General features: G+C 39.0%; 1 protein-coding gene across 3 annotated transcripts; it reads right to left on the reverse strand.

Moving 5' to 3' along the window:
- Positions 1-4,032: 4,032 nt before the first annotated feature.
- FOXN3 (forkhead box N3) lies at positions 4,033-170,742 on the reverse strand. Of its 3 annotated transcripts, none has more exons than XM_063290211.1 (7): positions 170,310-170,742; positions 164,279-164,835; positions 126,498-126,634; positions 90,446-90,510; positions 40,309-40,371; positions 32,344-32,452; positions 4,033-12,707 (listed from the first exon to the last, which is right to left on the reverse strand). In XM_063290211.1, exons 2-7 carry the CDS (start codon positions 164,819-164,821, stop codon positions 12,140-12,142), a joined length of 1,485 nt encoding a protein of 494 aa, XP_063146281.1. In that variant the 5' UTR covers positions 164,822-164,835; positions 170,310-170,742; the 3' UTR covers positions 4,033-12,139. The 3 variants fall into 3 exon arrangements, with proteins under 3 accessions (XP_063146281.1, XP_063146280.1, XP_063146282.1); XM_063290210.1 differs by having other exon boundaries at positions 40,306-40,371; XM_063290212.1 differs by lacking the exon at positions 40,309-40,371.
- Between the last annotated feature and the right edge of the window lie 117,616 nt (positions 170,743-288,358).

Here is a 288,358-nt window from a genome sequence, read left to right on the forward strand (position 1 = left end):
CGATCTAAACAATAAAATTGGGCATAAACACCTCACCATTGCTATCACTTTCAACATTAAGAGCAATAGACTAGATCAACCGCTTTAGATTTGCACAAATTACTGTCCACATTCATAAATGTTGGGTGTATATAAGAGTAAGCACGTGAATAGGTAAGTAAACGAAGAGGCTACGTGAAAGCCTACTTGGGAATTCTTCAGAATATATGGGCTGGCAAATCTAGTGACATATGTTCTGCAAGCCAGGGATCAGTTGTCAGAAGAGAGAGTAAATAATTTGTTATTCACAATGCTCCTGGGACAATGGTGACAGGATGGAATGTGATCCACATTCTCATGCATAGATTAAGACAACTGGCTAGAAGAGAACATTCTGTCCTGAGATAGAAAACAGAAAGAACTGATTATCTTAAAGGCAGTTCATCTTGGTCCACATGGGTCTGAGAACAATCAATATGTGATGTATTGAGAGCTGACCTAGTCATGTGGTGATTAGGCATGTGAGAGGGAAGATGGAGGCTGCAGTTGCAGTTCTGACTATAACAATAAATTCATTTGGTAGCTATAAGAAAGGTTCTTCTCTTAGCCTTATAACTAGGATAATTAATGCTGTATATCTGCACATGGTAAGACTACCATTTCTGAGCTGCAAAAATCCAGGACTAATGGATGGCAGCAAGGAGTTAGTTTTCTTTTTGTCTTTGCTGCCATCTAATAGTGTTCTGGATTTTTGCAGCCTTAGCACGTAGACTACATACATCCCACTGACTTCGAACCTGGAGATAGATGTGAATAGAAGTGTTCTTCTGTTCCTATACAAACTTGCTGAGCTTAACCTTAGCCAGAGTGGCAAGGCATCAGAACACTCCCCCCACCCCCCAGTATGTATATCACATTAATGCAGACTAGAAGGGTGGAGGGATATGAATTACAATCTGCCTACCTAAGAAGGCAGGTAGATCTCACTGAAAAGCTCTCTCTTGACCAGGAGATCTGAGTAATTGTAGGCCAATTGCAAATATAACATTCTATTTTTGGGAAAGACGATTGAGAACACAGCCCTGCAACTGCAGATGTGTATGAACGAAACCAGTTGTGACATATTTCAATTGGGCTTTCAGCTGGGATTTGGTACTGAAATTTCTTTGGCCACCTTGGCAGATGACCACACTGGAAGGTAGGTGGGGAGTGTTGGTATTTGTTTTGTTTCTGCCTGGAGTAAGATTACCATGGTAACAAATCACTTTGGCAGGGTGAGGTCAGACTTAATTGTCCTCAGGTTGGGACGTGAAAAGGATGATATAAGCAAAAGCTGCTGTTTGGAGAACTTGCCTGGAGGGAAACTTGCCTGGACTTGCTACAAGTAGTTTCATTTTGTTTTTGCAGCCTCCCTTCCAGCAACCTCTCCCAGCAATGCACGTGTGAATGTATGAGCTTGTACTGTAAAGCTTTTGTGCCTATCCAGGGATCTGGATATGATAATTGTTTATGTTTTATGCTTTTTATAAATACACTTATTTTTATAGAAATGCCTGGTGTATCTTTTTTCTGATCTCTTGGGCCAAATGCTTTCCAGCAGTCTGAACAGGGAGGGCATGGTGCTGCTTGTTCTCCTGGACCTTGAAGCGACTTTGATGCCAGCAGCAATGGTATCCTTTTGGATCTCTCCTTAGAGCTGGGGATTAGGGCCACTGTTTGAAGTGGCTCCAGCTGATATCGCTAGGAGAGCAGAGGTTAAGTCTTGGTATACATCAGTATGGGGATCCTGTCTGCATATGTGATCATGAATGTATTTATACTACCAAGACATCCACTTTCTGTCAAATATACAAGCTCTGAAGAATTCACCTTTCTCCATATTTGAACAAGTCCTTTCTGGAGGAATATACTGAAATGCGGAGTCCGTAGTCTTTCTTAGTTTCTTTTCTTCCTATTTTAAATACTGTAAATGGACTTAAACATTAGTAATCTAACTGTATAACATATAAATGGGGTGCTAGTTTTTTCTTCAATAAGAATGTTTGGTTTTATCAGGTTTACCCCCCCCCCCTTTTTAAGCATATAATCTTTTTAAAAGTATGTCTCATGCCAAAATATGAATTCACACTGTTCTAAGCCACAGTATATTGTTGGGACAACCTACAGACTTGATGTTGGAGACCCATCTGAGTTCATAGCCCAGATTGATTGGGTGATTTTGGGCCTTTCACTCTTCCTCAGCCCAACCCACCTCACAGGGTTGTTGTTGTGGGGAACATAGGAGGCAGGAGTATTAGGTATGTTCACTGCCTTGGTAAAGGTAAAGGTTTCCCTTGACGTAAAGTCCAGTCGTGTCCGACTCTAGGGGGCGGTGCTCATCTCCGTTTCAAAGCCTTGGAGCCGGCGTTGTCATAGACACTTCCGGGTCATGTGGCCAGCATGACTCACAGAACGCCGTTACCTTCCCGCCGAAGCGGTACCAATTAATCTACTCACATTTGCATGTTTTCGAACTGCTTGGTGTGCAGGAGCTGGGACGAGCAACGGGAGCTCACCCCGCCGCGCGGTTTCGAACCGCCGACCTTCCAATCGACAGCTCAGCGGTTTAACCCGCAGCGCCACCGCGTCCCTCTGCCTTGAGTTATATATAAAAAAGGCGGGATAAAAATCTAACTATGATGATGATATGATCTGTCATCCATGTAAAAAGCCAAATTTAATATGGGATTGCTATAAATTCTGCCTTTTGTTAGCCATTTAATTGACTCTGTCAAAGAGAACCTTGTTTTATTGATGCAGAATAATGCTAAAAGGGTGATTACAGTATTAGTATAGACTTTGTATACTTACCTAATATCATAGATAGGACAGTGTTACGGCTTCCACCAATATTAACTGGGAACAGCCATAGGGAATCTTAAGTCTTTGCAATAGCAGAGACGTCTTAATTGTCGCACAGGCTCATACCTCCTGAAAATGACTTCAATGACTCATTAGACTCAGCGTAAATAAGTAGGACAGGACTACAAATGTGCTGAATTTGAGAAAGATGGTAATTCAGTAGTATAGCTTTTGTTTTTTCCACACTGAAGATTCCTACTTATACCCCTGACATCTTTAATTAAAGGGTTAAGGTGGTAAGAGCCACTGCCCATCAGAGTAAAGAATGGTGCCCCCCCATCCAAAGCTGGAGGAACAGTCTTACCTGAAAGAAGACAGCTTCTTATCAAAGTGCAATTTTACAATTGGTCTTTCCATATGCAGGCTGTAGGTACAACAAAAATTATTTTAAATAATGGCTTCATCTCATTGCTACATGCTCTTCTTTGCATGTAGAAGATCTAAGTTTGTATTCCCAGCATGCGCAGTTTAGGAAAAGCTTAAAATATTAGAGACGGACCACTAGTAATGTGAAGCGGGAATAGGAAATTTTCCCAGCTTGGAGGTCATATTCAGCCTCTCAAATAGCCAGTGGATAGCAGGAAATAGTCCAGTGACATGGTGATGTCACTTACGGGGGTAACATCATCAGCCCATTTTTCTCAGAATTGGGGGGGAGGGTACACTATTGCTACACTTATTTTCACATTTTTAATCTGAAATTCATACTGCTAAAATTGCTTTGTTGCCATTTTGTTGCCCAATGTTAATGTACTCTTATGGGTGTTTTGGTACTCAGAGATGGAGTTCTGGGAATCACAAGGCTGTTGGTTTCCCACTCCTGATATAGACCATACTGAGTTAAACCAATGTTTATGTTCTTTCAGTATCTGGAGATTCCAAATGGGAGAAAACTTGACTTCCCCTTTTTCACTCCTCCAAGTTCCATTCTTCTGACCCACACAGAGCCTTAGTCTCCCAATCCCCTTTCTAGTTTTTCTCTAGACAGGGCTGTTGAGAGGAGAGGAGAGGAGAAGGATCTGACCTTTCTATTCCAGTCCTCCATGTCTGAGTTATTTATTTAAAGTAGACTGGGGTAATTTTAATTAAGATACTTGCTTCAGTAGTATTGCATGGTACAGCTTTAAATAAATAATAGCCAACACTGATAACTGCAGTTATTCAACTGATGCAACTCGGTAATTTTATTGCAACTGGAAGACAATACATCACAGAAACTTTATGGTAGGTTTTGGGAGAGTGTTATTTACAATAATAACTGATGAAAGAGTTTGTCTTTGGCAATATGATTACACATCAAGAAACATAAAATGCAAGTATGCCTCTAGATCAACATTTTCCATATTTCTGGCTGATTGCACTTGCCTTTTGACTGCTCATTTAGGTAAACACAAATACAACTTAACATTACTGTTTATGTCCCCCATCACAGTTCTCATTTACGTTAAAGAAACTGGCAGTTCCATTCAACTAGTACAGCATTTTAGGGGAAAATAGGAATAAAAGCCAGAAAACAAAAAAGAAAAAAATTGGCTTATTGCTGTACTAAATTAACCTATTGACCAGTGAAGGTTTTATGACCCCTAAAGCATTGATATTGTATTTATTGGTCTTTTGATTGCTTCATCACTTTCTGCAGAACAAAAATATTTCAAAAATATTACAGAAGAGTATAAAAATGTACAAATCCATAATGCTTTTTCATACACACAGAAATCATTCCCTACCCCATCCCTTCCAACATTTGACACCAAGGCAGACTGAAGTAGTGAGTGTGTATAATACAAAAGTGAAACCAGGGTAAATCAATCAATTTTGAAATTCATTAATGAAAGTATTAAAAAAGAACTCCAAACACCAACGTTTTCATCTTAATAATAGTACTGAAGGGAAAACCTAAACAGATTCAAGCCAGGTCACAAAAAATCCAAACCTGTAAGGTATATTCAGTCATTGGATCTTATGCTCAGAAACGTGTATTAGTACAGAGCAATCCAAATGGCCCCTTTTAGCTTCTGCACACCAATCTAGTGAGGAAATGTGTGTGCAAACCCACAACTCTAATTCCTAATTTAATTTCTATCAATTGTCTTTTGAGTGGCAGGCTGGGTTCAGCTGCTCTTCCACAATCAAAAGGCTGTTCGGTGGATTTCTGACTTGACTCGTCTTTTTTTTAAAGCTTAAACCAGGGTATTTGGTGTGTACTTCACTGGAACTGGTTGGCAGATAGGTGGGTAGTTCTCCTTCAGAAAGGTAAAAACAGAGGCATTCCCCCATACTTGTTGGCAAATAGGTTCACAAAAATAAATTTTGTTTTAGGTAAATGTACTTTCAAATGCTAGTACTGGAAAAAATTGGCATGAGAAACTCTCTGAAAAAATTGGTTTTAAAACATTTATTTTTAAAATCTGAATATTGATTAGCAAAATACAGCACCAGAGGTTGAATTCAAAGGTAGTTTTTTTGGTCAGTGAAGCAGTGCTGGCGTGCTGAGTTGTGGAAGAATTGCACAGACACAGCTGACTTTGTAAAACCTTCACATCTACAATTTTGCACTTTGATTCAAGGGAGGGTTTGAAAAAAATGATCCTTGGCTTACCAAAGTCTCTCCACCCAATTTTCCAGTTAGGACTATAATCAGAAGGGAGGCTTGTATAAAGAAACAAGAGGAAGAGTACGAGAATATTCATATATATGATAGCATAGAATGGTTAGTAAATACTTACAAAATTCAACTTAAAAAATCCTACACCAAGACTATAGATTCATAGGAAAAGTAAAATACATGTGGTTAACTATGTTTTTAAATTCCTGATAGTAGAAAAAACAGACGGTCAGAGTTTGTGCATGGTTCTTTCCATACTGAAGTATTAACATATATTACATATTAAATAATAATAAAGTTATTTAAATTAGATCACAGTGCTGCATTTATGTGCATAACAGTGTTTTATATATTGCAGGCAGTGTCATGAAGTTCACTCAAACGTAACTACTACACAATCAAAACAAAGAATGACTCTGGTCAGCGGATGGAACATTTAACAAGCCTGAAAATAATTTAGTAGCCAGGACACTGAATTCCACTGTGCTAATTTTATTATTGAAGCCAACCGCCTCTATATAGGAAAACCCGTCTCTTTTGCCTTTTTGCAGGGGGTAGAGAGTCTAGCAAGAACCTGCTTGTAAAAAGCAGTAGCTTTTAGAAGAAGTACTTCCATTTGCCACAGAATGTGATTTGGCTTTCAAATCACTTCTGTTCTCCAGTCCAAGACAGATGATCTGAACTGAGTTGCAACAACTGCTGACAAGTCTATACAGCCAAACTGTATACAGTCTATACAGCTGAAACTGATTCTATGACATAAGACACTGATTGCCGCCCATGAAATTTTGCCCATGAAAATTTTCAAAGTTACCATCTATCCAAAGCTATACAGGAATACAGTGAAGGGAACAAACCCCACAGCAAGTTCTAAGAACGTTTTTGCAACCTGCACGTTCTGAAAGGCTGACCTAAAGTTCAGAAGATTTGTTCCAGTATATTATTGTTCTCACATTGTTTCTGCATCATTTGGAGGGAAGTCTATTTTTTTTTCCAGGGAGAGACATACGGACATGTCCACATCAAGCCTCAATTAAGTTGCATTGTGGATACAGACCTCCATGCAAGCAGAACTACGCTCAACCACTTTTATGTTAAAAGTTATGATGTACAAAAGACATACTTTTAGTCACTAAGGAAATGAGTGGAACTCGAAGTATGACTGCTGCATACTTCAGAGGGTTCAGAATTGAAGTATTGCCCATAAAAGTTCATCAATGAAATAATTTAATGGCAAACCTAGGTTGCTGACATGAAAATCTGCAATGGTCTGCTTATGACAAAATATTACTGACAATTAGATCACAATCCAAACTGACTCTGGCTTGAATAAAAATTTTATTCCCACCAGTGGGTCCCATCCTCTGACAACTGTTCAGGACATGCTCCTGATAGCATGTTTGGGAAAGAGAAGTGAATTTCTCCCACACCAGAGCTGCAGCCCCTGAAAATTGGAGGACTTTTCAGCATAATATGGGGAATATTTGGGGTTACAGAGGGGCTGGATAGTTGACAACAGTTGTTTCTTCCCTTCTCTTAGTAGTATCATCTATTAGAACAAAAGCTTTTGGTGGACAGAGAGCCCTTTCATTTATGGAAGGAGAAATATGGAGTAAACATTTTTATAGGAAAAGATCTTACACATTATTTTGACAATCCACAGTTCCTGCAGAAATTATTTGCAGAACATACAAGAGCTGCCACAATTACCCAAATACATTAAGAATGATGTAGGAACAAGACAGATGCATATGCTACAGTGAGTGCAAATACACAGTCTCCTTGCTACTGTGCCACAATGCATAAGCAATGGGACTCCCTGCATTCTGCCCAGGGCCTTCTGAGATACTATCTCAGATTGTGCCATCTTAAAGACCTTCATAGAAGAAGAATGCAACCATGGGATCTACAACTTCTGAGGTGAAAGCTAAATGTTTGAAGAATTATGCCTCAAAGTCAATGGGAGTCAACTTACTGGATAATTTTCAGTACTCTATGAGGGAGCAGAGAAAGAAAAAACAAATAGATGTTTTGCTTACTGTTGCTTCTATTTTCCAGTTACGAACATTCCCCTTTTTTGTTATTTCAAAATGACTGAAGTGTAGAGTAAGGACAGGCTCAACGTATAAAGGATGCATTTCACCATGACTATCAGTAACATCTGGTATTTTTAACTTGAGCCCATCTGCCTTACTTTCAGTTTGGCACTAAAGATAAGAACTTGGCACAACAGAATAATGTTGTGGGGTTTAAATTATTGATTGTGGCTGTATGATAGAAAAGATAAATGCTTAGCAAATCTTCCATAACTTGTAATAAGATCCAAGTACTTAATTTATAACTAGCATGCTGTTTACACCTCAAATGAATTTTGCATTATTTTGTAAAAATATCAATTGTTTTCACTTTTTGTATAGTGATGGCTAAAATTATCTTCAACACATTACTTTTTTTTAAGACATTACAGCTTATGGATGTTCAGTCAATGGGATACAGTCTGGTTGGAAGCAAGTTGTACATTACTGTGGGCTTTAGTCGATAAATCAATGAGACAAATTGCCTAACTTTGGAGGATAGCATTCCATCTATGTAATGATCATTCATTCGTTTCTGAAAGCACTGCCAAATATCAGAACTACTGTTTCTGGTTTACAAAATACTATAGTTGAGGCCTTTGACTGAAATGTTATAATCATTGTGTGTGCATGTGAACATGTGTGTTCTGCATATTTGGGGTATAGGAATAAAAACTTGGATGCATTTAGTTATGCATCGCCAGAAAAAAACTCAAACCCCAAATTCTGATTCTATCTCAGAAATTATTGTATATACTATCCAAACTATGAGCCTTCAATATTGGATTTTATTTTTAAATAATAATTTCTAAGAGCATTCAATTTAGAATTTAAAATGGTTTTCTGGGCAAAAATGAAGATTGTACCAGTCAGAATGCTAGTGTAAAAGAATTTGAATTTTTGAGTATAAAGCACATATAATGGCAACAATACAAGTCAACTCTGAAGTAAGTTTTACTAGGAATGTAACTGCGCTACAGACCAAAATGTATGCATGTCATTGTATCTAAACAAAGTGATGTAGAAGAGCTATTTCATCCTTCCTCCAGATGTGTTGAGACTACCAGAATTCCAAGCAAGCATGGCCAAATATCTGCTGGGAATTGCAATCCAACACATCAGAAAGCAACAGACTGAAAAAAGTTGTAATTGGTGGGATGTATCTATGCATTCAATGTGCTCAAGTACACGAGCAGAGGAGACGTCTTCCAATTAACTTTATTACGTCTTGTGTCAAAATCTTAGTGAAAGGGATGGCAGTTTGATGTAGGCTTGCAACTGCTAATTAATTTTCAGAAGAGTGTTCTAAGAGAATTATCCCCTTGATGAACCAATGGGGAAACAGCAGACACAACAGCATTTGAATTTGTAAGTGAATTTGGACTGCACCTACTGAATGTCAATGGTATACATGTATATTTACTGCAGGATGAAAAGCCAAGACAGGGCATGCATGGGGTGGGAGTCAAAAAAGTCAAGATGATAATTGCAATTGTACAACTAAAGCCTGCCCCTTTTGTATGTGTATCATCACACACAAAAGGGTGGGACTTTGATCATGCAGCTGTGATCACCATTTTGACTTTTCTGACACCTCTATATAAATGCCGCTGAATCAAGCTACAGCATTTTATTCCGAATCCTTAGTCACAATTTAAACTTCTTGCCATTTTGGCAAATATCAGAAATTGGCAGGGGGGATTGTGGGGCATAATAGAACTTCAACATACTATATTCCCTCAGTTCTCTCTTTATGTTATGGTACTTTCTAAATGTCAGAATATTGGCCTAAGCAATAAAAATTAGAATTCAGAACCCTTCCAGTTTACAACTTAAACAGCTTCACTGTGAAATAATGATTTCATTCCAATAAATAGCAACCATATGTTTTACATTTCATCAGAACTCCATGGCAATCCCAAGATTCATATGGCACTCTTCTATGAAGAGAAAACTCTTCATTCACTAACATGGTTTCTTTTTACTAACTCTTAAAAATATGGTTGCTTTTTAAGCAAATATTATCAATTCTTTCTGGAGGTGGGCAGACATAGAATTCTGATTTTTGAGTACACAAAAATGTGCACTGATAGGCAATGCAGAGGTGGAACTTGCTCTCAAACCTTTGTTAGCTCAAGCCTGATCTGTTGGTATGAGTTTTCAGTGCATACCACATATACTTCCTAGAATATAATTCAATGATGGCTAAAGGATATTTCCAATTCTTTTTCAGTTTCTTGCCACTAACCACTCCCAATCCATCTTAACCTCTAAATCTTCAGACATCATCAGTAACATCATTACTTCAATTACCATAAAGCTACATTCATTTAAATGAAGCAGCTAAGATCCAAAGAGCTGCCTTGCCTAATGCTATTTTTGGGAGGGCTTCCTAGAATTTTCATCTGACTGCAGCTCCCCCATTTTTTAAGGATGTTTTATAAGCTGCAGCAGAAACTTAGTTCTTGAAAAGATCATGCAAAAGTCCTTTGGAACCAAATCTACAAGTCTTAGAAGTCCTCTCAAGATTATGGATGTCTATACTATTATTTCCTGGTGGGGTGGTATGGGATGTTGGCCTTCTTACAAACCCTACAGTCCATTTATGGGATTACCACTGCAAAACAGGTATGGCCATAACCAAGTTGCTTCTCTATCATGTACCTCCAGTCAAGCTATGAACACAAATGAAAGCCCTTTCAAACTCATTCCTTCTTGGCAGGTCGATGTATCTCATTGGTTACAGTCTCTCCGAATCCAAATTTTCCATTGTTTCCTCTCTCCCATCCATAAGTAAATTCAGAGTCTTTTCCTGGAGTCTTAATCATACACACTCACTACTTGCTTTGCCCTCAAAATTATTGCGTAATGTTAATACATGTAAAGACAAAGAAAGGACAAACATGTTAAAAAAACATAGAAGTAGGGGAAGGGGGCTGAATGTGCAGACAAGGCAATATAATTCAACCATCCAAGCCCTACCCGAGCATGAAGTTTTATTTTTTAATATTGCAGAATAAGTTCCCCAACAGTCAGTATTTGTCCCTGAAAAAGGTTAAACCTTAAAACACCTGCTTCCCAAACAAAATAAAAAACAAACAAACCAAAAACCAAAAATCAAAACTAAGCCTATTGGCTTAAAAATTAGAGGCATAGCCTTTTCTCTATTTTTCTCTATTTATATGAAAATAATTCATGCTTCATGCTAAATACATTATTTACCTTACAAGAACTTTTGTTATCTTTGAATTAAAAAGGGGGGTTTTATTTTGTACTCCTGAGCCCCTCCCAGAAAGGTATCCATGCAATTTGAATCAGAATCTTCTGCTGGCTACAGTGGTTATAACTGGAAATATATTGTTATTTTTGCACTAATGTATTTAACAGGTACAGTACTTTGAGAAGCACTGTACAGAGTTCTAGTTAAGATTAGGATTTCTTGTCCAACCAAATATATATATTTTTAATGTAATATAATACTAATGGCAGGTTTCGTAGCATATGTATTTTGCTTTTCTCATGAGATCATTTTTTTTTAATCCTATCAAAACGGTTTCCTCATTTTGATCCTCTTTAAATATCTACTCATAATTTTTTTTTTTAGATTTGATTGCTTTTCACTCAGGCAGTTAAGAACTCATAGCTTGTTTTCCCATAATATTTTTGCAGGCAGTGCCAATCTTCAGGCTTATGGCTTTTTAAAAAACATTCTTTTAATTTAAATATAGAAGACAATTAATTGATTAAAGAATATCACTAATCCCCCCAACCCCCTCCACCCTTTTCTCCTTATATTATTGAAACTCATTGCATACACAGTTCAGTTTCCATAATTTAAAAAGTATTAAGTTTTCACATTATGAGCCATATACAGTACATGAAGCTTAGTAATTCATTACTGTATGAGCAGCTGTCTTTAGTGGGTATTCCAAGATTTCTATGGCACAAATGCAAGCAAATGCCACTGTCTTATTCTTGATTCTGAAATGGGCCTCTGACTTCCCTCGAATTTCTGGATTATACATTCATTCATTCATTCATTCATTCATTCATTCATTCATTCATTCATTCATTCATACATACATACACACACACACACACACACACACACACACACACACACACACATTCTCTCTCTCTCTCTCATTTAATTATAAGGCTTTTAAATTATTTTTCTAAGAGCCTGGCCTGGGTCTACCATATTATTCAATTTCTCACTATATAATGTATTTTCAAGTGCCAAATTTTATTCCTCTCACATTAACTGGTGGTATCACAGCGTATTCGACCATGCATTTCTGACAGAACTGGAGAAAGCAATGGCAATTTTGGCTTTTACTGTTTTGTCTTCATGTAATGAAAAGCTTTTGTAAAATTAGATGAGTATCAGTATGAGTTCTATGGCTTCAATCTCCTTTAAAAAAATACAACACAAATATTTTGGGTTCAAAAAAGGAAAGAAAAAGAAAAAAAGAAAAAGAAAAAAAGGGGGAAGAAAAAACCGAAGAAAATATTTTCTGATATTGCCACAAATCATTAGAATTCACCTGACGTGCTGAAACAAAATCGTTTTATAAGTTCAGTCAATGGATTTGTTCTCATTTTTTGTCATGTCCTTTTGCTCTTTCTGCCCCTTTGCCGTCCGATTGGTGATGTTGTTCAAACAAGATCGAATTCCTGCCAAATGCAGGAGCGACCCAGCAGCTTCTTTCATCTCCTCATCATCACTCTCTGGTGGTTTCTCCGTGCGTCTCTTTTTAAGAGGCAGTGTGTCACTTGGTACTTTTTTCGCCTTCAGTAAATGCTGACGTTTCTTGTGCTGAGAGGCGAACCCACTATCAGCTACAGAATCCTTGGTCTCTCTTCTGTTTTGTCGTTTGCTCTCATCCTCTGCCTCACTATGGCTCTCGTGGCTATGGAAGTTGACCTCGCTGCCCTCACTACTGTCCCGGTTGCCTTTTGTGACAAATTCATAATGATCATCAGCAGAAGAAGAGGAAACAGAATCACTAGTGGGTGACGTGCTCCTGTGGTTGGAAGATTTGGCACTGCTATAGTTATGATCCTCCTTTGGGTCCCCACTCACCAATGGAGAACCACACGACTGCTCGCTATCTGTCCTCATTCGGCAATTCGCTATTCCATTCCTGGGAAAGGAGGAGAAAAGAAAAGAAACTCCTTTGAAAAGCTGTATTTTTCGTAACAACAAGAAAGCAAGCCAGACATCAAAATTCTGGAAGGAGATGGGTAAAACAGTCACCCTCCTTAGTATTTGCTTGGAATCTTAAAACTGTAAGGAGAGCAGAGTCATTAACTCTGCCAGCAACAGCGAGCTATTAATTCTGGCTGGCCTGCTGGGGGCAAAATAGATAATTATTATCATTAGGAACATAGGATTTAATCTGCTATTAAAAAAAAGTCAGATCATTTGAAGGTTTATAGATTTAACTGAGCAGACTAAGATAGAACAAAGACATTTTAAAATTCATTTTGATTCTCATCTGTATAATGAAGTAATGAATGGGAGAAAAATTAAAATCTTATGAACCTGTTTGGCTATTAGGAAGTGTAGGAGAAGCTCACTTGTTTATTTTTTTTAGCTGCCTATCTCAAACATAAGACTCTGGGCAACTAATAATGCTTAAAAACAAGATAAAGACTATGTAACAAAATTATAAATAACATATATAGCAGCCAAGAAAATTCAACCAACTACAATTAACACAGCCATGATATCAACTCAGCCACACATCAGGGCTCCAGGCTCAATGACAAAACCAGATTTTCAAGGCCTTATGTAAGGCCAGCAAAGTTGGGGCAAGCCATAACCACTGGGGGAACGTTGTTCCAGAGAGCAGGTGCCATGGTAGAAAAATCTCTTTTCCTGGGTCCCACTAGATGATGCTCCCTAACAGATGGAGCCCAGAGCATGCCTCCCCTGCTAGATCTAACATGATGGGTAGATACAACAAGGGAGAGTTGCCCTTGCAAGTAACCTGGTCCCAAGTCACAAAAGGCTTTAAAAGTAGCTACCAGCACCTTGTAATGAACCCGGAAGTATACTGGCAACCAGTGCAACTCATGAAGCAGAGGTGCCACATGTGCTGAATGACTGGCACCCATAACTGCCCATGCCAATGCATTTGTGCCAGCTGAAGCTTCCAAATATTCAATAAGGGCAGCCCCATGTACAACACATTGCAGTAGTCCATTTGAAGACGCTACCATTGTTGGGACTGTTTTTTCGACATGTGAAAGAGAGTATGGAACAACTTAGATTCTCTTAGTGATTAGAAAATTGTCAATACATCCTTTTCCCAAGCTTTTAATTATTAAATGAATTTATTTTCTATTTCAATGTTCATTTGTTGGTTTTGGACTGTCCCTGTTTTTAAATTTTGTTAGCTACTACAGTATATGTATTTGTAGAGTAGAATGAACAAGATATGCAAATAAATACATAAACAAACCAACAACTTTATCTTTTAATCACAAGTATTGTTTTGGGGTTATTGGTTATTGCATTTCAAATTTTCATACTTGATGGTCTTGAGGAAAAAAACTCACTACACTGAAGTTTTGGTAACATGCAAATTTACTTACAGTGGGTTGATCAAGAGAACAGTGATGATTTGTGGATAGCCTTAGGTACAGGTTGATAACTTGCCTGTTCAAATAACTCAAAGTCCTTATAAAAATCTTTAAAATAATCTACCATTTAAAGACTGCTAGCAATTGTAAACTAATTAAGGTATTTATTATTAGCAATCTTGTGTTAATTCTACATCACCGGTTCCTTTATGAACTCACAACTATGTACAAGGTTCTCACTCTTCCTTATAATAATATTTTGAGGTACAGTGTGTTCGGCAACAAGTACCAGCTGAAATTGTGATATTCCAAACACTACACCACAGTGATTTTTTAAGATTTATTTGCCTGTCCAAGCAAAATTCATTTGAATGTGTGCTGAAGTCAGCACAAGCCCAGGAATTGCTGCTAGATTATGAGATCAAAATGTTAAGTACATTTTCAAACCTAATTTGCAATCAGAAGTTATACTTTCCATGGTCAGGAAAGAAAAACCTCAAAAGGGAAGAACTGTTTGGAACACAATACAGGGCTACAGCACAAAATGTGCCAGCCATATAGCATCACAAATACATTATAAAAAGAAAGCCACATATTAGCCCTAAGACCTTTCTGAGTACACAGAAACAATATCTGAATCATAAAGCTTACCATAATACATTTTAAAATTTGTTCAGGCAAAAGACTCGAAAATTCAATCACAAGCAAAACCAAGTATGTGCAGCCACGAACACTGTGTGAACTCAAATATTCTGAATAATCGCATGGGATTTATTTTGTACATGAGAGAAGGGAAGCCCTTGGACTAAACAAACCTATATTTTCCAAGTGTTAATATCTCATGCTGTGCCTAGATATTTTATCAGAGTTGATTAGATTTTAAAAATGAAAATTCATTTAAAACATTTTATAAACCAAGAAGATAATTTTTACAAAATGCTGAAGACAAGATGTCAGGTTTCTTTGCACTGCAGGTGAAGGAACCATGGATGCTGACTAATCATGTGTGTTGTCTAGTTCCTCAGTTCCATTACACCAAGGCAACCAACATATGTATATCATTTACTTTATAGAGAGATATTTATTAATATCAGGACTATTTTCTCTTTAAAGATTGAAATGGAAATATATCTTTTTGATCTGTGCCATGTTTGCAAGTTTTTATTTATGACATTGTTTTCACATGCCACTAAAAAAACCCCTTTAAAACTATGTATTTCTACTAAAAACATGTATCCATCTCTATCTTCCAGTTTATCATGATAACGACAAGAATAGCACTGTTAACGTACATTTGCAGAAACCTCATGTTTGCCACAATTTTGATCCACGCTTTAAACTGATAGGAAAATCTGGAACTTTCATACAAAATTTGCAAAAGCATAACCCCTCAAATTTGATTATTGTCTGATACAGTATTACTGGTGGGATCGCTACAAATAACTAGTTTTCCATTGCTGAATGCATTATTATACAAAATTATAATTAAAAATGTAAAATAATTCATTTTGAGAAATTCATTTTAACTCAGAAGAAAGTTGCTGTAATGCATGGGGGAAAATAATATTCTTGTTATGCCACTTTAATAATGTGATACCTGTGACTTACAGGTGCCTTTAATTCTGCCACACTTGATTCTCGATGCTGAGTAGATTATATAGGTAATCACTGGAGAGCTAAAACACAAGGTGTTTCATTGTTCTTCATTGAAGAGGAGTTACCTTAAGCTTTATTATTGTGGTCAGTGTTGCTTAAGACTATTAGAATAGCTGCAGTTGGCCAGTTCACGGCTGCATCTACCCTGTATCAGCTATTGCTATAACCTGTAGCACAAGGCTGGACAAATGTTAGACTAGCAGGTTCAATCCTGTTGTCATTTTCTACCATTAAAAATCTAGTATAGTAGCACACATAGAATTAACAGTCTAGAAACCCAAGCATTTGTTTTAAGAGAAATGTATACATCCCCAGGAATAGGGTTGCATACAGTATTGTCCTCCAACACTTTAGATATGGCCCTCAGAGGTCATCCAAAAGTCACTAGGAATTTCTGATTTTTAATATGACAGAAAGGCAACATTATTAAACGTGTACATTTAGTTTCAATTACTAAATTAATTACTAATTAATTTCACTTAAATCCTGTACTACTCAATTTTTGAGGTCAAGCCTCTGGTATACCATTCAAAAGCCATATGTGACTCTTGAACCAGAAAATATCGAGTAATAGTGTTTGAAGTGCTGAATAAAGTTACCCCCAAAACTGACTTCTGTCTGTATCTCTCATGTTACTGGCTTAATGTTATTGTAGAACAATTGTTAGAAATCTTCTGCTCATCACGCAGAGATCTATGTTTTGATTATCCCTGTCACAGGAGCAAAAATGCAAAAATCCAAGGTTATACAAGACATATTATACTTTGCATTTTACTCTCTACCACAGTGTGTGAGGAACCATAATGACAAAGTAGTATTTCTTGCATCACCTTTCTTAATGAATAGTGCTAAATTTGCTCTTAATATAATCACAGAAAAATTCCTTAGAAGTGGAATAAGGAAGACTAAAAACAAAAGTAGAATACAGTAGTATTCTTTGCAATGAATAGTTAGCCAATGAGAACTGAACAAATCACTAGAAATTTCAAGAAAAAAAGTCTACCTTAAAAACAAACAAAACCTTAAGATGGCTTCCAAACAAGCTAGAATAATCTAATTTTGTGCCAGAAAAAGTCCATGCTTTATGATGTATTTAACATATATGCCACTTCACTCCACTTCAGTTGTAGCTGAAAACTACAACTATCTTTTACTGAAGATCCATTGTTGAATGTCACCAGGATACTTTACCCATATCATAAAAAAGTTCACCTTTGAAATTCCCCATAAAGAGGCAGGAGGTAAGGGGAAAGAAATTGCACAGCATGACAAATATTATTTTAACAAACATATTTCAATGAATATTCTTAAAATACCTCCTCAAATGCAAATTGTTACCTTTTTTTGAACAGGTGGTAAAGGATCAAGCATTTTAATATAAAAAAATGACAAAAAATTGAGGAAGACAAACCTTTATGTAAGGATCTAAAAGAAGAAACGATAGATCCTGAATTAAAAGCAAAATAGATTTGGAGCATGCATGGGCATGCACATACCACCTGTTGGGAATACCTTAAAACAGCTATGTGTAGCTGCTGCTGCATGATCTCAGAAAAAGACACACAGAGTTTAAGGTCTTCCCAAAAAGGTGCTCTGTGTGCACTCATGCAGACTCTGAATACCATTTTGCCTTTCAAATCCAGATCTTTGCACAGCCCTGAAAATCAGCAACAAGAAGTTGCTTGCCTTTTTAGTAAGTGCAGAGAAGCTTCCCCCATCCTTGCAGCCAATTACTCATTGTGTTCAGCTGAACCCTGGTAAGATGGAGTGGCTGTGGGTTGGGGGCTCCCGACTATATGGGAATTTGTCATCTTTGGCTCTGGATGGGGTTGTACTGCCCCAGACGGATCCAGTGCAGAACCTGGGGGTTCTCCTGGACTCATGACTCCTGCCCAAAGAGCAGGTGGCAGCCATGGCCAGGAGAGCCTTTGCACAACTTTGTGTTGTGCGCCAGCGATGCCCTTTCCTGGATCAGGAGTCCTTCTGAACAGTCACTCATGCCCTGGTCATCTCCTGCATAGACTACTGCAATGTGCTCTACATGGGGCTACCCTTGAAGAGCATCCGGAAGCTACAGCTGGTCCAAAATGCGGCAGCGCAAGCAGTCTTAGGAACCCCTAGGAGGGCACATTTAACACCATTGCTGCGCAAGCTGCATTGGGTGCCAGGTTGCTTCCGGGTCCAATTCAAGGTGTTGGTTATCACTGTTAAAGCCCTACATGGCATGGGGCCAGGTTACCTGAGTAACTTCCTCACCCCCGCTACATCAGCCTGTCCCACCTGATCAGGCAGAGAGGGCATGTTATGGACCCTGTCCATGAGGGATTGCCGATTGGCAGGGTCCAGGAGGAGGGCCTTCTCTGCCATGGCACCCGCCCTCTGGGATAAGCTACCCCCGGGGGCAAGACAGGCCCCCACTCTCCCGGCCTTTCAGGAGGCAGTAAAAACTTGGCTATGCCACCTGGACTGGGATGGGAGGGGCGACAGCTCTTCATAGGGGTGGTTGGCCCCACGAGGGTGCCAGGATAAGATCTCATTGTCCATTTTGAATTTTATATTTTATATTTATATTGTATTTGTATGTTTTTATATTATTTTTATTCTTTGTAAGCCGCCCAGAGTTGTCATAGATGAGATGGGCAGCAGAGAAATTTAATAATAAATAAATAAAAACTATGTTTGGGAGCATGCCCACCTGCCTTGAACAAGGACAAAAGTGAACCAGTATATTAAAAAAATATTCCAAGAGAACTGGGAGCTATGCATTCAGGTACCTCAGTTTTGCAATTATTTACATACCTCCATGGCAGCAAGTTTTCAATGGCATCTGCAATATTTATTTATTACATATATCTACATATCTCCCAGCTCCTAAGACTACAAGTAGTTTACAACAGAATTAAATACATAATCACAATGAAATAAAAGTCCTATCCATCAGCAACCACAATGACATCACATACAATAGCATGTAAAACTAACCTCCAAACATGTTTGCAAACGTTCAGAAATGCTCACCCACTCAAAACGATGCTGTACGCAGTACTCAATTACCAATCATCATCATCATCACCATCATCATCATCAGCCTGATAATTGGGGAATGCAAGCAACAAAAAAGGGCTGAGATTTGTGGGGGAGGGAGGAGGTGGAGGGGGGAAAGGAAGGCTAGGTAATTGAGGGGACTGGGTGATGGAGTATACAGGGCTCCTTGTGGAAGTTGCCTTGCCCAGGTATCCTCCAATTCTCAGTTCCACTTGCTAGCAGTAATCGACCAAGATCTCAGACAGAGATCTTCACTACATCTCTTACCAGATCCTTTCATTTGAAAATGCTGGCCAATGAATCCTGATTTTCTGCATGTAAAGCACATGATCTATGACTGAATTATAGCACCTTACTAAATCTAAGGTAATATATTTTTTTCAAATGGTTTTCCCATACTGAAAAACAAAAACTTTAACACAATTCTGTAAGAAGACTTCAAGAGTAAACCAGAACATTTTGTTATTTTCACCGGTGCCACGTGATGAACTATCAAAGTTTCAGCTTGGAACATGTTCCTGGTAATGAATAAGTCCCAAGCTTGACACTGGCTTCATCCATTCAGGCTGGTCATTGGGTTCTCTTTATTAAGTTACACATAAATTACCTTCCATTTGGGCTGGGACTTAAGCAAGCAATGAGGTATTCCTTAGTTTGCTACAATTATTCCTTATCCTTGGCTTAACTCCCTACTCTTGGCTTGAGCTTCTTCTAAGAGTAACTATGCTTTTTCCCTGACATTTTCAAGATTGCTTGACAAGGCAGGAGTAGAGTTGTGTGAGAAAAATCTCTCTATAGATTTCAGTAAGACTCAAGTATACTGTTGCATGGCAAATGTGATTATTATAAATAATTATGATGAGATTTCAGCTTTCTTCTGCCATATTTGGAAGATGAGAGCTTTATACTTGGTATTTCTGCTCAAATATTTCCGTAGACAGATGTAAACCTTTCCTTTCAGAGGAGCTGAAACTTTTCTAAGGCACTTCTGCTAGTAGCACACTATATTGTTGTTTATTCGTTTAGTTGCTTCCGACTCTTTGTGACTTCATGGACCAGCCCATGCCAGAGCTTCCTGTCGGTCGTCAACACCCCCAGCTCCCCCAGGGACGAGTCCATCACCTCTAGAATATCATCCATCCATCTTGCCCTTGGTCGGCCCTTCTTCCTTTTGCCTTCCACTCTCCCTAGCATCAGCATCTTCTCCAGGGTGTCCTGTCTTCTCATTATGTGGCCAAAGTATTTCAGTTTTGCCTTTAATATCATTCCCTCAAGTGAGCAGTCTGGCTTTATTTCCTGGAGTATGGACTGGTTTGATCTTCTTGCAGTCCAAGGCACTCTCAGAATTTTCCTCCAACACCACAGTTCAAAAGCATCGATCTTCCTTCGCTCAGGCTTCCTTATGGTCCAGCTCTCGCAGTCATATGTTACTACGGGGAACACCATTGTTTTAACTATGCGGACCTTTGTTGTCAGTGTGATGTCTCTGCTCTTGACTATTTTATCGAGATTTATCATTGCTCTTCTCCCAAGGATTAAACGTCTTCTGATTTCCTGACTGCAGTCAGCATCTGCAGTAATCTTCGCACCTAGAAATACAAAGTCTTTCACTGCTTCTACATTTTCTCCCTCTATTTGCCAGTTATCAATCAAGCTGGTTGCCATAATCTTGGTTTTTTTGAGGTTTAGCTGCAAGCCAGCTTTTGCACTTTCTTCTTTCACCTTCATCATAAGGCTCCTCAGTTCCTCTTCACTTTCAGCCATCAGAGTGGTATCATCTGCATATCTGAGATTGTTAATGTTTCTTCCAGCAATTTTAACTCCAGCCTTGGATTCCTCAAGCCCAGCATGTCGCATGATGTGTTCCGCATACAAGTTGAATAGGTAGGGTGAGAGCATACAACCCCGCCGTACTCCTTTCCCAATTTTAAACCAGTCCGTTGTTCCCTGGTCTGTTCTTACTGTTGCTACTTGGTTGTTATACAGATTCTTCAGGAGGCAGACAAGATGACTTGGTATCCCCATACCGCTAAGAACTTGCCACAATTTATTATGGTCCACACAGTCAAAGGCTTTAGAATAGGCAATAAAACAGAAATAGATGTTTTTCTGAAACTCCCTGGCTTTTTCCATTATCCAGCGGATATTAGCAATTTGGTCCCTAGTTCCTCTGCCTTTTCTAAACCCAGCTTGTACATCTGGCAATTCTCGCTCCATGAATTGCTGAAGTCTACCTTGCAGGATCTTGAGCACTGTCTTACTGGCATGTGAAATGAGTGCCACTGTTCGATAGTTTGAACATTCTTTAGTGTTTCCCTTTTTTGGTATGGGGATATAAGTTGATTTTTTCCAATCTCATGGTCATTCTTGTGTTTTCCAAATTTGCTGGCATATAGCATGCATTACCTTGACAGCATCATCTCGCAAGATTTTGAACAGTTCAGCTGGGATGCCGTTGTCTCCTGCTGCCTTGTTATTAGCAATGCTTCTTAAGGCCCATTCAACCTCACTCTTCAGGATGTCTGGCTCTAGCTCGCTGACCACACCGTCAAGGGTATCCCCGATATTGTTATCCTTCCTATACAGGTCTTCCGTATATTCTTGCCACCTTTTCTTGATCTCTTCTTCTTCTGTTAGGTCCTTGCCATCTTTGTTTTTGATTATACCCATTTTTGCCTGGAATTTACCTCCAATGGTTCTAATTTTCTGGAAGAGGTCTCTTGTCCTTCCTATTCTATTGTCTTCCTCCACTTCCATGCATTGCTTGTTTAAAAATAATTCCTTATCTCTTCTGGCTAACCTCTGGAATTTTGCATTTAATTGGGCATATCTCCCCCTATCACTGTTGCCTTTTGCTTCCCTTCTTTCTTGGGCTACTTCTAGTGCCGCAGCAGACAGCCATTTTGCCTTCTTGGTTTTCTCTTTCTTTGGATGTATTTTGTTGCCACCTCCTGAACAATGTTGCGAACTTCTGTCCAGAGTTCTTCCGGGACCCTATCTACTAAGTCCATTCCCTTAAATCTATTCTTCACCTCCACTGCATATTCCTTAGGAATATTAGTGAGCTCATATCTAGCTGATCTGTGGGTCTTCCCTAATCTCTTTAGTCTGATCCTAAATTGTGCAAGAAGAAGTTCGTGATCTGAACTACAGTCAGCTCCAGGTCTTGTTTTTACCGACTGTATAGATGTCCGCCACCTTTGGCTGCAAAGGATGTAGTCAATCTGATTTCGGTGTTGTCCATCTGGTGAAGTCCATGTGTAAAGCCGTCTCTTAGGTTGTTGGAAGAGAGTGTTTGTTATGCAGAGTGAATTGTCTTGGCAAAATTCTATCAGCCTATGTCCTGCTTCGTTTTGTTCTCCCAGGCCATACTTACCTGTAATTCCAGGTGTCATTTGACTGCCCACCTTAGCATTCCAGTCTCCTGTGATGAAAATAACATCTCTTTTAGGCGTGTTGTCCAGTAGGTGCTGCAGATCCTCATAGAACTGCTCTACTTCAGCTTCTTCAGCATTTGTGGTTGGGGCGTATATTTGGATCACTGTGATGTTAGATGGCTTGCCCTGAATTCGAATTGAGATCATTCTGTCGTTTTTGGGGTTGTATCCAAGCACTGCTTTAGCCACTTTACTATTAATTATGAAGGCTACTCCATTTCTTCTGTGGTCCTCTTGTCCACAGTAGTAGATCTGGTGGTCATCTGATGTGAAGTGGCCCATTCCAGTCCATTTCAGTTCACTGACGCCCAAAATGTCTATCTTTAATCTTGACATCTCACCAAGAACCACATCCAATTTGCCCTGGCTCATAGATCTTACATTCCAGGTTCCAATGGTGTGTTGATCCTTAGAACATCGGATTTGCCGTTCACCACCAGCACCGTCGGCCGCTAGCCGTCCTTTCGGCTTTGAGCTAGCTGTGTCATCACGTCTGGGGCTAGCTGAACTCATCCTCTGTTCCTCCTCAGTAGCATTTTGACCATCTTCCGACCTGGGGGTGTCATCTTCCGATGGTATACCGACATATCTCTGGTTGTACTGATCCATTTAGTTTTCACGGCAAGAATACTGGGGTGGGTTGCCATTACCTTCCCCAGGGATCGCATTTAGTCTGACCTCTCTGTCATAACCTTCCCGTCTTGGGTGGCCCTTCACGGTTTAGCTCATGGCATCATTGAGGTGCTCAAGCTCCAGCACCACGACAAGGTAATGATCCTTTGCTGAAGAGCACACTATATTAGCACTAAGCAATATTCGTTCAAAAAGTCAGTTCTGCTCCCAGAGGATCACCGAGTACAATTAATGCAAATAAGTCCATATTAATATTGGCAGAAAAATCTTTCAGACGGAATTTCACAATAAAAAATGTATAAGCAAAGCACCACTGCAAACACAGGCTGCATAATTATCTGGTACTGTACCCATACTTTGTCTATGATCCCAACAAATATAGCATTAATGCAAAGATAGGAGCTCTTGATGAGGAAAGTTGTGCTCTGAGAACTCTGTGTTAACATGTTTACTTCCTACATATTATATCCCCAAATTTGGAGTTTCTAATAAAATCCTTTTGAACAATATTGTACCTATAAGTACCTTTCTTAGTTCCAACTAGGTTCTCTGTAAAAGTTAATTTTACATAGTTTTCTAAAAATTCATTTTTATTTGCATAAAGAAAAAGGAAGTTGAAGTACTGAAAGCAAATTCCTTTACATTATAAAGCAAAATCTTCAACATAATATTTATTTTCAAGAATGCCTATGGACACCAAATTGTCCCTTTATTTTCCTTAAAAAAAAAAAGTTCCATAGTTATGCCACAGTGCTTTGTTTCCAGAAATGAGCCCTCTTACTTTGACAAAGGCAATGGTAAGAAAGGGTAGTAGAAAGGATTTGAGGAATGGGATGCGGAAGAAGCATGAGTGACCATACTGCCCATTTCACATATTTTCCAAGAATGTCTACAACACCCTTTTAAAATTCCTTATGTACCAACCAGCAAACCCTCTATTAAGGTAAGCCCTATATTTGATGTAAATATGTTCACCCACACAGGATAGCTCTTTTAATTACCCAGAGTAGTTACCTCAACTGATCAAAGTTATGATGGGTGGCAAGTGTCCACATCAATATCACTATTTAAGTGATGACTACAACATATGGAAGTCTGTGACTTGGAATATTAAAGCAGTAAATGGTACTGGTACAGGTAGTCTTCACTTACTGACCGGCCGCTTAAAGGCCGTTTGAAGTTATGACGGTACCCCAAAGTAGATTTCTGACTGGGGCCTGAAATTACGACCCTCACAAGCCCTCTGTGATCACATGATTGAGACTTGGCCATCCCAGAAGCGGCCGCGGCCATTTTGGGTCACATGTCTTCCCTTTGGAACCAGGAAGTCCTCCAGGCTTATGACGCTGGATTTCTGAGGCAGTGGGCCTGGTATTGTGGTCGCACTACTTCCTGTGATTTAGAAGCCAGCAGAGGGGGCCTTGGGTGTGTGCCTTACTGTACAGGAAAAGTAAGTACTGTACTTAGGCTTGCCTTTAATTTTTTCCCAGTTTTTGTTTAACTTAAGTAGAGATTTGTATGGTGCCATGCATGTCCCATCCTCTGCCTGTCTGATTTTTAATTGTATTTAACAATACTGAATGCCGGTTTACTGTTTTTAAAACAGTTGTTTTATAAAAATCAGATTTATATACAGTACTGTACAGTAATAAAAGCTGCAGAGTTTACTACAGCAGGAAAAAAAAGTTAACAGTACTGTAGCTTTAAACCTGTTTAGTACTGTACTGTGGAACAAAGATTCCAATGAAGACCTTACAGTAAAAGATTTTAATAATCAACCAGTAATATTAGTTGAAAATAACAGTAGTATTAACTGAAAATAATACTACTGTAGCCACAGAAGCATTTCCATAGTCATGTTTTGGTGGAAAACATATGACTATGACACTCCATCCCTGCCCCCCCCCCCACTGCAAAGTAACTCCTGGTTCACTTAACAGCCGCACCGTTCACTTAACAATTGAAGGAAACTACAAGCCCTGATCTTGAATCACTTAATGACCGCTGTGACTCCCTTAACAACTGCGGTTAATAAAAGGTTGTAAAATGAGTCTGACTCATTTAACAACCGTTATGACTTTCAACCAAAAATCTGGGCTCAGTTGTGGTCATTATGTTAAGATTACCTGGAAATGATAAACTGTGTTAACAGTGATCACGAAATAATAGATAAATTGTATATTTGTGAAACTAAGAAAAAAGTAAGAATGTAGTAATTCTGAATGAAAGTGATCTGGTCCTGTAGAGTTGAGTTGATGAATACATGTAAGGAAGTAAAGGTGCCAGCTTAATCATGAGTAAAAGGGCTAAAATGTATGTCAGAAACTATTAACTGGTACCATCTAGATTGCTGTGGATGTGTATGAAAGTAGAAATCAATAGGTTGGTGTAGCTGCATGTGAACAGTGATCATGGAAGAATCAGAGATGAGTTGGGGGGGAACGTGCAACATTCTGACAGAATGTGATTTAAAGGAAAAAATTATTCCACTAGGTGATATGAATGATGGGTGGGAACAAGATGACACAACACAGAAAACTGACTGGACCATTCAGACCCAAGAACGAATGAAAATAGTGACAGGTGAGTATCCCCTGTCAGTCTGAATGGGATACGTATGTGGTTTAAGCATAAGTTTATTAATATGTATACCTGGCAAAAGAAAGAATGTAAATTTAAAGGCATTAATGATTTTATTAGTGGAAGATATACTGAATGTTTGGTATTGGTGTTATTTGGTAGTATCACAGTAGATCTTGGAAAGAGATGGACAGAGGAGAAAAGGAAGTAAAAGAAATGAATGAAAATACACCCGCAGGAAGTATATGAGAAGAAGTATATGCGTATCAGAAAAATAAATATAAAAGAATGGTTGCTGCAAAAATGAAGAGTGAAAGACATATAATCTGTATATAATGAAAAAAGTATGAAGAACAGAGATTGAGGAAAGAGCAGATAAAGTTAAAGATGCAAAGAAAAACAGAACAACTTTGAGGGAATTAAAAAAAATGAAGCTGTGAGTGAAGAGGGCTAAAACAAGGAACTCCCAACAGTGAATGGATTTAAAAATAAAAGTGACAAAAAATTGGGATGAAACTGGCAGGAGGAATTTAGAAATTCATTTATTTATCATATTTGTAGGGCTTCCCAACCTTATAGGAAGGATGCTATGAAGTTGGGCATGGTACTGTTGCAGAGATGGCTTGCTTCCTGGGTCTCATCAAGTGGCACTGTTTAATCAATGGGACTCAAAGCATGCCAACTCAGATCAAGTACAACAGACAGATACTACAGAAAACAGACAGTCCCTCAAACAGGCAGGTCCTGTGCCATGAAGAACATCATAGATGATATCTAGCACCTTAAAATGCATTCAGAAGCCTGCTGGTAACCAGTTCAGCTCACAGAACAGAGGTATTTATTTATCTATTTTTATTAAAGAGATTTTATGGCCACCCAACTCACTCATGGTGTTACATGGGAATACCATGGCATGCCCATGACTGACTATGCTCCTGCATTCTGCAGCTTCCTAGTGACCTCCAAGAACAGTGTCATGTAGAGCACATTGCACACTCCCCACATAAGGTGACTAAACAGAAGTGACCTCCCAGTCCAGAAATGGTGCACAAGATGAGTATGTGTGAAGGCCTTCCTGCTCCTCTAGTAGGAGCTGTGAATCCAGGAAAATCCCCAAATTGCATACTAGTCCTGAACAGGGAAGTACAACCCCATTCAGGACTAAATATATTTAGACTAAATATAAATATATCTCCAGTTCCAGTGGTCTAAACACCCACAGCCAATTGTTCTTGCTGTGGTTGAACTTGAGCCTGTTCTTCCCCATCCAGATCACTCCCAAACCTTGGAAAGACCTCAAGAGCATCACTTGGTTGGCTTGGGGTTGAAATGTACAACTAGAGTTCATCAGCATACTGGTGAAAACTGACCCCAAACTGATAGAGCTCCTTAGCCAGTGGAGCTCCTTACCCAGTGGCCTCATATAGATGTTAAACAGGAGAGGGGAGAGAAATGAGCCCTGTGGGGTCATTCAACAGAAGTCATTCAACAGGAGACTTCAACAGAAGTCTCAGGCTCAATGTCTCCCCCCTGCCAATACTGACTGAAACTGGCCACAGAGAAAGAACCACCACAACAACATGATGGCTCCCACTCTTAATCCTGTAGGCAGTCCAGAAAGATACCATGATTGGTGGTATCAAAAGCCACTGAGAGATCAAGAAGAACTAAGAGAGTCATAGCACCCCTGTCCCCATTCCACCAGATGCCATCCAAAAGTACAACCAATGCCAACTCCATACTACAGTATGTCCCAGTCTGAATCTTGATTGAAAGGAGTCCAGATAACCTGTTTCCTCCAGGGCCCTCTGAAGTGTAGTCTGACCACTATCTTCACACCCTTCCTAAAAATGGAAGGTTGGAGACTGAATAAAAATTGTCTAAACTGCTGGATCCATCTCCTGGGGTTCCTCAGACAAACTAGGAGCATTGCAAGATCAACGTACAGTGAGAGGCTGAAAAGGAACATTCTGATCCAAGGTCTACATCACATGCCCATTCTAGGCAGTGTAGTGGCAACGTGAAGACCATTGTTATTTCGAGGACTTTAAGTGACATATTTTGACTTTCTCCTTCAGACGAAGAAACTTAGAGACTATTTCGAGTTATACTAATGTTTAGCTGGCTTGTTTTTATCTCTGTTTGGAATGTGGGGGGTGGGTGAGATAAGATTGTTTTTGTTAAGTACTAGCTTATCTGTACAGCTTCCCCGGCTCTTGGAAACAGGTGCTCCAGACCCTGGGAACTATTCTGTTAAGGTCAGGTCCTGCAACCATGGAAACAAGGTCACGAGGCTTTAGGGCCAGACTTTGATAAAAACCTTAGGGTCTTTTTTTTTTTTTTTTTTTGAGTTTGGGAGCTTCTGCACAGACCGAGCACCGAGTGCTGTGGAAATTAAGCTATCCTGGGGTATCTCTGCTCTCTTGGTCAAGAGGCTTCTGACAGCTTAAGGGGATAGGGTTTCAACTTGCTTGGTATGTTATGATTTCTCTTTTTTTACAGTATATTATGCTATGCTTTTTATGCCTCTGTTTAATCTGCCTAAACTGTGTATCTGTTTAATCTGCCTAAACTATGCTTCTGTTTAAATCTGTTTGATTAAGTTTATAATAAAGCTTAAAGTCTCTTTATCCACTGGTGTGCTTATTGTCTCTGGATCTAAAAGGACCAATTGTCTGAGCACCTGATCACTGCTTGGACACTTGGCAGAACAGGCAGCAATGAAGGTCTCAAGTCTTTTCTCATGATTCACATGGCAGGTGCAGAAAAAAATGGAACTGAATCGTTTGGAAACACAAAGACTACAGATACTTGTAAGCTATGATGGGAATCCTTGTTCATATATAAAATGCCCTGAATAAATACATTAGCCGCTATACTATGTTAGCTTCTTTTTGAAGAAGTCACCATAGGATGAAAATTATCCTATGTATTTTCTGCACTTATGTATCTTTATTATGCTCTCATAATTGATTTGTTGACAAACTAAACTAAAAGCTGATAGCGGGAAATTATTATAGGATCCTTATATACAGATCAGGAAGCCATGGTATGGACAGAACATGGTGAAACAAACTGGCTCCAGCTTGGCAAAGGAGTGGACAAGGCTGTATATTCTCCCGTTACTTATTCAACCTATATGCTGAATATACTATATATTAAGGGAAGCTGGATTGGAAGAAGATGAGCATGGTTTTAAGATTGGAGCAAGAAACATCAAACCTGTGCTATGCTGATGACACTACCCTGATAATCAAAAATGCAAAGGATATGCAAGCTCTAGTTATAAATATTAAGGAGCAATGTGAAAAAATGGGACTAAAATTAGATATAAATAAGATCAAACTAATGACAAGAGGTAGAACATCCAGCCTTAGAATTGGCAATTAAGATACTGAAGTGGTGGATCACTTCTGCCTTTTAGGATCAGCCATCAATAGTAAAGGAACAAGCAAACAAGAAATGTGCTACAGGCTAGAACTTGGTAGAGCAGCTATGAAGGCCTTATGTCCTAACAGCCAGGAACCACGCTGAGACAAGGAACAGCTCTCTAGTGTTTTATTGTCGCTACATAACAGGGAAATCCTAACAAACTGAAGAAGCGTGGGAAAAACCCAGACATATAAACCCCAAAGGTTAAGGCGGGCCCGATCGGTGTCTCTTGGAATGGCTACCTAATTCCTCAGTGCTACGCATGCGCTTTACAGCCTGGATGGGAGCCCCCTGCTCGCCATCCTTACTCATGACACCTTGGAAAAGATAATCAAATGCTGTGATGTGCCTTCATCTACAAAGATCAGAATCATGCAAGCCATGGTATTCCCTGTGACACTCTATGGAAGTGAAAGTTGGATGTTGAAGAAGCAGGATAGGAAGAGTATTGACACAGTTGAACTTTGGTGTTGGAGAAGACTCCTGAGAATACCATGGACAGCCAAGAAAACAAATCAACCCAGAGTTCTCAGTCAAGGCACAAATTACTAGACTCAAATTATCCTACTCTGGACACATTATGTGAAGACCTAGCTTTCTTCAGAAGACTCTAATATTGGGAAAGGTGGAAGGAAAGAGAAGAGGATGACCAGCAGCAAGGTGGATGGACTCAGTTACAGTGGTGATGAGTGCAACATTGGGAGATCTGAAAGACCAGGTTAGGGATAAATTGTCAAGGAGAAAATCAAGGAGTTGATGGCACATAGTCAATCAAGAATGATTATATGGTCCCATCTAGTAAAGCACATGCAGGGAAATATTCCTTTTGGAAAAACTGATTAAGAGGCTGCATATGAGCAGTGGTTTTTCTTTGCCTATTTGCCGGCTGTTGGGCAATGGAAAGATAATTTATAAAGGTTTGCCTCATTTATTCTACTTTCTGTGCATTCAGTTTTGCTCCTTAATTTTCTCCTCCTTCCTTGTCTTTTAGTTTCTTCCTTATGAGCTCCAATATGTATGAGACTAAGCCTGATTGTTCTTTTCAAGCAGAAAGGCAGTATATACATAAATATTGACAGAAGTATCATTTCCAAATCACATTAAATGGAAATTGCATTTTATTCTGCTTCGGATAGACCCTATATATATGTACTATATCCAGTTCTGTCCCCACGCTTTAGGAACGAATTAGAGAAATTTGAACAGGTTCAGAAAAGTGCAACGAGGATGATCAGGGGACTAGAAACTAAGTCCTTTGAAGACAATTTAAGAAGCAGTGGATGGTTAACCTTGAATAGGAAGACTGAGGGGAGATACAATAGCACTCTTCAAATAAATGAAGTCACACAGAAGAAGGGCGAGATCTGTTCTCTCTCGTTCTATAGAACAGACACAAATTAATGGATTTAAGTTACAGGAAAGCAGATTCCAGCTGATTTTTTTTTCAAAAAAATCCTAACAATAAGAGCTCTTTGATAGGGGAACAAACTATACATAGAGCTGAACTCAGCCTTCTGAGGTAGGCCAGTCAAAAAATTAACACTGCAGGGATTCCAGGAATGCAACTTTTTGTTGTTGTAGGTTATGGTAACAGAAACTTGAAAGCATGTCTGTTTCTCTCTCTCCCATTTTATAATAAACAAAATCAAGGTGGGGTTATTTTGAGATTCTTATATCTCTGTACTGTGCAATCTCTTCTGTAAGTCACTCCTTAACAGTTCTTTCATACCTTCTCCAAGGTCATCTCTAATTTCCTTTACAGGTGGTTGGCTCCCCTTTAACTGCATATGGTCAAGCATAGGCTAGGCAGCCATCTTTCAAGAATGCTTTGATACCTCCACTGAGCAGGGAATTTGACTCAATAAACTAAACTGTCCCTTCCAACTTTATGTTCTAAGTAGGCTGAGGGCTCCATGTGACTCTTCAGGTGCAGGTTGCCCAACTTTGCTTTAAAGCAGGATGGACAACTTTTGGGTTGTGATGGACTGTTATATTGATATTTGGGAGGGTGGGGCTAAGAGCTGCAGATTGGGAGGGAAAACATTATATATGTGATTGGTTCAGGATTGGGGAAGATTCTGTAACCACGAGGTGCTTATTTTAGGGTTTGTCATAAAGGGGTGTCATAAAGTCTTGGGGCTGCAGGATGCCAACCCTGCTTTGAAGTCATTCTTAGCATTGATTTTCCAGTTAAGGAATTAGTTTGTCTTTCTAAAAAGAAACTAAAGAAAAAAAGAGAAAGAAAATGTTGGTGACAAATGATAAAAAGAAGCATGAATAAAACTAAGAGCTACTATCAAAGTACCATGTTCCATTGGGTAGCTTTAGTGCCAGATGATGATGATTCACACACTAAAAATAGTGTACTTCCATTTACAGATTAGTCTGTAACAAAAGATCTATTTATGTAGTTAAGCTTAAAAGACAACAGGAACATAATGGCATAATTTCCAATGTCTAAGCGTTATTCATGTCAAGTGATGCCTTTCTTGTGGTTTTAGTACTTTTGAACAATGCACATTATCAAAACAATTCTCATTCTATTGTACCTTGATTTGGACACCCAAAAGTAAAATGATTGCACAAGATAGCTTACTAATTGGCTCAAGGGCCAGCAGCCAACAGAGCTTGTATAAAAACTGGCTAACCATGCAATTCATTCATTCAATTACTGTGTGCAGAAGGAACAGACTATAAATTGCTTAAGCAGGTTACAACTGCAAAATGCAATGCATTAAAAACACATACAGTATATTCTGGGATAATTTCAATATTAGCTAAAAAATAAAACCTGCATTACTCATGTGCTGCAACCAAAGAAGTCATTTGTACATAAATAATTTTGTAATCACATGGATCATGGCATGGCTATATTCTTCATTAGAACATTTCACTGCTGGTACTAAAATGATGAAATAGGCAAATAGGAATCAAACGTAAGACAGGAGTGATAATCCAATAAAACTTTTAAAAAATTAAAATGCAGACTTCCATTTAACCTTTTGCCAAAGTTGTAATTACTAATGGTCGGGTAGCATCTTATACATGCTATTACAAATATGGACAGGTTGAATGAATTTGTTCATTAGTAGGTAAATATTGTGTATGAATCTGAATGTTGATTCATATGTCAGGTGTTTAAAGTCACAGAGAAATGTCCTCTCATGGTCTCAGTTGAAAATAAGTTGAAGGGTGTAAGTCATGTTTATATGTCTCCAAATTTACTAAATCAATTTTAAACACATTAGAGTCCTTTTAGAGTTTTCATCTGAAGATTCTTGTTTTCTTGGCTACCACAGAGGGCATAAACCTGGGGTTAATAGAAATTACAGTGGAGATCCAACTGAGTGCTCAGCAGCAATGCACAGCTGAGTGCAGTTCCACTGATCTTGCACTTCAGCATCCTTACCTTACTGCTGCAGCCATGTTTCCAATAGGGTTTATTGGCAGTGGTCTAACTCCTGGGAAAATTCCTCTACTCAGAATGCGAGCTCCATTTTGTATCACTCCAGGTGGAACTGAGGATAAATGGAAAGGAAAACAAAGTACAATTAAAACTTAAAACTGAATAGTTTGTTGACTATCAAGCTTTACATTAAAAAGAGTCACCAGTTTTCTAACTTCATATAAGGGGGCAGATACAAATTCAGATTATATATATTGTGCACAAAGTATAGCCACAAACATTGTGAAAGGTTACTGAAAAATGTTGACTTAGAGCACCGGTAGAAATGTTCTTGGTCCAAATCTCATTTCAGCAACATACTTACCAAGTGGTCTAAGATAAGACTCTTTTGGTAGAAGCCATGATACAGTGGAATAAAAACATACATTCCATGGTTAAAGTTTGAGATATGATCTATCTCAAAGAAGTAATTTTTGCAGAAAAGGGGAAGACCCCTGCCTGACATCTCAGAAAGAAATCACCAGCCAGAACTGATATTACTAAACTAGTTTAAAAACAACAGTAATCTGGTTCCTAAGCTGGATTTTGCAAATTCATTCAGGTCCAGTATATATTCTCTTAGCAGCAATCTTCTTTCTTCAAATGGTCTATCTCAGTGTTTCTCAACTTCTTGGCAACTTGTGTGGACTTCAACTCCCAGAATTCCCAGCCAATCTGGGAATTGAAGTCCACAGATCTTAAAGTTGCCAAGGTTGAGAAACACTGGTCTATCTTATAGGCATGTTTTGAAGTCTCCTGAAATAGGGATGGATTCAGATTCAACCTTTCATGACAGGAAAGATACTAAAGGAGCTATAAATTCCAGGATACATAGTTGTCCCTTTGTGCTTGCTCTAGTTTTAAGGATCACCATTTATGCAATTCCAGTAAATTCTGCAATCTCTGGAGCAACTTTTTCAAAGGACACAAAAGGAAGGAGAAATCAGCATTCTCTTCTTCTACTAGCAGGAATAGACCATGCAGTTTCTTGAATTTTAAAATGCCAATTGTACTAAAATTTTTGAAATTTTAATCTTTTAAATGTGTAATACATTGCTATGATGCAAATGATTTTTTACTCCAGTTAATACAGTAAAGTTTATGTAAAGTATAAAAATAATTTGATCTAGTCAAAGTGAAATAAAACCTGTTTAAGTACAATGCTACAAAAGTAGAAATGCTTTTTCCATTGTTGCATCCATTAAAAAAGCTTGTCCTAATATTTAGATAACAACTTTCAAAAGTGTGGGAAGCACACAGATCCATAGCATGCTGCTCAGCAAAAAGTCTACCTCTAAATACCAGTTGCTGGTATGCATGTGCAGGATGGCCCTACTGCCCTCATGCCCTACTTGCAGGCTTTTGATAAGCATTTGAATGGCCACTGGGGAAATATAATGTGAAACTAGATAGATCTTTGATCTTAGCCAGCAGAGTTATTATTTTGTAAGATTCTACATACTGTATGTTAACTACTATATGAAGGATATTCCTAGGAGGAAGGTCTAGCAGGAATCTCCTACGTCAGGACTGCAGCTGCTAATATTCTATCCAATAATGGCATTTCACTAACAAAAGGGTAAATGTGCACATTCAAATGGCACACCCAACATATGCTGACCCTTGTTCTGAAGGGCCCCAGAACCTTAAGAAACAGCTCACTCTTTCACTCTATATGCCCACATAAATAGTAGGATGGGTTGACAAAAATCTATCATGTTGGTGATTAGAAATGCTTCCTGCTACAGTAAGGATTCTTCTTAATCCAGTATCTCCAATTAAGAAAAAAGTGCTAAAGATTTTACAAACTCACTCACTCATCCACAGCAAATGTAATTATAAATCTAATTAGTTATTTAAATTTTATGTTAAATTTCCTGCCTTTACTATGTCCATAAGCTTAACAACACCACATACTCTATGTGTAACTTTAGTGTCCATGAACCCAGTTATTTTTCTTGGCATTTTAGTTTAGTTTTATTTGTATTTATTTGTAAGTTGGGAGAACAGTTAAGCCTGCCTCATTTCTTGTTGCATAACCACTTTAATTTGATTTCATAATGCCTAGGAATTTAAAACAAAAGACAATTATGATATACTAGAAAAGATACATGTCTAGGGAATCTATCCAGGATGAACAGATTTAGAAAGTTTACAGACAATGAACAGAAGATCACACAACACTATTTTTTAAAAGTGAAATGTATTATATCAACAGCAATTATATAAGTATGGAGGACTCTAGAATGAGTTTTCCCTTTTTCCAAAGAGCATTAATCCCAATTGCCACTTAACACATAAAAGCAAGACAGCAGGGGTAAAGGCTCAAGTATTGGCTCACCATACTTTACCTCCTTTCTAAATAGGGTGATAAGCAGTGCATTTTGTCAAGGGTAGCAAGCAGCAATTGCCAGGCCCCCTTTTTGAGCTCAGAGTTCCCTCTGACCATGACTGCTAAAATGGAGGGCATTCTTTTGCTATATTTTGAAATGAGAAACACAGAAGTTGTAGTGCAACCTGGAAGATATCAACATCACAGTTAAAAGACTACCTCAAAAAAACTCCTCCCTATCTAGCCCCACTCAAATATATAATATGCCTTGTATCGCATTTATATATATCCTATTTTATAGCACCAATATCTTCTGAAACAATAAGATATTCTCACATGGGGCAGACTTTTTTTCATAGATTAGGCTATAAGCCACCCATCCACGCAGATGGAGCAGCAGCAACACAAAACAGCCTTTCATGTGAACTTATCATTTTTATCTAAAAGTTATCGAGATTAATACTACTCATCTAGTGAATAAAGTAATAGTCATTTGAACAGAAATGCTGGATACGAAAGTATGTACAAGTTAGAAAGTATTAACAAGGGAGAAATATGGACAATGGAGCCCTTCGGTAGTCACATGGAATGGAACTGTGAAAAAATGTCTGCAATATAGCAGGTGAGAGAAGGAAGCTTTAAAGAATAAAATATGAAAATCAATTTTCAAGGAATATAGAAATCTGTAATTTCTTGCGTGTGGCTATTATTTCTGCATAATGAAATATCCAAGATAAATATCCTGAGATAAATCCTGAAAGAGATTTTATTTAATCAACAATAGGAACTCACCAGTAAATACAAATGCTAGGAAAAGAAAAAGGAAGATAAATTTAGCTAAACTAAGTATGTGTGTTTCATACAACTGTGCCAGGCAATAGAATTCGCATTTGCCTTCAATGCATCTTATACGGTATGTTTCAAAAACTAAACCATCCATACTACTACTAGAATAACGAATAACTAAAATATTACAACAGATACAACATCAAAAGACAGTCACTCTACCAACATATTCACTAAAAATCCCATTTGAAGTAATGCTTAATTTAAAAGCAAATGCAAATTGTTACAGGGTATGTGAAAGAAAAAGTGCTGTTCTGTTTTCATAGATGCCAAGCTTTTCATCAAAGTCTAATCCCTTCAGCCACTTTACAAGGCACAAGGCACAATATACAATGTCCATTAATAAATGTCAGTCTTAGCCAAATGGAGAGCAGGACATACAGATGCTGCCAATCTGTATCAACCCCCATCCATGCTTTTTTCCAGTATTTCATAACAAAAATAAATAGATACACCCATCTGCTTTATTAAGCCTTGTTGCGGGGAAGATGTATCCGTGGGAGTCCCATGAACCCTGCAAACTGTTATGGCTTTTCCAGAAAATTTTGAATTTGGAAATTTCTAGGAAAAGGAATACTTAGAAAATGATAATTTGCACAGGATACATTTGAGTCTGTGCCATACGTTTTTCAAATACAAACTACCCTAATTTGGTGGAAAAATTTCCATGGAAAAATAAGCCACACAACATTTTCTGTAAAAATTGGTCACAACATCTAATTAACCATCACAATAATCTCCTAGTTACTATTGTGATTTCACCTATAATGTGAAATCATTATCATTTTCAGCAAAAAGTTGCAAAAACAATTCTATTGTACAAATACACCTATGTTTCAGGGCTTTTACTAGTAGAAGTGTTACACTGCAAGGATACAGTGTAATATAGTATCATATAATATGGGGGACAGACAGATAAACAGAAGTCTTGATCAATCTATTCAAAATATTCCATGTTCGTTGTTCCATAATGAAGAGTAAACTTCTGGGGCTCTGGTTTTATGTTAGTCAAACTGATGCAGACAACAGGAAGGCTGCTGAATTGTATGGAATAACTGGAACTATTTTTTTTTTCAGGTGCAAATGTAACTTCCCATTTGCATGGTTTATGGCCCTCACTCTATGAAATGGAAACTCATTATTGCCTACTCTCAATTTGTTAATAATATTCGACTGGAGTTAAGAAGGTTAAATTAATAGGAATGTTATGTCTTCTTTAGCCAAAGATTGTCCTTTGCTACTCAGTTTATATGCCAATGAAATAAGAGATAAAAACTTAATAGTTAAATTTATGTCCTAGATCTGAACTGTCTGAACTTGGAATTTTTCTTTTAAGACATAATTGTCCCTAGTTGTAGACTGACTCCCATACCAAAATCCTTAATTTGGTTTTTGTTATTAAGTCTCTTTACAAACATACTTCTTCCTCAAATTCAAATTCCACTGTTTTTTAATTTGAAATGTGGTCTGCATTTCAAAGAAACTTTGCATCGGCAACATGTCTGAATATCTATACCATGTGTCTACATTTCGTATTTGTTTGCAAATGAGGATATCAGATCTGAATTTATAAATGCTTGCAATACTGTCTTGCCCTTAATACTGCACGTATAAGGTTAACTTTAAAATAAACAAACAAAAATGTGTTTTGTATTTTAGCAGGGTTTGCATACCATTTAATACTGGGCATATCTCAAAACATGAAACAGTAGCTCCCCACAGTGGATTAAATAGCAAGTAGCATAGACAGCCTGTTTCTATGGAGACAGTAGTTTCATTGAAAATTAGGACCATCATCCACAGAGACAAAGCAACACATCTGTGTAGCAAACACTTTTAGCACCCCCAGTAGTAGCAGCTCTCTCACACATTTTAAGTTACTTTATCCATTTCATGGCAGTTGCTCTGAAGCTAAAGCCTGATACGTATGTGAATGCTTACACAGGAACTCCATCTCTATTTGCATTTGCTTATCCTCGTTTCTTTTCATTCCTTGGCAGTCAGTTCCATTTCCTCCCTGCTACCTCTGCTGTCTTTCCCATCCACCCTTACAATTGTGGGTCTACGGGAGCAGGATCCTGCCTTAGTTACTTGTGTTCTTCTGCACGCACCAATGATATCAAATCTGAGAACACAACATATAATGTAAAGATCTGCCCATTATAACTTTTCTCTGGTATCAGAGCTTTATGAATTATAACTTATTTACAACAGATTTGCTGCAACTGTGCTCCCCCCTCTCCCCCCCAAGTTTAATGCTTGCTTGGGAAAAATACTTCAAACTTGGTCCCACATTTGGAAAGGATGGTCAGGATACAAAAGGTATAGCCTTGCTTTGCAGGCTTAAGTATTCCACTTTGATTCTGCACTATCCAACTCACCGGAAGTCCCACCACAAAATTAACCGTGATGGTTGCAAGAGATCCTTCTTTTACCTTTACCTTCTGTATCCCTTGTTTAGAAAAGGGACAGTGATCTGTACTAAGCAATAATTTAATGTTTACTAAAAAAAAAATCAGGTCAGACAATTCACTTTAATATAAACCTTAATCTGAATATTATCACACAAGAATATATTGAAGCAAATATATATGCATTCTTGTACCTGCCCTTGCAAAAATTACCAATGGGTAAGCCAAAAGTCCAGTAGAGAAAATATTGTGTATCTTCACTTTAAAGAATATCAGAGTGAAAACACTGGCATATCCTTTTCCCTTACTTTATACTGACTTTAGGCACAAAAGCACCAGTGATTTGGTACTCAAATATATGAATGGTATCTGCCCAAATGTTAAGATTTGCATCAGAGGCTTTTCTCTTGATGCCTTGTCATCAGAAAAGAAGAGTTCATTGAGTAAAATTAAGCCTTTTTAATGATGTCACACTTCATTTTTTATATTTTGTTAGTTATTAGCCATTAGATTAATAACAGAGAATGCTATATTCATGTTAAATAATTCTGATAGCTAATGTTAAAAAGTAAAGTAAAAGTGAACTGAATTGCCTTTTTTAAAAGCTTCCTGTTTTACAGATTTACTGGTCTTGCTATCAAATTAAACAAAAAATAGAAGTGGGCAACTTCTGCAAAACTCTTGTGTTTGGACTGCTGCACGTACATCTCACAATAAAGTCTGGCCCAATAAAAGGAAAAGGGGAATCAGCGCATATTAGGCCTTGCAGATTGAACAAACTGCCTTCTACTTGGATTCCACTGGATCCCTGCCATTTTCCCTTAGGCTTAGTTACTTGGTAAATGAAGCCTCAAATGATGTTTTAGAAAAGAGAGAATCAACCTGCACACCAGCCCATTTGTTAAAGCACACATTACAAATTCACTCTACCCAATTATGACAGTCCTTGATAGTTAATAATTATTATTTGGGAGCCTCCAGTAAAGTTAATGAAAGACACAAGAACACAGCTAAAAAATCAAAGTGAGGAATATTGTCAGTGGAAAGTACTGGACCAGGTTTCAGTTGGCCACCTATTATATAAGTGTCTTGCTCCCATGTCAGTGGATGACCCCTCCAGTTTATTACTGTGAGAGGAACTGTAGGCCAGGTCATCAAGACGGGCAAACATTAGTAGAATATCTTTTAAGTGTGCTGGTGGCCACATCATAATTGCCCACAAAACTACTATGAAGCACTGTGGCAGATAATGAACCATTAAGAACCTAACCACACACACACACACACACACACACACACAGTTTCCTTCCCCCCTCTAATTTTACAAGCCACTTTTTTCCAAAGTTATTTTTTTTAAATCATCACAATCACAGAAATCACTCCTGAGTCTAGTTCATGTATTAGTTTTTTCACATGGACCGAGAGACAGTTGGATCTGATTAAATGTAGAAGAAAATGTATTTTGAGGTTTTGCTTTTTTGTTTGTTTTTTGGTCTTCAAGTCAGACTTGATTCCTGGCAGCTACATGGAAAAATCCATTCCGTTTTCTAGGCAGTATTTTTGAAAGTGGTTTGCCATTGCCTTCTTCCATGGGCTCAGAGGGAGGGAGTGGCCCAAGCCGGCCAGCTGGTTTCTGTGATTAAGGCAGGGCCTTTAACCCTTCACCAAACTGGCTCTATATTGTGAGAATAGGTACCAATTGTTAAAAATGGGTAAATATGAATTTCTAATCTGATAAAAAACCTATATATAAAATGCTTTCCAATAAGAGAGTGAATCACTGGCTTAGGAAACCACAGCTTCACTTTTTAAAAAAAAAGTCTGTTTCTCTCTCATGATAAATCCACCTATTTTTTTAAAACAGACTTAACAATGCAAATGTAACAGCTTAAGACTAGATATAATTTTACTTTTTTCTGCTTCAAATTTTGATCCCTAAAAACACCTGATGCTTGTACGGACACCCCCACAAATAAGTTCAAACCAAAATCAAAGCATTTTTGTTGGCTCTAGAAATAATCTTATCTGCCCTATAGAAGAACAGTATGCTATAATATCATGCTATTATTATATGAATTACAGTTGCATATATCTAATAGATTCAGTTATTTCTGTGAATGAGATATATACAACTGTGGCTACTCAGTATTCATAGAATGTTATCTACCTGAACATCTACCCAGAATAATACTATGTAAAAGAGTTAGTAAGGATCTAGCTGAGAAATCTGATGTCTCCATCTATTTTTATTTTTAAACCTGATAGGCTGTGTACTAGTGAAAGAGAGAGTTAGGCTTATGTATCTATGATGCTATAGGCTATAAAGTATCTACTCACAACCTGCTTGTATCTCAGGGGGAGTATTCAAAAGCATCATGGCAGTGGCAGCATCAATGTCAGGATCTGGAAAAATCAACCAATAAATACATTACTTTACAAATGGGCCAACTCCCATCCCCATGACTTGACAGAATGAACTGAATCTCTCTAGTAAAATAAGATTAAATCAATCAAAGAAACTGATAAAATACCTACATACGAAAGAAACGGGCATACTGTCACAATACTGCTTATCAATGAGCCTGTGCTGCAGTTTCTTTCCATTCTTGCAGAGAGATGGCCATGCTTTACTGCTTCCACATTCACAGTCTTATCGTACCTTAAAGCCAATGGTTTTTTTACTTTAAATTAGGACACATAGCAGGGACTCTCTGCTATGTGTCTTAATCCTCTCAGATATGCAGGTAAGGTTTTTTTTTTTTGACAGTTGGGATCTACTTTGATTCCTCTCTCCAATAACACTGGTCTGCTTCACACACTATGCTAAGCCATGAAATGATTTGGTTTTGGTATTATGTATGAATATACATATTAAGGTTTGTAAGCCATATATACCGTACCATATTAATTCAACTAATTGTGTCAGAAAGTCTGTGGGCATCATTAACATCTCCAACCGCCCTACCTTTTGCCTGGATGCAAGTTAAAAGAGCTGCACTATGCTGTACAGCAATTCATTAGTGCACAAAGGCTAAATTGACTGCTATCTTATCAAGCCATAATTATTAGGGAATCTACTGAGTGACAAAGGTGGAATATGAGCCCAATAGTTTAAATAATTATATGCAGGCTACTATTGTCAAAAACTGCACTGATGTGTGTCTGGATACCCCGGAAGTTGATCTTGACTTGAAGGAGGCCTTACTTCTTGACATACAAATTCTCAGACTTTTTCCTCCTGTGTCAACAAGGGTTAAAAAAAGGAAAAACCTGCATCAGTGTAGGGAGCTCCAAAATATATATATAAAAAAACAGAGCCCCCCTTGAAGGCAACAAAGACTTCTGCATAAAGCCCACTTTTACTTTTAATAAATGATCACTGAGGGCCTGCCATTATCCTTAATCAGTTTCTGAATCCATCACATGCAGTTAGTTGACAGATGGTAAGTAAGAGACACAGAGCAAAATATGATTCTTTTATAACTATATTCCTTAGTCTCTGAGAGGAGGCCACATGGCTGCTATGGAAACAGAGGTTGTCATGACAACAGTAAACAACCAAGAACGGCCAGTGAATAAGCTGAAAAGAACATCTGCCCCGGCAAAGCGTCCCAGCTGCCCTGGGGCGAAACTTGCTAATAGTGTAGTGATGCTGCATGACAGAGAAAGCCGCCTATGCCATGTTCAAATAAATGAAGTGTGCAATTGAAGCAGACACAGAATGCACACCCTTGCTGACTGCTGCCTCTGTGCCGCTAAACTGAATGACTAATGGGTTTCTTTCTTTCCTTTCTTTCTTGAGGTGGGGGGAGAGAAGGAGAAAAATACTTGTCACTACTTATACTAAATTACATACCACAAAATTCAATTTGCTGTTAATAGCTTCTTGGCACTTTATTTTGGATATTGTGTTGGAAAATTAGATTTTACTGTTAAAAATACATACTTCATATATGTTATAAATGCAGTTCAATTTCAAGGGCAATAATGTAATAAAGTATAAAACCCTGCAATCTGCTCGTAAGTACAGTGTAAGAGGTTGTAATGGTTACTTTCCTCTCTATCTCATAGAGATACCACCTTACCTTTTATAGATGCATTTCTCTGATGATCATGTTACCCTCATTTATAGATTATGCCTTTTTAAATAGTAAACTCATGCCTCATGCTAACAGAAATTGAGCCAGGCTATTGAGAAACAAGAAGGAACGTATTGATGTGCTTGGGGAATTCCCTGAGGCTAACAGAACTTCACAAACAAATTGTTCTAGATGGAAATACTTCACAGAAAACTTAGCGGGAGAAAAGGAGGAAGAGTTTATTTGCTCAAAGTATTCCAACATAAGGCATGGTTGTTTGCTGGCTGCAGCCCTGAATAGGAACACTACTAGGTGAAAATATTTTACTTATTTATTATTTATCTCTATCTGTTTGTATGTATATGTATGTCTATATATCTATATCTATAACTTCAGCTATACAGCTCTGATTGTAAAGTCACATGCTTCTGAATATATTTATCAATATAAAAAGAGCAATCTCCAGTCAAACATGTTACTGCTCACTGAAAGATATAGTCCCAACAAACCTGGAGCGTACCCATCTGGAGCAGGTTGATATGGAATTGTTCAAGATCTCCCCAGGAAGTGCAAACTTTCTGCATGGTGGTAATTGAAGATCTTTATTTGTTTCCAAGACAGAATTGGAATTCAAACTATTTTTACTGAATCACTGACTGAAATTAGGAAGTTTGATAAATATAAATGAAGTAATATGTGTAATATTTTCCAAACAGCTTGATACTAGATATTTTTTCCAAATAACTTAATCAAATAGCCAAGTACATATTCAATTATATGCAGAATTATTAGTGGATATTATTGCAAAACCAATCCTTTAAGGAAGAAAAACTTAAAATGTACAAGATACAAGTACAAAAGATACCCACTGCAACATAAAGCAGTATTCTTTTTAGTTGCATTGCTTCCAAGAGGAAAAAATGGTTCTATGACCTATAGCACAATACCAACTAGATAGATGACTTATATGAGAAGCATTTAAACAAGTTAGTGTGCTGGGAAGATACCAAATTTATAAGATATTAACCCTTTCTTGGAAAGTAACTCCCAGGTCCAAATGAGCCAGTGTTAATGTTTCTAGAATGGCTTTCATAAAATTTCATCATCAAACAATACATAGGTCTCATTAAAAACAAAACAAAACAAAAATTGAGGAAAGTTTTTTGTATCATGTAAGAATTAATGCTGAATTATATTTAGTATGTAATTATGACATTATTGAATTATGACATTGTAAAATCTAATACTAACTGTAGCAAATGGCTTTGTTCTTCAGCTTTCTGCTTTTGCAACATGAAGTTTTCCGTGAATCTAAAACTACCACAACTAGTCCCTTAACTATCTGAAATGTCAGCTGAATGAAATAATCAGAACATGATTACAAAAAGAGAGATTACCACTAGTTCGATAGAAACAGTAGGTTTGGGGAATTAAATATTTACAAAGCATCAGACTGTATAAATTGTAGCAGAGGTATACTGAAATAAGTGTGTAATAAGAGAAATATAAATGTTTTTTCTTTAATTTTTTCCTATTTCTATCCTTTTAATATATAATGGGATCTAGTTTATTACTAAAATAATGGCTGAATACTGCATCACGTCGTATTTTGGTAAAGAGAGAAAAAATGTTTCATTGTTTCAATTGTTTCAATATCTAAGAGACCATCTCTTATATAAAGATCTTCTACTACCCCTTCAATGAGCTAGAAAAAGGAATATCTTACCTCGCATATATATGAGGCACCCAGTAAGCTAGAAATCTCAGAATTCCTGAAAGGTACCAGGTTCAGGAAGGTCTAATTAAGACTTCTGTGGAAATAGCCACTGCTGTTGGTTGTGGTTTATTGCTTTAATTCTTATTAGGATTCCCCAAATACCTTGAAACTACGAAGTCTGGAGTGTGAAGCTTCCCAAAAGATGCAAACAAGCAAACATAATGATTCCTGCTAATCACCTTGCAAGTTAACAGCTGGGGAAACTGCCTTGACCTTCCAATCAAATCAAACCTTTACTGTGGCCAGCAGTCACATACAAGTAAAACAAGCAAAAATGGAGAAGTATAAGGCTAAAAAGAAAAGAAATTAGTACAAATTTTCAGACCAAAGAAGAGGCAGATGGTGCATATAGAGGCATAGAATTGGACAACCCAGAAATATATATCTAAACAATAGTCTGAAAAGAGGTGTGACAGAAGTCAAGCTCTTGGCCAGCAAATTTCTTCAGGACAGGACAGCTAAAAGTTGTCTGAGATTCCTTAGAGGAAGAGAGCAATGAAGGGGCATATAGCTCAAGGACTCTAATGAGCTGTCCCCATAAGGACATATATATTGAAACAAGTGACTATTTTCACAGTACAAGTCAATTCATCCAACCTTGCTGGGCCTTGCCTTGTAAAGATTATTTGAAATTAGGACTTTCAAGAATGGAAAAATCCAATCCAACCCAACTCAACCTAACCCCCTACTAATGAATGGATGGCTAGAACTTGAAGTGGCTGCTGAATTTAGAGATTATGAGATTTACCACCCAAATCTCTGGCTGCAAACAAATTTATTAATTCCCTCTTCCCACCAAACCCATCATGTCTTGCAGGGAGAGCCAGATGCCATCTGCCAACAGAATCTTTGTTCCATGAACTCTGGCTGAAAATGACAAGTGTTCTTTCTGTTGCCTAGTCCCCCTTTCTGATATACTTTTTTTCTCCCTTTTGGGTAAGAGAAGAAACTCTAAGGTACAATGGGGGACAGGAATTGCTGGAAGACTGGAAACTGAGATGCTTGGAATTTGAAGTAAAAAAAAAACAACTAACTGAATATAGGACAGAGTCCTCTTGAAAGATTCATTTAAGAGAACAAGAAGTGTTCAAATGCAATTCTTGTGCATGGCTATAGGAAACATCTTCAGAACATCTAGGATATAATTAAAAGGCTCCTGAATTTTTTTTTTTTAATCATATGGCATAGCAGTTCAGTGTTCATGCTGCTTTTTCTTGCTGGGAAATCCTTGTGAGGTCCAGCAGCCAGATCTGTAGACTATTTAGCCGTGACAAGTCATGTTGCCCGGGGTGCACCACAAGGAGGCTAGTCTACATTGCACCGAGTTGGGCTGAGAGAAAGTACCTGGCCCAAGGTCACCCAGCCGGCTTTCATGCCTAAGGCGAGACTAGAACTCACAGACTCCTGGTTTCTAGCCCAGAACCTTAACCACTAGACCAGGGTTCCTCAACCTTGGCAACTCTAAGCTGTGCGGACTTCAACTTCCAGAATTCCCCAGCCAGCAAAGCAAAGCTGGCTTGGGAATTCTGGGAGTTGAAGTCCACACAGCTTAGAGTTGCCAAGGTTGAGGAACTGTGCACTAGACCAAACTGGCTCTCGCTCCTGAAAATGACTGAATTAAAAACACTTGCCAAGTATTTCAAAATCAATAATATAATTGCTCAGGGACTGAGCAGGAAGTCCCTGGTTCAAATCTTATCTCTGCATAAATTCACTCAGGGGTGTTAATTAAGTCACCTTTCTCTGTAATCCAGAAGGAATAGTTATGATTATTATGAAGATTATAATAAGAATGGGAGTGTAGTGTTTAATGTATTAAACTGCCACGATTTTTATTTTTATTTCATCCGGTTGAAATAATTGATGATGATGATGAAGAAGATATATTAAATTTATATGCTGCCCGACTCCCAGCAACTTGGTTCTGGGCTTACGTAATTCCCTGAATTGTGAAACCAAATGCAACCCAAATGACATAGACACATAAACACTGATAGATAAAATGTTTTGGTCCTAGCCTGTAACATCACATCACTGCCACAACTCTGTGGTTGTCAGAGGTAGTGGTGATGGTGAACTTTTCTTAGGTTTTAGGCAATATTTTCAGGCAATAAAAATATTGCTTATGTTAAGTTTAGACAACTAGTCCTTGTTGAACAATGATAATTGGGACCAGAACCTCTGTCGTTAAGTGACACAGTCATAAGTCAAATGGCAGTTCCAGCTGCCATCATTAAATGAGGACAATGTGGGTCGTTAAGTGAGGACCTCGTGTGATTGCGGCTTCTGACTTCCTACCAGCTTCCCCATTGACTTTGCTTGTGGGAAGCCGGCAGGGAAGGTCACAAATCGCAATCACATGACCATGGGACTCTGCGACAGTGGTTAAGTACAAGGTCCAGCTGTAACTACCACTTGTTCAGCACTCTCATAAGTTTGAACGGTCATTAAACAAGTGGTCATTAATTGAGGACCACCTGTATGATAATGCAGCAAATGCATAAAGGAAGTCTGATCACTCCCTTCTCTAATTATGAGTATCAAATGTAGGTGAATAATTATAACTTACAATGTTGTGCTCTTTAAAAAAAATCCTTCTTGAGATTGAGCCAGAAAGCACTGAACTGTTAGTAAATGATGTTAATATAACACAACTTTTTAAAAAAGTTACAACATTTCCCATTACCTTTCTGTACAATAAGGCAGGCCAGAGGACACTTCAGTTTTTAATCCTGTGAAACAGTAAACTGACTCCCTCTTCAATAAATACCAGTAGGGTGAAATACAGAATCTTATAGGTACTGGTGGAGATTAAAACCCATTTCTAAATTGAGCACTTCAAACTCTTTCTTTTGCATGGCTGCTTAGCTACTGAAGCCTGAGGATAAGAGCTATGGACTTATGCATATGCACATTTTTAGAGGGCTGAGTATTCTCCACAAAAAATAATGTTGAACGGGCTGGAGTAATTGTTTTTTAATCCTCTGAAGCAGATTAGCAAACAATAATCTCATAAAGTTAACAAAGGGTACCCTTGCAACAATAAAATGAAGGTTGAGATAGACTTTTCCCATAATTCCTTGTTACACATACCTTAGCCCTCTCCAAAAATTATTTGAGCCAAGAAAAAAATTGGTAACATCTAATAAATATATTGTCCTGAAACATCAATGGCTATCATGCCAATTCAAACCTTCTATATGCAAAAGAAGGGATTTTAAAAACTTACACGGAAACCTTTTAGATAGTGGCAATCCAATACATCTTAGAGATACAATAAATTTGTTTCTAGGTTGCTTGAACTGCATTGGTTTCAATACTAGGAGTAGATTGTTCACCAGAGCTAGTAAATTTTTCATAAGGATTTTTATAAAGCCAGATTAGAAAGCTTTCTTCTTCTGCAGTTCTCTAGTGCAGTTCTTAATTTCCCACATGGACATCTCCAGAATTTACACTGTTAGGAAGAAATGTCAGTAATTTCTCTGTGGATTTAAGTAAAGATGTAGAATAGAAAAACACACAAATTACACATGCATGCACATGCACATAATAAATAATAAAAGAAATTTCTAAATCTGATAAATATCCTTTTTAGGCAGGAAGAAAAACAGTGGATTAAAATGTAGTTTACATTTTTTAAATTCATATACGATTTTGGTAATATAAATAACAAATAGACACCTAGGAAATCATATTTGTTTATTACCAATCCCTTTTAATAAAATTTATTATGTAACATAACAAAAACAGAATATTAATGTTACTCTCTAATTCTACCTTTTATGAATGCTAATCTTTAACAATCATTCTCTAGAGACAAATAAAATGCATTGAGAGGACATCTGCACAAGGGAATACTCCACTATTCCAGTGACTCCTTTAAGGCTCTAGAAAAAATCGCAAACATTTGAAATTACTTTATCTAATAGAAGAAGACAACTGCCATTCTAGAAAATACAACTGACCTGCTTTTCTGTGTGTCCAGTAGGGGGTAGAAAAATCTAGTGTAAAAAATAACTCTAGAATATTAACTCCAAACAACTTAAAGAAATTTTTTTTAAAAATTTTCATACAAAAGCAACCTGTTAGCTGATACTTTGGATCAGCAAGATGCTCAGATCAGACCATCAGGGACATTACACGTTTTCCCGGGCATTCTTTCAATTCATCAGAATAATTTTAACGAGCCCAACAAATGTTAGCAGCTGGCTTTGTACTGGGTGTATGAAAAGATAGTACATCCAAAGCTTGACTTTAGTTTGCATTAATTAGTAAAACATCACTGATACATTACCAAAATACTTTTTTTTAAAAACCAAATAGGAAACCAGCATTAAACAAGTTTTAAGTCAGGAAGGTACTGGTTTAGAACCGGGAGACTGTGAATTCTAGTCTTGCCTTAGGCACGAACCAAGCTTGGTGACTTTGGGTCAGTCACTCTCAGCCCTAGGAAGGAGGCAAACCATTTCTGAAAATGTTATCAATATAGGTTTCTCCGGCAGTCATCAGAAGTCAAGACTGACTTGAAGGCATCAAAAAAAAAAAGTTGGGTGAAGTAATTGGAGGCACTGAACAGACTTGGAGACCAACACGCTGCCTGGTGCCTGCCTTTATTCTTTTTCTCATATGGTATATTTCAGAAATGTGTCTTGTAGTCTGACTACTCTTTCTAAATACAACGACAGAAAGAAATTTCTGTTATCAATTCCCCAACTCCTTCTGGTATATTTAACAACGTTATGTTAAAAATGTAGGAAACAATTGATGGTGATAGTACTGAGAACCATGTGGGAAGCTGTATTATATATACAGCCTGCTACTGAAAAGTCTTAACACAGCTGCTTCTTCAGGTAATTTTATGTTAAATCACTTTATGTTAAATCACTTCCAGTATTGCTGGACAGTTATACCCCAAGCAATTTATCAAGTAATTTATCATGAAGGCAATGACTATATGTCATGAATGGCCTTAGTACTTTTTTGTGGACTGCTGTCTTCCTCTAACTGCATAACCAAATTTCAATAGATGGCAAGTAAGTGGAAAATACAGCATAAAGCTTAAGATCAAAAGATGAAGAAAGTAAAAAAAACTTTAGCCAGGCTGACCCAAAAAAATGTTAAGTGAAAATTGCCCATCCCAGTAGTACAGGAATGCTCAGGTGCAGACAAGATGCCTCTCAACCCCATTTCCATCAAATATTTTTGCCTCACAAATCTGAGGTTAGAAAATCAAATTGAAAAAAAAATCAGCAGAAAATGCTGGACCATTCAGTAAGGATAGAAGTCTTCCTTAAAGACTTCTTCTATTCCTAATGACCACAGAATGAAGCCAGGTTCAAACTGGCCTTGCCAATTGTGTCTAGTGTCACCAGGTAAAATGTTATGGTTTATAAAGCAAGCTTAGAGAAAACAAATACTGTTGCTGTGTGATTCAAATAAAAGGCATGGCAACACACAGTTGGGCATGGGAGATAACAGGAACTGTGGGCTGTAATTTCACCAACAGGTTGAACAGGATGCAGAACCAAGAGGTTCTCAAAACATACATACATAGATACATACATTTATATATATATATATATATATATATATATATATATATATATATATATATATAAATAAATAAATTTTGCCACCACCCATCTCCCCCCAAAGGGGAACTCTGGGCGGTTTACAACAAGGATAAAAACATTAAAATACTGTAATAAATATAAATACAAATATAAATATTGAAGATAAATACAATATAAAATCCAGATGACGATACTAGTTGGAATATCACGTGTACCTAAGAGGCCATTTAAGGGTGCTAACCATCTCCAGGGATGATTACTCCCACTCCCGCTCCAAGAGAGGTGGCAGAACCAGGTTTTTAGTTGTTTTCAGAAGGCCACAAGAGCTGGAATCTATCTTATCTCTGGGGGAAGAATGTTTCAGAGGGCAGGAGCCACTGCAGAAAAGGCCCGCTTCGTGGACCCCGCTAGATGGAATTCTCTTACAGACGGGGTCCGTAACATGCCCTCTCTGCATGATAAGGTGCGACGGGTAGATGTAATGGGAATGAGACTGTCCCTCCAACATTGCATTTATCTTAGATGTCATCTCATTTTTTAAAATCTCATTAACTGCCTGTGGCTTGGCTGGTTATTGGTTTATTTGGTTTTTTGTATAATCAAAATAATTCTTATTTTTAGTGCTTGTTATCCTGGAAAGGGAACCCTCCCCCTCACATACACACTTGCTGAGAAGCAATTAACAAAACACATTAAGTTGTTTCAAATAAATTTGAAGAATGATTCTCCAATCACTCATTAAATGCATTTATTAGCTCATTTAAAGCATTTATGACCTGCCTTCCCTTCTGATAGGTTTTCAGAGTAGCTTAAACAATATTAAAAATGGACATCAACCATCAATAGTAAAGAAAGAAGCAGTCAAGAAATATGCCGCAGACCAGCACTTGGTAGAGCAGCCATAAAAGCCTTGGAGAATATATTCAAATGCCATGATGCGTCTATACCTACAAAGTTTGGAATTGTGCAAGCCATGGTATTCCCTGTGATACTCTATGGAAGCGAAAGATGGATGTTGAAGAAGCAGAATAGGAAGAGTATTGACAGTGTTGAATTTTGGTGTTCAAAATTCCTGAGAATACCATGGACTGCCAAGAAAACATGCAAATAGATCATTGAATGAATCAACCCAGAATTCTTACTCGAGGCACAAATGACCAGGCTCAAATTACTCTACTTTGGACACATTATGTGAAGATTTAGCTCTCTGGAGAAGGCTCTAATGCTAGGAACAGTGAAAGAAAAGAGAAAAAGGGGATGACCAGCAGCAGGGTGAATGGACTCAGTTACTGTGGCAATGAATGCACCATTGGAAGACCTGAAAGACCAGGCTAGGGACAGATCATCATGTTGAAAATCTATCTATGTGGTCACTAAGAGTCAGCAACAACTTGATGGCACCTAATCAAAATCAACCTGACCCCAAGTTTATACTCTAAAGAGCTGTGACACAGAAGGAAAAAAAGGTTAAGGAGGAAAAAGAAAATCAAGGCAACTCTATCACCAAATTTTAAAGTTACACCATTCTTATAATAGCTAGTTGCAAAGGAATTGGGTTATTCAGAGAGGCTAACATCAGAAGGCTACTTTCAAAATAGATAGCCTTGTGATTATCCCTCTCTAGGCAGTTAAGTCTTGATGGCCTCCTGCCAGCTGGACACAGTGACAGTGAGGAAGAATAGCAGTTCTTCTTTTAATGTTCTGTTTTTTTCTGTTTTTCTATACTTCAGCTTGCTGAAGCTGGAGAAAAATCCCAGCTTAACCAGAATTTGAAAGAGCCTGCTATGATCCTATTTCTCATGGAATAGAGAGCTCTGACTAGCAAATATATCTCTTCCCCAAAAACCTTATCGAAAAAACCATTGGGAGACACTAGTACTTTCAGTGCCTTGCAAGGTGGTTTCTAGATTACAGATCCTAGCATGCATAATGTAAGATGTTTGGTTAAAAGTAGTTTTCAGGAACCAGGACTGGGGCGTTTAATAAGTGGGTATGGTAGAACAAAGAGATCAGAATGAACAGGTGCTCAGTGAATGTGGATTGAACAGAGAAATGAGTGACCAGTCTGAAAGAAGTACTTGGAGTGATTTGGTCATATAGAGAAAATGAATGAGGATGAATTGTAAAGCAAATATACAAAGAAAGAATGAATGGCTTGAGAGGAAGGGAAAGACAGAAAGTCATGGTGGATGGAGTTGAAATTCTCAAAAAGAGAAGAGTGAGAAGTTTGCAAAAAGCAGTGTATAAAGCAGTATACAAATGTGATGAAAGCAAGATTAATTTGCATAGACAGAAAGATATAGAGAGGTATAGTGAGTAGTATTAATTAGATTGTCAATTAGATCTTTTCCCTCTCCTCCCCACTATCCCATGCATTTAAATTCTTTGGTATACTGCTTACTTTTTTTTCTGTGTTCTGCATAAAACTGTTTACCCCAGAAGTGAATAGTACTATGGCTATGTATGTGAAATTATCAATAAGGAGAAATTAAGGACAGTCCATGCCCTGACACATTGCTTCAGCTCAACTTTATGACAACTAAACGTCTTATTATTAAATCTATAAATCTTGTTCATAAGAACACTGCCCTCCCCAATAGTTTCCCTGAAGTATGAAAAATCAAGTAAAACTTTATATGCCACGCATGTTATAAATGTCTGCTTGCCACCTAGCCCCAACAATATCCATGTGTTAATGTAGCAAAAATCTCTTTTTCGAGATTACCACCGGGGTCAGACAAGGTTGTATCTTGTCCCCACTCCTCTTCCTTGTGGCCCTCAATTATGTCATGAGGCGATCTGAAATACGCACTGGGACAGGCATCCACTGGACTGACCAAAGTTACCTTGGCGACTTGGATTTCGCTGACGATATCGCCTTGCTCGAGGAAGATGAGCTGAAACTACAACATGTCACGACTGTCTTGGATGAGGCAAATAAATTTGGCCTCAGGGTAAGTGCCGAGAAATCGAAGATCATGCATGTAGGCTCCACGGCCCCAGTACAGGGAATTGTACTCAGACTGCAGCAGTTAGAGGAAGTGGAGAGGTTCACCTGTCTGGGTAGTGTGATCACCCAGAATGGAGATGCAGAGGTGGACATTTAAGTGCCGCATTGGGAAGGCGATAGCTGTTTTTCAGAGGATGAATAAGTTCTGGTCCTTGCCATCCATATCGCTGAAGCTTAAGCTCCATCTGTTCACTTCTATTGTGATCCCGACAGCTATTTATGCCAGCGAGACTTGGAAGGCATCAGCGAATATTAACAAGAGGCTTGACGTCTTCCAACAGAGATGCCTCCGCCGAATTCTAAAGATCCGATATTTTGATCATATCACTAACAAGGAGGTGCTCTGAAGGAGTAGCTCATGTAAACTTCATTAACTTCGTCGCACGTAGAAGATTTCAACTAGCTGGTCACATCTTCCACATGGAGAACAACCAGATCCCTAAAGTGGCAATGAGTTGGACTCCTCCTGACACTTAAATGACAGTGAGGATGCCCTCGAATAACATGGCAAAGAACAATGACACAAGACCTGAAGGCATTGCATGTCACATGGAAGGAGGCCGAAACACTTGACCAAGACCAAAAGAGCTGCCCGATATGCCACGTAGCATGGACCCAGGAGAGAGAGAGAACATAGCAAAAACTGAGAAATGGGCGCTTATATGCAGGTGTATTTGATTAGTTCCCCTTGTATTCAGAAGTTGAGAGAAAGGGTTGGAGAGTCACAGATACTGAGGTTTGTTTTCTTTAGCTGCATAATAATCAAATATTAATCCAATTTACAAAGCACATGCTGTATTTTCACTACATAGGCAAATTGACTGGATTACTTATATATTTATATTTCAATTTCTAAAGCCATCAATTTGCCAATGACCTTGGGCATCTTATAGAGAATTAAAAATAGTTAATAAAAATACAAATAGCAACAGTATATTGTAATTAATGTATCTCAGACTTGCTGACAGTTTTGCTTCCCACTGCTGTGAAATCAGTGTCTTTCAAGGCTATCTGTTGGCATATTTAAGATAAGCTCTCTAAACGTGCCAGATGTGTGAAGGTGTCACTGAGTTGCTTACAGAAGGGTCTACAGGGCCAAATTTATTTGCCTCATCCAAGACAGTCGTGACATGTTGTAGTTTCAGCTCATCTTCCTCGAGCAAGGCGATATCGTCAGCGAAATCCAAGTCGCCAAGGTAACTTTGGTCAGTCCAGTGGATGCCTGTCCCAGTGCGTATTTCAGATCGCCTCATGACATAATAGGAGGTACAAGATGATGTCTCACACCTTCCAGCAAAATTCTCAACTGTACCATCCAGAGCCCTTTTGAAAGGTTTTACCAAACTAAAATTTTCAGCATGACAGAAAGGAAAAATTATTAAGTACATGGTAATTCTGAAATTAATTAAATCGAGTTTTTGTAGCAGTCTACCCATTTCTTTATCCTGCCTTTTTGGAATCTGACATTGGCGTTTATATTAAAAGAATTTGGCTCAGGACTTCTGGGGGAGGTATGGCAAACTGAAGACAATGACCACACAAAGACCAAGGAACAGGTGAGTAGACCAGTCCCTCTCTGGATAAGGAGAAGAGGAGAGATTGCCTACATGTGCTCCAGATGGCTGATCCCCATGAGAAGACTGTAGGACAGTGGTTTTCCATGGGTTTGAGTGTTGGGAGATGATGGGATCAGTCATATTGCTTGCAATCGCGGTGAAGCCCTTTAAAGGACACTAAGGTCACAACCCTCACTTTCTAATCACTTTTGGAAATTGCCTATTAACTATTCTAAAGCTATCAGACACCTTCGGAACAACAAGTTTGAAAAGTCTTCATCAGGTGAATTTATCGTCCACTCTGAACAAAAGAAAAAATACAGGCTTAAGAACTTAAAGAACTTGAAATAAACAGCAAAAGGCTAAATAAGATTTTGATCTAAGAAAGTTATAAATGAAATAAAGGTCCAAATAAATTTGGAATATTGACTTTTACTATCAGATTTTGGAATTAACTATAAAAAATAAACAACCTCATGGGAAACAGACTTATTTTGGTTATCCTGGCAACTGCAAGTCATAACAAAAGATAAGTGATGATTTTAGAAACTGGACACTAGAGGAGACTAAAGACTAAAATTTTAAGAAGAAAAAAAAATACAAGCCTGATGCCAGTTAATACTGGAATTTACAAAATGATACAACACATTATAATATTGGAAATATAAAAGGAGATCTTTGAAGAATGGATAGTAACTACAATATTAACACTGACAGTAATGATGTCTCCTTCTATGGATAGACTATGTCTAAAAGATGTTAATGAAGGAATGTCAGATGTGGAACAAATTTTATCTGACAAGATAAAGTACAGAATGTGGAACTACAAATGATAGGCTAAGAGAATAATTTGGAAAAGGATACTTTACTGGATATACAAAAGAAACTGGCTGAAATTTTAAAAATTAAAAGGGAAATACAGATGATAAACCAAGAGGTTGACCTGGAAAATGTTTTCTTATTGGATCTACAAAAGAGGCTTGTTAAAACCTTGAAGAAATCTGTGTGATGGGATAAAGAATTGAAGAGAAATCAAATCCTGTGACAATATTTGATTGAATTAAAGATTAAGACTGCTAGAAGTAAATGGAAGGAATATAAAGTTGGTTTATCTGATCAGGATTAAAATAAGACTTTTTTTTTTTTTTTTTGCAATGTTCTGGCAACCCTTTATAGACTTTTTGCTGAGACCAGGATTGAAAAGTTGATGCTTTATGGATTTGCTTATAGGTAAGGGGTGGGATATGGGATGAACTTTTTATTCTTCTTTCTACTCTCTTCTCTTTCTCTAAGTTTAATTTGAATTAGTTTTTATTAGTGTAATTAAAATTCTTAATAAAAATTACATGTAAAAAAATTAAGAGATTGGCCCAGAAAATGTAGATCTCTGGACACAACCTTTTTATTTTATCATGGCATTGTAATCAGTCACTTCCTGAGGTTACCCTGTCTCTGGTGAGAGTGGGAGGTGAGAGGGAGGGAGGGAGGCAGGTAGATGGAAAGGGGGCTAAGTGCGTAGTGTGGGTGGTGCCTCACAGGTCTCACTGCTCTCCACTCCTTTTTAACACCTACATGAAACTGCTGGGAAGGTCATCTGTTGGCATAGGGTCTAATGATACCTAACTATACATTTGTTCCTGGGCCAAACAGGTGATGTGGCAGAAACGCTGACCCTGTGCTAGAAAATTTCAAGCTCTAGAATAATTTCTTCATTTACATATAAAATACCACAGTGGAGTCCATGGCATTTCCACCTAAGATGTCCTTTCAGCAAGGATGGGAAGCACCTCCTAAACTGAATTATTCCTAGGCAGGGGTCCCTGCATAATATATGCATGTTCTTTCTCCCATTCAGCACAGTTACATACACATGGACTGCCATTCAGGAGGCAGAGAAGAATACTTTAAAAAAGTGACCATTCCCAACATGTTACAGCATTAGTTAAAATGTAACAGGACTTGCACAGCTGTGTACTAGTTTCAGCTCATGAACTTCAAATTAACAAACACCAGGCAATTTTGGTTTGTTGTTTTACTATGTTGGGAGTTTATTTTGATTAGAATATTCAAAGCTTCACTGAAAACTTTAAATGAATATGGAAACACGGATAAATATTAAATCCCTTAAGAGGTACTGAAAATTACAGTTTAGGTTTAAAAATAATGACTCAAACACACATTTCAAGGCTGAGAATGATTCTATTTTGGGTAACTGTATTCATTTTTTTAATTGCCACAGGAGTGCATTGCATATCTAAATATAGCACAACAGAGAGAAGTTGCTACTTCCAGACCACTTCATTTCCACCCAACTGTGAAAATCACTGCAGCATGTATCTGCCCTGCTATGTGTCATCCAGAATGCAATAACAAATGGCACTGAATATTGTGGCAGAGTGACTGATATTTTTTTCTATTATTGAACCTTTAAAGACCTTAATTTTGAAATTTAAACAACTCCTTGAGTAAAACAATTCAAAATCTGAAACGTGAATAAAAGCGTTAGCAAATGATAGCCAACTCTTCCAACAGATTTGGAGAGGCTCCAATACTAAAGGCAGGTTGCCAGTTTTTAGCACAGGGCAAAACACTGGAAGTTTGGTATTCAATAAGCATCACAGGCAATCCTGATAAACAATTCCTTCAGAAGGAAAACGTTCGTATTCCCCTGTATGGTAGGTGCTGTGAACTGGGATACAAGTCTCTATGAAAATACATGGACCATGTCTGCCTGAAGGCAGGTGAACGAATCAGGTTGGGGATTCTGCTGGTATACTGTGTGAGGCAGGTTGGACTAAAGAGTGCAACTTGCCCAAAGTCATCTGGTTGGCTGCCAACAGAGGACTAGAATTTATGGCCTCCCTGTTTCTAGTCCAGCAGAAGCCAACCAGATAACTTTGGGCAAGTCGCACTCTTTAGCCCAACCTAAATTATTGTTGAACTGCTACATCAAAATGACAGTATCTACTGTCAGATCAACAACAATTTTGGCAACAATAGGACTGGTTGTTGGCTTAGTTTCAGCGTGTTTTCCTTGAGGACGTGAACAGGGTTCCTGGGTGAATTTGGGCTACCATATGGCCTGCTCTCTTTTGGCTGGTACCAGCTGGGAGGGATCAGCTGAGGGAGATGTTGTATGTAATATTAATAACTTCCTCAGCAGGGGAAAGGTATCAGTTATAAAAGAGGGAGTGGTATGTTGCCCCCTGAAGAAACTAACATTAGATTGTTCCCTTTTTAATACTTTCAGGCCACTTTTGAATATTCCATTCATGGCCAAAACGACTGAGAAGGGGTTGGTGGAACAACATCAAGCGCTCCTGCATGAAGCTATATTCCTAGATCCATTTCAGGCTGCTTTCAGCCTGGGGCATGGCATGCAGATACTTTCTGTTCTACTGTGAAGTCTTTATGCTCTGTGATTGTGCAAGATTGTGGGACTGGGTGCCATCTTTATGAAGATGACACTCAGGTCCAACTTTTCCAACTTCATCAGGCATAGTGAGCTCCTGATTGGCTCTTCCCTGGATTTGATTAGACTGCAGTCTGGATGTAATCACATAATCTTGCTAAAATAAGTGCAAAAAAACACAAGCAAAATGATGTATTTGTGTGTCCAAATAACTCCCCTATGAACTTTCTGGCTTAGAAAGAAGATGAGTAGCAACAGATACAGCCGAGATACATAAAATCATGCATGGGGTGTAAAAGGTGCATGAAGGAAAGTTTTTCTCCTTTTAGGATATTAAGAACAAGATCATCCACTAAAACGGAATGTCAGTTCAAGAATGACAAAAGGAATTATTCTTCTATGCAACTGATGGTTTTAGAAGGAATCGAACAAATTCATTGAGAACAGGGATACAGTATAAATAGCTTCTAGTCGCAATCACTAATGTGATCAATGGCTATCTGCAAAAACAAAGGCAGTGTTTCTTAAATAATCAGCTGCCAGAGAGAAACAGTACAAAAGCCTATCATCCTCATGTCCATGCCTGTGTATTTCCTGAATGCATCTGACTGATTACTAAGTGGACAGAATGCTGGGCTAGATAGGACTTTGGTCTTTTGTTTGGCTAAATTCTTTACAGCCTTGGTCTTGCTGCCACAACAACTAAACAGCAAGTAAGTGACTAGAGTTCATTTAACAGACTCCAAACAGAGAGGCTGCCTGCTCCTTTTGCAGTGGGGAGCAAATAGCTTCTTTGATAGGAGAGGTTTCTGGCATGAACAGGCCATGTCATCTCTCAGAAAAATAGACTTTTCAACATCGTTTTTGTACTCTAGCTTGTCAAAAGTCAATTTTTACTTTTTAAAAAGGCTTTTCCCCCCCTATTTGCTTCACTGCACATAATGTGAACATTGTGAACAGTAAACTTCCCTAATGGCCTGATCCAGCAAGGCTCTCCCTATGCTTTTAGAGCATCTACAGCTAATTTAGGCATTTTTTCCCCATACTAAGTAAGTAGAAACTGGGAGTAGGACCATACCTCCTAATCCTGGCCTGGTCTACATATCATGTAGTCCAATACTAGTAACTCCATGTTCAGCATATCTAAAACAGCAGTTTCATTACAGCCAGGCAAGCTGGGATCCTCCAGATGTTTTGGGCTACAATACTATAAGATTCCACTAACATGGTCACTGATCATGGGATCTATAATCCAAAAGTATTAGAGCATACTACCAGTTGGTTCCTGTTTTTGACAGAGACAAATGCACTTATATCAGAGTGTGTGCCCGCCATGAGCAATTCCCTTTCCCTTTCCATAGCTTTGATATACTGTATGTATGGAGCTAAACATCCAAAGCATTTCTACTATGTGGCAACTGGGTATATTATTACTGTAGATACTACAAACTATTCTATATTAGGTTTTCTCTCCCAGTCTTTCTAAGCCACAAATACACAGGGAAAAAAGTCTGCTTTGCCAACCAAGCTAAGTGCTCTTTGGAAATTACACTTTTCACATAACTGTCAGAAGCCTTTTTTTGTCCTTACTTAATGCAGGAGACTAAAACAATAATAGCCTGTTAGCAGCTTCATTCAACTGTCTTTTCTTTTGCTGGTTTCAGTTCATCCATAATATCATTCAGCTCAAATATAAATCTGCTATATAATGGTGTTATAAGAATTCACCGGTGACCAGGGATTATTACATTTGAAATTCTATAAAATAACTGCAAAGTAAAAATAAGATACCATTTATTCATAGGAAACAAAAAACCCCTAAAGTTTAAAAATACGATTGATAGTTATCTGAATCTAACCAAGATCAGGCCAATCACAAAGTGCGTAAGTTCAGAACTAGATATTATGTATAACCCATCTCTTCAATAGGTTAAAAGTTACTCAACTTTTGTGTCTGGGCTCATACTTACATTAAGCCATAGTATGGTTTGATTCTGATTTAATGTGAAGTGTACATGGGGTAGTAAATAAGCTGCGGTTCATTTTAGAGCAGCTAGCCACTGTTTGAAACCGTAACTGACTAGGTTAGCATGATGTTCAACTGGGAATATATGCTTTGATTGTATCTAATCTAACCAATCCACAGTAGTTCAAGAAAGAGCAATGAGCTATGGGTAAGACAAAGAACAGCTTAAATGACGTATAGACACTGCATGCTCTATGATCCCTGAGCAGGGTCAGAATTGGTTAATACTTGCATGAAAGACTGTCATGAAATATCAGGGCTATAGGTTAGACTGGGAAGTTGAAAAAACATTCTTGGAAAAGCTAATAGCAAACCACATCCATACTGTTGCCAAGAAAACTACACATGGAGGCACCGTAGAAGCTGAGCTTGATTCATGGTGACTTTTCTTTTTATTGTCATCTAACTTGAAATAGCTGAAGTAGCAATGAAAGGGTCATTATTTCTACAAAAACTATGAAGAAAGAATAGCCACCCAGAAGCTCCCTCCCCAATTATTTGACAACCTCAAGTGCTGTTTTTGAGTGAAATGACTGACACAGGGTTTTGGTCTTTCATGTTGCTAGTTTCGTTTAAACATCCTTTGCTCTCACTGCCACAGCAACTATACAGCAAATAAGTGACTAGAGTTCATTTAACATGCTTCAAATTGTGAGGTCACCTATTCCTTTTGCAAAAAGGCAATGGAGGGCAAAAAAAAGGAGCAAACTGCTTTTTGGACAGAGAAGTTTCTGACACAAGCAGGCCAAGTCTTGGCTGAGAAAAGATACTTTTCAATTTAGTTCTAGTAATCAAAACTTGTCTCAAGTAAATTGTTACATTTAACAAAGGACAGGCTTCTTTTCCTTTTTTCATCTGCTTTATTACACATAATGGTCTATGTTTTGAATGTAAATAGTAAGGTCATTTAAAGGATCTTTTCTAGCTTGAAAGATTACTCATATACTATACATTAATAATTATAAAGAAGCAGCTGTGAGAAGTTTTCATTCCATGGCTGCGTCAATAAGAAACATTTCAGTTCTGTGAATATAAATATGGATATTGTAGGTCACCCTTCCACAATGCAGAAGTAGCCAGATGTATTACACTTCAACAATCTAAGGTTAGAAAAAGCTATCATCAGTGAAATCACTCAAAACAATTTTCTAATATTTTAGAATGGGATGGGGGGGAGGGGGGAGAGAGAGAGAGGAAGAGAAACATATACATGCCCCCACATGTTTGCAATATTTAGTGTTTGTCTTAACTTAATCCCATGGGCAACAGGATATGCAAAGTTATTGTATTCTTTGTTAAAGCTCCTATCATCTGTCTGTCTGTCTGTCTGTCTATCTATCAAATTTATATAGCATTTCTATGTCATGCTTCCACACCTTATGAAAGTAGCTGGCCACTGCTACTGGAAAAATATATATATGAGTAATTCATTCATTTAATTATACATCTTTGTTTAGTGTAGACTTCCCTCTTTCCCCCTGTTTAAATGGTTAATCGTTCATTAATTCCAATTAATATTAATCCATATTTTGTCTTGTTTGTCCTTTTTTGGTGTGTGTGACACATACACAGAAGTGTCATATGTGTTGAGAGAGAGAAAAAAAATCACCAGGGTTAGTTTCAGTGGGAGATGGCAACTCGAGTTGATAAAACAGGGAACTGAGCAGAGTTCAGGATTTTTCTGTTTGTTTGTAACATTCTTTCGGTCTAGCCTTCCTTGACAGAAAGAATTATTCGAAATTCAAGGCTGTCTTCCTTTCAGGTAAATACTAATCTTCCCATGCTTAGTACAACTTGATCATATTTGATGACACTGGGAACATTTTACCCATCCACTTCCACATCTGTAATTGTTCAAAAGTGCTTTAGTTCAAATGACTGGCTGTTTTGTTTTTGTATGAAACCTTTATGTTACAAGAGTTCTATTAATAAAGCTAATCTTCGTATTTGCATGGGATCATACCCAGCATTGACATGTTGAAGCATTAAATTTATTTCAGAAATTATATTCTTAGATGCTCATTCAACATTTTGCATACATAAAGCATCTTCCTAGTCTCCGCCATCTGTGCATTAAGCTCTTGAAACCCAGGTTGTCTATTAACCTTTCTAAGGAAAAAGGAAATCCTAAAAGTATGCTGCCACATAATGCAACACATTAATTGACAAAAAGCCTACATAATATTACATGAACCACCTATCCTTTAAATATTGCTGGTGTTAGTGGAACTTTCACTATTCTATTGATTTTAAATACTAAAAACAATTTTATACATCATAACCAGAATCTGTTTTCTCTGAAAAGAAGGTAGAACCTTGTAAACCTGTATCTTGGCTAGCTGGGTAAAAAAATATTGGTCCCAAATGGTATATCCTATACTGCAAGGCAAAAAAGGCTATTTAAGTATCTAAAAGATGCCTAGCTAGAAGAAACTGTTCCCTTCCTGAATGTATTTTTTCTAGACAGAAATTAATACGGACAATAATTTCTAAAAGAAAAGTAATTTTTAAGTTGAAGTATAACATTCCTTCAGCAGCTCTTCAAACTGATCCGTTATCATCATCATCATCATCATCATCATCATCATCATCATCATCATCATCATCCACAACAGCGTGAAATCATAGCTGCCAGTTCTTTAGCTGGTCTTGGCCTTCATTCGCATCGAGTTCTTCCAAGAATTTAGGATGCCATAATGTATTGGTGTAGTATCCGTGCGGATCCAAGCAGTGTGGCCTTTTTTAATTGACAGGTGGAAATTTTGTCAATGTGCAGATTTTCTAAGTGTCATCCAAGACTTTTTGGTATGGCACCCAGTGTGCCGATAACCACTGGGACCACCATGATGATGATGATGATTCCTACCTTTGGGGGGGGGGGCTAAACTCAAGGCATGAACATACTTAATATTCTTGCCTCTTATTTTCCCCACAACCACCCTGTGAGGTGGGTTCAGCTGAGAGAGAGTGACTGGCCCAAAGTCATCCAGCTGTCTCTCATGCCTAAGGGGAGACCTAGAACTCACAGTCTCCTGGTTTCTAAGCCAGTACCTTAACCGCTACACCAAACTGGCTCTAATATCAGGCCACATACTCCAAACAAAAGTTATGACATTTCTGATTTTTAAGAGTGGCATAAATATCCATTGAAATGTGTCTTAAAAGTATTTTAACTTGAGTTGAACTAAAAATACACACTAGAAAATACAAAATTGTCTTCAAAAACAGGCTAACCATCTGTCAGAGATGCTCTAGTGAATCATTCACTGAACAGGGCGCTGCACTAGATAGCCTCTACTGTAATTTCCATCTCTATGGTTCTAGGAAATATAATTCTGATGTAGACAAATGTGCCAACCTCCAATACCATCTAAACCACAAGGCCTTGTGGAAAATAAGGATCCACCATCACAGCCTCATCACAGATAAAGCAGAAGACCTTATTTGAACAGAAGGCTTTTAATCTTGGGAAAAAATAATTTTAACATAAAAAATCCTTTCTCATGAAGAAACAGACATCAATGTTACATTGATAGTGTAAGTTTGGTTTATCAGGATTTTATGTAGAAAACTCATCTGTATCATATTCATGAGATCAAGAACTCTCCCCCACCTGCAAAATTTTACCTTTTCATATTACAAATAAACTTGAGAAGAAGGCTTCCAAATCTGTAGATGCTTCTCAAAGATATGTCCCTCTCATAAATGTCATCACCTCTTGAAGTGTAGATTAAATATTCTCTACAACCTTTAAGATTAGACTTCAATATAGAACTCTTTCAAATGGTTTTTGAGGAATTAAAATGTTCTTGAAATAATCAGCGAAATAAAAGCACAAATAATGCCAGATGTTGTTACCTACCTGGGTAATGAAATGTCTGAAAGCTCAGAGAGGATTAGACTCCAGTTCAACCCAGAGCTACAGATATTCTCCTCTATTGAAACAATGCCAGATTTTGGTAACTCTCTGCATTTTGAATGCATTTGCTATTTTTACATACAATTACTACATAGCTTGTTCTAAATCACCTATACTGTGCCTACGCAAAATTTCATTTTCCAGTACAGACTTGTTTAAAACTTTATTAGATGATCCTGCTTTCATCTTGTACAGTCTCTTCCCCAAGGTGTTTATGTGAAGCAGTTGGGCACAAGGAATGTAACATCTGTATTTTTTTGCAAATGAGCAATCATCATTTCTATATATCTCCAACCAGGGATTTTTCTGCTTAGAATATTAATAGCATTTTATGCTTTTCTTGTTTTCCCATAATTAACCAAATTCATGGGCTATTGACATTATTGGCACTTTTCACTTTATCTTTATTTTAACAAAACAAGAATTAATGTAAAATCAGACCTATTCTGCATAGGCAAACAGAAATACATACATATAGATAAACTAATTAAAATGTGCTCCTGTAATATAATCCTCTCTAACAGATTTCAAGAGGATTTCACAGGCCAATCTTCCCTCTGTATTTCATGTCTTGTCCAGGGCTTTGGGAGAGTTCAATAATCTGTCAGTCACCTCTTGCTTGTTCTGTGTCACAGATGTGATAGTAGTTTTTTCCTTAAAGGAAATGTATTTTACTTGACTGAGAAACAGCCTTGGAGGTTTTGGACACAGACCCACAGAAGCTCCTGAAATGTGCCTCAACAATACACAAAGTATGCAAATACATGGTGTAATGGGTTTCATTTCTAATTTATTTCTCAATAATTTTGTATCTTTTATAAAGTGTCAAGGAATCTTTCTGTAGATGAGGAGGAGGAGGAAAAAGAAGAAAATAGCTTGAATGAGTAGCATTGGCCAATTGATAAGATATACCTAACAACTGTGCAAGTATACACAATTTGATTGGCAAGTTTTTCAGTAGCTGGGCACCAATTTGTCACATGTAGTGATGAGGGTGCATGTATTTCAACCAAAAGGATGTAGCATCCAATTTTGTTTCTACTGATTTTTTTCTCTAGCATATCCTAAATGAAAGTCTAATTTTGCTTCAATCGCAACTGAAAAAGTAAGTGAATAATTACTCAATTTAATGTTTGAGCATAGCTAATCCAATTGTCTTGGACTGCAAGAAGAGCATAGCTAATCCAAATGCCTTGGACTGCAAGAAGATCAAACCAGTCCATACTCCAGGAAACAAAGCCAGACTGCTCACTTGAGGGAATGATATTAAAGGCAAAACTGAAATACTTTGGCCACATCATGAGAAGACAGGACACCCTGGAGAAGATGCTGATGCTAGGGAAAGTGGAAGGCAAAAGGAAGAGGGGCCGACCAAGGGCAAGATGGATGGATGATACTCTTGAGGTGATGGACTCGACCTTGGGGGAGCTGGGGGTGGCGACGACCGACAGGAAGCTCTGGTGTGGGCTGGTCCATGAAGTCACAAAGAGTTGGAAGTGACTGAATGAATAAAACAAGCAACAAATCCAATTGTATATCCTTTTCTCCCCCTGAATTTTACCCTACTGTATATTGTTACAAATTGTAGCCTTTAGGGTCATCATATTCTCCTACATTTTGTTTATAGTGAGCATTAGGCTGCAAAATGTGAAAAGTTTATTCATAACAATATAGACAGTTGGTTATTTCTACTGTGGTTCTGATTTTTTCAATGGTGAGTTTTAATATTTTTTTATATATTTGAAGGAATGATAAAAAAAGAGCAAAACTGTTGTTAGTGTCTATTTATCACCATCCAAACAAAAAGATGTTGATGATAACCTTCCAAAAGCAAACTGCAGAATTTTCAAGAAAGAATGAATGTGTAATGAGTGTCATACATGGTTCTTCCAGGAAGTGTGTGGTTTGTTTAGCTGATAACATTCTTCTTCAGAAGGTGGAAAAAGGCAGAATAGAATCAGCTATCCTTGACTTGATTCTAACCAATAAAGAAGACTTAGTTGAGAAAGTTAAAGTAACATGAACATTGGGGGAAGTGACCTGAATCTCTAGCATGCAGATGAACAGCACCCCAGAATACAGAAGGAACTACCTGATGGTCTGGTTGAACGCTTGTCTTTGAGAATTCTTGAAGAATTGATAAAGTGTTAGATTATTGGAGACAATACTGTCCATAACTTCAAAAAGGGAAAGGGAAGGGAAAGATCAAGCAAACAGCAGAACAGTCCTATGTGGGAAGATGTGAAAGGAGATTATAAAGAAGTCAGTCTGTTAGTTCTTGAAAACAACCCAGTATTCTAGGAGTCGACATAGCTTCTCAAGAATGTATTCTACCAGGCTAATCATATCTCATTTTTTGATCAGTAACTTTCTCTAATAGATTGTGGGAATGATTAGACATGAAATACATTAATCTCAACAAACCATTTTACAAAATAACCTATTAGGTGTTGGTTAATTAGCAAATTACATGTGATCTGTTATGGCACAACAATTAAATGGATACACAGTTGACTCAAAAATTGTACTCAGAGGGTATTTAACAATGGTTTCTCATCAAATTGAAAGAAGGTATTAAGTGGGGTGCTACAAAGTGTAATGTCCAAATCATTGGACGTAATCACTCCCTTTTTCTGCTTTGGTCAAACTCCATCTCTAGTACTGCGTCTAGTTCTAGACAGCACATTTTAAGACAGATCCAGAGAAACTGCAACAGGTTCAGAGAAGTGAAACTAAATCCTCTGAAGGAGGTAAAGATATATCTAATTGTGAGAAAAGACAGAACTCTTCTAATTTAAAAGAAGTGATGCATAAGAAAGACAAGTACTCTTCTTTCTCATTCCAACATGCAGGACATAGAGTAATGGATTTAAGTTACAGGAAGGCAGATTCCAACTGAATATTCCTAAGTGCAATTTGACAATGGAACCAGTTACCAAGATGGATGGTGGGCTCCCTTCTTGGATTTATTCAAGCAGAGGCTAAACAGCCATCTGTGTGACATATTTTAAATCAGATGCTTGCACTGACTGGCAGGGAGTGTGGGGATGGTTTGGATTTGATGGCCTAAATGGTCCCTGCCAATTCTATGACTCTAGGTCTGTAGCTCTCAGTCAAAGTGATGTATATGGATCTCATTAAACTAAAGGGATAAAATATTTAACATATATACAAGTATTCATTATTAAATCCATTCCCTAAGAAAATATTTTAAAAAGAAGACAAAGACTCATAGGTAACATTCAAAAGGAAAGCTCTTATGAAGAGTTAGATCTTGACAGGGCCCAAAGTGCACCCAAAAAGGAGAGGGAGAAAGAATTTCAGAAGTAAACCAACCAACCAGGATTCATTTTGAGCAAGATCTGTTCAAAATCATCTATTCTCTTCTTAAGGAGATTATTGATTTTAATCTTGGAAAGAAACTTTTGGAAATTAAACATGGAAAACAAAATATTAGTCCTAGACGCTTTTGCATGTTACCTGCCATACACCGATTTTGCAATATTGTTTTGCATCTGAATAATAACACAGCAACACAGTCTATTAAAAATTCAATTTCATCCGAGGAAAAATAGAGATCTTCAAGCTGCATAGTTCTTCACAACCTAAAAATAGACCACTACTCTTACTAGTTGCCAGACTTGCACATTAAAATGGGCTCACTGTATGTGCTAGGCTGATCCTCCAAAGGTCTTTCTACAGCCCAGTAATACAATGCTTTGCCGTTTCCCAGTTCAAGACTTTCTGACGTATCATTTCCTTCCTCAGTATAGGTCAGCTATCTATTGCCATGGCAACAAGTAACATTTCACATACCACAAGCACTATATCATATAAAACCCAGGCTGAACAGGAAATGCCACAATATACTTTACAAAGCCACCTTAATTTAAAGGAGAGAAAAAAGGAAGAAAATACGCATACACATTAAGCATTTGGAGTAAAATACTACTGTCTATGTACAATCTGCTTGCTAATGTATTTACAATTAACATTTTATCTGCAAAACCCAAAATGTGCTTTAATCTTTCCAACATATGGGCTTTGAAAAACCAAAACAAAACAGTTATTTTGCCTTATTTCCCACACAGGAGTTGCCTCATAAAGTCTTATTCATGAAACATTTACTTGCCTTTCCTAATTACAAGTAGTCACTGAACAGTAGAAGGGAGAAAACTCATGTTTCTCTGTTTGCAAAACTGCCTAGAGATGGATTGAAATTCCTCACCCAATCTCAAAACGTAACAGATTCTTCAGATCAGATCACAACCGAATGTCAGCCCCACGAGGTAGACCAGATCAGGAAACTGATTCCATAGGAAGACAAGAACTATACTTTATTGAGACAGGCTAGTAACAAAATCTTGCAAGCCTGATTGTGTTTTTCCTCCTTATACCCCAGTGAGTCAGCCTACGTTTCTTCTTAGTACTATTTTGCTTCCCATGACTCAAGGAATGGTTCAGCCCTCTTTTCTTGTGTAACCATTGTGGCCTATTTCTCTTAAGGTTATCTCCCTGACTCTCTACACCAATGACCAGATGCATCTTAATTCTCCTTCATGATCCAATGATAATAAACAAAAACTTCAGAAGCTGTTCTAACAGGAAGGTTTGGGTTCTTATTTTCCTACTTTTGTTAACATGCTTAGGGTCCATGCAAAAAAAAAAAAGCGTTCTCCCTTTCCCCTGCAAGACAGGATATTTAACAACCACTTTGTCCATTTAAACAGGAACAAATAGGAAATCCTCATCCAATCTGACCACTGTGACATTCTTCATGCTTCATTAGACAATTATACCTGGAAGTGCCACCTTGCTGACAAAATGCATATATTGTTTTATGTGGTAACAACAAGAAAAAAATGCACAGTATCTTGGATCTAGTAATTGAAGATGAAGGGAGGTAGCTAGTAAATTGATTATATCTTACACAGTCCTACAAATAAGTAGTTTTTGTTAACCTTGTTCTGATAGCATTTTTCATCTGAAGAGAAATTGGAGATAGCCTCACAAAACCAGTATGAATTTTTGTTTTTTGGTTGCAGCATATGCTTAACACACCACAGTACAGCTCAAAAGGTAAATTTGTTCCAAAATCCTCTCCTATATCAGACCATTTTATCAGTCAGGTCATCTTCTGACCTCCTATAGATATTCCCACCCTCTGAGGTAGAATGTGGAGCAAATCGAGAATGTAGTGTTCTTTCTTTGGAATACCCTTCCAAGGAAATACAGTAGTTTGTTTGAATTTTTTATTGTCAGGATTTTGAGATATTTACTGTAAAGTTTTTACTTTTTCCATTAATTTTAGCCATATATTACTTGCATGAATGAGCTAGATCTTTCGTCCTAATCCCCAATTCACACCACTCCTGTCTTGCTTTTGCTGTGTTCAGCATAACCTTTACTACAGTTATGTAGTCTTCTCATGCACTTTAAAGCCCTGATTACAAAAACTTTCTTACTTACACAGGATGATTCTCTTCCTATTGTCCCACAAAATCTAAATTGCACGGTAACAATGTAAACAGCAGAAGTTTTATTTATTTATTTATTTATTTATATAAATTTATTCACCGCCCAACTCCCCTTCATGGGGGACTCTGGGCGGTTTACAATAAAATGCAGTTAAAACTTAAAACCATTTCAGTATAACAATACAATAAAACAAGAATATAGTAAAATCTAAGTGGCAAGAGATTTTAATCAGTCCATGAGTGTAGGACGCCCCTCAAAATCAATTAGGGCACTAGCCAGCCCCAGGTATAACTATACCCCCTCCCATTCCAAGCCTGCTGACAAAACCAGGTCTTTAGTCATTTTCGGAAGTCCAGGAGCAAAGGGGCCTGTTGGACCTCTGGGGGAAGGATGTTCCAAGAGCAGAAGTTGCTGCTCTTTTCATTATACACATAATGATTTAGCTACTTATTGGAATCTTGGGGCATCAAGGTATCTGCAAACATCTCCCTTTTGGCTCACAAGGATCCCTAATCCACCTGACTTCAATCTTCATTTTAAGGAAAGGAAACTATTTTCCTTCTCTATTTTCAAGAAAGGCTCTAGGCCTCAATGGATCTTGATGCTTCTTTTGGAAGTTTGGCTACTTTACCCCACCTCCCCCAAAAGACAAGAGCAAGCAGATGTAAAAGAGCATTTTGGAGAGAACTAGAGTGGGGGCAGGTAGCATTCTGGTAAACTGGTGTTTTGTGTGCCTTTAAAGGCAATCATTTTGTGAGTAAATATTCCACTGGCATCCACTTTATAAGGATACCCACAACACTGTCTCAAAATTTCACACATCCCCTCCAGCCCAAAAAGGTTGGAGATTTCTGTTCTACCAAGTAATGTGCCATTTGTCCTTTGTTTGCAAAACTTTATTTTAAGCCACATGGAAAAGATTATACAAACCTCTGTGATATTACTGCCCTGAATGAGGGAATACTCATTGTAGGGAATTTTCAATGACCACCGAATTCAGAAGCAAAATTTTCTTAAGGAACCATTAGTACACTAGGTGATTTACACTGTGTGCACAATTATTAGGCAAGTGAGTATTTTGACAATATCATCGTTTTTATGAATATTTTCCACCTCCAAGCTTTATAAACCTGAATGCTTATTGGATATAAGCATATCAGGTGATGTGTATTTGTGTAATGAGGGAGGGTGTGGTCTAAGGAGATCAACACCCTATATCAAGATGTGCATAATTATTAGGCAGCTTCTTTTCCTCAGGCAAAATGGGCCAAAAAAGAGATTTAACTGACTCTGAAAAGTCAAAAATTGTACAAAGTCTTTCAGAGGGATGCAGCACTCTTGAAATTGCTAAGATATTGGGGCGTGACCACAGAACCATCAAACATTTTGTTGCAAATAGTCAACAGGGTTGCAAGAAACGTGTTGAGAAAAAAAGACGCAAATTAACTGCCAAAGATTTGAGAAGAATCAAACGTGAAGCTACCAGGAACCAATTATCCACCAGTGCTGTCATATTCCAGAACTGCAACCTACCTGGAGTGCCCAGAAGTACAAGGTGTTCAGTGCTCAGAGACATGGCCAAGGTAAGGAAGGCTGAAACTCGACCACCACTGAACAAGACACATAAGTTGAAAAGGCAAGACTGGGCCAAGAAATACCTCAAGACCTGAATTCAAAGGTTTTATGGACTGATGAGATGAAAGTGACTCTTGACGGACCAGATGGATGGGCCTGTGGCTGGATCAGTAATGGGCATAGAGCTCCACTTTGACTCAGACGCCAGCAAGGTGGAGGTGGGGTACTGGTATGGGCTGGTATTATTAAAGATGAGCTAGTTGGACCTTTTCGGGTTGAAGATGGACTCAAAATCAACTCCCAAACCTACTGCCAGTTTTTAGAAGACACTTTCTTCAAGCAGTGGTACAGGAAAAGGTCTGCATTTTTCAAGAAGACCATGATGTTTCTGCAGGACAATGCTCCATCACATGCATCAAAGTACTCCACTGTGTGGCCAGCCAGTAAAGGCCTCAAAGATGAAAGAATAATGACATGGCCCCCTTCTTCACCTGACCTAAACCCCATTGAGAACTTGTGGGCCCTTCTCAAACAGGAGATTTACGGTGAAGGAAAACAGTACACCTCTCTGAACAGTGTCTGGGAGGCTGTGGTTGCTGCTGCACAAAAAGTTGATCGTCAACAGATCAAGAAACTGACAGACTCCATGAACGGAAGGCTTATGACTGTTATTGCAAAGAAGGGTGGCTATATTGGTCACTGACTTTTTGTTTGAAATGTCAGAAATGTTTATTTGTAAATTTTGAGTTGTTTGTTTATTATTCTCACTTTAACAGATGAAAATAAATGAGTGAGATGGGGGAATTTTAGTTTTTCATTTAGTGGCATAATAATTCTGCACACTAATAGTTGCCCAATAATTGTGCATACATAGATATGCTCCTAAGAAAGCCAAAACCTCACTTTTACTTTCTTAAATATTCAGGTTTGAGGTTTATTAACATTTTGGATTGACCGAGAGCACTGTAGTTGTTCAATACTGAAATTCATCCTCAAAAATACAACTTGCCTAATAATTGTGCACGAAGTGTACTTGAGAGAAGTTGTATAATCTTGTAGTATCTCAATAGCTAAACCAAAAGCAATCAGACAACAACAAATGTAAATAAAAAAAATTGGGAAATATATGTGCTGTTCTGTTTTTTACTGAGATCATTTTCATTTTGAAACTTTGGAAAAATGAATTAAGAACAATCTCCTAGTATTTTTAAACAAACAAACAAACAAACATACATACATACAGAGAATGTGTGTGTGTGTGTGTGTGTGTGTGTGTTAAGGGAAGTTTTTCTATATTATTATCCTGCCTTTATTCCTTAAAATTATTTCTAAAAAGTATGTAATAGGAACAGTTTTATATATGCTTACCATTTCTGTACATAGAGGACAAATCGTACAATATAACTGGGAGTAGACAATGGCAGTAGCAATAATTTATTTATATATATATTTGAAAGGCAGCAACAGAGTATCTTATTTATCTTTAAAGAAGACAACAACAAATTTTAGATAATCCTCTGCAAAGGAAAATCACTGCTGACCCCATTACCATATTCTCAGTGAGCCAAAGATACTGATTCTCTAAGTATGATTCACAAAGATCCAAAAGGTGGTTCATCACAGCTTCTCTCCATTCATGGGTTAAAGCCTGCTTGCCATCACAGATCCTGCTTTCTTGTATGCCCAGAGACATATGCACAAGCAACAAAACAAGTAGCGGAGTAATATAATTCAGAAAACTCACAATAGTAAACAGTACCCAACATATTCCTATTAAAGAACATTCTTGACCAGCAAGTTTGTGCTAAATACTCATGTTATAGGCATGGGGAATATAAAATAATTCAAGGTGTAAATATATACCTAATTTTGTATTCGGGGGAGGTTTTTTTACAAAATTTAGTTTTAAAAGGCCTTTAAAAATGAAGGGGATATGCACCCATATGCAAATGCATCCATAATCATCTTATTTGTCCAAAAAAGTAAATTACCATTGTCTTAAATATGAAAAGGTGGGGGGTAGTTTAAATGGGTAGAGGGGTGTCCCTGTATTTTTCAAATGCTTATTAATGGTCCACACTGCAAGAAGATTAATAAACACTGATCTAACACAACCCATCCATTTCAAAGATAAATTATTTTGAGAAAATCTTTTTTCTCCAATAAATACAGTAAGAATTTCATACATTTCATTTTCCCCCAAATACTGGGGCTTTTTAACTGCTCAATTACATGAAATTTAACAGGACCATTGGCTCAATATAACACTGAAACAGATGACCAAAGAACATCAATACAGGTGGGAGAGAAACAGAAACCTATCAAATAAAATAAACAAAAGATAACAAGAAACAAAAAATAATGGAATGAGTATGGAAATGCATAGGAGGAACATATCCAACTCTTAAATAAATAAGATTATATTTATGATCCACTCTGGTGAAAGTTATAGTAGAAATAAAAAATGCACTGAAATTTTCTGAAATAATAGTAACAGCCAATAAGATCTGAACTAGCTGCTACAGACTGATTTTTACCAGGAATGTGCAGGTTATACATGCAACATAATAAAATAAACAGTGAAAAAAATTAAGTACTGCATATATGATTTCTACGACAAGTATATTAGAAGAGGGATGCTTATAGAGATTATTAGGTATCCTTATATGCATGCCCATCGTGCCATTCCCTTTTTTCTCCAATGACAATACTTGGAAACAGTAAAAGAAACAACAACAACAACAAAACAAAGAAAACATATCTAGGTCTTATACTGCAGAAATATCACTGTATTTGGTACAATGAGTTTATAAAACTGCAGTACAAACTACAGCCATGTCAAAAGAGCAGAATGCTGATGACTTGTGACAGGAGCATTTCTAACTAAGATTTTAAAAAAATAATATAATATGTCTTTGTGTGAGAAGGAGCTGAGAAGTAATAAAAAACCCCTCTTTCTTCTGAATGTGCTGCCAAGCAAAATGATCTAAGAACATACTTTCCATTCTTTTATTGAAGGAAACTACATTAAGAAAAACCCAGCATAAAAGATGTTTGGGCAGCAACTGGACCTCTTTGTGTTGCACAAAACACTCAGATACATATTGACTAGTCTACACATTCACTTCTTGATATACTTCATTCTTTATGCAATTAAAAATGTACTCTGTATGCCCAGATGTGACTCTAAAAAGTTTATCATACAGAGACACACATTTTATTGCAAGAACCATCAAAAACCAGAAATACTTAGGTTGTAGTGAAGTAGATGAGTATGAAGTTGGAGGCTAGGCAACATTTTTGTTTGCCATTTGGAAGAAATCTGGAGTTAGATCAGGGATAAATAACTTATGGTCTTCTAGATGTTGTTGAAGCACAACTTCTTAAAGCTCCAGCGAGCTATGGCAAAAGTGAAGGGATTTGAGGGGCTACAATTCAGGATCAACTGAAGCATTCTACTGCTCATTTCTAGACTACATGGACCAGGGGCCTCACTCAATACAAAAGTTGCAAATGCTCATGTAATTGATGAATGACTGATCTAAAACAGCTTAGATCAATTTCAGAACAGTGCCATTAACAGATTATATTGTGGGTATGAAAACCATTATTTGGTATTTTTCTTGACAAAAGACTTAAATTCATTATGGTTGCTTCAGAGATACCAGTGAAAATTCATACAACTGCTACAGAGATGCCAAGGGAAAATATCTAACCATGGAAGGTAATGCTTGTACTCATGTGACCCATATGCAGCATGCTGCAATACCTGTAAACATTAAGGCTGACAGAGCTTTCTTTCAACCAAGGTTATTTTCTGTAGGACTGCTATATCAATCATCTTTCACTACTAAATGGAAAAACAGCAACTGAACACCTCATGGTAAATGTATATTTTCTGAAATAGGTGAAATGCAATCTTTTCATTTCTCTGTTATATATGAGAGCATTCAGACAATCACCACAGGCCCAAAAGATGACCTTGGGAATTCATCTTAAACTGGCTAAAATATACAAAGTTGGATTCCTCAGTTCAGTAACTTGCAACTTAATTTCTCAGTCTGTTTTTCATACTTCTGTTGGCCATTAAAAGCTTGTTAGCAAATGGGACGGTTATGTAACACAACAGTAATCCATGGTTTAGCACAGTAAGTGTGAGCAGAAAAGAGCTCACTTTGTACTTTGTGCTATTCCATTATTGCCCTGAACACGCAAGAGAAAAAGCTGGATGTCTATTTTAATTTAGTTGTTGAAACTGCAATCCCTGTTACACATTGCATTACAAACTTTCAATGACTGCTAAACAAGCCAAGTATGAAAGACTCCAGTGACTTATTTTTAAGCAAGCAAGTTTATTTTAAGCCACAAAGTCCCTGGTTAGTTTGTGACAATCAGCAGGATTTGGGTCAAGTGAAACTCTCAATACTGTTTTTAGTTTGGAATGTTCCAATAAAGGACCAAGCACAGGTACCCGACTTATTGTACTTTACTGGCAAGCCAAGACATTCTCTTCTCCAATAATCTTGGCAGAACTTAAAATAGACGTGCAATTTTCATCACCGTCAATGACCATCAGGGAAAAAAAATTGTAAACAAACAAACAATCTAATGTCCTGCAATCACCAGCCACAGAATAATGCCCTATTAAATGGATATTTTGTTAAAAAAAGATGATGAATCGTGGGCTTTAAATTTAGTATCTAGCCAATGATCTGCAATGTTAAGAAGAAATTCCTATGCAGGAAAAGTGAACGGCGACACCTAGAAAATACAGTACATAGAATGTTAGCATCATTTCCCAAGACTGCTCCTAACCATAAAGAGGAAATAAACATACTCAATGGAGTCTGGCAGTGAAATGCGCCTATACCCTCAACTGCTGCCTTCCTGAGATCTGTTTCATTATGCTTAAAGCACATCATTTGCCATTCCAACCCCCTCCATGTATTGTTCTGCAGAGTTCCTTGGAATGACCTACTGAGGGGACGACTGTGGCTTTTGCCTACATGGGCAGCTACTATGACCACCTCACAATGTATCACCCTAATAATCCATTTAAAATGATATTTATATGGAAAGCCAGAGGTCTTCCTCCCTCTTTAATTGGCAAGTCCTCTTGTGCCATCTCTGTACCTACCAAATGAGTACACTTAGGTGATTATATAGTAGCATTAAGTATATAGCCAGTTAATCAGCAGCGGAGGCATATATAGGAAATGAATGTTATACTTTAGAGATAAGTGCAAGGTAAAAGCTATACAAATAATTTTCCGACAAATGATGCAGGGCCATGAATTTAGACCTTTTCCTCAGCTGGCATTTGATCACCTTTTGCTTCTCTGGAAGCATGGACTGGATAAAACTTACCATGTTACTTACTGTCAGAGACAGACTTTGTACCACTGTGGACAGGGTCATTACTATCCACACTGTTCTTAGCTGCATATGCTTGGCAATTCTGGGAATTGTAATTGAAACACAGCTGGAAGGCACCAATGGGAAAAGTTGGTCCACAAAGACTGGCATCAGATCACTAACCTTCCATCTTGTTAATGCAGTCTGGGCTGATTATTTTCCAACAATTGGCTGATGGTTTTAGTCTAATCAATTGTTATTCTCTCTGTTCCCTTGGTAGTTATGATGCTGTTTGCTTTTCTATTATGTTTTATTATTTCCACATTTAAACGCATAGCATGCACAGAAAGACAAAAAGGGAAATTACATAAATATGTTTTATATAGTTTTTGTATCTCTCATACCTTTAAAAAAAGTTAACTAAGCTGACAGTCCTTTGTAGATTTCCTTCCTCCTGGCTTTTCTAAAACTCATCCTTAGATTAAAACTACACAATTTAGAGAATATATTTTTAACCTGTATTTTGCAGCAAAGAAATATCAGGAGGTAATTCCACATGAACGCTGTATCTGTTTTTAGCCTTGCGGTAACTTCTCTGCCATTCACTACAAACATATGCACATAAGCATACTATCGTATTATGGCATTGCTTTCCTTTCACCAGGGAGCAACCCAAGCCCCAAGTATCTTAGTAATGCTGGATAAACGTAATGGTCTATTTCATTTCCCACTGTTGTGCAGGTCACTTTGACACAGACAGCTCAATCCTGCAGCCAAGCAGCTAAAATTTAATTTGGAAAGACAGTGGGGCAGGTGGAGGGGAAAAGAGACAAAAAGTGTGAGAGGGGGAACAAAATTCATTCACTCTAATTAGTAAGTGAAGCTGAACACAGGAGTAAACACAAACAGGCAAAATCACAGATTACTAGAATGCGGTTGACTTTTGCGACAGATGTTGTAATTAAATTAAAAAGGTTTCAAAGCTACTCTTCATGTCCAGCTCAAACATTAATTGTTAGGCTGTATTTAATTATCAGTTTATTAGATAAGCATCCAGACTTTGATGCCTAATAATCCTAATGTACTCATCATTACATAAAATGTACAGCATAATCTAGAAAGCTTGCTCCTATTTGAAAGAACTCAGCAAATCCAGTAAATGCAATTCTGCTGCCTTCCTAATAAAAGGGAAACCCTTTACAGCAACATGCTGGTATGCAAAAGAAGGGCTGATATTCCAGGCTTAGCCAAGATGCCAGGTCTAAGTCTACCTTAAACTAATTCTTTATTGATTCTATCCCTACACATGTTCACTTTCTGACAGAAACATACCCCCCACAGGTATATGCAGGACACTTATAAATCATTATAAATATAAAATACAGATTATAAAATACATAAATTGAAATACAGTTCAATTCTGGGGGCCTTTGAGCTGTTAAGTTTTAAAGCCCAGGACCTAGAAATCCTGCAGTAATCTCTTTCCTTGAACAACTATCTTAATTTAAAAATTAAACTTACATAGATGATGCATGAATACAGTGTTATTCTTTCATTCAATCATCACACATGAATTGTTTTAAAAATCATGCAAATAATTTGAAATCAAAGTTTCCAAATCAGCCAAGCTGCAAAACATTAAAAACCCACTAACTTCACTTTGATAGTTAGGGTTTGCTAACTATAGTTTGCTTCAGTGCCTAGTAGTTATTTAGTTACCAATTGAAGTGAATATTTGTAGCTCAGGGCTGAATTGTAAAGTCCTTGGTGCTCTCTGAGCCTGGTTCATTGCCAGACTAGGCAACATCTTGCTCTCAGGCCCACTCCCTCTTCGCACTGAAGATGTTGCCTAGTCTGGCAATGAAACGTCCAAGAAAACAACAAGGCTCAGAGAGCACCAAGGACTGCACAGTTATTTAGTTAACTGTCAGTCCTTGTTTTGTTTTTTAAAATTAAGTCATATTTTGTTTGTAGTCATTAAGTTGTTTGTAAACTGCGAGTCTACAAATTTATCTATAAAATAAATAAAACAACAAAATGTATAATCATATAAAAAGTAATTGTGGTATTTCACCTTAACATAACCCACCTTGATATAAAGGTTGGAAAGTATCACAGTGGTCATACATTCCAGCATAACAATTCCTATAAGAGAAAAGAGAACAGAAGAATCTTGTCTCCCCAACAGCCTCATCTGCTGATCTATCTTTCCTATTTGTCCCATGCATAAACACCTTGTTACCCAATTGTATTTTGATTCCTCAAATTGTATCGGTCTCCTCTCAATCCTAAAAAAGCAACAGTCAACAACACGTGAGCTGCATTTCATCTGTAGGTAAAGGTAAAGGTTTCCCTTGACGTAAAGTCCAGTCGTGTCCGACTCTAGGGGGCGGTGCTCATCTCCGTTTCAAAGCCTTGGAGCCGGCGTTGTCATAGACACTTCCGGGTCATGTGGCCAGCATGACTCACGGAACGCCGTTACCTTCCCGCCGAAGCGGTACCAATTAATCTACTCACATTTGCATGTTTTCGAACTGCTTGGTGTGCAGAAGCTGGGACGAGCAACGGGAGCTCACCCCGCCGCGCGGTTTCGAACCGCCGACCTTCCGATCGACAGCTCAGCGGTTTAACCCGCAGCGCCACCGCGTCCCTTGCATTTCATCTGTAGTTTTCCCTAAATCCCTAAAGAGCTGAAAATGTATGAAAGGAGCATTCTCATAAGTAGTTTTGACTTGGAAAATACAGGATTCACATATAATGGTTTCTTATTACAAACGCAAGCCTCAGGTCCGTATATCCATTTGCTTTCCTTTTTCAAGGTGAATGAAGGAAAATTTGACTTCTGTTCAAACAATGTTACATCCAAGCAATAAGCTTCCAATTATTAAAGTTTATTGAAATAAGTCCGCTTCATAAACCAGGGTGTGAAGCTGACTTCTTTCAATAAACTACAATTAAGACAAAAACTCTTTAACAGAGAACATGGAGAAAATCTATCTATGTGGCTGCTAAGAGTCAACAATGACTTGATGGTATGTAATCAATCAATCTTTAACATATCACCTTACGTGATAAGACGGTTAAAAATGGAAATAAAAGCTTCTGATATTTCCCTAAATATATACATTTTTGGAGAAGAAGGTACAAAACACAGACAATGAAATGTTTTGCATACCACCACCACTTCTCCCTCTTATCTTTTATCTCTCATTCTCTTGTCTTTTTCCTCCTTTGTCATGGAAAGACTTCATCACAATTTTCACAGCAAAGCGTAAATCACATTTCTAATGCAGAAGCAGACAGATATCTGGGTGCAAAATATAGCATTTCCACAGCCGTTCCACAAGGAAAAACAATTCTATCAAGAAGACTGGTACTTCTGGTGTGCAATGTGATCTATTTGTTTTGTAATGTTTACACAGACTTCTTGCTCACTATTACATTATTATAAAAATGGCATGCTTCAACATGTTTATACACACTTCATGACTTTTAAGTCACAGAGCCTGAAAAAAGGGTCATGGAAAAGAGTTCTTGGATCAGAGAAACAAAGGCTCAAGAAAGCAGTGACCTAAAAATACAAAACAACAAAACAAAACAAAAATCTACCTCCCAATCTTAGATTAAGAATTAATGGGAATTTTATTTGATCACACTTTATGGTAGCAAATACAGCATTTGGATGTCAGTCCATAGCTTGATTCTTTCTAGGAAGATAACTAATATTCTATCCAGACTATATTGACCTTAGCAGGTAAGAAGAAGAGCATAGGTAACAAGCTACTGAGAGGCAAAGATAGCATCTTTTCCAACAGAGCAAGTGCTAAAGCATTCATTAGAAAGGCATCCATGAAAACTTCTTTCTGTGAGATTTTAGCCATTTCAGTTTCTAAGATGTATCACGTTACCAGTGTATACCAAGTTACTTTTTCCCCTCAGTTTCCCCTCAGTATCAGCACTTGTAATTTTGAGAGATGGTTGTAGATCTGTAACAGAATTCTTGGTATCCTCACCAGAACCCAATTCCAGGAGTTTTGGGAAGAAGCCATAACAATTAAACTACTATAAAACCAAATTTAGGATTTTAATAAATGTTATGTTTGCAAAGGGAATCATAGGGTAACTGTATTCCACTTAAAATATAAATTCCAATCACTCTATTTTCATTTTGGAAATCACACTGAACTACAAGATTTAGCTGCCTGAAAGTGCACATGGTAGTGTGTAGCCACGAGACTGACTTTATAAAAGACAGTCCTCACCCACCTTTGTAGGGCTGCCACAGGGCAATTCTCTATTTGAAGGTGACTTCTATGTGATTGTCAAACTAAAGTTAGCTTAAAGGTAAGGAATCTTCTCCACTGTGGTGAGATGTATAGCATTTCTAATTAAGTAACCATGATTAATTCTGTATGTATATGTAAGTATTATGCAAACTTCCAACCTCTTTTTGAATGATTCCTTTCTCTGTTTGAGATGATGCATAAATAGCCAAAACTTACATAATATGTAAACCAAGTCAACGGTGATTACTGGAGTGTAATTTATTATTTAGTAGATCTAAATTATATATTTCCCCCATTACAGAAGTGTTGTACATTTGCCAGGAGGTCTCCCATTTAAACACTAATCAGTAGTATGCCTGTTAATCTTCATCAAACCAGCTGCATTTTTGTCCCTCGAGCCATGCACAGGGGCACTTAATATCAAAATATAATAATACCCCCCTACACACACAAATCTCAGAAGCCTTGGATATTATCTTTCTGAGAAAAGGAAAATATTGAGATACATCCTATTTGGAATTGGGTGTTATAACTCTAAAAGCAGTCTATTTTATTTGGTAGCCTAATTTGCTATAATAGCAGTATTTCTCCAATAGAAGTAGTCCTCACTTAACAACTACAATTGGGACTGGCAACTCCATCGCTAAGCAACACAGTATTTTCCCCTCCTTTCCTTTTCTGCCTGGAATCTTTAGTCCCCTCTAGTGTCAAATTTCTGAAATCATAAAGTCTCAAATCTCTGTTATAACTTAGGGTAGACAAAACAATTAAGTTCCCATGAAAGCTGTTTATTTATATAATTATTTCCAAAAATCTTATAGTAAAAGTCCTAATATTCCAAATTTGTCTGGTCCCTTAAATAATTTATAACTTTCTTGGATCAAATCTTATTTAGCTTTTTGCCATTTATTCCCAATTCTTTGGTCTTTGCTACAGTCGACATCTCTTGGAGATGTGATAGTTTGCCATACCTCCCCCGGAAGTCTCACTGAGCAATGTGGTTGCTAAGTGAAACATCATGTGACTATGCCTAACTTATGGCATCAGTTCCGCTGTGGTTGTTAAGCGAATCACCCACAGTCGTTAAGCGCAACATCACATGACTGCGACTTTCAACTTGCGACTTACTGCCGGCTTCTTCATTGACTTGGCTTATCAGAAGCTGGCTGTGAAGCTCACAAATGGCAATTATGTGACTGCAGGACACTGCATCCATTGTCCATGCACAGAGGCTGTGAAGCGCCTGAATTGTGATCATGTGACCACAGAGACACTGTGACTGTCATAAGTTTGAGGACCAGTCATAAAACTACTTTTTCAGCACCGTCATAAATTCAAACAGTTGCTAAACACGGCAGTCATTAACTGAGGACTACCTGTACTATCTTTTAATTATGAACTGTTACAAGTAATTGAAGTTATAATCTGTAGAGGAGAGGAGGAGGGTAGAGTGGGTTAATAAAGTGGGGAAGAAAGGCATTTCATAGAGGTTTCTGTCAGTTTTTTATGCAGTTTGGATTGGGCCTACCTTTTTCGGTGTGGACTATTTTAATGTCAGGTCATCTTGCTTCTAAGTAAATACTGCAATATTTAGTAGCCAAGACAACATTCTGAAGCTTTTTTAAAGTCTTAAATGCTTGGGTTTCTGATACATTTCAGGCAGCTGTAAATTCCATAACAGGCACATGTAAATGCACATGTATACAATTGTTTTAGCTTGTAATTATAGCACATCTACCAAACAAGTAATACCTTAAAGTATTAGCAAACTATTAAAATGTAGTCCTCATTTACGTTTTCTTTTCCAACAGGAGTCTTTCAATTGTGATTTATTTCCTTTCAGGTTGCATCCCTCATGCATGGCAGAAGCTGCCTGACTGAATTCTTAATAATCTAAAACAGTTTTTCCCAACCAAAATGGGGGGTGGGGAGCACTATGTACAGTAGTGCTTAAAGATTGTGAACCTGTGCGATTTGTTCTCCACCCAAGTCCTAACACTAGATAAAGAAACGCAATGAAACAAATGAGTTAAAAGTATTATGTTTGTTCATTTATTTACTGAGGAAAATGATTCAAAGCTGCGTATTTGTGTGTGGCAAAAATATGTGAGCCTTTGCTTTCAGTAAGTGCCCCCCCCCACTGGGCAGCAATAACTGCAACTAAACGTTCCCGTCATATTTAAGGTCATATTTATGCAGAAATATTGAAAATTCAAACAGGTTCACAAACTTTTAAGCACCATTGTATGCCACCTTGTGTTCCTAAACAATGAAATAAATCTAATAAACCTGGCATTCCTGATGTGTTGGACTAAAATCCCATAATCCTTAGTTCAGGATACAGCCCAACATACTTGAAAAAATGAGCTTGGGTGAAGATGATCTAAATATAAACTCTGTTACTAAGAAATTACTATTCTAAAATATACAAATACAAAATAATACTTCCTTTAATGAAAAACAATCACAAGTTCAATTTATACTAATTGGTTTGATAGTTCTGGTGTATGAACAAATGTAGATAAATGAGAAGACAGAAAAGATTCCTTACCCAGAAGGAAATGCTTTTGGGGGGGGGGGGCTTAGGGTGTCACTAAAAACACTTAACAAATCTGATTCATTAGAAAGGAAATAGGGCCACTCTTAAATTCCCAACAAATTATCCATCCCGGTTAATTGACAGAGGATGTCAATATCTTACATTCTTGTCCACGCTTTCAAATATAGGTGTAACATATATGGACCTCTATTTTTTTTAAAAAAACAACAAACATCAAATACAACATTGCATTGTTTTCTTAGAAGTCTTACAAATAGAACATAGAATAGTTTGATACTGTAACTAAGATCAAATGTACCAAATCATATCATATGATGTTACAGTTACTTGTGCCAGCACAAATGTTTAGGATGAGGAATGCCAGATTTTTCAACTTGCAACTTGATGTGTAAAGCAGTTCTTAAATGTCTGTAGACCTATGTTTTTATAGGTCTAATTTGTCTGGCTCTCTATATACAAGGGCAAGATTTGCAAGCAGTGCTAAACCATAATTAAACATTATGCACATGAATCTTCAACTCTTGAACTTTCCTGTCCCTCCTTTTTTGGAACAGCAGCAAAGAATAACCTACAAGTAATTTCAACTAACAGCATTTTGTTTTGTCAAAAGTGGAAGCTGCAGCTGGTGTTAGTAATTTACCAAAACATAACAAGGTTAACTCAAAAACAGTTCAACCACAGTGAAGTTAACATCAACATCAAATTAAAAGTGTCTGAAAAGTTGGCCCATACAAGCTCGGGGTGGAGGGGGTTAGAAAAAAGGTGAGAAAGTTTGAGAACCCTTTGGTTCTCAGCACATTGATGGGTGCAAATGCAAAAGAAGACAGCACAGACAAAAACCACATGGATCACTGTAGTCATGACTCCCCCATGGTAACAAAGAGAACACTTGGAATGATTGATAATGAAAAATGAACATGCTCCAAGGGGAACTGGGAAGATGAGCACATGAGAAATAGGGGTACTCCTCTGACTGGGGACTTGTGTCTTCTGGACTGCTGCCGGTAACAGGCTTCTGTGGCTTTTAATATTCTACATTGGTCAATTTTACTTGACTGAATTAGTTATATATTGTTACTAGCTTAGTAGTTGGGCCTAGTTTATTTATTCTTTTTATGGTAAAGCGGTTACTTGTTGGGCATTCCACTGTTCCCTTAAAGTCAGAGCTGACTAGGTTGTGTGTCTACTTTGTATTTTTGTATATTTTAATTCAACTGATATTCCTTTAGTTCTGTTCTGCACTTAGGTTCTAAATATAACAACAACAACAACAACAACCACAACCAAACAATCCCATATTAAATTGAAATTGTTTAGATAAAATAGCTTAACAATGTATGGGTGTTAAGCTATAACTATGTGGGTATGGAGGTAGCTGGATCAAAATACCACATTCAGTTTCTATAGACAACACTATTATTTCCTCTTTCCCATGATCTAAGCATATCATTTTTGTTAGTTGTCTTGTGTCCCCTTTAGATTACTACTTCTGAGAGGATGGGCATGTAGAGGATGAGAGAACACTGTCATCAGAAAAACTTACTTTTCGAGGTACACTTTTTTTTGCTGTACACTTCATATAGGAGCTCAGTTTACTGTAGCACAAACACACCCAGCCTAACATTCGTACTGCACTCTGAACTACCCTGAGGTACTGTACCACTCCCATCAGTTGTCAAGGCTAAGTAAACAAATGGTAAACTTTGCCCTGAGGAATTTAACAGCAAATACACCATTCATCTGATGCACAAACAAAACTCTAGTTAAATTTCTGCAACGTACTAAAAATATTTTTCCCATACTCAAAGTAGCTATGTTATCAATTTGATAAGTAGCAACTAATTCTGAAATGCTGCAAATTCAATAAATGCCAGCATTGCAGGCTGCCTTGCATTCTCCTGGTTTTCAGCATGAACAGAGACAAGCACAGAGTCCACGTTCTTATGGCAGTCCACTCTTTTGTCTCAACCTTCCAGGAAACTGAAAATGCTGCTGCTATAAACCACCCCAGTCTCATACCACTCTGTTTTCACCTTTGCTCTCTAGGGTTAATACAGATTGAAAAGAGATGCCTACAGCATTGCTGGAGGAGACAAACAGTGAAGTCGACCAAGCACAGATAAGAACCTATATTAGGACTTACCTTCTGACGATAAGGGTGGAGAAGCATACTTATTTTTCAATCCCTATTGCATCTGCAGATAGCTACCCAGTGGCCTTGTTTTGGCTGATGAAGGTGCTGGCCTAGGAGACTGTGAGTTCTAGGCCTCCCTCAGGCATGAAAGCCAGCTGGGTGACTTTAGGCCAGTCACTCTCTCAGCCCAACCTCCCTCACAGGCTGGTTGTTGTGGGGAAAATAGGAAGCAAAAGTATTAGGTATGTTCGCTGCCTTGAGTTACATATAAAAAAGGTGGGATAAAATTATAATAATCAGTCAGACAAAGTCACTTGACATCACTTGGAGTTGGACTCTGGCTGGGCAGACCCTTTGGAAGTGAATGAGACATGTCTGAGCCCTGGGAGGAGTTTGAGCTGGTTGATCCTGAGGAAATGAGCTTGGGCCCTATGTTCTGGACCCATGCCCCTCCTGGTTGGTTAAAGCCTCCTGGGAGGTGGCATGTGGTTGGGTCCAAGCAGTGGTTAATGCCTCTTTGAAGGAGGGGGTGGTACCACCTGCCTTAAAGGAGGCAATGATGTGCCCCCTTCTCAAGAGACCACCTTTAGACCCAACCTGTTAGACAACTTTTGTCTAGTCTCCAACTTCCCCTTTGTGGAGAAGGTTGTTGAGAAGGTGGATAGTACTCAGCTTCAGAGGACCCTGAAGTGGATTGTCTGGACCCTTTTCAATCTGGCTGGGGTATAGTACTTGACACAGCATTGGTTGCAGTCATGGATGACCTCTGGACAGGGGTCAGGACAGGGGTGGTACAACCATCCTGGCTCTCCTGGATCTCTCAGTCACTTCTGATGCCATCAACCATAGTATCCTTCTGGGCCAGCTGTGGAGATTGGAAGTGAGAGCATTATTTTGCAATGGTTCTCCTCCTTTCTCTGGACCTAGTTCCAGTCAGTGGGGGGGTGGGGGAAGAGGTTGAGCCCTAGGCCCCTGCAGTGTGGGTCTCTCCTCTTTGACATCTACATGAAACTGCTGGGTGAGGTCATTTGATGGCACAGGTGCGGTATCATCAGTATACTATCATCAGGAGGTCTTGCTCACAGTCACTCATGTCTTAGTCACTTCCCAGCTGGATTATTGCATTGCACTTTACATGGGGCTATCCTTGGAAACCATCTGAAAGCTACAACTCATTCAGAATGCACTGGTGCACAGTGTTGGGCACTTCTAGGTTTGCCCACGTTACACCTCTGTAGCACAAGCTGCACTGGCTCCCAGTTTCCTTCTGGGTGCCGTTCAAGGTGCTGGTTATCATCTTTAAAGCCCTACATGGCACGAAACCAGGTTATCTGCAGGACCACCTCTCCCCGAGATTATCTGCCTGTCCTACCAGATCAGATAGGGTAGGCATGCTCCAAGTTCCTACTCCTGAAATGTTGACATCTAGTGGGACCTCAGAAGCATGCCTCTGCTGTGGCTAACCCTACCTTATGGAATTCCCTTCCCCCCAATGATCAGGCAGGCCCCCACCCTTTTAGCCTTCCACAAGGCCATCAAGACTTGGATTTTTACCCAGATGCTGGGGTACAGTGAGGATTTTGGGCTGGTTGTTGGGGCATCCTAAGGGGATGACTGAGGCGACAGTTTTGGTGGTGTTTTTATGGTTTTTAAAGTTTGGATTTATTGTTGCTGTGAGCTTCCCAGAATTGTGTTTTAAGATGGGTAGCCATATAGATCATAGCTCAAGGAATGAAAAATCTGGGGGATCAGCAAATCTGTGGAAGGAGCAATGTTAAAGGCCACCATAAATTCACTCTTGTTCATCAGTCACTTCCAACTTTTCATGACCCAAGAGACATAATTTCACTAGGACTGTCTGCAGTAATTGCTTCTTTGCATTCTCATAAACTTATGCTTATGTTATCAATGATAGTATCTAGCTACCTTGTTCTCTTGTTCAGCTTCTTTTTCAATTTTCTTTGACTTTTCCAAGCACTAGAGTCTTCTCCATTGACTCTTACCTTTGCATTATCTGTCCAAAATATTAAAGCTTTATTATTAGGATTTGCAATGAGCAGTCTTGTTTCACTTTCACCTAGCACTGAGTGATTTGGTCTTGCAGGCTAAGAGATTCTCAATCATCTCCAGCACCACAATTGATGGGCATCAATTTCACCTTTCATTCAGCTTTTCTGACTATCCAGTTTTCACTGTGATAAATTAGAACTGAAAAAAAAAACCATGATGGTATAACTGGCCTATCTGAGGTTGCTGATGTTTCTCCCAGCAATTTTAATTCCATTTTCTATTTTATATACAGTAGTTCAGCATTTCTCATGAGGTAATCTGCATAAAAGTGTGACAATAAAGAAAACTCTATGGACTTGTTGCCAGGCATCCAGACTGACTGCATAACCCCTCCCAGCCACCCTGGCACACCCTTTTCTCAATTTTCAACTAATTAGTTGCTCCATACTCCATTCTAACTGTTGCATCCTAGATGCTATACAAATTCTTCAAAAGGCAAATGAGGTAATCCAATATACCCATGTTTTTAAGGACTATCCATGGTTTATTGTGGTCTACAAGAATAAGAATCTTAATATAATTAGTAAAGCAAAAATAGAAATCTTTTTGGAATGCCTTGGCCTATTCAACAAACAATCAGATGTTAGCAATTTGATCTTGGATGCCTTTGTCTCTTCTGAATCTAGCTAGTGTAACTGGAAGTTCTCATTCTTTGTATTGTTGAAGTCAGGATTGCAAAATCTTGAGCATTTAGTTAATGTAGTAATACTATATTTTGATTAAAAAAACACACTTCATGTTCTATTTAGCAATTAACATCCTGACAATACTATTACACTCCAGAAATTAGAAGTATTCAGCTACACAGAAAAGTTAGCATTATTTAGGTTATAATCATTCAAGGGTTATTAGGATTGCACATAGAGTTTCAATGATATTCCTCCTTGAGTATGTTTGCCAAATTAATAATTCATTATTAACAAATTAAAGCAATCTGCATCTGCTATAAAAATAGGAATGAAAGATATTTCTGTGAATTTGTTTATGTAGAGTTGAATGGGGGGGGGGAAGCTAAAAGGCAACCAGTTATGCACCCAGAGGTTTTTGTTGAAAAGTCTCAATAAAAGGAGAATTATAGGACCAAGGGTTTTAAGATACACTGTATCCAATTAAACATTTATTATTACTTTCACAAATAATGATAGTGCAAGTAAGGTAATAGAAAGCTAATCATATATACAGTACAGTTGCTACAATCAAAATGGTGAAGCTATAGATTATCTGGAGCAGTCAAAACCAATTAAAAAAGGAACCAGTTGAATAAACATTTTGCAATGTTGATGGTAATAATGAAAATGTTATATATTATTATTATATATTATTTATGAATTACAACCTGTTTTGTTATTTAAAATCCTCATATTTGATGGCAGGTATGTAATCAACATGGAAACATCATTACATTTCTCTTCTACAACCTTTATTGAGAAATCTGAATATTCTGTGCACATCATCCCCCTAGTTACAATCAACCTGGGTAAAGCACAATGAAATAAATACAAGTAGTCAATTGAGATGGACTGATCAAGCTATGTCTACAATGTGTCAATTATCTTTATGTTTTGTTGATTTTTTGCACTGACATGATTTTTCATGCATACAAAAATATATCTTAAAATTTACATCTAAATATAGTCAGTAGCTCAAATAAAAAACAGAATTAACTGTAATTTGTAAAAGAGTCTGAATTACCCCAAAACAATCTTTCTGTTTCTTACTTGTATAGCTGTTTAGATAAGAACTATTCATTCAAGCTTGCAATGAATAGTCAGTCAACTAGTAACATTTTACTATTCAAATATAGGTAAATAAATGTATAAAGGCACTTCTATTTATGTTTAGTAATAAGAATACTAATATCTCCATTGCTGAATTTAAAATTCTGACTTATTAAAATGCCATGTCCTAAAAGGTTTAATTGAGATGTTGTATAATTAGATACAATTCTATATATTTTAGTTTTTTCTCTTGTTTTCACCTACAGGCTCTTTCCATGCTGTTCTACAATCACAGAAGCCTATGTCCTACAAAATTTCACAGGAAATACCTTTTATCATACACCTTTTCCTAATAATCAGAAACAGGCAGCACCAACAACACTATTTTATTCACTTTTCTATCTTGCCATGCTGTGACATCCTTTCTTCCTCCTAGAACTATTTTCTACCCATTCAGATCATAACTATATTGGATAAGGAATACATTGTTAATATTTTATAACCCCCCCCTTCTTTTAAAGGGAAACTCTAGATGAAAAACATGAATGATAATGCACAGGTACATGAACAAATACACAGATAAATCATAATCATATCCATATTTCCTCTGGGTTAATATATTCCCAAATAAGCATGTAAAGGATTACAGTCCTAGTAAATCTGAAAAGTTTCAAGTATAAGATGTCCTTCTCTGCCAGGACCTGGATAGCAGAATCCTTAATATCTCTTCAAATAGTAGCAGTATTTTTCATTAGTTATTGATCATAATTACTAAAATACTTGGGGTCTTTTTTTTTCTATTTTGAGCAAGTTGTAGTGCTATCACTTTTAGTTTGGTATCCATTCAGTCAAGTAATGTGGTTCTCATGATGTATTCTGTCATCTAAAGTTACAAACCTCTAAAATGACACACAGTGACATTTTTAGCCAACATGATCAAAGCAGAAATTAAAATGTATTCAAGAATGTAGAAAATTAGCCTTAATCTATGTTCTGAACATGAATGAAGCAGTAGCAACTGGATGAGAGATTTTGGATACTCACTACTTCCCCAAGAGTTATCAAAAGATAAATAGATTTCCACTTAATTGATACATTCAAATTACACAGAATTATAGCCATTTTCATTATTGACAATTAAATTCAAATAAGATTATTTTGATCATATAACCCTCAAAGATTCAAAACTGGCATGCAACAATAAAAAAGTAAAACTCTTTCATGTTATATCAGATCTAATTTCTAAGTTACAGCTCCATAAAAACTAGTTAATATCAACTCAAGCAGAAAAATGAAGACTGACAAATATAAAGAGAACTATCACCCCTAGCAAGCATTCCTTAACTACTGAACAACTACACCGGTCTCCAGTACTCAACTGGAGAAAAATATTCATAATTATAATAGAAAAAGTAATTGCATCTTGCATATTGACCACTTTATTTTGGCTTCTGAGATACAGCTGTCACACAACTACTGCAAGAAGTATTTTTCCACTGATATAGAAGCAGAACTATATTACTCCTCAAGAAAATCAACACAATCAATTTCATCAACAAAATCAATTTTTATGATAATATTCTTGTTTTCATAATTACTTTTTATCCTTTTATAATGATAGCTTTTTATTTATTTGCTGTTTTATTTAATTGTTGCCACCCAGAGTCACCTTGTGTGAGATGGATGGCTATATACTGTAAATGTGACTAATAAACAGACAAACAAACACAAGTTGAAAGGTACCATGCTGTGAGGCATGGATTGGAGAGCTGCATTCGTAGCATATTAAATTATTTTATGATAAACCAAGTTGAGCTTATAAGTATACTACAAATGAATTTAGATATTGGAAAAGGATAAAATATTTCAATAAGCACTGATTTAAGCTTTTCTCCTGAAACAGATGTGAAAATTATGACAATTATTATGACAAGGAATCTGTGACCTACCTTGCAGAAGAGCTCCATTTCTCTTAATAAAGGTGCTTCCTGGCCAAATGGGTGGACTGGATGTGCTAAAGTTAAAAAAAAAAAAAAAGGGGGGGGGGGAAACGCTGTAAAAAACAATCATTTAAATTTGGCGGTTTACAAATTGCCTAATCATATATTTTATACATTTTATAAACTGTGGCATTATTTTTGATTAATTAAGAAAATAACATTTACCTTTTGAACAGTATTATTATTTCTTTATAAAAAAAATATTTTATCAATTATACAGTATTCTATTTGCAAAAGAAAAAAAACAGAACCCAGTGTCTACCCACGCATATTTAAGAAAATGAAACTGGAAACAAAATATTTAACATGTATTATTTCTTAAATAACATTCATAATGTAGTAAAGCATGCATTAAATTTAATTCTAAAGAGCCATTTTACATTCTCATATGCTTTGAGACAATTCTAAAAAGGATTGTAAAAGCTACAATCCTGAAGCAGATATACCATTTTATTTTACTCCAGGACAACTACCACTCTTATAAACAGCAGACAGGCTGTTCTAATCTTTATGAAGTTTAAACATGCATGTAGAACATCAGTATACTACCAAATGCAAGTATCCAGTCCAAGCAAACTATCAATAAGCTAACTTCTGTGTATGTGATCAGGTCAAATATATAAATCATATAAAGACTTATGGGTAGCAGAACAGGAAATGCCCTTGATAGATATATGACAACAGAAACATCTTGCCAGAATAGGAACATTTTGGGATGGAAATATAATTTTAACATTTTGGGATATACGTGGTCTGAAAATTGTAGATAAAATAAAACTAGAATAAAACATAAAAGCCAATAAAATACAAGCAACCAAAAAAAGGGCTCTCTGGAACAACTCTGTCTTTAAAAACTTCCAGAAGGCCAACAATAAGAGCACCAGTCTTATCTCAAGGGGAAGAACATTCCTTAATATTGCTTAGCAGGTCCCGGTCCTCTTCAACTTCTCCATGCAAGGCCCATTAAAAGATGTTGGTGGGAGGTCCACAATGGACAAAGTGGACGAGCCACTGCTATGCAGAGAAACCAATTCTATGAATATGTTGGTGCCATGGCATAAGGGTTAATAGGTCAAAACAGCACTCTCAACTGCATCCATAAACTTACCAGTAACCAATACACTGTTCAAGTGTTTAGCTACGAAGTAGACAGTCAAGGAGATAACCTTGAGGAAAACATGCAAGAACCGTTACATAAGCATAGAGGGCTGAAATGTTCCCTAAATCCTGGGAAACAAGATAGTATGTATCTGGAAGAGGCAGACAATTCCCTCATTCACTAGAATATAAGAGGGAAGGGAGGTAATCAGGCTTGCAAGATTCTCAGTATAGTTCTAAGTTTCCTGTGGAGTCTGTTTCCTGATCTTGTCTACCTTGGAAGGGCTGACATATAGGTTAAAATAATTGTTTTGATGAGTTCTGTCCATATCAGTACAGCTTGTATTAGAAAGTAGTATTCAGAGACTTCTGTTCAAGCCCTCTCCAAGGAATTGTCTTGAAAGGGGTTCCACAAGCCTCTATTTTTATTCCTGTTTTAGTTAGTATCTATACATATCTATATGAAGCCTGTAGACAAGATGATTTGCAAATTTAAAGCTAGTTATTGTCAATATGCTAAGGGTACTTAACTATATATTTTTTGCAAGCTAAGGCTGGACATCTCCAAGGCCATAAAGAGCTAGAAGTGGGAAAATAAGCCAAAATTAAACACAGATAAAAAGAGATGATTCCAGGTGTGGGACTTCAGGAGATATGCCTCTTCTGGATGGGGTTACACTCCCTCTTAAGGATCAGATTTGCATTCTCAGGGTGGTATCATTCTGGATTCACCAAATAGTTGCTTTGATTTGGAGGCCCTGATGCAGATACTATCTATCTATCTATCTATCTATCTATCTATCTATCTATCTATCTATCTATCTATCTATCTATCTATCTATCTATCTATCTAGTTTATTCACTGCCCATCTCTCCCCTATGGGGGGACTCTGGGCGGCTATTATTGCAGTTTTAAGATGCAAACAGTATATTCACTGATATAAGGGACACTAATATAGTAATATATAGCAGGGTCATAATTAGCCTTATTTAATATTACAGATAGATACTTGAAAATCGACGGACTGGCAAAGAAGGTCAGGGAGGATTCTTTGTTCTTTAGATGGGGAAAGTATTTTGGGGCTAGAGGAAAAATCTAACTCTTGGGAAATGAGTTTGGTTTTGGGGGTTCATGAGGATCCAGTCTGTTGTCAGAAAGCTTATCTTGAAGAAAAACTAATGCATATACTTTGCTACATACAACGTCATGTTTCTTGTGTTTATGGATTCCAATTAACAAACAGTTTTGGTTTTTTAACTGGGTCTCAGCTATTTCATAACAAGCAGGCGTATCATACAGCCCCAGATTCTATACAACATAATCTGTGGGGTAGCTTAATGGGAAACTGTCTTAAATAGGCAAAGTTAAGCTTCTTTTTCCTTAAATTCCTCTCCTACACAATACACTGGGGAAAGCTAAACTAGTTTTGTGTCAAAGCTTTATTTATTTTTTTCAGATAGGCCAGCTATGGAGATAATGGAAGTTCTTGGATCTGCCTGGAAATGCAAGTTTCAGGAAGATCATGTTGGCAGTGGAAAGCTAGGAGGGATAGGCAAAGAAATAAGATACAAGGAGTTCAGTCTGGAGGATGTTTGAGAGAAAGAGAACTGAAAAAATGAGGAAGAGAAACAAGTTGATAAGGGAGGCTTAGCGTTGTTTCCAGTAAAAAAAGTTCAAGTGTTGTTGTTGTCTCAAACACTATACAAGCAGACAAATTTTATCTAATGCAAGGTACAGTTTGTTTAAAGAAGAGACCAAAGTGTTTTAAACACAAACTGCTACAGTTCTTTTCTGGCTTTCTTTTGCAGGTGCAAGTAATACTAGAACCAAGGAAATTAGGATAAATGAAGCAGACCACTAGATGCAACAGCTAAGGGCTGTTCAAAATCCTCTTCAGTCTATTTTATTTTCAGAAATCTCCAAAAAATGAGGTTTTACAGGAAAGCAGCAGATACAGAAGCATTGTTTTGAAAATGAAGATATTTCAAAAGGATAAAAGACATACTCTTACCACATATGGGGGGAGGGTAAGAATAAAAATCTATTTTTTTTCCCTCAAAGGAAAAGCTAAAGGACTGAAATTGCTACTCCTTGACTAATTATGCTAGAAAAGATGCACATGCCAACAGCGGGGGTCTTGCAACATTCAAGGCTAAAGCTAATATTTATAGCACAGAGGTCTCATGTACATAAGCTTCAATTTAGCCTTGCCATTGTTATTTGTTTCTATTTGGGATTTAATATCAATTTTTATGTTCAGACAACTATGAATTGGCCAAAGAAAAAACTTTAAATGGTTTTAACCCATCAAAAATGGATCCTCACAATTTGATCTGTCTCTATCAAGATTTTTAAAATATTTCACACTCTGGAAAATTAGCTGAGGTGACATATTTAATTGTGCTGGAAATAAAGCATACTCTTTACTAAAGTCTAAGGATGGCCTTAATAACCAGAACAAGATTTTCAACTGTTACTGTTCAGAGAGTTGAAAATGCTAAACTCAATGCTTAATTCACATAATTCTTTAACTTTCATTTGAAGGCAGCTAGCATATTCACTCCGGGAAAAAATGTGAACACGGCTCTTTGTGAGTTAAAGGGCTGGCATACTTGACTCAGGCCACCCAAAAATGTTAAGAGTAACTACTATATTGGCAGCACATGTATATAACAGGTCTTTATTTGGCTTGGAGGAAGGATGAGCTATCAGGAACAACTAACGTCTTTCTAAGAAGGTTACACTCTGCCCCTCTTTACCTGGAGATCTTCAAGTTCTTCCACAGTGATGAAATTTCTAATGTTTCACAGTTATGAGAACAAAAATGTCAAAAGCTGACATTTAGCAAGTCTAATGAATAAAGCAATTCTTGTCAGATCCTAACAGCATATCCAAATAACTTTTCAATACTAATATCACAGGAAGTGCAACTTCAAAAGTGCCACATTTACAAAACAAACTAAGGGAGAAGGTCTAAAAATGTTGGAAACAAACATGTTTGGTTTCTCCTGCAAGCACAAGCAGCTAAATAATCAGATACTTCTCAGAACAGGTAAGTTTCTTACTACATCAGAAAGTAGTTTCCTAGTTTGTGCCTCCCTTAACAAGCTACAGTTTGATACTAAAGCCTACTTAGAGATGAAGACTTGTTCTGGTACTGAGACCCGGGTGAGGGGGATTTGACCTTGCTCTGCGCATCTGGTTTCTCAATGCAATATCAACCCCAAATTTTTGGCTCTTTGGATCTTCTCTGGCCAAAGATCCAAAGAGCAAAAAACACCTTAGAGTGTTTATTACTATCCTTTGTTTCCCAATTTTATTCCGTGAAAATCTGTCCCTAGAATTTTGGAGATCTTCTCAAGTGACATTAAGTGGCATAAAAGTCAGAGAGAAAAACTGCGCAGTCACACCTACATCCTGTATGTAAAAGTGCTTCCTGGGTATTTACAGGGCTGTTATGATTTCTGGGAAGAGCAGTTACCGTTCCAAGGCCGTTCCAGTATGGGTGGAATGGATTGTTCATCATCACACTGGCAAGTGGCAATCAGAAATGACATACTGTAACTACATCTGATAAATGCTATTCTTACAGGATGTTTGTATATATTTATGCATGATTAATCATTGTGAGTATCAAAAGATAGTCTTCAACACAGTGCAATAAAAAGTTGCTAACATTTAAGCCAAGAGAGAGCTCTTTAGCAGAATTTCTTTAAAAAGTCTAATAGCAAGCCAAGCTATATTGCAGCATTATAATTTTTGAATTAAAATGGAATATTTATGTACTGCAATCACTTCAGTAATTTTTATTAATGAGATAAAAGAATTTACTATTCCTTCTGACAACTGCTGGCAGTTAATATCACAATTAGGTGTTACCTAGCAACAGCTAGCAGTATTCTTTACAAGTCAAGGACAGAAGAAATAGGAAAGTAACTGGACTAATTAAAATGGTATTTTAATATTTTACTGCACTTACACCAAGACATTCAGGGACGGACCAAATCTATATTTTCAATGGGATAGATTAAAGGACATGTTTGATGCCAACAGTATTTAAAAGTGCTTAAATGAATTTAGATTAGAATGTGTTACTATTTTAATAAACTGTAAAAAAAAAAAAAGCCAACCCTGTGTGGTTAACAATTTCTTAATACTTTAAACATACCTCCCACCCTTTTTCTGGGGGTGGGGGCATAAACTGGGTGGAACAAAAGGATGCCAGGCCTTGGAAAGTGCTCCTAACTCAACATAAATTCTTTTCATGTAAATTTAACTTGATGTATCATCTATTTTACTTTTAATTTTTTCCTAAAATAATTGTCAAGTTGGCAAATGATTAAAAAATCTTAGTTACCCTTGTCAGCCCTTCCAGGTAACCCAGAGAGGAAACATGATTAGGTTAACTATTTCTACTTTATTGTAAGGCTGCATTAACAGAATCTTGCAAGTCTGAAAGTACAAATCTCCCGCCCTCCCTATTTATCATTGAGTGGTCAGGGCAGGTCTTTCCTAAGCTGCTTCTTTAGACTGTTACCCTTTTGTGGACTTCCTTTCATCTGACTGTTCCCTTCACAGCATCTCTTCCCTCTGTTCCCCAAGGTCACCCTCACATTCCATCACACCCTAGAGCTGCTAAAATATCTAATGTTGTTTTTGAGAAATCCAAGTACACAGATTTCCACAATCAAACACATTGCTGGATCTCACTCATCAAGGTAAACCTCATTTATTAGGATATTACTGAGCTGCAAAAAATACTGTGCTTATCTGCTTCTCCCCTTCATTCCTCCCTCACAGCTCAGAAACTTTAGGATTGGTTTTAGTCAACTGTAGTTTGCCAGATCATCTGTACCTGGAAAACTGACTACTTAGGGTGAAAAGATAGATTTTAAAAAGATAGTTTATTTGATTTATATCCTGTTTTTCCTCCAGGAGCAAAAGATGGCACACCCAGCATTCCAATTTTTCCCACAACAATGCTGTGAGATACCTTGGGATAAGGTAGCTCATATATATATCTTTACAAAATGTGTAATTAAACTTTGGAATATGCTACCAGGAGAAGTGTGCTAGCAAGCAGCTTGGCTGGCTTCAAAAAAGGGTTGGACCCATTCATGGAAGTCATGGAGATGAATGGCTATTAGCCTTGATGGCAGTGTGACTGTCTCTGAAGGCCACCTGCTGGAAGACTAGTGGGCTTCCTTGTACAGCGGGGTGGCACTGTGAGAACAGGCTGCTGGAGGAGATAGGCCAGGGGTCTGATGCAGCAGAGCACTGTTTATATTCTTATGACTGGCCCAAAGTCACCCACTGAGCTTTTATGCTGAGGTTAGACTTGAGCCTGGGTCTCTTAGTCCTAGTCCAACAGTTTAACCAATATACTGCAATCATGTGAATTGATGATGACTTGTTTGAGACTGACCTTTAACCACAAGTTTTGTGCTGAGTAATGTGATAGACTGCAGTCAACTGAAATGAAAGTAAGCACATTTTAAAAATTATTTAATTTTAAACATTTATATGGCTGCCCATCTTAAACCAAACTCTGGGTAGTTCACAACCCAAGGCCAACTTTTGATATTCTCCAAAGTGAAGCACAGAAAGCATATGAGCTTCAGGCTTTCTGTACCTCATGAACACCATACTAAATCATGTAACTATTTAGTCTGTTTTTCCTGACTAAGTTATAGTTAGATATCACAGTATTTTCAAAAATTGATAAACTTTTCAACTACCAATTTTTGACAATCTGGCACCATTCCACATGCACTCAAACTTTCCATAGCCATAACCTAAACAATATGCATGTATGTATGTATGTATCTAATTTGTCCCCGCCCATCTCCTCCCATCTCCTCCCATTAAACTACCTTTATTAAAAAAAAAATTAAAAGCTGCCCCATATATAAAACATCTTGCAACAGAGTTTAGAGGTAAGCTTTTTTCTCCTCCATTGTTAATAATGCTTAGATTTTTCTATCTTCCCAACTGCTCACTGGGCAAAACAGATTGCACCCTGTTTATATTTCACAGACACATGCTTTGCATCGTGTTACAGGAATGGTATGCATAACCATGGTGATCGTAATGTATGGCAAGTGCAACCGGTCCATATTTTTTCTTCCTCCAGAAGAGCATTGGGGGTGGGAGAGAAATACCAGAGCTCTGCTATCTACAAATTATCAGATGGCTATTCATAAAAATAAAAACCCAAGCATCCCCCAAAGACTGAAAAGGCAGTGTTTGTGTATGTTTTTAAAAAACTGGGCAGCTATACAATCTAACCTGTGTTTGCATTTTAAACAGAACAAGATGGCTAATAAGCAGGGAAGAAATAGCTATATGTAGGCCAATGTCTCAAATTCAAATAATTAGCTAGGTTTATGAGGTTCAAACTGCATGTTACTTGAAAAATTAGGGGTGGAAGGCGTAGTATCATTGATATCTTTTTTAAAAAAATAATCTAGAACAAACCTAGGAGATAGGAAGCTTTAAGCTTTGATACTCCCTTCATTTTCATTCCATGCTGCAATTCACTTCTCTATCTATCTATCTATCTGATCTTATTTTGGCAATATAAATTGCTGGCATGCAGATAAGGATGGCAGCAGACAAAGGCTAAAGTATCCCACCTCTGGATCCATACTTCCAGGCTTAGAATCATCATCATCATCATCATCATCATCATCATCATCATCACCATCTACAATTCTGGTCTTTGTTCTATGGGCGGGGAGGCAGCAGTAGACTGCAGCACATTTCAGAGCCTGGCACCTTACTTCTTAAAACAGACAGCAAAGTCAGAGGAATATACAGGTGGAAACCGCCATCATTGTATCACTTAAGTGTATACTTTTTCAGTCCAAATGACCATCCTATGCCTTTGAATGGTGAGTCAAAGGCATATCTCCCAAATTAGCTCAGGGTTAGGAGAAAGAAATAGGCAAACTAAATTTGTTCTAATATAATTTAGATGTAATTAATAAGTTAAATTAAATACAACTGATATAATTATTCTCCAAGTATCTAATGATATTCCCCCCATCTACCACACACTAAAAATTACATTTCAATGGGATCTTGAGGAAAGATCCCAAGATATTTGGGGGTCACGTGCAATTTCAGAAACAAATTACATATCCATGTATAATGGGCTAGAAGCTATTTGTTAGCTATGTACATGTCTAACATATCTGGAAGACATCAGACTAGGCAAGCTATTGTAAAGTGAATCAGCTGTAGTTTCAAAATACTCTTCAAAAAGCAAGCCCATGCAGAGCATTTTAATCTAATCTGGATGTTCCTAAGGCATAAGTGACCAAATCATTCCACTCCAGCAATGGATGCAGCTGCCAAACTTTTATAAATTGACGGGGGATGTATGTATGTGGAATCACATTTCCACTGCAGCTTACTACCTGTGAATCAAGCAGCAATTCTACATAAAAACTGTGTGTAATCAGGCACCAGATACATCAACTGAAGAGAGATGAGAAGATTGTACTATTTATTTATTTACTGGAAAATGTGCAGTTATGCAAACAGTCTTGTGTGCTTTTCAGAGTAGTAGTAGGGATGCCAACATTTTTGCAGCAATATTTGGATATATATGGAATATATTCATTCAAGTCCCTGTTTAATTTTAATGTTTCTCAGCTTATTCAATAAACTTAACAAAATCCACTATGATGACTGGGGCCATAGTAAGTTAATGAAGCAAACTTGGCTATCACCAGTTCAAAAGCTATCTTACCTAGGGATTAAAATCCGTAAGATGTGAATGGTATTATTTTATTCCTTTTTGCTCGGTAGGTTAGAAAACTGGCATACAACCTTTATTTTTGAAACTTTTTGTTGTTTATTCGTTTAGTCGCTTCCGACTCTTCGTGACTTCATGGACCAGCCCACGACAGAGCTTCCTGTCGGTTGTCAACACCCCCAGCTCCCCCAGGGACGAGTCCATCACCTCTAGAATATCATCCATCCATCTTGCCCTTGGTCGGCCCCTCTTCCTTTTGCCTTCCACTCTCCCTAGCATCAGCATCTTCTCCAGGGTGTCCTGTCTTCTCATTATGTGGCCAAAGTATTTCACTTTTGCCTTTCATATCATTCCCTCAAGTGAGCAGTCTGGCTTTATTTCCTGGAGGATGGACTGGTTTGATCTTCTTGCAGTCCAAGGCACTCTCAGAATTTTCCTCCAACACCACAGTTCAAAAGCATCGATCTTCCTTCGCTCAGCCTTCCTTATGGTCCAGCTCTCGTAGCCATATGTTACTATGGGGAACACCATTGCTTTAACTATGCGGACCTTTGTTGTCAGTGTGATGTCTCTGCTCTTAACTATTTTATCCAGATTTGTCATTGCTCTTCTCCCAAGGATTAAGCGTCTTCTGATTTCCTGACTGCAGTCAGCATCTGCAGTAATCTTTGCACCTAGGAATACAAAGTCTTCCACTGCTTCTACATTTTCTCCCTCTATTTGCCAGTTATCAATCAAGCTGGTTGCCATAATCTTGGTTTTTTTGAGGTTTAGCTGCAAGCCAGCTTTTGCACTTTCTTCTTTCACCTTCATCATAAGGCTCCTCAGCTCCTCTTCACTTTCAGCCATCAAAGTGGTATCATCTGCATATCTGAGATTGTTAATGTTTCTTCCAGCGATTCTAACTCCAGCCTTGGATTCCTCAAGCCCAGCTTGTCGCATGATGTGTTCTGCATACAAGTTGAATAGGTAGGGTGAGAGTATACAGCCCTGCCGTACTCCTTTCCCAATCTTAAACCAGTCCATTGTTCCGTGGTCTGTTCTTACTGTTGCTACTTGGTCGTTATACAGATTCTTCAGGAGGCAGACAAGATGACTTGGTATCCCCATACCACTAAGAACTTGCCACAATTTGTTATGGTCCACACAGTCAAAGGCTTTAGAATAGTCAATAAAACAGAAATAGATGTTTTTCTGAAACTCCCTGGCTTTTTCCATTATCCAGCGGATATTGGCAATTTGGTCTCTAGTTCCTCTGCCTTTTCTAAACCCAGCTTGTACATCTGGCAATTCTCGCTCCATGAATTGCTGAAGTCTACCTTGCAGGATCTTGAGCATTACCTTACTGGCATGTGAAATGAGTGCCACTGTTCGATAGTTTGAACATTCTTTAGTGTTTCCCTTTTTTGGTATGGGGATATAAGTTGATTTTTTTCCAATCTGATGGCCATTCTTGTCTTTTCCAAATTTGCTGGCATATAGCATGCGTTACCTTGACAGCATCATCTTGCAAGATTTTGAACAGTTCAGCTGGGATGCCGTCGTCTCCTGCTGCCTTGTTATTAGCACTCCTTCTTAAGGCCCACTCAACCTCACTCTTCAGGATGTCTGGCTCTAGCTCACTGACCACACCGTCAAAGCTATCCCCGATATTGTTATCCTTCCTATACAGGTCTTCTGTATATTCTTGCCACCTTTTCTTGATCTCTTCTTCTTCTGTTAGGTCCTTGCCATCTTTGTTTTTGATCATACCCATTTTTGCCTGGAATTTACCTCCAATGTTTCTAATTTTCTGGAAGAGGTCTCTTGTCCTTCCTATTCTATTGTCTTCTTCCACTTCCGCGCATTGCTTGTTTAAAAATAATTCCTTATCTCTTCTGGCTAACCTCTGGAATTTTGCATTTAATTGGGCATATCTCCCCCTATCACTGTTGCCTTTTGCTTTCCTTCTTTCTTGGGCTACTTCTAGTGTCTCAGCAGACAGCCATTTTGCCTTCTTGGTTTTCTCTTTCTTTGGGATGTATTTTGTTGCCGCCTCCTGAACAATGCTGCCAACTTCTGTCCATAGTTTTCCGGGATCCTATCTACTAAGTCCAGTCCCTTAAATCTATTCTTCACCTCCACTGCATATTCCTTAGGAATATTAGTGAGCTCATATCTAGCTGATCTGTGGCTCTTCCCTAATCTCTTTAGTCTGATCCTAAATTGTGCAAGAAGAAGTTCATGATCTGAACTACAGTCAGCTCCAGGCCTTGTTTTTACCGACTGTATAGATGTCCGCCACGTTTGGCTGCAAAGGATGTAATCAATCTGATTTCGGTGTTGTCCATCTGGTGAAGTCCATGTATAAAGCCGTCTCTTAGGTTGTTGGAAGAGAGTGTTTGTTATGCAGAGTGAATTGTCTTGGCAAAATTCTATCAGCCTATGTCCTGCTTCATTTTGTTCTCCCAGGCCATGCTTACCTGTAATTCGAGGTGTCATTTGACTGCCCACCTTAGCATTCCAGTCTTAGCATTTCATCTGTGATGAAAATAACATTTCTTTTAGGCGTGTTGTCCAGTAGGTGCTGCAGATCCTCATAGAACTGCTCTACTTCAGCTTCTTCAGCATTTGTGGTTGGAGCGTATATTTGGATCACTGTGATGTTAGATGGCTTGCCCTGAATTCAAATTGAGATCATTCTGTCATTTTTTGGGTTGTATCCAAGCACTGCTTTAGCCACTTTAGTATTAATTATGAAGGCTACTCCATTTCTTCTGTGGTCCTCTTGTCCGCAGTAGTAGATCTGGTGGTCATTTGATGTGAAGTGGCCCATTCCAGTCCATTTCAGTTCACTGACGCCCAGAATGTCTATCTTTAATCTTGACATCTCACCAATAACCACATCCAATTTGCCCTGGCTCATAGATCTTACATTCCAGGTTCCAATGGTGTGTTGATCCTTAGAACATCGGATTTACCGTTCACCACCAGCACCGTCGGCCGCTAGCCGTCCTTCCGGCTTTGAGCTAGCTGCGTCATCACGTCTGGGGCTAGTTGAGCTCATCCTCTGTTCCTCCCCAGTAGCATTTTGACCATCTTCCGACCTGGGGGTCTCATCTTCCGATGGTATACCGACGTATCTCTGGTTGTACTGATCCATTTAGTTTTCATGGCAAGAATACTGGGGTGGGTTGCCATTACCTTCCCCAGGGATCGCATTTGGTCTGACCTCTCTGTCATGACCTTCCCGACTTGGGTGGCCCTTCACGGTTTAGCTCATGGCATCATTGAGGTGCTCAAGCTCCAGCACCACGACAAGGTAACGATCCTTTGCTGAAGATTTTTGAAACTACATGTATCATTTCAGATAATACTATTTATCAGCCAATTCAGATTTTCTATTATCAGTGTGAATTTACTGGTGAATGGAAGACCTACTGAATATGTAACATGCAGGAAATGAGACTGAGAACAAGAACAGAAGAAACAATCTGAATGCATACACTCTTTGGAATCTCCTGAGCTTTAAAAGACTGCTGATTGAAAATATTTCCTGCTTCAGCAGGTGTTTATAGACTGTTTTTAATTTATTATGAATTTTAGCTAAGTTCCATTTTTAGAAAAATTCCGTCTTAGAAATACAGCATGTACATTTTCTAAATATATAAATAAATATCAGTTTCTATCCAAAACCAAAGTGGTTTTATACGCATATTTTGTCTTATTATAGATCTATTGATCTGCTGTAAATCTGCTCTATAAAGTTTGGGGTCCTTTCTGAAAAATAAGAAATTCTGTGCTAAAATGAAAGCTACACAGCTACACACACAGAAACCCGTTCTGATGTAGAGATGGAAAAGAAATGAGCAAACTATTTTCCATAGAAGTAATATTTAAAATCACTCTTTCTTAATCTTTGCCCTCTAGGTTTTAGAGTCCAATTTCCAGAATTCCTAGGCAAAAGTCTGCAATTTGAAATTCTGCAAGCTTGGGTGGTAAAGGCCAAATTAAATTAATACAGCAGGTATCTCTCACTAGAAAGGAAGAATGTCCAGTCTTCATCTACAAAGAGATTTAGTTTTATTTATTTTAACACTCAGTCCTGCTGTCAGCCTGCTGAGAATGTTAAAAGTTGATTTCCTTACTAAATTCAAGGCAAGGCACTGTATTAGTTTTTTTTCCAAGACAAATGACACTAATTACAAAGGTAATACAGTAATTCATTAAGCAGCAGTGACCTTTCCATAATGAATGCAAAAGAGGTCAACTTTTTCTTTGTTGTTTGAAATGCTTCAGATGAGTGACTAGTAAAATACCAAAAAGGAAAAGGAGATCACATTGCACAGCATGCAAGCATCTTGACTAATCTACTTCTTTTCCCTTCCCCCAACTACTATTATATATGGTAAGAGTCTGCCTACGTAATCTACTGAAAATTTCTTCCACATCTATGCACAAACATTACCGTCTACTAGCAGCACTAGATCCCACTACGTTCAATTTAATTTTTATCATCAAATTTTTTATTTGTGAATTTTCGTTTGCTATCGTTGAAAAAACAAGGTGGGAAGGTATCAGCCCAAGCAAAGAACAAGTGAACAGCAGGACTGCGTATATGCTTCAGTCCCATTTGGCATGACAATCGTAGACAATTATTTCCATGGAACTGATTTTATTTCATTTATAAATAAAACTTTTGGCATTGTAAGCCACCCTGAATTTTTATAATAGTACAAAGCTAGGCATAATTTTAATAATAAAATAGTCCTTATGATTATCAACATAGACCTGAAAGCATCAATCTCTTAGTAACCAGAGAACTGCCTACAATAAATTTTCAATGTTTTCAAGAAAGGGTCTTATATTCATTATATCTTTGCCATTCCCTATAGTGAGGAAATAGAACTAATTATACAGACTACTAAAAACTGCTAAGCCAGTTTAAGAAACTGTACCTATTTATAAAGTTTGCGTGAAATTTGAATTATTTACATATAATTATGTCCAAAGGACAGAGCATCAAAACTCAGATTGAATCATATCACCAGGAAAAAAGAGTTTCTTTATCCATTATACAGTATTTACAAACTCTCCATTCTAAATCAATTGAATTACACTGTTGGAAGTAATTCACTGGTTCTGTAACTTTCATTTCCCATGATTCAACTCCTTTGAAAATACTCTTTTTCAGTCCTCATCCCAATTTCAAGTATATTTCTATTCCAGGAAAAACTCTAACCTATGATAAAATGAATATAAGTTACCCTTTCAGACACTGAAGAGGTAATTAATTTTTTGCTCACTCATTTATTAAAGCTAATTGTGTTGAAAACTTTACTTTGAATGTTAACAAAGCCCCATATGAAATAGGAAAGAGGGAGGGAAGGGTAACTGTAAACAAAATAATATTTTGCAAAAGCTCAGACATGGAATTCTGTCTGGTACTTGCATAAGTCATATGGAAAGGCATGACACTGTTGACCTAAACATGTCATGACATGACAGGTGAAGTAGACCCAATCCTTCTTGCAGTCCTTCAGGTGTGCTGACTAGATGAGCTCCCAGCCAGTCTTATCTGTGTCCATTCTTTCCCTGCAGTGGGGAAAGGCAGAGACAAAGATGACCTGATTCTGTTGGCACTCCTCTGCTTTACCCATGCTATATCCCCAAACAGAACAGACAAGATATAGGCAAAGCACAGCAGCTATGGAGGATGGGCCTTGAGTAGAGGTTCCTCACTAGAAGTATCACAGACCAAATGGGGCAGCCTTGTAGCTTGGATTAGATCTTCAGGACAAAGATTTTCATTCCTAGATTATAGCTTCCATTCATCATCCCTGAATACTGCTTTAAAAAACCATGACATCTAGTGGGCAACACTATGGGAAGAACTGTCATGCACAAGGTTGCTCTAGCTGATACACACACACACTGAACTGGGAATTATCACAGTGCCACCCAAACTGTATGGGTGGGAGTGTTTCATAGACATATATTGAGCATTTTAAAGGGATCAGCTGCACGTCCTAATTCTCAAGACAGTGATCTCACAAGATTTCCAAACTGGATTGTCTCATTAGTTTGAACAAAATTGTTGAATTAACTATTCCTTAACTAAAGAAAGGCCCTAAGATTCATAGCCACTTTTCAAGACCTTCTGCCCCACTCCCTACTCATTTTTGGCCTTGAAACTGCAATCCACTATAAGTAATCTCAAGACTAATTGATGCCAAGACTACTCTGCTTTGCCATTTGTATCCTTCTCCACCTTCTTTTTCAATGTTGTTGAATGCCCAGAGAAGAGCATGATCTATAACACCTCTCTTCCCTGCAGGTATAATTTAATAATCAGCAGAAAGTTGGGTTTTTTTTGTTTTTTTTTAAGTTTCACAGATTGAGCACCAAGGTTTTACAGAGACACACTTCACTATAAATTAAGGACTTGAAGAAGGGAATAATGTTTTGGCTATTTGCATTCTCAGCTGCCACACACACTATATATCAGAAGCTCAACTTTATTAACAGGTCAAATATTTGCTTTTCCACCTCTTTTGCCTTTCCAAAGATAAAACAGTAACAGCATCTAGCAAATGATTTTGGTGTCTCAATGCAATGTAGAAAGCCTAAGCAGAGGTGAATGTGCAGGGCTGGGACAAAGTAGTCATCTTACAGTGATTAGAAGAAGAAAAAATAATGAAATAACTTTCTACTCCTCAGGTTAAAAAAAAACTCTAAATTTTTGCACATCTTATTTGGCTTTTAACCATTTATTATGCTTATAGCAGAATGTTCCTTCTAAAAGTCATCCCTCTCCATCTTTATTCTGGTAACAATCTCAGAAATAGATCAGGTTATAAAAAGGCAACTGGCACCATACTACTCAGTGAGCTCCATAGCTAAATGGGGATCTTAATCTGGATATATATAATCCCTATATTGCTAAATTGACATAATCTATAAGGAATGAGAGAACCAAAATGGATCACAAAATCTGGCTAAGGGTGGGATCAATACCCTGTTCGAAGAAGTTATGAATGCTTCATTGAAAGAGAGATTAAAATCTATACAAAAAGTAATCTCTGCTTAACAGTTGTTGATTGACGAGATCCTTAAATTGAATCTTTGGTATGAAGTTCAACGAGTGTCTTTGGGTTACAATTTTATCTGTCTCTTCATGAGGGAAGAGTCATGCATACTGCCCTCATCTGCACAAATTTAAATGTAATGAACTGCTTACTAACAGACTGGAGTAACATCAGTCATTATATAACCTGTCCTTTTTTATTCTGCCATGGTGACACAGCAGGTTATATCAGTGTTTCTGGATAAAATGACTTTATTACTCTAGGCCAAGGGACGCGGTGGCGCTGCAGGTTAAACCGCTGAGCTGCTGAGCTTGCTGATCAGAAGGTCGGCGGTTCGAATCCGCGTGATGGGGTGAGCTCCTGTTGCTAGTCCCAGCTCCTGCCAACCTAGCAGTTCGAAAATATGCAAATGTGAGTAGATTAATAGGTACTGCTTTGGCGGGCAGGTAGCAGTGTTCCATGTAGTCATGCCGGCCACATGGCCACGGAAGTGTCTATGGGCAAACGCCGGCTCTTCGGCTTTGAAACGGAGATGAGCACCGCCCCCTAGAGTTGGACACGACTGGACTTAATGTCAAGGGAAACCTTCACCTTTACCTACTCTAGGCCAGGGTCTAGAACAGGGTTACACTCTAATTGCCCTAGTGCAGTGTGTGTTGTATCAGCCAGAACCCTGCCTCCATGACATCATTAGGGGTGGACTGCCTCCATTTCTCCTCCAGAGTCCCAGTAACCTGTATCATCATGGGACTTCTGGTTTTGAGACCCAGAAGTCCCACCTATGACATTTGTGCCATGAGATGAAAAAGGTTGAAAACCTCTCCTTTAGTGCAAAGGTAGGCAACTTGCAGCTCTGCAGATGCTTTGGATTAAAATTCCCCTAATCCCTGATGGGCGTTGTGGAACAGTTGCCTATACATGCCCTAAAACATGAGCATTAGTGAAGTGCAGATGGCAGAATTAACTTTGGCTGATTTTTTAGATATAAAAAGCCACTGTTGACCAACCACAGTCATATTTTGGTTATGCTGGGAATTTAAATTAGTGATTTAACTCCTACCCTTTTTAATAATAAAAAAAACCACTGCTGGGATTCTACTGCTGGACTTCACCAGACTTACTCTGGTTTCCAATCTTTTCATAAAGTTTCACAGAGGGCTTATTTCACAATTTGGAGTGAGAGGCCATCAGTATGAAGACACCCAATTTGTATATTAATTTCTATACAACTCTTTGAACAAACAGAATTTCTTAAGTATCCAAGGGCAGTGATCAACAAAAAGATTACTTTAGTTCATTTAATGATAATGAAAAACAAGAAATGTAAGCATATACATTTGTATCAGCCAGCCAGGTTTTTCTACAATCCTCCAAACAAGATGCCTGGACCTAGCTGATTTTGCTGGAAGTGTGCAGTATATAACTGAATAAATACATACATAAATAAAATGCTAATTATGTGACATGACAAAGGATAAACATAGGATTAGGAATTTTTTTAAGTAAATGGGCATTTTCTTTTTTTTGCATATAGTAACATGAAAATACATTAAAACAGTTAAAACTGAAGAAAAGAGGCAGCACCAATACAAGCTATTAAAAATTCAGCTCAGCAACTTTCACAAAAAGCGTAACTATGGCAAAAAGTTGGCACCTACAAATGAGAAGCTAACTACATATTACTTGAGAATGTCACTAAAACTTCCCTGTATATTATGCTTACCAGTAGGCCTATAAGCAGCCTTCTTTTAGGGTTATACACATGAGAAGCCCTTCAAATAAAATGTTTACCACCCATCTAGGGTTTGAAAGATCAATACTAGCACTTTAAACCAAATGTTGCAATGAATACCTAATGTTGCTGGTACAATACAGGATTAACATGCCACAAGCACCTGGCCCCAATGAAATGCTTGGTTACTGTTTCTTATATGAACTTAATGGACATATTAAGTTAATATAACATATCAATTAGCATTTGTACTTTATAAAACACTTAGAGGATGACGGCTGCTTATAAATCAATCTGTCATCAGATTGGCAATTTATTCCCTTTTTCTATGTAGCCCTGTGGTTTTGAATGAATATTTATAATTTTTACAGGATTTTTAGCTCATAATTTAAAATTAGCTTATATAAAGACAGAGATAGCACTAAGTAGTTAGTGGTGGTGGAATATAAGTAAAAAAGTTCATGGTTTTCTTTCTTACACTGCTAGGATTTTGGAGAAAGAATTGCTCATTTCATCAAAACATATTTCTTACTATAGAGATGATCTTGGGGAATCATTCTAAGAATTATCAGCTCCACTGCAATACTTCAAAAAAGGCAATGTCACAAATTTATTGAAGCCTTCAAATTAATCTTTTACTAATCCCTTTCGTTTAAAGAGAAAATAAATGTTTTAAGGTTGTGGATACAACTAATAACCACTTACAAATTATGTTCAAGAACAGAGACTAAATTATTTTTTTTCATTCTTCATAGAGTATACAATTTCAGAAGCCAATGGTTGCCATTAAACTATAGAAATAAGGTACTGTTGATCCTCATTATTCACAGATTCTGTATTTGTGAATTTGCCTACTCGCTAAAATTTATTTGTAGCCCCAAAATCAATACACGCAGAGCTTTTGAGGTCATTTGCGGACACGCAGAGTGGCAAAAAATTTGAGTCGTCTGATGCGCGCGTCCCAGCTGAGGCTCAGTATTTGCTAATTCAGTGTTTGCAGCAACTTTACAGAATGTAACTACCACAAATAATGAGTATCAACTGTATTTCCAACTATGACTGTTGACAACTTATTAGAAATCACCTTCTCCTTTCCAATGCTATCAAAAACTAATGTTGTGGCTCAACATGTTGTCCTATGCTGTCTCCTACATAATTACCATTATTGTTAATGAATATTTCAAAAGCACAGAATACATACCAAAGCAAAGAAAAACCTATTAGATGTGAGTTTCTTTTAATGTAAAATCTGCTTTCATTCTAAGTGCATTGTTTCTATGTAGGAAAATTATTTTAGGTGAAGTGGTCTTGATACAAAGCAATGTGATTGAGAGAGAGAAGTTTTGAAAATATGAGCTCTGATATACAAGAATGTATAAAAAAAATCTACACGAAAGAATACTGTCCTGCTAGATCAGCCTAGCTTCCAAGATACATCTGAGGGAAGCTCACTATCACAACATGGAGGCAATTGCCCTCTCCCACTTCATTTTAGATGCGTACTATCTGTGACTAAAAAGTAGTTATTCTCTCATAATTAAAAATTAAAAACACCAGAATGCTTGTCTTCCATATATTTATCTAACGCTTCTTTAAAGCTATCGAAGAATATAGCCATCACCACATCTTCTGGGAGGAAATTCCATTAGTTTATTATATGAAATGTAAAGAGCTACTTTCTTGGTCTTATTATCAACAGTTTCACAGATAATCCTAGCTTTCTGACTTGGCATGGAAATGAAGTGCAAATTCCACTCCTGTCCTTTGGTTTGTAACTATGTTCACAGAAAGTTCTATGAGCAAACTCTAATTGCTTTCGGCTGAACCTGACTGTAATGATTCGTACAACTAGCAAACTGGACCACATTAAGACTGCAACTCACTTTAAATGTATTCAGCTGAACATATCAATATCTTACAGATCTTCCTGTGAAAATGAAAATGCTGGGGGTAGTGGGAATGAGGAAGTGCATAATCCAGGTTCTCTTCCTTCTGTTGTATTTATGAACTTCTGAAAAGGGATCAAAAGCTCTAGACGGCCCCAATATTCAGCTTTCCTTGACAGAAAGGTATTACATTCCAGATTTCAGCAAGAACATGGAAAACTGAGTCCTCATTCTGTAAGGTCTAAAAGATCTAGCTGCATTACAGCCATGTCTAGAAAGTCACGACTTCTTGGAGATCCACTTGAAGAGTGTTTTGAAAACGTAAGTGATCTATATGTCATGATTAGGGCTGGGAAAGGGACTGTTACCTCATGTTAGCCCTTGTAATGAGCTGTGAGACTTACCTTGAAGAATAGGAGGAAGAGCCACAGCCAAGACAATGGTCAGATAAGAGAAATCTGAGTCCAAAGCAAGAATGCAATTTGCAAAAATGTCTCAGACTTGATTCTCCCAGGTTCTCTTGTAGATAAAGGCAGGGAGCAGGGAGGCACTTTCAGACTTACAAGATTGTTGTCAGCCCTTCAGACCAGACTTGGAAACCAAAGTTATGAATACTAAAACTACTTTTATTATAGGGTTACAGTAACAGATTCTTACAAGTCTGAAAGTGCTCTTTCTCTTATCTGACCATGGTCTTGGATGCAGCTCTTTCTCCTCAAGGTTATTCTCCCAGCCCATTATAGCCCTCCAAGATAGATCAGGTCAGGAAGCAGACACAAAAATTACTGGAACCATACTTTATTGCTGTAGAGTATAGTAATAGAATCTTGAAAGTTTTACAGTTTCCCTCTGCCCTTTCATATGCCAAAAAAAATCAAGGGAGGGTTATCTTGAGTTTCTTTCTCACGCTCTCTTCTTTGCCAGGGCTAAATTGATGTTTATTTAACTGTTCTTGCATTTCTTCTTCAAGTTTATCTCTGTACTCCTCTATACCTTATATGTAAGAAACAACACCCTTTTCCTTTCACCTCCTCCATTCTAATCTTGTTATTTTCATTTGTGCCATGCTTTTTAAACTATAAAAACCCATTAAATATATATGGTTGGTAGCCATTTTAGAAAAAAGGAAAACATTGCTGCATTTTTCAGAACAGACAGAAAAATGGAAGCAGTTTGCAACCTTGTACAAAGCTCAATCTCTGGGATGTAGGATAACAATTTATTTTGGATTCTCTAAATTTTGGCATTTTTTTTTCATTGAACAGAGCTTCTTGTGGGTCTTTACATTAATGTGTAAGGCACATCTCAGTGAACAAACAGCACCAAAATTGGTTCTTGTTTCATTTATTTCATAAGTAAAGCCATCCAGCATGTGATATTTCAGTGTGAAAAAGTATTAATTGGTCTATTCCTTCAATCAATTAAATTAAAGGTGTAAGTTACTGTAAGTAGAACTAGCTGTAGAAATAGCTGTGTGAGAACTTCATTAAACCATGAAGGCTGAATTGGGTCAGCCCTACTTTGAATCAGTTTCACAAACTTTGGCTCCCTTCATCCCAGTGAAATTCTTACAACACACATTCTAGATGCATGTCATACCGCACTTGAAATAATTCTTGAAAACCTTACTAAAATAATAATTAATACCTTTTAGTCTGGAAGAGGTTAGAAAACCATTTCTAAAGTTCTGAGGCCCTACCAATCCAGTCTTATACCAAATGTATTTTATAGATATATTATAAATGACCAAGTATTTCTTGACTGCAGTGGGTAGAAATTCAACAAATACTGTAAATAGTTTGAAATGAGGACAACTTGGGACCATAGTATATCTTTTCAAGTGTGGCAGTCAACTGCAACTAACTACAAAAGCACAGCATAAAATTGTCCAGGCAGAATCAAAGAATTCAAGAACAACTTCACAACCAGGTGTTTACGACTGTCGCAGTTTCCTGTGGTTACATGATCGCCATTTGCGCCCTTCACAGGTGGCTTCCAACAAGAAGAGTCAACAGAGAAGCCGGCAGTAAAATCGCAAGCCCTGGTCACATGATGGCTCACTTAAGAACCATGGTGATTCATTTAACGACCACAGTGGAAGTGAGATTATTAGTCCGCTGCAGTCACATGATGTCTCAATGACTGCGCTGTTTAGCGATGGAGTTGCCAGTCCCAATTGCGTCTGTTAAGTGAGGAGTACCTGAACAGTAGATAGGGTCCCTGAACAGGTAAAACTGGAATTCATTAAGGCAGAAGCCATAACTCACTAAGAATAACACTGATGCTTGTCTCAGATTTGCCAAAAAACACCTGGGTGACCCCCAAGACTTCTGGAGGAATATTTTATGGACAGGTAGGTGCAAGATGGGACATTACTTGAGTACTTGTACGTCTGGCAGAAGCTAAACATTGAATGTCATGGTTCTGGGATGTTTCGTTGTCCCTTTACTACGGTTATTTGCCATCACTGAAAGAAGCATGAATTCTACTTTGTATAAGAGAATTCTACAGAAGAATATCAGGCCATTTGTGCATCACCTAAAGCTGAACCAAAGTGTGTCATGCAGCAGGATAGTGATCCAGAAAAAACAAGCATGTCTACAAGAGAATGGATGAAGATGGTGGCAGTGTGAGTGGATGTCTGTTGATGGTGCTCCAGAGAGATTTTGCAGAAGAACTTTTAGAGGGATTTTGAATGTTGCAACTGGTTTGTGGAAGTGGAGGACTACCCTGAAAGGAAGGTTGGGATGAGAGTTTGGAGTGAGGAATGAGGAATGTGAGGCAGAGAATTGGTAGAGTAGGAGAGAGAGATTGGAGAGGGGGCAGATGAGAGTGAAGAGGAGAGTGCACCTTCCTTGCACTATAGCCGAGCCTGAGTCTGAGAGCCTGAGAGTCAGCTCGTCTGACATCTGACATCTCAGAAGGTGGCATGGATCATGTGATGGCAGTGGAGCTGATGGAGATGATGAGCTTCCCTGGACCTTGCCAGCAGCCAGACCTACTCACATGGATGCTAGTGTTCTGAGTGTGGTAGGCTGCTGACTGGTCTTTTGACCGACTGACTGGTTTTTCAGACTCTCAGAGACATGGTTGTGTGACCACTCGGTGGCTGCTGCAGCACTTGGCACGGCGTGGCATGCTTTTGGGCTGCTGTTCTGATTTTTTCTTAGGTCAACTTCTGCAGTGGTTTATGGGAGATCCTGGGGGTAGGGTGTTCGATGAGAGTTAGGTGAGTGTGGGTGTCCTTTTCCTCTGCGAGAGAGCTGGGGGTGGGGAAGTAGCTCCCTCTTCTCGGTGGTGTTGGGTAAAAGAAAATATGGTGAGAGACAAGGGGTGGGCTGCTCATGGGGAACATGACCTTGGTGTCTTGTATCGATCTCATGTTCCGGCCCCTTGAACCCATCATATTTACCTGGTTGACAGATCTTTGGAGGCTCAGGTTTTAGGCTGCCGCTTTTAATTGCCAGATCAGCCTGTAATATGGCTTGGCTTATTGCTGATTTGATTCTTGCGGAGAAGGCTGATCTGGCTAGTATTGCTGAGACCTGTCTGGGGCCAGAAAGAGGGGTTCCTCTCTCGGAAATGTGCCCCGCTGGGTATCGAGTGTAGCACTAGCCTAGAGTACAGGGCTGGGGAGGGGGTGTGGCTATCGTCAACAGAGAATTTCTGGTGGCTTCTAGGGGCATCACTCCACAAGTGCCCCTGGTTGTGAGACCCTTTTTCTTAGGTTGGGCTTGAGGGACCAGATGGGATTGCTGCTGCTGCACCAGCCTCCCTGCTGCATAGCAGTTTCCCTGCCCAAACTCCTGGACCTCACCGCGGGGCTGGAGGTGGAGTTCCCCAAACTTATAGTTTTGGGAGACTTCAATCTGCCATCCCTGGGGAGTGGGGTCGGAGGTAGCTTGGGAGTTCATGGAAATCATGACTTCCATGGGCCTGTCCCAGGTCATCCAGGACCCGACTAGGAATAGTGGTCACACACCTGATCTGGTGTTCTCGGAGTGGTGCTTATGTGATCTGGAATTGGTGGATCTCTTACTGGTCCCCTTCTCCTGGTCAGATCACGTCTTGGTGGCTATGAGCTTCTCTAGGGCAGTACCCTTCTGCATGGAGGCGGGCCCTATTATATTGGTCTGCCCCCAGCGACTGATGGACCTGGATGGGTTTCAGAAGCAGCTGGGGGTTATAACTGAAGATCAGCTGTGTAGTCCAGCCAAGTCCGTAGTCGCCACCTGGAACAAGAAGGGGGCTGGGGCTTTGGACAGGATTGTGCCCATGTGACCTCTCCTGACCCACGGACCTCATTGCCCCCCCCATGGTATATGGAGGAATTGAGAAGGATGAAACAGATTAAGAGACTTCTAGTGTTCCACTGGCAGAAGACGAAGAATGAAATCAACTGAATAGGGGTCAGAGCTGCTATCAAAGCCTACCTCGTGGCAATTTGGGCGGAAGCAAAAATACTTCTCCACACTAATGGTGTCTGCAGATAATTGCCCAGCAATCCTCTTTAAGGTGACCTGTTTCCTTCCAGGGAGGGAGGACACTGAGGTGTACCTGCAGGGGCACGCTGAGGCATTTGCTACTTTACTAGAAGAAAAAGTCACTTGGATTCGTTCACAGTTAGATGTCGGTGTGGCAGTTGGTCCGGTGGAGATGCCCGGGGCAGGTTTTCGCCTGGTTATCTGGGAACAGTTTGACCCTGTTGTTCCCAAAGGAATAGACTGGATCCTAGGGAGTGTGAGCGCTACCATCTGTATTTTAGATCCGTGTCCCTCCTGGTTTGTGAAAGCCTCCTGGAAGGTGACATGTGGGTGGGTTCTGGAGGTGATTAATGCTTCTCTGGGGGAGGGAGTAGTGCCTCAACCTTTCAAGGAGGCTGTGGTCTGCCCTCTTCTTAACAGGCCAAAGCTAGATTCCATCCTGTTGGACAACTTCTGTCCTATCTCCAATCTTCCCTTTTGGGGAAGGTTATTGAGAAGATTGTTGCACTGCAACTCCAGAGGTTCCTGGATGAAACGGATTATCTGGACCCTTTTCAGTTGGGGTTGAGGCCTGGCTATGAGATGGAAATGGCATTGGTAGCACTTTCTGATGATCTCTGGCAGGAGCGGGATGGGGGTAGAGCATCCGTCCTCGCTCTACTTAACCTCTTAGTGGCATTCGATACCATTGACCATGGTATCCTTCTGGAGTGGCTGAGGGGACACTGCATTGTCCTGGTTCACTTCCTTTCTCTGTGGCCTATCCCAGTCGGTGTTGATAGGAAACGAGAGGTCCGGCACTCGGCCCCTGCTTTGCAAGATTCCGCAGGGTTTGGTACTGTCACTACTTCTGTTTAACATCTACATGAAGCCGCTGGGTGAGATCATCTATTACCATGGGGTGAGATATCATCAGTATGCTGATGATACTGAACTATATCTCACCCCATGGTGAGCTAAGTGATGCTGTTACCTCACTTCTGCAGTGCCTAGAGGCTGTTACAGTCTGGATGGGGAACAACAGGTTGAAACTGAAGCCTGGCAAGACAGAGTGGCTTTGGGTTCAGGGCTCCTTGGTTCTTGGAGAACTACCATCTTGGGTTGTGGATGGGGTTGCACTGCCCCATACAAACCCAGTGCGTAATCTGGGTGTTCTCTTGGACTAGCGACTCCTGCTTGAAGACCAGATGGCAGTTGTGGCCAGGAGGGCCTTTGCACAACTATTGGTTGTGTGCCAGTTACACCCTTTCCTGGACCAATAGGCCCTGTTCACAGTCACCCATGCCCTACTTGCCTCCCGTCTTGACTACTGTAACATCCTCTACACGGGGCTGCCTTTGAAAAGTATCCGGAAGCTTCAGTTGGTTCAAAATGTGGTGGCCCACATGGTTTCGTTCAAGTCCAAATTTGCACATGTGTCACCTCTCTTGTGGGAGCTGCACTGGTTACCCAGTTGCTTCCGGTCCAATTCAAGGTGCTGGTTGTCACCTTTAAAGCCCTACATGGCTTGGGGCCAGGTTATCTGAAGGACCGCCTTTTCCCAGTTACATCTACCTGACCCACCAGATCAGGGAGGCAGAGTATGTTATAAGTCCCCCCCCCCCCTTAAGAAGGTCCATCTAGTGGGACCGAGAAAAAGGGCCTTCTCCATGGTGGCTCCCTCCCTGTGGAACATCATCCCTGCACATTTAAGATTGTCCCAACCTTAAAATGCTTCTGAAAGGCCCTGAAGACATGGTTTTGCCAGCACCCTGGGGATTCCAGGTTGATGTGGAGCCCATCAAGTGGTTTGTTTGAATGTATTATTGCTGCCAGGGGGTAGGAGGTGTAGTAGGTTTTGTATTTGGGGTTTTATTTTTGTAAACCGCCTGGAGTCACCGTGAGTTGGGTGGCCATATAAATCCCTTCAATCAATCAATCAATCAATCAAGTTTTGATATGGCCAAGTCAAACTCCAGACCAAAACCCCATAGAAACATCATGGCAGTCATCTTAGGAAACCCTCAAATGTTACTGAGTTAAAGCAGTTTGTTATAGACGAATTGGCCAATATTCCTACAGAGAGATATGAGAGACTGTTCAATAATACAGGAAATATTTGGCTGCAGTTACTGCTTCTGAAGAGAGTACAACCAATTACTGAATCTATGGGGATGATTACTATGGGAAAGATTCCCTTTAGATATCAACAGGACCCATATGAAGCTCTGATAACAGTAAGTGGTAAAGTTAATGCAAAAATTCAGAAAATCCAAAATGGGTGAATACTTTTTCCCTGAATTGTATATGTATGACAACCATAAACCGGCATTTTGTTCTTTTGATTTTTTAAATTATGTGTTTTTGTTGTTGTTGTTTGCCTTCGAGTCACTGTTGACTCCTGGCAACTGCCTGGACAAGTCCCTGTAGTTTTCTTGGCAAGATTTCAGAAGTAGTTTGCCATTGCCTTCTTCCTACAGCTGAGAGAACATGACTAACCCAAGGTCACCCAGCTGGTTTCATGTCTAAGGTGGGAACAGAACTCACAGTTTCGACTCCTGGTGATTTCATGTGCAGATCCATGTAGTTTTCTTGGCACCAATATGAAGCTGATTTGACATTGCCTTCTTTCGGGACTGTTTTTTGACTTCCCAATTTAGCCCACAGACCTAGGATTTCCCATCAAGTACTAACCAGTCCAACCCTGCTTAACTCTTTGAAGAATCACACAGTATTCTACTTAAAGAAGAAAAGAAAGAAAAGCCCTACAGGAAATATCTTCTGCTTCTGTATTTTTTATTGATTCTACATATGAAAGATACTTACTCCTGTCCCAACCAATAGATCAACTTTCGGTTGATCTGAAAAAGCAGACCCTGCACCCATAGGAAAAATGCTAGGAAGAAAAAAACCTTATTATGAAGAAAGAAAATAGAATTGAAAAAGACTATGCGCACCACAGCTACAGCACTGAGTAGAATAAGCTCCAAAACACTGTGTGTCAAACTTTGGCAAATGTGTTTCTTTCCAAGGTTTGAAAGACGTGAACAGTGGGTCATTTTCCCTCTGTGGGTTCCTGACAGACAAGCTGTATAAACCTTGTAATTCTTTCTCTTAATCCAACCCCCTAGAGGCTTTTTACTACTGGAAGAGTTAACGCCATTCTGCATGTAGTTTATTAATTTTAGTTTGAACTATATAGCAAGAGCCAGCATTTGGGGAATGCAGTGGAATGCTGTCATTTGATTTATCTTTGAAGATATCATCTGCTCACCTAAAATCACAGTCTCGTTACAAAATGCTGACTTGCAAGAGAGAATCTGCTTCTCTTTTGGAGATTTCAGTCATTTCTGAGAACTAGTTCTGCAGGTTTCCAACAACAGAGAATCTGAACAGAACGAATGCTTCAGATACATACAGTTATACATATATGTAAAACCTTTATTTAAGAAATTACAGGCAGCATTTCATGAAATGCTTTCAGCTTCAAACAGTGCCTTGTAATGACCTCCCAACAGAAGCTCATATAACAGGAACAGTTTCAGCAGTGTGTATTTTGCATTCATGAGCTAATCTAATACCTCAAATACTACACTAGTATTTTAAATAAGAACAGGTTAAGATTCCAAAGAGAAGAAAAAACACTTTAATTTTTAAAACTTTTTTTTCCCAATTTCTTGGCCACAAAACACTTCCAACAAAGTTGAATACAGAAATGTTACAATATTAACCGGCAACAACTAAGGCCTTGGTGTTTTCAGGGCTGGAAAGATCAGGTACTTTTTTTCCCCCCAACTGCTAGCCATCACCCAAAATCCTCAATCTTCATGGGACAGTGGATACTTTCGGAACATTTATGGCGCTCTCACAAATGACTAACACCATAGGCATGGTCAATCACAAAGCACCCATTTACCAGAAGGCAAACAGATGAGGATACTCCCCACCAGCAATTTTAGCTCTTGCTGTAACTCCTCAGCTAAACTTTGTATTTTATATTGGAAGTTTGGCATATTTCCAAACAATGTACAGTGCTATAGTCTTATGACAACTAGACAAATTGTTAGAAATACTGATTTGCACTACTACTGTCATTATTACTATCTAAAAATAAATAAAAATAAAATCAGGTAGGACAGGGACCCTGGTGGGTTCCAAGGAACTTTTTTTTTTTTTAGATTTTTTATCCTGCCTTTATTATTGTTATAAATAACTCAAGGCAGGGAATATGCCTAATACCCCTTCTTCCTCCTATTTTCCCCACAACAACTTGTGAGGTGAGTTGGGCTGAGAGAGAGAAACTGGCCCAAAGTCACCCTGCTGGCTTCTTATGTATACATTGGCACTTGTGGTTATAATCTAACACTAACAAAATTTACCACTGACTAACACAGACAGTTTACAACCTCCATCTTGTAGCATACTTTAAATTACACACTTTGTTTAATTTGTAATTTTCTTGTTCTTCTCCATCTTTTGCATTTTGCAATATCTAGTCCGATGGAGAAGACTGTTGTGTCACTCTGGCTAGTTCTAAGAAAGGTACCGCCGTACAATGGGTGTTGGATTTTTCCTTATAGATCAACATGACTATTGTTGCTTTTAATAAACAAAAAAGCCTACTGTACAGTCCCAAAGCTAGTAGGAAGTCCACAAAGATACTGAAACTTAAATTATTGTTTTAATATATTGCATGCAAAGGATACATTAACAATACATTAACGATCCTTCAGCAAAGGATCGTTACCTTGTCGTGGTGCTGGGGTTGAGCACCTCAAGGATGCCATGAGCTAAACCGTGAAGGGCCACCCAAGGCGGGAAGGTCATGACAGAGACATCAGACTAAATGCGATCCCTGGGGAAGGTAATGGCAACCCACCCCAGTATTCTTGCCGTGAAAACTAAATGGATCAGTACAACCAGAGATATGTCGGTATACCATCGGAAGATGCGACCCCCAGGTCGGAAGATGGTCAAAATGCTACTGGGGAGGAACAGAGGATCAGTTCAACTGGCCCCAGACGTGATGACGCAGCTAGCTCCAAGCCGAAAGGACGGCTAGCGGCCGACGGTGCTGGTGGTGAACGGCGAATCCGATGTTCTAAGGATCGACACACCACTGGAACCTGGAATGTAAGATCTATGAGCCAGGGCAAATTGGATGTGGTTATTGGTGAGATGTCAAGATTAAAGATAGACATTTTGGGCGTCAGTGAACTGAAATGGACTGCAATGGGCCACTTCACACCAGATGACCACCAGATCTACTACTGTGGACAAGAGGACCACAGAAGAAATGGAGTAGCCTTCATAATTAATAGTAAAGTGGCTAAAGCAGTGCTTGGATACAATCCAAAAAACGATAGAATGATCTCAATTCAAATTCAGGGCAAGCCATCTAACATCACAGCGATCTAAATATACACCCCAACCACAGATGCTGAAGAAGCTGTTGTATGAGGATCTGCAGCACCTACTGGACAACACGCCTAAAAGAGATGTTATTTTCATCACAGGAGACTGGAATGCTAAGGTGGGCAGTCAAATGACACCTCGAATTACAGGTAAGTATGGCCTGGGAGAACAAAACGAAGCAGGACATAGGCTGATAGAATTTTGCCAATTCACTCTGCATAACAAACACTCTCTTCCAACAACCTAAGAGACGGCTTTATACATGGACTTCACCAGATGGACAACACCGAAATCAGATTGACTACATCCTTTGCAGCCAAAGGTGGCGGACATCTGTACAGTCGGTAAAAACAAGGCCTGGAGCTGACTGTAGTTCAGATCACGAACTTCTTCTTGCACAATTTAGGATCAGACTAAAGAGATTAGGGAAGACCCACAGATCAGCTAGATATGAGCTCACTAATATTCCTAAGGAATATGCAGTGGAGGTGAAGAATAGATTTAAGGGACTGGACTTAGTAGATAAGGTCCCGGAAGAACTCTGGACAGAAGTTCGCAACATTGTTCAGGAGGCGGCAACAAAATACATCCCAAAGAAAGAGAAAACCAAGAAGGCAAAATGGCTGTCTGCTGAGACACTAGAAGTAGCCCAAGAAAGAAGGGAAGCAAAAGGCAACAGTGATAGGGGGAGATATGCCCAATTAAATGCAAAATTCCAGAGGTTAGCCAGAAGAGATAAGGAATTATTTTTAAACAAGCAATGCGTGGAAGTGGAAGAAGACAATAGAATAGGAAGGACAAGAGACCTCTTCCAGAAAATTAGAAACATTGGAGGTAAATTCCAGGCAAAAATGGGTATGATCAAAAACAAAGATGGCAAGGACCTAAGAAGAGATCAAGAAAAGGTGGCAAGAATATACAGGAGACCTGTATAGGAGGGATAACAATATCGGGGATAGCTTTGACGGTGTGGTCAGTGAGCTAGAGTCAGACAACCTGAAGAGTGAGGTTGAATGGGCCTTAAGAAGCATTGCTAATAACAAGGCAGCAGGAGACGATGGCATCCCAGCTGAACTGTTCAAAATCTTGCAAGATGATGCTGTCAAGGTAATGCATGCTATATGCCAGCAAATTTGGAAAACACAGGAATGGCCATCAGACTGGAAAAAATCAACTTATATCCCCATGCCAAAAAAGGGAAACACTAAAGAATGTTCAAACTATCGAACAGTGGCACTCATCTCACATGCCAGTAAGGTAATGCTCAAGATCCTGCAAGGTAGACTTCAGCAATTCATGGAGCGAGAATTGCCAGATGAGGAAAGGCAGAGGAACTAGGAACAAAATTGCCGATATCCGCTGGATAATGGGAAAAGCCAGGGAGTTTCAGAAAAACATCTATTTCTGTTTTATTGACTATTCTAAAGCCTTTGACTGTGTGGACCATAACAAATTGTGGCAAGTTCTTAGTGGTATGGGGATACCAAGTCATCTTGTCTGCCTCCTGAAGAATCTGTATAATGACCAAGTAGCAACAGTAAGAACAGACCACGGAACAACGGACTGGTTTAAGATTGGGAAAGGAGTACGGCAGGGCTGTATACTCTCACCCTACCTATTCAACTTGTACGCAGAACACATCATGCGACATGCTGGGCTTGAGGAATCCAAGGCTGGAGTTAGAATCGCTGGAAGAAACATTAACAATCTCAGATATGCAGATGATACCACTTTGATGGCTGAAAGCGAAGAGGAGCTGAGGAGCCTTATGATGGTGAAAGAAGGAAGTGCAAAAGCTGGCTTGCAGCTAAACCTCAAAAAAACCAGATTATGGCAACCAGCTTGATTGATAACTGGCAAATAGAGGGAGAAAATGTAGAAGCAGTGAAAGACTTTGTATTTCTAGGTGCAAAGATTACTGCAGATGCTGACTGCAGTCAGGAAATCAGAAGACGCTTAACCCTTGGGAGAAGAGCAATGACAAATCTCGATAAAATAGTTAAGAGCAGAGACATCACACTGACAACAAAGGTCCGCATAGTTAAAGCAATGGTGTTCCCAGTAGTAACATATGGCTGTGAGAGCTGGACCATAAGGAAGGCTGAGAGAAGGAAGATCGATGCTTTGGAACTGTGGTGTTGGAGGAAAATTCTGAGAGTGCCTCAGACTGCAAGAAGATCAAACCAGTCCAACCTCCAGGAAATAAAGCCAGACTGCTCACTTGAGGGAATAATATTCAAGGCAAAACTGAAATACTTTGGCCACATAATGAGAAGACAGGACACCCTGGAGAAGATGCTGATGCTAGGGAGAGTGGAGGGCAAAAGGAAGAGGGTCCAACCAAGGGCAAGATGGATGGATGATATTCTAGAGGTGATGGTCTCGTCCCTGGGGGAGCTGGGGGTGTTGACGACCGACAGGAAGCTCTGGCGTGGGCTGGTCCATGAAGTCACGAAGAGTCAGAAGCGACTAAACGAATAAACAACAACAACATACAAAGGATGAGTTGCAACAGCTGATTCTGGTCAGTTTCAGGGAATACCTATATTCCTTCTGACAGCCCTAAAGAGAGATCGTTGTTTGTTTGTTTTTAACAACTAGACAGCTTTATCATACAAGTCAAAGGTGCTGTAATATCCTAAGAAACAAATGAAAATAATTTCCATCCAGGTAAAAAACAACATCTCCACAATTATTCCCATTTTTCTTATAGAAAAAAAATCACTTCAGTTATTTAATAAGCTATTCTTTCAGCTCTTTAAAGGCTAACAGTTTTGTCTAGAAATTTAAGCATCAAAGTGGAATGCCATTTCTATTAATTCAATATATATTCACTGCGGCAAGTATCACCTAAAAGTTAGGCAGCATTTTCTACATAACTAGCACTCCAAATTTCATTACATTCATAAGAGTAAAGAGATTACCAAGGCATGGACAACACAGAATTGCTACCATTTATACCAATCTCAATTTTTCAAATACTGGTTCTTAGATATCCAAAATGGCACAATTCAAGATGGACTCAACTAATCTGGAGGAGCCCCAAGATTTGCAGAGGTGGGAGAAATTCTCTAATGGGGTACCCCAAAACCAGTGACTCTATTTAATTGTGAAGAACCGGGAAGACAGGAAAGAGCCATGGAATAGAATATGCAGGAAGAGGGCAGGGTTCCAGCCTGGGATATGACCAGCATGGAGCTACTTCCCCTATGTTCTTGCTTGTAAGGTTGCCACAGATATTTGGCTCCTGAGAAAAATTTGATGCCAGATCACACTAGTATCTGCAGCGATACAGGCTCTCCTTATATTCTCAATCACCTGTCTTTATGAGCAAAACACTCTCTGTTCATTAGGCCTTCAAAGGACTTCACAGCCAAAGTGTGCAGTCTTTCTATAAAATGTATTGCACAGAGGTAGCTTTGCACTGATCAGATTAGGAACTACTGTTCTACTGCTATGTGTCCTTGTGAGATATGAATATGGAGAACTTCACCAGACTTGATACATTCTACTTGCACAGATCTGCCTGGCAAAACTCATAGCACAGGCAAAACTGGGTGAAAAATGATAAAAGCCAAAGTTGAAGGGCTGAACAAGGAAGAGAGAAGTAATGTTTTGGTTAATGCATCAGGAAATATCTCTTAACTGAACTGATTTTAACCACATTATTTTGTGCTTCTTCTTCTCTGAGAATGTGAATATCTCAATGCATAAGCTTGTTTGTACCACAGGAAAACTTTTAAATAAAGCTCTATTTGCTCTGATATAAAATGCATTATATAAAACTTACAGCTTTATTGTTTCAATTACAATATTCTGAAACACACTACAGTAAAATGTTGCTTTGAAACATATGGTCAAACCTAGACAAATACTCATTAAAAATCTCTGTATTCAGTCATGGACTCACCGCTTGAATTCTCTTCTTTTCCCAAACTAAAAAGTGGAAGGGAAATGGCAACATTCAGAGCTCATAGGATGATGAGGGGATACACTCTCAGCTAGAGTAACTAGTTGTTTCTAAACCATTGCTGCTATGCTACTGGATCCAAGAACTGCGACAGCACCAAGCAAGGTACCTGCAGAACACTGGAGAGGACAAAATGGCCCTTCATTGTGAACTATCTTTTCTTGCATGTCCAATTCCATTCTACCCTTACTGAAAAAAAGAAAGTTCCCAAAGAAAAAATTGAACGGCATGTATAACAGAGCTTTGCAAGAAAAGGGTTATTGCTGGTGAAGCATATAATTTCTTCTGCTATGTCTGCAAGCCAAATTACAAAATACTTAGCTAGCTCAGCCTTCCTCCAATCTGGTGCCCTCTGAATGCAGCAGCTCACCATTCCCAGAATTTCAAGCCAACCAGGCTTTGGATTGAGTTGAATTATTCGAGTTTTATTCCAGCACATTTGGAGAACAAATCTGGTTCTTAATTCATGCATGAATACAGAATGAAGCATAATACAGAATGAAGCACAAACCAAAGTTTTTTCTTATAGAATTGACTGGGTGAGAAGACAATGCAGATTATAAGTTTTAATGTTTAAGTTATCAATATTTAAGCTACTACAGCTTCCAACAACTTTTGATTGCTATTCTTTATTCTCTTTTCATGATTCTACTTTGGCAAAATATATCCACTACACTTTCTAACTTCAGTTGACCCTGCATAAAGAGTTCTTAATAATTAAGTTAAAAATAAGGAAAAGAGGAGGAAATGTCTCTCCCTCCCCCTGCTTTTTTTAATCAGGAAGATAAAATGTTCAGACCCACTGTAGTTTCTATGTAAGGTTATCTGTTACCAAGGCAACAGTGCATGTCTTAGTACTAATGGCCTGTCCTTTTGCCAGGCAACAAACAGCCTTGTGATGTAACTGCACCTGTCTCAGCTATGCGTTGCTATGGAGGCCTTATAGTTACTATGGTTACCATCACGCTAATCGCCTAGCAAGGGCAGACATACAGCCGTTGCCTGCAAAAGCCCAGCTGTTCTTCCCAATCTCTGCCTGAAGATTGATTGTTTGGGCCATGTGATGGAATGCACGGCTCAGCAGAGATGCTCAGGCACTTTATTAGAGTTACCAGAATGAAATTACATTGCATGTTACCACTTCTTAAAGGAGTATTATAACTGAAGGGTGCTGAAGTGCAACTGCACTCCCAAATATCAGTTCTCACAGGCAGTTTAAAATTGCTATCAGACAATAGTTCTTGTAACCAATGTCTGTAGTCAAGAAACAAAATGCACGCATGGCTCTATTTTATACAGATTTCACAAAACATTTATTATTTATAGCTACCTAACATCATGTTAAGTGCTGCAGTGATTATGGACTCCAAACTTCCTGTAACAAACCATATATTTTCAAGCAGATTTGAAATGCGGCAGGTTTTACATCCAATACATATCCCATACCTTTTTTCCACTTGAGTAGGACAAAAAGACAAACTCATCCATTAGGATTATTTTTCCCTGCCATTTTAAAGTTACCAGACCTGACTGACCCTTTCACCAAACAGAAGGGCACTATGACAACTAGCATAATCATTCACACTTGCCTTGCCGAGCAGGTAACCACAACAGCAGCAGTTAAAGAAACTAAACAAAACACATACTTTCATCACCTGGACGCCAAAGTTTATATGAGGCAATCTTCCAAACACAGCATTAGACAAAGAAGTTCAGCAGCAATCCATCTACTCATGAAAGCACATAATGAAAAGCTGGAACCTTTTCTTGTACTTCATAGACTTCACAGCTTCTAACGCAAGTACAGAGGGCAGAGATTTTTGGTAATAATTACAGAAGCTGTGCAATGTAAAGCAATTAATCGCAGCAGACATGTGGCTTTCATCAAAACTGGTAAGAAATCCTGTAGATCAAACATGCATTAAGAATGCATAAGGTCTGGCAACAGGGTGAGGTGGGACCTACAATGTCTTTTTATAACTAATATAACCATTTATGACTGGGTTTGGCAGACTCTAGGTTTCTTGTTGATTATCAGACAGTTTTGAGAGGACCACTCAGTGTAATCAGATGTTTGGATACTTTCAAAGAAAAATGCCGGGAGAGCCTTATTCTGAACAGCAATTGGTGGGAACAACTTTCTATGACTGTAAGCCCCAACATTTCATTTTATTTGTCTCAGAGGTTGCCATAAGCAGGGCAGTACTTTCCTAGTTTTTTTCCCTTTTTTGTATGGAGGTATCTCAGAATTGTGGGGTTATTTTACTGCTTTAAATAAATTCGAAGGCTTATATAGTAAAGTAACCCTTACATGTAAAAATATATGGATCTGGTTCTTGATTTTTGTGGTGGTAGGCTCTGAAGAGGGGGGAAAAAAATCAGTCTGACCATTACATGCAATTCATTGGATGCAGGTTGACCACACCGAGTTAGGCCACTTATCATATATTAGTTATATTTTACTTATTTAAAATCTGCATGTATACATTCCTGCTTCTAAATTTAACATATTTGAACAAATGAATTCACTTGCAAACCTGAAGTCAGTACATAGCTGATTTACAGACTTTGCCATGTTCATATAAAGGTATATTCAAGTTTTCTTACCTTTGATATGCCTGAGGAGATGCTGGAGGTGTGCTGAACACATGGGAATATGGGTGATAGGGTGTCTTTTTCAAAGCCTGGATAAGATTTTGTCTATATTCTGGGTCTATACACCACAAAGACCCCTTCCCAATACTCTGCAGAGGATGATAAAAAAAATCAGAATTTTAAAATAATATATTTTGCACATTTCTCAGTACACTGAGAATATTTCTTCCTGCTCATAAAAGAAAGCAGATCTCATTTCTTTGACATAAATTTCAGAGAAAATTCTGCTGCACTTCATTGTTAATGTTTAGAAGACGTCAGGGCTATCTGATACTATATGAAAACTGTGAAAATAACTGTTGTTTTACTTATTTGAGTAATTTTGAGGGAAATTCTCTTTCCCCACCATAAGCACATGTTCAAGTGAAAAAAAAATCTTTACAGTCTAGTTGGACAATGAATAAGCCTCTCAGACAGAACTTCTATCATGTGGATATTCTAAAAGAAAATTGGGGATGGTGATTTTGAATACTCAACCATCAGTGAAATAAATGAAATTAATTAAAATAATTCTGGCCCTGGCAACGGCATGACTAGAGCTGGAAAATACCTGACCAGTTGCTAAAATTGACAAAAGCAATACAAAAAATCCTGAGAAAAAGCACCTGTCCTTAGTATTTTTTTTTCTTCTTGTAAACTGTTCTATGAGATTTAGTAGGTTATCGCTTCATTAGCAAGTTGATGCAGTCTTTTGACCACAAGTGTATTTATGATTTACCATAGGTCTGTTACCCAATGATATGAGGGTGGTGACAATATTGCGCCAGTGCAGTCAACATGTTATTTATGGATGACCCTTTTAATGTGAATACCAACTGTTTCCTTTTTCCTTGTTATGTCAGCTGCTTTTAAAACATCAGAAAGTATGCTGGATTCCATCTGGACTAAAGCTTACATCACTGCAACGTATAAAGAGCATTATTGACGATATAATATAATATTATATAAAAGTACATAAAGCACGCATTTTCACCTTAAACCTGTCCGATTGGCTGCATTTGGACTTAATGCTAAGCCAGAATTTTAAAAACCATCGTTTATTGAACAAGCCATTGGTGCACACATAATGTTAAAAGTAAACAAGCCACTATATATCAGAATTAAGACAAGCTCAATTGTACATTTATTTTTAAATTGTTTATGCTGCTCTTCAAATCTAGATATTCCCATGGCACTACACCACAAAAAAATCAAAATAAACATTCAGATTAATTAAAACGCATAATAAAACACATTCTACATAATAAAATCAATAAAAACATTAGCTAGAGTACTTGTAATGTTTCTATATATTTATATAAAAAATTGTTGTTGTTGTTTATTGGTTTAGTCACTTCTGACTCTTTGTGACTTCATGGACCAGCCCACGCCAGAGCTTCCTGTCGATCGTCAACACCCCCAGCTGCCCCAGGGACGAGTCCGTCACCTCTAGAATATCATCCATCCACCTTGCCCTTGGTCGGCCACTCTTCCTTTTGCCCTCCACTCTCCCTAGCATCCAGTCTGATGGCCATTCCTGTGTTTTCCAAATTTGCTGGCATATAGCATGCATTACCTTGACAGCATCATCTTGCAAGATTTTGAACAGTTCAGCTGGGATGCCGTCGTCTCCTGCTGCCTTGTTATTAGCAATGCTTCTTAAGGCCCATTCAACCTCACTCTTCAGGTTGTCTGGCTCTAGCTCACTGACCACACCGTCAAAGCTATCCCCGATATTGTTATCCTTCCTATACAGGTCTCCTGTATATTCTTGCCACCTTTTCTTGATCTCTTCTTAGGTCCTTGCCATCTTTGTTTTTGATCATACCCATTTTTGTCTGGAATTTACCTCCAATGTTTCTAATTTTCTGGAAGAGGTCTCTTGTCCTTCCTATTCTATTGTCTTCTTCCACTTCCACGCATTGCTTGTTTAAAAATAATTCCTTATCTCTTCTGGCTAACCTCTGGAATTTTGCATTTAATTGGGCATATCTCCCCCTATCACTGTTGCCTTTTGCTTCCCTTCTTTCTTGGGCTACTTCTAGTGTCTCAGCAGACAGCCATTTTGCCTTCTTGGTTTTCTCTTTCTTTGGGATGTATTTTGTTGCCGCCTCCTGAACAATGTTGCGAACTTCTGTCCAGAGTTCTTCCGGGACCTTATCTACTAAGTCCAGTCCCTTAAATCAATTCTTCACCTCCACTGCATATTCCTTAGGAATATTAGTGAGCTCATATCTAGCTGATCTGTGGGTCTTCCCTAATCTCTTTAGTCTGATCCTAAATTGTGCAAGAAGAAGTTCTTGATCGGAACTAAAGTCAGCTCCAGGTCTTGTTTTTACTGACTGTATAGATGTCCGCCACCTTTGGCTGCAAAGGATGTAGTCAATCTGATTTCGGTGTTGTCCATCTGGGGAAGTCCATGTATAACGCCGTCTCTTAGGTTGTTGGAAGAGAGTGTTTGTTATGCAGAGTGAGTTGTCTTGGCAAAATCCTATCAGCCTATGTCCTGCTTCGTTTTGTTCTCCCAGGCCATGCTTACCTGTAATTCCAGGTGTCAATTGACTGCCCACCTTAGCATTCCAGTCTCCCCTGATGAAAATAACATCTCTTTTAGGCATGTTGTCCAGTAGGTGCTGCAGATCCTCACAGAACTGCTCTACTTCAGCTTCTTCAGCAGCTGTGGTTGGGGCGTATATTTGGATCACTGTGATGTTAGATGGCTTGCCCTGAATTTGAATTGAGATCATTCTATCGTTTTTTGGATTGTATCCAAGCACTGCTTTAGCCACTCGACTATTAATTATGAAGGCTACTCCATTTCTTCTGTGGTCCTCTTGTCCACAGTAGTAGATCTGGTGGTCATCTGATGTGAAGTGGCCCATTCCAGTCCATTTCAGTTCACTGACGCCCAAAATGTCTATCTCTAATCTTGACATCTCACCAATAACCACATCCAATTTGCCCTGGCTCATAGATCTTACATTCCAGGTTCCAGTGGTGTGTTGATCCTTAGAACATCGGATTCGCCGTTCACCGCCAGCACCGTCGGCCACTAGCCGTCCTTTCGGCTTTGAGCTAGCTGCGTCATCACGTCTGGGGCTAGTTGAACTCATCCTCTGTTCCTCCCCAGTAGCATTTTGACCATCTTCCGACCTGGGGGTCTCATCTTCCAATGGTATACTGACATATCTCTGGTTGTACTGATCCATTTAGTTTTCACGGCAAGAATACTGGGGTGGGTTGCCATTACCTTCCCCAGGGATCGCATTTAGTCTGACCTCTCTGTCATGACCTTCCCGTCTTGGGTGGCCCTTCACGGTTTAGCTCATGGCATCATTGAGGTGCTCAAGCTCCAGCACCACGACAAGGTAACGATCCTTTGCTGAAGATATAAAAATTAGCACATTAAATTGATTTTACTAATTAATGATGCTTGTTTTCAAATTGCTTGGTTTTGGATATATTTCTGTGAGCCCCCCAGAGAGATGTTAATTATGTTAATTTATTTAATTAAATTATATGGTCATCCATACTACAATAGCGATTCTGGGTGGCTAACATAACTGTAAGGCCTGCTTCTGGGTAGCCAGTTTCTGTACCTAAGCATGAAACAGTACTCAAAACCCTGACCCTAAAAATAATCTTACAATATGGGCATGAAAATATAGAAGGCGGCAGTAGGGTTCCCATTCATAATGGTCTCTACAGTTTAATACCTGTATCTTGAACTGGGACTGGAAACAGAGACGGTGAGATTTGAATAAAGCAGATATAATATGTTCATAATGAGAGCCAGTTTGGTTTAGTGGTTAAGGCATCAGGCTTGAAACTGGGAGAATTTGGAGTAATTCCAAATTCACTGAAATATGACTTACAAGGTTGATGGGGTTACTTCTTACTGCAGATATGCCCCAAAGCTGACAAGAAGAGCTGACCATTAATGTAAGATCTGAGAACCTGTACTAGTCACTCTGTATTGCTACAATTTTTCTTTGTAATACAGGTTCATCACATGGATCTGCATTGTCCTTGGTGGTGATACAGAGATAAAACCACGGATAATGGTGGCACACTTAGGGGCTGTCTATGCATTGAGGAGAGCCAGTTTGGTATAGTGATTAAGGCATCAGGCTAGAAACCAGGAGACCGTGAGTTCTAGTCCAACCTTAGGCACGAAGCCACCCGGGTGATCTTGGGCCAGTCCCTCTTGCTCAGTCCTAGGAAGGAGGCAATGGCAAACCATTTCCAAAAAACCTTGCCAAGAAAACTGCAGTGATTTCTCCAGGCAGTTGCAAGGAGTCAAAAAGCGACTTGGAGGCACCCCCCCACCCCAAAATCATAATAGCTAAACCATGATTTGGATATTGTGAATATACTTCTTGATCTTACGTTGCCTCCCTGGCATGCATACTCTACTTCTCTTCTGGTTTTGAACAAAATCAGAATAGCATTTTTCTGTATTACAGAATTAGGAAGCATACTTCGGAGGCAAACTACAATAAAGTAATTTCCAACCATTGTTTTCAATTCTCAGACTATGGTCTCTCTAAATCCAAAATGAAATTGGAGTTTAGAATAGAGATGAGAGGAACTGGCTTCTTTATCTTCAAGGAAAAGAGACACAGTGTTAAATAACCTGCGTTTTAACTAACTCAACTGCACATAAACAAAGATATATCATATCATTGGGCTAAAAGATATATGTAAAATGCATAAAGAAACATCTTCCTATGTCATCACTATACAGTACACTGCATTCCTAGAAAAATGTCATTACTGAATGTCTGCTAAGTGAAAGGGTGGGGTTTAAATCATTATTATTAGGTAACTTTCTTGTAATTAATACATGAAAATGGCACGGACATAATTACTGGTAACCTTAACCTAATATTTTGTAACATACCCTTTCAAGGCAATAACTGCAATCAAGTGTTTTCTGTAGCTTTGAAGAAGACTTCTTCATTTCTCAACTAGCAATTTGTCCCATTCTTCTTGAGCAAATTATTCCAGTTGCCTTGGGTTTGATGGATTTCTTCTCCCAACTGTGAGTTTCAGCAGTTTTCATGGTTGTTCTATAGGATCCAGATCAGGATTCATAACAGGCCACTTAAAAACAGTCCAATGGTTGCTTTTCAACCATTCTTGGGTTCTCTTAGATGTATGTTTTGGGTCATTACCTTGCTGGAGGACCCATGACCTGTTACTGAAACAGTGGTTTCTAACACTAGGCATTATGTTTCACTCCAGAATGCCTTGATGATCTTCTGATTTCATTGTGCCCTGCACAGATTCAGGGCACCTGGTACTGAAGGCAGCAAAACAACCCCATAATGTTATGGAGCCTCCTCCATGTTCCACAGTAAGGATGGTGTTCTTATCTTTAAAAGCATTATTTTTTCTTCTGTGAACAGAGCTATGACATACCAAAAAGCTCTAATTTTGTTTCATGCATCCAAAAGACATTCTCCCAGAAGGATTGTAGCTTGTTGACACGCATTTTAGCAACCTCCAATCTGGCTCTTCTTTGTCTTTCAGAAGTGGGGTCTTCCTGAGTCTTCCACCATGGAGGCCACTTTCCTGTCAGACAGCAACAGATAGTGCAACTTTATATTGTACCTTGATCTTGGAGGTCAACCAGGATCTGTTTGGATTTTGTTTCTTTCCTCACCATTCAAACTAACCTTCTATTCAATCAGGGGTCCATTTTCCTCTTACGGCCACGTCCAGGGTGGTTGGCTCCTATGGACCTTAAACTTCTTGATAATATTGGAAAGAAGTGGTCAAAGGAACACGATGCACTTTGGAGATGGTTTTGTAGCCTTCACCTTCACCATGCTTGGCTATTACTTTCTTCCTTTCCTCCTCAGACAAGTCTCTGCTTTTCTTGTCCATGTTCACTATGCTGCACCCAATGACAGAAAACACCTCAGTGAGTACTTTTCTCTACTCAAATAGGCTGAGTGACTGATTATGAGACTGAAAAAAACTGTGATAGTAATTAAGGTAAATAGTCTGCTTCAGAGATCACTAAAACCCAATAATGTCTTTCAACTTCTAAGGGGTACCAATAATTATGTCCATGCCATTTTCATTTGTTTTAATTTTTACAAGAATATGTTAAGCATACCTTAAAAGCAAAGTGTCTGCTCTATGGACTATGGAACAAAGAATGGTGGATGACATTTACTTTTGTAAGTTACAACTTATTTCACAGCAAATTGGGATTCTTTGGGAAAAAGTCAGAGGGTACCAATACTTTTGGTCATGTCTGTATATGTCTCAGAAATTCATTTAACATTTTAAGAGGTTACAGCACCACAAATTTTGGTCAACTCTGTTGTAGAGATTAAGATACTTTAGATACTTTACCTAGCCAGAAGGTCTGTATTACATGAGCATTGTTAATGTTTATTTCTCTCCTTATAGACTGCTCTCCTTAACCAATGCCCTCTGGAATAAACTGGAACTACAGCTCTAAACCCACTTAGGGACACTCAAATTCAGCTCTAATAGTGGCAGGTGATTTTAATGCCAGGATCAGCCCCAATGAGGTGGTGTTCTCCTTCTTTGGCAGGTATCTGTCCTGTTCAGACTATGAGACGGTCAGGCAGAGCTACTAATAAAATCCTTTATTGAATAAACTATTTACAACCATAAACATTCTTGCAATAGATTAGAGCATGTAATTCAATCAAGTCCACCCAGGTGGCAAAGGACACCCTGGCAACACTGCAGAGTCAGATGGAGATGAGGCAGCAAGGCAGAACTTGGCCAATCCTTGGGTCAAAGTTGCAAGACTGGAAGGAGCTGTGGTGCGTGACAAAGGAGGGACGGGACATTCAGGTAGGTGCCCTGGCACACAGGCTAGATCCGGCCAGGACACAAAGGCTAGACAATGCTTGGCTGAAGTATCTAGGCAGAGCTTGATTCAGGAAGCAAGACTGGACTGGACTGGAGCATTCAGGCAAGGCTGCGAACTGGAGACAAGGCTGGGCTGGGCATTCCGACAAGGCTGAGGTCTGGAGGCACACCTGGATCGCGCTGGAACGAAGTGATGAGGCTTGGAGCTGGATGCGAGGCTGTGCTCAGCAGGGATGGCAGAGAGAGAGGCTCTACTGGAGTGACCCATGCAGATGGAGGTTCCATGAAGGCAGAAGGCGCTGGCACTGGTTCCACGCTGGCTACAGGCAAAGCTTCTGATGCTGGTAAGGATTCTCCCACAGGTACTGTGAACTCAAGGGAGAGGTTGTCTCCAGCAGCTTCCTCTTGGCATGCCTGCCTTTTTATTTGCTCCTTTTCATGCCATTTTCCCTTACTGGCCAATCACGCTTCTTTTTCTTTCGTGCGCTTCTCTGCTCTCCTCTTTCAAGCACTGATTGGAGGCTTCAAATCTCCCTCTGGAGTTTGTCCAATCCTCTCCAGCAATTTCTCCCACTCTGCTGAGTCACTTCCTGGATTAGATCCCTCAAGTCCTTGCTGATAAGGATTTTCCCCTTCTGACTCTGAATAAGTTTCATTTTCAGCGTCAGAAGCAGGCTGAAACCTCACACACTATCTCTCCTTCTCTGAGGGATATCTGGATAATAAGGAGTGACATTCCAGGGACCTGGGAATCAACATAGTAGGCTGGCACTTCAGCTCTGCATATTAAACAGTACGGTGAATACAGAGGGAGACCTCACATATTGGGGGAACTGGGATCGAGCACATTCAACTATATGCTGACCTCATGGGATTAATTTAATAAGGTGCTTACATTCAAAGTTGGACTCAGGCTAGACAGTGACTACCTCCATTTGTTGTTCCACCTGGATAGTAACTACCATCTACCACATTCAGATAATGTTGGGAGCCAAGAGGGTATCCATGGTGTTCAAATCAGCCACAAGATTAAATGGACCGCAAAACAAATGCAGCAAATACAATCTTTGCTAACCAACTACAAGTGTCCTGACAGTCAGTAATCACGCTGAGACGAGGAGTAGGTCTCTAGTGTTTATTACTGCTACATAAGACAGAATCCTAACAAACTGAAGAAGCGTGGGAAAACCCAGACAGATAAACCCCAAAAGTTAAGGCGGGTCTGATCTGTGTCTCTTTGAATGGCTGCTTAATTCCTCAGTACTACACATGCGTTTACCCCCCTGGATAGAGGCCCCCTCCTGCTCGCCATCAGTACTCATGACAATGAGTCCTCCAAACTCTGGGAGCATTTGCTATCTACCCTAGATCAACAGAGGCCCTAGCCTTATAAGCCTAGATCTTATAAGTGCCATTCAGCCACTCCTAAAATCTCCCTTTCAGGCTAGGAGAAGACCCACTGGTATCCCCTGGAAATCATGGTTTGACCAGGAGTGCATTTCTGCCAGGGCAGAATTACAAGCACCTTTAAGGCCAATACATCCAGCAACTGTCCACAACCAAAATCCAGTTCATTGACCAGAAAAGGCATTATAAAAATTAAGCAAGATGAAAAAACAGGCCTTTGCCCAGGCAAATTGGGAGCAACTTTTTCAAGCTGCAAGAAACAAGAACATCTCCCTAACCTGGAAGATAATTATCCTTTCATCACAGAAGGACAGCTAACAATCGGAAGCTAGGATTCCAGCTGCCAAATGGTAAGAGTTTATAGCACACTTTATAGCTCTTCTCCCCATCTACCTGCCCTGAATGAGACCAGGCATAGCATCCTCCGTGGCCCCCAGTCTCCCACTCAGAGATCCTGAAACTAATAAATCAACTGAAATGTGAGAAAGCCCCTGGCAGTGGACAAATACCACTTGAGTTCCTGAAGGGAAGTGTTCCTGCCCTGGCCTCCCTCTTCATCCACACCAAAAGCACATTCTGAATATCAAGTGACTGAAACCAGTCTATAACATTTCCATCCCCAAGGCAGATAATAGTACATATCCCCTACATTACTATCCAGTCAGTCTACTGAGTGTACCCAACAAGCTATTTGGTCACTTTTTGTACTACAAGCTTGTGGACTGGCTGAAACAGGAGAAATTCCTGGCAGATAAGCAAGCATGATTTATAGAAGGTAGATCTACAATAGAGGAGTGCACTTTTGGTCTTGCAATTTTTAATAGAAAAATACACTCATGGACAGCAATGTTTTTCATTCATTGTTTTTATCAATCTAAAATCAGCTTTCAATTCCATCCCAAGACTCTGGTGAAAGCCTTCCCTTACATCTATCAACCAATGGGTACTTCCACTAATCAGGATGCTCCATGAAAACGTAGTCACTCAAGGTAGGTATAACAAAACTGACTATCTTACTGCAGATATTATAATCTACCAAGGAGTGAAACAGGAAAGCATTTTAGCTCCCCTACTGTTCCATACCTAGGCTTAGACTCTCATACTTTGGGCACATCATCAGGAAAGACCGATCACTTGAAAAGGACATCATGTTTGGTAAAGTCGAGGACCAGCGGAAAAGAGGAAGACTTACAATGCTATGGATTGATACAATTACAGCAACAATGGATGCAAACATTGGAACAGTCAGACATATGGCGCAAGACCAAACAGCATTTTGTTCTGTTACACACAGGGTCGCCATGAGTCGTAAACAACTCGACAGCAACTAACAACAGCAATAACTGTTCTATCAGCAATAGTGGAATTTATTCCCAAATAAAAACATTCACCCTAGGATATGTTATTCTTTCAGGCAGCCTTTCCCAATCTGACTCCCTCCAGATGTGTTAGCTACTTTGATTCTCCAAGGAAAGGAATGGCATATTAATATTAATAAAGAGTATATCCCAGAATTTTCAACCCATATACAATTAATCTGGGAAAGACAACTTCAGCATGTATTTCCTAATAATGGTTTTATAGAAAACTGTGTAAGTCCATGGGAAACATTTATAATATGATTCTTAGTGATTTTATTTATTTATATATTTATCACATTTCTTCACCGCCCATCTCAGCAAGTGACTCTGGGCGAGTGGCAGGTGGTTTTAATGCCAGTGATGCTAAGGAAAGAGCCCACCCTCTACATATACAGGCTGACCTACCTCGAAGTTGCAGTTCATTTTCACGAGATTATCAAGTTCTTCTATTAAGGCAGCATTCTACATTACTTTGCTTCTTGAAATTTAAAACTGGCAACTGTAATGATCTGGCATCTGATTTAAATTTCACTTGCCAGTTTACATATGCTTGCAGAAATATTACAAATGTGAAATGCCCAGATGGTGCTTTTGAAAGAAAAAAAATCTGTTTTACATCAATAATGCATCTCTTTTACTACATTCCTCTTCATTGCACTACTTCCAAGCTTTAAAAAACGTTATGCCATTAGGTAGCTGAAATCACTTTCATGACCTAAAAAGCTGTTTCACATACAAGTTGTTAAAAATGAATGCAAATTGCAGAGCTGCGTGCAGTGTATACTGTAGAACTATGCAACAGGAAGCTAGAACCCCAGTGGGTCTCCCTGTGCCAAGCTTCTAGACAGAGAATTCTACTGAGAGACAGGGAGATGTTCCAGGGCAACCTTCACCCTTTTCAGGCTGGGATATGCATCTAATCCCTATCTTCAATATGAGACCCACTTTACTATTATTAATATACATACATACATATAAAACAATGAAGTGGGTCTCATGTTGATGACTGTCACTTATGATAGTCAAAAATTTAGCAGTGTAAAACAGTATTAGAAAGGTCAGGAAGAAAACCAGAAAACAAAAGAACTCAAACATAAACAAATTCCAAAACAAAATTAATCAAAATAAAACAAAAGCAATCCCCAAATGTCTCCCTAAATCCCTGAAATGGAACCCCCTCAAGAACCCAACCCCCAGAACAACAAAGCCAAAACCAATACAAAACAAAGCAAGAGGAGTAATCTCATCAGTGAAAAAAAATCTGCAGCAGCAATCTGCTTTTACCCATCTTTAGTTCATTTATTTGCACTCTATATTTTTTCTCTTTCCCCATCTGTCTCTTTTCTTCAAGGCCAAAAAAAAAAAAAAAAAGGATAGTGTTCTGGTGATCCCTGACCCAGATTGAGATTTCAGCACATCCTATGGAAGATCAAAGATTAAAACCACTGAAGCTAAATTCTTCACCATTACTGTTGTAGGAAAAAGGGCCCTCTGTCTCACAAACCTGCAGAGCTTTGATTGTTTTTACCAATCAAAGAGAGTATCTGTAGCTCAGGGTTGAACTGTGAGTCCTTGGTGCTCTCTGAGCTTGGTTGTTTTCTCGCAGATGTTTCGGGCAATGATTGGGCAATCATTGAAAGGTCTGCAAGAAAACAACCAAGCTCAGAGACCACCAAAGACTCCAGAAGGGTGTTTTTCCTGGTTGCTGTGGGCAATCACACGTAAGACTTAACTACTACTAGGTTTCCACCATACCAACATTTAAACACTATTTCCAGTCCCTTATAATAGGTACAATAAAAAGAAATAGTGGTGAACTGTCAGACTGGCCTCTTGACTAATCTAAACCAGTTCCTAGATACTTTCTGGAGGGAGAGCTTTAAAAAAAATCAATCAAAAACCTGCAGTGGCCCAATCAAGATTGGTTCCATAATGCATGGGATATGAAAAGGCAAATCAAATTCATATGTACCCACAGTGGTGAAAACTGTAACAGGAATAGCAAAGAAACTGGGTTTCTGCATTTCAGATACTTTCTAGGTATTTCTGCATCCCATGTCAATTTTCTGGAGGACAACTCGCAGCTTAAACATAAATTAGCCCAGATCTGAGCAATGCTTAAAAACAGATTCTGCTTAAAAAAACCTAATCTAAAACAAGTTATGATTATTGGTTGTGGTTAAGGCACACCTTATGACCCATGAAATGGATTCGGATGTAAGTCAAATAACAATACAGTTCAGCATATTATAAACTGGAAATTTAACTGTACAAAAAAACCCTACTGCCATGAAAGAAATTATGCTGATCTAAACTGGTTTTAATTCATACAACATGTTAATGTTGTCATGAATACATTACAAAGGCTGAATCCACACACTGAACTAAGACATAAACCATGGTTTATAAACTATAGTAGTTGGATTAATACAACATGGTAAACCAAGCACAGCATGACTTAGATGTAGTATGTTTACAAAACCCAGTTCTAGTTACAGAATTACACAAATCAACCCTTAAGAGAAATAAAGCAGAATATTTCATCAGCAAATTTCTTCCCCATTTCTAATGTTTCAGGTAGGTGAATTTCAGATTATGTGAATTTACAGAAATAATCCCACATGCCATTGTGATAAACAGAGCCACAGTATGCCTTATGACTGACATTCTGGAAATTGCACGCAAAATGTTCATGTTGGGTGTCTCCAGAACTGCAATACACATTTAATCATCAAAACAGAAGAGCCAGATGGATTATTCAGAGATGCTAACCACTTCAACTTCCCCTTGAATCAAGCATTCAGCTGTGAAAATGTTGGCCATGCTTCTCGTGATAGGAACACATTAAAGGCAGAACTTGAATCAATCAGCAAAGCTTATTCTCCCTTCTGGGTTTAAAAGAGTTAGAGTTTGTGTCTCCTTATTGTCTTGATTATATTGACTCAGTTGCAGCTATAATAAATATGCACACACACACACAGACACACCAACCTTGTTGATATATGTGTATACATAAAGTCCCCAAAACCAAACAGATAGGGGTTGGGAGTTCTTAACAGGTAAGAAGTCAGCATTAAATTATGGCTGTATCTGCACAAACTGTAAAGGCTTTTCCAATAATAACTTCATGAAAAAGTCCCCCCTCCCCCAAAAGGGAACGTTTTACTTCAACCTTTATAAATATGTTCTTTTTGTATAAAATTAGTCTTCCTAGATAATGTAACTTGAAAGAGACTCTTCAATGCCTAAAGAAATGTTGGACTGAGCTTTTCAGTGCACCTTCAGCATGCAATAATCTCTTAGAAATACACTTTGGCAAAAGAACCTTGGCTTAAATATTGGATTTTCTTTAACTAAACCAAAGGATATGCAAAATAAATATAATGGATTTACCAACAGCATGGATTTAAGCTTCATCCATAAACATGGTTTACAATTCATGGAAACATCAGTATTTGCTAAAATAAACAGCACCATTAAGCAGGAATTCAAAACATAAATAAACCTGTAAGACCATTGCTGAATCAACAACCCAGTTCCAGTGGCCCAGGAGTTTCAGAGAGCATAGCCACAATGAACAAACCACAATGACATCAAATCGACATCTGCATCATGACACTGTACAACTGATGAAATTATGTCATTTGTGTCACTTGCATGATTATGGCTAATGCAAATGATATGACTTATGTACTTGCATGATGATGTCATGATATACATATATTCATTTGCCCTCCCTGTGGACACCCATGAAAGAGACTGCAACATACAACCAGGAACCTGTGCAGTGATGAACTTCTCTGATGCTAGTTCTATCCTGTGCTGAAAGAGACAGGGAAAACCAGCAACTTGTTTTCATTCTAGCTATCTCTTCCTAACTTCAGTCCCATCCACTCTAGAATACTTTACAGCTGAAGTATAGGGGAGTTTTGAGACAAACTAGCATATCTCCCATAAAGGATGCAATTATTTGCTACTGGATATTAGTACATATCACTGATTATTCATGATCACTACATAAGAATTGAAAAAATTTAAAAACCTGACTTTCTGATCACTTGCAACCAATATGAAGATGTTTCCAGTAAGCATTAGAGTACTATAACAATTCTTTGACTTTGTATTTTGAATTTTTTAAATTCAAAGTATTACTAAGATAAATTTCTAATGCTATAAAATTTTATTTGGCAAACTTACAGTACCAGCATAATAAGATATCAGAGTTTGGCTCCACAATCTTCTGAAGGCAGTAAATCTGCACCCTTTATAATACTTACCCTTAAGTAGTCCCTCTGTCCAGGTATCAGCACGGCTTGACAATTAGTCTATCTTACTTCCAACTGCAGTCTTGAAGACATTTAATTGGAACTAAGGCACACCAAAATCATTTGAATCTATTTCCCAAGCAATTGAGTTCAGTGCTTTGTATTCTGTAAATAATGATTATAGGGCAACTGCCATAGCATTTCGTTGATAAAAATATGTATTCATTTGAACTCAGAAATTAAGTAACCTGACAGTTTTCTAATACTGGACAAATACAACTGCTGAGGAAACCTTAAAGAAAAACAAATTTTACTGACATTTGTCAGTACAGTCCATTACTGCTTCAATGTACTGTACTCTAACATTCCGCAAAATATAAACAATTGCCTTTGTACCCAGTAAAATTTCTGCAGACCTTCAGACCATCCTTTATAGACAATAATGCCTCACATATTTTAGAAAAGATTACATAACATTTCAGAAAAACTAGATAATTTTTGTAATATAAATCCCACAAAGTTCTTACAGTGGCCCAGTACAAACTCAGCGTTTCTCAACCTCAGCCACTTTAAGATGTGTGGACTTCAACTCCCAGAATTCCCCAGCCAGAATTCCCCAGCCAGCATGTCGTAGTCCTCACATCTTAAAGTGGCTGAGATTGGGAAATACTTTTGTAACTTACGAAAAACACTGGAGGATTTTCTTCCAACACTAATCAACATTTGTGTAATTACCTCTATCCGTGAGATAGTAACCTGTGTGTTAGCTGTGTTCATCAGCCAACTCACAAGGTACTCAGTCTGGAAGGAGCCAAGCAATAAAATTTCAATCATAGGAATAGGAACCCAGTTACACAGCTTCCTCTTCTCATGAAGGACCCCAAAACTCAATGACTTTTTTAATTAGTTTTTTTTTAAGTACAGAGAAGAATAAATGAACACTTGCCATAGATATCTACTTACTAGGGTTACAGTTCATAAGAATCAGGATGGTTCATAAGAACCTGGAAAAATGAGATGGGCAAAGATAAAACAAACAGATCTGAAAGACAGGAATAAATCTAAGATTAAGTATACCAAGTTTTAGTTGTTTAAGATCTTAGTCTGCAGGGACAAATAACAATTACTGACTGGTCAAGCTGGTAAAGGCAAACACAAAGTAACACTGAGACAGATGAGTGAGGATGGTGATAGAAAAAAAGTAGAAAGAGAACAATATATGTAACAGTTGTGTGAACACTTGAGGATAAAAACTTTCCCAATAATTTGTGATTGGTTGCACTAACTAGAATAGAATAAATTTTGATGATGTCCAGAACACTTCCAAGAATATTGTGCCCATGGCTTCTGTGGTAGGATTCTGGAATTTCCTCTGTTTCAGAGTTGATTTCTAAAACCCAGCACTAAATATCTGACAATATTTGTGACTGTGTGATAGGCTTTTACTACATAGGTGGCTTTGGACTAGAGCTATACAAAGTAATACTTCCATTCAACAAATCTTCAGTTCAATCATCCCATCAAAACGGATTTGCAAACCAAAGCAGGGATCTGCTTCGAAGTAGCAAACCCAATCAGGTGGCTTTGAAGTGCTTCACAGCATTTTGAAATGCTTCATAGCATTTCAATGCACTTCCCAGATCCAGTGGATTGGGTGGGGTGGGGGGGTGGAGGGTTGCTTGTTGCTTCTGTGGTTGTTATCATTCCAACATCACTTCTATATAAAGATAATAAGGATAAAGACTGAGTGATGTGGCAGGCTCTACAACACTGATGTGAATAACTAGCAAATGAGTTATAACACCTCTTTTGGGGTGGCAAGGCAAACACAGGTTTGGGATCCATTCCCTTTTTCAGCTCTCAATCTCTTCAGTGTGGCTTCCAACAAGTTTTAATGTTTGCGCTGGTCCTGTCAACACCAAAGTGGTGAGAGCTGAGTTGAATTTTAATTTAACTCATCCCTCAGCATTGTTAATATGGGCTCAAGGCTGAACAGTCCAGTATGCATTCTTTGGTCAAACCTTACTTTCAAATTCAGCATGACAGATTTAAATCACTCAGCAATGATGAATGGGTCCCAGGACTTACAGATGTCGGCCTACATAGTTACTGCTTTTAACAATAGGAGTGGCAAGGTTATAAGTGCAACTTATTCTCTTCCTGTATCTGTGACATTATACCTCAATATGCCAGCCTGTTTCTGTTGATTAACAACCACAGATTATTGCCAGAAAGCCACAACTTTGATGTTACAAGTCCTGACATTGATGAGGGGTACTTCACAGGAAAAGACAAACTTCTCAACTAGCTATGCCAACCCTATTTTTACCAAGGCCAAAAGCTGTACTACCATTGTTGTATTACAGCAATGTGGTCTGAAGTGGCTATAATCCTATGCCTATTTATTCAAAAGTAAAATTCCACTGAGTTCAATGGAACTTACTTTCCAAAGAGTAGGAGAAGCAGAAATTTATTTAATGCATATTTGAAAGCAAAATTAATTTTCAAATCAAAATTCAAATCTAATTTTGCATTTTCAAAAGAATACATGAAACAAAACATAGTTTTCATTTGAAATTCACTTCTCTCTGAATTTTGCAATGCAATTAGCCAGTAGTAAAATAAAAATATAGTCAGAATAAATCTGTCATGAATACTGATGGTGAGCAGGAGGGGGCCCCTATCCAGGGGAGAAAATGCATGCGTAGTTTAGAGGCTTTGAACTTTCCTTCAAAGAAACTCAGAGCAGACCCGCCTTGAGTTCTGGGTTTATCTGTGTGGGTTTCTCACGCTCTTTCAGTTTGGCAGGATTTCTATCTACTAGAGCATTCAACAAACACTAGAGACCAACTCACTGTCTCAGCGTGGTACTTCACTCTAAGTTAAGACAAAATCTATCTAAAACATCATACAGTGGTGCTCAAGTTTGTGAACCCTTTTGAATTTTCAATATTTCTGCATAAATATGACCTAAAACGTGATCAATTCTCCACACAAGTCCTAAACCTAGATAAAGAGAACCCAATTAAACAAATGAGACAAAAACATTATATTTATTCATTTATTTATAAAGAGGAATGATCCAAAGCTGCATGTGTGTGTGAGAGACAAAAGTATGTGAACCTTTGCTTTCAGCAAGTGTCCCCCCTTGGGCAGCATTACAGCAACTAAATGTTTCCGATAACTATTGATCAGTCCTGCACATCAGCTTGGAGGAACTGGAGCCCATTCTTCCTTACAGAACAACTTCAACTCCGGAACGCTGGTGGGCTTCTTCACATGAACTGCCTGCTTCAGGTCCTTCCACAACATTTCAATAGGGTTAAAGTCAGGACCATTGCAAAACTTTCTTCTGCTTTGACCATTCTTTGGTCATCCGACTTGTGTGTTTTGGGTCATTGCTCTGTTGCCTGACCCACTTTCTCTTGAGCTTTAGTTCATGGACAGATACCCTGACATTTTCCTGTAGAATTTGCTGGTACAATTTAGAACACATAATTCCATTAATAATGACAAGCCATTCTGCTCCAAAGCAGGCCCAAACCATGATACTGCCCACCATATCCTGGAATGCAGTGTCTGCCTTCCGCCAAATATAATGCTTGTCATTCAAGCCAAAAAGTCTGATCTGTCCACAGAACATTCTTCCAGTAGCCTTCTGGCTTATCCATGTAGTCTTATGCAAACTGTAGATGGGCAGCAATGTTCTTTTTGGAGAGTAGTGGCTTTCTCCTTGCAACCCTGCTATGCACACCATTGTCTTTCAGTGTTCTCCTGAAGGTGGACTCATGAGCACTGACATTCACCAATGCAAGAGGGACTGTTAGTTCCTTAGACATTACCCTGGAGTTCTTGGAGACCTCCCCAAATAGTACATACTTTGCTCTTGGTGCGGTCTTGGTTGGTCATCCACTCCTGGTGAGGGTAACAGTGGCGTTGAATTGCCTGTTTGTACGCGATCCCCCTGACAATGGACTGATCGGAGTCCAAACTCTTTGGAAATAGTTTTGTAACCTTTTCCAGACTGGTGATCATCAACAAATTTTTTTGGAGGTCCTCAGAAATCTCATTTGTTAGAGCCATGACACACTTCCACATCCCTGTGTTGTGAAGATCAGATTGATACTGAATATCCAGAATTCAGCTTGACACCTGATTATCATCATACCTGATTATCATCCCACTAAAACACCTTACTCTAATTTCTGCTTCAAATGAACTGCTAATCCTAGAGTTTCATATACTTTTGCCACAGACAAATATGTAGCTTTGGATCATTTTCCTCAATAAATAAATGAACAAGTATAATGCTTTTGACTCATTTGTTTAACCAGGTTCTCTTTATTTAGTTTTAGGATTTGTGTGGAGAATAGATCACATTTTAGGTCATATTTATGCAGAAATATTGAAAATTCAAAAGGGTTCACAGCTCTTAAGTACCATTACATATTTATCAAAATAATATACAGGTAGACTTGCCTTGTGTGGTGCAGAGTGGTAGGCGGCAGTACTGCAGCTGAAAACTCTCCCCACAACCCAAGTTTGATCCCAGCGGAAGCTGGATTCTCAGGTAGCCGGCTCAGGTCGACTCAGCCTTCCATCCTTCCAAGGTCAGTAAAGTGAGTACCAGCTTGCTGGGGAAGGTGATGACTGGGGAAGGCAATGGCAAACCACCCCTCTCTAGTTTGCCACGAACACGTTGCAAAAGCAGCGTCCCCCCAGAGGGTCAGACATAACTCGGTGCTTGCACAGGGGACCTTTCACCTTTCACAGACTTGCTTAACAACCCTAACTGGGACCAGCAACTCTGCCACTAAGCAAAGTGGTCGCTAAATGGGAAATCACATGACCACAGCTGTAAAGAGACAAGAGTAGTCAGTTTCACACCTTTGGCTTTTGTTTACCTCCTAACCATTCCCCTGCCCTTTGGAATGCTCCAGTGCCTGCTGATTGTCTTGTTCACATCAAAAGTAATGCGATCACACTGCAGCCTGGGGCTGGGAGCCGCAGGCATGCTACTCAAACAGGTTACTCTCTTGCAACCTGCTGCTGGCATGATCACATTGCTTTCAATGTGTAGAAGAGCAAACAGCTTACTCTCTTGAAATCCCACTCCAATATCTCTGCTTGGAGAGGGAAGGCAGGGGAAAGGATCAGGCAAAGGAGGGATTGTTTATGGAAATTGTTTTTTTTTTCTCCCCACCCCCCGCAGAGGGGGGAGATTGGAGAGAGAGAGAGATTTCAAGAGAGTAACCTGTTTGCTCTTCTACAATCACGCCAGCAGCCCAGGGCTGAGAGTGTAGGCATGCTATGCAAACAGTTTACAGTACTCTCTTGAAATCTCTTTCTCTTCAATCATTCCTCTCTGCGAAGGGCGGGGGAAGCAAGCAATTTCTATAGTCAATCTCTCCTTTGCCTGACCCTTTCCCACTACTGGAAAAATTGCATTGCTCTTGATGTGTAGAAGAGCTAACAGCTTACTCTCTTGAAATTTCTTTCTTTCCAATCTCTCCCCTCTCTTGGGGGGTGGGGGGAATGGTCAGGCAAAGGAGAGATTGCCTACAGCTGCATATGCCATTGTATGGAAACAGAAATGAGACCTACCCATATAGTTGCTTGTTTGAGAGATGGGTGGCTATATAAATTTGAAAAACAAACAAACAAATAAATATGGGCCGAGCTGCACCTCCTATGCAAGAAAATCTGCCAGCAGAGTAGCGTGTAGCATGCCAGTAATAATCCCAAATTCTAGCCTTTATACTCCAATGTTAGAAGAGATCATATGGTGTAATTTCCTTTGCCATTGTGCAATACAAAAGACCCCAGGCTGTGAACAAGGAACCCAACTCTACTGCAAATTCCAACACCAGCATCAACTTTCCAGAAATTTCTCAAAATGTGAACCAGGGTTTCCTAGGCAATGCCAATACAGCATTTCTCACACTGCATCATGTCAGGTAGAGCCTCATAGCAAAATTCCAGTAGGGATGTCAACATGCATGCAAACCTCTTGGATCAGTTCACTGCAAGTTACTGTTGCTGAAATCCAGCTCCCATTATATCCAGCCAATATGGTCAACAGTGAGGGTTGGTGGAGCTACAATCTAACAATATCCAGAGGAGCATGCATTGATCATCCTTGCTCCATGCTATCAGAAAAATTATTTCAAAATGGTTCCATATTAAGGTGAAAGATGGTCATCTGCAATACTCTGGTGCCATTCAGAGGTGCTGCTTCAAAGATAATTGGATGTGAGGACCTGTTTGTAAAGTTGGGCTCTAAGGCTCAGTTGGGTTTGCTGCTACTGTACCAGCCTCCCTGCTATATAGCAACTTCCCTGCCAGAGCTCCTTGATTTTTTGGCTGGATTAGAGGTAGAGTAACCCAGGCTTATAGTCTTGGGGGAGTTCAACCTGCCTTCTCTGGGGATGAAATCTGAGGTAGCTCAGGAATTCATGATCATCTCGACAGCTATGGACCTGCTCTAGATCACTGAAGACCCAAGACACAACTGTGGTCACACACCGGATTTAGTTTTCTTGTCAGGACAGCTGCAATGTGTTCTGGATTTGGGAAAGATTACCTTCACTTGTCTATCATGGTTACATCACTTTATGTTTGCCTTGGAATGATCTGGTGCTACTCCCTGCCACAGGGAGACAGGACCTATTTGATTGGTCCATCACAGGCACCTGATGGACCCTACTGGGTTTCAGAGGAAACTGAAGATTTAGTGCATGGCCCAGCACCACATGGAATAAGAGAGCAGATGGGGCCTTGGATAAGAACACACCTCTCTCCCCTCATGGTTCCCCTTGGTTTACTAAGGAACTGAGGAAGGCCTAGAATGGAGGGAAAAATGGGGTGAACCTGATCAAGCATGAGCCACAGCCACTATTAAGGCCTATCTCAGAGTGGTAATGGGCAGTAAAACATCAATATTTCTCCACCCTTACTGCATCCATAGATAGTCATCCAGCTGCCCTCTTTAAAATGACCTGGACCCTTGATTTTGCTCCAGGAATTTTACTTGCAACCTCTCTTCTTAGGCTTATAGCATAAAGGAGCATGGTATCACTGCCCATTAGTGCTCACTGATGCTGAGCTGGAGGTTCACTTGCAGGGCCACTGTGAGATATATGGTAGACATCTGTTGCATAAGGTCATTCAGATTCACTCCAAGTTGGATTCTGGCCATGAAGCAAGTCCCATGGAGATGGCTGAGGCCCACTTACAATATTTGGTTATCTGGGATGGGTTATCTGAATTCTATAATGCATATATTTCAAGTAATATTTGAGACATAAGGCTATGAAATCGCCATATTCCTTTTTTTTTTTTTTTCTCTCCTTGATGCAATCTGTTTAAGGCTAACAGGACATTTTTTAAAAGTTGAGTATTAGTACCAAGTAAAACATTTAGAAAGAAGAAACATTCAAATGACTATAACTTGGTTCACACGCTGTTTGGGGACCTAGAGCAGGAATTAACATTCAAAATGCTTGCATACTTTTATTCCCACAGGCTGCCACACCGCACAGGCACAGGAACTCCTAGCTTATTTGAAAACAGAAACTAAGATTCATATTGTCTTACATAGTTCTTTCAAGAGAAGCCAATGAGCTGCTGCGATTACAGTGTAGCTATGGCTAGGGAGACTCAGGTTTAAATCCCCACCCAACCAGGGACCTGACTTAGATGGCCCTTGTGCCAGCCAAACTCTAAGAACTACTAAGCAGAAGTGACAAAGAGTTCATGTAGCTAGCTTTGATCTCCTTGCAGGAAAAATGGGAAATAAATATCTGACATTAAAAAATACACTTTGGGATTTCTGACGCCCAGACTGAAATTGGTTCTTCTTATAAATAAGCCTAAAATTAAGCACTCAACTATAGCTTGAAGACAAACATACTGCTTAAATATCAGTAGCTGGAGGCAAAATTTCCTTTGTAGCCAGGAGCAAGGTGTCTAAACTGACAAGCAATAGGAGACCTGTTTTTCTGAAGCAGGCGAAATGTAGTTTTACCACTGAATTTTAGATGTCTGGTTGAAAAATAGCACCCAGGGCTAGAGATACACTAGTGAGCACTAATGGGCAGTGATACCATGCCCCTTTATGTTATAAGCCTAAGAAGAAAGGTTGCAACTAAAATTCTTGGAGCAAAATCAAATCCCTACAATGCCAGCTTTCTGCATCTGACCCCAGAAGAAAGAGATTCAAAGAAAAGCTGTGATAGCTAGAGTATCGGGAAAAGCTCACAGGCCTTACTGAGTGATAGACCATCCAACTGTTCCTCCATGTCCTCTAAAGGTCATTTGCTAGTTAGGGATACAGTACAATGACAACCATTTTTTTTAACCTTTCTGTTAGAGAACAAAGGGAAAGATTTCACAAATCCACATCTACATTTCATATAATAGCTTGGCAGACAAATAGCCAGGATGCATTGACTAACACCCATCGCTAAATGCCACAGAATGTGCTTAACAAGTAAAGGGCTGCAGGTTCAGTCCCTGGCACATGGCACCTCCATTTCAAAAGATTAAAAACCAAAAATAAAGAGTGTGGGCACAATCTGGCAAACAAAAAATGAGAAGAGATTTTCTTCAAAGGTGCCTTGATAAGAAATTTAATTTTAGTTGCCTTATATATTCTGGATACATAATCCTTTTTAAAGAACAGAGGGTTTGAGAGTTACGAACTGCCTTCTAAAATGAGGAAACAGTTTATACTCTTGAAAAAGAATAAAGAGTTTGCTAATGGGAAAGAACTTTCTCTGAGACTTAACAACTACTGTTCTCAATCACCACGGATAGTATTGAACTAGACAAATACCCTAAGAGTATACAGTAGGACAGCTTTTTTTAAAGATTTTTTTATCCCGCCTTTATTATTTTTTATAAATAACTCAAGGCAGCAAACATACCTGATACTCCTTCCTCCTCCTATTTTCCTCACAACCACCCTGTGAGGGGGTTGGGCTGAGAGAATGACTGGCCCAAGGTCACACAGCCGGCTTTCATGCCTGAGGTGGGACTAGAACTCACAGTCTCCTGGTTTCTAGCCTGGAGCATTAACCACTAGACCAAACTAGCTCAAAACTCAGTTTCCTATAATCCTGCAACTCAAAGTGGAAACATCACAATTGCAACCCATATTATTCTGTTCTATCATCCTAAATTACATGTCCATATTTAAAGAGGATGAAGTTTAGTACTGATAGTATGGTGTTTGCCCACTTAAAATCAAACCCATCCCTACCAAACTGAAGGTATACAGTTCGTATCAACTTTTCCAAAAGGTAAAACAATTATTAATAGAAATAAATTGTTGTATAATTGTGGGTCAGCGTGCATGTCTTTTAAATATGCATGACAAGCAGTAACACTTTACAAATATAGGCAGGGGACTCATCTAGCATCAATTGCACTTGCACTAGTTTTAGTTTCAAAGAGAACTAAATAAAATTTAAATGAGATAAAAAGACCTGATGAAGCTAACTTAGGGATAAAATTCTAAAACAGCTAACATTGCATGCAATATCACAACCACAAATTAATGAAAAAAATTAACTGCTCCCTTATGTAACTCTCTAAAAAGAACTGCAGCTAACACTGTAACAGCTCCTCTCTTTTGGACTAGATTGCCCCCTGAAGCAAGGATGGCCCCCACCCTTATGGCCTTCCAGAAGTAGATGAACCTGGCTCTTCTCAAACACTTTTGGAGATTAATTATAAGCAGTGTCACCACGCCAAACAAATTTTAGCTCATTGATTGTAGGAAAATTAAATTTTGGATTTTTAAAAAGTAATTATCATATTGATTTCTGTAGTGTTTTATTTTGCAAGTTCTGTAAGCCACCTGGAGTTCCTTAGGATTCAGGCAGTGAATAAATCTCACTAATAAATACATACCCATCAATTAGTAAATTAAAAAACAATGTGCAATTTAGTTCCATAGTTTTTTACTTTCAACTAGGAAGAAAATACATCCCTTCCAACAACAACATTCCAAGGAAAATAATTCAACAGACTTATTGAAATCTGGTAGATGATATATACAGAGAATTATGTTCCCTTCTCTAAGAATGCCAGATCAAGATTACCATTACATAGTCTTTTGTGTCAGCTGTCATTATTTTTCTTGCAAAACTGTTTTACAGGTAAACAATACAACAATCACAGCTATTGCTATTATTGTCTACACACAGCTGGGTTTACTGCTTGACAAATGAATTACACAAAAGTAAATTCAAAATTAAATTAAAGAAATATAGTTGCTTGGCATTTTCCAGCAAAGTATCAACTTTTAAACTACACAACATGAAATCTCACACCCCAAAAATTAATATCACAATCACACCCTCGCAAGGCAGGTATATATTTGAACTAAAGAAAAAATTAGCTATTTTCACAGAATACCTTTTTGTCTTTTTGCAAAAAACAGCCTCTTTTTAAAGAAGCTATGATGGCAGTTGAGCAATAAAAAAGTAGAATGATAAAAACCATTCAGCTTTTGACTTTGGATAATATATTTAAAGATTCACACTTACTACTTTCAGTTGGAAAGAAGAATCTATTTTTAGTGGCACACACCCACACAAACCTGAGAAAGGCATGAAAATAGCAAAAAATGAGTATGGTGTGTAAAAATATTGCCTGGAGTGGAAAGCCAAAATTAGTCAGAACAGGACTGCTGAGTTTTTCTTTTGTTTTTATTACAGACACTGAAGCTTCATCCTGCTTTAAGGCTGAGACATAAAATATTCCAAGTATTGTTCCACTTCATAAAATGCTTAGTTTTAATTGAAGTTTAAGTGTGCTTTCCCTCTCTCCACAGACAAAGGAAGTAACAGACAATAAGAGGGATATTCTACACTCCTGTGAAACTTAATTCTCTTATGTACCTTAAGTGACCCTTCTGAAGATAAAAGCACCTGTTTTGCACACATTCTAGAACTGATTTAATAAACTTAGGCAAGTTCTGAATAAATTCATTTTGCTTTGTACCTTCTGCAAGGTCTTTCTTCAGTTAGATCAATTTAGGAATATTTCATGAAAAAACAGCAACCTGAAAGAACCACGTATTGATCATCTTGGCTGTAGAGTCAACAGAGATCTTACATCGCATTCTATGCCCTGTGAAAGGAAATCGAATTAATTTAAATTGTATAATGCAATCTAATATTTATTGCTTAGTGGAAGATTCTAGAAAGCTATTCATGTTCTGGATACCTGAAAATAGCTATAGAATAACGGCTACTTTTTATAGGTATTCCTTAATTTTCTACATACCTGTTCCAAAATAAATACATGACATCCTTATCGTTCCCTGCTTTGTTTCTATGAAATTTAAAATATGTTCCTTCTATCTATAGGAATTATACAGCGATTATACAGTTTCCATTACACAGTAACAATCCTTTCTGCTATGCTTTCCATCAGACGTGAAGACCCAGATCTGAGAAAGAAGAGAAAAATGTTTGGAATATGAGCTAAACTAGCTGTGGATTCCTATATAATTAAGATTAAGAACTACCACAGTATATCTAAGCCTCCCTGATCTGGTGCTCTTCAACCATATTGGAGCTATAACTCCCAAAGATTGGAGGGCATCTAAGTAGGGAAAACTAACTTCTTGCAATTACATTCACAACTAACAAGCATGCAAGCAACCTGCTACAGCCGCATCAGGTCATAAGCAGTCATAGGCAAATTGTCTTAGAAGGAAGCCTGTTGTTGCTGTTGAACACAGCAAGTCATTTTACATTTTAAAAAATGCACTGAATGAGTTGATTTAATTCATTCAATCATATCCGATTCTCGGAGACTGCCTGGACAAGTCCCTGCAGTTTTCTTGGCAAGGTTTTTCAGAAGTGGTTTGCCATTGCCTCCTTCCTAGGGCTGAGACAGAGTGACTGGCCCAAGGTCACCCAGTTGGCTTTGTGCCTAAGCAGGATCAGAACTCACAGACTCCTGGTTTCTAGCCTGATGCCTTAACTACTACACCAAACTGGCTCTCTTCAGTGCATAGACAGCCCCTAAGTGTGCCACCATTATCTGTGGTTTTATCTCTGTATCACCACCAAGGCCAATGCAGATCCATGTGATGAACCTGTATTACAAAGAAAAATTGTAGCAATACAGAGTGACTAGTACAGGTTCTCAGATCTTACATTAATGGTTAGCTCTTCTTGTCAGCTTTGGGGCATATCTGCAGTAAGAAGCAACCCCATCAACCTTATAAGTCATGTTTCAGTGAATTTGGAATTACCATATGTGAATACTTGGTGAAGTAGAAATGCACAGCACAGGTAATACTGCAGTTATCCTGGAGTTCCAAAGTGGAAGAGGAATGCTCTATAGCAGTGATGGCGACCCTTTTGGGCTTGGCATGTCATAAATTAGGAAAATGCCTAACTTGACTCCGCTGGCATGTCACTCCCCCCCACAAACAAAAGAGAAACAATTATTTACATATTCATTTATTTTTTTAAAAACAACAACAATCCAATTTGGAGCGACCAAAAGGGCAGAGGTGGGAGGGGAGAGGTGGGGGGGGGGGTTGCAGTGCCTTTTGTTCGTTCTGTGTCGTTGGTAACTCAAACAGGGAGAATAGTTGTTGTCGGGTGTTGCTGAATGCTGGTGTGCCACCCAAAGCGTCATGGCATGTGGCCTTTGACAAGCACGTCATAGGCTCACCATCACTAGCCTTTTCCACTAGTCAGGGGATTATGGCCACTGAGGAGCTGTACATTTTTGCTTCCCGTTAATAACAGCATGCTCTGAGATTGCAGAAAAGGAGGAAAGCCAATTTCCAAGCCATGTGCCAGCTACAGAACTGATTGTGCAGCATGCCTATGTATGTCAGTTTTATGGGACATGAATAACAACAGTCCCTCGTGATTCACCTTAAGGATCATTCAGTTGGAAGGTGGAGAAGCACAACTATTTGACGGCCAGGGACTGCACTCAACATTGGAAGGGGCACAAAAGCCTTGGTGGGCAAGGTTTTCGTCAGGGTTTAGGGGAGGAGGTCAGTGTTTTCTTTTTTAAAAACTATTTTATACAATTCATTTTACAGTTTTCATAGACTTACTCCTTTATAATGCCACTGATTTTCAAAACAACTGTAATCAGATGTGGCTGTAGGGTCCACAAAATACCATTTGGAGGCCACATGGAGCCCTAGAACTTCACATGTTAAAACGAACACCTCAATAGCTGTAATTATTTTTTCCTTCCTAGCGGTTTCCCGCAGGTGCTGGGTCTGCTTTTCAGATCAACTCAATAGCTGTACATAACATCTATATAATAAGAAGCTGCCCTTTTTTAGAGCTTGATACTGGGGCAATGGACTTGCTTAATTTTTAAAAAATATATGGAAATTATACTACTGTAGCTTATGAACAAAATAAGGACAAACTTACTTCCCAAAAATGAGCTTATGCAATTGCCTTTCTATGTTGAGGTGACAGAACAGTTTGGCAATCATGAGAACTAGATTTTTTTATGTCCTTCCTTTCAGATCCTGTGATCCTACTTATGGTATGCAAATTCCACAACACACCCAATCATAAAAAATTGTCTCCACCAAAACAAAAACGAATTAAGGAGAAAGAACTCAGAGATTAATCCAAAAGCAAAACATACTGTCAAGTTAACAGGTTCATCAGCTTTTGCTGAGATGCTGCAATATCTGAGGTTTCAAATACTTTTGTGAAAACCTATCCTTGCAAAAAAAAAAAAAGAAGTGATCTCAACATTATGTTTTTAATTCAACTCTTTCTCCTTTAAAAGTTTAATAGCTCTAGCTGTGGGCTTTAATTTCCCTTTGATCTGGAATTCTATAGCATTTAGCAGGGAATTTCCCCACTTCTCAGTAGCTTACACCTCCCAGACATCATAGAGAAGCAGAGTAGAGAATGCCCTCTGAGAGGCAAAGACTCCTCAAAGCCCAGAGAAGTCATCGGAAGAACAGTTGGGAGGAAGATGGAGGCAGCCAGAAATGGCACTATAAATATATGGTTGGCAGACTCAGAAAGACTCCCATCTATGAAGCAAAGGGCTGAGAAGAAACATGCTTGTTATGAACTTAGTTCAAATTTTATACAAATTCACCCAAGTTGTATGGTTGGCAGACAAATCCTTCCTATCCAAAGGTCTGCTAGGAAAACCCTTCTGCCTGGTGCTCTTCCCTGAAAATAAGGTCTGCAACCAAGATCCTTGCAGACTTCTTACCTGCAACAGCACTAGTCGTCACAACCATGTTACAGCAGACCGGCATAATGCATTTGAACTAACAAGATCCTTTGCCTGCAAGCAGAGGAACTGCCACATCAGTAACTCTGTTGCTAAGGCAACTGCTTACTTTCCATATCAACTGCATACTCCTTGCTACACAGTCACATATACAAAAAGAATTCCTCTCTATAGCCAAGGACCAGATGGTAGTAAAGCTAGGAAAACCATGAGCTAAAAGGATTGTACTAAATGGATCACATACTAGTGCATTCAAATTATGGAAACAAAGCAAATGGATACGAAATTCTACTAGTAAGAAGAGAAATAAGAAGAAAAAAGCATCCTATGTCACACTTACAATGCTACCATTGAGACTTCAGGCTTGTACTTACAAGCTGATTTTACCGACAAAGATCTTTATAATGTCACTAATGTTTTTTCAGTAGCCATCCCATCCATGCCCCACTTCTATCTAAAACAAATTTAACATATGCCTTGTTAGTATAGAACTGTCAGTAGTATACTTCACCAAATGGAGAAAACTTGAAGATGCTCTTTGAAGAAGTTTTACAATAAATATTCAGTGAACATAGCATAAAATCTAACATCATCTAACCAACATCAGGGAGAGAAGCTCTGCCTTCTAGAGAAATCCCAGTATTTAACAGTCTTTTTTACAGTGACTATGCAATGTTTGCTAGCTCCTAGTCTATTCCATAAAACAGAAGAAAATGTTAGCAGGCAATATTGTTCTTAGGATCACAGCATGATTTCCCTAGAAGCTCCTTTGAAAACAATGGGATTTAGGAAAATAAAGGACAAAATGTATCACACTTCTTGACTCTTTCACATATCTGGCAAAACATTAGTTTGTTCTCTCGCTGTATTTTATTTCATGTTAGATCCATAGCAATAGCTATCACAATTATTATTTGAGGATATTTTATGTTTTGAAATTTGGTAAGGATGTATTTTTATCTACTGTATGACTCCATGAGCTGCTTCACATTTACTCTATGGGGAAAACAAAAAACAAAGACAGGATATAAATTCTTACAAAAATTTATGAGACGTTTAAATCCTTACTATATAGAAACAGCTTCTATTAATTTTAAGTGCTGCTTAACTATTGGATTTAGAATTAGACTGTTATATATGAGCATTTAAAACAGATCAGTATAAAACACTTAAAAATAAATGTACTTACTTACCCAAGTCACCCAATAACATGTTCTGGGGGCAGCTTCACAAGAAATAAAAGAATAAAATATATATATTTTAAAAAGTAGCATAAAATTTACCCATAAAGAGATAAAACCAGTCTAGCAACAAAAAAAGACAATCATTAAAGGAGCAGTCCTATGCTCCATCAAAAACTGGCTGTTGCTGAATATGCTCACTGAAAACAGAGTACATTGAGTACAATCAAAGGTGTGTTATATGCAGTGGAGGATCGCTAGCATTCTAGAGTTGTGTTATTCCAATCATCCCGAAAACATAAAAAGAACTTATGCCAGTTCAAGAGCTAGAGTACTTAATTCCCTTCCACTGGAGACAAAGAATGGAGTGAAGACCAACCTCAGTATGCCAATAAGGCTTAGGAAATTAAGGAATACAGTACATATTTCTCCCCAAAAGCATGGCAGGGTTGTTCTATAGACAAAAGACCCTGTTCAAACTAACCTCTCCTATGACTGGGAGTGCAAGAAAGACCTCACACTGTGATGGGTTCACTCACAGAAAAAAACATGCTTGCAAGACCTAGTTACAGAACCAAATCATCCATTCAAATTGTAAGCACACAAATGTCCTTTCTGTAAGTTGACATAGCTTTGTAAGAAGTATAATTTTGGAAGTTACACTCTATCAGCAAGATCTGGGAATTAAATGATCAACCTAAATATTCTTAACCAAACACAAATAAAAAGTTGTCTCCAATTATCTTTTCTGCCATCTGCATTTGTTAACATTTCAAGCATTCTTCTCTCACCACTATCAAAGACCTGAGGCTGCAAAAATTACACATATAAGAAAGCATCCATATCTCAATTGCATTTATCTTCACATTCTGAAAAAGTGAGGGGGAAAAAAGCTGACATGAGTACACTTGTCTGTGCATACAGAGATAACAATTTATAGATAAAAGTTGAGTAAAAGTAGCCCTTTTATACAGTGTTCCAGCCAAACATCTTCCTTCAGGATTCTCAATTTCACTTCCTTGATTTTCATTTTCTTTCTCATAGTGTATATGCATGTGTGTTTTAAGAATGTTGTATTTATTTTGGGCTTCTGTAAACCTGGGTGTCATCCTAGTGTACTACTACCCTTCTCCTGTTCAAGGATAGGATTGACTACATAAAAATCCATATTTGTAGGATGAGACTGAATTACAATATGGGAATAGTGAATTGCTAACAGCAAAGCCTAAAAGCATATACAGGTAGTCCTTGTTCGACGTCCATTTGTTCAGTGATTGTTTGAAGTTATGATAGCACTGAAAGAGAGGTACTTATGATAGATCCTCGTAGGTGCAGCTGTCGCAGCATCCCTGCAGTCACGTGATCATAATTTGGGTGCTTGATGACCAGCTCGCAATTATGACATCACAGCATCCCACAGTCACATGATCGCCATTTGTGACCTTCACTGTCAGCTTCTGACAAGTCAATGGGGAAGCTGGCAGGAGGCTGCAAATGGTGATCACATGACTGCAGGACACTGCAACTGCATGGGATTCACCTAACAACATCAACTGGAACTGCTGGAACTGCCATCATATGCTGCTGCAGTCATGTGACATTGTGCCTTACGACCGCATTGCTTAGCAACAGAGCTCCTGGTCCGTTACAATTGGTAAGTGAGGACCAAAAATATCCATATCTATATATGGATATTTTAAAATGGAACACTTAGCTGTAAGTCTTAAACATTAGATTGCCATATGAAATAGCAATATAGGGCAATACGGTCCATCCGCGTCTCCCAAGCTGGTGCCCCCTTGAAGTACTGCAAATTTCAACTCCAACAATTCCCAACCAGGACGAATCATGCTGCCTGGAAATTCTGGGAGCTGTAGCCATAATGCAGCAGTGAAACAGAATAAGCACGATTTCCAACTTAATATCACAAAACCACTCAAAACCTGTTCTAAATATGAAGAATACTGAAGGAAAGGAGGCACAATATCTTTTGCCCAACTGATACTCTAAAATCAGTCCCTCATATCCAGTTTACCATGCTTTCATTCTTGAGGTTACAAGCGATTGGGCCAAACATGTATGCTCATATTATTATATGAATGATAGCACCCACACCTTGGCAGTTTTAGGCTAGGATTTTTCAAACACACATCAAGAATGCTCAGTTGTATCTTAGCCACAGTGTATACTCCTAAAAGTTTCAGCACCTATTTACTCCATTGCTTGTATCTTTGCCGTGTTTGTTATCCTCCACAACAACACAGCACCCAACACACCAGATGCTTAAGCAACTTTTGTGATTCATATTTCTGATCTCAAAGATGTTGTTAAAAACAATCTTACAACTCTATATCCATGCTACAGTTTACAAGTTCAGTGAGTATTCCCCATGGCCTTGTATACCAGTACTAGACTGGTAGCCACAGGCAACCAGAAATTGCATCTAAGCATACAGCAGGCTAGCCAGGCAAGAAGAAATACTGTACCCCTTTTCTGTAGATAGATACCAAATGGGATAATCCCTTCTCCATGCTTAGCATGAAAATGCAGTTGTTTTTGTTTCTCTTTGCTAGGCCCAGGAGACTGGTCAATTTTTTCAGGCTAGTAATAGCCATAATAGAGCTCATAGCATAAGGCACTTTGCTTGGAAAACACAGTAATTCCCATGCACTATTTTAAGGAAAGTGATTCCACCAGATAGCGTAGTTAAAAAGGAGAAGCTGGGCAATTTCACTGGTAATTAAAGAGAGCTTCGCCATTCAGAACTGTTATCTAATGGCAGCTTTTCATAATGCTACCTGAATTGTCCCTATCCCAGCTCATATACTGTCACATGGGAAGAGAGTGCTGGAGTGGATAAGCCTTTGATCTGATCTGGATGGGCTCCACTTATGTTTTAATATTAGGAATTACTGCTTGAGCTTCAATTTTCTTCATTCTACCATCCACTCCCAATCTTGCTCTCAAACAGTGTCTTTTTAAGTTTATTTTTGAGGACTAGGACTGTCATGCTATTGGTCTCTGTAATTCATGTATTTTTTTAACTGAAGAGTAGAGTAAAAGTTCTTTAAATAAACACCACATATTTTAAAATGAGCTTTTAAATACAGGGGATCCTTTAAAATCTTGTAGCTTAAACATTTACCAACTATGTCTTCCAAATAAATAATTCTGTGACTCCCATTACAGTGGAAACTTTAGTCCTAAAAATATAGGCATTAAGCTAGGGGAAGCTACAGATACTACGCTGGAAAGAAAAGCCTCCCAACACCTGAATACAGGTTTTAAACTCAGTGAAAGATTTTGCATGAAATTAGTTGGAGTCTTATAATGCACCAAGCGATTATGCAGTTTTAGGTTTTGATCTGGCATGTTGTGTGACTTAGCACAGTGTATACCTCTAACCAATGTTGCTTTATTCAACAAACAGTTTAAAAATTGTGTTCTACCACTGAATCTAAAAAATAACAAAAACAAAAATATTCCAAACCCAAGAAGCAAAACATTTTACATGTTATCATAAAAGCTAAAATAATGTCCATAGCAGAAAAAAAAGCTGTAAAAATCAAGATCAGTTTAGAGATGTCCACAAATTCCCAGAGCTGACAGGATTTTAAAGTGTAATTTTGGAAGTATGTCATTTGCTGAGCATCCTTCTTTTGGACAGTAATAAAAACTACAGATAAAGGCCAACTTTCAGACAGGAACACTGAAAGAATTTAGAGCTACACTGCTCATTAAATGAACCTGTCCAATATGAAACCAAAAATATTGTTATTCACAATTACACCAAACCTGTTTATTGGCAAGAGACTACCAGTTATGAAATCGTACGATATATCTAAAATGAATGCTTGTATTTATGTTTGGACCCCATTGGAGTGAGAGGAGTAAGCAACACTCCAAACAGCCATAGCTACGTGAAAGAATGGAAAGTTGCTATCAGAAACGCGTGCGACTACAGCCATCGAACAGTGGTTTCATCTCAAAAGTACCCTCTGTGGCTTAACTCACAGCCGACCAACCTTAGTCATATACCTATCCATCCACCTACCTTCCTTTTGTAACTTTTGCTATTTGTGATCCAATCTATTCTTCCCTTCCAGATGGGTTCTGTGAGATTTTCTTCTTGCTGTTTAACTGGGGACTGAATCCAAATTCAATTTAACAGCTCTCCTAGCATGCTTACTTAACAGTCTTCCTACTATCCCTGTGTAACTAAAACTTACATCTAATATAACACGCTGCACTCAAAAATATCAAAAGGGCAAACCAATGTTCTTAGACTTCCTTTAGACATTCCAATCAAACAACAGGATTGAAAAAGGATAAATAAATGGGGATGCTCTTGATTTCTAGGAATCCCCCCTTTCTACTGTAGCTTGCCTCCAACCTCTGTTCTATTGGAAAGTACCCCTAAACTCCCCAGAACACATGTGTAAGAATAACAGGAACGTGGCAAGCAGAAACAACCTTGATGCTCTGAAAATCAAGGTTCATGAAAACAATTTTCCAGTTTGCTCCAGAAATTCCTCACTGCACCAGCTCTTGTAGCATCCCAAATGCTTTACAGCCACCAAAGTGCACACACACACACACACACTTAGTATAATAAGACAATTTATAAAGAGAGGTCTAAATTAAACGAGCATTCATTTTCCATTTAATTGCTGTGCACCTCAATTTGCTTCCTCTGTGAAACAGAAAATGCAGCCACGTGCGTGACAAAGTTCTAATGAATTTCAACAGAACATTAAATTGCTGAAAAGTTTCAGCTGAACAAAACTGACTCTGAACGGCCAAAAGAATAAAAAGCTTAAGAGAGAAAAAGAAAAGAGGAAAAACATTATTCCAAACACTAAAGAGATTTTGTTGTGTATAACTTAGTCCTGGCTAAATTTCACTTCTTTTTGTTATTTTGGAAAAGTTTTGAGCTCCATGTTCAAAAAATCATCCGACATGCTGAAATCAAATTATAAGCTATTTTAGGAATTACATGGCTCAAATTCTGAATAAAGATAAATCACTTTTTAAAATACAATTACACTTTGCAACAAAAATAAAACCAACTAGGGATATAACAACTTTGGATAAAAATATTTTTAACCATTCTAGCGCTACCACATATTAATAAAAGTCAAGAAGTATATAAAGAAATAAGGAAAACCCAATGTAAAAAAAAACACTGGAACTGAGTTATATATAATTCAGATAGATAGAAAGAAAGAATTGAAAGCTTCCAGTTAGATACAGTGGTACCTGTTGCTTCTATGTAATGTAAACTTTACTCATAAGGAAGGCAAAGATATCATAGAATTGTTACTCAGACTTATATTTTTATTTTTTCCTCAATCACCATGTTTCACACAATCACTAACAATATATTCAAAGAGCAACATAAATGCACAAGATAAGGTTGTATAACACCTTACATCCATAGTATCATGGAAATTAGAACTCATAATGGAATTATTCAAATACAGTATGGTATTCCATATTATACATTTTCAAAACATGGTTTTGAACTAATATAAAATCAATTTATTTACAATATTTCTATTCTGCCTATCATCTGCAGACTTAAGCAAACATGATCAAGCATAGTTGTAGACAAATATAGTAAAGCAATGCCTAATCATCTCTTCAAATGGAGTCCATGAGCCAACCTCAATAGAATTTTGATATTTTCATAAGAAAACAATACTGCAGTTAAAATTATCAGATTTGTAAACTTACATATTAAATACAAGAGATCCTGCAATATTTTTTTCCAAGAATTGAAAAGTATTTTTCAAGGCTTGGTAAAAAGGAGAAATGGACTGGCAATGCATTAGGTTCCAAGCTCTGATCCAAAACATATCAATGCATATGTCACTGAGGCCATGCTTTCTTATTTTATGAATGCTAATTAGCTGAGCTCTGTAATTTGTTCAGTCTTCAAATTATGACCAGGGATTATTAACATCTTAGCTGTGTTTTAACTAATAGCATCAGGAAAGAAAATCTAGATGCTTGGCCTAAAAATGAATACATTCTTTACTGGCATAACATGAATGTAAAATAATGTTCCCAAGCCAGTACCCCACATTTGAGTTTAACTACAAATCCTCAAACTCATATCCCATTTAACATAGACAATGCTGGCTGAGAATCACAGGACTTGTAGTCCAACCATCCCAATTCCCCTGGAGAAACGTAACAGTCTCATGCCCTAGATAACACTGTATGTATGTGGAATGTGTTGTATGTTTTTGTAACATAGAGGATATGTTTGTACAATATATTTTTACACATGGTTAACCTAGCCATGGTTTACTCGATTCAGTTTTCTAAGATTTGACAACACACTGAAATACAGATCACATGAATTTGGCCTGTTTTAGATATTAGGCTAAATATGGTTGATTAGTTTTTGGTTCAGTGTGCTTCAGTGTATCATATGAACATATCCAGAGCATGTCTTTTTATTTAGATGTAAATACTCAAAGTAGAGCTAACAACTGTGATGCATCTTTTAAAAGAAATATTGAAAGTGCAAACTAGAAACTTGATTTAAAGTTATTCTTTATTTTTTTTCCTAACATGACTGAATCACTTTAAGTCAATACATCCTGCTCTAGTTAAAACTTAATATCACATTTTAAAGACCTTTATCAGACTCAGTAGGAGACTACAAACAGCTGGAAGAGATGTTAACACTACAGAAATAAAAGAAAGACTGTCTGGTTGCATGATACAGAAGGAAAGTGGGAGACGAGAACAGAAAGGCAACAGCAGAATGGTTGAAGGGAAACATCTGAAAAATAATGTGTTATACTTGCATTATTACTTTCTCCTGATATATATATATACACACACACACCCAAAAGAATCCAGCACCAAAGAATGCACAAAATAATCTACAACATTTATTTCAGCTTGTTGAATACCAAATACCCCTGAAACAGGGGTTACCAAATAACTCATACGTTATTTACATTTACTAGCATTTTGGAGAAAGAAAACTTGGAAAAACATAAATATATAACTTTTTAAAATCAAAAACTGCTTCAATTCAAGTGTTTTTTATCTTAGTTCTATGAAGTTTAATACTTTTAACAGCTGTGTATCACACAAAGAAAAAGTCCAAAATGTATTAGGTTTGATAGAAAAGAGGCATCAATCATAGTAACACCATGTGTATTACACAAATACCATGCACATGTTGCTTTCTAACACAGCTATACAAGATACAAACATTCCTCAAATCACCTCCTGCTAATCTCAGCTTCCATATTTTACCAACAAGAGACCCATCTAACAGAAATACTGTTTTGTCTCAGGAACTACAAGAAGATTTAGATCGTAACAGAGGTTCAACAAAAGGCTGGATGATATAATTCAACAACTAAAGCTATGGCAAGAGACAATTTTCCAGTCACAGAGCACAAGCTTGGTATAAAGATGGTCCGACATTCAACTCTTGGCATCTTTAGTGCAAACAATTAGGCAGCAGGTGCTTAAGCCTGCAGAGCTGCTGCCATTGACGGAAGTTAATACTGACCTGAAAGACTAACTACATGGAAGCACCTTTTGTAAAGTTAAGAAGATCTGCAATCCTGAATGGAAGATCTGGATGCAGTATATTCTACGCTATTTATATACACAATGTTTTTCTTTTTTCCGAATCTGACTTTTTTGCAAATGACTTTCTTTTCTCCCCAATTCAAATTCTTTATCTGAACTCAAGCAAGCAGAAACCCAAGCCAAGATCATATTCTCTGATTCCAAATTTTTTCCATGGGTCAAACTGGGAATTTTACTGAACTTAAGATAAAGACCTCACCAGCTTCTTGCATGGAAACAACCAAAAAAAAATGTAACAGCAGATGGTTATAAATAAAATATTATATATAAAAAACTATCTAGTAATAAACAGAAAACTGCAAGAGTCTATGCATGCAACTCTAGACATAAGGAATCTGTCAGAATTTGGAAATCTGTCTCCTTGAGCCACATTCAATTAATTCAGAAGAGAAGCAAAAAATTCCACATAAGTATATAAAGCCAAGCATAGTATTCAACACATTCTGTGTGACCACGTGCGCCTGGTATGTCTCAAAATCATCAGCAAAACATAACAGCCTATATTGGTATTGAGATATAGGCTAAGATGGAATTTTAAAAAGCACACTACATATTTATACAAATAACAGTATCTTACAGCTGTCTAGACAAAAATTTCAATGTTTTATGAATGAACCACTTGAGAGCAAATGCTATTTCTCTGAACACATGAAGTAATACTGGGAGAGAGGGAAGAGGAGATGCAGGATTGCTTGATCCATTTTAACTAGAACCAAAAAAAAAAAACACCCCAAAGGAGTAATAAAGATTAGAAGACTAAATGGATTTCACAGACATTATTCCAGCCTCACCTGACTTCTGTCTTTGTCCACTTTCTTAAAACATTTATTCAATGACAGATTATGCCTCACAGAGTTTTTCCATCCAGTAGGAGCATTTGCAAAATAAGGGAAGTGTTCCAAAATCCAGTTGTATATATCCTTCACAGGAAGCCGCTTGTTTGGAGAGTCCTCAATGGCCATAAATATGAGGCAGCTAAATGAATAGGGTGGCTTACAGTTAGGGTTCTGCTTGGCATCATAGGGCATGTCAGCATGAGCAGGAGATGGAGGGGTATCATCATCGAGGTCTTGAACTGGGCTAACACTTCTTAAGACTGAGTCCCCAAAACTTTTCAGCAAGTTCTTACTCTCATGCAACCAGTTCAAATTGGTAAGTTCTTCATCTTCTATAGGACCTTTCTCCAATCGAAGGGTAGGCAAAGAAAAATCTAAGTCCTCCTCATCCTGTAGAGTCTTTGACAGGTCACCATCTGTGTAACACTGGCTCAGTCCACTGGAAATGGTAATTCCCGAGCCCTCTGGCTTCTTACTGGGAGGCATAACTGGACCCATTTAGTCTGACGCTCCTAATAAAATAAATCCAAATTTTACAAAAAGGGGTTAGACAGATAAAAAAACAACATTCTAACAGCATTTCCTAGTCTGCAGGGGGGCCTTTTATTAGGTCTAGTGCCCATGCACCCCCCCCCAACACATATACATACTGATGCAAAGGAACATTTAGAGAATAGGAAAACAATGGAATTTTAATCTTTGCAATAAAGATTATTGTATTTTTGAAATACTTTGATTCTTCTGCCTATAAACAAAACAAATAGGTAGATGTCCTTTTAAACCAGTGACAGCAAACCTTTTGGGCTCGGTGTGTCAAAAATTCGGATAATGCCTAACTTGACTCTGCTGGCATGTCACCTTCACAAACAACAACAACAAAAAAGCTTTGTGTGAAGCCAACAAAAGCATGCCCCTTCACTCAAAGGTGCCCGTTCGTGCCAAGCCACGCCCCTTCACGACAATTGCAAGCAGTTTCTCCAGGAACCAGCTTTGTGCAAAGGGATAATAATAATAATAATAATAATAATAATAATAATAATAATAATAATGCCCCTTCGCACAAGGCCGGCTTCTCCAGGAAGCCACCCCAGCCCAGTGCCAGCTGCAGCCACCCTTGCCACCTCCAAGACCACTGCTGCCAAACTCACCTTGCCATCTTCTTACTCCCTGTTGCGTGAAGCCAGTTCCTGCACAAGCCGCTTGCAATTTGCAAGCGACTTCTCCAGGAACCAGTTTTGCACAAAGGGGCAATAATTATAACAACAACAACTACTACTACTACTACTATCATCATCATCATCATCATCATCCTGCAGGAACCAGCTTTGCGCAAGAGGGAGCAAGAAGACGGCAAGGTGAGCTGGGGCGATGGACGGCAGGGCAGCAGGGGCCTTAGAGGTGACGAGGAAGACTGTGGCTGGGGCTGGGCTGGGGTGGCTGCAGCTTCCCGGCATGGCAGTTGTTGTCAGGTGTTAATGAACGCTGGCATCATCCAAAACTTTGTGGCATGTTACTTTTGACACGTGTGTCACAGGTTCGCCAACACTGTTTTAAATTAAGGCTGCCATCCTTTATCAATTCATTTGAGAAATACACTAATGCTCTCAGCTGTACTTTCTTCCAAACAAGCATATAAGTATGGACTCCAAATATCACTGGTCATAACTGTTGTTTGTAATAAGCACACAAAACTGAGAGCTTAAGACCAGTTGCTTCAGATTAATTTCAGCTGTTTCACTTCCAGTGTGAACACAGCCATAGTATAATTATAGCCTCTCCAACTTTGGCTAAACACACAAACAGGCAAAACTCCATGTTTACGCACATACATATGCACCACATTTACAACCAAGCATTCACTCAGCTTCCCAAAGAAACTGCAATAGAATTTGTGGTTTGCATTCAGAATTAAGATTTAGGGATCTAAATACAAGTTAGAGAAGCAGAGAAAAGATGCATATACAGAAAAAGAATTCACCCCCACGATGACAAATTTAGCTGAAATTACAGTGAACAATGAATGTGACAAGCGTGACTTAGAAGAAAGCATGAACAGTGATGTCATACACCAATCAGTAGATGCTGTTGTTGCTATACTGGGCTCAGAGAATAGTATGCAAAAATAGATCAGGCTATATTACATTTTAAAAATCAAAAGACACCAAAGCTAGAAAATGTGTACAAAGAAATAGCCTGTCTGTCTGTCTAATATTTGTTAGGGAAACATTTGTGAAGGTATTGCAAACTTATTAATTAAACCTGAATTCCACTATCAAGATTAAGCAGTCAAAGCCACATTTTAAGCCGTTTACCCTTTATCTGAAACAAGTTAATTAACAAAGATTCATTCTTTTATCTATCTTTAATTAGTATTCCATATGTTGTTGTCATCCCCAAGATACTGACCTCCACTCCCCATCATGGCTTTGGTCCATCAAGGCTTTTACATACTGCCTTTAGTAAGGTAGAGAAGGTGTAGGCTAGGTTACCCACCTTAGTTGTACCTGTGCCACATACAGCATTCCATGCTAACTACAAGAACAGTACTGGTCAGTTTTGGCACATTTTGACAAGTAATGCCACAAATACAGTCAAAGTTCAAGCAGGTTCACACTTCACTATATACCCAGGATCTCTAAATTAAAACTAAATAATGTAATTCTTTACAGAGGTAGTCAGTATTTGTTTAGTGACCCTTTTTAGCCATCTGACGGAAGCACCTTGCTGACTTTGGTGGAAATCAAAAATTTAAACAGTATGTACTCTGATTAGTACTCGGATGGGAGACCAACTAGAAAACCCAAAGCTGCATGTCAGATCTGGACGCTGAAAAAACAATCTACAAAAGGCAATGTCAAAAAACGTCTGTATTATTGCCAAAAGAACTACTATATTTGAGTTTCATTCAAGGAAGGTTTTACCTTTAAACATTTGTGCAACTTTTGTAGAGTATGTTTTCCTTTACTTATATCAACTATAGTTATGATCAGTAAGTTGTATTAGTACTAATACGGTGTTAGTGCATTGCATAAAGATTTAAACAGGAAGTACCTATATGGTGCAACGTTTTTATATAAACTCATTAAACATATACCTGGCTTCTTCAACCTAATGCCCTCCACATGTACAATTCCCCAGATTCCCTAGGAGCATAACTTATGGGGAAGACTTTGAGCTTAAAAAACACTGAGCAGTTGAATTAATTTTTTTAATAAAAAGCAAAATTGCATCAGCATTAGAAACACCTCCAATTTCTGAGTAGTTTAATAACACATGACATACCAAAAAAGCCTATGTAAAAAGACTTGATGCTGTCAAGATGCTTCAAAACATAACAAAACTGTAATTGGTCATTAAGGTGAGTTGAGGGGGAAAAAAAACTCCTGGAGATAAAGATTAAATAAAAATGAAGATTAAACTGAAGGAAAATATTAAAATATTTGAAAGGGTATACAGTAATGCAGTCATTTCATATCTGTGCTAATAATGAGAAAATGTATTGATAACTCTTAAAAACAAAGTTCAGCAATTATGAACAAAAATGTGACTAAGATGTTCTTTAAAATTTCAGAAGTTGGAATCTACATACCCCTGTGCTCTTCCTCTTGTTTGAAAGAAAGGGATGGGGGTAGTGAAAGTACCTAGAAACATTGCTCAAGAAGGGTTTCCAGTGCTGTTTTTACAAAATACAATTTAAATATTTGAACAGTGTGAAGCGATGCTTTCCCTGTGAAGACACTATTAGTACATTGAAACATGGAAACATTGGGGGAGTAAGGGAGATTACTGCAATGTGTATCCCTAAAATGTTTATCTCCCTGCCTTTAGTTGAAAGCAATGTAGCCAAACGCATTCAGTACGCAGAACTTATATCCCATGAGCAAGCTTTTAAATAGGAAAATTATATCATGGCTGACAACATAATTTAATTGCTCTGTTGCTATGACAACATGCTGCTCTCTTTCAGTTTAATTTGCTTACTTGCCAGCATTCTCCCAAAGGACTATATAATACCATCAATTTTCACACAAAAACTAGTGACTTCTTTTTGAGAGATTATGGTAAACTGTGGCAACTCTTTACAATTCTAAAGATTCAGGCTCAACTTTATGGTTTCCAATATGTCCCAAGTTAATTAAAATTATAACCCACCAAACAATTTATGTTTGGACTAACAGCCACAGCCACTTTACTACATGATTTAAGCATCTGATTTTATTTATATAGAGTAAATGCCACTGAATACCACAGGGCAGACTTTGGATCATGCTGCAAATGTCTCATGGATTCTAATAATAATCTTTGAAAAATATGAATAACTTAATGAGAAATACTACATATGGCTCAAGGAGAGGTTTTACTGAAATGTGCATTATACTATCTACGTTTCACCATCAACAGCTTGGAAACTCTGTAAGAAGTGTCCCTTTTGTGTGCACAAGGACAGCAATTTCCAGGTGATGCAAAGGATAACATGTTTTCACCCATTCTCTTAAGCATCTCTAGTGGGAGGGGGGTCTCACTGTACAATTTGAAGAATAAAGTTGGCAGCATTTCAGTTGAAAGGACATCAGACAATTTCATAACTTAAGCTGCATTATGAAAAAGAAATTCCAGTTTAGATTTACATGGAGGAAAAAAGTACACAGCAAAAGAAGTTTTAGAAACGCAGCTGAGTTTTCCACAACTGGATTCAAGTTCTAAAGGAATCTCTTTTCTGCAATTCCTACTTAATGAAATACATGGGGGGGGGGGATGAAGAATTCAAATGGAAGAATTACACACAGGTTACCAAAAATATTTTGTAAAGAGGTAACTATCAGATGTCCCCAGAATTTGATACCAGTGAGCATGTAAAACAAACATTACAGCTGCTTGAGAGAGCTACAGTCTTTAATGTTTAGAGTTGTAAAACTGACACAACACACAAAAAGGGGGAAGGAGAAAGAAAATTACTAGTTATTACTGTTTCTCAAAATAACTTACATCTATGTATTGACATATATTTGAAGACTACATTTGAATGGATATATATTTTAAAGAAATAATAAAACAAGCAGCAGGCCAACATTTTTAAGGGAAGAAGAGAGCAGTCAGGCAGACTGCACTTTGCTTACACTCCCTACTGTACTTGTCAAAAACATTTGAAGAGGAAGAGGAGGCCGCTGATTGGTTGGGATTCGAATCAATCAATATCGTTGCTAGGCGACTGGAAAACTGCACTTATGTCTATACAGTGCCATTTGCAGCAAACATACCTTCAATGCTGGTCAGATATCTTAAACCTTGCACTGGCCTATCTTCTTCTAAATCACGCCATCATATACGCCCCCCTCAAAAAAAGCTTACGAATATATTTCTCTAAAAATCATTTCAAAATTTTGCCGTTTAATGCTAAGGCTCGTTCTACTAGTCAAAAAACAACGATGGGATTTTAAAACTTAAGAGAAAAAGATAAATACTCCCCCAAAACTATAGGAAGCAATTGGAAGCAATCACTGTCGCAAAAAAATGAATAATTATTAGAAAAGCTGTAAAGGTTGGAGCCGTCCTCATACCCCGCCCCCTCCCCCCCACTTTAAAACACAATACCAACTCTATTCGTCAAGGTTCTTATCAGTTTGAACTAAAGCAGCAGTAACAAAATTACACATTCGGTTCGTGCCTGCAAACTCTCGGCTCGATCCACTTCACCTGACAATAACAAGACAATTTACATTCCCTTATTTTAAAGACGAACAGGAAGTTGTTTTCAGACATTCCAAACTGATTTTACTGCGTCTTGCGCCCATTCACCTTTTCTTGTCTCTCTGTGCCTTCCCCTTCTTCTTTCGATTCCAATGCAGAGAATCTTACGCAATCTTTCCACCAAAGGAATTACAGTTTAAAAAAAAGAAAATCCACACAGAAAACAAAAAAGGACAAAACGCCCCACCATATACTAAACACACACAGATACACACGTATGTTAAAAATCTAAACTTACCTGTCTTGGGTGAGTTCTATATTTTCCTTGCTGCCTTTCCCGTGATCATTATGCAAACTTTTCATCCGATTGAACAAGGCATAGCTTCCTCCCCCAGCCTGAAGCCAACAATGTGGCCGAAGGGAAAGAGCGAGGGGAGCCCGGAGCCGAAAAGAAAATCTAAGGCGAGCATGGGACCCTGCTGCAGTTTCACCCCCCTTGCTTCGCCTCACGCTCCAGCCCTCTCCCCTTCCTTTCCTCTCCCCCGCCTGAGTGAGTAGCGGTTTGGGTCGGAGGTGCTAGAAGAAGGCGAAATTGTTTCCACTGCAAACAACAAAAAAAAGGCAACACATGACCGCGGTGGGGGGGGGGGAGGGAAAGAGGGAAACGTGGGCAGGGCCAGCAGAGACTAGCCGCCACAGCGGGAAGGAGAAGGCTGGGCTAGCGGAGGTGGTGGGTGGGAACGGAGCGGGGGGGGGGGGGTAGAAGAAAGAGGGGTGCTTTATTGCACCGCGACCCTAATTGCAAGGCAAGCGCAGGGTAGGTCGGCGTTTGCACCCAGGCGCGCGCTCCTCAGCGGCGGCGCCCCGCTCCCTTCTCTTAGCCGCCCAGCCTGAGGCCTGTGAGCCCTCAGAAATTCTCAGGCTGCCGCCTCCTTCGGCCTCTCCTTCCACCACTTGGAGAGTCCCAAATGCTGCACATGCCCTCCTCCTCCGGTTGTTCTGACTGGCTTCTCCCTCTTTCTTTCCCCTCCCCACCAGCCTACGTGGTATGTGGGTGAGCCTGAAAGTCACTTCAGGATGTGAGTGAGAGAGCGCGCGCCACCCTTCCGCGTAAAAAAAAAAAAAAAATTGACAGTTTTGCCTTTCCAAAACTGCAACTACAAGATAGCACCTGCTTGCCTCTGCTTAACGGAAAAGACCCACAAGAGGGAGAGGGTTGGGGGCATCTTAAAAACAGAGCACTTCTGTGCGTGTAAATTCTGAAGTAAGTCCCACGTAATTCACTAGAAATCACTCCTAAATAAATGCAGCTCATAGGATACAGGGGATAATTCTAAGAACTGGACTGGGAGCAAGCAGTCTCTGAACATACTGCAGTTGCTCTGTCCACCTAGCAGTCTTACCTGTGGTTAATATAACAATTGTTTACTCAGGTTGGGTTTTCTGGGATTGCTTGACATAGAGAATCATAAACTAACCCCATGATCAAGGTTTGCACAATAAGCCAGGGCAAAATGTGACTGGCTAGTTGATGGTTTCGTGCACCCTGTAAACACAGCCAGTGAGATACTGTGACAGAAAGTTACTTCATTGCTTTTCTTCATCAGATGTATCAAGTGTGACCAACTGGAAGATCATAAAGTCAGAGTAACAATGTCACCAAACTGTACTGTGGTTTGTTTGGTTTGTGTTTAGCACAATTTATGAACTTGGATGTTACCATAAACCAGGAATAGTCACATGGTTCAAGTTGGTTTGGTCTACAGTTTTCAGAATCCCTGATTATTGAAATGAAAGTCTCAAAACCAAGGAGGCTACCAGCTTGGCTTCATGTAAATGCAAGGCCAAATAGCTGTATTATGTCAGAGATCTTGTGATAGTTCTCCACCACGGTCACTGAAAAAAAATTCTGCTATCCAGAATTCCATTCTAAAGTATATGAGCAAAATACTATTTTTTTCTTTTGGTCCCCCTGCCCCCACCATTTGATGTGATCCTTAGGGGCAATTTCACCTTTCCCCCCAGACTAAGAATTTTCGTATTGGAAAAAGGATAGCATTTTTTAGGTTATGGGAAATGGTTCAGAAAGCTGATATTGGCTGAGGTTTCCCAAATCCACAGATCACAGAGGAAACAGAGGAAAGGAAAGGGCGGGTGCCTTCTCTGCAGTGGCTCCCGCCCTTTGGAACATTCTTCCCCCAGAGATAAGGCAGATTCCATCTCTTGTGGCTTTTCGTAAACTAAAAACCTGATTTTGCCACCTCCTTTGGGGCGGGAAGGGGAGCAATCACCCCTGGAGATGGTTAGCACCCTAAATGGCCTCTTAGATATATGTGAGCAATTTTCCAACTAGAATCGTCATCTGGATTTCATATTGTATTTATTTGAATATTATATTTGTATTTATATTTTTATGGTATTCTAATGTTTTATCCTGGTTGTAAACCACCCAGTGTCCCCCCTTTGGGGGGAGATGGGCAGTGGCAAAATTTGATAAATAAATAAATAAATAAGGAACACAATATAATTATACTGAAATTTAACAAAATGGGTAGGTATGCAGTCCTGTTGTATGAATGCTTATTCAGATATGTCTACTTAGCTCAAAAGTTCTTACCCAAATTAAGCACGCACAATGTAAATGTGTCTGTGTTCACACACTGCTCCAAACTGCACTGTCTGATCATGTTCTATTGACTAAATTAGAACTAGCTGGTTCTCACACTGTGTTATTAGCCATGCTTTATAAACCATAATATCTGAGTTCACCCAGTACATTAAGGCAAAAGCAGGCAAACACTCTAATGCCTTATCAACTTGTCCATGTTTCTGGGATGACATCTGAGAAAGCTTTCAAGACCCTTCTAGTGGAGCAAAGATGGCTTATACATAAATGTTTTTTCCTTTGACAAAAAGATAGGAAAAATAAATTAATGGCAGAACCAGTAACAACTGAAAGAAAAAAAAAACTTGGACATACTGTATACATACATGTCTGCATTCATAATATATACTTTATTTTTATTTATATTATTAATAATATGTAATTTTATAATGTATTTTATATATTTATTGTTTTATTGAGGATTTTGTTGTAAACCGCCCAGAGTCCCTCCAGTGGGTGGAGATGGGCGGTGACAAATTTGATAAATAAATAAATAAATAAATATACATAGATGTGTATGTATATGTCCAAGTTGCATTTTCTTTTGTTTTGCTTTTGAACATAATTTTAAGCGTTCTTATTCATTATTTCTCAGCAATATATTTGGATGTCTGAAGGACACAATTCAAATGGCCTCTATTATGTTGCAAAAGTACAATAGACAACATTGATAATTGCTGCATTTTTCAGTCACTGCCTAAAATCTGTTATCAGCTTTGTTCCACACACTGAACCTCAAATAACAGATTTTAGGCAGCGATCAGCAGTATTTGGGGCAAAATCAACATCTCTTCTCTAAGCCAAAGAAAACACATATATACAATTACAAGTTGGAATTCTTATTCACATATATTCATAACTTGCTGACAAGCAATTTGATTTGTAAGCCCATACTCACTGAAGCTCTGGGTATTACACTTTCAATATGGAGATAAAAAGGTGTTTTGGAGTACATGGGGTACTCACATGGCACCTGTCCACAATTCCTCAAAGCAGCTGCAATTTTTTTCCCCTAGAATTGTGTGACTGCTGTATGCAGCTGCAGCATGATCCAAGAAAGAAAAATTAAGGCGTTGCAAACAGATGCTATCTGTGCATCACTGCATGCTCCAGAGCATCTCTTTGCCTTTGAATCTGTAGCACTGTACAACCTTAATACTCATCTGAGAGTAAGAAGCAGTGGATGCAGTGGGACTAATTCCCAAGTAAATGTTATGCCCATTAATTTTAATAGTACAATTAAGCCTAAATATGAATTGTGCCATGTATACTGTATAAGCTAAGAAAAAAAGGAAGACATATTCAAGTTAGTTGGTTCTAAAAGCATTAAACAAGTTTTTAAATGATAAGGCTGTCATTAGGTACCAGTCATGAGGACTGTGTTTTGCCCTTCAGTATTGGAGCAGTGGCAAGGTTCAACAGAACACTAAGCCATAGTTTAACTATACTTTATTGAACAAACTATACATGAAAATAAGATCCACAGCAAGACCTATCATAAGCTATAGTTTTTAAATTGCAGTGACTTGGTTCTGATAACACATTGACAACATTAAACAAGCCACAGTATAGCTTATGTGGTATAGGAATCAGATGAGTTTATTGATACCATTAGTTTGGGAAACAAAGCAGGAGAGTGCTGCTGACCATCATGTCCTTCTTAGGGGCTTCCAGGAGGCATCTGGTTGGCCCCTGTGTAACAGAATGCTGCATTAGCTAGGCTTTCAGTTTGATCCATGCATTTTTTTCTTTTCTTCATAGAAACATAAGGAATTTTTATACGAACATGCTTCTGCAAATCATTATTTTTCAGAGGCTTTTGCATAAATGAATGTAAGTAATCCAATTCATTCACATTTAAAATAATTGCAGGATTTAAGTTTCAGAACTACCCAGATAAATAGTGACATACTCATAACAATCTCAGTAATCCAGAGACACTGTCTTCCTTTTGGAACTCTTTTTAGAAAACCAGGCTGAACAGATCTGTGACTGAATATTAAGTATCATTTGTTTTTCTTCTCAGTTGTATGACCAATACCACTAAGATGCTAGATCCCATGAATCACATGGTTTACTATCTTTTAGGTCCAGAACAGTGGCTGAATCTAATTCTTGATACTATAAGAACTACCCAAAGCCAATCCAGTATGCCTTGCCAATCCTGTAACCTACTTGTGACAGGAAATGATATTAACGGCAAAACTGAAATACTTTGGCCACATAATGAGAAGACAGGACACCCTGGAGAAGATGCTGATGCTAGGGAGAGTGGAGGGCAAAAGGAAGAGGGGCCGACCAAGGGCAAGGTGGATGGATGATATTCTAGAGGTGACAGACTCATCCCTGGGGGAGCTGGGGGTGTTGACGACCGACAGGAAGCTCTGGCGTGGGCTGGTCCATGAAGTCACAAAGAGTCGGAAGTGACTGAACGAATAAACAACAACAACAAAACTTGTGACAGGACTGAGTAATTAAAACAATGGCCCTTATAAAGCAAAATGCCATTGTTCCTTTATCCTTGCTTGCCCTGCAAGCATGCCTGTTTATCTAAAACTAAAGCAGACCTTGAATTATTAAGTCAAACAACTCTTATCTCATGGCCATTTTGTTGTTTTTAAAATACAACCCAAGTTACCAAATACTAACCCAACCCACAGAAATGCATACACTCAGAGCATTCTGAGAGGTCTTTCAGAATGAGATAAGTAAGTAAATCAACAAGAGAGGAGACATTCTCCCTCTATTTGCCACTGATGTCAAAAGTCAAGTGTCTAAAACACACACACACACATGTAGGTCAATTTAACAACCAGTGTTTTCAGTGGCAATAAACAGGACCTCTTCAGGGATGTTTGGATGTGTGTGTGTGTTTGTGTGTGTGTGCTTTTTAAATGTTTAGCTAGAAGAGTTAAGAGTGGAATGTTCATGTGTAAATAGAGTTTTATGCCATTTGATGTTCAAGGCAAAACTGATATTTAATTTTAATGAGATCAGTGGAAAATTCTAAAAGCTAAATAAAACAACAGCAGGAAGAGAACTACATGAGTTACAAGTCAGACTGATCTGAGAATGATTACTTGGAAGCTGTGTCACAGTAAATAATTTTGCATATCACACAAAGTCACATTGTGGTTTGCTTAGTTTTCCTTCAAGTTGTTGATAACCTAGCCACTTCTAGATTATTCAATAAATGATTAAAAACACCATAGCTTAGAATTATGTGTGAACTAGGTTGTTGTGTTCAGTGAGGCTAATGTGGTAAATTATGATTAAGAATGCTACCTCAGTATTGCAAATGCCGATATTAAACCATGCTCAACTTCATAATTGATTGTCTAAAGCAATTGTCTTCAGATATCATACCTAATTTTATCCCGGCCTTTCAGCGCATATCAACCTTTCTTCACACACATGAATAGAGATGTTCTCCAAAAGACATATTACGTATTTTCACATACCTTCCTCCACTAGAACGTTCACTGACGTAACTTTGCCAAGGGATTTTTTTCAGTCAAAATACTTAGATATGCATATACCTTTTCATGCTATTTGCATCACTTGTTGATACAGACCAGAAACTGAAGGATAATTTGATTGTAAAAGTTACCTGAGCTAGAATATACAATTGCATTACTGAAAGCAGCAATATGAGACACATATTAGCCTTCATACTCTTCTCTTCTCACATCAGATTGAAGTTAGATCAGTACTCTGGTCATTATCAAGTCAGAAGGCTATAGGAACTGCTGGAATATCCACTGAAATATGGCAAACAATAGAAGAAGAAACAGTAAAGGTTCTAACCAAGCTATGCCAGCACATCTCATTGTCCTATGTACTGGTCAGGCAGTTACAGTATAGACAGAAAATGGTGAAACAGACTGGCTCCAGGTTGGCAAAGGAGTGCAACAAGGCTGCATACTCTCCCTTATTTATTCAACCTATATTCTGAATATATATTGAGGGAAGTTGGATTGGAAGAAGATGAGCATGGTTTTAAAATTGAAGGAAGATAATTAATAACCTAATAAAATTGAAAGAAGGCAATTAATAACCGGTGCTATACTGATGACACTACCCTGATAGCTGAAAATGCAAGGATGTGCAACCCTAGTACTAAAAGTCAAAGAGCACAGTAAAAAAAGGGAACTAAATTAAATATGAAGAAGACCAAACTAATGACAACAGGTAGAACAACCAGACTTAGAATTGACAATGAAGATATCAAAGTGGTGGATAGCCTTTTAGGATCAACCATCATCAGAAAAGGAACAAGCAGTCAAGAAATACGCTGCAAACTAGCACTTGAAAGAGCAACCATGAAGGCCTTGGGAAAGGTATTCAAATGCCATGATGTGTCTATATCTTCAAAGATCAGAATTATGCAAGCCATGGTATTCCCTGTGACAATCTATGGAAGTGAAAGTTGGACTTCTTTAAATAATAGGTTTATTAAATTTTTAAACAAGAAAGATAAAAACTAACAAAAACTAATATTTAAGATAAGGGAAAGAAAAAAAAGGAAAGAGAGAACAAAGCCAAAAATGCAGAAAGAAAAGAAAGAAAAAAGAAATATAAAGAAATTATTTCCGATTTTCTTTTACAATAGTTATAGATATAAATTAAATTGAACTCTTACTCTAAGGTTACAACGTAACTTTCATTTTTTCTATCATCTAGTATTTTTTCTGAGAGCCAGTTTGGTCTAGTGGTTAAGGCACCAGTCTAGAAACTGGGAGACCATGAGTTCTAGTCCCACCTTAGGCACAAAGCCAGTCACTTTCTCTCAGCCCTAGGAAGAAGACAATGGCAAACCACTTCTGAAAAACCTGCCAAGAAAACTGCAAGGACTTGTCCAGGCAGTCTTCAAGAATTGGACAAGATTGAACAGATTAAAAAAAAGTATTTTTTCTAATCATCAAACTCATATATCATAATTGCATTTTTTTTTCTGTTTCACACAAAAAGTCCAAAAGGGGTTTCCAGCTGGCATTGAACTTATTTCTCTAATCAAGGCTGTCAATTTAGCCATCTCAGCAAGCTGCATCATCTTCACAATCCACTCTTCCATTTTGGGTAATGTCAAATCTTTCCACCATTGTGCATATAAAAGTCTTGCTACTGTTATCATATATAAAAACAAAGTTCCATGAGTTTTTTCCAACTCTTTGTCAGTCAGTCCCAAAAGAAACATCTCTGGCTTCAGTTGTATATTAATCTTTAAAATCTTTTGAATTAATATATGTATTTGGATCCAAAAATATTTAGCTTTTTCACATGTCTACCAAGCAAGATAAAAAGTCCTCTCTTGTTCAAATTTCCAGCATAGATTTAAAGTACCTTTATACATTTTAGACAATTTTTCCAGTGACAAATACCAACAATACATTATTTTATAAAATTTCTCTTTAAGATTATAACATAATGTAGATTTCAGTCCTTTCATCCACATATTCTCTCATTGATCCATTTGTATGTTACAACCAAAATTTTTGGCCCATTTTATCATACATTCTTTCACTACTACTTTTTCTGTTTCAAATCTCAATAAAAGTTTATACATTTTAGCAATAACATGTTCATCATTTGTACATAATTCTGTTTCAAATTCAGTCTTACAATATTCAAAACCAAAAGTCCTTTTATCTACTTTAAATCTTTCTAATAATTGTACATAGGAAAACCATTGACACGTGTATCTTTCTAATGTCAAATCTTCTCGTGATTTCATTTTGAATTCTCCCTGGGAAAATTCTAATATATCATAAGTTAACCATTTATGTTTAGATATCATTTCTCTTCTGTGATATGCTTCTTGTGGTGAGAACCACAGAGATATTTTCAGACACAATCCAGATTTATATCTGTTCCATATGCTCAATATGGCACATCTAACAAAATGATTTTTAAAATCAATATTAACTTTAGCTTTATCATGCCATAAATAACCACGCCACCCAAACCTCAAATCGTGTCCTTCTAGCTCCTGAGGTGAAAGTTGGACTTTGAAGAAGCAGGATGGGAAGAGTATTGACGCTTTTGAATGTTGGTATTATAGAAGACTCCTGAGAGTACTGTGAACAGCCAAGAAAACAAACAAGTGGATAATTGAACAAATCAACTCAGAGTTCTCACAACTTGCACAAATGACTAGGCTCAAATTATCCTACTTTGGACACATTATGCAAAGATCTAGCTCTTTCAAAAAGGCTCTAATGCTGGGAAAAGTGGAAGGAAAGAGAAGAAGAGGATGACCAGCAGCAAGGTGGATGGACTCACAGTGGCAATGAGTGCACCATTAGAACAACTGAAAGACCAGGTTAGGGGTAGATCGTCATGGAGAAAATCAATCTATGTGGCTGCTAGGAGTTGAAAATGACTGGTTGGGACATAACCAGTCAAAGTAATGGCAGCAGTTCTTTATTAAAAATCCCTGATTTTTTGTAATAAATTCAGTATTACTACTTGGTGTTTGTTCTTGCTTGTGGGAATTCCAACTATCTTCTTTCGTGATTGCACTTTTACCATAGTGGAAATTTTTCTTCAATGGGAGAAAGGGAAGTTATAAATACCTAGGAGGAAAGCTTATAATTGTTTCAGTGAAGTTCAATTTTCAGATTGTTTCAAGGAAAGCATTATAGTTGAAGTGTAACCTTCAAAAATAGAAAGATTTTTTTAAAAAAGAGAATGTAATGTCAATTTCTTATTGGTATAGCAGAATTGAAATTGATGCAGTTCTCTACCAACACTCTATTACTCACACTACTAAACATACTAGCATATACTTTACAGAGCATAAATCAGTGAACAAGTATGTTTAAGATACATAGATGTGTGTGGGTATACGCATAATTTATGACAAAAGGAACAAATAGCACTCATTTTATTTGCAGCTTGTTGTGGTCTAATCTTATTTAAAACTGAGGAATCACAGGTGAAATTTTATTTTAAGCGGTGGGAACTGCTTATAACAAGTGAGTAGAAAGGGAATCATGCACTGCCTGAAGAGTTGCTCCTTCTGCCTATATTGTATTTTTATACCTTACAAGTCACTGGGGGGGGGAATAAATAGATTCAGAATATTTCTCTATTCTGAAGCTATTTATATGTTAGTAATCAGTATAGTGGTGTGGGGAGTGGGGGAAATACTATTCCAGCTGAGATTTCACTTTATCCAGTAGTGTGAAATATATTGGTTGGGTTCACATATTACATTAATAGGAATATGGCTTGTTCCACACAGACTAGGACATAAAACATGGATTTCATACAATGTGCCAGGCCAAACTAAACAAAAAATGTAGCTTAGTGCAATGTATGCCATTTTCTATTACTCCATAATTTTACTCTTTTACCTCTAGTTATTTCAATTCATTTTATTCTGATTTGCATTCTGTTTTTACTATGTAAATTCTGTAAGCCACCTACAGTCCATTTAGTTTCAGACAGTCAGATAAATTTTCTAAATAAATAAATAAGTACAATGGGTCAATGCTTACCTTAATTTCTTTCTCCTTGGAAGAAAGTCACTGGAAAATAATTGGTTTTAAGTTTATATATATATATATATATATATATATATATATATATATATATATAAAATACACAGCTGAGCATAAGTGGAGGCGCAATTTAAATACTCCAACAGATTGCCTATTACTTTCACATCAGATCTGACAGATGCACAGCATTTTTTAAAAAATTATTAAACATTTTAAACCACCCAATAGCTGAAGCTCTGGGTGGTTTACAATGAAACACACTAAAAATATAATTTGAATAAAAACATATACAATAAAATCAAATGAAATGCTAAATAAAACACTCTATAAACTAAGCAGCTGCAAGGCAGTCATTCAAAATCTAAAGCAATATGAATTCAAACAGAATTAAAGGCCAATTAAAAAGCCTGGAAAAATAGAAAAGTCTTCACCTGATGCTGAAATGATGCTAATGTAGGCACTAGTCAGCCTCTTTGGGGAGGAAATTCCACAGATGGGGTGTCACCACAGAAAAAGCTCTCTTCCTTGAGGAGGTGCACTACCTCTCTTCCCCTTGGGAAACCTGGAAGAGGCTTCATTAGATGGTTTTAAGGTGTGGGCAGGTACATATGTACTCCTGGTCCTGTGCTGTTCAGGGCTTTAACAATCAAACCCAGCATTCTGAATTAGGTCCAAAAATGGACTGGCAGCCAGTCTAAATGGTGAAATACTGGCATAGTGTGTTTGTATCAGTCCCAGTGAACAGTCTAACCACGCTGTTGAACTGAAGTTTCCAGGCTGTTTTCACATGTAGCCCCACATACAATGCATTGCAGTAATCCAACCAGGAAAGTACCAGAGCATGAATAACTGTTGCAAGGCTGTCTCTATCCAGATAACGTTGCAATTTATCAACCAAAGCTGATAAAAAGCAACTTGTGCCACTGAGACCACCTGGGCCTCTAGTGACAATGATGGGTCTAGGAGCACCTCCAAACTGCAACCTGTTCTTTTAGGGTGAGTGTGGTTCCTTCTAGGACAGACAGGGTACCATTCAGCTGCACAGATGCACCACCCACAAACAGTATATCTTGTCTGGATTCAATTCCAGTTTAAGATGAGCACCAGTCCCAACTTGGTTCTTGATCATTGTCATTTTTCATTTGCAACGTATCAATTGTGGCTTAGCATCCTTTGCAAACCAGGCCACGCTTAACTTGTTCAACAGCAAACACTTAAAAATTCTGGCTATGTGGTAAGGTCAAAGCAGCATCTGTTTTTTTTTTCCTCTGTCTTCCCCTGATTCATCAAGATGAAATTTATTAAGATGAAACCTGTATCTGGATTCCCCATCTGATGTTTACTACATAACCAAAATTATACAATCACCTTAATGCTTTCACTGAAGGTTCATTTGAGTTATCATTTACACAAGATATTGTAAAGCAAAATTTATGAAGACTTAAATTTATGGGGAAAATGTCATAGCAGATCCGTAGCTAGCATACATGAAGTTACCAACTATCAGAAAAAAAAAACCAAATTATACGTCTGTAGTTTGTACATTATAAAAATGATTTTATGCAGTAAAAGAAGCTGTGAAGTGTTTTCCATAATGGTCTCCTACAACCTACTTAGATGAATGTTACTATTCTAGTTACATGTCTTCCCACTTAGAATGAAAAGCTGTACACTTTGCCCTAAAATTACATACTTCTGGCAGACTGTCAGTAAACATTACAGACCTAATCAAGAATATATTGACTCATGAATGATGGGGAAAATACACACAAATAGTAGCAAAGTGGAAAAGGCAAAACAGTAACAACAATAACAGCCAAATCACACAGATTTATGACACAACATTTGCCTACATGGAGATTTTGCCAAGAATTCAATTATGAACAAGTTCTCGCTTTGTCATTTCTTCTAACATATGGGATACCAGTCACCTGATTCAGGTAAACTGGTAAACAAACTAGATTGAATTTTGACAAATTATTCTGCATTGAGAAGTGCCTTTTCTTAATGCAAACAGATAGCCATATTATTTCACTATAGCAAACACATGCCAAAAAAAAACCCCTTGCATTTTAAAGATGAACAGAACAAACATATCCTCAATCGGATCACAGCTTAATATATTTTCCTGGAATTCACTATCTTCCCAAGAGCCCTGGTAAAGTGGACTCTGACCTTTTTCTGGACAGATGGGCACATTTCCAAATGTTTAGTTTATTGTTTATTGATTAGTCTAATGACTATATCAAATAAAATAAGATAAGATAATACAGTATATTGAGATATAAAAACAATATTCAGTGAAATAATCAGGTAAGATCATCCCCTTGGCAGTTGACCCTGATCTGATCTAGATTGGAAGCTCTCAGTTGAATTGAAACTTGGTAGTCCTTCTTATTCTCCATGTGTAGCTTATTGATGGGGTCACATTTCCAAATGTAGGTGTTGGGCTGCAGCCATTCATCACTTTCATTGTATAACAAAGCTTATGGGCCCTATTTAATATCCTGAGGTGTTATTGGAAGTATAGATGATGGTGGAAGCCATTCATTTGTGGTTTGTTTGTTTTACACAGATTTAATAAAACTGTAAAAAGGCAAGTGGGCAGGGAACTAGTTGGATATTAAGAAGACACCTAGGAGCATATCAGCACTCCCATGAACACTATACTGGGGACTCCAATGCTAGAGTGCAAACTAACTTCTACTCACATAAAGGGACTTTTTCATCTCTCCCCTGCACCTCTCTAACATTGTTTTGGGAGTCATGAATAGTACAGAGGAGAGGAAGTAGCCTGTTCTGCCAGCAGAATCTATTTAACTAGTGAATGAACACAATTGAATGCAACCTTGGATAATTAAGGAACCACAGCGAGAATTCATATTGTTTGGTGGAGTCCTTGGTGCTCTCTGAACTGGGTTGTTTGCTTGCAGATGTTTCATTACCCAACTAGGTAACATAATCAATGTGGGGTTTGCTCCCTGTTTATGTGACCCTCCCTATTTCTCCCTGTTTGCTCCCTGTTTATATACAGTAGCTTGCCCTGCCAGTGTTGGTGGGGGGGGTGGTTTTCTCCTTGGTGGTTCCTTGATTAGGGTCTTGTTTTCTGCTTGATGGTTTGTCTGGTGTTAATCCTTGCTCATCTGGAGGTAGGCTGCTTGACAGGATGTGTTCTGATTTTTTTGTTTCCTCCTTAGCTTTTTATTGTCTCTTTTGAATGCTGTGTAAATATGGTTTATCTCTATATGTCTATTGATGGCTGATTTGTCTGAATGCCAAACTTCCAGGAATTCCCTAGTATTTTTGGATTTAGCTTGGTCAAGAATTGCCATGAAACTATGGTTGAGCCTGTCCATGTGTGGTGAGATTAAGGAGTTTTCATTGCGTTTTCTGCTTGCTAGTTGGTGTTCATGGATGCGCTCTGCTAGTCTTCTGCCTGTCCTACATCATGGCTGTTACAGTCCTTACGCTGTATGTTGTAGATGACTCCTGTTTTTTCTTCTTGGGCTAATGGGTTTTTTGGTTTACTTAAGATGTTTTGGAGGGCTTTAATTGGTTTGTGTGCTATGGTGATGCCAGGTGGTTGTAACAGTCTGTTGGTAGTTTCTGAGATATTTTTGATGTATGTCAGTGTTATCCTTTTCATAGCTTGTGATGGTTATGCTGTAGTGGGTTGAATGGTCAGGCACTTTTTGATAAAGTTGTGTGGGTTTCCATTTTGCTGGAAGATGTTATATAGGTGGTCTGTTTTCTTTTTCTGGTGTTCTGGGTTGCTTCAGTGTGTTTGTACTCATCTGAATAATGTTCTTACACAGCTTCTCTTGTGGGAGATAGGGTTGTTGCTTTGGTAATGGAACACTTGGTTAGTGTGGGTTGTTTTTTGATAGACTTGCATTTCTAATTTGCTGTCGTTTCCTCTGGTGATGAGGATATCCAGGAAGGGTAGTGTGTTGTTGTTTTCTTCTTCCCTTGTGCATTTTACTCCTTTGAAGATGTTGTTGATTGTTTCATGTGTCTTCACTAGTTGTTCCTTTTTTATTATGACAAAGGTGTTATCTACATACCGGATCCATACTTCTGGTTGTATGTATGGGAGTGTTATAGTTTCTAGATACTGCATTACGGTCTCTGCTATGAATCCTGAGAGTGGTGATCCCATGGATGTTCCCCTGATCTGTTGGTATATTTGTCCATCAGACTGAAAGGTAGTGAGGCAGAGGTTGATGAGGTCCAAGATTCTGGGTATTTAGATCTTAGTGTATTTGGCTAGGTCGGGTGTGTTTTGTACTACTACTGCCATGGATTCTTTCACTAGTTCTGGATCTATGGATGTAAAGAGTGCTGTGATATCAAATTAAACCATAATGTCATCTTCTTCTATTTTTAGGTCTTTGATTTTCTGGAGGCACTGTGGTGGGGAGTTGTTGAATATTCATGTATATTCTCTTCTATTGGATTCATATTGTTTGGCTGGAATAAATGCATGTATGTAGGAATGTGCAGTCAGAAAATTAATCTCTTTCCTAAGCCCACATATGAAATATTTTGTTTGTTTTTTATTACTAAAAATTAGAATTTAATCTTATTTTGTTCACAGGGCTCATAAAGCAAAAGTACTGTGTTGTTGTTGTTTATTCGTTTAGTCGCTTCCGACTCTTCGTGACTTCATGGACCAGCCCACGCCAGAGCTTCCTGTCGGTCGTCAACATCCCCAGCTCCCCCAGGGACGAGTCCGTCACCTCCACAATATCATCCATCCACCTTGCCCTTGGTCGGCCCCTCTTCCTTTTGCCTTCCACTCTCCCTAGCATCAGCATCTTCTCCAGGGTGTCCTGTCTTCTCATTATGTGGCCAAAGTATTTCAGTTTTGCCTTTAATACCATTCCCTCAAGTGAGCAGTCTGGCTTTATTTCCTGGAGGATGGACTGGTTTGATCTTCTTGCAGTCCAAGGCACTCTCAGAATTTTCCTCCAACACCACAGTTCAAAAGCATCAATCTTCCTTCTCTCAGCCTTCCTTATGGTCCAGCTCTCGCAGCCATATGTTACTACGGGGAACACCATTGCTTTAACAATGCGGACCTTTGTTGTCAATGTGATGTCTCTGCTCTTAACTATTTTATCGAGATTTGTCATTGCTCTTCTCCCAAGGATTAAGCGTCTTCTGATTTCCTGACTGCAGTCAGCATCTGCAGTAATCTTCGCACCTAGGAATACAAAGTCTTTCACTGCTTCTACATTTTCTCCCTCTATTTGCCAGTTATCAATCAAGCTGGTTGCCATAATCTTGGTTTTTTTGAGGTTTAGCTGCAAGCCAGCTTTTGCACTTTCTTCTTTCACCTTCATCATAAGGCTCCTCAGTTCCTCTTCGCTTTCAGCCATCAAAGTGGTATCATCTGCATATCTGAGATTGTTAATGTTTCTTCCAGCGATTTTAACTCCAGCCTTGGATTCCTCAAGGCCAGCTTGTCGCATGATGTGTTCTGCATACAAGTTGAATAGGTAGGGTGAGAGTATACAGCCCTGCCGTACTCCTTTCCCAATCTTAAACCAGTCCGTTGTTCCGTGGTCTGTTCTTACCGTTGCTACTTGGTCGTTATACAGATTCTTCAGGAAGCAGACAAGATGACTTGGTATCCCCATACCACCAAGAATTTGCCACAATTTGTTATGGTCCACAAAGTCAAAGGCTTTAGAATAGTCAATAAAACAGAAATAAATGTTTTTCTGAAACTCCCTGGCTTTTTCCATTATCCAGCGGATATTGGCAATTTGGTCCCTAGTTCCTCTGCCTTTTCTAAACCCAGCTTGTACATCTGGCAATTCTCGCTCCATGAACTGCTGAAGTCTACCTTGCAGGATCTTGAGCATTACCTTACTGGCATGTGAAATGAGTGCCACTGTTCGATAGTTTGAACAGTCTTTAGTGTTTCCCTTTTTTGGTATGGGGATATAAGTTGATTTTTTCCAATCTGATGGCCATTCTTGTGTTTTCCAAATTTGCTGGCATATAGCATGCATTACCTTGACAGCATTATCTTGCAAGATTTTGAACAGTTCAGCTGGGATGCCGTCATCTCCTGCTGCCTTGTTATTAGCAATGCTTCTTAAGGCCCACTCAAACTCACTCTTCAGGATGTCTGGCTCTAGCTCACTGACCGCACCGTCAAAGCTGTCCCCGATATTGTTATCCTTCCTATACAGGTCTTCTGTATATTCTTGCCACCTTTTCTTGATCTCTTCTTCTTCTGTTAGGTCCTTGCCATCTTTGTTTTTGATCATACCCATTTTTGCCTGGAATTTACCTCCAATGCTTCTAATTTTCTGGAAGAGGTCTCTTGTCCTTCCTATTCTATTGTCTTCTTCCTATTCCGTGCATTGCTTGTTTAAAAATAATTCCTTATCTCTTCTGGCTAACCTCTGGAATCTTGCATTTAATTGGGCATATCTCCCCCTATCACTGTTGCCTTTTGCTTTCCTTCTTTCTTGGGCTACTTCTAGTGTCTCAGCAGACAGCCATTTTGCCTTCTTGGTTTTCTCTTTCTTTGGGATGTATTTTGTTGCCGCCTCCTGAACAATGCTGCCAACTTCTGTCCAGAGTTCTTCCGGGACCCTATCTACTAAGTCCAGTCCCTTAAATCTATTCTTCACCTCCACTGCATATTCCTTAGGAATATTAGTGAGCTCATATCTAGCTGATCTGTGGGTCTTCCCTAATCTCTTTAGTCTGATCCTAAATTGTGCAAGAAGAAGTTCGTGATCTGAACTACAGTCAGCTCCAGGCCTAGTTTTTACCGACTGTACAGATGTCCGCCACCTTTGGCTGCAAAGGATGTAGTCAATCTGATTTCGGTGTTGTCCATCTGGTGAAGTCCATGTATAAAGCCGTCTCTTAGGTTGTTGGAAGAGAGTGTTTGTTATGCAGAGTGAATTGTCTTGGCAAAATTCTATCAGCCTATGTCCTGCTTCATTTTGTTCTCCCAGGCCATACTTACCTGTAATTCCAGGTGTCATTTGACTGCCCACCTTAGCATTCCAGTCTCCTGTGATGAAAATAACATTTCTTTTAGGCGTGTTGTCCAGTAGGTGCTGCAGATCCTCATAGAACTGCTCTACTTCAGCTTCTTCAGCATTTGTGGTTGGGGTGTATATTTGGATCACTGTGATGTTAGATGGCTTGCCCTGAATTCGAATTGAGATCATTCTGTCGTTTTTTGGGTTGTATCCAAGCACTGCTTTAGCCACTTTACTATTAATTATGAAGGCTACTCCATTTCCTCTGTGGTCCTCTTGTCCACAGTAGTAGATCTGGTGGTCATTTGATGTGAAGTGGCCCATTCCAGTCCATTTCAGTTCACTGACGCCCAAAATGTCTATCTTTAATCTTGACATCTCACCAATAACCACATCCAATTTGCCCTGGCTCATAGATCTTACATTCCAGGTTCCAATGGTGTGTTGATCCTTAGAACATCGGATTCGCCGTTCACCACCAGCACCGTCGGCCGCTAGCCGTCCTTTCGGCTTTGAGCTAGCTGCGTCATCACGTCTGGGGCTAGTTGAGCTCATCCTCTGTTCCTCCCCAGTAGCATTTTGACCATCTTCCGACCTGGGGGTCTCATCTTCCGATGGTATACCGACATATCTCTGGTTGTACTGATCCATTTAGTTTTCACGGCAAGAATACTGGGGTGGGTTGCCATTACCTTCCCCAGGGATCGCATTTAGTCTGACCTCTCTGTCATGACCTTCCCGTCTTGGGTGGCCCTTCACGGTTTAGCTCATGGCATCATTGAGGTGCTCAAGCTCCAGCACCACGACAAGGTAACGATCCTTTGCTGAAGAAAGTACTGTGACTAGCACTTAAACTTTGTATATTTTGTTCCAATCCTGGAATAAGTCTTACATCAGCCCATCATACTTACTTATGATGTCCTGCTAAATATAAATATAATGCTTTCTGCATAAGCAAAGGATACAGATCTAGGATAGATCTACACAAGCATTTTACACAGGACTGTGACATCCATCTCACTCTGGAGTTACATGATACTCATTCTAACCTGTCATTTCATTCTGGTGCTATTTTCCCCCAGCTGTCTACTTTTATGACAATTATTTGAGATAATCAAGGCTTTGCTACACTGCTGGTAAAACTCACTGTATTTAAATTTCCTGTTAAGAGTGGTTTCTATCACATACTATAGATAAGGAGAGACAAAGGGTGTCTGCAGCTGGCCAGGATGGGGAAGAAGCACCTTAGCAGAAGGCACTATTGAGACCAAAAAAAAAAAAATACTCAGTGTGAACTAGGACAGGAAGAAGTTAATTGCTTAGCTCTTTAGAAGGGAAGAGATTAACAAGCAAAAAATGCTTAACTTCAAATATACTTCCTCTATCACATGAGGAATATTTACCTTTTTAATCACCGGTACATAGTCTCAGACAAATATTGGATTAAAAACAAATAGTGCCGTGGCAACTGGAACATGCAGTGGCAATGCCATAAACCTTCCTAGCATCTCCTACTTTTCCTCAGAATTATGATACTTGGTATGCTTTCTGATCCAGTATGAATACTGCATACTGTAATTTGCTCATGTCTTTGAGTAACAACTGCATTTTGGAAAAATATCTCCATCATGATTCCTTATATATGAAAGGCAGCCTAAAGAAAATGTAGGATGCAGTAATGAAATGGGAGTGATCCAGTATAATTTCCAGTCAGATTCACATGACCTGAAATGAAGGCGAGTCAGTCAGATTTGCAAGACAATTCCTTCAGCTTTGTTACAGCTACTGTATCACCAATGACGAAGTTGACTGTTTAGCTAGGCTGTGTCCTACGTATTTGTGTTAAAAACTTTATCCCAAGACTGAACAACCTTTTTTCTGTCTGGCACTATGTTCCCTCAGGGGTAATCTATTTGAGTTGCCTTATGGATAAGGCTAAAGCAAGTGAGGCCAAAGATTATCTTGTAGATCTTTTCCAGACTGGATTTAGTCCCAGTTAGAGTACAGACTTGGTCACTCCAGTGGATAATCTATATCAGGAGAGAGAGAGGGAGAGAGAGAATGGGTTCTATGTTCATACCCCTGAATCTCAGCAACTTTTGTTACAGATGATTACAGTATTCTTTGGAAACATTTGAGAGAGCTACAGGAGGACTATAGTAAAAAACTTGGTACTGTAACTGACATTGGAGCCTTCCTTGTTACTGTTGGGGATAGGGCTAAACTGTTCTTAACATTTTAGGACTTTAGGCAGATTTTGCTTTTGGTGTACCTTAATATTTGCAGGCCATCTAGAGATACAAATGGGTGTTGTATGCATAACGCCAAAGTTGATAGGCTTTGTATTGTTGGTATTTGTCACTGGAAAAATTGTATAAAATGTATAAAGGTACTTTAAATCTATGCTGGAAATTTGAACAACAAGAGAGGACTTTTTATCTTGCTTGGTGGACATGTAAAAAAGCTAAAAGGTTTGTCATAGCTTTCTTCCTAGGGCTGAGAGAAAGTGACTGGCTTTGTGCCTAACGTGGGACTAGAACTCATGGTCTCCCAGTTTCTAGACTGGTGCCTTAACCACTAGACCAAACTGGCTCTCAGAAAAAATACTAGATGATAGAAAAAATGAAAGTTACGTTGTAACCTTAGAGTAAGAGTTTAATTTATATCTATAACTATTATAAAAGAAAATCGGAAATAATTTCTTTATATTTCTTTTTTTCTTCCTTTTCTTTCTGCACTTTTGGCTTTGTTCTCTCTTTCCTTTTTTTCTTTCCCTTATCTTAAATATTAGTTTTTGTTAGTTTTTATCTTTCTTGCTTAAAAATTTAATAAACCTATTATTTAAAGAAGTCCAACTTTCACTTCCATAGATTGTCACAGGGAATACCATGGCTTGCATGATTCTGATCTTTGAAGATATAGACACATCATGGCATTTGAATACTTTTCCCAAGGCCTTCATGGTTGCTCTTTCAAGTGCTAGTTTGCAGCGTATTTCTTGACTGCTTGTTCCTTTTCTGATGATGGTTGATCCTAAAAGGCTATCCACCACTTTGATATCTTCATTGTCAATTCTAAGTCTGGTTGTTCTACCTGTTGTCATTAGTTTGGTCTTCTTCATATTTAATTTAGTTCCCTTTTTTTACTGTGCTCTTTGACTTTTAGTACTAGGGTTGCACTTCCTTGCATTTTCAGCTATCAGGGTAGTGTCATCAGTATAGCACCGGTTATTAATTGCCTTCTTTCAATTTTATTAGGTTATTAATTATCTTCCTTCAATTTTAAAACCATGCTCATCTTCTTCCAATTCAACTTCCCTCAATATATATTCAGAATATAGGTTGAATAAATAAGGGAGAGTATGCAGCCTTGTTGCACTCCTTTGCCAACCTGGAGCCAGTCTGTTTCACCATTTTCTCTCTGTACTGTAACTGCCTGACCTGTATATAGGACAATGAGATTTGTTATGTCCTTTTCTGGATCAGGAGGCCCTTCGAACAGTCACTCATGCCCTTGTTATCTCCCACATAGACTATTGCAATGCGCTCTACATGGAGCGACCCTTGAAAAGTATCTGGAAGCTACAGCTGGTCCAGAATGAGGCCACACGGGCAATTCTTGGCGCCCCAAGATTGGAGCATTTAACACCCTTTGTCCTAACAGTCAGGAACCACGCTGAGACGAGGAATAGGTCTCTAGTGTTTATTACTGCTACATTAGACAGAAAATTCTAACAAACTGAAGAAGCATGGGAAAACCCAGACAGATAAACCCCAAAAGTCAAGGCGTGTCTGTTCTGTGTCTCTTTGAATGGCTGCTCAACTCCTCACTACTATGCATGCGTTTTCCCCCCTGGATAGGGGCCCCTTCCTGCTCACCATCAGTGCTCATGACACCTTGCTGCATGAGCTGCATTGGGTACCAGTTTGCTTCCAGGTCCAATTCAGGGTGTTGGTTATCACCTTTAAAGCCCTACATGGCATGGGTCCAGGTTACCTGAGGGACCATCTCATCCCCATCACATCAACCCGTCCCACCCGATCATGCAGAGAGGGCATGTTATGGACCCTGTCAGCTAAAGAACTCCGGTTGGTGGGATCCAGGAAGCAGGCCTTATCTGCAGTGGCATCCGCCCTTTGGACCACTGGAGATCAGGCTAGCCCCATCCCTTTTGACCTTCCAGAAGTCCCTGAAGACCTGGTTCTGCTGCCGTTCCTGGGGTGGGGAGGGGGGTAGTCATTCTTGGGGATGGCTGGCACCTTAGAATGCTCCCCCTGTATTTATGATCATTTGTAGCCATCTGGTTTTTTATTTTTATTTTTATTTTTATATTGTATTATATGATGTTTTATTATGATTATTGTTTTTAATTTTTAACTGACTAATTTATTGTAAAGCACTCAGAGTCCCTCTGTAGGGGGAGATGGGCAGTAGTATAAATTTGATAAATAAATAAATAAATACTCTTAATCCTAATGGAAGCCTTTTCTCAGTTATAGATCATGTGTATATATATTCATCAGTAACAAAAGCAAAATATTATCATTTTATAATTGATGGATGGATGATATTCTAGAGGTGATGGACTCATCCCTGAGGGAGCTGGGGGTGTTGACGACTGACAGGAAGCTCTGGCGTGGGCTGGTCCATGAAGTCACGAAGAGTCAGAAGCGACTGAACGAATAAACAACAAAATCCTTTCTCCAGTTTCAATTTTTAAGTTGTAAACTTTTAGTTACATAGATGGCATAGATGTCCACAGGAGCAGGCTGAGACAAATAATGACATATTATGTCACAACACAACTACAAAAAGGCAGAGCAGAGCTTGTATCATGTCACAGCGCAGATGTCATCATTTTGGCATCATTGTGGTTAAGAACAGAGCCTGAGCAGTGGAATGCTGAATTCATCCATAACACACACCACTATACATAGCGATAAGTTGTTAAGTGCACATTCTGGCTTTGATTCAGTGGGGTCATTCTACTGAGTCAAAACTTTTCTACTTTTTAATATCCTCCGTGCATTCCCAGTATTTGTTCCAGGCTTGGAGAAATCCTCCAGGCAGAACTGTTGCACACATAGCAATCAGGAGGAAGCCACTGTACAGATTATGTTCACTTAATGGTGGATGTAAGCCAATATTCTCTTATTCTGTAATGGTCTGTCTTGCACTGTGTTATAAAGTAGGGTGGTGATAATTTTTATGGTATGCCATCAAGTTGATATACCACATAAATACACCTTCTTGAGGATTATTATAGATTCATAGAATATAAGGGTTGGAAGGGACTTTGTTCAGGATCCTGGTCAGCAAACCGTGTCCTTTTGAATGAGATTCTAACTGTTCTCTCAGGTGTTTTGAACCCATTTAAAAGTTAACCATTACTCCATGCTCCAAAAATACATCTATCTTCAGTAGGCTATTTTGGGGGGAATTAAGGTCACCCACATAAGGACTTTTTTCTAAAGTATTTCTATACTTGTATATTTGTGCAGATCCTTGAGTGAATCTGAGCTTCCTGATGCCTCCATCTTGTGCAAGGATACTTCTTTTACCTATGTAAAGAAACATCAAGAGAATTGAGTTTGCTTTTCCTAAATTCCTTGGTTCTTTTTCCTGCTAAATAAATGAAAATGAGGGATAATTAGAAGGAGAATAGAAGAGTCTCATGGTGGAAATAGGTCTCGGGATTGTATAATGTAAGCAATAGCTACCAGCTCTTTGCTAAAAAAACCCAACAACAACCTAAGAAGCATGAGAGTTACCGGACCAGAATTGGATGAGACAAGCTGGGAGGGGGGTGGGGGGGTTGAACACAACACGAAAGCAAAGGCAGCTCTAAAAAGAGACAGCCTACTTGACTACAAGCAAGCTAACTGCCAAACTGTCATTTTGCCATGTGGCTGAACAGAAGGCCCATGTAATGACAAGCAGCAAACTCATTTAAACTCTGAAAAGGTGACTAATGAGCTCATTCATGCTGCCTATAAATTATTCACTACAATGCTGACCCCCCTGAAGACAAAGAGCAAAGTAAACTTTAAACTCTGAAATCTGGGGGTGGAATAAGGGGCTCTGAGGAGCTGAAGTTAGGCTTGCAAAACAGTTTTCAGTAAAACAGATTCTAAGCTCACTTCTGCTCCTTTGTCTGGAATCATTCTTAGGTTTGCACTTTTTTAGTGTCTTTAATTAAGTTAAAGTAGGCCCAGCTGTTACACGTTTATTCCTCTTTAAAGAACGGTGGATCTTCTCCTTTTTCCTATTAGGTATTATAGGCAACCATAAAACTCTATAAAAAGCATTAAATTATGTTCTCCAGAAAGAGATGGCTGACCTTAAAATGAAACCCTGCTCTATACATAAAAATACCATATATGCACACCTGATTAAGGAGAAGCACCACAACTAGGAGGGAAAGGACTAAAGCAACAGTCACTTTCAATTATTTCAACTGTTGATTACCCCATTTTACATTTGCTTCAGCTCAGCTTGAAATATGTGGTGAAGAGAAAGTTATGCATAAATGCCATTCTAGCTGGCTTGGTGATAGTTTTTCACAATAGCTTACACAAATGAAAAAAGGAAAAATATCAAAAATAAATGAGAATGTCCCCACATTCAGCTTTATTATCAAGGCTAAAAAAATGCAGCAACATCCTGTTTCTCCAGAACTATCACTTCCAAGTTCTTTATTACAAACAGGTATTTTCATCCCTTTGTTAATCTCAAAGGAAGCGCCCATATGCTTAACATCATCAACTGTAATATATAATATTAAAGCATTTATTGAAACATAGCTGTTTGGTTGAATGGGGCTTTGCATAACTCCATACCACATCATTCCAAATTCTTTTTGCTAATTTATACAAACAACTTCTGTGGCTTTAGAAATTACCATTGAAACCTTGTGTTAGTTAATGAGGAACAGAATGCGAAAGTGAAAAATGAACCAGTAGGCCAAAATCCATCCTCAAATGCCTCATCTTCCATTCCACAAAGCTATGGCACTTGAAGTGCCAACATAATGTGATACTCAAAAGATAAGAAGCCTATCAAGAGTAAAAGACCAGGAAGAATCCAGGGCACATAAGCATGACAGGATTTCCTCACTGTAAAATCCTATACATAGTACATACATGGACTCAGGTATATGCAAAAAAAAAAAAAAAAGGAATTCAACAGTTTAATACTTATATAGCATTCTGATTTTCCTGTTATAAAAGCAACCATCCTGTAGTGTTCCTCTGAGCAGAAATGTAGTACATAAATGAAGTACACTTGAAATTTAAAGACATGGTCACCAACCATGATGTGAGTTTCCAACACAATTTCATCCATCTAGTTTTTGAATGGACAGAATAACAAAACTGAAATTCTTGTTCTTGCAATTTGTAAAAAGGCAGAAAAGCTAGGATGAAGACAATAGCAACCAATTATTGTGCAACTTGTGAACATATCCACAAGTCTTAACTCATCAAAAGCTTTCCATCTGATGAGTCATGTATCTGGTGTTGAAGGGTGTTGGCAAAATACTGCTCTGAAACTGTATCACATATTGTCTCTCCATAACCTGTTTGACTGGCAGAGTTCACCTCCCAGTTCATTGATGAGAAATAGAAGAGCAGCCTCTTGCCCTCCTCTTTCCACAGCTGCTTCTTGATTTATCTAGTGACAAATGATGTAACTTCTGCCTTAGGTCATGAGATAGATGAAAACATATACAAAATAATTAGTAAAACAGAGGGAGTAGGATGCCCAAAGAAAACCATAACAAAAACTTATGTTCTGCTAAATGTAATATGGGAAGGGAAATCACACTACACAAAGAACTAGAAGGTGGATAAGAAATGGGAATATGTCATAGCCCCAGGGCCGTCCAGGAGTTTGGGACTTTGGATCCTGTCAGCCCCAGCCAGCATGGCCAATTATAAGGGACTCTGGGAGTTGTCTACCCTATATAGGCCCCAAGTTGTCTACCCTATAATGATTAAAGACAAAAGTGGAATCAAATAAATCTAGATTTATACTTAGGCTGCAATCCTATACACACTTACCTGGGAGTAAGCACCATTTAACATAGTGGGACTTACTTCTGAGGAGACATGCATAGGATTGTGCTGCATACCTTTAAAAGAAAAGAAAAAAAATTCACTACAGGAAAGCATTACTTCCCTAGAGCAAGGCACCATATTTCTCCTCCTTTTTATTATTGTGTTGTCAGTTTCTACTGATTCTGGTCCTGTGCCTCTAACAGCAGCCTGTTTCACTTAAAAGGGATGATAATTTTTTACACTGGCTGTGTTTTGCCCAACATAGCACAAATTAGCCAACCATATTTTAACCTAGTGTTTTGCATGACCAAGCTTGTCTGCTTAATTGATGGTTCTGTGTGTTGAGTAAATCCAGAAAATTTGGTTAACTAAGCATACTCAGTTGATGATGAATATCGGTATCATGTAAACACAACCATTTAGTTAAAGGTGGTTTGAGAAAGGCATCGCTGTTTGTGGTATATAAATTCTTCCACCTTTGCTAAATTGGTTTGATAGGATTTTGCACCATTGTAAAACCAACTAATCCTGTAACCTCTAGCATGAATGTTTTAATTGTTGATTTATGATTATAAACCACTGGAAGTTCTTGGTAGATGTAATAATATACAAATGGAATAAATAAATATTTAAAAACTAGTAGTATAAGATAAAGATATTCTGCTGAAGGAACTTTGAAAGTCCTTCAGTGGAACTTTCAGTGGGAAAGAAGGATGGAAATCAGACTTCAGTTCTATATCTAGAAAAGATTTAGTTCCTTGTTTTCTGTATCTGATTTCTATATCTTATTTGGTCTTTCACTTATTTATACTCTATTATAACTCTCACTTTTTCAAAATGTCAGCTTTATGAGTCTACCATCCATAGAACATTATGCAACTGGGAAGGGTAACCAAACACTGATGTAAAGAAAATCAAAACATTAAACTGAAATTTACTGCCACCAGATGTGGTGATGGCCACCCATTTAGACAGTTTCAGGGGTAACCTGGTTATCAGTGGCTACTCATCTTAATGACTGCATACTTCCTGCAGCACTCTTTAATTATCAGATGCTGGGGAATGACAATGTAAGAAGGCTGCAAACTTCTGTCTCTACTGGCTGGCCTACTGTACAGGACCACTATGTTTATATTCTGACATGGAGCTTTAATATGTTCTCTATCTAAGTTTGCCATTTTTTCCCAATCTATATTTTTAAGACAAGCACAGATTGGTGAAGTTATGGAGAAAACCTTATGTCTGTTGGGGCAGCTATTAAAGTGTATGTACCAAAAAAATGGCAACGTTATATAAATGAAAAGTATTACAGTACAAATGAATCAAGACTGATAAGGAGAATAAGGGGCTGATAGCTTCTCACTGAAGGCTCTACTGGAGGAAGCAGATTATCCTGATAAGGTTCAAACTGGATTCAGAGCAGGCTATTGGATTTAGCCTGTCTTAGTTAACCTGATGTTGGAGACTAATAGAGGGAATGGTTCTGTTCTGTTCTGTTCTGTTCTTCATTCAATTTACATAGCTGCCCATCTCACACAGAACACTGGGTGGCTTACAGTGGGTAAAAACAATACAAACATAGTATAAAACACAACAACACATGCAGCAAACCAGTCTAAGCAATGTAGAACATCACAGACTCTCAGTATACTCTAACTCCCATGCCCAGGGACCAAACCATGTCTTAAGGCCCAGTCAAAACACTGGACAGCTTGGGGACAATTTAATCTTGGGAACAGTATTCCATAAGGCAGTGGCACCAACTGAAAAGGCCTGCTCCCTGGGTTCTGGAAGATGACATTCTTTAACTGAGGGGACCCACAGTGTGCCTCTCCTGCTGGAGCTAATGAGATGGGTAAAAACAACTGGGAAGAGGTAGTCCAGCAAATAACCTGCCCCTATATCATGAAGGGTCTTATAGGTGACAACCAGCACCTTGAATTGCATGCAGAAGCACACTGACAACCAATGCAGCTTGCAGAGCACGGAGTAACGTGTACATTGAGGTACATTCATAACTGCCAGTGCTGCTACATTCTCCACCAGCTGTAGCTTCTGGATGCTCTTCAAGGGCAGTCCCATGTACAGCACATTGCAGTAATCCACTCAGGTGGTGACTAAGGCATAAGCAACCATGAACAGAGCCTCCAGGTCCAGGAAAGAGCGCAACTGGTTCACAAGGCAAAATTGTGTGAAAGCCCTGCTGGCCACAGCTGCCAGTTGTTCCTTGTACAGGAGTTATGAGTCCAGGAAGATCCAACCCCCAGGTTGTTTATCCCATCCAGAACAAGAGATGGCAAATCCTTGGATCCAAGGTCCCCCAAAACCCAGAGCCATTCATTCTTGCTAGGGTTGAACTGAAGTCTGTTCCTGACCCCCACAGCCTCTAGACACTGAGACAGAACCTCTACATGGTCAGCCAGGGGCAGAGGTGTAAAGCTGGGTATCATCAGCATACTGATGATACTTTACCCCATGCCTGCACATGACCTCACCCAAAGGCTTCATATAGATGATAAACAGAAATGGGGAGACACCGAGCTCTGAAGCAAAGTAAGGGCTATGGACTAGATCTCTTCCCCTTATCAACATCCACTAGAACTGATCTTGGAGGAACTGGTATTAGATATCAAAAAGAGTTCACAGGAACATGAATGCAACCCCTGTCTGCAGTTCCTTAAACCAGCCATTTCTTTTCCCAGTATTTTTTTTAAACCAAGTTATTTAAAAAGATCTTAAAACACTCCCCTCTTGACATATTTCAATGTTTAACCATTTTAATTCATTTTAGTCTTTTTGGTTTTATCTTTTAATTATAAGCTGTGGTAGTCCACAGTATATAAAGTCAAAGTAATAATAATAATAATAATAATTAGTACTAATAGCCACCCAGAGTTGTTTCATGCAAGATGGGTGGCAGAGAAATTTGATGAATAACAATAATAATAATAATGTCTCAGGAGCTAGGGCTTAGACCTGTAAGATTACTGGAAGAACAACCACCACAGACAAGACAAAAGTATACTGTGTTTGAAAATTGCGCCATGATGGCCTGCTATTATAAATCAGGACAAACACAGTGGGGCTACTTAAAGTGAATGTTTGAGCTGTGGAAAGGAATTTATCCAAACTCAAATATCATTGAAGAACGATTAGCAGATCAAAGGAAATTCGTTACCAGAAATAAAATATTCAGGGATGAGAGCTGGAAGAGTTTCAGAAAAATTGTGAAAATGAAAGACCCCAAAACAATAGTAGAATAGTAAAAGAAAGATAAAAACAATTGAAAATATAGAGGAAACAGCTGACATGAACTACAGAAATGATAACACAGAAGAAGTAATAACAGCAGAACCAGTAGAGGGCAACACTGAAATAACCTATGAACTGACCCCCCTACAAGAAGAATTAAAAGAGAAAATCATGGCATATGCAGAATTACCAACAGAAAAACAAAGATTGCCAGCATGGAAAGTAGTGCCCAAATAAGACCTGGCACCTATTAATGAAGGATGTGAATAAGGCACTTGCAAGGATTAAAATAACATCTATCAAACAGATCAATGAGCTTGGTCCGGTGGTTAAAGAAGAACTGGGTATCGAAATTAGAAAACCAAAAGCAAAATTGTATTCAGTCCCAAAGTGGAAGATCAGACAAAGTGGAAGACCAGAAGCCAAGGTAAAGAAACTAAGATCAGATGCGAGTAAAGAACATGAAAGAGCAAAAATTGAAGAATGTCAGGATCAAGACAAGCCTAATAAAATATTGGCTTAGCACCAGAAAAATTGAATAAGCTTTGGAAATCATAAAGCAACAAATAACGGCAATAGCTGGGAAAATTTAACACTATGAGGCACAAATCATCCAATTTAAGCAAAATCAGCTATTCAATCAGACAGAGGTGATTCTACCAAAGTATAAATGGCAATAGAAATTCTGAAAATGGAAAACCAAACAAAAAGGAAACAATCCAGTTTTTGAAAGAGGTATGGGAAACTCAAAAAGACTATAATAAAAAAGCTGGTTGGATAAAAGAATTTTAAGATGAATTTAGTAAAAATCAAATGGAAGAACTAATAACAGCAAAAATGGTTAAAATAGAGTGAAAAGGATAAAAAACTGGACAACTCCTGGAAATGATCAATTGCTGTCATGAGTACTGATGGTGAGCAGGAGGGGGCCTCTATCCAGGGGGGAAAACGCATGCGTAGTACTGAGGAGTTAAGCAGCCATTCAAAGAGACACAGATCAGACCTGCCTTGACTTTTGGGGTTTATATGTCTGGGTTTTTCCCACGCTTCTTCAGTTTGTTAGGATTTTCTGTCTAATGTAGCAGTAATAAAACACTAGAGACCTATTCCTTGTCTCAGCGTGGTTCCTGGCTGTTAGGACAATTGCATGTCTTTTGACTCAAATATCTGACTAGCTTACATTCAATTGTAGCTAAACAGTTTAATGAAGTTTTGTGTAAAGGAGACATCAGCGACTGGTTAATAACTGGCAACTCTGATTCAAAAAGACCCAGCAAAAGGGATGACACCAGGAAACTATAAGCCAATAACATGCTTGCCTACAATGTTTAAATTACTCACAGGCATAATAGCGGACAACATCCAAGATTATTTAGAAGAAAATAACACCCTTCCAGTAGAACAGAAAGGAAATAAAACAAAAAGCAGAGGTACAAAAGATCAACTTCTGATTGATAAAATGGTTTTGGAGAATTGCAAAAGCTGAAAAACCAATTTACATATGGTCTGGATTGATTATAAAAAGGCATTTGATTCATGACCACATAGTTGGATCATCAAATGTTTGGAAACAACTGGTGTCAGTAAAAACATTAGAATGTTTATAGAAAAAGTGATGAAGCAGTGGAAGACAGAACTGGTGGTTGGAAATGAAAAATATGGGCTTGTCAACATTAGGAGAGGCATCTTCCAGGGTGACTCATTATCACCCTTATTATTTGTCATTGCTATGATCCCACTTTCAGTGATTTTGAAGAAAACAAATCTTGGCTATCAGACGGCAAAAAATGCTAATAAAATCTCACATTTGCTTTATATGGATGATCTGAAGCTTTATGGAAAATCTAAAATCAAAATCTAGTCATTGACAAATACTGTAAGAATTTTTAGCACAGATCTAGCAATGGAAGTTGACCTAGAGAAATGTGCTGCAGTAGCAATAATTTGGGGTAAAATCATGAACAGTAATGGAATTGAAATGCTGAATGGCCAAACCATCAGGAGTGAGTAACTGGGCATCTTATAGTAGGATAACACCAAGCGTGGACAAGTTAAAATGTGATTAGTAAGGAATACATCCAAAGAGCAAGAAAATTGCTAAAGACAAAATTGAATGGTGGAAACACCATCAAAGCCATCAGTACCTGGGCCATACCTGTGATACGACATACTGCTGGAACTATTAACTGGATACAAGCTGAACTGAACAGTTTGGACCAAAAATCAAGAAAATTGATGACTATTCACTATGCATTACATCCCCATAGTGATATTGATAGATTATACCTGCCCCGCAGAAATGGAAGCAGAGGTTTACTTCAAGTCAAATAAACTGTCAAAGAATAAAAGCACGCATTGGCTGATTATGTAAAAGACAGCCAAGAACAAGCATCTATGCAAGTTAAAAAATGGAACTTACTGAATGTACAAGAAACAAAACATGAATATTGAAATAATGCAATAAAAACACAAACAATGCTGGCAAGGAAAAGCATTACATGGTCAATTTCTACAAAAGATCGAGAGGAAAGTGGTTAAAGATAAAACCTGGCAATGGCTTACAACTGGAACTTTAAAAAAAGAAACTGAAAGCTTGGTTTTGGCTGCCTAAGAACAAGCTATTGGAACGAATGCAATCAAGGCCAGAACTGAAAAATCATCAAATGATTCAAAGTGCAGATTGTGCAAAGAAGCAGAAGAAACAGTAGATCATATACTCAGCTCATGCAAGAAGATTGCACAAACTGATTATAAACAACAACGTTACACAGTCACTAAAATTATTCACTGGAACATCGGTAAAAATTATCATTTGAGAGTCACTTGCGAGATGTGGTGTAGAAATATGAGAAATAAATAAATAATAAATAAATCACTTGCCAATAATGAAAAATTGGTGGGAACATACAGTATAGCTGAAAAAGTAACCAAAAATGAGCAGGTTAAAATATTACGGGATTTCTGAATACAAACTGATAAAGTCTTGGCGCATAACACACCAGATTTAACTATGGTTGAAAAGGAGGAAGTATGGATTATTGATATGGTAATACCAGGGGATAGCAGAATAGAGCAGATCACAAAGTATCAAGATCAGAAAATCGAAGTTGAAAGGTTATGACCTAAACCGGCGGTGGTGGTCCCAGTGGTGATTGGCACACTGGGTGCCATACCAAAAAACCTTGGATGGCACTTTGAAAATCTGCACATTGACAAAATTCCCATTTGTCAGTTACAAAAGGCCACACTGCTTGGATCCATATACAACGCTGATACATTATGACATCCTGGGTTCTTGGGAAGAACTCGATACGAATGAAGGCCAGCACTAGCTAAAGAACCAGCAGCTGTGATTTCACATTATTGTGTATATAATAATAATAATGTAATAGTGTAATGTGTAATAATAGTGTAATGATTAATTAATATAAATTAAAAGTCAAATAAATAAATAATAAATGCATATACTGCATATAAATGCACTAATACAATACAAATGCATATATAATAGCAAACTAATCCATGGGGCTGATTCAACAATGGAAAGTGCCTTTTCCAGAATGTATCTCAGCTGGATAATTGCTCTGGGTTGACATGAGATTGTTACTTTCTGTACTCCCCAAAACATCTGGGAAAAGGCTATAATTCATAGGTAGAGCATTGTCTGCCAAATGTCTCCAGTTCAATCCCTGCATCTACATTTCGGACTAAAAAGATTCATTCTGAAAACCTGGATAGCTGCTGCCAGTCAGAGTAGATAATACTAAGCTATATAATCAGGTCACTTTTGCTGGCTGTATGTTGACATTCTTCACTTTACTTCAAACTCTTCTGTTTTTCAATTGTCCACTTCGGTCCTTCTTGACTACTCAGCTCTGTGTTACTCAAGTCAGGCACTGCCCTTGTTGCTTTCTCTATCATATGAAGGCCTTCTTTCGAATGTTTACACTGACTTTCTGCCTATTTCTGGAGCAGTACAAGCTCAAACGTTATACATTTTGTACTCTCACTATACAGTCAGTATGATGGATAGAGCATTGGCAACAAAGGGGAGAGATTTAAATGCAGTCTCTCAACCTCACAGGTAACAAGCACTGCTCCTGTTTCCACAACATTTGTATTCCTGTTACATACTAGCTAGTGTTTCTGACGACTCAGTCAAACTAAGTGAGCAAAAAGTCACAGTTTTATGAGTACAGAATCTTGCCCACTTTCTCCTGGAAATGCCTGTTGCCTGCACCGTAAGCGCTTGCACGAGAAGAGTGCTGGCATGGCTTCGTTACTTCACTAACCCTGTCCCCACTGGCCACTGAATGCAATCAGTGTTTGCAGAGTTTGTTCTGTGCTGCAAAGAATGTTGTAATGGAGGAACTTGCTCTTTCAGCTGTTCTTTCTCTCCAGTTGATTTCCCTGGAGGGGAAGGTAAGGAAATGGATAGGATTTGGGTATTTTGACAACATAGCTGATTAGATTGAGTAGGTTTCATCTTATGCAGAACTGGGTTTGTTTGAGGCTAAATCTAACCAAACTCTCCCCCATTGACCCTATTAAGCATGCTGTAAGAACAGGGTGATTATAAACCACTCTGATTCAGCCTTCCCCAATTTGGTGTCTTCTAGATATGATGGATTACACTACCCATCGATATCAGACATCAAAACTGCATTGCAATGCTAAATTTTGCAGAGCACCATGAGAATGAATGAGTAAGCACAGGGTGATGTGCTATCCCCTGCCCTTTCCATTTCCAGATAACTTGTTTGGTAAAATGGGAAATTATAGTTAGTGTTAATATAGTTATTGTGGCTTGTTTAGGGAACTTAAGAACTTGTTAAGAGGAAATAGCTGCATTTCGGAGGCGTCTTGTTTCTATGTGCAAATCTTGGTTAATAACAACTACATTTGGTCCACACTTGGACTCAGTGAGAAATGATGACTGGGAAATAATATAAATGCCTATTCTCATCATTCTGACCAGAAAAAGGAAGGGAAGAGCACATTAACTCAAACTTCTACATGTAACCAAGTAACTGATAATCTTGGATCCCTAACAATTGGATTATAATACCGCTCAACTCATCCCTGGCCACTACCCTAACCCTAAACTTGCTGAATGGGAATTATGGGAGTTGCTATCTAAAACATCTGGAGATCTAAGGGTAAGTCCTACTGTCATACAGTATATCATACTTCAGAATTATATGAAAAGAATGTCAGAGTTCTTGTAAGGATAAAGATGGGAAATCCCAAGTAGCTCCTAAAAAGAAGAGTGGGATTAAACAAAGGTATATTCTCTTTGGAATCTGATCATTTGTACCATTTTGTAGCATAGTCCCTGAATGCCCTTTTCTATGAATACAATGTCATGATTTGTGGAGTATTTATCAGGAAATAAGTTTTGCATTTTCATTTTTTAAACATATAAAAACAAACAGCATTTCAAGTCCCAATTAATTTATCTTAAGGCAACGGGCTAGAAACCAGGAGACTGAGAGTTCTAGTCCCGCCTCAGGCATGAAAGCCGGCTGGGTGACCTTGGGCCAGTCCCTCCCTCTCAGCCCAAGAGCCAATCAGGCGTAGTAGGAGAGTTCTAGTCCCGCCTTAGGCGTGAAAGCCGGCTGGGTGACCTTGGGCCAGTCCCTCCCTCTCAGCCCAAGAGCCAATCAGGCGTAGTAGGAGAGTTCTAGTCCCGCCTCAGGCATGAAAGCCGGCTGGGTGACCTTGGGCCAGTCCCTCCCTCTCAGCCCAAGAGCCAATCAGGCGTAGTAGGAGAGTTCTAGTCCCGCCTTAGGCGTGAAAGCCGGCTGGGTGACCTTGGGCCAGTCCCTCCCTCCCAGCCCAACTCACCTCACAGGGTTGTTGTTGTGGGGAAAAGAGGAGGAGGAAGGAGTATTAGGTATGTTCCCCGCCTTGAGTTATTTATAAAAATAATAAAGGTGGGATATTAAATAAATAATATACAAAAACACAAATCTGATTTCAACAGGGTTTATTTACTAAATTGTGGCCTTATTAATCCAGCCTAAAGCAAAAACTGACTATCAAACAATCAATGGCATTACATATTCAATATGGCACATGTTTAGAGACAAAGATATAAGAACACATCCATCAAATTATTTAAGTCCATTTGTATCCAGAAGCTATTATTTGGATTATAAGAAGCACTCACTATAATGCAGACCAGTTCAGCAATATTTGTAAGATACAAAAAATATAAGAAGATATTCTTCATTTCTCCCTCCACTTTTTTTAGTACTCTTAGGAAAAGAACATAATGCAGAGAATATAGGAAGGTGAAACATCACCACCAAATAGCCAAAGGAACAAAAAATGTGATAGCACCTCCAGAAAGTATGCTAGCTGAGATAGTTTAGGGTTTAGCAGAGGCTGATGGAACAGGAAGGACCACGACATTCCATGTACTATACCTGAAATAAATGAAATGAGCAGTAATGGGTGACACAATGGAGAAGGAACATGCACACTGTCCTAAGCCATATATCAGGGGAGGGCAACTCATAGCTCCAGGGATGCATTTAGTCACACCCTTCTGGCAGAGTCCAAGACGCCTCTCTGATTGAACTCTTAAGCAGCAAACACAGGAAAGTTGAAGTGTAAATTTAAAACAAGCTTAACACAATTGAGCTTGGTGCCTGTTGAAGTACCTTCTGATTATTTTCAGTTCAGTATGGGGTTATATTCATGCAAACCTACTCCAGTTGTTGCCACTAATAGCTAAACACTGTTTAATACATTTATTATAATACATGTATAAAACAGTGTTTAATACATTTAATACTTTTGCTTTGCAGGATCACCTGCCCAGACAAATGGTGCAGAAGCATCTGACTGGTCATTCTGGGAAGAAAGATGAAGTTCTAGAAGATAGACCAGCAGCCTGATTTAAAAAATAATAACCTATTAAGTCAATATTAATATTATACAACACCCATTAACACCCATTATCAATGGTAGTTGATAAAGGATCTTTATGAGCTATTTAGAAGTTTAATACCTAGAAATATAAGCTCAGAATCAATCCTTCCAATGCTATATATCTATATATATAGATATATGTCAATCTCTATGTATTTCTGACACACAAGAAGTCCCCTCCTTCTTCCATATATTCCACATTACTCCTCTAAAGTAGATATGGTGTCATGCAGTGGGGTGCAGTGAGGAGAATGAATCTGTTCCACTGCTGGATACATTTCAATGTAGATGCAATTGGAGTGAAGTGGAACTTTAGTCTGTATGGTTAGTTTATGGTTCACTGGGTTGTACCAACCAAGAAAATTGGATCAAGTAAATCATGGTTAACTTACTGGCATGCAACAAGCCTGTATATTCCATATTCCATGACAGCCTGTATATTACATATTCCATGACCAAATAAAACAGAAGATATTTAGTGCTAAACACATATATTTATTCAATATTTTAAAATCAGGACTATTTCTACAGGACACTATGGATCTATACTGTATGTGTTTCTGTGTGTACAGTGTGTATATATGGATAGTGTACCTATAAATTTCAAGGAAGTCAACAGAACATGATTGAGGAAAAAAGAAATCAGTAAGAGGAAGAACACTTCAATTTTCCTGATGAAGATGTCACCAGCTGCACAACTCAACATGCTGTGAAAAAGCCTAAAAGCTCAGAATAAGAATAAAGCACCTGAGATAGATGAGCCATCACTAGAATCACTACACCCTGAAGTCATTTGCTTACATCAATTTTTTTTCCTGAAAATCTGGAGGAAGAAATAAAATGAGAGAAGTGAAATGTGACATGACTTTCAGATAAAAATAATAAAATCAAATTAGTTGATTAGTGAGTGATAAGCATTCTGGGAAAGGAAATACTTAATACTCTGTTACACAAAGTAAGCAGCATTTTCTAATGAAGGAAACCATCGAGAGGAAGTGGGGGAGGAAGTGGGGGAGGGAGAAACAGTGCCTGCCCTCAAGCTACTGCAAGTCCTGGAGTAACAAAGATCTCCCACTTTAATCAAAAGAGAAAGAAGAAAATATCCAGGCAGCCCAAAGTTTTGCAGGTGGATTGAACCAATTAAACAGAATGGGAAAACTCACAGAAAGTTTGTCAGTTTTACTCTGTTTATTTCACCTGGGCCACTGATGGGGAAATACAGATCTTTCAAGCTAGCATTCACCTTACAAAACTTATTAGGAGTCCTTGGTGCTCTCTGAGCCTTGTTGTTTTCTTGCAGACATTTCATTGCTAGACTAGGCAACATCTTCAGTGTAAAGGGGGAGTGGGCCTTGCTTTCTGTTTATATACTGTCCAGCTTGTGTTGGTGGAAGTGTTGCTCTCTCCTTGGGAGTTCCTTGATTGCTGCTTGGTTGATTGACTGAGTTAATAGTTCCTTGATTAGGGTCTATTGTGCGGTTTGATGGTTCATCTGGTGTTAATCCTGGTGTTGATTTTTGCATATCTGGGTGTTGATTGCTGGCAAGGGAGTGTACTGGTCTTTTGGCTTTTCTATTGTCGCTTCTGAATGGTATGTAAATGTTGTTTACCTCTACATGTCTGTTGATGACTGCTTTGAGTGCCAAGCTTCCAGGAATTTTCTAGCATTTCTGGATTTGGCTTGGTCTAGGATGTTCACAGTTTCCCAGCTGAAAGTATGGTTGAGTCTGTCCATGTGTTGTGAGATTAAGGAGTTCTCATCATGTCTTCTGACTGCTAGTTGGTGTTCGTGGATGCGCTCTGCTAGTTTTCTGCCTGTCTGTCCTACATAGTGGCTGTTACAGTCCTTGCACTGTATGTTGTAAATAACTCCAGTTTTTTCTTCTTGGGCTACTGGGCCTTTTGGGTTACTTAAGATGTTTTGAAGAGTTTTAGTTGGTTTATGCGCTATGGTGATGCCATCTGGTTGTAACAGTCTGTTGGTTGTTTCTGAGATGTTTCTGATGTATGGCAGAGTTATCCTTTTCATAGCTTCTGTTGGTTGGGTTGTAGTGGGTTGAGTGGTCAGGCACTTTTTGATAAAGTTGAGGGGGTATCTGTTTTGCTGGAAGCTTTGATTGGTAAAACTTACTAATGCAACTTTTAGACTTTAACTGCTCTAAGAAATGAAGCGATCAGGAAACACCCTCTGCCCATGCTGTACCAACTTTAAACATTTTTGTATGAAAACCAACTTCGCAGCTCAGCTGAGTTGGAAGTAAATTCACCCAGCGGCCAAGATAGACCATTACATCGGATTACAAGGCTGCATAGCCAGTGCAAATCCCTTGTGAAAGTATCCTTACTCTTGGGTAAGTAGGTGTAAGGATTGCACTTTCGGAATAGACATATATTGGATGTTGCTATTAGTCTGAAGGCTGATCATTTTTATTTTGAACATGTACCTCTAAAGTGCTTAAAAATATATTTTTAAAAATATATATATTTAAATATATTTTGTGATTAAAATATACTCAAGGTTTGATGCATTTATTTTTATCTGAATACATACCATTTTTTTATGGGACAAGTATTTTAAAAGCTTTCTTCTGGTTAGTAAATGCCGGATATCACTTACTGAAAAATAATTAAACATTTAGGACTATATGGGAAGGTGAAGTCTATGTCAAGATAAGCTGAAGTCCTGAGGACATCCCAGATACACATCCACATATTTTCTAATTAGTAGTATGAAAATAATTTGTTTTTGTCTTTTTTCAGGATTCTTTTACTTCCTAGGCTGGTCTACATCTCTGGGATTCCCTGATGGTCTTCCATAGAAGTACTAACCAGGCCTAACACTGCTTAGCTTTTCAAGATCCATAATGGTCAATTACTGTAGATGCTGCCACCTGTTGTGAGTTTTAGGGCTATAAGCTTCTAAAATATTCTCTCCAAAACAATACATAGGTTCAATAAAGAACAGGGATATTACATCTATCCATCCATCCTGTATAAGTTCCATTGGCATAGTGATGTTATCTAAAGAATTTCAGTCCCTCCTCCCATTTGTGGGCCATCCCTAGTCCAAGGGGCTCTCTAGGTGCATTGAGATTGTAAGTCCCAGAATACCAACAAGGCTGGGAATTCTTCAAGTTGCAGCCACAGCACAACTATAGACCCAAGTTGGGTAAGACTGAACTATGACATTAAGAGAAAACATAATGTCTAATGAAAGGGGCTGTACTTCTGATAATTTCAATTATAAATGTTCAAAGTATTTCAATAGTAGATTTATTGATGTGAATGAGGCATGTGAGACTTAAACTGGAGGAAACAGCTTAGAACTTTAACTGGAAATAGCTTTGATCTTTTGGAACTAATTGCTCTCTGAATTGTTATAGGACAGAACTGTAAAACCTTCTCAAGGTTGAGGATCCCATTGTTCTACACCAGGAGTCACATTCCAGAAAGTAATGAGTAGGGTCAGGATAGAAATTAAATTTGGTTTGATTTCATTTACATTTCATTTAAATTTAATTAAAGTTAAATATAGTTAATATGATTATAATTCATATCCTGAGAGTGATTAATGTCTCTAACCTAGTCTAATCTAGAGACCATAACTTGCATAGAATACCATAAGCACACTTGGGATAAACCTTGTCTTTGAATGTGCTTAATGCACACTAGCTAAAATGTGCCAAAGGTGACTGGTATTGTTCTTACATTTAGCAGTGAATGCTGCATGTGGTATGGGCATCCCTAAGGCTAGTAACCTGGGCCACACCATCTCTATTTACCAAAAAGTGTTACATGAAAGCCTGACTTAACCAAAACCATGATGGACATCAAAACCTATTTCTTGATGACCATAGAATATGGTGGATTGCAACTTGGATTATAGGTGGAGTAACCTGTAAAGAATATAAGTCAACAAAGGAAATTAATGAAAGAAAAATTGATATGTTGTGTACATGAGAAAATGGGGAAGAATGTATAGAAGCTAAATGAAGTGGTCTGATCTTGTGAAGTAGAGGTGATCAAAGCATGTGGTGAAGTGAAGGCATGGGTTTAATGATGAATCAAAGGGCTAAAAAAGTATGTTTTGTTGTTGTTTATTCGTTTAGTCGCTTCTGACTCTCCGTGACTTCATGGACCAGCCCACGCCAGAGCTTCCTGTCGGTCGTCAACATCCCCAGCTCCCCCAGGGACGAGTCCGTCACCTCTACAATATCATCCATCCACCTTGCCCTTGGTCAGCCCCTCTTCCTTTTGCCCTCCACTCTCCCTAGCATCAGCATCTTCTCCAGGGTGTCCTGTCTTCTCATTATGTGGCCAAAGTATTTCACTTTTGCCTTTCATATCATTCCCTCAAGTGAGCAGTCTGGCTTTATTTCCTGGAGGATGGACTGGTTTGATCTTCTGGCAGTCCAAGGCACTCTCAGAATTTTCCTCCAACACCACAGTTCAAAAGCATCGATCTTCCTTCTCTCAGCCTTCCTTATGGTCCAGCTCTCGCAGCCATATGTTACTACGGGGAACACCATTGCTTTAACTATGCGGACCTTTGTTGTCAGTGTGATGTCTCTGCTCTTAATATTTTATCAAGATTTGTCATTGCTCTTCTCCCAAGGATTAAGTGTCTTCTGATTTCCTGACTGCAGTCAGCATCTGCAGTAATCTTCGCACCTAGAAATACAAAGTCTTTCAGTGCTTCTACATTTTCTCCCTCTATTTGCCAGTTATCAATCAAGCTGGTTGCCATAATCTTGGTTTTTTTCAGGTTTCGCTGCAAGCCAGCTTTTGCACTTCCTTCTTTCACCTTCATCATAAGGCTCCTCAGTTCCTCTTCACTTTCAGCCATCAGAGTGGTATCATCTGCATATCTGAGATTGTTAATGTTTCTTCCAGTGATTTTAACTCCAGCCTTGGATTCCTCAAGCCCAGCATGTCGCATGATGTGTTCTGCATACAAGTTGAATAGGTAGGATGAGAGTATACAGCCCTGCCATACTCCTTTCCCAATCCTAAACCAGTCCGTTGTTCCGTGGTCTATTCTTACTGTTGCTACTTGGTCGTTATACAGATTCTTCAGGAGGCAGACAAGATGACTTGGTATCCCCATACCACTAAGAACTTGCCACAATTTGTTATGGTCCACACAGTCAAAGGCTTTAGAATAGTCAATAAAACAGAAATAGATGTTTTTCTGAAACTCCCTGGCTTTTTCCATTATCCATTGGATATTGGCAATTTGGTCCCAAGTTCCTCTGCCTTTTCTAAACCCAGCTTGTACATCTGGCAATTCCCGCTCCATGAACTGCTGAAGTCTACCTTGCAGGATCTTGAGCATTACCTTACTGGCATGTGAAATGAGTGCCACTGTTCGATAGTTTGAACATTCTTTAGTTTCCCTTTTTTGGTATGGGGATATAAGTTGATTTTTTCCAATCTGATGGCCATTCTTGTGTTTTCCAAATTTGCTGGCATATAGCATGCATTACCTTGACAGCATCATCTTGCAAGATTTTGAACAGTTCAGCTGGGATGCTGTCATCTCCTGCTGCCTTGTTATTAGCAATGCTTCTTAAAGCCCATTCAACCTCACTCTTCAGGATGTCTGGCTCTAGCTCACTGACCACACCGTCAAAGCTATCCCCGATATTGTTATCCTTCCTATACAGGTCTTCTGTATATTCTTGCCACCTTTTCTTGATCTCTTCTTCTTCTGTTAGGTCCTTGCCATCTTTGTTTTTGATCATACCCATTTTTGCCTGGAATTTACCTCCAATGGTTCTAATTTTCTGGAAGAGGTCTCTTGTCCTTCCTATTCTATTGTCTTCTTCCACGTCCGTGCATTGCTTGTTTAAAAATAATTCCTTATCTCTTCTGGCTAACCTCTGGAATTTTGCATTTAATTGGGCATATTTCCCCCTATCACTGTTGCCTTTTGCTTTCCTTCTTTCTTCGGCTACTTCTAGTGTCCCAGCAGACAGCCTTTTTGCCTTCTTGGTGTTCTCTTTCTTTGGGATGTATTTTGTTGCCGCCTCCTGAACAATGTTGCAAACTTCTGTCCATAGTTCTTCTGGGACCCTATCTACTAAGTCCAGTCCCTTAAATCGATTCTTCACCTCCACTGCATATTCCTTAGGAATATTAGTGAGCTCATATCTAGCTGATCTGTGGGTCTTCCCTAATCTCTTTAGTCTGATCCTAAATTGTGCAAGAAGAAGTTCGTGATCTGAACTACAGTCAGCTCCAGGTCTTGTTTTTACTGACTGTATAGATGTCCGCCACCTTTGTCTGCAAAGGACGTAGTCAATCTGATTTCGGTGTTGTCCATCTGGTGAAGTCCATGTATAAAGCCGTCTCTTAGGTTGTTGGAAGAGAGTGTTTGCTATGCAGAGTGAGTTGTCTTGGCAAAATTCTATCAGCCTATGTCCTGGTTCATTTTGTTCACCCAGGCCATGCTTACCTGTAATTCCAGGTGTCATTTGACTGCCCACCTTAGCATTCCAGTCTCCCGTGATGAAAATAACATCTCTTTTAGGCATGTTGTCCAGTAGGTGCTGCAGATCCTCATAGAACTGATCTACTTCAGCTTCTTCAGCATCTGTGGTTGGGGCGTACATTTGGATCACTGTGATGTTAGTTGGCTTGCCCTGAATTCGAATTGGGATCATTCTATCATTTTTTGGATTGTATCCAAGCACTGCTTTAGCCACCTGACTATTAATTATGAAGGCTACTCCATTTCTTCTGTGGTCCTCTTGTCCACAGTAGTAGATCTGGTGGTCATTTGATGTGAAGTGGCCCATTCCAGTCCATTTCAGTTCACTGACGCCCAAAATGTCTATCTTTAATCTTGACATCTCACCAATAACCACATCCAATTTGCCCTGGCTCATAGATCTTACATTCTAGGTTCCAATGGTGTGTTGATCCTTAGAACATCGGATTCGCCGTTCACCACCAGCACCGTCGGCCGCTAGCCGTCCTTTCGGCTTTGAGCTAGCTGCGTCATCACGTCTGGGGCTAGTTGAGCTCATCCTCTGTTCCTCCCCAGTAGCATTTTGACCATTTTACGACCTGGGGGTCTCATCTTCCGATGGTATACTGACATATCTCTGGTTGTACTGATCCATTTAGTTTTCACAGCAAGAATACTGGGGTGGGTTGCCATTACCTTCCCCAGGGATCGCATTTAGTCTGACCTCTCTGTCATGACCTTCCCGTCTTGGGTGGCCCTTCACGGTTTAGCTCATGGCATCCTTGAGGTGCTCACGCTCCAGCACCACGACAAGGTAACAATCCTTTGCTGAAGAAAAAAGTATGTTAAAAAGTATTGATTGGTGTCATCTAGGTTGTAGATTTGTATGAAATTAAGAATCATAGGCTGGTCATAGTTGCATTTTACATTCCAGTGAACGGTGATAATGGAACAACCAGAGATGAGTTTTGTGGGGAAAATGCAACATTCTAAATGAATGCAATTCAGAGGGGAAAATTACTCTGTTTGGTGACATGAATGGCTGGTGGGAATAAGATGACAAAGTACAGAAACAACTATTTGTCAATTCAAAAACTCAAGAGTGAATGAGAATGGTGACCGTTGAGTATTTGCTTAGAAAAAGCTGTGCTTGGTTAAGGTATAAATATGCTCATATGTACGTATGGCAAAGGAATGAATATGAATCTAATATAAATTATGAAAGATTGGTAGAATTAGTGATGGGTATAAGGATGATGAGAGATTTTGAATGTGGGGCAAACCAATTTTTGGTAGAGTCAAGAGTAAATCTTGGAGAAAACAGTTATGGAAGAAAAGCAAATTGAAATGAGAATGACAATACAACAACTGCAGGAAGAAAAGGAACAAATCTTATATGAAAAAGCATGAGAAGACAGATTAATCTTCCAACAGAATGAACAGAATGTGGACAAAAGGAAAGAAAACGTAGAAGCTCCTTGGAATAGAATGAAAAGAATTATGTTACAGTGTGACATAGAAGTATGTGAAGTTACACTAAAGGGAATTATAAAAAAGAATGCTTGGCAACAGCTGAAAAAATGGAGAAATTTAAAGATATGCAGGTGCTGGTAGAGACATAGTGGGTACATGTGGACTGTTGTGGGAAGTGAATGTTTGTCAAAAGAATGAAAAATAGCTGCATTTCAGAACATGCTTCTGCCCTCTTTATTATATGGAAGTGAGATTTGGATATGTTGGGAGAAACATAAAATGCACTGGCAATGGGGCATTTAACTGTGTGGTCAAACAAGAACAGATGAAGTTAAGAATGAACAGTAATGAATTAATGTGAACTGAATACAAAATGAGAGTTACGAAAGAAGAACGCTGAGGTGGCTTGGCCATATAGAGAGAATGAATGAAAATTGAATTGCAAAACAAATATATGAAGGAAGAGTGAATGGGTCAAGAAGAAGGGAAGGACTGGAAAAAACACAATGGCATGAAATTGATGAGATTCTGAGAAAGAAAGGTGAGAAGTTTAAAGAAAAAAGGCAGTATATTCAACAGTATATGGATATAATAAATCAAGGACAGTTCACAAGGACAGAAATTTATGGAGAAGTATAGTGAATGGTGTCAGTTTAAATTAGATTTAGATTTGTTTCTTTCTCTACCGCCTTTCATTTCTCTGGCTTACTATTTTTTACTACTTTTCTTCACATGGCACAGCATTATTTACCCTGGAAAGAAATAGCATGGTGAGTGCATATGCCTAATGATTACACTCCGGTCACGTATTCTGCCAAATTGAAAATTACACTTGGTGGCCATTTTTGGAGCTCTGGCTTTCAGGAACCATAGCTAACCTCAGACACCTTGGGTTATGTACCGGGGTTATAGACAGAGACATCCATTTTTGATATTATTTGTTGGGGTGGGGTTATAAGGGAGGTGGTAAGATGCCAGTATATACTATTCCAGTATTTCTGTACTGTTTGTCATTATAAATAAATCCTAAAGTGGTTTACAACAGCTATGACAGCATTAATAATAAAATAACTAAAACCAAAACCCAAAACCGTTAGGAAGTATTACTAGAGAGAGAAGGCCAACACAGGTGAGTTTTTAAAAAATGCCTAAAACATGTCAGTACTGGGGATTGTTGTACCCCAGAAGGGAGATCATTCAGCAGCATAGGCGCCATCCCACAGAAGTTCACTGTGTGTCATCACTGTGGAATCTCTAAATAACATAATATTTCACTTTGGAGTCTCAAGTAGCATAATGTCTTAGATGAAAGAGTTTTCTCAGGCGTCATTGCTGTATGTAATGTATCTATGTACAGGTAGTCCTCGTTCAGTGATCACTTATTCAGTGACCATTCAAAATGATGGTGCTGAATGAGGAGACTTACGACTGGTCCTTGTAGTTGCAGCCACTGCAGCCTCCCCACAGTCACATGATCATGATTTAGATACTTGGCAACTGGCTCACAATTATGACAGTTGTAGCATCCCACGCTCACATGGTCACCATCTGTGATCTTCACTGCTGGCTTCTGGCAAGCAAAGTCAGTGGGGAAGCTGGCAGGAGGTCACAAATGGCAATCATGTGACATCATGTCTAACAACCACATGGGATTCGCCTAAAGACAGCAACTGGAACTGCAGGAACTGCCACTGTAAGCCAGCACACTCACGTGATGTCACTCTTTACAACCATGTTGCTTAGCAACAGAGTTGTTGGTCCCAATTACCCTTGTTATGCGAGGACTACCTGTATGTACAGATGTATTACATTTATAGGCACACAACTCCATCACAACTTAGGGCAGCATACAATATGTTGTTGTTGTTAGTTGCCATTGAGTCATTTATGACTCATGGTGACCCAATGTATAACAGAATGAAATGCTGTTTGGTCTTGCACTGTGAGAATCCAGCCAGTCTCTGACTCAGAAAATGAAACTCTTTCTGAGTCAGAGGAGGAAATAGAAACTTACCGGGCTGAAACCCAGAGATGAGTCAGCAGTGAGGGAAGAGTCACAGGTGCTGATTGGCCGATCTTCAGAGGAGGATTTGAATCCTCCAATCAGCGTGCACCAATGACGGGCAGAAAAGCACACAAAGGAGAAGGCAGCCCGAATGGCTGCAGAAGGGAATAGGCGTGCGAAGGATCAGCATAAAAGGCAGATGCACGAAGAGCAGGCTGCTGGAGACAACTGATCCTACAAGCCTGCAGCTTCCACAGAAGAGTCCTTACCAGCATCGGAGACAGCATCTGTTACTGAAGAGGGATCAGCGCCAGTGTTCTCCAACGAAGAGGACTTGGATCCTGCTTCTGCTGCTGCTGAGGATCTTCTCCCCGCCGAACCCAGCAATCTGTCTCGTGTCCAGCCATGGACCTATGCGGTCTCCTTGTGCGCGTTCCAGGTCTGCTTCCCGTTCTGTTTCGAGGTTCCAACCATGTCCAGAGTCTCAAGTCCAGCCTTGTCATGCCTCGAATCTGCAGTCTTCTCCCAAGTCTTCGGTGCAGCATTGCAACATTCCTAGCTCACAGCTTAGTTCCAGGTCTTCAGTACAGATTCAGATTGCCTCTGACATCTGGCCTCATCGAGGATCTCCAGTCTAGTTTAGCCATGCTTCAGGTACTCGACCTTGTTCAGGAGTTTCACACCTACCTTGTTGTGAACCAGATTTGCAACCTTGTCCAGGATCTGTGGTTCAGACTTGCCATGCCTCGCGTTTCTTGCCTAGTCCAGGGCTTCCAGCCGAGTCCAGCCTTGCTCCAAGTTCTCAGCCTTGCTCCGAGTTCCTAGTCCAGAGTATTCAGCCTAGTCCAGGGCTTCCAGCCAAGTCCATTTAAAACAATACTGTATTTAAAATAATACAGTCCTTGATGTGTAAGTAACTTCAAGTCCAGCCATGCTGATGCCACAAGACCATCGCAGAAGATAGCTTAGAGTCAAAAGTTCTGTTCAGGTGGTACCTTCATACACCAGCATCTACAGGAGAGGTGGGGACGGGGTGTCAAACCAGGCAATCGGATGACAGTAGTTTCCTCCCCATTGTGATACAAGCGCTACTCCTTTTGTATGTTTGTTCTCACATGTCCAAAAGGGTGGAGTCTGTAGTACAACACTATTTTTGACATTTTGAGTTGTGGACACCCATGTCTTCACATGTAGAGATCATCTAGCAAGTGCCATTGTACATCTCTCCCTTATCTTAGTCAAACTTGTAGAGTAAGTGAAAAGCATTCTTACAGCATTGTTCGGTGCAACTGGGGGGCTTCCTACCATGCTGGAAGGAAGCGTTCACATGTGCATCAAACCTCCCAATTGCAGACCATTGCACTATAAGCATAGAGGCAACTCTTTATTTACATAACCAGTGGAACTGAGGAGGTGGTAGGTGCTGCTCACTGGATGTAATGGTATGTGGGAATGACCTTGGGAGACAGGGAGAAGAGATGCAGCCAAGGGAACAGTCAGATAAAAAGCAACTTAGCCAGCAGCAGGATTGTGGGCAGGGCAAGCAGCTCAGAAGGGGCCCTCACTAGTTTTTTGGACTGTATAGGGGACAGGAGGGGGTAGAAATGTACTTTCAGACCTGCAACATTTTGTTAATGTAACCTTACAATAAAGCAGAATTAGCTCATCTGGCCATGCTTCCTGTCTGATCTACCTCACAAGGCTGACACTGGCCTACATGTGATCTATATGTGAACTAATCACCTGAAGCAGATGTGGTGTTAATGATCTGTAGGCAGCTTTCTAATCTGATGAATGCAACAATCAAGCTTGAGAGTACAGATGGATTTCAGTAAAGGATGCAGAAGGAAACTATAATTCCAATTACTCCTATCTACCCATGCGTTCTCAAAATGATGGGAGTTGTAGTCATGCAGATGGAAAAGATAGGTATAAGACAGGCACAAAATTAACCTCCCGCTTCCCCATGACTTCTTTTAGCAAAGAAGTAACAATCTATGTCATCTGATATCTCTAGTCAGTGGCATGGCATTACTGCTGGTCCTGCGATGGTGATTCTTTTCCCCACCACAGTATTTCAGGATTTGCCTTGAGTTTCTTTCTTTGAAGAAATAAAGGCAGGTAGGCCAAAAGTCCATCTGAACATGCTTTTTATCTTTAAACAGTAATGAGAATGTTTGGAGAGGATACATTTAAAGCAAACAAAAGGCATACATCTATTAAGAATACCTCTTTTTTTCTAAAAATAATGTACCACCAATGCACAGCTCATGTATGATATATGAAAGGCATGGGGGGAAGGGGATTTTAAAATTTCCCAGTGGAAACTAACAAATAAGCACTACTCATTCCTTATTTGCTAATAGCACTTCATTTTAAATGTATGCACACTAAACATCGTTACTTTCCCAGCATAAACAACCAATTAAGATATTACAGTAGCAGCTTCTCCAATCCATCCATCAAACCCAATCCGAGTAATGGAAAAGAAATAAAACAACTTTATTACTCTTCAGTCCCATGAAATATGCAGGTACAGTAGCTTGCCAAAAGAAACAGGTCTTCAGAGATCCGAAAGAGAGATCACCTTTTTCTGAAAAGTGTCCACTTCAGTCCTCCTTTCCCTGGTCAAGGCTCCACACATGCAGCATTCCTCTGTGCAAGCAAGAGTAGCTGCTCAACCCACATACATGTGCAATTGTACTCTCCCAAGAGAGTAAGACAGGGCACTTGGCAACCTCCAGATCTTCTGGACAACAGCTCCCATAATTCCCAATCACCCGCCATATTGCATCAGTCTTATGGGTGTTGAAGTCTCAAACATCTGAATGATGCCATCTCTATTACTCCTAGTTCAGGAGAGAGACTGGCAATCAGCATCTAAAAACAAGGAATGGCTCTTTAAAGAAACCAAAGAGGAACAAATGGTGGAACAATGAAAAGTAATGAGTTTTGGGTTAGCCCTTGATAAAAAGTATAAGGAAAAGACCGTGTTAATCTGGGGTTGGAATTTAATCCTATTGCTGGTCCTCCCTCTCTTCTCTAGGGCAGACTTCCTCAACCTGAAATCTTCCAGGAGGCTCATTGGGAATTTGAGGTGAAACTCATTTGAAGGGTACCACTTCTGGAAAAACTGCCTTGGGCATCCTGTGAAGACTGTCCTGTACTAACAAGCTTTTAATGGTGTTTAATGTTGTTTTACATCACTGTAATCATGGTCTACTTTTACCAAAGTGAATGCTTTTATACCTGGGTTTAATCATTGGGATTTTGACTCAGAAGGGCAGTGTTTTGGTTTTTGTTTTCCTTTTACTTCATTTGACTTAGTTTTTAATTGTAGTTTTATTGCTTATTGTCCTGGAAGTCTTATTGCCATTGGGTGTGATTCACAATTTTATTAAATAATACTGTCAACGCACTAGAAAGCTACCTTTTGTTATCAAGATTGCAACAAAAGTGAACAAATTATATTTTTGGTATTCCATATGGAAGATATGAGTACAGTAGATAACATGATGATAGCATGACAGGTGAATAGAACAGCCATATGGAAAAGACATAGCTTCAGACCCTTCAGACTGCTTAAAGGCAGGCTGTTAGTAGGATGAAGTAATGATGGGACAATGCCTCACCACTGGCCAACCTAGCTAGGACTAATGGGAATTGAAGTTCAGTACCCAGGTACTGTACATTGCTACTTCTGATATGTAAAATAATATACTGTAGTTCTGTAACCAAGTGAACAAAGAATGAAGCCACAAAACAAAGCAATGGATAGAAATAATGGAAATAAAATTAACCTGTGTCATAGATCCTAAGCTGCATCTTCTTACTCAAACTTCAGCTAACCCATCTAGTCCAAAAGCATTCTTTCAGAGCAATCCTATTCATAGATACTCAGAGGAAAGTATCTGTAAAATAAGTAGGGGCTTACTAGGAATGTGTGTAATATTTTGACATTTCATTTCTTTTTTCAAACTTTGCCCAGCCTGACCAGTACAGTAGCAAGGACCGGTCCATTTCTGCAGCTACTGGTTTAGACTGGGCAAGGGAGTGCAGGGTTAGAGAAAAGCAGCAGTTCCTTACATGGCCGGGCTGGAGATTGCTTGCACCTTCCTACCAAGCAGCCTGCTTAGTAAATTAATAGCAGACTAACTGAGCCAGTGTCACAACAAGATAAAAAGGAGGGAAAATGTGAAGGTGAAGGAAGGGATCCATATTTATAACAATGTGGGGCCAGACCTTCATGTAGAAGGGAGTTCAGAGAACTTGTCAATCCTTGTACACATTCCAAATCTTCTTGGGGAAAAGTGTAAGCAGGATCTCTTCAGCTTGCCATCTTTTCCCACTGTCATGCAAATCACATAAGCACCTCATATCAATGTGTTTTTTTCCCCTAAAACAAATCAAGGATGTTATGGTTTCACTATCTGAACTGTCGCCCAGCAATCATCATCTTGCCTTCTTCCCTGTAAGATTTTGTTCATCCTTAACTCTAATCAAAGTGCCAAGGTCCCACACCAGCTGTAACCTCATCTTTGCAGGAGTTACAGATGACTTGGACTGAGTAGGAATTTTCACTGCCATTTGTTTCAATCCATTGGGTTTGCACTGAGTTTGCTGAATTAGCAGTTCTTTTAATCTAGCAGGGTCAGATTAGGAGGACTAGTACAGAAATCAATGAAATAGGCATATTCAGGAAAGATAGATTGATTTTAGTATATTGGTCACAATAAGTAAATTATTAGAATAAGTTTCTGAAAAGCAGCCACATAGAAGTATTAATAGATTTCCAGAGGATAGCCACTGTAGGAAAAATAGGGCTGGCTAGACAGAATGAGGAAACAGCCTAAGTTTTCAGCTGCTAAAAAACAGCAGTGAACATTTTCCAGGGTGTTCTTCCTGAGTTTGCCCAGAGTTGCTGGATAATAAAGTATGCCACATAATCATGGTTGAGCCCCCAACCTAGTCTACTGCCTCAGGTGTGGTAGAGGACACCATCTCACCAGGTGCCAGTGCAGTCAGCTTTTGTGGATGCAAAGGGGAGGGTGCTCCACCAATTCTTATGTCTCAAGTGGCAAAAATATTTTGAGCCAACCTGGGGGAGGGGGAAGGATGGGAGATGAGGTTTTCTTCAAGTGAGAACATGAATGTGGCCTGAAAGGGAAACGTACATATCTAACTATGAACAATTGACTACTGTCAGTCTAGTTGTCCAGCATGTATACATCTCATAGTTCTGAGTGCTTGGAGATGCTGAGTTTCCCATTCATATTTGCAAGTTCTCTTTAGGAAGCACTGGGTTATAATTCAGGAAGCCCATATAGACCATCAAATAAGGAATAATTGCAGTTTTACCCAGAGTTAGCTACCATCCTTCTAATGTTTATTGCCATTTTCCACACTATGTTGTTGCACTTCAACCTTCTTAATCCTCAAGTAACCTGAGGACACCACATTCATGAAGGGGGGCTTATAATATAACCTTTATACCAAACCTGACTTGCATGCAAAGAAGCAATTCTCTATATGTAACTTTTCAGATGGAAAGTCCAAATGAAGAAAATCCAGGAATTTCTATCAGGCACATAAACTACATTATGTAGCAAACCTGCATGATCCACTTACTTTGAAAGGGCAAGAAGAAAATTGAAAATGGAAGATTATTTAAGTCTCCTAAAAGGAACTCAACTTTGGTCCTGTTTTATAATTTCTACATTTCACATATTCACCCACCCACTGACCACCTCCTCTCCTCTCCTCTCCCTCAGGATTGTTCACTTCTCTTCTGAAAAGAAATGTTTTGACCAGACACTTCCTATTAAAATATTGCTCAATATTCAATATTAAATAGATCAGCTTAATCAGTCTAGACAGTCAGATTTCAGAACAAGACAAGCAACCAGCAACTGCTATGCCTATCTATCTATAGTAATTTGCTTAATACAGTTTATGTACTTTTTTCATTTAAAGTGCAAGAGAGGTCTACGTGTGAATAATATGAATATGCACCTATATTGCATCACTCATCCAGACCATGATCAACTTATTGGGTACGGCTGTTGATATGCCTAATTTCTGCACTCCCATCCAGAGCCTTGTTCACATGCAACACTCTTCACAGGAGCTTTATTCAGATCGTATTAATTAGGTCATAGATTGCAACTTCACGTAGCTACATTTTTCTCTAGAACACTGGTTCTTAAACTGTTTGATCCCATTACCCCTTTTCCTGGTCTCAAATAATGTCATTACTCCCACAAAAAAAACAGATTCTGTTGTTTTACACAAACATCTTGGCAGCAGCAGTCCCAAACTGGATCCTTGACTCACAAACAAGCAATTACAAATTGCTTCATAACCCCCAGGATATGCCCAAATTGCTGCCTTAGGGGTAATTACCCTTAGTTTAAGAACCACTGCTTTGGGCTTCTGGTTGTAATGGCAGACTGAATGGCTGTGCCCACAGGTTCAGTGGCAGAGCTGACAACGCAGTAATTTGGGGGGGGGGGAGCTCAGGCAGGTTTTCCTGAGGCCCAGGAGTGTTCTCCAGATCAAGGAAAATACCTGGAATCATCCCATCTGTCCTCCAGACAGCTGCTTGCAGCCAGAAGATCGCAAACAGCATTCACGTTCGATTGGTAAGAGCCAGCTGGGAGGCGGGGACTTCACCACTTTCCAAACAGTGCTGTAGCCTTAAAGGGACACTAAGACTGGCCACCCCATTTCTAAGTCACCAATTTGTATTTTTTAAGTATACGTACCCCAAGAGAGGCTTTCTACCATGAGGAAAAGCTGGTTCTCTAGGTGCTTAACATTATTTTGGGGATTACTTTTTTAAGAATTTTTTTTAAGTTTTGGATTTTGTTTTGTTTCCAAATATAAAGGAGAATTGAGAGTAAACAGTTGTCCTCCTGATATTATTTTTGTATTAAATTTGAAGATAATAGCATTTTCCTACATGTTGAATTGGCTGATTTGAACCTTCAGCTTTTTTGTTTTCATTTTCCCTTGAGAACTGTCTGCTATCTCACTCTCACTTGATGTAAACACAGTCTGAAACTCTTCCGTATCTTTGACTTTTGCTGGTTAAGCTCCTAGGGGGTCCCATAATCTACTGCGTGAGACATTGAGGATTTCAAACAGATTCTTTCTGACTTCCACCAAGACTTTAAACAGATTTCTTCTGACTTCTATCAAGCTTTTATGTCCAGGACATTGTGGAAAATATGAGATCTAAAATGTGCCATCAGGTTGGGGATGAGGTGGATGAAATTGAGGAATTTAAGAGTGATAGAAAGGTTTTTTTAAGACTGAGATTGGGATTTTTATTGAGATGCTGGATGAAGATTGGATAATGGAGTTGGAGAAATCTAAGGGAGAGAGTGATCTGCAAGCCATAAATAAAATTGATCTTCTGGTGGAATGCCATGAAAACAACCTGGAAGCTTTGAGGAGGGCAGCTGAGCTGTTTGATTCTTTCAAGATAAAAGTTCTGTGCACATTGTGGGGATATGTAAATGCTCTGGTTTATTTTGAAGTGGGATAAGGGTTGAAGAATATTTATCTGGTTTGCTTTAAGGATTTGATTGATGTTATCTGCTTTTAAAGACTCGGATTTACTGTTTTGAATTGTCTTTGTTTTTGGATTTATTAAGATCAAGAGTATGAAAACTGTTGTATTTGGGTTAAAGAATGTTTATCTGGTTTGCTTTAAGGATTTGACTGATGTTATTCACTTTTAAAGATATGGAATTACTGTTTTGAATAATTAAGTATGTTTTATCTTTTGGAGGGGAGAAAGATGTTTAGGAAGTTTATATGAACTTTTTTCTTTATTTTAATATAAGAGGGAGGAGTAACTGTGCTTAATGATTTTTATTATGTGTTAAAGGGCAATGATTTATAGAAATAATGTGTTTTGCTTTAATATAGATTTTGATTATAGAAATTTTTGTATACCCTTGCTGTTGAAAGTTGGAAGCCACATCTTTTTGTAAATGTGAAAAAATTTTCTCTTGTGTTTCTGCACTTTTTTAGTTTTTTTTTCTTTGTTTGTTTGTTTGTAGGTTTTATTCTTCTCTTGAAACCTAATAAAGTATGTATGTGTGTGTGTGTGTGTGTGTGTGTGTGTATATATATATTAATAAAGAACCACTACTCTGGAATATGAGCTGAGGACCAGGAGCAGCCACATCCTATTGTTTAAGACAGGGAAGATGGGGGTTGGTTGAAACTGAGGAAGGAGACACCACAGCTATCAGCAATACTATCCACTGTTTGTTTATTTATTTTATATCCCGCCTTTATTATTTTTATAAATAACTCAAGGTGGTGATCATACCTAATACTCCTTCCTCCTCTTTTTACTCCACCTATATTATGGTGGCAAAGCTGAGAAGTAAGTTCAGATAAGGGACTTAGTAGCATGAGCACTGATTTTTGCCATTCTGCTACAGCACCAAGATAAAATATTAGTAATTGTAGTGACCAGAAATATATTTTGCTGCCCAGTCTGAGCTGGTGTTGATGGTGGCTGTCATAAAAACTGATTTCCTTTTGTTTAGCAAGCTGACTTAATTCATTAGATTAAGGAAGGGGTTGTCTGATGCTCCAGATGGGAATATGCAATCACAAAGGGTGTTTTTGTGGGGAACTGTGTTGTTCTTGGGCAGGGGGAAGGGGAGAAATGTACTATCACTCTCTTCTTGGGACTCACCATAACTTGAACGTTTAAAGACATTTTATTTATATATTATTTATTTATTAAATTTGTCCCCGCCCATCTCGTCCCACAGGAGGGACTCTGGGTGGTTGCATGACTTTCAGGCATCTACCTTTAAGTAAAAATGTTCACAACTGTTATTCTGTACATCACTTTAAAATGAATGAATGTGTTATTACCAAACCTCTGGCTTTATTACAGCTTCCAAATAGTCAGCACACATCTGAGTTGAAATACAAAATCCAGTATATATGATATACATTGGAGTGTACTGCAAAAGCCTGTTCCTAAAATGTAAATGTAAATTTCTTCAGTAAATCACAACATTATTAGTTGCAAACATATAGTGATGGGAGCAAATAATTATGAGTAAGGCAACTTTTTCATTATTTCTAAATGGATAACTTTATTGATTTTTTACCAAAAACACAAATAAGAACGAAACATTATAACAATGTTAATATTAGTTATCGATAACAGTGATAATATGACTGTGTTTCTCAGTTCTGTTTCTTAAGACTTATGTGTAAGATAATTTAATCTACTCCACCATGGGTTGCTTAATAAACATATTCAATTTGATAAGTGACTTTGTACTTCACAACCTTGGGCCGATCCTCTTTATCAGTTTCATAACTCAGACAAAGAGCCAGTCTTCAAGATTTTTTTCTTCTGAAGACGTAGGAGCTTTAATATAACATCTGTTATCTTACATGAGGCTACCGTGCCCCAGCCAACACTCTCTTTGCTATTGGCAGGGACCCAAAGGAAGGGAGAATTGAGAGCAACTGTTTAGATATTGGGTTGGCACTGGGAATGGGAAGATTCAGATTCCAGTCCAACCTTCCATGGAAGTTCATGGGGTGAGTTTGATCCAGTCAGTCTCTCTCTCAACCCAACCTACTTCACAGGTTTGTTGGAGGAAAAAAATAGGAGGAGGAAGTGTTGTAAAGAGCCTAAAACACACACACACACACACACAGGAATAAACAAAGAAACAAAGGTTGCAGACATGTACTTCACAAGGGGAGGCCTAGGCGTACAACTTAATAGTATGGATAATGTATCCCCTGATGCACTTGGCTAGTTTATTTAACAAGTGCAAATTAACTTCAATTATTCATGATGCTCCTTTGTACAAACCATCGTCTGGTTTAGCATATCCTGCAAAAGTGATATGTTTTACTTCTGTAAGTAATATGATCAATCAGGAATATTTCTCAGCACATTCGGCTTACTGTCTTTACAGTAAGAGTATCCTTATTTTGGATTACAGCCCTAATATTTCCTACTTCAGTATGTAAACCCCTTGTCAGGATATAGAGCGAAGAACCACGCTGAGACAAGAATAGAACTCTAGTGTTTATTGTTCTACTCTATTAGACAGAATCCTGCTAAACTGAACAGAACTAGCCAATTCTACTGGAAAAACCCCAGAACACAAAGGCAGTCCTTTTCTGATTTTCTTGGCTGGAAGCCCAAGGGATTCTACACTGCGCATGCACTTTCCCCCCTGGGAAGGGCCCCCATCTTCACCAGCAACGTCTATAACATCACCCTCCCCTCCAGAAAGACATTCCATCACACCCCTTCCTGGAGTCCATAGCATTCAATCTCTTAACTGGGTACAAATAGATCATGTCTTTACTGTAATATTAATATATAAAAGTCTTAATTAGTATACCAATGCACAAGGTGGTATGTATAAATTGCAACTGTTGAGGTATCTCTTGTAGCTCTAATTATATTTTTCGAGTATATCTTTAACCTGAGTTAAATCTCCCTGCTGAATTTAGCCCAAAATCACCCAGTAAACTTCTGAGATTGGCCACATCACAATGATCAGCCGTGGCCTTCTCAGTGGCCCCAGAGATGCCATGCTGTTCCAAACTGTTTCACTCGGAAAGATACCATAATGTTGAATCTGTAACCCTTCTTATAATGCTAAATTATAATTCCCAGCAATCTAGCCAGCCAAGCTCATTGTGAGAGATATTGAAGGTTGAAGGGCCATATACATATGAAATTATGTATATGAAATTATACATATATACATCTATGAAATTGCATCTATGTAATTCCAACAGAGGACACAACAGCAGATGTTACTGCCAGTTCTATGGTGGTCAAATTATATTTTTAAAAGACACCTAAAATTGAAGACAGATGTTTCAGATTAATATAACAATCTCTGAGTGCTTAGGAAGAGCATGTCTCACAATTCTAGTAATCAAAATAAAGTGTTTCCCTGCTACCACCACCACCTTAACATGGGATCAGAGAATGAAAAATATAAATCACAATTGTGATAAATGCTGGGGGATGATTGCTGAATTCTATTAAAGGAAAGGCTATCATGCTGACCAAAAGAGAAAAAAATAGTAAAAATATATTTGGGCATCACTTTTACTAGATCAACTCAACTAATGTGCTAGTGTGAAAGTCCTCCAGAATTCTTCACCAGGCACGGTGAAGGCAGACACAGTCAAACAGAAGTGCTGCAGGTGATGGCTGACATTTAAGCCCATATTCAATTACCACTGTAACTAACCATAGATATTCACATTAGACTGAATTAGGCACTGAGTTGGTTTTGTGTTGTATCTAGAACTCTGCCAAGGGCTCCTGGGATGACCCACCTTTTTAAAACAATATAAATTCCAACTGCTAATGCAGTATTCTTGTTGGATAAATGAAGAACTTTTGTAAAATTCCTAAAGCCTGACTAACAGTACTGTCAGACAAGCATCCTTTTTGCTTCCCTGGTGAATTTTAGGAAGTGTGGTTTCATTTAGTCATGCAACCTGTTTCCACAGATTTCTGATGAATAAGCAAGGAGCACATCCACGGGCAATGAAATCTTGCTTACCATTCTTGGGAACTGTAAAGGTAGAGAAAAGCTTCTTTAACCTCACTGGGCAGCTCTCTGTCAACAGGGCAAGGTGCTGATATCAACCAAATCACAGAATAACTTGTTTGGGGAAACATGAAATAAAGTTTAGCACTTATCCTAAACCAATTCTAGTGTCCTTAAAAATAAATAAATAATAATTCCTCCCTTTAACGAAAACAAAGAATAACACTGACTCCTGCTTTGGCTTTTCTATATTTCAAGCTTAGATACCACTGGCTGTGTTTAATTGCATCGTTCCTAGAGAAGGTCAAAACAAAAAGGCAAGACCCAAAGCTATCCTTAATCCAACCTGCTCAAAGTCAGGTGCAGTTGCACCAAGAGCAGATCTGGCCTAAAATGTGTACATTAAGGTAAATGGGAGGAGGGGAAGAGTATTTACTATATCAACTTTGCTTTTTCAGTTCATCTGTCCTGGAATGCTTTGTATGTCTGAAGTTAATCAATGTGAAAACTATATATTTGCAAAAGTTATAGCAGAAAAGAGCATAACCAGAAAGTTGTGGTTTTCTGTATCTTTTGAAACAGGGACCTTTACTAAGAGAAAATGTTTCTATGAGTTCATATCAGCCTATGAATAATATCAAATATGGACAAGACATAATTAAATATCTACAGATAACTTGGCTGAAATTTTTAATAACAAGGTGTCTCATAGTTCAAAAAAATACTGGTTTTGTCTACTTGCATGACATAACTTGCTGATTTTGCATCATTGCCTCTCCCACTCAATTTTCAGGCGTCCAAAACTTTTTAAATACAACTCTCAGCCCAAAAAGTTACTTACCCTTGGTCTATAGTAACCCTTGGTATATGTGGGGAAATGGAAGCTTTTCCTGATCAGTGTCATGTTCGCCATTTCAATGTGCTTAGTACATCGTAACGGTTCGCATGTCATTAAGCTGATGCGTGTTTCATCTTTGCAGGGAGGACAGTTCTTCCTACTAGAATGCTTATCTCTTGGCTGCAAGCTTGGAATGTATTTGGGTTATCTCATGTGTTCAAGGTTGCTTTCCCAGGCTAGAAGGGATGACGGTTAACAGCACCTGGGATGGGTGGTGTTGATGCTGCCAGGCGGGAGGAGGGGTTACGTTTGCAGCAAGGGTTTTTAGTTTGTATTTGGCGTGCTTTCTGTCATTCTCAGCTTTCTCTGTACTTGTCACAAGTTTCCTAATAAATCATATTTCATTTAGCAACCTCTTATGAGTCTGAGTATTTGGACTGGGCAATCATTACAATCAGTTTTTATTAAACCTAACTCCATTCATTTTGTTTTTAATTTTATTTTCCATTATCTTTCAGATTTTGGAGTACTTGATTTGTTACCATCTTCTTGACTATGTTCTTTTCCAAGTGAATGGAGAAATGATGACACAAAGAAAAATAACAGAATTTTATTTTAATGTTTTTTTAAAATCTGCCATGGTTCAAACTAGTAACATTTTATATGGTAGGCAAAGGTCATAGCTACTATGCTATTTCAACACTGCTGTTAAAGGGAAAGTCTGGTAGATATTAGAGATCAGGCCAACTATTTATTCATTTAAGGGATGTTCCTTCTGTGAAGTAGCCAATGAACTGCTGGAAAGTAAAGTGCTGCACCCAAAATTGACAGGAGTATCCAATGTGACATGAGGGGGAAATGGTACTTTATAACCACAGTAGGGAAACACACCTAGTGGCCACTTCTATAGTAAGTAGAGGTTAAATGCAAGGTGACGTTATCTTTTTCTGCCACAAATAATGGTTGCCAGCCTACTTTGGCAATGGGGCAACAGGGCAGTGTGAATTAGCCCTAACTCCATATTCTGGGATTATTTATTGAGTCATTCATTCATTCATAAATTTATACGGCCTCCCATCTCATTGAAAAGTGGCTCTGGGCAGCGTACAATAAAACTATAAAACAGTAATATATAAAAAGCAATTATTATCCAGAAAAAAAATAAAAATTGTCATTAAAGGCTAAAAGAGGGTAGCAGATGTCAACAACAATGGAGCCACCTCAGTATCTCACCTGTCCCCTGGGGCCCCAAGGCCTGATGGTATAACCAGATTTTGAGGGACTTCTGGAAAATCAACAGGGCTGGAGCCAGCCTCACTTCATGGGGGAGGATATTCCATAACTCAGGTGCCATAGTAGAAAAGGCCCACCTCCTGAGTCCCACCTAGCATACGGGACCCATATCATATCTCTTCTGCTGGATCTGATGGAATGGGCAGATGATCCTTGCCATTATCCATGAACTGAATGGCAAACATACACAGCCCAGAATCTGCTCAACATGTGTACCTCTACAATTTACTACCCTGATTTTCCACTTGTTTATATGAATACAAGAGTCTTCCTACTGCAAAGACACCATCTTTGGGGTGGGGACAATGAGGATGTGGTGTACTTTTCCCCAGTTTTGTTTATATAATTCTAATTAATAAAGGAAATTAAAGATCTAATAACACTAGTGACAGTCCAAGTTATGAGGTGTGGAACTAGCCTTCATACCTGTACCTGTTTTTCCAGTTTTTCTGATCTCTAAATTGAGATGACTAGGCATAAGAAATTCTGAGAGTGCCTTGGACTGCCAGAAGATCCAACCAGTCCATCCTCCAGGAAATAAAGCCAGACTGCTCACTTGAGGGAGTGATATTAAAGGCAAAACTGAAATACTTTGGCCACATAATGAGAAGACAGGACACCTGTCCTAACAAGCAGGAACCACGCTGAGACGAGGAATAAGTCTCTAGTGTTTTATTACTGCTACATTAGACAGAAAATCCTAACAAACTGAAGAGGCGTGAGAAAACCCATACAGATGAACCCCAAGAGTCAAGGCGGGTCTGTTCTGTGTCTCTTTGAATGGCTGCTTAACTCCTCAGTACTACGCATGCGTTTTCCGCCCTGGATAGGGGCCCCTTCCTGCTCACCATCAGTGCTCATGACATCACCCTCCACTCCAGATTCACATTCCATTTCAGCCCCCTCCTCTCCAGAGTTCCCTCCTCCCTCCAAAGTCTCATGAGAGTCCATCTCCCCCTCCAAGCTCCCATGGGAACTGGGCAACGATGGAAATTCTTCAAAGGAAAACTCCTCCAAACTTCTCTGGTAGACTGCCCTGGGATCTCAAGACTACTGGCGGAGCTGCTGCTGCTGCTGCTGCTGCTGGCACGGGTTGTGGGATGATCGGAGCTAGTTGTTGTGACTGCTGTAGCATGGCTGCTTGTAATGTGTTGATCTGGAGATCTACTTGTTGCTGGTGGTGTTGCAAGGCTGCTGCCAGTTGTTGAATGGCTTGCCGAATTTCCTGGTTTTCCGAAGACATTCCCCCCCCCCATTTTTTTTCTTTTCTTTCCTCCCTCTTTCAATGGGAGTAGGAGTTTGTTAGGATTGATGTCCTAACAAGCAGGAACCATGCTGAAACGAGGAATAAGTCTTTAGTGTTTTATTACTGCTACATTAGACAGAAAATCCTAACAAACTGAAGAAGCATGAGAAAACCCATACAGATAAACCCCAAAAGTCAAGGCGGGTCTGTTCTGTGTCTCTTTGAATGACTGCTCAAATTCTCGCTACTACGCATGCATTTTCCCCCCTGGATAGGGGCCTCTTCCTGCTCACCATCAGTGCTCATGACAACACCCTGGAGAAGATGCTGATGCTAGGGAAAGTGGAAGGCAAAAGGAAGAGGGGCCGACCAAGGGCAAGATGGATGGATGATATTCTAGAGGTGATGGACTCGTCCCTGGGGGTGCTGGGGGTGTTGACGACCGACAGGAAGCTGTGGCGTGGGCTGGTTCATGAAGTCACAAAGAGTCGGAAGCGACTGAACGAATAAACAATAAAGGCATAAGAAAAGGGACCTCTGACCTAATGAGCTATGGATGACTATTACTCAGTACTTAGCAAGTGCAAGTCACAGTACACCTATGCTGATCTTCCTTCTTGGAAATTAGATGAATGAAGATATTTTCCTCTCACTTTACAGAGGTGGAGTCCTCAACTGGAGGTCCTAATGCCATCTTTTATTAAATTTTGCTTTTGTTTTTTAAAGCCCTTAACTCTACAAGGCTATCAGAGAGACAGAATGCAAGTCTAATGGAACAAGTAATCTCAAGGAAGGTCTATTAAATTCAAATTTGTCAGGTTTCATTACTTCCAGTACTTATCCTCAATGACAGTAATTTCCAATATCATTTTATTATTCACTATATTACAGTGCTGCACTGCTGATGACCTTGTTCCTTCAACAACAAAGATCACATTTTGCTGAACTCATAATTGGCTTGAAACCCTAACAACTGTCACTCCTCCAGCCTAGTTCCAAATGGAGAAATTAGCCATGTGAACTGATACAGGGTTTAGAGATCTGAAATAGCAAGTCATCCTCCATCTTCTCTGTGCCATGTTCACTACTGTGCTAATGGATTTGTGTGCTGCTCCATTGTGGGATCAGCTAAAGGGCGATAGATGGATCACTCTAGGCTTCTGCCCTTCCAAGCTAGCCCTTTTATGCCCCTTTTGGGAATACCTGAAGAAGGCTTTTGTTTGGTCTGGGATTTTGCTCAAGCAACAGTAGTTGCTGAGTTGGTTGGTGGAATTAAACCTTATGATCACAAGTCTTGCCAAAAAAAGAAAAGTATCAACCCATCCATAAAAGAGGACACAGATTTGTACAATATTGGAATGCACTCATTTGCATATGTTCATTAAAGGTAAATTTGGAAAAAGTACTATAAACTCAAAATGCCTTTCCAATACATGAAGGGATGTCACATGGAAGGTGGTGTGGATTTATTATCCAAAGTACCCAAGGGTAAGACAAGAACCAATGGAGGAAAGCTTTACAGTGAGAGATCCAAACTTAAAATAAGAAGGAATTTCCTGACTGTGTGAACTATGAAGCAATGGAACTACCTGCCTTCTGAAGTCATGGGTGCTCCATCACTAGAAGTTTTCAAGAAAAGATTGAACAACCATTTGTCTAGAATGGTATGAGGATTCCTGTGCCGAGCAGGGGATTGGACTAGAAGACCTCCAAGATCCCCTCCAGTGAACGATTGTTTGATTCCTGGAGAAGCCTATGACTAGACAACTTGCTCAATCTGTGCCTGATTGCTCAGCCTGTGTCCAGAGGGTGTGATAACTTGATGAGCTACATTAAGGCTCTTGCTCTCCCAATGATTTTTTATCTAGTTTATTTGGACTAGAGAGCCCTTCAAAGACAGTATCCATTTCATTCAGCATGGCCAAATCACATGGGAAAATGGGCTTTGTAGTCCAAACACAAGGCTGGGGGAAAGTTTAAATTGAGAATGCCTTTCAACAGAGGGCTGTCTTTCCAAAAAAAAAAAAAAAAAAAGAACACACTTCCTATTTCTTGCATCCTTACTCACATTAATTGCAGATGCAGGGGTTCCCTTTTAGGTGAATTAAATGCTTTTCTCTCCCCATATTGTACTTTTGCCCAGGCTGTCTTCACCCCAGCAGCAATTTAGTAAACAAAAAAGCCAAACATTTAAGGGCCCATCATGTTCTTAATGTACAGACTGACACTCTCAATGATTTGCAGCTCTGAGTTTTGGCAAGAGCAAGGAGGAAATGATATTTTCTTGTGTTCACCACATTAGCATTTGGAAATAACTATCTACTTGTCACAAAGTAATATTTGCACACTTGTTTTTTAGCTTAGGTACTAAATAAAGCAGCCTTGTGTGACGCAGAATGGTGGGAGGCAGTATTGCAGCTGAAACTCTCCCCACGACCCAAGTTCGATCCCAGCGGATGCTGGATTCTCAGGTAGCCAGCTCAGGTCGGCTCAGCCTTCCATCCTTCTGAGGTCGGTAAAATGAGTACCCAGCTTGCTGGGGAAGGTGACGACTGGGGAAGGCAATGGCAAACCACCCCGCTATAGTCTGCCAAGAAAACGTTGCAAAAGCAGCATCCCCCCAAAGGGTCAGACGTGACTCGGTGCTTGCACAGGGGACCTTTCACCTTTCACACACTAAATAAAGCACACACACACACACAAAGTCTGGGTTTTTTAAACCATCTTTTACCTTTACCATCTTTCTTTAATTGTCTATGAGAAATTCTTAGTCATTCATCAGTGACGCAAAATCTGAGAATATGGGAGTCCTGGAGAAAGGAAGAATGGCAGAATGCATGTTCTTATTGCTATATGTTCAGTTCTTGTTATACTACTTAGACCTAATAACATGAGGATGGATATGCTATCTTTGAAACTTACATTAATAATAAGAGACAAAAATAACAGACCAAGCAGGATATACATACATACATACATACATACATACATACATTTTTTTTTTCATTATATTTTTAGAATTAGAATTTGGGTGCCATTTCTCATATCTTCAATGGCATTACTTACCTGTAGGACATCTTGCAACTTAGCAAGGTGATAGGAGCCAGCAGCCTTAACACCCTGGCAGGGTCCAAGAATGGATTAATATTTGTCCTGTAACTCTTATATCAGGAGTCTGAATTCAGGAATAACCATTTAAACGTACTGTAATGCCATTATCATGGGCCTCCAAGCTATTTTGGATTATGGAACTTCTACCAAATAAACTGCCAGGGCCTAGCATGGTAGTGATGGTGGGAACCAGAATATATTTTGGTGAGATGGTCTAAAAACTGAAGTCAGATTTCCTCTTTCCTTTCTGCTATCAAAAAAGCACCAATACAAGCACACATTTTTCTTCAGGGAAAATGTTTCTGGAATGATTTCTATGGATGCCTCCCTCTATCTATATCTATCCCTACTAACATACTCAGAATATACCCCGGATGTTTGCTTTATTTTGACCCTTGGTGCCCCTACAATACTGTCTTCTATAGAAGCAGTGCTAAAGTGACACCTAGTGACAGAAAAGAAGCATTAACATAGCATTTGCAGCATCCCAAACAAGGAAGGGGAGAACCCACATGTTTGATTCTCAAGAGGCCGGCCCATGCTAATTGGAGGTAGCATCTCTGCTGCATTTGACCTAACACAAAGTGAACCTCCTCTACTGGTCATATTAGTTATCCCTTAGAAAGTATTTTATTTCACTTCTGTTTGAATTAACTCCTGTATATCACCTTAAGGTGTTTCTGCACAGAAATGGAACCATATAGACTGTATGGCTTTCATGTGGCTTTCATAGAATCCTAGGGTTGGAAAGGACCTTGGAGTTCTTCAAACATATTGTAGAAGTAACCACAGTAAACCAATTTAAGAGACTAAACCAAAATAAAACATGCTATAAATATTTTGAAAAGAACCAAAAATTGAGGCTTGTTTGTTACAAGATGCCTAGCAATCTGTTAAATTGGCTTTCACGCTCACTATACATAGCACTGAAGTTCATTTTTTACTTTGGAATGATGCAAGCTTAGGCTGTCTAAGCAACTCTCAAAAATACAAATCGTAAATGCCTTTTGCATAGTCCAACTTTCTAAAGAAAACTGCAGAGGCACCATAACTCTCCATATTTATTATAATATGTTCACTGGGCAAGTTTATTTTCCTCCCAGATTTTCCTCCCTTCAATAAATATTTGAATGCTGGCTATTGAAACAGAGTTGCTTGCGAGATGGGCAGTGTAGAAATATGAAAAATAAATACATAAATAAATAAATATTGAAACAGTTGTTCTTGAACAGTTTTGTAATTCCTTGTTTTGACTGTGGAGTTTGACGAGTTTATTGGATGGGACTGGACATTTCCAATAAAAATGGAAATTCTTTTATTTGCCCCCTTGTTCCTTTGGGAAAACACACATGTGATTTTCATCAACATAGCCTTTCTCTTAAAGCAGGAGAAACAGTCAAGTACTATTTTATTTTATTTATTTATATTTCAAATTTCTGTCACCACCCATCTTCCCCAAAGGGGGACTCTATGCCATTACCTTAAGTACTATGCCACGAGGTTACCAGTCAGTGGCCAGTTTGCCATCTATTTACTTGACATTATGGTCCAGACATTTGTTAAGAAAAGCTTAACAGCTTGTTGATGGTCTAAAAGTGTAAGCCCATGGACATCCATTCAGAAATAAGTCCTATTATGCCCAGTAGAAGTTACTCTGATGTAAATGGGTATAGATTGTAGCTGAAAGAAAAATTCCAAGTAAAACTACAGAAACGAATCTGTATGAATATGTATACCAGGGTTGCAACCATTAAAAAGCGGGAGTCTTTTTATCTAAAAAAAAAACATTTAAACTTAATTCTAGTTCTGCTGCATACAAAGATAAGAATATGCATATTTTATTTGTGGGTGCAGCTGATTAATTTGTTTGACTGGACTTCTGTCTGTACAAAAAAGTATACTACCCACCCCCAGAAAAAAAAAATAAGTTTCACACTATGGGAACTTCATGATGGTGGTCAATGATGCTAATTATGAGTTCAGCAAATGAAGTATATTTCTTCAGAGATGACTGCAGGATTTTAACTTTAAGTGCTAGTGCAGGTAAATGGGGCTTTACTGACAGGTAGTGATGTGGTAAAATGATGATATTAGTATGCTTCCTGGGAGAAGGCAATACAGGTGGCTGCTAAAAATTACTGAAGGAATTGCTCCAATGGGAAGAAACAAGAGCAATTTCCCAGCCCCACAAACACCTTACTCTGTGGAAAATCTTGATATACCACTGAGAGGTTACTTCAGAGCTTCTGAAGTGTGAGAATACACATACACACAAAGTCTCCTTTCATTTTATCCACACAAGAGCAACCCTGTGAGGTAGGTTGAGCTGAGAGAGACTGACTAGTACAAAGTCATCCATCTTAATCCAACACCTTTACTGTCCTACTACATCAAACTGGCTCACCAGCTAATTCAAATAACAGGAGTAAAAAGAGAGATTCCAGAGACTTAGATGTACGTGCACATTCAGCTAACCTAGGAAATAGGCTCTGAGTTTAAAACACAGACTGTTTATCAAGTTTCCCATGAGCATAAAACTCTATGCATGGAAGCCTTGCACAGGTTATGATTAATGCATGTGAGTGAGAGGATGAGGTCAGGGAGAGACTCATTGATGGGAATGCCATATGCTTGATCCGTTTATAAACTAAATATATGATGTATATGTGTAGTTGGGTAACTATGTAGCCATATGGCAACTATACAGTTAGAATGCACACTAAGCATTTGCTCTAAATTGAAGGAGATACTGGTAAATAAGGAAATGTGTAACATTATCTTTCTCAGAAATTAATGATGATGTATTATAGAATAAAGTAGTAGCCCTGCTGCCCTTGAGAAGTGTTTGGCCTACAACTTCCAGAATTCTTGGCTATCATATTTAGCATTTCATCCTTCCACCTTCCTATAGCCCTACCATTCTGGGCAGCCTGCCTTACTGTCTTCTATGATGCTCTCCTTATTCTAAGCCAAGGAATTGTTCCTTGACAGGATGCTGGACATGTTGATTGGGAATTCTGGGAAGACATCTGAGCCCATCAAGTCATGGAAAGCTTAGTGCCCAACTGACCTGTCTCACAACAAGCTCTTCTGTGATGATCACTCATCAAGCATCATGTTGATATATAGGGCAGAAAACAGAAGCCACCTTGTATTAGTTTCTCATCAGGATTTGGGCAGTATTATTGCCAGTCCTAGCCCCAGTCTGTACAGGAAAAGGTAATCTGTTGAGCACAGGAAATAGCCCACTGCTTCAACTCTTTCATTGGCTCAGCAGTCTGCTTTGCTTTGATTCTGCTTGTGAGTCTTCAACTATTTGAATGCAATCTGAATAATTCTGGGATGCTTGTGTGCAGTTGGAGAGGGGTCTTGTCTCTCTGCTTGATGTTAGCACTTCAGTAAGATTAATAGGTATATCAACATACACACATATCTGCAAGAAATTATTCCCAGTTTCATACAAATAAAATGACAGAGAAAAAAAAATTCCCATCCCTTCCTCCCAGATTTGAAAATTCAAGCATATTTTTAATTGAGTGGCAACTAGAAAATCTACCCCAAGATGACATTAGATCTTGGAAGGCCAACACTAAAAAAAACCCAAAGTGTGTGCAAACACAAAACCTGAATGCCTGCTTTTATATTGGTACATGGGTGCATGCACACAATATAGATAGAATGGCAATGAAGAGGATTTTCAAGCAATTTTCTGAAATTTCTCTGAGCTTTGTCTGTGATTATACAGTATATTTCCATGCAACACCTAATAATCTTGGCTGATCCTTAACAAGGTTCAGGAGACTCTGACTTGGTTAGAGATCTCCAGGAAATTGTAGGATTGTAGTATAGAATACAATTTTTAGAAAATCCACGAAGAAAGCCAAGCCAAGCCAAGCCATTTCTAAACTGTTGCTGAGAAAACTAAATAGATATGTTCATGAAATTACTGGGAGATAATTTTTCTCTTATTAAATATACAGTATATTCATATTTTCAGCCATAATTGTGCCTATTTAGTTAAAATAGTTCAGTATTTCTTTTTTTTAAACTTAATTTAATTAAAGCAGAAAAAGCCTATACAAAGCTTATAAAAATAGGGCTCAGAATCTCTTAGAAACTGCTTACACCACTTCAAATGGTGCCTTAATTCCAGAACCATGATGATTTCCTATTATCAACCTTTGCAATGAGAACAGAGAAACCACTGAAGCTTCAGTAATATAGCCACGGAAGAGGGCAATAATTTATCATCGCTGTCGTAGTTCAGTCCCAGATGAACCATTTGCTAATTTATTTCCATATGTAGCTAGCGGACAGATTAATCAGACATTCTGCTCTAAAACCTGGATTGTAGTTTACCCTTTTATCAGACAAGAGGAGCATAAGGATACACAGCAAAACAACAATTCCAGTTGAAAGGTATTCTGTCAAGTTTAATGTTTGCTTAAAATAACTGATTTTAGGAAAAAAAAGTATGGAGCAAAACCAGACCTCAATAGAAGTATTTGAACTATAATCACAGAAAACCAAATTAAATGTTTTAGAGAAAAATGAGCTACCGCTTAACAATTCCTAATCTGAGTACCTCAGTCCACTTGTTTTCTGTCCAGTACTGGGAAAATAAATCTGTTCCATTCAATAGGTAGATTACATACAGAAATGTCATCATTAGATCATTGGCAATATTTATTGTGAATATCCTGTTACTGTTTCTGCTAGTAGGTTTTCAGGCTATAGTTGGATGGCCAGTGTTGATTGTAATTCAGAAGCAGCATCACTGATACTGGTAATAGAGTCAGACGTTGTCAAACTTATTTAGGCTGTGTGAATTATTCAAAACTGGGCATTTTTCAGCAAAAAAAGACCTAATTGGCTATGTGGCAACATTAGTGCTACTAGGGGGAAATACGATTGCAAGTACAATCGTGGTGCTAAAATGGAGCTGATGTGGACTGGGAAGAGACCATTATCTGAGGCATTGGAGAGGGAAGGCCTTGTCCCAGGAATACCTTTTGTTCAATCCTTTTCCATGCACCTTAAAAATTGTCGGAAAGGATTGGGGCATTTACAGAGAAAGAAACAGTTTGCTCATTTCAGCTTCCTTTGCAGTTCAACCTTAATTCCAGCATGTTCTTTTATACATAATACAGTGACACTCAAAGAGAAGTAAGAAGACTAAGGATTATTAGAAGATGAATTATGATAAAGCAAACTATTTGTCTATCTAGCCAGAGTTGTCTGTGTAACCTAGAAGATACCATTTCCTGGTACTCATCTGTTCAAGTAATGAATCTGGGAAGCGAACTAGGAACATTCTGCATGCAACTCATGTGCTTATTACATAAGCAATAATAACAGTGATAACATAATAATGGTGCAAATAAAAATACAAAAATTAAATTATTAAACTGGTATTATAAGTGGATTTCTAATGTTAATTGATAATTTAGGTTATATTTATTTATTTATTTATCAATCAAATTTATCACTGCCCATCTCCCAAAAGGGACTCTGGGCAGTTTACAATAAAAGATGGATAAAAATATAAAAATATAAAACCCTATAATACAGATACAATAAATATAATAAAAACCTCGATGGTTAAAAGTTCTTTATGATTTGCAGGCAGAACTGGGACCTTCTAGGAAACTAACCATCCCCAGAAATGGCTACTCTCCATCCTGCCCCAGGCATAATTACAAAACCAGGTCTTTAGCTGTTTCCTAAAGTCCAGGAGGGAGGGAGCTAATCTCACTTCCAGGGGAAGGATATTCCAAAGGGCAGGGGCTATTGCAGAGAAGGCCCGCCTCCTGGACCCTGCCAGATGGAATTCTCTTGCAGATGGGGTCTGTAGCATGCCCTCTCTACATGACTGGGTGGGACAGGCTGATGTGATGGGGAGTAGACGGTCCCTTAGGTAGCCTGGACCTGTGCCATGCAGGGCTTTAAAGGTGATAACCAACACCTTGAATTGGACCTGGAAGCATACTGGCAACCAATGCAGCTCGCGGAGCAAAGGACTGACATGTGTTGATCTTGGGAGACCCAAGATCGCCCGCGCAGCTGCATTTTGCACCAGCTGTAGCTTCCGGATACTCTTCAAGGGTAGCCCCATGTAGAGCGCATTGCAGTAGTCTATATGGGAGATAATCAGGGCATGAGTGACTGTTCGAAGGGATTCTCGCTCCAGGAAGGGGAGTAACTGGCGCACAACACGAAGTTGCACAAAGGCCCTCCTAGCCACGGCTGCCACCTGCTCTTCAAGCAGGAGCCGTGAGTCCAGGAGGACCCCCAAGTTATGCACCGGGTCTGTCCTAACAACCAGGAAACACACTGAGACAAGGAACTGGTCTCTAATATTTATTGCTAGTACTTAACAGGAATCCTAACAAACTGAAGAAGCGTGGGGAAAACCCAGACATATAACCCCCAAGGGTTAAGGCAGTCCCGATCTGTGTCTCTTTGAATGGCTGAACAATTCATCAGTGCTACGCATGCGCTTGACAGTCTGGATGGGAGCCCCCTGCTCGCCATCCTTACTCATGACAGGGTCTGTCTGGGGCAGTGCAACCCCATCCAGAACTAAAGATGACAATTTCCCAGAAATTGAGGAGCCATTAATCCACAGCCACTCCATCTTCCCCGGGTTCAGCCGCAATCTGTTGTCCCCCATCCAGGCCCCCACAGCCCCCAGGCACTCCGAAAGGGTGGCCACAGCATCACTTACTTCACTCGGGATGGAGATGTATAATTGGGTATCATCTGCATATTGATGATACCTCACCCCGTAGTGACGGATGATCTCGCCCAGTGGTTTCATGTAGATGTTAAAAAGGAGTGGAGAGAGTACCGAACCCTGCAGCACCCCACAAAGGAGGGGCCATGGGCTGGATCTCTCTCTCTCCCTATCAACACCAACTGGGACCGACCCTGGAGGAAGGGGGTGAACCAGCGCAGAACTACGCCGCCCACCCCCAACTCCCTAAGTCGGTCCAGAAGGATACCATGGTTGATGGTATCGAAAGCCGCTGAGAGGTCAAGAAGAGCAAGGATGGATGCACTACCTCCATCTCGCTCCCGCCAAAGGTCATCCATAAGTGTGACCAATGCCGTTTCTGTCCCAGAACTGGGCCTGAAACCTGACTGAAAGAGGTCTAGATAATCCATTTCATCCAGAATCCTCTGGAGCTGCAAAGCCACCACTTTCTCAACCACCTTCCCCAAAAAGGGAGGTGGGAGACTGGGCGAAAATTGTCCAGTATAGTAGGGTCCAGCGATGGTTTCTTGAGGAGGGGGCACACCAGCGCTTCCTTAAAGGCTGCTGGGAACACCCCCTCTCTCAAGGATGTGTTTACCATTGCCTGGACCCAGCCACATGTCACCTCCTGTGCTGCTTTCACCAGCCAGGAGGGGCATGGATCTAATTGGCACATGGTAGCATTTATAGTCCAAAGGATCCTGTCCACTTCCTTGGGTTCAACAGGATTGAACTGATCCCAGATAACCTGGTAAGTACGTTCCCTGGGTATCTCCTCAGACTCTGTCTCACGCTTGGAGTCTAACTTGGTCCAGATCCGAGCAATTTTATCTTGCAGGTGCCACGAAAATTCCTCTGCACGGCCCTGTAGATGGAAGTCTGACTCCCCTTTCCCTAAAAGGGATCAGGCAATCTTAAACAGGGCCACCGGGCGGCAATCTGCGGATGCAATAAGAGTGGAGAAGTACTGGTGCTTCGCCACTCTTACTGCCACAAGGTAGGACTTAATCGCGGCTCTAGCTCGTGTTTGGTCGGGTTCAGCTTTTGTCTTCCTCCAGCGGCACTCTAGGCATCTCTTAACCCTCTTCAAAACCCTGAGCTCCTCCGTAAACCACGGGGAGTGCCAGGTTTGAGTGGGCAAGAGAGGCCGCACAGGCGCAATTCTGTCCAAGGCTCCGGCTGCCTCCCTCTTCCAGGCAGCAGCCAGGGCCTCCGCTGGACCATGCAGAAGAGACTTGGGTATAACCCCCAGCTCCCTCTGAAACCCAGCCAGGTCCATCAGTCGCCGGGGGTGGACCAATCGAATGGGTCCTGCCTCCCTGCGGAGGGGGGTGGCACGAGAGAATCTCAAGGCCACCAGGGCATGATCTGACCATGACAAAGGGGAAAGCTGTAATTCTCCCCTCAGATCATCTTGCCACTGCTCCGACAAGAAAACTAGGTCCGGGGTGAGGCCACTGTCTCTAGTCGGGTCCTGAATAATCTGGAACAGGCCCACGGCTGCCATGGTAGCCATGAACTCCCGGGCTGCTTCCGAGGCCCGCCCCAAGGAGGGCAGACTGCTACCAATTTCATGTGCTCTATAAGTGAACCATAGTCTTGACTGAGCAGAATTTAAATGACCAATGAGAGAACAATTTAGAGAGTAAGGAAGTTAACCTTGATAGAGATAGGTCAGACCCATTACCAAAACAACAAAGGAAAAACATAGCTTAAATCCAAAACAAGTAGAAAATATGCAGAAATGGCTCAGGTAGAAACCTCCCTAATTCACATGGGTATAAGAAGAGGAGGAGGTACAGCACAATCCAACTTGCTAGATTCTGTTATTATAAGTTATTTTCAGAGAACTTATATGTGGTCCTTCACTTTCAATAAAAGTAGTTTTTAGCTTTCCTGTGGAATTGATTCCTGGTCTGGTGTACCTGGTAGGGCTGATATCAATTAACTTTTAAACCACAGATGGGGAATCTGTTACTGAACTCAATTACTAGTAAAATTTGCTGGGGTGACTGGAAATTGTTCCCCACTTCTGCAGTGAAGAGTATCATGCCTTTACATGAAAAAATGTATTTTAAGCTTCCCATCCACAATGGTTAGGCAGTAATCAAGTCTTAACAAAGAAATAGATTTGATGGATGTCATACTTATATGGAGTTGAGTGTAACCCACTGAAAAGTACCTAAGCTGAGTGACTGGGCATGGGCAATTCGTAGTCTGCACAGATGATACTTCATATTGAGTATTAACTCGATGCTAAACTACTCCATGGTGCATGGAATTTTCATTACAAGCCTTATCTTGTAAACAAGAAAAATGTATGCTCCTAAAATGTCTGAAATTAATATGGAAAATTTGCTTCATGATGACTTGTCTTTTAATAGACATGTGAGATATATTTGTAGAATAACTACAACAGGAAAAGATCAAAAGAAATATGTGTGTGTGTATAAAACATTAAATACTATATATAGTGTTTTGTGATTACAGCAATATTTGAAGCCTGAATATAATCAAAGCATAAAAAATATTTGGATGTGTAGATGGCAAGCAAGTACCAATAGAAGTGGTAAATGAAATGATTCATGTATTGGCATGTTTTTCTTTTGTTCATTTCCGCATAAAGAATGCATCTACCCCAGAATTCATATTTAACTAATGGACTGCAATCTAATGTAAGGCAAGACATTAGGCTTGTCACCAGAAAGGCAAGCAATGACTACATCAATTATTCAAATAAAATAATAGAGTTCAATTATTTTTCTTTGTACAGTCCACACTGGGATTGAAAAGACACAAAATGAGAAGCTGGATCAGAATTTCCAAAGGGCAGGAGGCAGTTATCTTAGAATTTATAGTCAACACAAATCATTAACATAATGCAAACATAATGCAGATAGCTGTGATAAGCACAGAACACAAGTCTTAAATCCAAATCAAAATAGGCGACATGTTAAAGTTTTAGGCAATATGCAAAGCTTAGGCATTCCAAACTCCATATATGATATCAAATTCTCTCACTGGTAGAGTTAAGAAACCAGAGTTTACTCCTGGACTTACACTGTAGTTTTTAAGGGATCCTTCAAATGTCCAAAATCAGATGTGGGATAGATTCATGATCTTAGAACCCAAAAATGGAAACATCACCACTGGAGGAATATGTCAGAATGTTATGCTTCTCACAGGAAATTTTTCATATAAAGAAGAGAGAGTTATAGAGAATCTTGTCCATACGGAACCTGCAGCTTCAGAAATTCTAGAAAGAGAGGATGCTAGGATAAGCAATATTGAAGACAGTAGCAGTAGCTGATTCAGATGAACTAGCTGAACACATCTTAAAGAGAGAAGGTGCTTAAAGAGAGAAGGTGCTTGAAGATACAGACTATGAGATCCAGCATTCACTTGAGACCAGACTTTGCAGGATCAGAAATTGGTCCACATCATTAGTTGGGCTAGTAAGGGAAATGCCTGAGCCTCAGCATCTAAGTGGTCTACAGTTCTCAAGTGTGGGGAATGGGCATCTTTGTCTAACCACTACCCTGTAAAGAGCCCTATACCTCAGCTCTTTGTAATTCTTGATTTGACCAACTGGACTACTGCTGGATATCTCTTGTAAAACCACTAGATCTGAAAATAAAAGGTGATGGCTTTCCTGGCTTTTGACCCCTATGCTTTTGATTCTGCTTTTTGCTTTGTTGTCCTTAACACCTTGGACAGATGAATGACTTCTGCAATTAATTTTGCATGACAGCTTTGGTCTATAAATAGGATTAAGGATCAACATGGTCTCATGATCCCCCTATTTCCAAGATGCTGAGAAATAAGAACTCTGAAAAGAACCATGCTTCCAGGAAGGTATCTCCACTGATCTCCTCAAATATGAATAACTCTTCCCCAGAAAGTACTTCTATCTTGCTTACAATCATTTATACTAGCAAAGTAAAAAAAAGAACTGTTTTATTTATTGGAGTCATTTCTTACAGTGCTCAATGTAGCATCCATCTTGGGACTGCACACCAAAGCATAAAGACAGAACATGTCTAAAGTTAGTTCCAATTTTTTTAAAAAAATCTCTTTTGCTTTTTTATTACCATAACCTATCTTGCACCTAATCTGTTTGCACCCTTCCTATGTCACCTTGATAGTTTTCAGTCAGTCTTTAGAGATCTTAAATGTAGAATTAGTAGTTATCACAGAATATCACAGGCATCACTGACCCTTGGTAGGATGACACAAATGATTAGAACATAGACATGGACAGCTACAATTTATTCAAAAAGAACAGACTCAAAAGAAAGGGAGAGGATGTTGCACTGTACATAAACAAAGCACATGCATACACAGAAATTAATGAACTGGAGCATAAAAATCCGGTTGAAAGTATTTTGGTAAAAATAAATGTGATATTGTTCTGGGATTTTATTATAGATTGCTTAGACAGGCAGAAGATATTCTGCCTTTCTGGATCAAATGATCAAACTTTCAATACTGTAATGACAATGGTTGATTTCAACTACTTAGATATCTGCTGGAAATCAAACTCTGCAAAAGTCAAAGATCCAACAATTTCCTGTCTTCACTTGATGACAAGTGGAAAAAGTAACAAAGAGATTGATATCCAGGACCCAGTCTTAACCAACAGGGAGGAATTGGTTGCAGAAGTGAAGGTGATTGGAAACTTGGGAGAAAGTGACCATGTTATTCTTGAGTTCAAGGGGAGAAGAATACAGAAGAGTCAGACTGCAGGATTTTGGAAGAGGAGTTCTTGATAAACTCAGCATAAGGAGAGAAGTATCCTTGAAAATTGGGAAATCCTGCAAAATGAGATACTGAAGCTGTACTTGCAAATAATTCTTACTAGAAGGAAAGATGGGAGACCTGTGTGGATACATGATTGATTGATTGATTGATTAATTGATTGGTTGATTATGTGCCATCAAGTCATTGTCAACTCTTAGCAACCACATAGATAAATTTTTTTCCATGACAATCTGTCCCTAACCTGGTCTTTCAGGTCTTCCAATGGTGTACTCATCGCCACTGTAAGTGAGTCCACCCATTTTGCTGCTGATCATCCTCTTCTCCTGTTTCCTTTCACTATTGCCAGCATTAGAGCCTTTTCCAGAGAGCTAGATCTTTGCATAATGTGTCTGAAGTAGGAAAATTTGAGCCTGGTCATTTGTACCTTGGGTTGATTTGTTCAATGATCCTTTTGTTTTCTTAGCTGTCCATGGTACTCTCAGGAGTCTTCTCCAACACCAACATTCAAAAGCGTCAATATTCTTCACATCCTGCTTCTTCAAAGTCCAACTTTCACTTCCATAGATTGTCACAGGGAATACCATGGCTTGCATGATTCTGATCTTTATAGGTATAGACACATCATGGCATTTGAGTATCTTTTCCAAGGCCTTCATGGCTGCTCTACCAAGTGCTAGTCTGCGGCCTATTTCTTGACTGCTTGTTCTTTTTCTGTTGATGGTTGATCCTAAAAAGGCAGAAGCTATCCACCACTTTGATATCTTCATTGTCTGGTTGTTCTACCTGTTGTCATTAGTTTGGTCTTCTTTATATTTAATTTAAGTCCCATTTTTATATTGTGCTGTTTGACTTTTAGCACTAAGGCTTGCACATCCTCTGCATTTTCAGGGTAGTGTCACCAGCATAGTGCAGGTTATTGATATTTCTTCCTCTAGTTTTAAAACCACACTCATCTTCTTCCAATCTAGCTTCCCTTCATATCGATTGAATACATAAGGGGAAAGTATGCAACCTTGTTTCCTTTACCAATCTGGAGCCAGTCTGTTTTGCCATGTTCTGTCTGTACTGTGGCTTCCTGACCTGTATATAAGTTACTCATGAGGACAATGAGATGTTCCGGGATTCCCATTTTTCTGAGCACATTCCACAGCTTGACATGATTGACATAATCAAAGGCCTTTCTATAATCAGTAGAGCACATAGTAACTTATTTTTGATATTCTTTGGCTTTCTAAGGTATCTTGGATGTTGACTTCTCTATTGTACAGTATTTCAGTATTCATCTTCCATCTTAGTTTGATCTCCTTTGAATTAGTTACTATCTGCCCATTGGTGTCCTTTAGCATACCAGTTCAAGGTTGGAACCTCATTCTTTTGAAAGTCTTCCCTTGTTTTTTCATGTCTGTTTCCATCTTCAATGTATTTACAGATGTTTTTGTAATGGTAGATACACAAAGAGGTTTCTAAAACTGCTGAAAAGAAAAAAGACATATACAGGAAATGGAAGGAGAGCATATAATCAAAGAAGGATGCAAGATACTCAGCAGAAACTGTTAAGAATTGTGCCAGGAAAACTGAAGCACAGAATAAGCTGAGGCTTGATAAAAAATACCTTAAATAATAACAAAATGTGTTCTAGGGAATGTCAGAAGCAAAAGAAAAGGCAAAAAGGCTGTGGATCTGTGAAGAAGTGATTGGTAATGGGTGATCACTAAATGTAATATCTGAAAACTCCTGGAGAACTGTCAAGGGTCTGGACATTGGAAAAAACAAAAAACAAATGCTTTGCTTACTTTCAAAAAAGAGAAGAAGGAAATCCTGGGAAGTTACGGACCTGTTAGCTTGACAACTATACCGGACTAGCTCCTCAAACAGATTATTAAACAGCATGTTTGTGAACACTTGGATAGGAATAAAACAGCGAACAAGAGCCAGCATGGGTTTGTCATAGACAAGAAATGCCAGACTATCCTCATTTCCTTTTTTTTTTCCAGAATGAAATGTTATGGACATAGCATACCTTGGTCTCAGCAAACTTTCAACGATGTCTTTCATTAGATCCTCATTAACAGAGTAGTAAAATATGGACTAGTTAATGCAAATTTTAGATTAGCTCATAATTTGCTGAATGACTACACCCATAGAATAATCATAAATGGCCCCACATCATCCTTAAGAGTAATATTAGGTGAGTGCTGAGCCCTCTGTTGTTCAACATTTTTATTAATGAACTGGTGGAAGAAGTTCAGGGTGTGATTATCTTATCTGCAGATGTCATTAAAAAATAAGCTGAGGCGTGAGAAAAATACCTTGAAAGATTGACTTCTGGTGGGAGTAACGGCAGCTTGAGCTGTTCCTTTTGAAGTGGAGCTGACAGCACAGTTATTTTGGGCTCAAGCAGGATCCTTAGAGCCTGAAGAATTCTCCAGATTTAAGGAGAATCCAAGAAATCACCCCACTTGTCCTCTGGGTGGCTGTTCCTCTCAGGGGGATTGTGAAACGGGGTTTCTGCGATCAATGTGTGTGTGGAGCAGCTGGGAGGCGGGGGCTATTATCTCTTTTGAGACTGTGTCGAAGCCAGGAAACAGACTCTAGAACCGTCCACCCCATTTTCAAAACAATTTATTATGTATCTATTTGTTGTTTAAGAGAGGCTTTTTACAGAGAAGGAAAGTTGACACTCTTCGAGATTTTCGTTATTTTTTGTGATTTTTTTTTAATGTGATTGGTTTGGTAATTTGTGTTTTGTATATTTAGCAAAAAGATCAAAGGTGGGATTGATTGTTTCTTTTTTTTAAGAAACAAAACTATTTTTATGGATTATTGAAGCTTTATTTTTCGGCAAATCTGTCTTCATCTTTCTTTTCTGAAATCTCCCATAATTTTAAATAATAAATACATCTTATTATTTAGAAATTCTATTCTGTCATTTACTTGTTGAGCATCACCAACAGTCTTTTCCAAATTAACATTATCTTGAAATTTGTTCTTAATGGCTTGAATAATTTTTACAGTAAATTCTTCAAAAATGGTTTTTAATTCTCTTCTCATTGCCATGATCTACGGCTCCCTCTAGTGCCTCAAAGTACATAACACAGGAAAGAAAAGGAACATCATTTCAGAAATGAAAGTTAAGAGAATTCAAAAGGAACATGGGAAAGTTCTCCAATTACTGTTGTTTATACATCCGGACCAATCAGCACAACGAGAAATAATAACAAAAGACAACTTTTCTACAGGAAAAAAACCCAAATGGCAAATTCTGGCTCTGACAGAGTGGAATTTCTAAATAATAAGATAGAGATCAGAGAATTAGAGACAAAAAGAGACCTGGACAAGACTGTCTTGTCTGACGTTAAGGAAAAGGAACTTTGTTTAAAACTGTGGGAGATTTCAGAAAAGAAAGATGGAGATATAAGGAAAAAGATACCCCAGGTATTGAAGCTATCAAGATGGGAAGAAAAGAAGATGGAGGAGGTGGTGGAAAAAGTTCTCTGTATAAATTTAAGATGTGTAATAATGGATAAAAAACTAAGAGAAGTTTTGGTTTATTCTGAGGTGGGATAACCTCCAATTACTACTGTTGGGATGGATCTTTGTGGTTAAGATGTTTATATGAACCAAGAATTAAGTGTAAATTGTTATAAGATGTTAAGGAGTGAAGGGAGCTAGGTTGATTCATAATTTATATGTTAAGGAGTGAAGGGAATTAATTTTTATAATATGCACAATGGTGGAAGGAATTGACTGGATGATAAAATTAATGGAATTGGCACAGATGGCAAAACTGACTTTACTGATTAGAGATAATAATTAGTTTAACTTTGTTTCATATGGAAATTGCTTTTGGACTTTTTGTTTGTAACTGGAAAAATATGAAGTTTTGTTTTTTGGGATTGGATTATTAGGTTGATGTAGATTATAGAAATAATGTTTATAATAGTTAAAATTAGAGTAAGAGGTTAATGTATTTTTTATCTATATCTTTGTTGTAAAATGTTGGAAGTCATTCTTTTTGTATCTTTATTTAATTCTGCACTTTTTAGTTTGTTTCTTTTTTCTTTCGTCCCTTTTCAATCTTTTTCTATCTTTTCATGTTTTATCTTTATCTTGAAAATTTAATAAAGTCTTTTTTTTTTTAAATACCCTGAGTGGCCAATACTTCAGAAGAGAAGGAGAAGATTCAAAAGATCTAGACAGACCTGAACAGTGGGATGAAATTGCCAGGACGAAACCTAAAGAGAGAAATGTAAGGTCCTGAATCTGGAAGAAAAAAATTAAAGGTACAACTATAGGATGAGGGAGATCTCGCTTCAAAGTAAAACACGTAACTTGGATACAGGTGTTCTAGTAGATCACAAGTGAAGCATGAGCCAGCAGTATGATGCAACTGCTAAAAAGGCAACTGTTGTTTTATGGTGTATTAATAGGAACACAGAACTGAGATCACGGGCAGTAATTGTCGCCGTCTGGTCAGACCTCACTTGGAATGCTGTGCTAAACTCTAAAAAGGAACTAAACTAAACTAAAAAGGGTATTAACAAAAAAGAGCAAATTCAGAGCTGTCAAAAGGGTGAGGGGACTGGAAACCAAGTCCTGTGAGGAACAGGTAAAGGAGTTGGGAACCCTTCACCTGGAGTTGAGGAGATTGATGGCAGATGATACGTGAGAGCAGTCTCAGGTATCTAAGGGGCTGTCATAAGAGGAGGGAGAGGACAGGACCAGAACTAATTGGTTGAAATCACAGGGAAGTAGATTCCAGTGAGATATTAACAGGAATTTCCTGCCAGTAGCAACAAGCCAGTCAGTCAGTTCCTGTCACAACCAATGGATCAACATTCAGTTGATCTGAAAAGCGGGCCCTGCACCCATGGGAAAACTCTAGGAAGAAAAAATAATAATTGTCATCCGGTGGAATAGGATGCCTTGTTAAGTAGGAAGTCTCATGTTCAAATAGATGGTGGATTGCTACCTGTCTGAAATGTTTTAGCACATCTTACATTGAGTGGAAGGGATGCGGTGGCACTGCGGGTTAAACGGCTGAGCTGCTGAGCTTGCCGATTGGAAGATTGGCGGTTCGAATCCGCGTGACGGGGTGAGCTCCCGTTGCTAGTCCCAGCTCCTGCCAACCTAGCAGTTCGAAAACATGCAAATGTGAGTAGATTAATAGGTACCGCTTCGGCGGGCAGGTAACGGTGTTCCGCTTAGTCATGCCGGCCACATGACCACGGAAGTGTCTACGGACAAACGCCGGCTCTTCGGCTTTGAAACGGAGATGAGCACCGCCCCCTAGAGTCGGACACGACTGGACTTAATGTCAAGGGAAACCCTACATTGAGTGGAGGGTTGGACTAGACAGTCTCTGATGTCCCTTCTAAATCTATGATTCTACAATAAACATTATTTAGCGTATTATAGTTCAGGTTTTCTACTAGCTCTTTATAATAGCCTTCCAGATATAATGGACTTTGTTCCTTTTATCCCTCCAAACTGATCATGCTTGCTGGGAATTACAGATATTAGTTCTACAGGCATATCTGTTCTCCCCATTAGCAGAAATAGTGCGCTATGTTAGCACTTCTAGATAGGCCAGTTTAGGAACAAAGAGTATTACAGCATTTCTGGCCAATGTAGCAAATACTTAAATGTATCAAGACAATTCTTGGTGTACTATTACAGAATCCTGCAGCATGGAAAATTCACTGAAATAAGACATGCTATTTATTAGGTGGTGTTCGGAAGGCGACTGTATGTAATGTTCATCCCACTAAGGGTGCTACCTAATTATGAGTAGTTTACAATGTAATTTTGGCAGAGAGAGCATTATTCAGGGCATTATAAATCTGGACAGTTTTCTCTCAGCTCTTAGAAAAGAGAACAGCGATATTATCTTTCACCATCCCAGTAAAAAACACAAAACACACACAAACAAATTAATTCTGCGACCATCATCCATCATTGGGTTTTTTCCTGCTCTATTCAAATTAACATTTTTGTACACCCTCAATTTTTTCTTGCACACTGAACTCTGAATGTTTAGTGTTGATGGCAGTATTATTTTCGCATCCTCATCTTCAATGTACAGTACGTCCATTTTTAAAAACTAGTTTTCTTTATTTAGTCCAATATTTCCCAACTTGGTGGGAAATAAATGTTCTGAGAGACCAGTGCTCCCAAAACTCCCAGCCAGCATGGGAGGAAGGCCGTTTTAGTCCCTACTCAGTCAGTGATGATGAGCTAACATATAACTCCATGAATACAGGAGATAGTCATTCAGTTTACTACCTAAATGCCAGTGGAAAAGCAAGGAAGGAGAATTAAAATATTTCATCAGCTTGAAAACTGGATGGTAGGGCTCTTCAGACATCTATGACACCTTGGCAGTTGTTAACTTTCCCAGGTTCTGGTACTAACCACAATCTGGAAGACTCACAGATTGAATTTGGTAAATTAACACAACGGTACTATTATCTAGAGATGATGCTGATAGTAAATTATGTAGTCTGTTAGATGCAAATTATAATTTTAGGGGGGAAAAGTTACAATTTTTTAGAAGTCTAAAGCACATCACTTGTCTTTCTAATGCAACAGGCAAATCAGACAGAGATTATCCAAATTATTTTTAATACCAATTATTATTGGTAACAGGGATAATGAGGAATCATGTTATAATGAATATCCTTAAGTTGATGAATGCTGGCATTCGTATTTGATTGCTTGCAATCACATTTTTTTTTTAACTCTTGAAAATAGACGTTTCTCTTTTTTCCCAATATATGCATATATGCTGACAATTAAGCGACTGCACTATCGGTGTATATCCATGTTACTGAACATTCACAATTTGGTCAAGGGGCGAGGAGTGTTCAACATTAATATGTTAACTCAAAACACAATCTAGCTTCCACCCTGAGTGAATCAGTAAAAGGGAATTCCCATTTGTGAAGCAGCATATACACAGGATAAGTAGAGAAGGAAGCAAAGGCAGATATCAGATTGTACCCTCTACAATAATGTCTTTTTTAACCAGCAAAATTAAAAGCCCTGTTCTGCTTTTACCAGAGTGATATTATATTCTGTGACTGAAAAAATCAGTGCAAATGGAACATCAACACCCTGTATTTCATAGACGGTGCTACTATTAAAATCTGTGGAGCTAAAACTTACTCTAATGTTCATTATGTCTATGCAGTCCTCCATGATTCAGAAACCATTAGAAGATAAGTACAATACCTACTTGGAATGTGCATATATTGAGATAAATATAATTGTCAGAATATCAGGATATTCTTATTTTTGTCATAATCACAGTGTATGAAAAGAGGAGGAGGAAGGAGGCAAAGAAACAGATTTGTAAAAAGTAACAATAAAATGTCAAAGACAAATCAGGGTCACTAAATGTTATGTTTTGACACAGATTTGCTACTTACACCACCACTAAAGAAGGACCTAAGAGATTGAAATTTTCCCAAATTAAGCAGGTGATCAGCAGATGGCTCAATCATTTTCATCTGGAATCAGCTTTGCAATTCAAGAAATCCCAACATAGCAACTGTGAAGTCTAAAGTCTTCCCAGATTCAACATTCAATTCTATTGCACTAAGACAAATCTGCAAGCTCTGCCTACACATGAAGAAGAAGAAGAAGAAGAAGAAGAAGAAGAAGAAGAAGAAGAAGAAGAAGAAGAGAACATCCTTCACCATCTTGCCACAACTACTTACTCCTCAAAATTTCATTCAAAATCTACTGCCCACATTTTCAACCAGCCGCATTCACTCACATTTGATTGTTTTGCACAAATCAACGCTGACTGCTTGAACAGCTTCCCGCAACTTTCAACTTTGACCATGGCATCCTGGGTAGAGTGGCACATAAGGTCCAGCCCTCTTTCCTTAAGTTAGCTCATGCCAGATGCATCTTAAAATATCTGAATCCAGAGGCTTAGACTGGTAAAATTCTTCTACACTTACTTAAGACAGTGTATGTGCTGCTGGCCCACTGATGCGATATCAGAAACCTGCAAGCTACTATTTCTGCAACTGTGTCACTGTAGATACTATGAAACATGTACGTAGCTGTTGCCATGGAAACAAACACAGCTAGGTTAGAGTGCCAAGCTGTGTTAATTCCTTCAACCATGAACCCCAGGGGAAAACTAGCATTCATCTTCTGTCTCCTTTTGTCTCTGACTGCTTTCATTTTCTTCCCTGTATTATCAAATGTACTGTATAGATGGACGTGTTCCTAGCAATACCTGAAAATATACCCACTGATTGAAAAATGTAAACCCCATGTGTTAAACCAACAGAGTAAGTCTTATTTCCCTATACTGTGCCAACACATAACTTGGGAGAGCATGAAGAAAAAACTTCACTTTGAAGGGTAGAAATTATATATTTTTAAAAAAATACACAAGAGCCGTTTCCTGTGAAACAGGGGACATGTATAGAAGATTTAAGAATGGAAAGAGGCCAACTGCAGTGGTGAAGCATTTTTTTCACATGCTGAATATCCTAGGTTTGATATATTTGCCTAAAATATATCTCCTTAATGAAATATTTATCCTATCATTTCTCCAAGTGCTCAACATGAGATACATGGTTCTCCATTCCTGATAGATAGATGATAGGATGGATAGATGGATGGATGGAGATGACAGAGCCTTCAAATCAGTCTAGAATCCAGGCAATTGCCTAGACAAGTCCCTGAAATCTTGGCAAGTTTTCAGAAGTGGTTTGCCCTTACCTTCTTCCCAAGCTGAGAGAGGGTCACCTTGGGCCGGTCACACTCTCTCAGCTTGGGAAGAAGGCAAGGGCAAACCACTTCTGAAATCTTGCCAAGAAAACTGCAGGGACTTGTCCAGGCAGTTGCCTGGAGTCTAGACTGACTTGAAGGCTCTGTCATCTCTATCTATCTATCTATCTATCTATCTATCTATCTATCTATCTATCTAACTATCATCAGCTGGCTTTGTGCCCAAGGTGGGACTAAAACTCAGTCTCTGGGTTTCTAGCCTGGTACCTTAACCATTACACCAAACTGGCTCTCTGACTGATATTTACAACAATGTAATGAGGGAGTTTAGTGGGAAGATAGTGACTGGTCCATTAAGAACACTGAGCTTCAGGGCTGAAGAGGGATTTGAACCTGGGTTTCCCCAATCCCAGTGCAACATTCTAACCACTATACCACACTGGATCTCTTAAAAAAAAACCTGACTCAATAGAGACCTTTATCAGGGACTCTGGAGAACTACTGCCTGTTAGAGTCTAAAATACTGTATTCAGTGATTTAGTGTCCAGCAAATTTATATATTTATTGCAGCATTTGTCTGGAGATGGAAGAATTCAGAATTATTTCAAGGGAATCTACTCTTCCATTTCCTCTACTTTCCCCATGACTGAAAAGGAAAAAGAAAAAAACAAAAATGATATAGGGCAATTTTACCAGTGCTGACCTCACAGAATGACAATTCTAACTGAAGTGATTATATATTATTATTATGATGATGATGATGATGATGATGATTTCCATTCCCTCTGTAGCAAAATATTCTACTGTGTTAGTAGACATCTGCTTGCATAATACTATAGTGTATTCTATCTTAAATTATCTAAGCTACAAGTGTTTAAAATTAGTTTCTCATGTTGGAAATCATTCTTCCTGTCTTAGATTACTAAGGCAGTGTTGACATAATGAACACATTTCATTTCAATCTTTGTTATGTTTTGTCAAAAGAAACAGCTCATCCACTTCTAAATATCTAGTCACAGAACTCAGTGCATATGTGAGGACAAAGTTTCATTAGGAGCATCAAAGACTTGAGTAAGATTTGCATAAAATTGAAGAAATCCAACTGTAGCTGTGCTTGCCATAACTTGATGTGCTCTTGAATTTAACCTCATTCCATCTTAATTTCTATAAGATTCTCATCATGATTCTAAAACTCTTCCACCTTCAAGCTTGAGCAAATTTCAAGATGCAGCTACAGAAGTTAAGAATCAGAGCTGTATTCTGAGAAACAACTGAGAAATCAAGTGTGGTCAGAATAGAGACCAAGCAATCAGAATTGGGATCTGGATCATAGCACTAAAGAAATGGATATATGGTTAAGGCAAAACAAGACAGAGTTTAAGTTAACAGAATATAAAGGATGTTTCTCTGAAAGCCAACAATAACATTCTTAAGGATTGTCACATGTGTTACAAAACACAAAAAATAGGCTTCTGCAAAATCTAACCCTTAGTCATTTGGATGGAGAAATCATACTGATAGGGAGAAAAATGTGATGTCCTTCATACTAATACGGTAAGGCCTGGCTGGAAAAGCCAGTGTTACATGAGTAGTTGCTACATCATCCATACCATCCATATATTCTTCTGGTGAAATCATAGCAAAATATCAACAGGCTGAAATTCTGAAAATCAATTCCATCATCTACATAAACACTGAGTAAAGCATAAGTGCAAGGAACAGATTTGAAAACACCAAAATGTTTACAGTGTTTCATACAGTATTTGAATATTTTATTATTTTAATTATTACTTACTAAGATATTTTTGAGAGCAAGTTTAGGGTAGTAGTTAAAGTGCCAGGCTAGAAACCAGGAGACTATGAGTTCTAGTCCCACCTTAGGCACAAAGCCAGATGGGTGACCTTGGCCTAGTCACTCTCTCTCAGCCATAGGAAGAAGGAGGCAATGGCAAGTCACTTCCAAAAATTTTGCAGGGGCTAATCTAGGCAGTCACCAGGTGTCAACACTGTTGAGAGAGAGAGGGAGGGAGGGAGGGAGGGAGAGTTGTACCCAACTTCTTATCATTTATGCAGCCTGAACATTTACAATGGTAGAAGACAGGTCAATATTTTCTGATAGAGTACATGTTTTCCTTCAGCAAAGGATCGTTACCTTGTCATGGTGCTGGAGCTTGAGCACCACAGTGATGCCATGAGCTAAACCGTGAAGGGCCACCCAAGACGGGAAGGTCATGACAGAGAGGTCAGACTAAATGCGATCCCTGGGGAAGGTAATGGCAACCCACCCCAGTATTCTTGCCCTGAAAACAAAATGGATCAGTTCAACCAGAGAAATGTCGGTATACCATCGGAAGATGAGACTCCCAGGTCGGAAGATGGTCAAAATGCTACTGGGGCGGAACAGAGGATGAGTTCAACTAGCCCCAGATGTGATGACGCAGCTAGCTCAAAGCCGAAAGGACGGCTAGCTGCCGACGGTGCTAGTGGCGAATGGCGAATCCAATGTTCTAACGATCAACACACCATTGGAACCTGGAATGTAAGATCTATGAGCCAGGGCAAGTTGGATGTGGTTATTGGTGAGATGTCAAGATTAAAGATAGACATTTTGGGCGTCAGTTAACTGAAATGGACTGGAATGGGCCACTTCACATCAAATGACCACCAGATCTACTACTGTGGACAAGAGGACCACAGAAGAAATGGAGCAGCCTTCATAATCAATAGTAAAGTGGCTAAAGCAATGCTTGGATACAATCCAAAAAACAATAGAATGATCTCAATTCGAATTCAGGGCAAGCCATCTAACATCACAGTGATCCAAATATACACCCCAACCACAGATGCTGAAGAAGCTGAAGTAGAGCAGTTCTATGAGGATCTGCAGCACCTACTGGACGACATGCCTAAAAGAGATGTTATTTTCATCACGGGAGACTGGAATGCTAAGGTGGGCAGTCAAATGACACCTGGAATTACAGATAGGTATGGCCTGGGAGAACAAAATGAAGCAGGACATAGGCTGATAGAATTTTGCCGAGACAACTCAATGTGCATAACAAACACTCTCTTCCAGCAACCTAAGAGACGGCTTTATACATGGACTTCACCAGATGGACAACACCGAAATCAGATTGACTACATCCTTTGCAGCCAAAGGTGGCGGACATCTATACAGTCGGTAAAAACAAGACCTGGAGCTGACTGTAGTTCCGATCACGAACTTCTTCTTGCACAATTTAGGATCAGACTAAAGAGATTAGGGAAGACCCACAGATCAGCTAGATATGAGCTCACTAATATTCCTAAGGAATATGCAGTGGAGGTGAAGAATAGATTTAAGGGATTGGACTTAGTAGATAGGGTCCTGGAAGAACTATGGACAGAAGTTCGCAACTTTGTTCAGGAGGCGGCAACGAAATACATCCCAAAGAAAGAGAAAACCAAGAAGGCAAAATGGCTTTCTGCTGAGACACTAGAAGTAGCCCACGAAAGAAGGGAAGCAAAAGGCAACAGTGATAGGGGGAGATATGCCCAATTAAATGCAAAATTCCAGAGGTTAGCCAGAAGAGATAAGGAATTATTTTTAAACAAGCAATGCATGGAAGTGGAAGAAGACAGTAGAATAGGAAGGACAAGAGACCTCTTCCAGAAAATTAGAAACATTGGAGGTAAATTCCAGGCCAAAAAGGGTATGATCAAAAACAAAGATGGCAAGGACCTAACAGAAGAAGAAGAGATCAAGAAAAGGTGGCAAGAATATATGGAAGACCTTTATAGAAGGATAACAATATCGGGGATAGTTTTGATGGTGTGGTCAGTGAGCTAGAGCCAGACATCCTGAAGAGTGAGGTTGAATGGGCCTTGAGAAGCATTGCTAATAACAAGGCAGCAGGAGACGACGGCATCCCAGCTGAACTGTTCAAAATCTTGCAAGATGATGCTGTCAAGGTAATGCATGCTATATGCCAGCAAATTTGGAAAACACAAGAATGGCCATCAGATTGGAAAAAATGAATTTATATCCCCATACCAAAAAAGGGAAAAACTGAAGAATGTTCAAACTATCGAACAGTGGCACTCATTTCACATGCCAGTAAGGTAATGCTCAAGATCCTGCAAGGTAGACCTTAGCAATTCATGGAGCGAGAATTGCCAGATGTACAAGCTGGGTTTAGAAAAGGCAGAGGAACTAGGGACCAAATTGCCAATATCCACTGGATAATGGAAAAAGCTAGGGAGCTTCAGAAAAACATCTATTTCTGTTTTATTGACTATTCTAAAGCCTTTGACTGTGTGGACCATAACAAATCGTAGCAAGTTCTTAGCAGTATGGGGATACCAAGTCATCTTGTATGCCTCCTGAGGAATCTGTATAACGACCAAGTAGCAATGGTAAGAACAGACCACGGAACAACGGACTGGTTTAAGATTGGGAAAGGAGTACGGCAGGGTTGTATGCTCTCACCCTACCTATTCAACTTGTACACAGAACACATCATGCGACATGCTGGGCTTGAGGAATCCAAGGCTGGAGTTAAAATCGCTGGAAGAAACATTAACAATCTCAGATATGCAGATGGCACCACTTTGATGGCTGAAAGTGAAGAGGAACTGAGGAGCCTTATGACGAACGTGAAAGAAGAAAGTGCAAAAGCGCATATCATACCAGAATTCACAAGAATTGCCATTTTTCCAGCATCCCTAACTTTCAACAGGTTTTTCAATGGTAGCATTTAACCCTATCAATGCACCTGTCCTGAAAGGCTCAGATAATGTTGGCTGCAACAACTACATATTTCCCATTTTCCAGCATTTCCAGTTTTATTGCAATAACAACGGTGCTTCATTTGATTCTAATTAACTTCTTAGGATGATTACTATTTAACTGTGGTTTATTATCATCGCACATTCACCATGAGCTTTCAAGTGAGTTATATTGTTGGAGTTCCATCCACAGGCTTCACAATGTTCTTCCTGCATTCCTACTGCACTAAGCAGCAGAGAGAAAGACACAGAGGGAAAATTCTCCCAGGATTTTTTTTTTTACTGCATCAGAAAATAAGTCAGAATCTTTCAAAATATTTAGTAACAAGAAGGAAGAGGAAAGTCTGCTTCTAATTTAATAGTCAACTGGCAGATGAAAATTTGCTACCAACAAAGGCAAGTATCTGATATTAGATAGAGTTTTTGTTCAGCTAAATGCAAAGCACTCTCCGCTATCTTCTACCTTGCTATTTATAGAGCTTAAAATTTCTCTGCTCTCTGAGATGTTGTAGATTAAAATAAATAGGAACACTCTTTTTTACTTACTACACTTCAATATTATCATAGTGATAAAAATAAAAGAAGCCCCCTCAAGGGCCTCCATCATTTCCTCCTGTGGTTCCTCAGTGACCAGCATTCAGAGCCCTGCTGCCTTTAAACTTGGAGGTAGATGCTAGAGACAAGCCATAGTTGCTTATTGTCCATGGAATTTGTCCAATCCTTCATTAAAGCCTTTTAACCTGGTGGCTATCACCTTCATCTTGTGGCATCAAATTATATATTTTTGTTTATGGGGAGCAGATGTCTTCTTATACTGTAGCTGGAAAACCTGGCATCTTCATTACTCTCTGACATACATTTGCCTTCCCTATTTGTCTAGCAGCAACCCTATGCTCAATATATTAATTCCAACAAATGAACTCCAACCGGAGAAGGGGAAAATGCAGGGAAGAAGGGGGAGATGCACATAGGATACTGTACAGGGATAGAAATAGTAGAAAGGAGAGAGGGCATCCATGCATTTAAGCTGCCCTAGTCTTGAACTCATGGCAGCTTAAGTCTATACCAGTTTAAGAAAAGCATAGCCAGACCCAGACATTTTGGCAACATCTTACATGGAGGTGCAGGCTACCTATGTTCTACCGCTGGACAGTTCCCCTTCTGCTGTGCCCCCACTTTCTGCGCCAGCAAAGCAACAGCCCCCAAAAGAATTTTTTTCTTTCTTGTGGATGGGTCTTAGAGCAGATACATATGTATGTTTAAAAACTGTATCTATACAAAGTAAACTTAAATATACAATGTTAAGGTATCAGAATGCACATATACACATATACAACAACTTTTAAAATAAGAACTTTCTTGTCAGCCTTTTGCCCTGGAATAGCTTCTACATCTTTCCTTTACCATCAGCAGTAAAATAGCGCAGAAGCTATGAATTTTACCTAGTATGTTAATAGGTTGCTGCTTTGAACCCAGCAGAATTTTTTTAAATTACCTTTCCCCCCCAGTTTCAGCTACCTTTTCTAGCTTTATTTTTTTTAATCCATTCAATCATGTCTGATTTTCAGAGACTGCCTGGACTAGTCCCTGAAGTTTCCTTGGCAAGGTTTTTCAGACGTGGTTTGTCATTGTCTCCTTCCTAGGACTGAGAGAAAGTGACTGGCCCAAGGTCACCCAGCTGGCTTTGTGCTTAAGGCAGGACCAGAACTCCTGGTCTTCCAGTTTCTAGTCTGGTACCTTTAACCACTACACCAAACTGGCTCTTTTTTTCTAGCTAGCAGAAGGCTTTTTAAAAAGTGCCAAATTCCACCATTTCATTTTTCCAAATATTTGAAGTAAAAGGATCTCTTCCTCATGACTGGGCAACTAGGCAATTCAGAGAAGCCCAAAAAGTGAGTACTGTAATTTGTGGTAATCTGAGTGTGGAGTAAAATTTAATTGAAGAATGAATTGATTTTATAGCTTGCATTTTGAGCATCTAAAGAAGCCACCGGAAGAAGCCATTCAGAGTTAGGACATTGGATCTCTTTACTATGTTAGTGATGCCAATTTCTATCCATTTTTCAAATCATACCAAGGAGACTTCTGAAACTTTTAACTATCTCTGGGATAAAATAAGGGACTGAATGTGGACTGAGAAGTTGAAATTCAATCCAGTGAAATCAAAGCTTCTGGTTAAAAGTAATCCAGTTACTCTAGGATTAGGGTTACATCCAGAGGTATGTTTCAAAAGCCACCCCAGTGTCTTCTATTCCAGGAGAAAATGGGTCTGGTCACAGTGATCCGTAGCTTAATCTCTTAGGTTTCGGCAGTGTATTCCATGTGGAGAGGAATAAGTTATTGCAGTTGGTACAAAAGGTTCAGCCCAGAATGCTTTCTAGCTGGATGTTTTATAACTATAATACACTGATCTTACATCAGTTGCATAAACTTATCATTGGTTTTTAAGACCAGCTCAAGATTTTGATTGATTCCAGGTAGGCAATACTGTAATGGCATCAGGCCAGTAGTTATAAGTAAGCAGTGGCAGCAAGAGAAAGGAGAAAGAGGGGGCTTTATTCATAATCAGCCAGGTTTAAAACAAACTAACATATCAGTGACAGCAGAACACACAGCAGAAGGGAGGAGAAATTGTCAGCCCTTCGAAGTAGACCAGGCAAGGAAACCAAAGTTATGAATGATAACACTGCTTTTGTTATAGGGTTATAGTAACAGAATATTTCAAGTCTGAATATGCCTTCCTCCTCCTGGCTTTTATCCTAAAGAGAACTAGGGAGGATCAAGTCTGAGACATTTTCTCCAATTATATTTCTTCTTTGGACTCAGATTTCTTTTATCTGACCATTGTGTCTTGGCTGCAGCTCTTCCTCCTGTTCCTCAAGGTTATTCTCACAGCCCATTACAGAAATCAAGACAAGAAGAACCGGAGCCCTTTCAAAATGAAAGTCTTCAGCAAGCTAATTTTTATCTATGAAGTAGGGCATGGTTTGTAGCTAGGGTATCTGACAGAGTGTCTCTTCACTATGAACCTGTCTATAGAGTTTACATCTTCTTTGGAGGTCCTCTTACGTCTTCTACAACCAAGAAACCAAGGGTACTAGGAACAAGAAATATGGTCTACCCCATAGAAGCATTCCCTTCCCATGTAAGAAAAATTAGCCCTGTTTTTGCTCAGCTTTACATAGTAGTGAAGAATGAAAGTTTTGTTCCATGGAGCTTTAGTGGCATTCTAATATAGGGTTCACCTGCTTTTTCAGGTTTTAATTATAGTATTGTTGTTTTTCTAGTCTTTTCTTTAGCATCTATTTTCAATTTAATATACCATCTTAGAACACTGAGGTGAAACAGGTGCAGGGGAAGGAAGGAAGGAAGGAAGGAAGGAAGGGAGGGAGGGAGGGAGTCCTTTGAATATTCATCCAAAACTCTAGTGGATAAATAAAGAGAAATAAGAGGTATGGCAACTTGGCAGGAACAATGAGCAGCTACAATGAGAAGAAAATTCAGATTTAGCTGCAGGAGAAGGTGTAGGGTAGGTTACAGTAATTCCTTTAACATACAAAACCAAAAGAGAATAAACTTTAGAAGAAATGAATTTATACAAAATATATCAATGTATATTTCTAGAATAGTATCTGAGACATCAACCCTCTTGTTTGGATTTTATTCTCAAAAGGTACTGGGATTTCAATGTTTTATCACTCATCTTTTCTACTCTGGCAATTATGCTTTTTAGATAAAAATTATTTTGGTCCTACTGCTTTGATCTTTTATGTCCTAAGTAAACTAGACACTCAAGAATAAAAAGTATGTATTTTATTATACAAACAGACATTTGCTCACAATTAATATGTTAAATGGTAAATGACTAGTAAATTAACTAGTTAACCAGTAAATTAAACTAGGTAAGTAGGTTAAACTATACTGGACGATAAATGACATACTGCAAGCTAATTAAAAAGAACAATTGTTCCAGGTAATTCAGTCTAGAGAGAAAAAATCCTTCCTGTCTTTTACAGACATTTCTTAGGGAGCTTCCACCTCCCACTCCTCTGTGCATACAACATCTTAGGCATATTTTAAAAAATGGCACAGCTTGCAGGGTGAGGCCCTTGAAATTAATATGTATGGTCTGTCATTGTATTAAATCAAAATCTGAATTCGTTTCTGACAAGCTCAGAGGCTCAAAATCTTAATGAATGGGAAAATGATATAATTAAACCTGAGATTTCTGGCTCTGAGACAACACACAATTATTACAGAGAAGCCAGATTGTATGGTAATGGATTCCTAGTGCTTTTGGTGTCTTAAATGCATTTAAAGGATTGCAACTGTTAAAGCCCAATTGCCACTGGGACACCAAAGCAGGTGCACTCATCCACTAAACAAGCTCCAGAGCGGGAAAGTAGCAGAGATCCATGCACAAGGAACATAAAAAGTGTGTGTGTGTGTGTGTACAGTGTGTGTGTTTATCTATCTATGTATGTGTGTATGTATATATATACATATATGTGTGTGTGTGTGTACATATACATACACACACACACAAAATTAAATATAAGATGCACAAAAATATATAGGTAAGGAAAAGCTGGATAGAAAAGCAAACTTATTATTGTAGGTTTTTTTAAACACTAGCATGTTTAAAATGGAATCTGACAGAATGGACTAAAAGGTGAATCTATGCTACCGAAATGGGCCAGACACAGACCATTTTGTGCATCCCTAGCTGATCCACCTAGCTTAATATGTAATTAGTAGTGGCTCCTCAGAATTCAGGCAACTGTCTTTCCCAGCCCATACAGAAATGCCAGGGATTAAACCTAGGACCTTCTGTTTGTGCTCTACCACTGAGTTACGACTCTTCCCCAATTGCCTCTGGGCCTGCACTTGCATTCCCACTGCTTTTCTTCCCAAGCACTTTTCATTCAGCTGAGCTGTATTAGAACTCAGCTGAAAAGTATCTGACAAGAAAATTGTGAGAAGTTAACAGCTGGGAGGTTGGGGGACCATTCATGCCCTCCTTTTGCTGCTCAAGGCAGAACACCAAGTTCTGGCTATTCTGCATCATATGGAGGATTGCCTTTTTTACAGCTCCTTCTGTCATCTAAATCCTACTACAGACTGGTCCATGGGAAAATCCTGAGGTCTTAGGGAGATATATAATTCACAATAAGTAAGGAAGGTAGTGAATTTGCTATTTGTCAAATAAATACTTTGTCAGATAAATATTTGTCAGGTGAATACTTAGCATACCATTGTTTAATACTGATGACAAGGCACAGACTGTCCTCCCATTGTGTTTTGTATATGAGTATGCTACTCTTGAGACCAGACTTCACAACAGGCATGGTAATAAATTTTGACTCTCCAGAAATTTAATCCCATATTCTGTCTAACCTGAGAACCTGTCATGAGTACTGATGGCGAGCAAGAAGGGGCCTCTATCCAGGGGGGAAAACGCATGCGTAGTACTGAGGAATTAAGCAGCCATTCAAAGAGACACAGATCAGACCCGCCTTAACTTTTGGGGTTTATCTGTCTGGGTTTTCCCACGCTTCTTCAGTTTGTTAGGATTCTGTTTTTTGTAGCAGTAATAAACACTAGAGACCTACTCCTCGTCTCAGCATGATTTCTGACTGTTAGGACATCAACCCTAACAAACTCCTACTCCCATTGAAAGAGGGAGGAACAAAGAAAAATAAAGGAGAGACATTTGGAAAATGTCTTCGGAAAACCAGGAAATTCGGCAAGCCATCCAACAGTTGGCAGCAGCCCTGCAACAACACCAACAACAAGTAGATCTCCAGATCAACACATTACAAGCAGCCATGCTACAGCAGTTACAACAACCAGCTCCGATTAACCCACAACCGTGCCAGCAGCAGCAGCAGCAGCAGCTCCACCAGTAGTCTTGAGATCCCAGGGCAGTCTACCAGAGAAGTTTGGAGGAGAAGCAGGACAGCTGAGAACCTTTCTCACACAGTGCACAATGTTTTTCGACAGCAGACCGGCAGAGTTTCCCACAGACAGAACCAGAGTCACCTTCATACTAAGTCTGCTAAAGGGACCAGCAGCCAAATGGGCTATTCCCATGGTGGAGAACAACGACCCAATTCTCAACGACTACCAGAATTTTCTGGCAGGGTTCCGAGCACACTTTGACGACCCGATCAGAGAGGTCACTGCCAGCTGGGAAATTCGGAAGCTCAAGCAAGGCAACAAGAGAGTGGGAATCTACATTGCTGATTTCAAGCTGTTAGCAGGAGATCTGGACTGGAATGAGAGTGCCTTGAAAGACCAATTCAAACAGGGTCTGGATGAAGAAATTAAGAATGAATTAGTGTGCCAGGGAACACCAGCTACCCTAGAAGCCTTATATCAGTTGTCTGTGGTCATAGATGCCAGGCTAGAAGAGCTCAGACAGATGCAGCTGGGGAGAGGCAGGGGCCTCAGGACACTTCCAGGATTTCCAGCTCTCTCCACAGCACTTCCTTACTCAGGACCAGAGGAGCCGATGCAGATTGGGGTGAGCAGGAGGCTTACTTCCAAGGCTGAGAGACAGAGAAGGAGAGAGAGATCCCTCTGTTTCTACTGCGGAGTCCAGGGGCACATGGTGAGAGCTTGCCCAGCAAGAAGCCAAGCAAATTCCGTAAGAGCCCCAGGGCAAGCAGCTGAAACAAGAGCCACCTCTGCCTCTACTTTCAACCAGGGAAACTCTGTTGGTCTCCCTCCACAGAGCTCAGCAGGGAGACCATCAATCAATTAAGAAGGGCTCATTCTGAGGATTCCAGGCAATCCTTTTACTACTTACCAGTAATAATGCGCATAAACCCAGAGCACCAGGTCAAGCTAGAGGCCCTTGTGGATTCCAGAGCTTCAACCAATTTTATTGATGTACAGACCATACAAGACTTCAACATCCCGACCACAGAATTGCCACGTCCCATAGAAGTGGAGACCATTGATGGCCAGCCCCTCAAGGCAGGGCTGATTAGAAGGTTCACAGAACCTGTGCAACTAACAATGGGAGACCACACTGAGTGGATCCAACTTTATGTTACGGCATCACTTAATGTGCCTATAGTCCTGGGCACACCTTGGCTGAAGATCCACAACCCATTGCTGAACTGGACTACAGGAGCAATCTCCTTCCCAGCTAAGGAATGCCAGCACCACAAGATTCAAGCCGCTCTCCTCTCTCCAGCAACCAATGCAGTCACGGAAGCAGGGGAGATCCAGTTGCCAGCCAAGTATGCAGATTTCACAGACGTTTTCAGTGAACAAGAGGCCACAGCACTACCCCCCCATAGAGACTGTGATTGCACCATTGAGTTGATACCAGGAGCCAAGATTCCAGCAAGGAAACAATATCCCATGTCCCCCAAGGAACTAGCCACCTTAAAGGATTACTTGGATTCTAATCTTCAAAAGGGTTTCATCCAACCATCTACTTCCCCAGCGTCTGCTCCTACCTTCTTCGTACCAAAGAAGCCTGACCCGTTGGCACTGACAAACCAGGAGGCACCCATGAGAGTGGTACACGATTTCAGTTCCCTCAATAAACTCACAAAAAAAGAAAATTATCCCTTGCCGATAATATCTGATCTGCTGGATTGCTTACAGAAAGCACACATTTTTACTAGGTTGGACCTCAGGAATGCGTAAAATCTGATCCGGATGAAAGAGGGGCATGAATATCTGACTGCCTTCGACACCAGGTTTGGTAAATTTGAGTACCTTGTTTTGCCCTTTGGCTTGTCTAATGCAGGAGCCATATTTTCCCGATTTATGAATCAAATTTTCTCTGATTTACTAGATAAGTATCTGGTCATTTATCTAGATGACATATTAATTTTCTCTGAGGATGCTACAACTCATGTAACCCATGTACGTAATGTCTTACAAAGACTGAGAGAGAACAAGCTGTTCACCAATCTAGAGAAATGTGCCTTCGATTTAACTGAATTACATTTCTTGGGCTATAAAGTATCAACAGAAGGCATATCCATGGATCCTTCTAAGGTCCAGGCAATTCTCTCCTGGCCACCCCCCCCGAAATGTGAAAGATGTACAAAGGTTCCTAGGGTTCTGCAATTTTTACAGGTGATTCATAAAAAAATTTAGTGACAGGGCTAGACCCCTCACACAGCTTTTGAAGAAAGGATCAAAATTCATTTGGGGGGAGAGGGAGCAAGCAGCCTTCCAAGAATTTAAGCAACTCTTTGCATCCCAGCCACTTTTAAAGCACCCTGATCCCACGAAGCAATTCATAATGCATTCAGATGCTTCCGATATTGCCATTGGGGCGGTGTTATTGCAATATACAAACAAAACCGAGAATACATTGCTTCCTTGTGCCTTTTTTTCACTCATGCTCTCACCAGCAGAGAGAAACTATGATGTTTTTAACAAGGAGTTGCTGGCAATTAAAGCAGCATTCCAAGAGTGGAGGCACTGGCTAGAAGGTGCAGCCTTTCCTGTGAAAGTTTGCACCGATCACAAGAATTTACAGCTTCTACAAAACACCAGATCCCTCACCCCACGCCAAATCAGATGGAGCCAGTTTTTCTCCCGTTTCAATTTTGTTATTTCTTATGTTCCCAGGGCACAGAACTGTTTGGCAGACGCCCTGTCTTGATCCATTCAGGCAACCCCCGCTACTCACCAGGAGGTACAGGCTACTATATTACAACCTCACAACTTTGATCAGTCAATGAGGGGGAACCAAACAGAGATTTTAGCAGCAGGCAGACAAGCAGAGGACCTATTTACAAGAGTCAGAGCTCAGCAGCAACAAGACCCGTATGCCAGGGCCAGGATGGATGACCTCCAGAGGGGCCCGCAAGACACTGCCTCACCATTCAATGTGGAGGCAGGAATCCTCTGGGATAGCGGGCGATTATACATTCCCCCCTCATCAAGGGAAGAAGTACTGACACTTTGCCATGACCATCAAACGGCAGGCCACGGAGGTGTTTTCAAAACTCTCCATAGAGCTCTGAGAGACTACTGGTGGCCTAAGATGACTGCAGACATAAAGGGCTACGTGGCTTCTTGTCATACCTGTAGATGAACCAAGCCTCTCCCAGGGAAGCCCACAGGACTCTTGCAACCTTTACCCACCCCCAGTCAGCCTTGGGATACAATCTCCATGGATTTCATCACTGATTTACCCCCGGTCCAGGGGCTGACTTCCATACTAGTGGTGGTGGACCTTTTCACTAAAATGGTGCATTTTATTCCATGCAAGGGCCTCCCATCTGCGCAAGCCACAGCACAGTTGTTCATGGACCATGTTTTTAGGTATAGAGGCATGGTAAATCACTTGGTGAGTGACAGAGGCCCTCAGTTCACTTCCAGGTTCTGGAGGGTGCTTTTCCAGTCATTAGGGGTCCAGATCCACCTATCATCATCGCATCATCCGGCTAGTAATGGGCAAGCTGAGAAAATTAACCAATGGTTACAGCAGTATCTCAGGTGTTACACCACTTATCAGCAAGACAATTGGCCAGCCCTACACCCCATGGCAGAATTTACATATAATAATTCTGTACAGTTCTCTACCAAGATGTCTCCTTTCCAAGCACTCTACAGGGTTAACCCTCAGGTGTTGCCCACCTCTTCCCAGCAGGGAGCTGTTCCAGCCATGGCTGATTTTCTTAAAGAGCAACAAGCCGCACAGGAGTTGTTAAAGGAGCAGCTGAACAGGGCAAAGAGTGCTTACAAGAGAGCTGCAGATGCTCACAGACAAGAGGGGCCAGCGATTGTGGTAGGAGACAAAGTGTGGCTCTCTACCAAATTTTTGACCTCTACCAGACCCTCCAAGAAGTTGGACTCTAAGTTTGTGGCCCCTTTCACTGTGGTACAGCAGATAAATCCAGTGGCTTATTGCTTAAAGCTACCAGCATCCATGAAAATCCATCCAGTCTTTCACAGAGCCTTGCTAGTCAAAGACCCTCCCCCAAGTACCTTGTGATTGCAAATACCCCCCCCTCCAGTAATTGTGGAGGGGGAGGAAGAATACAAAGTCGAGGAAATTCTGGACTCTAGGAGGAGGGGAAGGGGCATCCAATATTTCATACACTGGAAAGAGTACCCTGAGGAAGAGCGCACATGGGAGAATACCAGAGATGTGCATGCGCCAATGCTGGTTCATCAATTCCATCAGCTTTTCCCTCACAAACCCAAGACTCGCACTCTACCAGAGATTCCTCACTTGGCTGAGCAAGCAGAGGAATCCCAAGCAGAGGAGTTCGTAAGTTTGCAGTTTCCACCCCCGCCTGAAGCCTTGACACCAGTAACAGAGGGGGGGGGGGGAACCGCAGCCCTCCACCTCAGGCATGCATTTCCCAGGGGGGAGGGGGGACAACTCTTCTAATTATCTACCTATTTTCCAGCAGCGGCCACCTGGCCCAGAATCGTTATCAGACCTGGAGAGCAGCACTGATTCGTCCTTGGAGGAGTTTTCCTTTGACGACTTTCCATCGTTGCCCAGTTCCCATGGGACCTTAGAAGGAGACGTCGAATCTTATCAAGCCTCTGGAAGGGAGGGGGCTGAAATGGAATGTGAATCTGGAGGGGAGGGTGATGTCATGAGTAAGGATGGCGAGCAGGAGGGGGCCTCTATCCAGGGGGGAAAACGCATGCGTAGTACTGAGGAATTAAGCAGCCATTCAAAGAGACACAGATCAGACCCGCCTTAACTTTTGGGGTTTATCTGTCTGGGTTTTTCCCACGCTTCTTCAGTTTGTTAGGATTCTGTCTTATGTAGCAATAATAAACACTAGAGACCTACTCCTCATCTCAGCGTGATTTCTGACTGTTAGGACAGAACCACTGGTTCCCATCTCATATGCTTCAGCCAAATTCTTATACATCTGTATGTGGATCTTGCCATAAAATTATGGAAGTATGGGCCATGTAAGCAAGAATCAGGATCTATCATCAATCTGAGAGGAACAAATTGTTGAGTTGAAAGGGGCAATTGGCCATCAAGTCCAATGTCCTACTTGTGGCAGGAATCCAAACTAAAACTTTCCCAGCAGATGGCTATCCAAACTCTGAACCCACCCAATGAAGGCCATTTCCTTCCATCAATAATTTTTCTCCTGTCAAAATGTTATTTTTATTAGAAAGTTGTTATTAACATTCAGCTGGAATCTGTCTTCCTGTAACCCAACTTTCTAAGACAATCAACAAAGGTTTTGACCTTTTTATGACACATCTCCAGTATCTGAAAAGTGTTAACAGATCTCCCTTCAGTTGTCTTTTTTCACTGCTGAGCATATCCAGTTCCTTCAGTCCTTTCTTAATTTTCATTCCCCTTACAACTGTTTCAGTTTGTCCGAATCCTTCTTCGTGTTCTCTAGTTATTCAATATAGTTCAATCCATATTATATGGCAATCATATCCTAAGCTAAAGAGGAACATCAGAAGTTACTTTCTAGGAAGTCAGTCTGTTTGTCCAATTAGCCAGGGGTTGTCCACTAAAGTTACACCATGACTCTCTTCTTTCTATAATTATCCTGTCTAATCATCAAAACCATAAAGCACAAGTTCATATTTTTTCATTTTTACGCAAAAAGTCCATAAGGGGTTTCCAGTCACCAATAAATGTAGATATCGTCCTTTCTCTAATCAAAGAAGCCAGTTTGGCCATCTCAGCAAGTTCTGTCTATTTCACCAACCATTCCTCCATGGTGGGTAATGCTGAATCTTTCCATCTTTGGCATGAAGGATTTTGCTGCAGTAATCATATATTGAAATAATCTTCCATGGCTTTTTTCTAACTTTTTTAAAAAAATAATTTTATTAAGAATTATAAATAAAAAGAATAAAAGCTATACAGGCTACAAAAAATAACAAACAGAAAAATACAAAAGAAAAGAAAAAAGTGTGAAGAAGAAAAAAATAGGAAAAGGAAACAGAAAGAGGTAACTTCCCCTTCATCTCAGCAAATAAAGACAATCTTAATAGCTTATTACTATCTCTAAATACAACATAATCTCCCTTTACACCACATCTCATCTACTGAATAAAGAAAACCAAAATCCAAATGCTTCATCAGTCGTTCTTTGTCAGCAAGAGTTCAGAAAGGGCAACCAGCTGTAACTATTTTTCTCCTTTAGCCCTGGTCCAATAAGCCAACCTTGTATTCCTTCCCTGAGTTTTTAAAAATATCTCTCAACCCCTTCAAAAAGAGTCCCAGTGCTAGTCTCCTGTTCATCTGTGTTTCAAACCAAAAATCTTTCAGGACTTTAGCAGATTTCTTTTGTATATTCAATAAGTAAAGTTTGCCCTTTTGTTTGTCACTTCTAATAAAGTCCTTCAAAACCTTAACAGAGGTCTTTCGTATATCCAGTAAAAAAAAAAATCCAGGTCAGTTTCCTGGTCAATATTTGTACATCTCCTTTTGGGAATAAGTCATCCATCTGTTCCATTGGTATGCCCATATCTCTCTCCATATCTTTCTCATTACTTGTTACATTTGAGTCCCCCTTCAAAGTCATTTCAAAATCACCCACTGCAACTTTTTCTTGTTCTCTAATTTCATTACAACATGATCTGTCAATCTTGTCAAGAAATTCATCTAATTTGTCAAAAAGCTTGGCAGACAAAATTCCCAAGTTTGTATTATGGATTTCAGCTCCATTTTCTTTATCTTCTAGCTCCCTCTAGTGCCCAAGCTTCAAGGTCACCTTATCATGAAAAAACTCAAAACGATCTCCATTTTTCCCATGAGAAAATTCCTTCTAATTAATTCAAAACTCTTTGTGGGCATTTAAAATTATAATTCCAAGTCCATCTGAGCCCTTAATCTATTGTTAAGCTTTCTAAAGTCCATATTGTAAGCATCCTTTTGCTGTTTAATCCAAAAGTAATATTTTTCACAAACTTTAAAAATCGCACTTAAAAGTTCTTTCTCTAAGGAGATGACTCACCTAGTGAATACAATATAATTTGCCATTCCAAAGGGTCTCAATCCTTTTAAGGGAGCAGGAAAAAAAAACAAATCCAAAGTGGAAACATCATCTTCCTTTCACTTGCTTAGCTTCATTACCCTCAACACCCTGAATCCACTGACAGCCTCCATTTGCTGTGATAGAAATAGATTAAAACATTAGTCAAAACTCCCACCATGTTATTCATTTCTCTAAATTTACTGGTAGAATTCAGAAACGTGGAGTCCTTGTTGCTCTCTGAGCTTGGTTGTTTGCTTGCAGACATTTCATTACCCAACTAGGTAACATCATCAGTGCGAGTGAGTGTGGGGTTTGCTCCCTGTTTCTATACAGTAGCTTGCCCTGCCAGTGCTGGTTATGTTATCACAGTTGTCATAATGTCATAAATATTATAATAAATATTTGAAATTTTGATTAAGGTCTATCTCATCCTATATTAAGGCAGATACCTTTTGCTCCTATCAACTGTAAGATGATGACTACCTTTTATTGATTGTAGGATACTAATTTTTATAATAATAATAATTATTATTATTATTTTATAAATTTATTCACCACCCATCTCTTCCCTATGGGGGGACTCTGGGTGGCTTACAATAAAACAGGATTAAAATATAAAACCATTACATTACAAAATACAATAAAAATATAAATATAATAAAATCTACATGGCGAAGAGATCTTAATCAGACCTTCAGTGTGGTAGGTCCCTCTGGATCACTTCATGACAAAGGGGAGATATGATTGTCAACTTCAAATATTTAAAGGATTAGTAAAGGATTCAGGAGGGAGCAGAGGTCTAGGGACAGTGTGAAAGAATCTCCTGTTCCCCCTCAATTCAAGTAAGCAAGCCTCTTGTAAACAAATTGGCAGCACATCTCTGATCTTAATCTGGTCATGGTTTGCCTGGGAGACAGTTTGGAAATGGAATGCAGTCTGCCTTCGGTTCCATAATGGAAGAAGCACAAGATATGAAGAAATACTACTCGTGTAGAGTTCTTATACACATTCGTTTTTCACTTGATGACTGCATCATCATCATGACTTACATGTGTAAACCAACCATCACAAGTGAATCATTTATTTATTTATTTATTTATTTATTTATTTATAAATGTATTTACCGCCCATCTCTCCCCAACAGGGGGACTCTGGGCGGCTTACAATAAAACAAGATTAAAATATAAAACCATTACAATTAAAAACATAATAAAAATATAAACATAATAAAATCTACATGGCGAAGAGATCTTAATCAGACCTTCAGTGTGGTAGGTCCCTCCGGATCACTTCATGGCGCTAGCCATCCCCAGGTGTAATTATTTGCCCTCCCATTCCAAGCCTGCCTACAAAACCAGGTCTTTAATCTTTTGCGGAAGTCCAGGAGTGAGGGGGCTTGTCTCACCTCTGGGGGAAGGATGTTCCAAAGGGCGGGAGCTACAGCAGAGAAGGCACGCTTCCGAGACCCCGCTAGATGGAATTCTTTTATAGATGGGGCCCGTAACATGCATGACCAGATGGGGCGGGTCATTGTAATGGGGATGAGACGGTCCCTCAGATATCCTGGTCCCATGCCATGTAGGGCTTTAAAGGTGATAACCAACACCTTGAATTGGATCTGGAAGCAAACTGGGACCCAGTGGAGCTCACGCAACAGAGGTGTTATGTGTGGAAATCTTGGAGCAAATCTTTTACAAGCTCCATTTTTAAAAAAACCCTACCATTTCCTTGCCACTCATCTTAATGAAAAGGTCTAGTGTCCCCACTAGTGTTCCTCAATTACTTTCCGCACTACAATTCCTCAATTACTTTCAAGAATTAAAGAGAAGATACTGTATGTAGCCAGGCAAGAGACATGCAGTTTCAAAATACATCTGGGCCACATTATTATGGTTTGTACATTTTACATTGGTACAGTTTTGAATCATAAAGCCCTAAGTTAGGCAAAGGAGGGAAGAAAGACACATTCTTTAAGAATTCTACAATAACCTTCTTGACACAAAGATTTCTTTAAATTAATAAAGCATTTCTTATACATTCTCAGCCTATTGTTTATAGAGTCTTTAGGAGCCTTCTTGAACCTAGGTGCCCTCCTGATGTGTCTGAGTTTAGTTTTCAGGAACGATGGAATTAATCCAGCACATCTAGAGGGCATCAGGTTAGGGGAAAACTGATCTGCAAAGTTGCTTGAGAAAATGGATTTTTGCAACCTGTGATGCAAATGGACCTGAGCCACACATACTGAACTAATATGCAGATTACAATGTAATTATCCTTCAATTTTCTGCCTGCCTGCCTGCCTGCCTGCCTGCCTTCCTTCCTTCCTTCTAATCTGGCTGTCCCAAAGGACTCTGGCCAGTGTACAACATCACTGAAAGTACACCAAAATACATCAGCTCTATCCTGTTTACAGAACTGCAACAAGGTGGTATCTGCACATTCTTGTGGTGGGACAGGATTCCAAGGCAAGGGCTATTACAGGGAAGGCCTACCATCTCACATGCCCCAAGGACCTCATGAGAAGAGGGACCTTTCAGCAGGCCTTCTCTTGATGACCACCCCAAACCAGATGGGCAGATTCAGTTTCAGCAAAGGGTTGCCTGATGTATCTCAGTGCTTGAATTGGGCACAGAGGCCTAGTGGCTACCAAAGTAACTGTGAGAGACTGTGGGAAGCAGGTAGAAGAGTTCAGCTGGTGTGAGAAGAGACAGCATGGCCCAGAGGTTGGGGACATGGGAAGGAAATGTTTGAAAGAGACTCTGCCTTAATTGGCTTGCTAAATTTACTTTTATATTTTTCAAAAGTATATTATTTTACCTTTGACTAGCATTAAAGATTCTTCTCTGAAATCTGTGTGATTTTCACATATTGGATTTACCAGTGATGTGGGACTTGACAATAATTATTTTATCATAGGTCTAATTCAGTATTGGCAGGACAGTCCTGCCAATCATCGGCTGCCTGCAGTTCTCAGTACAGGAAATATACCAGCACACAAGGCATGTACGTGGATGGAATGTATACACACTCAGTGGAAATTGACTGACCTATTCTTGATCTAATGTTTTAAAATTACCTTATTTTCAGTATATAACTGCTTCATCAAGACTGCTTACACTGGCATAGAAAGTAACATGGCAGTGATCAAGAAGGCCTGCATAATTGCTGTTTCTGCAATTCCAGTAACAACAAGAAACAGCAGCCATATGGTTTTGGTTATGTCCTCATCATGCCTTGCTATCATTAAGTGGAAAAAATGAGAAATGCACTAGGAGATCAAGGGATATTTTTCATGCATGACTTAAATCAGATTCTGAATAAAATCATATAGAAATCCTACATATAATATAAATTCAGTTCCTCTTTTGTATTTTATTCTGCAACCAAACGGATCACATATGACCAAATGTGGGGGGAAAAGGAGTCCAGAAAGTGTTTTTTAGCCTCTTGGATGACAAGTTTCACTTTATAGTAGCATGAGCTTTTGCTGGCAATTCCAAATTGCTTCTGCCTAGTCTTTTCTCCACTGATTTACATAAAATAGTTCTGCATCCCATCAAAGCCCAGGACCCTCTCCTAAGAATTTGTATTCAGCCATTGACTCTTTCCATCCATTTCAGAGAAGCAGGAAAACACACTGATTCTGAGTTTTACTTGAACGTGCAAGTGGATACTTCCCCCTGAGTTAGACTCATCTGTTAAGAGCCCAGGAGGAAAACCATCTAAGTTTACACCTCTCTTATGGTAGCTTTTTTGAATGGCAAAGTCCTAAACACACGTCTCTGAAGAATTCAGTGGATGCCCTATCTGCTTTTACTATCTTTTGATTGACTGGTTGCCCCAAACTCCACTTGTTAAATATTATCCCTTCTGAAACAAATCATAAAAATTGATTACCAAGAGCATGTCTTTGGCTTTCCTTTCATTTGCCTGGGGAATATATCTGCTGCTTCTGATTCAAGTCTCAAAATCTTTGCACATTAGCCAAAGATACTCTACCAGTCTAAGTTAATTAGAGAACATATTTTTCCCTTGTGACCACTGAGTTCTCCAAATCTCTTTCAGTAATCTTTAAAGAACTGTTTATGGTTTGATGCCTGAGGTTTACAGAATCTTTGTTAATGTAATTATAGCTTTTATCATTGGTTTATACTTTACGTATTATTTTAATTATGCTTTAATGCCTTTTCTATTGGTTTATTTTTGTCTATCTTTCTGTTAGCTGCTTGGAGTACTTTTTTGAGCTGGAAAGTAGGATATCCATCCAAGAAATACACTTTTAAAATAGTTTATCAGGTTGCTTTCAGTCATATATTTGGCTGCCTGTGCCTAGCTACCTAAAGAGGAGTTAATGGGAACTGCTAAAAGATCTCCCTCTTTTCCTTAAGTATGTGATCCAGGTACAAAGTCCTCTGGGTTCATATTAAGGTAAAGTAATGCAAGTGGTGCAATCTATATAATGCAATTAAATAATGCAATTTATGAAAGCAGCACCTCCATCTTACATTAAAGGTAGGAGCACAAGTCTCTTCATTACTATTTCAAATACAAATAACTGTAAACAATTAAAAAGAGGGATTAAAAATGAAGCCATATCTTAGCAGGTTCTTTCAGCAGAGAATATAATAATCCAGGTTATATGAAATACGAAAAATGGGGTACAGGCAGGACCTGCAGCAGCAGCATCAACCATTTACATTTCCCATAGTGCTCCTGGCCTGGTGTTGCTTTTGAAAATGTGAAAGGCAGCTAGGATAGTTAGCACTACTGAGATCACTGTCAACAACCACATAAGCCTTCTAGAATCCACTAATAAAATCAGGTCTATCAGAGGACACTTTACCCAGAGTTCCCTCAACTTAGAGTCAGTTAATAATCAATAAAGTGAAAAGTAAAGATAGTGAGAATTTCATCATTTCCTGATTGGTTCAACTTCAAGTAACATTTATTTATTTATTTATTTATTTATTTATTTATCAAATTTGTCATCGCCCATCTCCTCTGATCGGAGGGACTCTGGGCGGTTTACAATACAGAACAATAAATATACAATAAAATTCTAATAAATATACAATAAAATTCTAATAAATATACAATAAAATTCTGATAAAATCCCACTAAAACCACTTCTTAACTACCCTCCATCTTACATTAAAGGTAGGGATACATTAGGGATGGTAATACAAAGAAGCAGATCACACTGTATCTCCCTAAACTGGTAGACTATGATTTAATGTAGATATTACTTTTACCATTTCCATTAGGTTTTCAATCCCAGTTGGTCTGTGTGAGTGGGTGGGGAGCTTGGGTGGGGATTTTATGAGGAACACAGGAAAAATTGCTTCCCAGAAATTTCCCACTCCTTATTCTTATTCCACACGAGTGCTAGTTCTCAGATGGTCACCAGCAAACAGCAGATAGTTTGTTACCAAAACATGAGATGGGTAGAAACCATAATTACTGCCCAAAAGAGATTGGCTTCTAGCCCATTACTCTGCAAGAGTAGGAAAAAGAGATACAGTATCAGACTTGATGATAAATAAATCTTGCATTTGATTCATAGCAGTTGCTGGGATTTTTTAGTGATGGCTTCTTTAGCTTTCCCACAGTAAACAAACCAACTTACCTGAACTTTTGTGTCCTTAGAAATCTATTCTTGCAGGTTTTTTCCTAGCCATCTGAGAGAAGTCTGATAACCCAGTTCAACAAATGAAGAGTCTGAAAAATATTTAGCCTACCCCTTTTGTAACGAAATTCTCTCCTGGGAAGAATATGGACATTTGCAAAACACTGCAGAATGAGAACCAATGGACATCTCCTAAATGGATAAGCAGCTCCCCCTTAAACCAGTTAGAAAGAAAATCAAAGGTATCAAGACTGACCTGCCTTAACATCCTTGCTGATAAAAGAAGTGGCCAAAATATACAGATACCCAGTTTCCAAAATTCTACACCCTTTTTTCTTGTAATAAATCTGTCAAGACTTGTGAGAATCTACTTTTCTTGGTTACTGTTATGGGGCTTGACATCCTTCCCATGATATCACCAGATGCTTTCTGCAGCAATTCATATAGTTAGGAGGCTGAGTTGTGTTCCGGAACCCTCAAATACTGCCCATCCTTGCATAAAGACACGGTCTGTTTAACTAGGGCTTAGTCAATAAACCAGAATTAGTTAGATTCCTTCAACACAATAAGCTAAATCCAAAGAACTCACAGTATAACTCAACAGTTGTATAAACCCCACACAGGTGTTTGAGAACTTTATGGTTAATTTCAATGTAGCCTCCATTTATTTCTAAATACATTTACACAGAAACAGGCAGTGCCAATTTTTAAGATGTTTCTGCTTATCATTTCAACCTCATTTCACTGAGGCAGATTCAGTTCTCTTCTGCATGCAAGTACTCTTGTCTTCTCTACAAAACAATATTCAAACACTCCATAAATAGCACCAGGAACACAACTGACATTTAAAGGAACTCTGCTATCCGTTTGATGGAAGTTATCAATCCTGCAGTTGAGAGATGTAACAAAACAAGGAGAAACAAATGTATGTAGCAGTGAAGGATAAGGAACCTGAAGAGCAACTTTTCAGTCAGGGATGACATGTTGTATGCTTAGGAAATAACATGTTCAGTAACAAGCTGATATACAGCTTTCCACTAAAAAACATGCTTTTTGAAAGGCTGACAAGCTAGCTCTTATTTAACTGTTCAATATTCCTGTGAAGTCTCATTTTCCTACTAATATGAGTATAATCTCAAAGGATTCAATTATTCCATACTAATTACATTTTTAAAATGCCATAACAATCTCAATTACTGTTTGACAAAATAGATTATGACCTCCAAATACTTGTCACAATACATGCATTTGTGTTTTAAATGCCATAAAGCTATTTAGGTGGATTTGAGTATAATACCTTGACTGGTAGGCCTGAGTGCACACTGTTGGCAGATGCTGGGAAAGCCTTTAGCCCAGGAGAGGTCAAAAAAGTCACACACCAAGCATTTCTATAAAAATAATTTATTTACAGAAAACAAAAACAAAAGCAAAACATTTAAGGTACTTAGCTCCGTTTGGAGCAAGCCTTACTCGCTACATATCGGCAGTGAGAGAAAGAGGAAGTGAGAAGACAAGTCCGGGCAGGTCCTCCCCCCAGGCTATTTTGCATGAAGCACGTGAGAGGAGACAATCACTTGCAACCTTTCACCCGGCCAAATGATTAGGTATAATAGTAGCTTAATCTGTTAGTAGGGAAACCTTAACACTCCCCTTTTTACACTACAGATTAAGATGCAAACCAATCTTCTCTGACTTTATATGTCTTTCCATTCATATTACCATTATCTCCCCTTTGGTTTAACAGAAAGCTACCATTCTTCTTCCTGTGTTTTTCCAAACCTAGGTAATTGGTCACAACTCCAAGGCTTTTTAATATGAAATGGCTTTTCATGCAGGCTTCAAAATCAAGCCTTTGTTTTTCTGTTGATGTGAACAGCAGCAAATCATCAACATAAATGCACAGATACATACAGCCTTGTTTGTCCTTCTTCATATATACACAGGGATCTGCTTTTCCTTTTTCAAAACCAAAATTCTGCAGTTTTTCATCTACTTTTTGGTTCCAGGATCTAGCAGCTTGTTTTAACCCATAGATTGACTTCTGCAGTTCACAGACTAGATTCTCCCCTTTTTCATAGCCAGGGGGTTGCTGCATGTATAATCTGTGGTCTAAATCACCATAGAGAAATGCAGTTTGAATGTCATAGTGGTTAACTGACATTCCCTTGAGTGCAGCAACTGTTAACAGTAATCTAATTGATTCACCTTTAGTAACTGGTGCAAAAGTCTTGTCAAAGTCTAAATCTTTCCTTTGAGTGAACCCTTTTTCAACCAACCTTGCTTTATATTTTTGGATTTTGCCATCAGCATCCCTTTTCAGTTTGAAAACCCACCTACAACCCAGACAGCGTTCATTGGGAGGTAGATTTACCAGTTTCCATGTTTTATTTTCTTTCAAGGATGCTAATTCCTGTTGCATGGCAGAATGCCAATTTTGTGCAATCTCAGGTGGTAAAGCATTCACTTGTTCTAGAGACTCAGGTTCTGTGAATATGTGAAAAGCCTTTACTGTTTCAGCCTGAAAACGTGATGGAGGAACACCTTTATTACTCCTCTGAGATCTGCGAGGTAATACAGGGCTTAAATTTTGACTCCTATCACTTTCCTGAGAAGCATCTGTCTCATCAGACAGATCTTCAGTTTGCTTTTCTGATTTAATGTCCTCATCAGGCAAAAGATCACCATCAGCAAGTCCTTGCTGTTCTCTTGTGGTGGTCAGTTCAACTGGAGAGCTAGAATTTAATCTCCCCCAGTTTTGTTCAGCAAAAGAAGCGCTTTTGCTAATTATTAATTTCTCTCCCATTATGAACCTGTAGCTCCTCTGGCTTTGTTCATAGCCAACAAAGATGGCTTTCTTTGTTGTGGGGCCTCCTTTCCTTCTCTGCTGTTTTGGAATGTGAACCCATGCAGTGCTACCAAACACTCTAAGATGGCTTACCTTTGGTTTCACACCATAAAACAAATGGAATGGAGTGTCCTGAATCACAGAGTTATACAACCTGTTCTGAACATAACAAGCAGTCGATAAAGCTTCTCCCCAGAACTTAAAACATAATCGTGAATCTTTTAACATGCATTCCATCGCATTTTGCAAGGTTCTGCCCTTTCTTTCAGCAACACCATTTTGCTGTGGGGTGTACGGGTTAGAAAGAATTTGTTCTATCCCTTTTTCCACTAGGAACCTTCTGAATTTGTGAGAAAGGTATTCTCCTCCTCTATCACATTGGAGTGCAGATACAGGCCTAGGGAATTTTCCATTTGCCCATGTCACAAAACTTTTAAATTTCTCAAATGCCTCATCTTTATGTTTTAAGATGTAGATAAATGTGTATCTTGAGAAATCATCAATGATGGTCATTGCATACCTTGCTTGTCCAAGACTTGGAGCAAAAGGACCAATAATGTCAGAGTGTACAATTTCCAAAGGTCTAGTTGTAACTCTGTCACTGTGCTTACTCACAGGAGCTTTTAGTGTTTTGCATTCTTTGCAAACTACACAATCTAAGTATTTAGCACAGGGTTTTATCTTTAGGTCAGCACACAGCTGTGGCATTTGTGCTATATACTTGTAATTAGCATGACCAAGTCTCCTGTGCATCAGGTGTACACATTGGTCATGATATGGTGTGTTGCCAACTGCAGCCTTGCAGCTTGGCTTCCTTGCATTTTGCACAATGTACAAGGAGTCTTTTAACATACCAGTAGCACACAATTTCCCATTTTTACGTATCTCACAACCATTTTTCTTAAATGTTATGATATACCCTGTTGCAGCCAATTGTGCCACAGATAAAAGGTTTGATTGTAAATTTGGCACATACAACACACCTTTTACAGTTTCTCCTAAGCAGGATAAATACAAGTCACCTTGTCCCATAATTTTGGTCACAGACCCATCAGCCAAAGATACACTTTGTCTTTCAGTTTTAGACAGTGACACAAAAGAGCTTTTACAATTACATAAATGACAACTGGCCCCAGAATCTAACACCCATACATCAGAATTACCCTTCTCAGCAACCTGTGCAATCTGGGTTGTCTGAAGAGCCTTCTTCTGTGTTGCCCTTGTGTTCTTCTGCTCTGTCTTTCTACTCTTGGGTCTCATGGCACAGTCTCTTTGCAAATGTCCAGCTGAACCACAAGTGAAGCATCGCTGGCTTGCTAGCGCTGTGGCCTCAGGTTCCTTTCCCTTCTTTTCCCTCATTTTCTGGTCTTGCAGCTTTCCAGAAGAGATGGGGGGGGATCTTTCCTCTCTCTTCTCCCATTCAGCGAGTAAGCGCTGTGTAACATACGATGGGGTGAGGTCTGCTTCAGGCATAGCCTCCAGGGTACAAATCAGCATGTCCCACGTTTCATTTAGTGAGGACAGGAGGATATAGGATTTTGTGAGAGGTGTAAATTCCATTCCTCTCTCCTGCAACTCAACAAACAGCTGCTGAATATAATGCAGGTGCTCAGGAAGGCTTTCTCCTTCTGCAAGGTAGGCTCTGTACAGCTTTTTTGTCAGAGTAACTTTACTCCCTGCTGTTGCCTTTACATATAAGTCTCTCAAAGCGTCCCAAAGTTGCTTTGCAGACTGCATGCCTCGCACGTGGACTAGCTGATTGTCCTCAACTCCCAAGATAATGGTGGCTCTAGCCCGCTCATCCTGTCTCAGCCATTCAGCACTGGGATTTTGGGGGGTTTGCTCACCAATTTGCAGCCAAAGATCCTCTCTGCGAAGATACATTTCTATCTTCAGGGCCCAATTCAAATAGTTGGTCTCTGATAGGCGCTCCAGAGGCATCGCTGAGGGCTGGGAGGTAGCCATGGCTTCTTCCTTCTTTTGCAAGTCACCTCAGCTAGCTTTTAAGTCCTGCAGACCGGCAGTTGCTGGAAAATCTCCAGGTGGCTCCAAAGAAAATCTTCACAGGTCTTTGCTACCTGCCTTTAAATTGTGCACGAGGTGTGGAGCTGACCTCTCTTTTCTCTCTGGGTTTTACTGCGTTGTTTACTGGGCACATAACCTGTTGGCAGATGCTGGGAAAGCCTTTAGCCCAGGAGAGGTCAAAAAAGTCACACACCAAGCATTTCTATAAAAATAATTTATTTACAGAAAACAAAAACAAAAGCAAAACATTTAAGGTACTTAGCTCCGTTTGGAGCAAGCCTTACTCGCTACATATCGGCAGTGAGAGAAAGAGGAAGTGAGAAGACAAGTCCGGGCAGGTCCTCCCCCCAGGCTATTTTGCATGAAGCACGTGAGAGGAGACAATCACTTGCAACCTTTCACCCGGCCAAATGATTAGGTATAATAGTAGCTTAATCTGTTAGTAGGGAAACCTTAACACACACTATTCACTTTCACTGTCAGATGGACAACATTCTTCAGATAATCAGGTCCAAGAATGAGTGAGATGCAGCATCAGGAAAAGAAAAAGGGGATTTGGGAACTATTCCTCTGGCCTCTGACAAAATTGCAAGCTATTTCATCTGCTCTTTACATCCTCTGAACTACCTCTTCATAGGGGTTTTGGTGGCAGACACAGTTCTGCATGTAGATCTCTAATTGTTGCATCTAATTGAAAGTTAAATGCATCTGAAAGTCTAACAAGAAGATCCATCTCAGGGAAAAGAGGAAGAAGCATGTGAAATACAGGGCAGGACTACAACTACAGAATTTGTATTACATGTCATAATTTGTGAATATACATTTGTGTAAATAAATGATAAGCCAAAATCAAACAACCCATGATATGGTTTAATGTGATGTATGAACACAGCCCCCAAAATATTTTGGCACTTTAAAGACGTAATCGTGAATGGACTGTAGCTATTCACCAGAGATGTAGTCTGTGAAAGATTATACTGTAATAATCTCGTTAGTCCTTAAGAAACCACACAGGAATAGAGATGAAGGCAAATAAAACAAAAGCTGTTTAGACAATAAAAATAGGTTTGTGTTACTCTTGGAACAGCTTTGTGTGAATCTAAGTCAGCAAATCAAGTAAGCTGAAATAGGGCATGGCAGGAGGCAGCTGGTAAATATGACAGCAAAACAACACAGGGTTATTAGTTTCTACAATGCATGTCTACTGGTAAAGCAAATGTGGAGGATTATTTCTGTGCCTGTTGATTCACCCCTGTAAATATCCTCCATCCATTAACAACAGAAATAAGCAATAGTTATTTCCTTTGTAAAATCAGATTCTACTCTGAGAAATGTATCAATTGATGTTATTCCATGGGCAGAATGGCACCAGCCAGCTGAACAAGTCTTCCTTTCCCTCAAATCTGCTGTCAAGATTTGGGCATTACAGGAGATGGAGAAGAGAGACATCCCACTGCAGTAATGCAAACCAGCTCACTATATGTTGGGTGCAGCCATCAGGAATTTTTAATTGAACTGCAAGGAGGGTAAGTTTGCAAATATCAACATCATCCAAGAGAGGAGGTTACCAAATGATGTCCAAGCTCATCTGTATCTCCAGAATCATTGCTTGGGAACCTCTTAATTAATGTGACCCATTAATAGGAAGATCTGCCCAGAGAAAGCAGAGTGGAATCTCCTTTGGAGACCATCACAGAATGGCTTAGCTGAAGTTAAGCTAAAGAAAAACAAAGAACACAATCCAATGCATGTCTTGTCAAAAGCAATTCCCATTAAGCTTAACGGCTCTCATTCTGAAGTATATGGATCTAGAATACACATGCTTGTAAGTAATTTCCATTAAAATAAGTGGACTTCTTTTTGAATTCCTAGCTAGAAAATCCTTTGGGGAAATAATGATGTTCCTGCTTTCTTAGGGTTGCTAATTCATACATCCCAGTCTTACTTACTTGTTTTTATGAGCAACCAATAAAAATGAACCCAAAGAAGAGATTCTGAAAACTTTCAGTGTCCTAAATATGTACAGAGAAAACATTAAATATATTCATTTCCAATGTTTTCAGTATATGAGAATATTTTCATAAATATAAATTTCAACATTACCAGACATGCGACTCTGAACTTATTTCTGGAAATATGCTATGCATGTATGTACACACACATGCACAAACACATAAAAGAGGAAGGCAGTTAAAAGTCTCCATTTCCTGGAAGGAGAGCAGATTGCGCATAAATGATATGAATAGGGTTCACACCATTGTTATGAATCTAACATTATGAAGTCAAGTAAATTAACAAGGACAGAATAAAAAAACACATTTCATCTAATCCTGAAACTAGAGGCAACTATTGAGGGACACAAACAGTCCCTGAAAGCTAAGCTCAGCTGCCTTTCCCTTTGTCTGCAGCAGAACATTATCACTAATATATTCTGTCTCAGCTAAAAAAGGAACCAATGGCAGGACATCTATCTTCCTGGAAGAAGGTTGCCAAGCAACCAGCAAACTTTCAGCTCAGAGCTGACGTATCTGGGCACAACAGTCAGATTCCCCCCATCAGTTGCAACTAACTTGATTTTGATGGATTAAAAGAAGATGAAAATCTACTCAGCTCCTCCCTTTGAAGTGCAGGGATCATTAAGATAACAAATGAATAGCCATGAAACACAGACTTGATTCATTCCAAAGACAGTTGGTAGGAAAAGATGGTCATTAATGAAAGAAACCCTTGTTCTACCATTCAGAAGAACAGTTACTAAAATCTCACTGTAGGTAAAAAAAAAAGAAGACCCAAGCCTCCATGTGTTGATAAGACAGTTTAACCTTTCATTGCCATTAACCAATATTTAGGCTTATAGTCCTAAGGGATGTCCTATCTTTCTAATCTCAATTGTGTTACTATCATTATTAGGAGATGTACATTATGTCGAACTGTACCAGCTGATCAAAACCATTTTCTTGTCATAAGAGTGGTAACTGAGGACATCCATTCTGCTAACAACACACATCAGGATATTGTCACTACTGTGCTGGGAGCTGGACCAAAATTAATCATCATGTTTTGCCATTTCAGGCGCATCTGTAAGATCTGGGCTATGGGTATTATACAGAGAATGGTACATGAGATCTAGAAATATTACCAGTTTGTTTCTTTGACATACAGTGTCATGGTCTGATGTTTGGAAAGTCAATATCTTTAAAAAGGATTTGCTAGCAACCTAGCTAATAAGGCTGTTTGGAGAGTGGGCCAGAGAAAGTCCATAAATCCCTTTCCATGCTAGACTTGCTTTGCAAATAGCAGTACATTGAACTAATAAACACATTTGCAAAATGACTAATAATTTGGGGAGCTTATACTGAATTAAATATGAGGTAAACAAGTTTACCAATAGCACTCTTCAGAGGGATTCTATTGCCAGATATGGGGTTAAAATTTCATGGAGTGAGATAGAAGGGGAAAAAAAGCAGCTCAGGGAAAAATTAAGGCAGAGATGTTATGGAAAGATAAACAGTTCTTTCTCTGTACCATCTTCTCTCCTTCAAATCTTTCTACCACCAACATCCATCTCATCCTCTTTATAACAAAATCAGAAAAATGAAACTGTAGCTCTAACGTATGTACAGAAGGACTATATTCATACTACACTCATACTATTAAATAATCAGAAGTACATCTCTTCATTCACAGTTCCATAGTAAATCATCTCAAGCAATGAACATTGCATACAACAGCCTTTTTCCAGATGCATTCTCCTGCCAGTTCTCCCAGCCAGAATATCCATAGGATAGTTGGGGTATGTAAGTTGACAACCAGGATATTTGGAGGGCATCAAGCTGGTAAACACTGACGTATATTATGTGGTGTTATGTTATGTTATGTTTGTTACGTTATGTTACGTTACGTTACGTTACGTTACGTTACGTTATGTTATGTTATGTTATGTTATGTTATGTTATGTTATGTTATGGATTCCATAAATATAGATCGTTACCTTGTCGTGGTGCTGGAGCTTGAGCACCTCAATGATGCCATGAGCTAAACCGTGAAGGGACACCCAAGACGGGAAGGTCATGACAGAGAGGTCAGACTAAACGCGATCCCTGGGGAAGGTAATGGCAACCCACCCCAGTATTCTTGCCCTGAAAACTCAATGGATCAGTACAACCAGAGATATGTCAGTATACCATTGGAAGATGAGACCCCCAGGTCGGAAGATGGTTAAAATGCTACTGGGGAGGAACAGAGGATGAGTTCAACTAGCCCCAGATGTGATGACGCAGCTAGCTCAAAGCCGAAAGGACGGCTAGCGGCCGACGGTGCTGGTGGTGAACGGCGAATCCGATGTTCTAAGGATCAATACACCATTGGAACCTGGAATGTAAGATCTATGAGCCAGGGCAAATTGGATGTGGTTATTGGTGAGATGTCAAGATTAAAGATAGACATTTTGAACTGAAATGGACTGGAATGGGCCACTTCACATCAAATGACCACCAGATCTACTACTGTGGACAAGAGGACCAGAGAAGAAATGGAGCAGCCTTCATAATTAATAGTAAAGTGGCTAAAGCAGTGCTTGGATACAATCCAAAAAACGATAGAATGATCTCAGTTCGAATTCAGGGCAAGCCATCTAACATCACAGTGATCCAAATATACGCCCCAACCACAGATGCTGAAGAAGCTGAAGTAGAGCAGTTCTATGAGGATCTGCAGCACCTACTGGACAAAACGCCTAAAAGAGATGTTATTTTCATCACGGGAGACTGGAATGCTAAGGTGGGCAGTCAAATGACACCTGGAATTATAAGTAAGCATGGCCTGGGAGAACAAAACGAAGCAGGACACAGGCTGATAGAATTTTGCCAAGACAACTCAATGTGCATAACAAACACCCTCTTCCAGCAACCTAAGAGACGGCTTTATACATGGACTTCACCAGATGGACAACACCGAAATCAGATTGACTACATCCTTTGCAGCCAAAGGTGGCGGACATCTATACAGTCAGTAAAAACAAAACCTGGAGCTGACTGTAGTTCAGATCACGAACTTCTTCTTGCACAATTAAGGATCAGACTAAAGAGATTAGGGAAGACCCACAGATCAGCTAGATATGAGCTCACTAATATTCCTAAGGAATATGCAGTGGAGGTGAAGAATCGATTTAAGGGATTGGACTTAGTAGAAAGGGTCCCGGAAGAACTATGAACAGGAGTTCACTACATTGTTCAAGAGGCGGCAACAAAATACATCCCAAAGAAAGAGAAAACCAAAAAGGCAAAATGGCTGTCTGCAGAGACACTAGAAGTAGCCCACGAAAGAAGGGAAGCAAAAGGCAAGAGTGATAGGGGGAGATATGCCCAATTAAATGCAAAATTCCAGAGGTTAGCCAGAAGAGATAAGGAATTATTTTTAAACAAGCAATGCGCGGAAGTGGAAGAAGACAATAGAATAGGAAGGACAAGAGACCTCTTCCAGAAAATTAGAAACATTGGAGGTAAATTCCAGGCCAAAAAGGGTATGATCAAAAACAAAGATGGCAAGGACCTAACAGAAGAAGAAGAGATCAAGAAAAGGTGGCAAGAATATACAGAAGACCTGTATAGGAAGGATAACAATATCGGGGATAGCTTTGACAGTGTGGTCAGTGAGCTAGAGTCGGACATCCTGAAGAGTGAGTTTGAATGGGCCTTAAGAAGCATTGCTAATAACAAGGCAGCAGGAGATCACGGCATCCCAGCTGAACTGTTCAAAATCTTGCAATATGATGCTGTCAAGGTAATGCATGCTATATGCCAGCAAATTTGGAAAACACAAGAATGGCCATCAGATTGGAAAAAATCAACTTATATCCCCATACCAAAAAAGGGGAACACTAAAGAATGTTCAAACTATCGAACAGTGGCACTCATTTCACATGCCAGTAAGGTAATGCTCAAGATCCTGCAAGGTAGACTTCAGCAATTCATGGAGCGAGAATTGCCAGATGTACAAGTTGGGTTTAGAAAAGGCAGAGGAACTAGGGACCAAATTGCCAATATCCGATGGATAATGGTAAAGGCCAGGGAGTTTCAGAAAAACATCTATTTTTGTTTTATTGACTATTCTAAAGCCTTTGACTGTGTGGGCCATAACAACTTGTGGCAAGTTCTTAGTGGTATGGGGATACCAAGTCATCTTGTATGCCTCCTGAAGAATCTGTATAACGACCAAGCAGCAACAGTAAGAACAGACCACGGAACAACAGACTGGTTTAAGATTGGGAAAGGAGTACGGCAGGGCTGTATACTCTCACCCTACCTATTCAACTTGTATGCAGAACACATCATGCGACATGCTGGGCTTGAGGAATCCAAGGCTGGAGTTAAAATCGCTGGAAGAAACATTAACAATCTC

Source organism: Candoia aspera, chromosome 1, assembly GCF_035149785.1.
Source record: "Candoia aspera isolate rCanAsp1 chromosome 1, rCanAsp1.hap2, whole genome shotgun sequence".
Lineage (NCBI taxonomy): Eukaryota > Metazoa > Chordata > Lepidosauria > Squamata > Boidae > Candoia > Candoia aspera.

Bases quoted from the DNA above. Each gene is read 5' to 3' on its own strand.
- FOXN3 (XM_063290210.1), bottom strand. From the start codon at position 164,821: ATGGGTCCAGTTATGCCTCCCAGTAAGAAGCCAGAGGGCTCGGGAATT. The intron at 126,635-164,278 runs GTGAGGCTGGAA...CATCCTCTGCAG, and splicing joins TGGACAAAGACAGAAGTCAG to AGTATTGGGAAGGGGTCTTT. The intron at 32,453-40,305 runs GTGAGTAGATAC...ATTTATCCTCAG, and splicing joins CCCTGAGATACAAGCAGGTT to TTCCACCTGGAGTGATACAA.